General features: G+C 39.7%; 4 protein-coding genes across 8 annotated transcripts in view; 2 read left to right on the top strand and 2 right to left on the bottom strand.

Moving 5' to 3' along the window:
• The first annotated feature begins 40,509 nt into the window (after positions 1-40,509).
• On the top strand, positions 40,510-157,305 carry dok6 (docking protein 6). Its single transcript, XM_041814285.1, has 8 exons — positions 40,510-40,738; positions 106,927-107,034; positions 113,820-113,934; positions 119,445-119,564; positions 128,755-128,944; positions 129,325-129,463; positions 131,487-131,592; positions 152,572-157,305. Exons 1-8 carry the CDS (start codon positions 40,673-40,675, stop codon positions 152,724-152,726), a joined length of 999 nt encoding a protein of 332 aa, XP_041670219.1. The 5' UTR covers positions 40,510-40,672; the 3' UTR covers positions 152,727-157,305.
• Positions 157,306-162,084: 4,779 nt separating this feature from the next.
• On the bottom strand, positions 162,085-173,334 carry cd226 (CD226 molecule). 3 transcript variants are annotated; one of them, XM_041814322.1, is made up of 6 exons: positions 173,207-173,334; positions 170,182-170,505; positions 169,628-170,008; positions 169,163-169,268; positions 165,896-165,950; positions 162,085-163,350 (listed from the first exon to the last, which is right to left on the bottom strand). In XM_041814322.1, the coding sequence occupies exons 1-6, from the start codon at positions 173,268-173,270 to the stop codon at positions 163,222-163,224; spliced, it is 1,059 nt and encodes a 352-aa protein (XP_041670256.1). In that variant the 5' UTR covers positions 173,271-173,334; the 3' UTR covers positions 162,085-163,221. The 3 variants fall into 3 exon arrangements, with proteins under 3 accessions (XP_041670256.1, XP_041670258.1, XP_041670257.1); XM_041814324.1 differs by having other exon boundaries at positions 162,085-162,377; XM_041814323.1 differs by having other exon boundaries at positions 169,163-169,265.
• A 4,284-nt stretch (positions 173,335-177,618) lies between these two features.
• rttn (rotatin) lies at positions 177,619-238,799 on the bottom strand. 3 transcript variants are annotated; one of them, XM_041814179.1, is made up of 49 exons: positions 238,631-238,799; positions 238,131-238,318; positions 234,817-235,006; positions 234,530-234,628; positions 234,042-234,132; positions 232,943-233,057; positions 231,625-231,775; positions 229,808-229,973; positions 228,763-228,953; positions 228,501-228,616; positions 227,446-227,613; positions 227,152-227,364; positions 226,899-227,011; positions 224,446-224,572; positions 223,996-224,121; positions 223,579-223,695; positions 222,911-223,047; positions 222,144-222,315; positions 221,966-222,065; positions 219,261-219,346; positions 218,535-218,652; positions 216,247-216,343; positions 216,083-216,148; positions 215,785-215,976; positions 214,831-215,073; positions 212,046-212,202; positions 210,108-210,274; positions 209,302-209,521; positions 204,106-204,234; positions 203,840-203,950; positions 200,303-200,461; positions 199,854-199,931; positions 196,967-197,156; positions 196,784-196,881; positions 196,587-196,674; positions 196,084-196,285; positions 195,568-195,658; positions 195,088-195,238; positions 192,286-192,423; positions 191,346-191,548; positions 191,039-191,144; positions 187,992-188,089; positions 187,734-187,811; positions 187,156-187,282; positions 183,214-183,395; positions 182,550-182,823; positions 178,165-178,268; positions 177,882-177,951; positions 177,619-177,778 (listed from the first exon to the last, which is right to left on the bottom strand). In XM_041814179.1, exons 1-49 carry the CDS (start codon positions 238,659-238,661, stop codon positions 177,696-177,698), a joined length of 6,717 nt encoding a protein of 2,238 aa, XP_041670113.1. In that variant the 5' UTR covers positions 238,662-238,799; the 3' UTR covers positions 177,619-177,695. The 3 variants fall into 3 exon arrangements, with proteins under 3 accessions (XP_041670113.1, XP_041670116.1, XP_041670117.1); XM_041814182.1 differs by having other exon boundaries at positions 177,619-177,775; XM_041814183.1 differs by lacking the exons at positions 234,042-234,132; positions 234,817-235,006; positions 238,131-238,318; positions 238,631-238,799 and having other exon boundaries at positions 234,530-234,621.
• A 12,126-nt stretch (positions 238,800-250,925) lies between these two features.
• The window catches only part of LOC121527234 (suppressor of cytokine signaling 6), a 7,745-nt gene continuing 4,372 nt past the window's right edge, over positions 250,926-254,298 (top strand). The window contains exons 1-3 of the mRNA XM_041814090.1: positions 250,926-251,287; positions 251,745-251,814; positions 253,651-254,298. The exon at positions 253,651-254,298 is cut by the window's right edge and continues 4,372 nt beyond it. Of these exons, the coding sequence (XP_041670024.1) occupies positions 253,777-254,298 (522 nt within the window). The 5' untranslated portion in view covers positions 250,926-251,287; positions 251,745-251,814; positions 253,651-253,776. The remainder of the gene's footprint in view (positions 251,288-251,744; positions 251,815-253,650) is intronic.

Genomic DNA, 254,298 nt, shown 5'->3' with positions numbered 1-254,298 from the left:
TTGTTATTGCCGGTGTGATGAGTGTTATTAGTTTGGTGATTTTTCCAGATAATGTGGTTTGGTTAAAACTCCCTGCGGGTCGGGAAGTACTCTCATCGCTCAGAGTTGTCATTCTCCGAACAAAACCCATGTCCCAGACTTCATCATGCATCACAAATAGCTAACTGGATGTCGCAACCCCTAAGCTGTTGTCAAGTGATCCATCTCCCCTTGACATTGACAAACACAAGTAAATACTATGCAGTACTCTCATTTCACAGTCTGAAGGGGAATGGTGGTTTAAAGTAACAGGCATTTGTTCTCCTTTGAATTTCTCAGCGCAGGTTCAAGCTACAGTCAGTATAATATTATTTTATATTTTGTTTTGGTCATGATTTCTTTGTGCATTTTACATATTTTTCTACCTCAGGTTGTGAGGGAAAGCCCATTTTGCAATAAAACATTAAAACCACAAACTCATCTCTCACTTCTTTTTTTATGTGCTACTTCTTAGAGACATTTTAACATCAGGTCAAGAGGGATGCGTATCAGTTGTTCAATTAGATATCAGGAAAAAATCTTGAGGCAGTATTTATTCCCTGCTAATGAGAGTGGAACAGAAAGTTGGGCCCTATAAGCCTTGCAGAGCCGGTAGACTGGCCAGATTCCATGTCTTTCACCAACCAGATCCATCTTGTAAAGCAGGGATGTCAAACTCACGGCCCGGGGGCCAAATCTGACCCGTGGAACAATTGTATCTGGCTCACAAGATCATATCATATTTGTATTATTGCTGGACCACCAGTCTGAGGTCTGCAGATTTCCTCCAGTATAAGTTGTTAAGCCATAAAAATCTAAAAGTAAAGAGTAAGAAAGATTTCATTAAAAGTCAAGAATGTGGGGACAGAAATTCATTTGTGTTTTTATTTCATATTTTCAATTTTGCATCTCAAGATTACAACTCAAACTTATGATTTTGACTTTTCATGTTATTCTTTGACCTTTTTCAATCATAATTTGGACTTTATATATCACATTTTTATCTTTTAGATTCCCAATTTTAAATCTTAAGTCATATTTTGACCTTTTCAACTACATATTTTGGCTTTTTAATCCAATTTTTTTTTTTTTTTTGACATATTGAACTCGTGATTTCAATTTTTTTTTTTTTCATATTTTGACATTTTAAATTTCTAATAATTTTACTTTATATATCATATTTTGACCTTTTGGACTCCCACTTTTAGATTTAGTCATATTTTTAACATTTTAAGTCATCATTTTGAATTCTAGCTTATATTTTCACATTTTCAACCCCTAATTTTGGCTTTTTAATTTAATATTTTGACCTATCAAACTCAATTAAAAATTCTCACATTTCATAAGTCATATATTGACTTTTAAACTCATGATTTCAAATTTGATCTCATACTTTGACCTTTCAAACTTATGATTTTAACTTTCTCCTCGTATATTTGCTCTTTAAAAACATTATTTTTCTATTTTTAATATCATGTTTTGATCTTTGAACTTATCAGTTGGAATTTTTATCTCAGATTTGAGCCTTTAAACTTATCATTTTTACTTTTTGAATCTCTACGATGGAGTATTAGGGCCACACAAAGAGAAAAAAAATACATTACATTATGAGAATAAAGTCGTAATATTACCAGAAAAAATCTCATAATATTAGGAAAATAAAGTCGTAATATTACGAGAAAAAAAACTCATAATATTACCAGAATAAAGTAGTAATATTATGAGAAAAAAAGTCGTAATTTACGAGAAAAAAGTTGTAATTTACGAGAATAAATGTGTAATTTTACAAGAATAAAATATTACAAGAAAGACAGTCTACTGTGGTGCCGCAGATCTACGATGGAGTATTTTCCTGATTCTGATAATAATTTTATGCTGATGTGCCAAAAGATGAAGTATTTCCTTATTTGTGAAACTGATACTAAAGTAAAGCTTCACAAAACGCTCAATATCGCTCATTTTAATGGCAGACTTTCTTTCTTGTAATATTTTATTCTCATAATGTTACAACTTTTTTCTCATAATGGTATTACTTTTTTCTCGTAATATTATGACTTTATTCTCGTAATATCACAAGTTTTTCTCTCGTAAATTACTTTTTTATTCTTGTAAATTACAAATTTTTTTCTCGTAATATTACGACTTTATTCTCGTAATAGTACAAATTTTTTCTCGTAATATTCAGACTTTATTCTCGTAATATTATGACTTTATTCTCATAATGTCAAAAAAAAAAAATCTTTGATTTTTTTTTTCCCCTCGTGTGGCCCTAGTACTTCGTCGTAAATTTCCAAATGACTTATCATCAGTGCTGTTTCTTTAAAATATTTTATATTACTAGTGAAAATGAGGTTAACAGTTTCTGGTTAAATGTTGACCCTGTTAGGTCCTCAGGTTAGATCTAGATCCAGAATCCGGCCCTTGCTGTGATTGAGTGTGGCACCCCTGTTCTAAAGCTTCAAGCTGAAACGCTTGTGCCTGATCTGAGAATGGATGAACCAATCAGCATCATTTGAGGAGAGAGAGGTGGAAGAAGGTTACATTTTTCTGTAAGTTGGTAAACAATGGTGACCAGTGAAGCAGTTAGCTAGGATGTAGCTGGAGTACCAGTTTTAGCAATACTGGACAACATTTGTTTTATTCAGGAAGAAGAGCAAAGAACCAGACTGAAAGCTTTTTTTGGTTAAAGAAAATAAAAGATTTTCTCTTCTACAAACTTGCTCAAATGATAGTGAACAACAGTAAGCTCACACTGAAGTTTTCTTCTCAAATGTTTTGAGATTCTGAATGAATGTGACAACAAAACATTTGTCCGAGGTTTATTTTGAAAGGCTCTGCCCTACCCAAACACCCTGTCAAGACTGTTTTCCAAATGAGTGTGAAATACATCCTCTGCGATGGATATGTGAACAGTCTATCTGGAGTGACAGGTTAGGGCCCCGTTTGAAACAGGAGACAAACCTATAAGGGAGAAGACACAGGTCACCTATCTGGAAAAAGTTGATGAACTTCCACAGGCTGCATCCTCAAACACACACCTACCTACTGCCTCATAAGTAAACAGTGCATACTTACGTGACAGCTTGTATGCATTTCATCTTTCTGCTTCCTTTCAAGCTACACTGAAATAGTAAGCACCTAGCTAGCTGGGCTGTTAGGCAGAAATATAGCATTGAACAACAATATATGCTGATGACTTACACAGCTACGTCTTTACTTGAATATTATTTAACAGCGTTGAAATTGTATCACAGTATTTTTATGGCACTTGTTGGCTGGATGGCGAGCTCTGCCATTGGATAAAGTAAGAGCCACTTTGCATTGAAGAGTAGATGAGCCTGACAAGTGAGCTCTGCTATCATACTTGAAATATTTCCCACAAGACAGCCCTGCCTGCAAACCACCTCTCTCAGATGCCTCCTCTGCAGATCACTGCTGTCAGACACCACCACTGTCAGGAAGAAAATACATGCAAAAACCTTCAAAATAAAATTGGGATTAAACTTCCAGTTAGGGTTAAGGTACGGATTAGTAGCAGAAAAGTTTTACACGCACATCCAAGCAAGGTGAGCAGGTGCTGAGCCGAAAATGAGCTTAAAAAATGAACAGAAAATGGCACATGTGATCCTATCATTAGTGGTTTAATCGTTTGTGTTACAAAGGCACTCAGCTTGAGGGCAGAACTTTCTTCAACCAAACCTGGGGCCGGTCCTAACTCCCCACATGACATCATGAGGGGAAAATGTGATGACGGCTCGTGTCCGCACACATTTTCTAAAAGGTGGAGGGGAGGGGCCATTTTTTTTATTCTTGGGGGGATTGTGGACAGGCCAGGGGCACATATTTTTGCTAGAAAAGCCTGAAAAAGTGTATTTTGCATAATATGTGAGGACTGCATGATAAAAAATGGCAGTTCTTAATTTTCAGTATAAGATGTTCATTTCCCTGAACTCATATTTTCTGTGCTATATAAACACCAGATTTGAAAACTCACTTAAATTCATTTGAACTCAGACATAATCTCAAATTAATCTTGATTTCTCTTTTCAAAGTTGAAGACTTTGACTGGAAATGTTTGCTGAAAAATCTACAATATCTTCAGCTACATCTTAATATCTTAAAATGATAGAATTTTGCACTCCAGAACTGTTAATCATCGCCACATCAGTGACTCTTGAGCAGTTCATCTGATAAGGGTGATAATATCCTCATATCAGAGCTGACAATGTGCTCTAAAATCCTCAGTGAGTTTCCAGTGAGTCACTACACATTTGCTCTAACCCAGTGAATACGCATGCAGAGCCGAAACACCAAACATCAAAGTACCTCAGGGAGTCACTGAAGTGGTCGGTTTTGTGGGTTGGATGAAGACTGAACCTCCAGACTTTCAGATCTATTGCTCCATTTGAGGGAAAAACCTGCAATACAGACATGAAAGTCTCTAAGGATTTTGCACCCCATATCCCCCCCTGCCCACCCCACATATCCATACAAGCTATTCATTCATACCTTAGAGGGAGGAAGCGTTTGATTCTAAATGTCCCGGGTTTCCTCTTTGGGCCTGTCACCAGGGAACGGGGTCGTCACTCCTCATTTGCTTCCAAGCAGCAGTAGTGTGAAATGACCAATCCCTAATGGCTTCCACCATATCCATGTCCAGTTGTGTTATGATGTCTGGAGGTCTGCAATCAGTTGTGACTCAAGCTGCCAGTCTGTGTTACTCCTTGGACAAGTGCTACTAAATCTTACATGATGGCCTGAATATACAACTACAGACCTCGTCACACAATAATACCACATACGTGCTATCTCCTGATCAGTCTGGATCATCATGTTTGGTAAATGTGATGATCTGCTTGTCCATTCTATTCTGACGCTTCCAGCTTATGGAAAACAGCTGGTTAGCCCTTTAGCACATTTAAATTTACATCATGATTTTATGATGTTTCATCAGCTATAACACAGATATCTAATGGTCAAATATAGTCTTTTCATCAGAGATGATGATAACAGATGCTTCGGGGGAATAATAGGAGCGATGTCTGACATTGGAGCCATTCTTTCTGTGATTGCATGTCTAAATATATGTGCATGTGAAGCTTGGTTCTTGGTATGCCTCCTGTGCTTCTGCAAAACTGTAATGCAATGAAATATCACACACCGGGACACTTTTATTAATCCACTGTGGGGAGATGGGGCAGACAGGAGAACAGCAGGAAGACTCTGATGACAGTTTCAGACGGGGTGTGTACAGAATAAAGCACTCTGTATAAATGAAGTGAGTTTCTCCACAGAAATGCAACACTGTTCCTCTTTTTTTAACTTAGGAAAGCATAAATTGGAAGTGTTTGCATGCCGTTTTTTTGGCTGTGACACATTTAACCAATAGAGACATGCCCTATTTGGACAAAAGTATTTGGCCATTGGGGACGCCCCATGTATGCGGGCCGCCCAAGTTTGAATCTGACGTGTGGCCCTTTCCCACATGTCTCTCCCCACTCTCTCTCGTCCCTATTTCAGGCTCTATCCACTGTCTCCCTCCATCAATAAAGGCGCAAAAAGCCCCAAAATAAATCTTTAAAAGTATTTGGCCACACTTCACAATTGGTGGAACAATTATCAGGTGTTTCAATCAGACCTGTTGGCACAGGTGTATAAGATCAAGCATCTAGCCATGCCGCCTCCATTTGCAAACATTTGTGGTACAAAATGGGTCGTTCTGAAGAGTTCATTGACTTTGAGCCTGTTACTGTGATGGATGCCACCTGCAGTAAAACAGTCTGTGAAATTTCATCGCTGCTGGATATGCCACAGTCAACTGTTGGTGGTATTATTAAAAAGTGGAAGCATTTAGGAACAACAGCAACACAGCCACTGAGCAGTAGACCATGTAATATCACAGAGCAAGGTTGGTGGGTGCAGAAGTAAGTCACTCTGCTGATTTTACAGCTGAAGAGTTCAGAACTTCCACTGGCATTAATGTAAACACTAAAACTGCATGGTGGGAGCTTCATGGAATGGGTTTCCATGGTAACAGCTGCATAAAAGCCTCACTTCACCAAGTCTCATGCCAAGTGTTGGATGGAGTGGTGTAAAAAACACAGACACTGGACTGTAGAGCAGTGGAAACGTGTTCTGAGGAGATGGTAGCATACAGGATTTGGGCCAGACCCCAGGCCCCAGCCCAACCTGGGTGTGGTGATAACTCCCCACATGACATCATCAGGGGAAAATCTGTTAATCACTTGCTTCAGCACACATTTCCTGTAAGGTGAAGAAAGAGAGGGAGGAGGGAATGGATTTTTTTTAATTCTTGGGGGAATCGTGGGCGGGACAGGTGCACATATTTTTGTTTAAAAAGCCTAATAAAGTTTATTTAGCATAATATGACCCTTAAGGTAAGGGTTAGGATACTGGAAGTTAAGAGTTAAAAACCATATTATGTAATGTTTAAGAAATCAAGCAAAACAGTCTGCTGACCTCTATGAAAACACTGCAATGCAGCTAACGTAGCTAAGGATAAAGCTGATGAAGCTACATTAGCTACATAATCTGCATAGCTTAAGGTAGCATAGCTTTGTTAGTTTATGCAACGTTTGCTATAGCTAGACTGTTTTTAGAAATAGCCCTGCGGCTGCTGGCTCGCTTTAGCTGCAATAGCTTTAGCTGCAATAGCTTTAGCTAAGGCTGACAAAGCTAAAGCAACCAACTTTTTTATCAATTAGTTACATGCATGGTGGCTCATTTATGCTTACAACTAATGCGGCTGAACTCATTTTAGAAGTAGTTGAGTGAAACAGCAACTCACTTTGGCTTGGTAAACTTTAGCTAAGGCCAACAAAGGTAAACTGAGCTAACGTAGCCACAGCTAACAAAGCTAAAGTGAGCCACCATTTTTGGAACTACTTCTAGAACAGCTCTATACATAATTTAATCCCAGATTAGACCTCTAACCTTTCTTTTCCTGATTTCTTACCTCCGCCAAGGAGGTTATGTGATCGGGTGGGTTTGTTAGTTAGTTTGTTTGTTAGCAACATAACTCAACAAGTTATGGACGGATTTTGATTAAATTTTCAGTAAAAGCCAGGAATTGCATAAGGAAGTTCTGATTAGATTTTGGGACTGATCTAAATTACCGTCTGAATCCAGGAATTTTTTAAAGGATTCTGTACTCTTGGGAGATAGGGCTAATGGCGGAGGTCTGCGCAGTTACCACTTTACACCAGGAGATGGCAGACATGAGTAACTTCAATCCCAGCAGCATTTTGGGTGTGTTTCTATTCAAAGTTTTTGAGTTTGTAGAGTTTGAAAGACGCATGCCCCGGTCGAGGAGACGAGTCGGAGCGTAACAGAGAGAAAGACAGTGAATTGTAGCGAGAATACTCACAATGCTGGGAGGAATAGAGGAATATTCATCCTCTGCCATGACTTCCAGTCATCCAGTGAGACCATGGGTGAGACTGTCAGTGCATCTGTTGGCACCGGTAGGAACACTTCCACCATGACAGTCCACCCCCAGCGAATCCAGTGCTTTGCCACACGATGTTTCTACCCCACCAGGGAGGGAGTAATCAGCGAATGCCGTGGTGGGGGGCACACGGGGACAGATCCAGGAATTTTTTAAAGGATTCCTTACAATTGGGAGATAGGGCTAATGGTGGAGGTCTTCGCTCTCCAAGTGCCTTTCTAGTTTCTGAAATGTGGCTTTGTCTGTAATGTTTGCAATTTGGTGATTTTATGAATATAACTGACAGACTTTTTTTTATCAAGCTGGATTTAAGAAAACTTTATAAAATGTATCAGCAAATGACATCACTGGTGACAGAGGTGGTGTCTTCACAGCAGTGGTCTGCAGCTACACTCTTTCAGATGCAGCACAGACGGAGTATGAGGAATTAGTGGGTGAGAAGGGTGTATTGGGCTAAAGCAGAGTGAGATGGTATCGGCAACATTGCGTCCTGGCCAAGAAGTGACGCTGCAGCAGGAAGGATCCACCCCCCTGCCTTAAAGACCCTGTAAAGTGAAATCCAAAGTTTTTGTCTTAACCCTTTAGGCACCAGAGTTTTTTCAAGAAAATATATAATTGTGATATCAAGATTTCAAAAGGCAGTAGCTTGAAAGTGGTTAGAGATAAAGGCATACTGTAAATAAGAAAACTCTTCAGTTTGACCCAAAGTTTGTGGTGGGAGTAAATTCACTCATCTAATTTGCATATTCTGATGTCACCAAGTGGCATCCACTGCCACTGCTTCTACCATGTCTGCCCCTACCTCCATGTTTTTTTTTTTTTAAATTCCCACTACCTCCGTCAATATTCGTGTTTTGACCACCCCTGCAAACCCCACCACATCCCCACCCAAGCTACCATGAGGAAAAGCAACGGCTTCGGTATGTGCTGCTTGTGGACTCTCATGCCGCACAGAGTGCTCACAGACGCACGGCAGTTTCCGTCTCACCGGACAACTGAACGTCGTGTACTGACCATCCCTGAAACCCCCACCACGTCCACTCAGCGGCATTCCCCGATTACTCCCACCCCTACCCTGGTGAGGACAAGCATCGGCTTCGGTATGTGCTGCTTGTGGACTCTCATGACACACAGAGTTCATGTGGCTCTTACGTCTTGGTCTCACTGGATGACTGAATGTCATCGTCACAGGGGTGAATGTTCCACTATTCCTCCCGAAATTGTGAGTATTCTCTTGCTAAAATTCGCTCTCTTTTTCTCTTTTACGCACCGACTACAACCACTTCTACCACTTCCTCGTCTCCTAGACCGGGGGTGCATCTTCTAACTCTCTCTCTCCAAAACTTTGAATGGAAAGACGCCCACATATACTGCTGGGATTGAAGTTATTCATGTCCGCCATCTCCTGGTGTAAAGTAGTAACAACATTAGGCACCACATTTGCTGCTACAGCCCGTTTTATTCAGCAACATTGCTTGTTGCAATTTTGCAACTTTTGCGCTTAAAGGGTTAACACTCTCACATGTTGGAATGTGGTTGCCGTAAACATGTGAAAAAAACTAGAATCCACGTAACTGAATTTTGGATTGAAACTGTTAGAAAGTTTTTCTCGTCTTTTCTGGTTTGGTTTCATGTGGGCCAATATGTGGACTCATGATGTCACTAGCCCACAGTGGGGAATAACCCCGCCTCTCTAACACTACAGTCTAAAATCACTGAGGAGTTTGTTAGTGCTTTCCTCTGTTCACATTGTAGGAGTTTATTTCTCCTGAGTGGGCGTGGCTTCATCTTATTCAACAGACACATCCACACCATCCTGGAGCAGATTTTACTGCCTCATTTTCATGATTTTGAAGCTTGATTTTCTAAACTTAGAGATCTTATATTTGACTGAAATTTGACCTGGGGGTTCATAACACAGTGACCTGTCATACAAAAAACCTAAATGAAGATTTATTTTCACTTTACAAGGTCTTTAAGCTTGGGTGCTACATGCCAGTGAAGCACTGAGAGCAGATTCAGACCTTCAGAACACACTGAATCACATTCAAATTCATGTAAATGCTCATATAGGCATGTGAACATTCATATGCTGCAGAGCATGACGTTAAAATACACCCACACAATTCTGATTGGTTGTATTGTGAATTGGCAGGAGAACGAGTCGGCGGGGTGATTGATAGGCTGTCCATGTGCAACCCTGTACTGTGAGAAGAAAAGAGAGGCATACATCAGACAGGTGTCAAAACTCACAGCGGGGTGTGGTGATAGGTTGCGTTCACAGGCTCTGAAGAATGAAAGGCAGGAGGATGAGGTGGAGAGTGGGATTGGGAGAGCGTCGGGGACAGAAGAAGAAAAGGGCAGAGTGATAACCTGAAGGTGAGAGAAAACAGCGTGAAGTTTTGATTCTGCATCACCTTCATGCTCTTGACATTGGGATACCGTCTGCAGAATGTCTGATCTTGTCCTGACTTTTAGAGTTCAAACAAAAGTGAAAAAACTTAAGAGTCATAAATAAAGTTAAGAAACTGTGTTTGACACTTTGAGTTTAAAAAAAACTGCAGAACAGCTTCAAATAATTAAAAAAGAGGCTCAAGACCTCAGTGATTTTGATCGATTGTTGTTTGCCTTCATGTACGCCCCATAAGACAGACGAGGCTGCATTAGGAGCAAACTGACAGAGCGACAGCCACCGGCCCATTAGAACCAAGGAGACCAAGTGGCGTGAAGACAGATGGGATGAAAGACAAGCTTGCAGCTAGCAGGGGTCTGCATGGTGCCACCAGTGTTTTCAGACTGTCGTTTAAAATAAGGAAGGCCATTAATAACCTCCTCACTGTGCTCTGCTCGGCTGCAGTCTGGCGCTTCTTGCAGAGCTAAATGTGGCGCTGCATGGCAGCAGACTGGCAGACCATGTCAAAGAGAGCATATGCACCTGAGGGGAAGAGAAAGAGAGGGTTTGTTTGCTCTCCTGCATGTATATGTTTGGGCTTAATTGTGTTTTTTCACTTACTCATCTGTTTATTTGCCATGTCATATCCCAACACGTTTGGATGGGGATCAGATCGCAGCGATGCATTCAAGGGGAGGCCGTCAGCACTGAGGTGAAAAGTAATGGCTGCCAGTAGTAATGACTGTGCTCCTTCTTGTCAAACCTTTACTTTGGCAGGTGAACAAAACATAAAATTTGACAGGGAGTTAGGGTTTTTTCCCCTCATGATCCAAAAATATTACACGTGCACAGCCACACTGTGAATTTGTTTAGCAAAAAGATGGAGTAGGTACTTCAGTGGAGAAAAAAATAAGCTTTTCCTGAGCAGCAATATGACTCATATAATTATTGAGTTATTTTAGGCCTTGGTGCTTTTAAAACAAACCACTGACCAATCTGAGACATCTGATTCATAATAACCATTCATTACCAATCAGCTTCTGGTGTGACTGACCCAGACAAATACTTGACTAAAAATTGAAAATCTTAAAACAGACATTAAACTGGAGCTTTGGAACATTTAGTGGCTGAAGTCAGCTGGAACAAACAGATATTTATAGACTAATAGACTAATACTTTACATCTTACAAGGATGACTGAAGAATGTTTAATGTTTCTTTTATTGGTTTTCTGCTTGTAAAGAAGAAGAGCATGGTTTTATAGGTCACATATTTGACGCCTTTAAGACAAGTTTATATTGGTCTCAGAGGTCCCTGTGAAGCTTGTTGCTGTAAAACACTCCAGTATTGGATTTTTGCATGTCTAAAAATCCATCTGTTTTTCAGCCCTGCTCGGAACGAGCTGCTTCTGTGTCTGTGGCTTTAAATGTTAATGAGCTGTTTGACTCCATCCCTGACTCCGCCCCTCTCAGGAATTTTTGTGGCTCTCCTGATTCACCTCTCACCTGGCAGCTGAGAGGAGGATCAGGAGAGGAGGGCTTCCAGGCAGGGAGGGCCAACTGAACCTGGGGGCGGGGCTTACTCCCCACATGACATCATGAGGGGGAAAAAAAGGTGGCGAATGAGAGGTGGGGAGAGGATGGATTTTTCTGATTCTTGGGGGACTGTGGACAGGCCAGGGGCACATATGTTGGTTAGAAAAGGCTGAAAAAATTATTTTTTGCATATGTTCCCTTTATCTACTTGACAATGAACCTTAATGACAGTAAAAAAACAACCAGCGCCACCTTCAAAAACTCTTTAAGAATATGAGACAGGTGTTAGCACTCTGACCTCATTCTGTCAAACCACTCTTCCTTAACGTGAATGGTTTAGTACAGTGTTAAAATCTGCAATGTACGCCTTGATGGTGTGGGAAAAAGCAGCACATTATTAGCTTCTTGGACTTTGGCTATGTAATGTTTCAGGTTCATTTGAATTGATCACATACTTTACTTCTACAGTCTTAAAATAGGCCTTTAGGTCATTTTTTAAAATTGGTATTAAACAGTTATTTTATTCTTTTTAGTATTTTCACTGCAGTCCTGAAACTTTCAAGAATGTCTGACTGCAGACTGCAGATCTCGTATCTTTGCCACATTTCCTCCATCCCTCTTACTTTGCTAGACCAGACTGCAGACATTAACAACTTAACTCATGTGATGAGCACATAACTCCTACTTTAGGTGTCTCTCATGACACAACCGTGTTCTGACCTTTGACTCCAAGACAGGAAAGCAGCAACTTCACTGTCGTGCCTAGACGCACGACAGTGAAGTTGAAAACTAGCATTATTTAAAAAAAACCTCTAAAGCTAACACAGCTATGTATGCCATATCAGCTAAGTAGGGGACATAGCTACAGCACTACTGTAGCAAAAGCAAACAGAGCTACATTAGCTATGTTCATTAGATTAGAATTAGTTCACGAGATCCATTCTACAGGTAGTTGTGTATTGTATCACTTTAGCTTTGCTAGCTTAAGCTAAAGCTAATGTAGTAGCTTTGACTATGTAGCTCCCGATGCTATGTTAGCTTTAGCAAAAGCTAAGCTAAAGTAAGCCACCATTTATGTAACTACTTCTAGCCTCTACGTTACCTTTTTTCTGTTTTAATCATTAACTGTTGCTTTGTCTGTAATGTTTGCATGTGGTTGTATTGTGAATGTGACTGCCAGACTTTATTTTAGAATAAATTTGAATGATAACAATAAAAAACCCCTAAAACCTTGTGCTGTCAAATTGCCTTCCATTCTGACAGATGTGAGCTCTCACAGTAGTGGTCAGCAAGAGAGGCCATCTGAAATTCCAAGACAGGAAAGCACAACTTTACTTTATTTGAGAAATTCGACATGGCATATTATGTGGTCCATCTTTTGTCAACGTCTCACTCTCCAGAGCAAGTTGCACCTGAGCTTTGTTGCAGCAGAGCTGCTGCTAGCACGCCAATCTGCACAGAAGAGATCGACCCATGCACGTGGTAATGCAAAGACCTGGTACAGACTGCTGATACTGTATTATTATATCAATATGATGTCTAAAAAGGAAGCAACTCCACAACTGATCAACCTTTCCAGGCAAAGAAATGTGATGTATTATGTTTTCTTTATGTGAACTTGTGATACAGCTGCTTCAGAACTGGATCCAGTGGAAAAGGGTGTGTGCTGTCCATCAGAGCAAAAACTTGGTGCAGACAGAATGCTGCTGACACAGACTGAAATCAGGCATAATCCATCTTAACCTGACACACCAGATAAAGTATTTCATAAATCTGTTGCATGGGATATCCTGTATTTCACATTCATCTTAGAAGCCTCTCATACAAAGTGGAAAAGGCAGGACTTTTCAGATAATTCTCAGAAGGTGATTGGACGGATGCTCTGTCTGCCAAATTTATCATGGGCCAATCAGAGCAACAATACAAAATGAGGCAGACAGCTGCTACAGTTTATGAACAGTAGAGCTTGTTGGTGGATAAAACTCATGCTGAGGCCGACCAGTGCTTAAAACATCTCTGCCAAGAGTAGCTTTTGCTGTGGCTCTTTGCTAAACTAAACACTGCTTTTAACTATTGCAATCTTTTATTTGAGAAAGAAATGTGGTTCAGGGAATCTGCTGCTATATTAGGGTTACATCCAAGTTAAACACTACGCCAGTGGCAGCCATTGCTATCGGCTTCCAGTACAACTGAAGTCCTAATGCAGCTACCGCCTCGTTCTGCACAAATGATGCTGATTGGTCAGGACTGCTTTCTCCACAAGAACACCCATAAGCACAGTATTATGTGCTGTGAATAAATAAATAAAGAATAGAAAAAGCTACTGTATATAAACAGTAATATGGCCTTCATTGTGCAGGTGAAGAAGCTTGCTTAAAGACAGCGATGATCTCCTTTACATGTGAAAACTTTCTCAGCAGTCCTCTGCACTAACCATTTCATTTTCAAAGTTGTCCCTCCAACCTGGACCAGGTCTAGTCCAAAACTGCCAATGTTGGCGTTGGGGTTTAAGCCTTTATAGTGCTCTTTGAAGCAACAGTGACCTCTGTTGTCCATTCAGTCATCCCTCCTTATCAACACAGAGGGAGAGCAATTGTTTTTTTTATGTGTACGTTTGTCAAAAGTCCTGGAGGCAACGTTAACATCAGCACAAGTTTGGTGATTGCTCTTTAATGAAAGTGAAAATGTCACAACCACTGACTACAGACAGCGGAGAATCCAGCCTGCAGTGTGAACGTAATTGCATATGAGTGTTATGCATCCTTTACCATGAAGCACTTTCAGTATTAATAGTCCACCATGGGATTTCTACAGCATCATGTCCCACCTCCAGAGACCTTCCTTCCTCTTCTTGCACTGTGAGCGAGGGGAACTCAGGGGCAAACTGTCCTGAAACTGTCCTGAAATTTTAAGGATGAAAACCAAAATTCGACAGCATAGCACAGCTGCTCCTTTAGGATTATTCTAAATAAAATTATGTTCATCTTCATTTAAAGATGTTAGCTCTTTAGCTGTCTGCCTTTCTCCCATCTTTGTATGCACACGGTGACGAACAGACATTCATCTTACTGCCATCTCAGCCGGCAGGGCGACAGCCATATTTTTAGACGCTTTATTGGTCGAGAACTGCAAATGAGATGATTTATTGTCAACAATTTGCCCACATCAGACACTAACACTGACATTTGTTCCTGTATAAATGGGTGTCAGTGAGGCAGTTTAATGCTGTGGATGCAGACGTGGGCCACATGTAAAAGCTGTTCCTAAAACAAGCACTGTGGAATAAGGAAAGTTGTGTATAGTGCTCCAGGAGGAGCTGGCTGCCTCCCAGACTGCACTGCTGTTAGACGTGCAGCCTCAGGATAAATAATGACAGGACCACATCATGTGGACACTCAAAACCAGTTCATATCTGTACGCCTTATGGCCTGGACTCCATTTTAAGCCTGTGAGTTATCTCTGCAGAGGTTAAACATCCAGATTTGGGTCAGCGGAGAGTGCAACAAAAACAACAAAACTTTCACACACAAAGCCATGGATAATAGAGGGAACGATTGAGTTTCAAAGAAGCAGATATCAAAGAATCTGCATGTAAAACAAACATTTATTTGGAAGGGGGAGGAAAATAAATGTTGAGAAGGATCTGGAACAGTCTATGAGAAGCCTTGCAGGACCACAAGAAGTAGTCTGAGGAGCTGCACACAGATGCAGGTCGAGACCTTTAAATAGGTTCAAGAATGAATGATGGGCAAACACACTCCTTTGCATTCAGTCATAATAGCAGAGAAAGGAGAGATTCAGGCCACTGATAATGAAGGAGAAAGAAGAAGAATAACACAGTCCATAGTAAACTACATCAAAGTGAATCCCAGAATAAGTTTGTTTTCAAGTTTTAGTCCACGTCAGCAGAATGATTCCTTTTGTGCCTGCAACACTTTCCGCAGCAGACAGACTTATGAGCAGTGGGCGATACACCAACAACAATCCTATGACAGAGCGCACCTCTCTATTTATATTGGGATCATGGTCCAGGAGCACAGAGTGCAAAATATTAAGAGCTGCGACGAATCAGGCGCCGATGACGGCGGGCCGCAAAATCACAGCGGAGTCCGTCCCCAGTGTCTGACGTCATCTCTGACCTTTGGTGTATTTACAGAGGAGGTTTGATTTCCACTCTTTTTCCAATGCTCACACATGAGCCGTTGTGAAGCGAGGCCCGGGAGGTAAAAGAAGAGCTTTGTCCTGGACCTGGATGGTGAGCACTGGAGTCGTATGCTGCTGCCAATCCTCGAAGACGGGCCCACAAGCCACGGCCATTGAAGAAAAGCACAAGGATAACCTGTTTTATATTAAGTCTGTCAGATTAAATGAGGAAAACCAATAACCTTCAGCTCTTAAAGGTGCAGCCTGAGCCAAATTTGACCCTCTGCAACACTGATCACACTTGTTAAAGCTGTTTTTAAACTGAGCTCAGAAACAGATCAGGTACTATTGGCAAAGAAATTCCTGAACATACACCTGATCCCTTAAAGCTTCTGTGAGGAACTTTTGGTCTGTGATGAATTTGCTCTTGAATTTTCTGCAGACCATGTCTTCTACATGTGTAAAGCAGGGTTCACTAAAAGATAATTGCTCTGATTTTTGAGCCAGATCTCCCCCTCGTTACCAAAGTCAGCAAAGGCCTGATTATCAGATTTTTCTTAAGATTAGCACACCTGATTTTTCCGTGGTGAGTTAAGAGTCAGGTTTCTCTCTTCGATCTGCTCACAAGACCACCAGGGCTGCTCTGCTAAGAGTTAGCTACAATTCGCCTGTTGAGAGAGGAATAGATGCAGACCGCAGGTCTCAGACCACTAATGTGAGACGCTGCCTCTGTCAGGACAAGAGGGATGTAATTTTCCAGTACAACCCATTTAATTCTTTTTAAATTGAACTTTATTCATAAACAGATTCTGACAGTTACATTCCATGAAATAACCCCACTGCAACCATTACAGACTGGGCAACATTTTATCAACAGAAAAAAAAGCTCCAGCATTAAATTATGCATAGACCCATTTACTGAGAAGTTACGCTAACAGTGGCTTACTTTAGCTACATTAGCTAACATAGCTGTTACGGGCTAAACCCGGGTGAATAAACAACGTCAAAACTAAAGCCCTAACATCTTAACCTTGCAGAGCAGATGGATACACCCGTTTCCTTGTTTCTCACTGGTGAATCCATCTTGTAAAGCTCCCATATGAACCGTTTCTAACCCAGTTAGAAAGTGACAGGACCAATCAGCGTCGAGGGTCAGTATTTTCAGGCGCAGCAGAGTCGTGACGTAAGCAAGCAGCAGCAAGAGTTGGTGCAGTTATGGAGGAAGAGATTAGCGTGGATGCTGCTAAAGTGCCAGTTTTATCAGAACTTGACATTTCTTTGTTAAAAGAACAAAGAACAGCAGTGAGTTGTTTTCTTTTCAAAAATGACAAAAGTCGAGTACTTACATGTCTATAGTCACCATGTTTCACTGGTGCTAGCAGCTACGTCACGTGTTTTGTTGCTCTGATTGGCCCATAGAGATGTGACAGAACATTCACCCAATCATACTCAGAGTTTTTTCAAAGCCTCTGCCTTTTCTCAGACATTTCCTATTGAAGCGTTCCCAGATGGATGTGTGACACACATCTATCTGCCGTGTCAGGTTACTAACATCTAGTGTATTAAAGGAAAAAAGGAAAGAAAACAGGACTGGTTTTCAGCGTTGGAAACACATGCTGGGTAAGCTCAGCTGCACGCCGCTGTCATCAGGGCCTCCAGCCTAGTTCGCTGTAGGAGTGTTGTGTGGTTCAGCAAGCCCAAACTTCCTTTAAGTTCAGTTTTATTTTGGTTGGGGTACAACTCAAAAACAGTGACTAGTTTCATTCAGGTCCGTGGGAACTGGTTAGCTGTAGAGTCCGAGTTAGGGTCTTCTTCTTCTCAGTAGCGAAGAAGTAGCAGCATTCCCCACTACCTGAGTCTTCTGACGACATTTAAAGGTCACACAGTCGCAGCTTCGCACGTCATGGTGCATTTAAGACAGTCAGACAGGGTCATAGTCATAGTCATAGTCTAGTTTTTGTCATGGAAAAAAAGGCTGTTGACGAACATTTTTAGTCATAGTTTTTAATTAACACTGATTGGTAGCTTTTTCCGATTTTATTTGAAAGAAGTGGTGTGAGGCAACATTTTACAGCTTCTTGGATAAATCACAAATTTAAATTCAGTAAGCTAGTCCAAAGGAAAGTTAAGACACAGCAGTCAACATGAGCACAATTAGTGCGTCTGATTACTAGGGGAAACGATATCCAATTGGATTTCTGAGTGTTTCTAATGCATGGACTAGAAAACATCACTGACCGGGCTGTGGAGACCAATGTGGGGAGGCTGGGCTGTTAATGTCGCGGCCTACAAAAGGCTGAGAAAGAGTAACAGAAATGAGGATACTCGGACACGATGTCTTCATTCAATCAGCTTCTGCCAGAATTTAATTAAAGATAAAATTACATAGTTACAAAATTTCTAAATAAAATTTCCTTTACAAGCAAAATAAAATTAAAACAGGTAAGTAAACCAAAGGCATCCCTGTTAAACAGATTCTTCTATATCTCATCCACATCTCTATACTTCCTGTTTCTCACACAAATCAAACACTGCAAATACATTCACAAAACACACCAAAAAACAGTCACAAAATGCAAATAACTCCACCAAAAATAACCCAGACCTCAACTAAAAACTCTCAAAAATGCAACACAACATCTCCACAAATGTTTTCAAGAACAAACACAAAGAAACAGTATTTACCAGAGAAAGAGTTATAGAAACGAGGACACTTGGACACGATGTCTCCATTCAGTCAGCTTCTGCCAGAATAAAACTTCAAGGCCAAAAGCTCCCCTTTACGACCTAAGCAGGCCTGACTAATCGATAACAGGTTGCATTTCTCAGACAGGCGTAGCAGGTAGATCACAGATGACTACTCTAGACAGGAAAATCCTTTTGTTTAGAGTACTTTTAACCAAAAACAGTTTTAAAAGCATTTTAAACCTTTTAAAAGGATTCTATTTTTAACACTTCAGTATTTTTAACCATTTTTAACCTTACATGAATTTAACTATTGTTTTTATGACCATTTTAACAATGTAAACACATTTCTATGTCACTACAACTGTTTTTATTTACTGTTGTTCGATTTTTAACTGACTGCATTTTAAAATAAAATTCAACCCGTCACACTAAAACAGTCTCAGACTAACTTTAGATCAACCTTTTAATGAGACAAAGAGATGAAGTTGAGGCAACGTGAGCTTAAATGTAGCGAAAGCTTTTGTAGCTACGCTGGCTACGTAGGTAACATTGCTAAAGCTTAGCTTTGCACGTGGCTCCCATCAGCTTCAATCACAAGCTGGAATATGGCGGCATTTTTTAAAACACCTTCCTTTCTGAGTATCTGAAATTCATCCACAAAAAGAGAAATTTGGTTCACTGTAAAGTATCTACACCTACACCACACTTTTGATGAGAGACGTCTCCAGTCAACAGAGAGAAGCGATGGAGGTGGGCGCTTGAATGCAGTCAGTATCTCTTATTGTACTCTGCAACATGATAATTAATCTTCTACTTTTCTGACACCTACCCCATGGTCAAGTCTTCTTTTTTGGTCTTGTTTGCTTCTTTAGGGTCGGCAGTAAAAATAATCAGTCTGTTTTATTGTCCGGTAAATCTTCATATGAGCTTTAATGCACCTTAAATAAATGCATAATGATGAGGTTTCCTGCCAACATCGTCCCAAAGCTTCTTGGGTTTCATTCAGGGTAATGCAGTTTTGTGGATTTAAATGAAGAGTAAGTCATTTGCACTAAGGTATTATTTATTAATTTTAAGCAAAATAAACATTTTGCACCACTTGTCTCTCATACAGCTTCAACCATGAAACATGAACCCTTTCAGAATACCACTCCAAACACAGCAGACAATATTGCCCTCTACAGGGCGTATATATATTCGTCACGCTTGTCTCTTCCCCCTTTTTTTTCTGGCCTTGATGAGTTACACAGACACAGCAGCACATGTGTAAATGAATGTATAATTAGAGCAGTGTTTAAAAGGCTAGAGGATCAGGGCTTTAGGAGGGGGCACAGAGAGGCCACAGCTTCTAAGAGCCTGGATTAGACCCTCTTGACATTTAGCATCTGGCTTGCTGTGCTGTCATTTAGCATGACTTTCTAGCTTATTCTACAGTCTTAAAGGAATTATAGAAAGTTCAAGGACATCTACAAAAGTGAGCTTACAACAAAAAGGATATTTTTCATTAGTGTGATACCGGATTAAAAATGATTATGATGACTACTCTGGATGGAAACTCTGAGATCTCATGAGAATAAATCAAGGGATCTACTTAATCAAGCATCTCCATATAAAAGATGATTAAAATGAATGAGTTGGTCTTATGAAGGACCTGGTCAGTGATCCAAGTCCAGCCTCTCCTGATGAATTCAGCCATTCTAGTCTCCAAATGAAGTTAAAGAGAAAAAATGTAGGGGAAAAGAGGGAAAAACAGGTGCCTCATCACTCTTGTGGGAGCAGACTGAGGCACCTATTTTACTCGTCCTTCTCCCACGAGGAGCTCAGTGTGATGAACTGTGGATTCAGCCTCCCCCGGCGTTGTTGTGTGAGAAATGCTACAGCAGCAGAACAGCTAAAGTCTCAAGAGATCCAGCTCAGGGTTCAGACTCGCTGTGACACTAGACAGACCTCAATTTAGGACACAAAGACTGGGTCAAGCCGGCAGGAGGTATAGCCTTTCCCTGAGAATGATCCCCTCTCTTCTTCTATTCACTCCGCTCCCGCATCTCTTCTTCCTATTTTTGGACTCTCCTTGGATTCAACCTCTGTCTTCATTTTTTATTCCCTTGTTCCCTTTCCTTACCATTCCTGCTCTGTTATTGCCACAGTTATCATCGGTGCACCTACATGGTTAATGTCTAAGGGCTCTCTTTTTGACTTGTGCTCATCATCCACCTTTTCATGCTGTAAACGTACACATCATTTTATATCTGCATCTTTTTCAAAACACCAGTTTTGTTTAATATGACCGCAGTTACAACACTGTTGTAAACAAATTCATGAACATACACTTGATTCCTTAAAGGGGACATATTATGCAAAAATCACTTTTTCAGGCTTTTCTAACACAAATATGTACCCCTGGCCTGTCCACAGTCCCCTCAGGTACCAGAAAAATTCATTCCCTCTCCCCCTCTCTTTCTCCACCTTTCAGAAAATGTGTGCTGAACAAGCCGTTCTCAGATTTAACATCTAGTGACCTCACCAGGGGAGTAAGCACCCGCCCCCCGATTTGGTTGGCCCTCCCCTACCTGGAGGAAGGTTCCACCCTCCTCTGCTGATCCTCTCAGCTACCAGCTGAGATGCTGGATAGCTCAGTGGGTTACCCTGCTGACTATGGTCTGGGAGATTGATGGTACGAGTCCCAGTCCAAACTTTGGAAACAAAGAGTCTGTAATATCATAAGTGCTGCATCCATTTCCTGAGAGGAGTGTGGTCAGGGGCGGAGTCAAACATCTAAACAGGGGCGGAGTCAAACATCTGAGCAGGGCTGAAACAGAGGGGTTTTAGACATGCAACAATCCAATACTGGAGTTTCAGCAACAAACTTCACAGGCATGTTTTGGGACCTCTGAGACCGATATAAACTTGTCTTAAGAGGGTAAAATATGTCCCCTTTAAAGCTTCTGTGAGGAACTTTTGGTCTGTGATGAATTTGCTGCCCCCTTTGGAAAAAGCAGACCATGTTTTCAACATGTGTAAAGCAGGGTTCACTAAAAGATAACTGCTCTGATTTTGAGCCAGATCTGCCCCTCATCACAAAGTCAGCAAAGGCCTGATTATAAGAGTTTTCTTAAGATTATCACACCTGATTTTCCTGTGGTGTGAGGTGAGTTAAAGTTATATAGTATATACTATATCACATATTATTGCATTGTGTTGTGTGTATTGTGCATCACGTCGCATGTGCCGCATACAGAGTCCTCCCAAAATCTTTTATAAAGGTGAAAACTGTGAACATTAAAGACTCATTGCAATAAGTCACATCAACAAATCTAATTACACACAAAGAAAACAAATTTTAACTGGCAAATTCAAATGAAAACTTGCATATTATTACTGTTGAATGCGCGCTGGATGGAGGAATGTGCATAAAAAAGCAGAGGAAGTCAGCTGGTGGTGCATCTCTAAAGTAAGTTCATTCATTGAGGTGTGCAGTCTTGTCTTCAAAGTGAAGCTTCTAATGCCCATGTTTTTTCAGTCACTTCCTGACAACTCTCTCCCACACTCATATTTGATGAAAATTTTTGCGATCCCCATCGTCATCAACGAGCCAAACACACAGATCACATTTTCAAATAATGTAAAACTGAGTAAAACTTGTCCAAACGTGGGTGCTTTATTTGATGTAAAATGTACTAATAATAAATACTGACAAAAGGGCAGAAACAGAAAAATGAAAGCTACAAACTGGCAGAACGATCTGTGAGGGGGAGCTGCAGGTGTGAGGCAGGGGCTGGTTTTAGCTATTTGGAGGCCCAGGGCAAAGACTAATATGGGGACCCTCCCCCTTTAGGTAAAAGCAATAAAAATAAGAGGAAAAAAATAGAAAGCATCCCTTTAAATTAACAGAGTCACAGAACTACAGTGAATGTCCAAATATGAAATATAAACACCCAAACAGACACCCATAATTCATCAGTTCTTTGAAAAGCTTCTCATAGCTCTAAGTCAGCACATTCTGATATTTTAAAAAGACTTAAGTCCAGGTTGAACTTGCATAAATAAAAACATGCTTATCTGTGAAATATCCTTTCTTCTGACACTATACTGACGTTTTTATGTTGCCTGTTTCATCCCATTTAACAACATAATAATCCATCAATTCACTGTTTCATTTCAACTATGGATAGATTGATCATCACATCCCCGGTTTTGGAACGTGGCTCTCGCAGAAATATTTTTAAGAAAATGTGGCTCTTGGGTAGAATAAGGTTGAGTACCGCTGTGATAAAGTCTTAACCTGACATGCCAGATGGCTGTGTTTCACACACGTTCTCTCTGTCACATCTTTACGGGCCAATCAGAGCAACAAAACACGTGACTTTGTAGCCGCTACCGAGGAGTAAACTCCATACAGAACTGCACAACATGAACCGTGGCGACTGTAGACACGTCAGTAAACGACTTGTGTCACGATTGCAGCGGCCTCTTGTTGCTGCTTGTTTTCATCACAATTCTGCCTCGCCCGAAAGTCCTGTCCCTCGATGCTGATTGGTCCTGAATTGTCTAACCGGGCCCAAACTGTTCAGGTGGGAGCTTTGCAAGATGGATTCGCCACTGAGAAACATGGAAACGAGTGTATCCATCTGCTTTGCGAGGTTAATAAAGTATTGTATTATATCCCATCATACTGTATTATGATGTACCATACTCTTATGTACCATATTCTGTTATATTGCATTCTATCTTCCTTGTTGTACCTCTTTGTCACATATCATATTGTTTGGAAAATTGTAATGCATTTTATTGCCTTGCATCACATTGCATCATTTACTATATACTACATATACTACCCTACCCTACCCCAGGGGCGTAGCTAGGGGTTTTGGGCCCCAGAAAGAATTTTACACAGGCTCCCCTTAACTGGCTAGCCAAGCAACAAAAGTTGCACTATGTTTTTTTTTAACAAATATATATGCATTTTAATGTGCTTTTGAAGCATAATTTCCCCATTTATGAGCAATATTTTTACTACTGTTATACTGAATCTACTTGCATTATATAACAGCGCTGGAATATACCATTTGGATATTTTTAAGGGAGGAGCAGAGGCCCCCCAGTGTTTATTTTACTCTATTTGATACAAATTTCAGTCTGTTGAGGGATTATTTTTGTCACTTTTGATTCAATAATGACAGTAATTACGGAAAAAAAACACACTTTTCATTGCAGGCTCCTCAAGGACCCCTCCCTCCTGTGGGCCCGGGTAATCAGTACCCTTTTTCCCCCCTGTGCTACGCCTCTGCCCCACCCTACCCTACCCTATCTAATTGTATCCTGTTCTATCCTATGTATCACACTGTATTGTTTCATTTGTTTCAGAATATACAGATACCGGGGTAGTTTGGTATTGTAGTATGAATATTAATATCATTAGTAAAGTTAAGGTGGAAAATATATTAGAACATAGCATATTATAATATAATTAAAAATTTGAAAAATATATTTAAAAAATCATTTAATGTAATATAATCTATGCAACATTCATGGCATAGTGAATATGAACAGTAATTGTACTGTGAATATAGAATAAGAGTACCAGTTTAAATGACAGCATTGCATTGATATGCATTTTATTGTATCCTTTTGAAAAGTGTTCTTTGTATTGTATCGGCTCTAACATATCCTTTGCATCAAATGTTCCTAGTGTATAATACTAAAGCTCATTATATTGTATTGTATTTTATTATACTGTATCATGTTTTATAGTATAGTATGTTCCATATCATACTGATTGTATTGCATTGTGTGGTGTTGTATCATATCACATGGTTTAGATAGCCAGATTTTAAAATGTGTCTGAAAAGGAGGTTGATCTGGTTGATTACATCATGTTGAAAAGACTGAACACTATCCTCCAAGCCCCCAAGCCTCCAATAGCATCTTGTTAAATTTGACAATACTGGAAACCCCAGTGAGCAGCTTAACTGTTCTACTACCATTCATGTCTCTGACTGAAGAAAAGGAGCCTCTACAATCACTCACTCTCACTTTCACCTTTTAGAGAAGGACAGAGAGGCCCTCCAACCACTTCTACCTCTGTTATGGAGTAAATCACAAACATGTCATGGCCTGATCCACTGGGACCGCACACAACCTTAGCTGTCCTGTACCGTTTGACAAACCAATGTCCTCCTTGGAAAGCCAAGGACCAACTGTGTCCACAACAGCCTGCGTCTCTTTTTCTGAGAAACAGCCTTCTTTTTTACCCCCCTACTCCCCACCAAAGCCCTTTTCTTCCTTCAGGCATTGACATTTAATCAAACACAAATCCCATTGTGCCTATTAACATATCAGGCTGATATGGGTTGCTGTAAAAAGCTTGAGTACAGGAACCCGGAGCACAGCATTACCATAATTCTGCCTGTGTGATCTCTATTTCTTCTCCTCCGCCCATGTGTAAAAACGCTTACCTGGCAAGTAACTAAGGCTTGGAGATGCATTTCTCCCTCTCACTCCCACCACTCCTCCACTCATCACCCCTGCTTATCTTTTTTAAAGGTGTAAATTATTTAGCAGTGCTTGTGAATGTTTGCCAAATAGCAATAAGAGGAACTAATGCAACAGCTATTTTAATATTTCACCAGACTATTAAAACCGTGTAAAGTTTGCTTTTTTGCCTCAGCTGTGACTACATAAACAAATCAAGGATGCTTTTGTTGAGATGCTTAAGTGCTTTAATTGGGGGGGGTGTGGGTTCTCAAAGTGCAGTCCAGTCTCATTTATCTGTAAAGTCTGCATTTAAACTTGAAAAAATATCCAGCCTCTACACCAACAGTCATCTACTACCTTTGTTCAAGGGTCAGCTGTTTCCTGAACAGGCACTTTGGGGGACAAACTTTCAAACAAACTGAAGAAATGTTAAAAATGGTTTAATAAACATACTTTTTTAAATATATTATTTTATTTTCTTTCAAATGGATGCATTTTTTTTGGCTCTAAGAGTGAGATCAGTCAGCCACAAGGGGGCGACTGAGATATTTCAGCGAAATATTTCTATGGCTGTCATGTTCTCTCTTAACCTGACACGCCAGAGCCATCTGGAATACCGCCGATAGACAGCGTTTGGGAAAGGGCAGTGCCTTTGAAAAAAAAACTCAGATGGTGATTGGATGAACAATCTGTCTGTCACATCTTTAGGGGTCAATCAGAGCAACAAAACAAATGATGTAGCCGCGACCAAGGGGGCGTACTCAGCTACAAAGGAATAATGCAAACCATGGTGACTGTACACATCAGTACATGACTTTTGTCGTTTTTGAAAAGAAAACAACTCACTTCTGTTCTTTGTTCTTCTTTTAACGAAGAAATGTCGTCAAGTTCTGATAAAACTGGCGCTTTAGCAGCATCCACCCTTATCTCTTCCGCCATAATGGCAACGGCCTCTTGTTGCTGAGAGAATGCAGTCTCCTGGGCTGCAGCCATACCCAGGTTCCTTTTCAAAGTCTTCATTTTCTGGCTTACAGGGGCACCTGCGGACATGTCTCCACAGGTCTTCACGAATGTACATCCCTTGACAGTACATACAGTGAATGAACTGTCCTGTCTGTGCTTTAGCCTTTGGTGTTCTCTTAGCATTTAGAATTCCACTCTCAGTCTCAACCGAAGTTTGGATCACCCTAACGGCCCGCCCACCAAACGTGACTTCCTGTCAGCCTGCTAGCTAGCATTCCAGTTGACAGAAATGGAGCCTCTGCCTGCCGAGCTATCTGACAATCAAATGAGATGCACCAATCAGCTTTCATCCTAAATATAATCCAAACAATCGTGGTCCAAAAAAATTCACCCCCCCTACAGTGGGACATTTTTCAGGGCCAGAGGTGGCCGCTTGATTGTGTCTGAAATTACCCTTATTCCTCATCCTTTCCACTTAAATCTTGCGCTGTTTTGAGTCCTCAGGCAGGGAAAAGGCACGGACAACTTCAGGATGTGTTTTATGAATTCTGAAGTGGCGTGAAATTTTGCTTTGTGGTTTCCCACATATAAAACAATAGTTTTTAATGCTCATGGTCAATGTTCCCTCTAATTTTTAAAACTCCTGAGCACCTTCTTCATCAACTGTGGGCAACATCTGACGCGTACGCTACATCCACATGGCAGCGCCATGGCAGCACCTCTCAAACCCAAAATATCATTACAAGTGACTATAACTATAATGATTAATAATCACTGTTCAAGTCATGAATTTCACCATTCATTCATTCACTAGCCACTCTCAGTTTTAGCTTGCTGAAATTATGATGTCTGGAAATCCTGTTTAATATAATCAAGGTTTACACTTAAAGGATTTACAATCCCTGAAATGTAAAAGTAAACTGTGATTCTAACTTACAAGCATTTGTCCTCAGGTGAAAACAGACATTAACAAAGTTTGCAGTTTCATATAAAAAGGCAGAAAGCTTAATGATGACTGGAGACAAAACACATGCTCTGTTCCTGTGCTTTATCAACCTAATCAGAGTCAGGTTTCCTAAAGGACTTCTACCTGCTCAAGATAAACAGCACATTACAGAGAAGTCACACTGTTAGAAACATCAGGGCTTAAATCCTTTTGATATAGGTCTTTCCTGGTCTCACTGTAGATCATTTAGCCAGATTCATTCTTAAAAGCACTGTATTTAGATAAACACCGAAATCCATTTAATGTTATAAGTTACTAATAACTGTTTATGTAAATAATAGATTGTTTGAAGGGGTAAATTAAGTTAACACATGGAAAAGATATAATCAGCTGTTTAACTCTCATTACTATAATAAATAAAATGATAAAAACAGAGAAATTTACAGCTTTACTCTCTTCAGCTGAAGTCTCCTGTCTGCCTCTGTTTCTCACTGCCCTGCTGATCCATTATCAGGATTTAGGAGATTTTATGATGTTTTTGATCGGTTGATTATCAATATACAGTAAAACTATAATATTTCTTGCAGCGTGGCACATATCAAATGTTTTGATAATGAGCTCATATACTGACGTTTAAAGGGATACTTCAACATTTTGGCAAATTCACCCATTGCCATAATCCCTATAGTCTTAGTAATAGGTTTGTTACCTTTAGTTGTCTGTGCAAGCTATTTTTAGATGAAATAATTTTTTACCAGACGGAGATGTTTTAAAGCTAAATGCAAAGCCGGAACTACACTCCGGACATGGCTGCTACACTGTGTCACTCCGCCCAGTGGTTTACTCAAGAAATAGTTTTTGCTTCATGTGTCGTAATGTTACATAAGTATACTTATTTCATAGCGTGGTGAATTTACAGGTCACAACTTGTCCACGAGAGCGTTTTGTAGTTGTTGGATTGTGTATTTGATGAGTCTGATGAGGGAAAGCCGGAATACCGTCTGCTTACATTGAGTTGGCACAGCAGGTCCGAACTCGGCAGCAGCGATCTAAAAATAGCTTGCACCGACAACTGAAGGTAATGAACCTATTACTAAGACTATAGGGATTATGGCAATGGGCGAAATTGCCAAAATATTGAAGTATCCCTTTAAATCATTAGGGTGGACTGTCCTGATAAAACATAGAAGTGGAATGTTAGTAAGACGATACTTTAACAGTCTGCAGCCCGCTGAGGAGAGAGAGAGAGAGAGCGGTTATTCATATAGACAGCATTGATGCACGTATGTGCCATGGTCAAAGAGGAGCTTTAAAGCAGGAGTAAAGTGCGGTTTTGAGTTGAATCCTTTTTTCCTCTGCAGAAAGAAGCATCAGGTCTACTCCAACACATTAGCTTGTGTTTGTTTGTCTGTGAGTGGCGTTAGTGTTTGCGTCGCTATGTGAACGGCATGAAGCCAAAAGTGTCTGCGCAAAGACGCACGATGGACGCATTGACAGACTCTGCCATATGGCAGTTGTTTCTGATAGTGATGGGAAGTTCGGCTCTTTTCAGAGAGCCGGATCTTTTGGCTCGGCTCCCAAAGAAGAGCCGGCTCTTTCGACCCCCAAACGGCTCTTTATTTAGGATCTTTTGTAGCCCTATGTTTTACCTTAACTTTGCAAAAAAATAATGGTTGGTGTGTTGAAAACCCTTTTGCATTCAGCGTTTTTATGAAAAGCCTTATAGTTGCCTAATTTTGTGCATTTATTCCGTTACAAAACCATTCTTAGGTTTAGCATTTAAATTCCACTGGTTAGGGTTAGAATTAATGTCGAGCAGATGTAGACGTGTTTGCACATGCCCAGTACAAATCGGGTTTCCGGGACAGATTGGGTAGCGAAACCCCCCTCTCTGTTTTCACAATCTTATATAATATTAATCCTATGTAATACTCCTTTATACTCACGTCACTGGCTGCATGGCCGCCATGCTGGCCAATCAAAACAAAGCTCTGACCAGAGCTGGGGCTGAGCACTATGAGAGCTAAGCAGCGAAAAGAAAAAAAAAAACTAGGAGCCAGCTCTCACGCTACGCGAGCCGGCTCTTCTGATTCACTACAAAGCATCGGCTCATGACCCATCACTAATTTCTGAAAAAAATTCTCGCTTTATGTGTAAATCAGTCATTGAAACAACCATCCATTTCCCACACACACTGGCTTGACTTAACTATGACAAATGCTTTATTTTTTCAATTAAACGGTACAAACTTCGGTTTAGATCACTCGAGACATCTCCATAGTGCAAATACGCCATTTTACCGGTAACGTTAGCTTGCTGGAAGGTAACAACACACCGAAAGCTGGCTACCTTGACTAAAGTTTTCTAAATAAATGTTTACAATCATTGTTCTCGACCATTGCTTTAGCTAGCGTGTTTACTGTACACTTGCCTGACAAGTGAATGACAAACGGATGAATGGCGTTTGAAAAGGATGCTAATTTAGCGTTTATTTATAACAAAAGAGATGCAAAATTTACTCACTTTGGCATATAACAAAAGAGATGTAAAATTTACTCACTTTGGCATATAACAAAAGAGATGTAAAATTTACTCACTTTGGTGATCTTTCTTCAGTGAAAAAAGAGAAACTCTAACCTCAGTAACTATAAGTTATATGGCAGAATAAAAATGCCAGCGCTCAGAGCGGGTGGTGTCACAATTGGCTACAAACATTGTTATCCTGATTGGCTAATGTCCAATCTGACATTGGACAGTGATGGTTTTGATTGGATTACGTCCAATGTGACATTGGACATTGATGGCCGTGATTGGACAATGACAGTGGAGCTTTGGACCTACTATCCTGTGTCAGATGGATGAAGATGTGGACGGCAAATCGTCTTGAGACATTTTGCTTAAGAGTGAAGGTAAGTTAAGCTTGTCAAAACACGTTACTGAGCTGTATTGATAGAAATTTATTTTCTTTTTCTCAAACAGCACTGGTTTCTGTACTAGTTGTCTAAGTACCAGGTTAAACAGAGATGTGTCCCCTTTGAATTAATGAATTAACTGCTATCAGAAGTATGTCTGTGTTAGTTCACAGTTCACTTTATAGCCTGCAGGTCTTTTGATGTGACATCACCAAGCAAGTCCTTCGATGGCCTCAGCACGGCTGACTCAGAAAAAGAGGACACAGATGCAGGTCACTTAGAGGTAGGTGAACATGCACGGGCCTTGTGTGACTCTTTAATGAATGTCTTCAGAGATGTGAAGACACTTCAGTCTAAAGTTGGGAGGCTGACTTCAGGATAAGAAGAGGAAAAAGCAAAGAGGGCCCATTCTGAAGAACAAGCCAAAGGCTATGAACAACAGAACGCTGAAGAACTGAGCAGAATGAGATTTTACTGAAAGATTAGAGACAGTGGAGAATGAAATGCTCAGGAAAGATGCAGCGTACCAATCAAACAAAGATGAATTGGAGGTCAAGTTGCTCGATTTAAAGACTAAGGAAATGAGCCTGGAAGAACAAATGACTAAACAACATGAGGACTATGAGAAGCTCCAGGCAGAATTGAAGATGATTAAATCACGGAACCAAACTAAGGATAGCAGACAGAAGGTGCTGTTTGAATCAAAGATAAGGGCTCTAGAGGTGGAGTTAACTTCGCAGAGTTAAATGCTGTGTGAGGGAACATCCTTTGTTGGTGGGCTGGCTGTGCTGTTCTCCTCCTACTATAACTTCAATCTCCAATATCAGCAAGATGCAGCTTGCAAGCTGAAATTCATCCAGAGGTAAGAACTATTCCACACATACAATACTCAAATCGTAACACTAATGAAAACCACTGATACAAGTACAACAAAAACAAACTTTTCTAACATTCCACGGTAAAAAAAACAGTCTGTCCGTCTATTCTGCGAGTGAGTGAGTGCCTGAGCTGCTGCACTACATGACAGGAACAAGAGTCGAGTCCCAATGTCTTAATGACAGCCTCTGAAAATGCAGTGTTACCCTAATTGTCTTCAGGCCCAGTAAAACCCAACAAAGAAACACAAAAAGACGAGATGTGCAATGCGCAGGACGACAGGCATACTGGTGCGGTTGGATTTTTCTTCATTTATTTATTTATTTTACAATTTTTGGGGGATATTTCCTTTTTGCCATTTTTGCATTTTTTCAAAGTTTTTGTGACATTTTTGTCAAGTTTTCTGTCATTTTTGCGATTATTAATTTTTGAAATTATAAATGAAAATTTAAATCTATATTTTCTTTAATTTTTCAAAGTCATTCAGTGGGACATATGACTTTGCTTATCCTGTGCGAATGCGCCGATTATCCTGTAGTTGAATGTTTTGCACTACTCCTTTGCACAACAGTCACCAAGTCTTATTAATAGATTGTCACCTGAAAGACTGATTTTGTTGTTTTACTTTGTTTTTCTAGATGCTGCATCGACATCAATCCAGAGAGGGGAACAACAACTAGCAATGACAAGACACCAAGTAAGAGGAGGAAACATCAGTAAATCCACATCTGCACGCTCATTAAGAAACTTGGGGATTTCAAGTGGGACTTTGTGTCACTGTTAACCTCGACAAACGCTATTAGGCTTTCAATAAAAAAGCTTGAAAAGGAATTAATACCTTTGTCTTTTGTCTTTATCATCAATGATGATGATGGTGGTGATTATCATTAATGACAATACTAATGATAATAAAAACAATATTATAATTATTATCAACAATGATACTTATAATGATGATAAAAGTAAATATTGATAGATAAAAATACAGTCAACATACTGAAAATATAGTTATTTATTGTAAAAAATAATTTCCAGTATTTTACTGTACATTTGCAACATTACAGTAATATTCTTTATTTAATTTAGCAGTAAAAAACTGTAATCAGAAATATATAAACAGTAATTTACTGTGTATTAATTTACAGTATAATACCAACTTTAAATTTTACGGTAAATTACTGGATGCTGTGGTTGCCAGAAATTTACCATAAAAAATACTGTACAAAAAATGAGAAATTACAACTGATGTTTAAAGATTTTACGGTAGCAACAAAATACCGCCCAATTTTAAATTTTACGGTAAATTGCTGGCAGCTGGGAGCACAGATGGTTGGGTGGTTAAAGGCGCTACCCGTGTATGCAGGCGGCCCGGGTTCGAATCCGGCTTGTGGCCCTTTACCGCATGTCTCTCCCCACTCTCTTCCCTGTTTCCAAGTCTACCCACTGTCCTTCCTCTATCAAATAAAGGCATGAAAAGGCCCAAAAATAAATCTTAAAAAAAAAAAAAAAAAAAATTACGGGCAGCTGTGGTTGCCAGAAATTTACCGTAAAAAATACGGTACAAAAAAATGAGAAATTACAATTGATGTTTGCAGATTTTACGGTAGTAGCAAATACAGCCTAACTTTAAATTTTACGGTAAATTACTGGATGCTGTGGTTGCCAGAAATTTACAGTTAAAAAATACTGTACAAAAAATGAGAAATTACAGCTGAAGTTTGACGATTTTACGGTAGTAGTTAAATACTGCCCAACTTTAAATTTTATGGTAAGTTACAGGCAGCTTTAACCTGACATGCTAGATTGGTTTGTTTCACACATCCATCTTGGAAAGCTTCAATAGGAAAGTTTTGAGAGAAAGCAGAGGCTTTGAAAAAACTCTGTGTGATTGGATGAATGTTCTGTCACATCTTTACGGGCCAATCAGAGCAAAAAAATACATGACATAGCAGCTATCGAGCTGCGCACGCGCAGCTGCCAAGGAATAACACGAAACATGGTGACTATAGACGTGTAAGTGCTTGACTTTTGTTGTTTTTGAAAAGGAAAATAACTCACTGCTGTTCTTTGTTGTTTTAACAAAGAAATCTTTTCAAGTTCTGATAAAACTGGTGCTTTAGCAGCATTCACGCCAAGCTCTTCCCCCATAATTGCACCGGCCTCTTGCTGCTGCTTGTTTACGTCACGACTCTGCCGTGCCTGAAAATACTGCCCCTTGTCGCTGATTGGTCCTGTCACTTTCTAACCGGGCCCAAATGGTTCAGATGGGAGCTTAACAAGATGGATTCGCCAGTGAGAAACAAGGAAATGGGCATATCCATCTGCTTTACAAGGTTACTGGCAGCTGTTGTTGCCAGAAATCTACCGTAAAAAATACAGTACAAAACATGAGAAATTTCAGTTAATTTGCTAGATTTTTGCAGTAGTGCCCTAATACTCCTACTTTAAACAAAAGATTCAAGCTGTCTGATAACAATAAGAAACTCTGCCGTTATATATTTGCTATAAGGAACCTTGAAACACATCAAAACATAACTTGTCTGTATACTCACAAAGCAGTTTAGATCTTGGGGGAAAAAAAAAAGCTTGTGTCCATATGTATGACAGGTAGTCCTTGGTGTAATGAATGAAGATGAAACATAAAGTCACTTGCCCCTAAATGATTGAAAAGTCATGAGTCCAGTCTTGATTGAAGAAGGCCTTCCACTTGGGAAGCTTCGCATGGCCAAGAAACTTCATCTTCTTGAAGACTCGAAAGCAGTCCATCAGGCGTTCACTTTGGACTGGCTCCATCCTCGCTGCAGGAAGCACAGATACAAAGCAAAGTCAGAGTGATTCAGTGCTTCAGTATAATGCCTACACAGATGTAAATGTGAGAAAACTAGGCTCTGATAAACCATGCTTACAATCAGCACAACAGAATAAAATACACAGCGTGTACAGTACATACAGATCATTTCTATAATAGACTATGGTGAAGAAAAGCAAATGTACCCACAAGTGCAAGCTATTAAGTCAGCAACCACCTAATACCAGCAAATTAGTTTTTCTGTTACTGATTATAATGACACAGCTATGACATATAAATTGCAATTTGCTTTTACTTTCCACTTAATATGGCGTACCATCACTGTCAAAAGTCTGTATGCATAACTTTGACACTTTGTGTTTGAAAACTTGTGCAATTAAATGCTTTGTACCAACAAAAAAAAAAGGGTTTAGTATATATGATTCAGCAAATTACGAGTGTTTTTAAGTGAGTATGAATCTAAAAGCTAAGACTTCAAGCAGTCACGAATACGAATCTGATTTCTACACATACAAACTCGAGTCCTTGGGTACGAGGTGAAAAGCGTTATGAACCTCCCGCTTTCACACCGAGGGCTTGACCGCTTGTTTTACAAAAAAAAAAAAAAAAAAAAAAAAAAAAAAACTTTAGCTTGCGACCCTGTTGGGCTGATGCTACAACTTGAATGTGTTTAAAAAATCTATATTATTACAGTTTTTTTTTCGACTGCATAAACTCTAAAATCAAAAGTATTACACAACTATCAAAACCTTACACTCAAGGAGCAAAACATCGGCTCAGATTTGCGCCACTATAAGCACAATATCAGCCTCACACTTTTTGCAGAACAATAAATACAGTGATTTGCAAAACACTAAACACACTTGTATACATTAGACGCAGAAGTATATCATGATGTCACTTCCTTGCAATTCCAAAGCACTGACTGTCAAATTACCACACTAATGAGTCATTGGTTAAACACAGCCATCAGGTGCGCAAACACACAATTGCTTAATTGTAGACACACCAATCAGGCGTAAGCACTATAAAAACGCAGCAGCTGAGTTCACCTGTCTTCAACCAAAATGGAAGGAGTCAGAAGAAGAAGAGTGAGAGGGAGAATCCACGGAGGAAGAGGAAGAGGAAGACCTGAAGCAAAAAGAGAACATGCTCAAAGAAGAAGACCAAATTCATCAAAAAAATCTAAACCCAATCAAAGAGTTTTTCTAGGCATGGCAGTGGAGGGTTTACATTCTCCAGTCCCAGGCTCAGGTACCCCTCATTCGGGCCATGGAGGAGGCCTGTGACCAAATTGACGCCGCAGCTGTGCGAGGATGGAGTCGACATTCAAGACAGTTCTTCCCACGTTGTCTTGCCAATGAGGATATCGCCTGTGATGCTTATGAAACTCTCTGGCCAGATCCAGCTAGGTAAAGACATAATGTCTAGTATTTTCTGTACTGTATTTTCATTTTTTTTTTTCAGATTGTCTTTTCTTTTTACTGTAAATGTAACCTGTGCTACAGTATCTATGTTTGTCTGATACTTACTGAGCTTACAGTGTTATGCACACTACTGTGGTACTGACATGTTAACTGATTTGGGTATATGGAGAGAAATAAATATTTTCATCAGTCTGCAGCATTGGTTGTGTGTCGTGTTTAGTGAATTTATTGTATATTTGCACTCTCTCTGTGTACTTCACTTACAGTACTCCAATCACTGAGAAGTAGAATTGCTAAAAGTGTTTTAGGTTAGCATCAGCAGTGTGTAACTGGTTCACACAGAATTAAGTCATATGAGATGTGTGTGTTTCATATGGAAACAAAGTATGGTTTTATAGATTAGTGTATAGTTTTTACAAGAGTGTTTCATTTTGAAAAGGATCTGAGGTGTTCTGCTACTTGTGTGTTTGGTTGTGTGAACTGTGTGTAGTGTTTTGACAAAATGGGCCCTGTTTTCAAAATCGTGTTTAAGCATTTAAAAAAAAAAAACTGAAATTGAGCTTATTTTAACAGCTTGGACTGGCTTACTGAATTCAAATTTGTCTAACTGACTGAAAATAAGTCATCAGGGAAGATCTCATCAAATATTGGTTTCAGAACCAGGACCCAGAAAAGGAAAGAAAGCTAACAGTAAGAATAAAAATCCTCAAGCTGATGTGTTAGGAGTTGAAATAAAGTTTAGAGACGGTTTCATTTATATATGAATAAATGTCATGGTTATGTCTTGTGTTAATAAGGATTGACGTTTTCTGAATCAGAAGATTACTTTGTCTAAAATACTTAAAAACAGTGGCTAGAGAAATCCTTAATTCTCCTGAAAAGTTCCTGGGACTAAAAGGTCTCAGTAAAAATGTGGCTTCAAGAAAAAGAGGCTGTGAAAACTGCTGCAGAATATCGTCTGTTTGTTCTACAGCTCAGCAGATATTGGCTGCTTCACTTGTGACCTTGACGAATGACCGTCTGCTCTTGAGTGACTCTCAACACATCCAACCCCGCTGGCAGTCGTTCATGTATGTCAGGGCCATATGTTCGGATGTGTGTCCGCCTGCACGCTGACTACACATCTTCTCCACCTGTGATTCCAGCCTGGTTGTTGGTCTTGTAGTGCAGCAGGTTATTACCTCTGTGAAATCTAGGACGGTTCTAGTAATACCAGAGCCCAATATTTAGCTCAGTGAAACGACATTGTTGCTGTCAGCATTGTTTTCTTAGAGAACGGCGAGGCTGTGGGAATGGAGCGGCGCCATGTTGTACAAAGAGGATTATAAAGACAAAACAACTTTGACAAGTCTGAAATTTGAGGACACTTCCAGGGAGACATGAGGAAATATCAAAGTCAGGCTGTTTGTTGGAAGGATGGCAGCTTGATGTTTTCGTACGCGCTTGTGGATGCGATGAACAGGATGGAAAATACAGACATTGAGTTTTACCTCTGGACTTAAAAGCTGACACTTGACAAAAAAGCACTCCTCAAAGTGGCAGCAGCCTATTCCCACTTAACAGAGCCCCCTGTGTGTAAAAGCAAAGGATGTTTTATTTCAGAGCAACAAATACATGAACTAGAATGAGCAGTAGAGAGGAATATGCTTGAATAGTTGTGCCTCCTTGAAGGAAATCAGTCCAAACATCCACATTGATGTGTGGTAGTTTTGCATTGTTAGAATTCAGACCGTCAAACAAAGGAATTGATCTCCTCTTAATCATATGGTGGCTTATGTAACCCTCTTACATAACTGAGTCCTCTTGTCTAGATTTTAATCAACATAAGTAATGGCAGCCCCCTCATATCAATACACCTGAGCCATCTGTTACCTAACAATCTGTGCCATTCACACACCATGCCTCTAACTACATCCCGATCAGGATTACAGCTTCAGCAGGGATCAAAACTTTTGTTTCTGTGCGTTTATTTTCAGAGCTTTTTTGATTGCCAATCTGCAGCGCCGCCCCTATAACGCACACGCTGCAGGCGCTGGTTGTGTGCTCTGCTTTGTTGTACGCAATTCATTTGATCCTTTAACAGGGAGCCGGCCGATCTGGTTTTATTATTCAACAAATCAAACAGCATCAATTCAAGGCTGGCTAATAATGACAAAACATGGCGCTCGCACTCCGGTGATTGTATTTCCTTATTAGGGAGCGGTGTGGCGAAAAAATATGGAAATGATATTCACACTCAGACAGGTAATAACCAAAAGGCAAAGTACAAAGTGTGTTGCAAATGAGTCTGAACGCTAAGCTCTGCTGTACATTTGCATATTTTCTTTGAACATATTGGAGGGGGGAGAAGAGGAGGCCGGAATATGAATGGCTGCTTTATATTTCAGAAGTTGCATCAAAATTCATCAAGCAGGTCTTCTTATTGGAGGACGGTTTTAAAGGGAACACCTTGATCTTGACCTTGGGCTCTTGCCTTTGCATGATTTTGGTGATCAAAGGGATGAAGGACCACAAGGGCCCCTATTAATCTGTGGCTTGATTTGTTGTATATTTTGATTGTTTCCCAGCCCAAAATATGAGCATTAAGAGTAAATGTAAGGATTAGACTGACACTGTTACAACATGAGGGCCAGTGAAATTTCATCAATGCACAAATTCTCTCCAAACTCACAATCATCTGTTTTCAAACAGTTCTATTTCCCCCTTTTTAAAATTTATGCACAAACAAAATTATTTAACCGGTTTCTGGCTGAAATAAACAATAAAAAGTTTTCACAAACCACAAATTTTGATACCTGATCTGTCTGGGAATGCAATTTCAAAATCCAATGGACTATAAATTCACGTTTATTGTTCCCTAGAAAACTGCATAATAAAATTATATTGTCAGGAGTAAAATTTTTCCCTTGAGCCATAAAGCTCACATACACAAAATACACTTTTTCAGGCATTTCTAACAAAAAAATGTGTCTCTGGCCTGTCCACAATCCCCCAAAGAATCACAAAAATCCATCCCCTCCCCCGTTTACTCCACCTTTTAGAAAAAGTGTGCTGAAACAAGCCTCAGATTTTCCCCTCATGATGTCATGTGGGGAGTTAGCCCCGCCCCCAGGAAGAAAGTTCCGTCCTCCTCTCCTCTCCATGAATATGCTTCGCTACTTCACTATGAGAACAGCCTGGAGGCCTCAGGAACGGCTCAGGAGACCTTTACAAATTGGACTTTTCCACAATATTCTAATATTCAGTGGTGGTGGATTTTTAATTTTCATAAGCTGTAAGTCTTGAATATTTCACTTTGTGTGAGATAAATGTAAAATATGTGGAAATTAAACTTTCTGAAGTCAATCACAGGAAAACATCAACTTTGACATGAGCTATATGACATGATTCTTACATCTGTGCAGGTTGCTTTCTTCAGCTTTTACAGAAAAATAATCTAAATTTAAAGTTTATGCGTTTCCAGATGAAATACAGTCGAGCATATTAAGTTTGCCATATATCCACAGAGTAAACTCCAACTATTTAGCAAATGTCACAGGGCAATAGTTACTGCTCTGAAGCTTCAGCTGTAGATTTACATGATTTTACTGATAATTGTTGTTTGTCTGGGGCTACATGATTTTCTTTCTTAGAACAATAAGCCAACATAAGATGCAGAACATAAACAAAACTGTTAATGTAAATGTAAATGTTACATCTTAAGAAGTGAACTTATTCATGGAAATATACACTGTGTTCCACATTATTATGCAAATTAGATTTTAGTGTCATAAACATTCAGTTTTTTGTTTTTCAGTTAAACTCATGGATGGTTTTGTGTCTCAGGGCTCTTAGGATCTCTGAAATCAATCTCAGACACCTGTGATCATTAGTCTGCTAGGTGACCAATTAAAGGAAAACTACTGAAGAAGGACGTTCCACATTATTAAGCAGACCACAGGTTTCAGCAATATGGGAAAGAAAAAGGATCTCTGCTGCTGAAAAGTCTCAACTAGTGCAATACCTTGGACAAGCTATGAAAACATGAGATATTTCAGGAAAACTTAAGCGTGATCATCATACTTCGAAGAAATCTGCGGCTGATTCAGAGCACAGACGGGTTCATGCAGATAAAGACATAATGAGGAAGGTTTCTGACAGACAAATTGATCAGATTAAGAAAGCAGCTGCTAAAATGCCATTACAAAGCAGCAAACAGGTATTTGAAGCTGCTGGTGCCTCTGGAGTCCCACCAACCTCAAGGTGTAGGATCCTCCAGAGGCTTGCAGTCGTGCATAAACCTACTATTCAGCCCCCCTAACCAATGCTCACAGCAGAAACGGTTGCAGTGGGCCCAGAAATACATGAAGACTCATTTTCAAACAGTCTTGTTTACTGATGAGTGACAATGAAGCCTCCAGGAGTGATGGCCTGTAATTGGTGCTTCCAGCTAGGACTTAAAAATAAATGACTTTCTCAGACAACTTCCTTTTTCCTTTTAAAATTAGACCAAAAAAAAAAAAAAAAAAAAAAAACTTGAGCAGGAGTATAAAACGTAGTTTTGAGAGGTGCCTGTTTTTCCTACTTTTTCCTCCCCATTTTGACCCCTTTTCATGCATTTTTTGCTACTTTTTAGCTGCTTTCAGCCCATTTTTGCCTCTTCTTTTTGCCGCTTTTCACCTATTTTTGCAACTTTTGTCCTGCTTTTTGCTATATTTCCCCCTTTTTTTCTCATTTTTGCCAGCTTTTTCCAGCTTTTTGCCCATTTTGACCACCTTTATGCTGCTTTTTGCCCATTTTGGTAATTTTTCACTGATTTTTTTGCTACATTTTTGGCACTTTTGACCTTTTTTGCTACTTTTCCTCCCCATTTTTGCTGCTTTTAGCCCATTTTTTGCATTTGTGTTAGCCCATTTTTTGCCACTTTTGTCCTGCTTTTTGCTATTTTTTCTTTTTTTTTTTTGCCATTTTCTGCCACTTTTTGCCCATATAAGCTGCTTTTTGCCATTAGATACAATTTTTTTCCAATGTTTTGCCACCTTATTACAGCTTTTTTGCCACCTTTATGTTGTTTTTCTGCCAGTTGTAGTCACTTTCCACCGATTTTTTGATATGTTTTTGCAGCTTTTGACCATTTTTGCCCCCTGTAACTCATTTTTTTTGGTCACTTTTACTACTTTATCTTCCTATTTTTTACCCCTTTTCACCCATTTTTGGGTTACAGCTTTATGCCAATTTTGACCACCTTTAAGCTGCTTCTTGTCCAGTTTAGTCACTTTATACTGAGTTTTTGCTACATTTTTGGTGCTTTTGACCATTTGTTCTACTTTTTCTCTCCATTTTTGCCTCTTTCTTTGCTGCTTTTTGGCCATTTTTGCTACCTGTATGCTGCTTTTTGCCCATTTTGGTCCCTTTTCACTTTTTTTTTTAATTTTATTTTTGGCACTTTTGACCATTATTGCTACTAGTCCTCCCTATGTTTGTCCCTTTTTTGCTGCTTTTTGGCCATTTTGGCCACCTTTAACTTCTTTTTACAGCCTCTTTAACCATTTTTTTTTTGCCACTTAGATTGCAAAGGTATTTTTCATCTATGTGTCTCTCTGGTTGAGCAGGGTTACTAACTAAAAACCCTACATGTGGGGTGAGTTTGATATCTGCAGGATAAAACGAGCCCTCTTGATTGGGGGTAGCCCCTCCTCCCCGCGTCAGTTCCCCTCCCTGCCACCCCTCGCCCCTGTCTCGGGGATGGTGTGGTCCAGGAAGCGCGCGCCTCTCCCCTGCTCTCTCCTCTCGTGCTCAATGAATCAGCTGACGAATGGTATCTCCCTCCTCCTCCTCCTCCTCCTCCTCTCCCGGATGGATCGCGCCGCTGAAGCCGGGCAGCCTGAGCGCTGACACAGGAGCAGGTTGCCCACGGCTCGCTCTCCTGCTGCTGGATGTCACACCGACCGACCGCCGCGTGAAACGTTCCCCCACCGACGAGGAGAGGCGACTTTACTGAATTTTACACCTCGGCCTGGGAGGCTACCCGCTTCCCGTCACCATGGCTTCCAACTTCAACGACATAGTCAAACAGGGATACGTGAGGATACGGAGTAAGAAACTGGGGGTGAGTGGTGTTGCACTTGCTGTCTAACGCCGAGGAGGAGGAGGAGGAGGAGGAAGAGTGCTTCCAGTTGTTTCGGGGGCGTCTGGACTAAGAAAGAGGCTTTAATTGCTCCACAGACAGCCGTCCTGCTGTGAGCTTTTCAAGAGGAAAAACAGATTAGAGCAGCTCGAACAGCAGCCAAGTTTCTCTGTGCATTGTGCTAAAGATGTTGGCAGAGTGTGGGATGATTGACAGCTGCTGTCATGTTCAGAGTTGTAATCACAGTCTCTCCTTTGTTTGGGCTGCAACTTTATTTTCATTCACAAAGTTGGGCTTTATACGCAGTTTGTGACTCATTTTTCAAACACAGAGAGAGAGCAGGAGCAAAGTGAGAGTGAAACAGACTTTTAATCTTACATTTGACTGAAAAAACTCTTGTTATAGTTGATGGTGCACATTAGCTGCAGAAACTGTGAATTAGAGCATGAGCTGAGTATGAGGAACACTGGGAACCTCTTTACTCTGACTGATTAATCTGCCAGCTTTTCAGGATTAATCAATTAATCTTCCTTTTGAATAGTGTGAAAAAACACAAAATGCCTCACCAAGGTCCAAAAGATTATTTTGCAGTCATAAAACCTTTTTTTTTTTTTTTTTTTTGCAATATCAAAAATAAAAAGAGCAGCAAGGGAAGCTGGAAGGAATGTTTGATAAAGCTGGTTTTAAATTACATAATAGATTAATCAATAATAAAAATATTGGTAGGTTAATTTTTTTTCAAATAAAAAAGTGTGTCATAAAGAAAAATAGTTATTTAATTAGCTTTCAATCTTGTTATTTTCTTATAATTGAACAACTGCTTGATCAAATATCAGTAGTTATTGATTAATGCAACAAACAGTTGATTAATTGATCATCAAAGTAGTTAATTGAATATCGAATAATTTCCCTCAGTGGAACTAGGGCTGGGCAGTTAATCATAAATGAGATTAAATCGCTCTGTGTCCTGCTGCAATCTTCAAATCGCAGAAGGTGAAATATTTCTTTGACCTGAAATTTGTGTCAAAATCGCAGTTTTAAACTTTTTTTTGCAGCAGAGATGTTATGCATGACGTATCACGCAATCATTCAAGTGCCATTGTTTTTAGAATAGTCTATAAAAAAATCCTACCTTCATTTTTGCACTGTTTTCTTATTAAATATGAGAATGTCAGAACCCCTTTAATGCAACAATTATATCCAATTTGTAATATGAGTCTAAATCATCAGAATTCGATGTTTTTAAAGAATTTTTCAGCCCTTGTCTACGAATAAAAGAGATTTATGGAATCATCGCATATCAAATTGCAATACTGGAGAAAAAAATTGCAATTATATTATTTTCCTAAATCGTTCAGCCCTCAATGGAACCACAGATTACGCCATCTTAAAGATATAACTGTCATTCTCTTTCATTCTGTTTATCAATTAATGAATTACTGGTTGCATCTCTATACAAACAGTCCTCAGGCTGTTATCTGCGCTTCCCTTTAACTCTGCACTGAAAAGTCTCATTGAAATCCAGCTGATTCGCTGTGATGGCAGCTCTTCAGTGCCTCTGATAATGGATTTTCCATTGAGATACAGCATGAAGAAAAATGGCTCTGCTGCTTAAATGGAAACGCATGATATATATTCAATTATGAGCGCCTTATTGTCTGACTCATAGAGCCATCTGCTTTTGTTCATACTTCCAGCTCATTAGCGGGCACACTCCCTCTCCTTTGATGAAGTGTGATGATGGGGGCTAATGATGTCTGCCTCCTCACATCATCACCTGGCTTCATCAACACTCCTTCTTCTGTTGTTTTGCTGCCGCCGTGGCTATCTTTGATTACACTTTGAGAGGAACTGTAGCTGAGTAGAGGAAAAAAAAGCCTACATACAGCTAAAGGACATGCACAACACAAGCTTGATATTACAAGAAGAAGCGCGAGACATTTGTTGTCGTTAACATGCAAATGAGCCCGCTCACATGCAGTTGGAACAGTTTATTTACTTCTTGCATATGCAATTAGCCAGACGCATTGAGAAAAGCCTGAGTGAGGACGCATGCTGTGTTGGCTGTGCTGGAGGTATGGATGCCACGTCTCTGCCAGCTCATCCTGCTGCTTGTTTCAGGGAAACAGTTTGTGTCCTGATCGCCCACTCCCTCAGCCCTTCTCCGCTCGCTGCTGTTTCATCAGAGAAACGCCACGCTGAGATGGCCTCGGAGGACCCCGGTGTGGGCAGATAGAAAGTATTCATCCGTCCACGCCGGGGTTAGTTAATATAGAGCCATTATCATGCTGGATCAGTGAGAGAATAAGAGGAACATAATGGAGCTGGAATAGGTTTAGTAATGTTTGAATGAACAGGCTGAAAAACTACATACATGCCTTTTTTGGTATGGTGATAAGTATCTTATGAGTGTTTTAAGAGATTAGAATCCAAACATGTGACAGATGTACATATGCATGGTCTTACTGGGGAGATAAACATCTGTGAGGAGGTTTAAATTCTAAGAGTGTTTTTTTGCAGCATTTTTGGTCCAATTCCATACAGTTTTAGTGACTCGCAGCCTCATAATATGTCTGATTGTGAAGAGAACATCTGTATCTAAAAGGAACAGTATGAAGAGTGTTTGCACTGAAACGTCTTGATTGATAAAAAAATGACAAGTGATGCACTGATTAGGGCAGATGCCAACACTGATGGCCAAAATAACCGTTGCTATGTGTTTCAGTCGTGTGATTTTTAACTTTCTGTAGGCCAGGGACCACAATTATGTTATAGTTGAACAAAAGTAGATTCCTAGCCTAAATAAAGTTTTAAAGGTCACCTATTTTACCCCTTTAAGACTAGTTTATATCGGTGTCAGAGGTCCCCAAAACATGCCTGTGAAGTTTGTTGCTGAAAAAACAGTCCAGTATTGGAGTTTTGCATGTCTGAAAACCCCTCTGTTTCAGCCCTGCTCAGAATGAGCTGTTTCTGTGTCTGTGGCTTTAAATGTTAATGAGCTGTCTGACTCCGCCCCCTCAGGAAGTGGATGTGGCTTAATTTAGTGGATGTTGATAAGAAAAGGAAGGCAGAACTTTCTTCAAAAAGGGGAGGGCTAACTGAACCTGGGGGTGGGGCTAACTCCCCACATGACATCATGAGGGGAAAACCGGAGAACAGCTTGTTTCAGCATACATTTTGTGACAGGTGGAGGGTGGGGGGGGTCCGATTCTTGGGGTGTAAGTGTGACCTTTAAGTGGACAATGAACAACTAAACATAAGGGCTCTTTAAATTTTTGATATCCATTATTAAAGGGATACTTCAACATTTTGGCAAATTCGCCCATTACCATAATTCCTGTAGTCTTAGTAATAGGTTTGTTACCTTTAGTTGTCCATGCAAGCTGTTTATAGATCGGCAGGATGGAGATACTAGCTGCTCTGCCAAAGCTATTATGGTATCCCGGCTTTCCCTCATCAAACTCATCAAATACACAATCCAACAACTCCAAAATGCTCTCGTGGACAAGTTTTGGCCTGCACATTCACCACGCTATGAAATAATAATGTATAATTATGTAACATTACCACACACGAAGCAAATATTCAGAACTACTTTCAGAGTAAACAATGGGCGGAGTGACAGTGCGCGCCTGTGGCAATGCCGTAGTCGCCTGGTAGTTCCGGCTTTGCATTTACCTTTAAAATGTCTCTGTCTCGTAATGTTCCGTGATTATTTCATAGCATGGTGAATGTGCAGGTCACAACTTGTCCACGAGAGCATTTTGGAGTTGTTGGATTGTGTATTTGATGAGTTTGATGAGGGAAAGCCGGGATACTGTAAGACTCCATAGTGCTGACAGAGCAGCAAGTATCTCTGTCTCACCGATCTATAAATAGCTTGCACCGACAACTAAAGGAAACAAACCTATTACTAAGACTATAGGGATTATGGCAGTGGGTGAATTTGCCAAAATGTTGCGGTATCCCTTTAAGACGATCAAAGGTGCGTTCGATGTAAAGTCACCAGGTAACATGGTCACTCATCAATCCATAACAACAGCCTTGGATATGAAACAGACAATAGAGCCTGTTATTTTTATTGTTCAAGTCAGATGGCTGTTGCTAGCTGTTGTTCTGCATATTTTAGCTCTGGGTGGTGGTGTATCTATTAGGGCCGGGAAATTAATTGCAAATTAGAATAAATCACAATATGTCCAGCTGCAATTTACAAATCGCAGGCGTTGCAATATTTCTTTAACTTGAAATCTGTCAAAATATCAGTTTAATACTTCCGTTTTTTTGCAGCACCAGAGATTTTATGAACATTATGCAATAATTCAAGTGTCATTTCTTTTAATGGTTTACAAGAATCATCCTTTTTGTGTTTTATTTTAGGCAAAATGAGTGACATAAAAATGATAATCCCCTACAATAAAGCGCTTGGTGTCAAATTTGCAGTATGAGCAGAAATAACTAGTTAATTCTATCTAATGCTGATGAAGCTTGCTATTAGCTTATACCGCCAGCTGTGGTCAGCTATTAGGCAGCTTCACCTCCTCCACCCCAGCCTCCTCCTTTATAACTTAAAGCTTATTGCACCCTCGTATTCAGATCCATGCTACTTTGGATTAATAGCTTCTAAAATAATTTCTTTGTTTTCAACACACATTGTCATTTATGCATCTATCCATATGGGGGTCCCTCACGACGCACTCCCTGGAAAATCAAAGCATGCTGCTGACTAACCCAGCAGAGCATTCTCTGCCAAGTTAAAATGTAGATTCATTTTGCAATAAAATGGTTAAATATGATGAGTGTTCCTGACTGATTGTAGGTTATGATATGGAGCAATTCATTGCTTGAATTTGTTGAAGAATGCATAAGTTGAAAACTGTGTGCTTATGCTGGTGGGTCGTTCGTACATTCTTTGAATGTAAACTTATGATGTAATCCATAATGCACCTTGGGTATTTTATTTATGTTCTATTTTCTCTGCTGCTATTCTTAAATGTGCATTATAATCTGCCTGACCCTGAGTGTGTCGTTACTAAAAGGGTCACATGAGGATCGATGTGTCAATGAGCATCTCTGTCATGTACTGACTTTAATTTATTATTGTCTCTGTTTGCTGTTTGTGGTTGTAGGTATGGTCTGGGTAGACTGCAAAAACTGAATTGCCCTTTGGGATAAATAAAGTTGTCTGAATCTGAATCTGAATATTTAATTGAAATCGCAGTATTGGGAAAAGAAATCGCAATAAGATTATTTTTGCAAATCATTCAGGCCTAGTATGTATGATGTGAACTCGGGCATACAATCGTACCCTGATGTAGCATACATTACTTTTGTTTAGCTCATTAAGTAGACATGTCCGGTCAGGCATTAGGCTTCGTCTTTCTCAGGAAATGTAGATTCCACAGTGAGTCTGAACACTTTTTCTCAGTGACAGGACCGGCTGAGTGTCTCACTACTACATAGACATTACAGGCAGGATGTCAGTGTGTCAGACAACCATGTAAACGTGACTGATGCTAAGGACCAGCGCTGCTAATGCTAACAGTTCATCAGACTATGTATGTAGGACAAAATAAAATACATCTAGAAATATCAATTTTTGAACATTTTGAATTGATTCAGAACCATAGAAATGATACTGTCATTCTTTCGTGAGTTAATTTGATTTTGCCAACCTCTGACGTGTACTTCTTGTTTAAAATCGGCGACTTTGTTCAACAGAAACTGCACTCCATGAGGAATATTTACCATACAGAAAACCACTGTTTTTGTTACAGGAATGAATTTCACACAGTAAGGGAGAAAAGCTGTTAAAAGGCTGGCAGAGCTGAGCATGTCTCTACTTGTCATCTTTTGTTATTGTTTTGATTGAGAGCCCCCTGGTGGTGAAATACAGGCTGCAGGTTTGTTACAAAGTCTGATACATGTCAAAAGATGCAAGGTAAACCTTCATCTTAAAGCCCATCATATCCCTGTAGTTTAGGCACGTTTGAAAATTTTAGGTTTCTCTCGTATTATACGAGACTTTCAGTACCAAGACCAAATCAAACTATTTTCACCACATGTTGAAATTTGTTTTCTTCAAATAGCCTTTTCTTTTTGGACCAAAAAAATACAGTTTAGGGCTTTGAGCTCAGCTGCTTTTGCCGTTTTTCCATTTGTAGTTGCCCTTCAGGTGTTCTTTGCCCACTAGGCTGAAGATTTTAAATATGAACAGAATTATCCCCAAAGGCAATCTCTCCCAAACAGAGGGACAGAAACCCTGAATAAAGGAATTTAATGTCTACAACATAATCTTAAGCAGGGCTTTTTGGAGGCTATGTGCGAAGCTGCCTCTAGCTTATTTGCAGATACTTTCCTGGTTGTTCACAATGTTAAAAATTTTTACTCTGAGCATTTTTATAGCCACAAAATAAAATTTCCAGGTATTAAAAATGAATGAAAGCACTGTGAATAGAGTAGTCTGACAGGAGCTGACAATCTTCAGCAGTGTTTTGGGGGCTGGAAATGCTTTAATGTCCAGGACAAAAGCGGATGAGTTTGGAATTCTCGGATCAATGTAAATCTCTTCTTTTAAGACTTAATTTTTTTCCCTCTTCATTGGAGAGGACAGACAGAGGATGGTTAAAGGACACAGCTCAGTGAAAACTGGAAAGAGGCTTTGTCTTTTCTCAAGCTGCCAAATTTAGATTTGCACATATTGAATAAGACCATGATGAAACAGTTATACATCCATTCTCTATACAGCTTTTCCATTGGGGGTCGTGGGGGGGCTGGAACCTATCCCAGCTGTCATTGGGCGAGAGGAGGGGTTCACCCTGGACTGGTCACCAACCAGTCTCAGGGCTGTCATATAGAGACAGACAACCGGGCACTCTGACCCGCAATTTCCACATAGGACGACTGCGCCGCGCACCAAAGTGCCGAGGGCGAGTGACCTCACCCACTGAAAATGAGACTAGAGCGCTGCGCCACAGCACAGAGCCCTGATCTGCAGGAAGAGATCACGGGAGAACTGCGAGTTCATGCAGGAATAGTATGTCAACAGTGGACTATTTTAACTTTTGGGGTTAATTTATCATCCTTTCTGGTCTAAGTCCAGTTATTGCTCCGTCCACTGGGTGAGTACATTAGGAAGTTAAAAGGTTAATGTTTGCTTAAAGGATCTGTGGTTTTATGCAAAATTCTTTGGCTAAACCCTCAAAAGTTAACATTTCCTCATCAATGGCACTGTTGTAGCTCTGTGACTCACTGACCTCTCAGTGACCCTTTGCTCTGGCTGCAGGATGAGACATAATGTTGATATAGTGATGATTTACAACCAGGAGTCCATGCATTGTGTTTTATTTTGAAAGAACCGGATATTCTATGCTTGTGACTTCCCCGTCTGGAGCTTTCTGATTGACGGGTATTGATGCAGTTTGGCAGCGGCCAGCGCTGAAAATAGACCTGCAGCGTATCTCGCGCGAAGCGGAGTGAAGTGTCAGTCCAGGCAGGCGCTGCTGCCGGTCTGGAGCGCCGGCTGTGGAAATGCTCGGACTAGAGAGGGAGTGATGTGCTCCGCAGCACAATTCACTGGCGGTTTGCGGCACGTCTGCTGTATGTGGAAATTGGAGGTGACACTCACATCTACAGCCATTTAACCTACTGAGCATGTTTTTGGTGGTGGGAGGAAGCGGGAGTACCTGGAGAGAACACATGCATGCACGGGGAGAACATGCAAACTCCATACAGAAAGGCCCTGACTGGGAAGGGAAGCAGGGACCTTCTTGCTGTGAGTGCATGAAACAGTTATGAAGTAGGTTAAATAAAGGTCTTTTAGTAGAAAAAATGTGCATAGGTCTTTTTTGGTTAGGAAACACTGACTTAACCAATGTCAATCTGTGCCCCAATAATTGTGACTATTGTCCCCACCTTTCACACATAGTCCCTCTGTCTTTGCCGAACTTCTCAGAGCAACTCGCTTTCTGTCTTGTCAATCTTTGGATTTCCACAGCTTGTGCAGCACCATGTCTGTGGTGTATGCCAGCAGTGTTGATCTGGACAGCTAAAACTATGACTAAAAATCTTTGTCAACAACCAAAAATAGATCTTTGAGGACTAAAACTGACAAAAAGTCAGTTTACTTTTCATCAAGATTACTAAAACTAGACTAAAATGTAATGTAGTTTTCGTTGGACATTCAAAACCCGTGATATTTCTCCACTGTGGGTAAATCTGTCAATAAACAATGCAGCTGTATCTATTCTGTCTCTCGGCTGTAGAAAGCAGGGACCCCAGGTTGTGCAGAAAACACACTACCATGATTTAGTACCCGATTTAGGCAGAAGAATAAATGCTTGGATGGAAATAAACACAAAAGGTGGGGACTTTTCAAGGACTCAAAGTACACTAAAATGTTTTTGAGTTTTCGTCAACTTAAACTAGACCAAAAGTCGAAGATTAAAATTAAAAATAGCTGTCAAATTTAACATTGGATGTCCGATGTGCTTCTCCACTGCCAGCACATCCCAGTCTGCACAGAACAGATCGACTCAAACAGGAAGACTCACAGAAACTCAAAACTTCAAAATAAAACACCAGTTACAGACTGCTGATCATTTATCTCATCACTGCATTAACATTAAACAGGATACACACGAACAACAAATCAGCCCCACACAGGCAAAGAAATACGGGGTTGTTTTCAGGAAAAGGAGAAATGTACCATGTGCTCTAGAAAACTCCAGCTAAAAGCCAGGTGCTCTTGAGCATCGAGTCAGGTATTAAGCTAAAAAGCCTTTAATATCTCAGGGCATATCTAATAAAAAATAATAAAATCACAGAGAATGCAGACAGATTTGGACCTACATGGCCCTTATATAAGTTGTTTGTTTATCTTCATTTGTAAATTTGAGCTCTGAGCAGCACATGACTTCAGCGTATGATCCAGTTGGTGAGCAAAGCTGTGGCATAGATGGAGTACTGCTGATACAGACCCTGTGGAAACTGTGAGTAACAGACGAAACATAAGACTGTGGTAGGCTCAAGTACAACATTGGTGACTTCTGTGGTCCTGAACTAAGACAAAACCATTAATAACAAACTAAAACATTTCCATAACAATTTTACAGTTTTAATTGACTGGCCATATCCAAAATGACTTCAATAAGATTCAGCATCAGGTGCAACAGGATGTTTTCATTATTTATTAAAAGCTTGGAGAGATCTCATTAAAGCTGACATACTCTGCCATGTCAAGCTGAAACCATGACAATCATGGAGGAATGTTGGCTCATATTGTGCAACTGAATCGCTTGTAACATACGACAACTGAGCATGATTTATGTGGTCATACTACACGCTCTGATTGTCGTGCACGCCCTGAGTGCTCACACTGTGGGAAAAATCTCACATACTGAAGGTGAAGTGACATCTAGTCATATCCTCTCTCTCGCATCGCCACCTGCATCATCTGGAGGTCTATGGGCAGGAATGTTTCCTATTTGTTCATTGTGGGGAGGGGGCATTAGAAAGTCCCTCCAGCTGTTATGGTGATGATTTAGGCCGTTTTCTGACTGTGTAGGAAGGAAAAATGCCTCAAAGTTGAGGATTCTGCTCAGGGTTCTGCTCTCACCATGGAGTATGTGTAGATGAAAATATCAAACGTCAGAAATCCATTCGACCAGTCGGGAGCAGCTGGTCAGACTGTAGTCGCGTCGTGGTCACCTGTTGTGTCCTTCTGTACACTGCATGACTAATGACGCACAACCTGACTAAAAGTCAACGCGACTTCCAAGTGAGTCATGTCGCTCAAAATTTGTCTGGGTGAGATGAAAGTCGCAGTGTACGTAGGGCTTAACCTCCAGTTTCCACATACAGCGACCTGCCAGCATACTGCGATCTGCCAGCAAATCGTACTGTGGAGAAAAATCGGTCCCTCTCTAGTCCATCAGAGCAGTCCCACAGCCGGCGCTCCAGACCGGCAGCAGCGCGTGCCTGGACATGCTCCGCTTTGTTCGAGATATGCTGCAAGTTTATTTTAGGCACCGGCTGCTGCCAAACCGCGTCAATACCTGTCGATCAGAAAGCTCCAGACGGGGAAGTCACAAGCGTAGAATATCCTGTTCTTTCAAAGTACAACACAATGCACGAACTCCCAATCGCAAATCATCACTATATCAACATTACGTCTCATCCTGGGGGTCACTGGGTGTCACGGAGCCACAACAGCAACATTGAAGAGGAAAAATTAACTTTTGAGGAAATTTATCCAAAGAATTTTATATAAAACCACAGATCCTTCAAGCAAACATGAACCTTTTAACTTCCTAATGTACTCACCCAGTGGAGGACGCAATAATATCATTGACTTGCACCGGAAAGGATGATAAATTAACCCTAAAAGGTAAAATAGTCCACTGTTGACATACTATTTCTGTGTAAACTCACAGTTCTCCCGTCATCTCTGCCTGCTGATCAGGACTGTGCCCTGTGGTGCAGCGCTCTAGGCACACTTCCAGTGGGCGAGGTCACTCGCCTTCGGTTGGACCAAACCCACAACGATCTGTTTTGCGGGGTAGTCGTCTTGTGTGGAAATTGCGGTTAACAAGTCCAAGAAAATTAATACAGTTGCAATCTTATTTCAAGCATTCCTCTAACTATTTTCATCTTGTTTGAATATTCCATGAAGTATTTATCTTCTGAAATGTTGACGAGTACATTTCTATTCATTTACCCATCAAACTACAGACTAAATCATCTTATTCAATATATGTACGCTAAAATATGTCCGCTAAAATATGTCGCTTAAATATTTAATTTTGCACATAAAGTATGAACAAAAGCAGCAAAACAAGAAAGTTTCCCTTTATCAAATCTGCTTCAAACTAGCAAATTCCTCATCAGCTCCTCAAAGAATGGGTAAACAAGATCACTAATTTGCCAAAATATTTGATGATGGTGCAGCTGCAACCAACATTTATGTCGCTCACATGAGCCTGCTGATTGCTGTCATGATTTATTCATTGTTTGCTTTATAAAATCTCTAATAATGGGGAAGAATAATTAGTTCTTTCTGTGTAATTTTCTAAAAGACCTTGTGTAGTTTTAAACGTAGATGCAAGAAATCTCAGCACTTTGCTTGGGGAGCTCCTTCATTCTGGCTGACTGCTGATCTTTCATCTATAAAGTGACACTTTGCTTTTAATAATAATGATAATAAAAAACTACAAACGTTTGACACCCTGCCCTACTTAGATGCTCCCTCTCTGTTTGAGATTTGCCTTGAAAGGTTCTAGGTGTTTTCCGCCTCATGTGATATTTTTAATATTTCTTTTTTTATTGCTTTAAAGGTCTCTCAAATATCACATATCAAGACTTTGCATCACAGTTGACCTTCTAATGCTCTCGGCTTGCTCTCGATTGTAATGCTCAGCCTTTTAAAAAAACGTATCCTAGATTATTTTTCATTGGAAAGTAGCACAGTCCAATGGCTCTCTCTATGTAATACAGTGGAACCAGCAACAGCTTCGGCTGAGCTCATCAGCATCCGTCAGCATGATTGGCTCATTTCCAAAGGCCGTCATGTGTGAAGGTTGAGGCCATGAGGTCACTTCTGTGTTCTGCAGAGTGATCAAAATTACCAAGCAGGGCACTTTCTCTTCTTTTTTTCTGGAACATTTGTTTTCCTTTTTCCACTGACGTGAATAGCAACGATTAACATTAGCCAACTTCTTTGTCTCTTTGTTAGCAGGGAAGACAACGATGCAGTGTTCCTGAATACACAAGTAGCATCTCACATTCCCCTCCTCTTCCTCACCTCTCCACCCATTCTCACCTATACTCCCCTCTCTTCACAGTGTCTCTCTCTCTCAGTTTATCTCGCCCCCTTTCTTTTCCTCACCCCTTTATCTGGCTTTATCTCCCTCACCTCATGCCCCCTTTTCTCTCTCACCTTTCTCTCCTTCACTGGTTTGCAGACAGCTGAGAGACTGAGCACAAAAGCGTCCTATTCATCACCCCGCGCTGCACCCTCCATAACCCCCAACAGGCTATTCCCACCGATACGCTGCACACAAACATTCGCACACATTTGCTTTGTTCAACTCTGAAGGATTGGCGCGCACATGTGCCCGACAAACAAGTCAACAATCTGCTGCCAGAGAACAGTGTGCAAATTCTCAATTAATTTTAATCCTGTGGCTTTGTAGCATACTGTATGATTTTTACTACTAAACCCACACAGGAGCCAAAAACGAGCGTCCCTGAGCTCTGAAAACATAAAAATCTGGCGTTATCTAAGAAACAGATGTAGTGATATCCACCAACTCTTTCAATCCTTTTCAGAGAAAAAATGTCCGATGCTATCAGGGATGAATAACATGACCTTTGGGTAATTCCTGCGTCAGTCTCCCTCCTGTTACATGTTTCCCAGGTTAAGGATCGCTGTGTAAAAAGCAGAAAAGGTCAGCTGTTGCATATTTCCGCCCTCCTGTCTGTCTAAGCTTTTATTTCAAGCTCAAACAAAAATGCTCAATTTAAGTTTGCTGGAGGTGAGAGTGTCTGCGTTCAGCCTCTCCATTCACAAACATGTTTTGACACTTCAAAGGAGCTGTGGATCAGATGTCAGCTCAGAGGTGGATATGATATACTTCAGGAGAACTTCATACATACTCTTCACACTCAGATAAAATGTTGTTTACTTTGTTTAACACCAGAGTAGTGCTGCAAAAAGCTGATCCGAGATGTGATAAAAACAACAAACACAGTGTGAAAGACTGCTTTAATTGCTTTAGTGAGAGAAGAATGAAAACAAGAGTGATAAATAATTAACATTTTAGATTTTTAGGCCTTCAGCATCTGACATCACGATGTTTGGCCACGGCCTGGACAGAAAAAGGGACGTCTTAACAGCTTGATGCCAGCGCTAGATCGAGCGAGGGGAATCAATTCCTGCGATCATAAAAACAACGCGCCACATGCTGCATCGTTTTGTCACGTGTGGTAAATGGAGCACATCCTCGCTCTCTTCATAGCACAGCGTTTGATCTGCAGCTCATCTTCATGAACGATCAATTCAACATTTCAATTAACTTAAAATGTACAAACATTAGTGTAGATCACTTTAAAGTCTCTGCACGGAAAAACAGCTGAAAAGGGTTGGGTATCAGATAGTGTGTGTCCTTTTCCAGCAGCTGCACCACTATCCACACGAAGGGTTAATATGAAAGTGACCCATGATTAGTAATGGATATCTATAATTTAGTGCTGTTACTCGATAAAAACATTAATCAAGTTAATCATCAATACACTGTGATTAATCATGATTAATCACAGCATTTTTTAAAATAGTTTAAATGTATTTTTACTTTTTTAGATTTTTAAAGGTTGTTATTGTCAAGCATTTTATTTTTACTCTTAATTCTAAGTACAGCACATTAAAGTGCTGATCTGAGTCCTTATCGATACTACTATCAATACTTTCTATAGTTTGGTGGAAAGACAAAATAAGGGGGAAAAATATCTAAACTCCGTGTGGTCTTAGCTGAGTAGTGCTTGAGTTAAAAAGCAATGATTCAGTCTGTCACATTTATTGTAAATCCCTCAAATATAAACACATAGTCACACTGTTTTTATTGACCTTTCTCATCAAAAATGAAATTTTCCCATTTTTATGTGACGTTTGAACACATCATAACATATAGAATATGGTCGTCTAATTTACTGAGGTTACCTGAACACATCATATTTTCCGTCTTCAGCTGGTAAAGTTTGGGACTGTCTCAAAGCTTTGGAGCATTTTCAGCATTTATCTGAGCAGCTGAAGAAGAAAACTGTCCTGAAGCAGCTGAGCAGAGTGGTATGACCATGGCGTGATCCCGTGTTGTAGTCAGTATCTTTGCTAACATTAGCAAAGATGTTCTTTACCTGAAGGTGGAACTTCAGACTCGTTGTGCTTCAGTGTAAAGACAGTTCATCTCTGCAGCATGTACCCACAGTTTAAGTTTTATCTTAACTAACATTCTCCACCTTTTTAAAAAAGAAAATTGCCGTTAAGCAGACCTGGGTCTGTCCCCTCACTCATCACTGCCTTAAGGCAGGTCAAGATGTGCCTTGGGGATCTGGCTAGGCCCCTGAAAACCCCCAGAGAATGGGTCCCCCCTAGTTGTGATGTATTGATGATCAGTGTATGTGTGTTGGATCAGTAGCATTGGTGCTAGCATCCTGGCTAACAGTTACCTCATTTGGCAAGCTATTATTGAGTTGAAATTGGTGTTGCAATAATTGGTTCATGCCACTTTTAATTAAGTTAACCAACTTTTCTACACATTTCACCACTTAATTTGACAACTTAAACCATTTTTACTGCTTTTTTACAATTTTGCAACTTTTTTGTAATACTTTTGATCCATTTTTGCCACTTTTCTAGAACTTTTTGCCATATTCACCCCATTTTTTCTTTTTTTTTGGCCAGTTTTTGCCTACTTTTGCTGTTTTTTGGACATGTTTTCCATCACTTCTAATCTAGTTTGCCACCTTTTTGCCACTTTCAACCCATTTTTGCCACCTTTTTACAACATTTAACCCTTCTTGGCCACTTGTAACCCATTTTTGTTGTCTTTTTGACACTTTCTACATGTTTTTTCCACATTTAACTCATTTTTTGGCTCCTTATGCTAATTGTTACCCATTTATGACTTTGTCTTGCCACTTTTTGCCCAATTTTGCCATGTTTTTTCATCACTTTTAACCAAATTTGCCACCTTTCTGCTTCTTTTTGCCCACTTTTGCCACCCCCAGCTGGCTGGGCCCCAGAAACCCTTCCACTTTATCCCCCCTCTTGAGCCACCTGCACTGTTACATTATTTAAAAAGTCAATTTTGTATTGATATTTATATGGTTTGCCTTGAGATTTTGGCTTAACCTTAGATTGCCTTGGGCGAAAAAAGTTTGAAACCCACTGGGTTATGGTGCCCACAAAATTCCCCCCAGCTCACTGTTGATGCTCCAAAGCTGAAGTTCACTTTTCGTTAGCTGTTTAAAACATTGACAGTGAGCTGAAATGCATTTTTCAGATTCTTTTGCACTGTTGGGCATCTGAAAATCTGTTTTTTTTTTTGGTGTATATAGCTGCACATTTGGCTGAACTTTTCCTGATCTTATTAATTCAGGTCCAAATAGCATCAGAACTGACAAACTGAATATTGGATATGAAAGTATTGGTATTATCCACTGGCAGTGTAGTTTATAACAGCAGGACTCAGATTTAAAGGGACAAAGTTTTACTCTGTAGCAATCTAAGTGCACTCTGCTATGAGAGCACTGTGGTCAAACCAGAAATGTCAAGGCGGAAAACACATTAAAAATGCATTACGTCTGGTCCAAAATAAGTAGGAGTGAAAACACAATCAGCTGAAAGTTCGGATGTAAACAAATAATCAGTAAACCAATAATGGTGTCTGCAGAGTTTAAGTAAGGCTATTCATCATCTGAAATGCAAGGATATCATTTACAAAAGGATGGGTTACTCTGCTCTGATGTTTGCAGAAGTGATTGGAGGGTTTGAAATGACTTATTTTGTACTACTTCCAGTTTGTTGAGGGGCAAATAACCCCTGAAAAACACACAGCATAGTTTAGCCCAGTGTTATTGGATTCTTGTCAGCCATGGTTTATTATGTGACGGATGTTTGAGTCTGAGCGGTGAAGTCGATGTTACAGTGACCCGTTCTCATACACAGCAGACAATAAGGAGGAGCGAATCATTTTTAAGAACTGTTTGAACATCAGATTACATGATGTAATACGCCCACTAGCTATGGCGACTCTTGGGTTAGGCGCTAATTAGGAGTGTTTACTCATGAGATAAATATGAAACTCATTTATCCTCCCATCTGCGCCCTATTGGGAGAGAAATTACGTATGTAAACATTACAGATGAAAAGCTATTTTATTCAAACCATTGGCAGAATATCTGAACACATTCTGAGAGTTGATTAAACGAGTCCCATTATTTAAGCAGAAGTGGGGAACATTTTTCACACACATTTTACATTTCAAATGCCAAACTAGCTAGTGTGACTTTTAAAGCTCCTGTAAGGAGATTTTAACTGTTAATGGAACAAACTAAGACTGATGCCTCTTTATGACCCATAAGAGCAAACCAGACCATCCATGGGGAGCTGATTTCTATAAAACAGTGGTAATTTTAAATGCTCACAATCACTGCCCTGGGGTAGGTGCCTCATCAGTTGTCTAAGAGAACATGGGAAACGTTCCATGATCCTGCAGTATGTTTTATAGGACACTGTATAAATACTCCTTGGCTATCAGCCAATGACACAGAGGGATTCTTTGCAGCATGAGAGGGTGCATTGTCATGCTTGAGGATAATTTTATCATGGAGGGCACGGTTCTTCTTTTTGTACCATGGAAGACAGTGGTCAGTCAGAAACTCTATATACTTTGCCGAGGTCATTTTCACACCTTCAGGGACCCTAAAGGGGCCTGCCAGCTCTCTCCTCATGATTCTGGCCCAAAACATGATTCCGCCCCCTCCTTGCTTGACGTCACATTCTTGTTGGGACATGGTGGCCATCCATCAACCATCCAGGGTTAGGGTTAGCAGCAGAGATCCTTTTTCTTTCCCATATTGCTGAAACCTGTGGCCTGCTTAATAATGTGGAACGTCCTTCTTCAGTAGTTTTCCTTTAATTGGGCTCACCTGGCAAACTAATGATCACAGGTGTCTGAGATTGATTTCAGTGATCCAAAAAGCCCTGAGACACAGTGCCATCTATGAGTTTAACTGAGAAACAAAAAAACTGAATGTTTATGACACTAAAGTCCAATTTGCATAATAATGTGGAATGCTGTTTATAAGCTCATGAGCTTCTGTGGCTAGCCTGTAGCTTACCCGTTTCTTGATTTCTTGAATGTGAGGTAGAGTAAGAATTTCTAACGCGGCTCTTACGATTGTTTGTCTTCAGAACTCTGCTCCAGAGACAAATTCAGGGCTCCCACCGGACATATAGAGGTTTCAGCCTGTGAGAAAAAGTAGCAAGTCCAAAAAGTTTGCCATTGCTCTAACCCTAGTTTATTAAACAAAGTGAGGCATAAATAGTAAGAGGGTGCCCAGGGGTGTAGTCCCAGGAAATTTTCAACCTCAAAAAATTGAGATAATTAGGCATATTTATAGAGGAAATTCAGTCGTACTAAATGAAAACAAAAACATAGTTTTTGACTTATTACTACTACTATTTCAAGCATCAAGCTCATGTTGTTGTAAGACTGATCTGTTGTTGTTTGCATGGTCATTTTAACAAAATAAGTGGTTCAATGTGAGCAAACCTCACAACAGAACCCTGTTTTCCACTTCTTTTTGACACATTAAATGAAGACTTTCAGTTTCAAACCTTCATCACAAACCTATCATGACACACACTAATTTAGCACTGACTTCCCCACAATAAGTTCATGAACTTTATGTTAAAGTAGCAAAGACACATTTTTGATCTAAAGTTGCAACATTAAACTTATGACAGATATTCAATGTACTGGGAAAATGAGTCATATCTTGTTTTTCACGCTATTTTAAAGGTCACATATAATGCAAAATACATTTTTTCAGGCTTTCCTGGCAAAAATATGTGCTCCTGGCCTGTCCACAGTCCCCCCAGGAATCAGAAAAATCCATTCCCTCCTCCCTCTCTTTCTCCACCTTTCAGAAATTGTGTGCTGAAACAAGCAGATTTCCCCTCATGATGTCATGTGGGGAGTTAGCTCCGCCCCCAGGTTCGGTTGGTCCTCCCTGCTTGGATAAAATGTACACCTTCCTCTCCTGAGAGGAGGATCAGGAGAGACACATCCAATGAGCCACATCCACTTCCTGAGAGGGGCGGGGTCAAGGGTGGAGTCAGACAGCTCAGTAACATTTAAAGCCACAGACACAGAAACAGCTCATTTTGGGCAGGGCTGAAACAGAGGGGGTTTAGACATGCAAAACTCCAATGCTGGAGTGTTTTTCAGGAACAAACTTCACAGACATGTTTTGGGGACCTCTGAGACCGACTGAAATTTGTCTTGAAGGGGTTAAATATGTGACCTTTAATGAGTCAGTAATGGGAACAAAGTAGTTGGCTGTAGTAAGCGAGCAGTCGGCTGGTTGGCTGTTGATTATAGAAAGCAGATAATTGATTGATATATGTGTGTGATTTCACAGGGCTGCAGGAAGCAAACATGACTCATTTTCTCTGATTTGTAATGCTTTCATAAAGATTTATATATAAAATTACGCCTGATTTGCTTTCAGTTGGAAGAAAATCTTAATTCGCACCTCTGTTTGCAAGTGTTGCATTTTTTAAATCTAAATGAACCCATTGTTAATTCTTCAACATGATGTTGAAGTTTAAAGGCCGTCCTACTTGCAGTTTCAAGAGCAGTTTCAACAACAGTAACATTTTAAAGGATAATCCACAACTGAACAAAAGCCAAGAATTCCCTTTTCAGTAAGCTTGCCTCAACTTGAACTCTTAACTATTCCGAGTTTTTTTCATCTTTAAAAAAGAGAAAATGAAAGCTCCAAAGTGAAAAGCTTGCACTTTACTGTAGACAAGATAAAGACATTAATTGTGCACATAAAGCATTTTCTCTCCTTTAAAATGAGGAAAAAATCAAGAGTTATGACTCTTTAAGTACTTTTCTGGACACGGTTTCTCCCGTCTCCGTCTACATATAAAACACCCATTAGCTGCTTTTCCCTCTTTTGTCTCACTCAGCTGTTTTTGACCCATAAGTGTGCTCTCGTGATCAGTGAGCGGCAGCTTTTACATGGGGCGGCGTGCATTGTAATGGTGTGTGGGTATGTTTTCCCCCTCTCATTGGTGCACCAAAGCAGAGAAAAAGCAGAGAACAATGAGTCTATTGTCCGAGACGGCACAGCCGTTTAAGATAGGATCTTCCAACTTCCATGCACTCACTATTAATAATGACAGGCCGTCCAGAATGGAGGCTGTCAGGCTTTTTTTCACCACAGGATATGTTCTTGTCAGTGGAGTGAAAAGACACAGTCAGCAATGTTGGAGTTGGAGGAATTGAGACTATCTAAAAGTGAGGATAATTTCACTGGAGAGCCTCACATCATGGGCAGAAATATCCAGTTTTCACCACTTTGTCTTTAGATAGTTAAATAAAAGCTGTAGCAGAAAGAGGATTTAATCTGCCCTCTTTGTTTATGATTTTTATTTGTGCCTCTTGGCCACATGTAGCCTACTTTCAGCTCTCCTTGTGATAGATGTTTTTAGAGCCAGTGCATTAATTCAGGGGTATGCAGGGCTATATGGCACAGCCATTTCCTTTAGTTTTCATCAGCTTCCTCCATCAGACACGAAGCTGGAGAGAAATTACCCGCTCTTATTGGTCCTGATGAACTGCATCTCTAGCAGGATATGGGAACAACAGCCCAACAGTCGTTCTTCATGATGAAAAATGTGCCTCTATTATATACTCACTTTCAAAAATAAATCTCTGCCCAAACCCCACTGGAACATTCCACATCATTGATTCTCCTTGTTACTAATTAACAAAAATCTTTCTGTTGTGAACACTGACTCGTTTTGTTATTGTATACTAATGTCTAAAAATCTCGTTGATAAAGTAGCGCTGCATAAAAAGACTCATCGCTGATAACTCCTCTATTTTTGCCCTCACTCATGCTGGACTGGACTTTAAATCCAGGCAACTCCTTTCTTATTCTGTCCCTGTCTAGAATCCATCCTCAATCTCGTTACACCCCGCCAGCAGTGTCCATAACAGCGCTGTGTTTTCTGATGAGCTGCTTTGTAAACTACAACGTTCTTTAATCCCACTGGGGTAGAAGTCACAGTTCAGGAGAAGAGAGTTCACATCATGGCTGTTTAACTTTCCCAATCCCTGCAGACCATGCACCCTCACAACAGATGTCAGACACTTGGTTGAACACCAGAGATTCAAGGAAAGTTGGGGAAAAAACCTCATTATCCAATAGGGCTGGGTGCCTGCAAGGAAATCACAATACTGCATGTGTCACGATACTCTGCGATAAAACAGAAAACAAGTGGATACAATATTGTAAAAGAACATTGCATGTGAAGGAGTTACTTATAGCACCAAACCCAAGCTTTTAGTTTTACCCTGTAAATGTTGTAGTTGGACGCTGCACGGCACGGCATAGCTGCACGGCGGTGCTGAGGTTAGCGCTGTTGCCTCACAGCAAGATGGTCCCTGGTTGGCTTCCTGGTCAGGGCCTTTCTGTGCAGAGTTTGCATGTTCTCCCCGTGCATGCATGGGTTCTCTCCAGGTACTCTGGCTTCCTCCCAACACCAAAAACATGCTCATCAGGTTAATTGGTGACTCTAAATTGACCGTAGGTGTGAATGTGAGCGTGCCTGGCCAGTCCAGGGTATACCCCGCCTCTCGCCCATTGACAGCTGGGATAGGCTCCAGCGACCCCAAACGGGATAAGCGGTATAGAAAATGAATGGATGTTTTAGTTGCAAATGACAGCAGAGAGAGGGACCTGGATGCAGCCAAGGACCTCCACTTGATACCGGCAGTTGGACAAGTGCCGCTATATTCCGTCTTCTAATAGCGGAAGTCACTTGAACTACACTTTGCCGCCACAGGCAGGAAGTCACTCAGTAAACAATTTCACCCATGGTGGAAAGTTTAAAAACTTAAAACTTTACAACAATCCACCAGAAACATGAACAAAGGAGTCCAGGCAATGATTACTGTACAATAGGCATCATCTAAACACAAATCAAACATCTAAAACACATATAAACACTCTGCATCATGGGAAAATTATTCAAATTTTGAAATGAAAGTAGGCGGGCCTTACATCAATTGACTCTCTGCAGAGTTGATGGGATCAACTCTGTCAAACAACTGCAACAGTGAAGACCACTTAACCCAGGGTGGAGTTAACCCTTTACCTACTGAGTCTACAAATGGTGATTTGGACATATTTTGTTATTATGGCTGTAAAATAGTCAGGAAATGCCCTAAGTCTGAGAGCTTTGGTCCCTTTTCCCAGGAGTACTTGAACTTGACTTTTCAACATCTGGTTAATGATTATTGCACATTCTATGGAATTGTCAGCAATTTAAAAGAAGAAAAACACAAAAATGGATTTGTTTTTCATGGCTTTTATGAGAAGAAATTTTGTTATTGCTCATGAAGTTTTGATTTGACATTTGAAATGTGAACCTATACATGTTTAGAACAATCACCAGTCATTTTTTGAGTCTAGGACTCTGGGTGTGCAAAACACAGTGCAAAAGATAACTATATACATAGACGACAATTAGTGCAAATAAAGGTGGAAAAATGCATTCTCAATATTCTCAAGTAACAGATTGTTATTTCACATGACAGACACGCACAGATGCCACTATCTAACGCTATTTTTTGAAAACAAAACACCACTCTCGCTCGCTCTCCTTTTACTCTCTTCCTTCATTCTCCTTTCTCACTCGTCTTCTGCCAAAGCTGCTGTTTTCACGGTGCTGTTCGACATTACCGTAATATATATGCCACACATCATATATTGTCGGAAGGCACAGATTCTCAGCTCTCTGTCAGCATTGGATTGTTTTAGATTGAGCAAACTTTCGAGGAGTTACAGTGTTGAGAATCCGTGTAGCGGTCTCACGATACTTTTGGTGTTTTGCTATGAAAGCCCACGTCATATGGTTGCGAGTACCGTAATAAACCATATATGTATGCATGCCCACAATTCTCAGAATTCAGAATTCTCAGAAGCTACTGTAGCTGTGTTTCCATTACAGTTTTTGGCAAAATAAAAGCAATATTTCTTAAATTTCGATTAACTACAATTGCGCTTTGAATGCGTTTCCATTGAAGGGAGTTTTGGGCATAGGCCTGAATCCGCTGCAGGAGAGCTTGACGCTCAAAACCTGTGTGTTGGTACGGTTTGGTTACATCGGTTGCCTTGATAATTATGAACAAAAGACAAAGGCAACGGATGACTGTTCAGAGGTGAAGTTCGTATGTATGGCAAAAGCCACGTATAAGGGTGGAAGTATGATGTTAAGAAAAGTGTCATCTCTTCTTCTGCCCACACGTACAGCAACATGTTGTCTCGGAGTGACTGGTCATGTGACACCGTAAGTCATGTCCTGTGACTTGTAAATGTTGAAAAAGTGTTTCCATTGCACTTTTGCAATATATTTCTATATCAACACGCCTGAAAAACCTCCTCATGAAAGCGTAAAAACTTTTTAGCGATATTTGAGGGTTTTTTGAAATTCAGGTGTTTCCATTACCAGTTTTTATTGTGCTATTTAGATTTTGCGCATTTCCAAGTGTAATGGAAACCCAGCTAGTGTCTGTCTGACTTTGACAAGGGGGTGGAGCAGCATAAATACTAACCACGCCAGAGGTCGTGTTGTGGTCTACCTTTGGTTATCGCCATTAGCTGGTGGGCTTTAACCTTTCAAAGCAGATGGATACGCCCATTTTCGTGTTTCTTACTGGCAAATCCATCTTGCAAAGCTCCCATCTGAACCATTTGGGCTCAGTTAGAAAGTGACAGGACCAATAAGCGACGAGGGGCAGTACTTTTGGATGCGGCAGAGTCGTGGAGTAAGCAGCAACAAGAGACTGGTGCAATTATGGCAGAAGAGATTAGCGTGGATGCTGCTAAAGCGTCAGTTTTATCAGAGCTTTCGACATTTCTTCGTTAAAAGAACAAAGAACAGCAGTGAGTTGTTTTCTTTTTAAAAATGACTAAAGTTGTGTACTGAAATGTCTACAGTCGCCATGGTTTGCGCTCTCTGGAGTTCACTCCTTGATAGTGGCGCACCTTGGTAATGGCTAACACGTTCTGTGTTTTGTTGCTCTGATTGGCCCGTAAAGATGTGACAGAGAATCCTTCAATCACCCTCTGAGATTTTTTTCAAAGGCTCTGCCCTTTCCCAAACGCGGTCTGTGGGAGATTTACCAGATGGCGTGTCAGGTTAGGCGGACTTTGTGTGTGCACTAAATGTAGAGTAGAATACATTATTTCCAGAGCTGTAAAGATGTCCCCATTTTCACCATTTGCCATACAACCAGTTAGCTGCTTGCTAACCTTTGACCTCTGTCAACCATTGGTAGCTTTTCTGAACTACTGAAGAGGAGTTTAGCATTTTGTCCTGTGTTGCTTGTATACTGGGATGAACACTGTAGTCCAGTCAAATGGCCTAATTAACCTAAACTAAACATGTGCATGTAAACATGTAAGACTTACGGCAGGAAGAAGCCTGATATTTTGCTTATCTTTCAGCTATTTTACATGCATGTGAGAGAAAACAACCACTGATGACACATCTAACATCAACTAACAAAGGTAGACGGGTGAGTGACAGGGGAAAGACGCCACCTTCTCTAAAAAAAGGCAGAGTCTAAGCTGTTTGTGACTGCTGGTTTACCGTTTAGTAAAGGTAGCACATGCACGCTGGTTATTTTTAGTCCTGTAATACAGGGCAGCAAATGAAAAGTGAACATAATCCTGTAATAATGCAGCAGCACATCCAGGAAACCAACAGATAGCTTTCTGGGAAATATTTCCTGAAATTAATTGGAGTAGTGTCCAGCACTGCCACCATTTTATTTTTTCATTTGTGAACCCCCTTTATTACTGTGATAGTTTACTTTCCATCCAATGATGATTTCAGTGATGGTTGGAATAGAAATCCATTAAAAATGAACAACATGTAATTGAATATTGATTGTTGGTTCCCTTGCAGTTATTATGTTTGACTTGCATAAGTAAATAAACAACAGCAACAATAATATTGTTAAAGCCTCTTATTCATCACTAATTATATATGATTAGGTTGGAGTGGTTCTTCTGATTGAGTGACTGACGTCTTAATAAATGTCTGTTGCTGCCACTTACATAGTTTATCCATCTTTTTCTAACCACTACAGCCCTGATCAGGTGGTTAGCAACACAGCTCCAAATAGATGCTCTTATTGCTCTGTATCTGCAGGATATGTTCAGCAACTCCTTGCTAATAAGTCCTCTTTTCAACATTTGTGTTATATATATTCAGCTTATTCGATCTTCCTCCAAGAGACTTATTAGTAACTGAAAACAGGTAAAACACAATCTAAGATACAAAAGAGCTCAAGGATGTTGGGGCTGTGCAGTTGATCATAATTTCACTGTTAAGGTCATAGAAACATTTGCAGTGAGCACAAGTCTGCATCTATTGCATTAGATATGCCAATGTTTTTATGTAAACAAGCAGATCTAATGTTTGCATTTTACATTTTGGATGAAGCGGCCTGACTGTAAAGTGAATCCTTTCACCCCGCTCTGTTCTACCTTCTACCCTCATTGGTTTTTGACTGTAAACACTGGCTTTAAGATTTATTCTAGATTACTGAGAGACATGCTGGAAACAAATAAGACCAACAGATCTCATTTAAAACTGTTCAAGTAAAACGCATTTACACGCTAAGTTTTGGCTGACTGCTGAGGTCAGCCATACAGATGGCTCTGTCTGTGTCTGACTGACTGGGTGAGTGATGCTACTTTCAGAGTCATAACATACAGAGTTGGGTTTGCATGTGCTGATACAGATAGCTTTAGCATTGGACCTGTTTTACTAAAACTGTCATGTTTCTGTATGAAATAAAGAATAAAAACAACTCTATAAGCTTTCATGCTGGGAAAGATGTTTTCACTCTCTGCTTTGGTGTGAGTATGTGATAGTTATGGGGACTTATTAGCTAGGACTGAGCTGCTGCTGTGGTTTTGTCTGAACTGGACAACGTGTCTTAATTCAAACAAGCGCAGAGAGCAACACTGAAAGCTTTCTGTGACAGAAAAAATGTTCTTGCTTTAGTCCCGGTCTGTTTCGGCATGGCTTTCCGATCTGTGATCGAGATCTCTTTTACAAGGGTGACCTGGCCAAGAGGTCAGCAGCACATGTCACAAAATCATACATTTCAGAGACAGAATACAACAATAAATTAAAACAAATAGTACGTTTTGAAAGTGCTTGCGTAATTGCAGGTAAAGTGCTGGAGAAAGACTCACAGTAACAAATATAAAAACACAGGCACTGCTCCATGGTCTCACTTGTTGGTCATTTAAGACAGAACAAAAGGCTCCAAGTGAAATCAGACAGTTTCAAATCAGTCTGGAGAGTATTCCATGAAGAGGGGGCAGCAAAATTGAACGCCCTTGTCCCCAGTTCTGTCGTGACACAAGGAACAAGCAGATGAACAATGTTTGTTGTTAAAACCAGAGCAGAAAGCCACACCGACAGCTTGTCTTGGCAGAGAAGGGGGTGCATTTCTTGTATCGATGTCTCCCCTCCCCACACAATAGAGCACAGAGTAAAGGGAGGATATTCTCCCCTCACCGTTCTCAAAGGCTGTAGCTGAGTCAACGTGTCTGTGTTGGTGCATGTGTTTCTGCCTATAACTTTTAACCAATCAGATGGGATTAAAGAACAGCAGGAGGGAGGGGGGATGACGTTGTTCAGGGTTTTGTCTCCACTCTCACAGAGGAAGAAAAGGATAACGTAGTTATATAAATTTAAGTCACTGGTTAGAATAAATTTAGCTAAAAATAAAAAACATGACAAAATCACTGTTCCAGAATTCACGATTCAGTCAGGCATTTAAACAGGCATCCCCTATGATAGTTACATTCAGCCATACACTAGGTTTTAACCGATTCTTGTTTGGTTTTCATCACATTTAAAAAACTAGAAAAGCACTCAGAGAGCACAGACCTCCGCCATTAGCCCTATCTCCCAATAATGAAGAATCCTTTAAAAACATTCCTGGATCCAGACGGTGATCCGGATCACTCCCAAAATCTAATTCACCGATTACTCCCTCCCTGGTGGGGTGGAGACACAGGGAGGCAAAGTATTGGCTTCGCTACATGTGGAAGTCATGGCAGAGAGTGAATATTCCTCTATTCCTCCCAGCATTGTGAGTATTCTCGCTACAGTTCGCTGTCTTTCTCTCTGTTATGCTCCAACTCATCTCCTCGATCGGGTGTGTGTCTTTCAAACTCTATAAACTTTGAATAAGTTACTCATGTCCGCCATCTCCTGGTGTAAGTGGTAACAGCATAGACCTCTGCCATTGGATCCAGATGGTTATCTTGATCACTCCCAAAATCTTATCAGTTCTTCCTTATGCCATTTCTGACATTTCCTGAAAATTTAATGAAAATCCGTCCACAACTTTTTGAGTTATGTTGCTAACAAACGAGGAAACAAACAAACAAACAAACAAACAAACAAACAAACAAACCCACCCAATCACATTACCTTTTTGGGGGAGGTAAAAATCCCTTTCACAAGGTTCATCCAAACTCTTAAGTGTTTAATTTCAGAGATCTGACCCTCAAGTACAAATTCAATGTTCCTTTCATTGTAAACACAAAGTAAGTCAGGACTGGCTGCCCCCCTTTTTTTATGAGAGGACTCTTTTTATGGAAGCTTAATGCCTTTCCTTAAAAAAACCAAAACAAAAAAAACCCAGCATTTTTCTCTGAATTAATATGATAATGTCCATTTTAGATGCATCCTCTCACAATGAAGCTTCCGTTAAAAAACGTTATCCGTTATCTTCACTTCATACTTACCAGTGTGATTTTGAATTATGAAACAGTTTTGGGACTTTTATTTTAAGACTTTGTGAAATTAAAAATCCTCAAGTTTTTTCATGTTTCTTTTAAAAATTTTCCAATAAATGAAATAAATTTCAGAATGAATTCTTGATGATTATAGGTGCTTTCACACTAGGCCCAGTTGTATCCCTTCCCCTCCCCATTCCCCTTCTTGGCTTGCTTTCACACTAGCAACATCGAACCGTGCCAGGGCGCACTCGTGTGTTTACTCGGTCTGAAACAACAGGTGGAGGTATGCACTTAGCTGGTTTACAACCCCACCAAGGAGGAGAGAGAAGAAGAAGCTACCATGGCAACCACTGGGGTCATGACCTGAGCGAAGATTGTTTTTGTTTAGACCCGGCAAAAAAGTCCATCCTGCAGCCATGGATGATATTAAATCACTTTTTAAGATGCCAGCAACTTCACTCTCGTTATCTGCACATCTACTACAGCTCAGAGGATTAAATGGGCTCAAGCTAGGCAGATACAGCGGTTTTTGAGTTGACAGGAGACTTTTATTGCCTTTTAACCTCCTTTCACTGACTCCAACTTGTGTTCATCTGGAAGGTGAGTCACAACAGACCGTTTATTGGCTGGATTCTGATGATTTCTGCCCTTTATTGAGGAAAAATGTGAACAAACTGCTGCACTGTGTAAAGAAGTTTAGTTTTTACGATGACGCCATAAAGCTGATACGACGCTCTGTCCCGTATCCGGGCAAGGTTGCATTCACATCTTATCTGGACCATGCCAGAGTCCACTTGAATCATGCCCAAGACCACCTCCCCAAGTGGGCCAGGGCGCTGTTCGTTTGCATTCACACTAACCAAAAAGAACCGGACTTTGGGCTCAAGTGCACTCAGATCCGGGACTGGGCCCCTAACGTGAAAGCACCCTATGGCTGCACAAATCTACAATATTCTGACACTGACTGGTTCTTACATGAAAACATTTAACCCATTAAAGCCTGAAAACACAAATTATAGCCAGAAAATTCTAATTTTTTGGAACTGAAATGTTTATTTTACTTTCTACTAAAATCCAAAAAAATCTGAACTTCCATAAAATGTGACATATATATTTTTTGTATCTCATTTGATACATTAGGTGTTTTTGGTAACTGATAATCCACTTGAGGGCATTTTTATCATTTATCAGATTGTAACAGAAGTTTTTTAGTAATTTATGATCATATTGATTAGATAGAGGTATCATAAAAGTATGTATCAAATATGATACAACAGGCTTTAAGGGGTTAATACTACTCTCTGATTTTGAAAGGTGAAAGCATTTCGCTCCATGTTCAACTTCATCTGATCCCCATATTTCACCTCCCACACAGGCCCGGATCTGTCCAGTCCTCTCTGGGACTGTGGTGCTCCATTGTGCAGAAACACCCGTGTCTCACCTATAAAACACCAGGCCTGGAGGAATCTATCATAGCTCCATTAACACTTCTTCTTCATCCTCCTCTGCTCGCCTTCCTCCCCTCATTAATCAACAAGACCGGCCCTCGGGGCTCCGCTCCGCAGCTTGGCTCAACCTCGCTTTGTGTGTCCCTGACTGTGTGTCGGTATTTGCATAAGTGTAAATGCATCATACATCGCTCATAGCATATGAAACAAATGCTCCGTTTTTGTCGGAAAGTCTTTCAACAAACGTCCCAAAAGTGCTTTAAAATTCAAAAGAACCGTGATGTAAAATGATCAAATCAGGTCTTCTGAGAAGAGCTGTCATACCTGATTATCAGATTTGTTTCAAAAAGGGGACAGGATGAAGTTATTCTTAGCAAAAAAGAGAAAAAAGCCCCACCTCCCTTTTATATTTGAATCACTGTCTATAATGAGTTCTTCCCCTGCTGTTACCTTTCATCAGCCTGCTTGCCAAGCACATTCAGTACAGTGTGCAGCCAAAGATAGCCTCAGCTGTGTGTCTGTGCGTGCTAAGGGGCTTGTCTTTGTGTCTGTGTACTTAATTAACTCATTGTGCTGAATAGGTAAACATCATTATGGTCTCATGTTAAAAAAATAATGAAATAACACACCTGATTTAGTTTAAATTCAAGCAAAACGCCTTGTTGAATAATGTAAATTAGCCCGAATGTCAGCTAAACAAGGCTGCTTCATGTGGCACTAATTGTAAGCCGCTGTATTATTAATGTGTCGTAAAAAACACCTTGACCTTGTGGGAAAAAAGCAGCCAGTGCATGTCAGCAGTCTGCTCTGTTTGTTTCTGTTTGTTTGGAGATGCTTCCGCTCCTCCTCCCCTCCCTCTGTTTTTCTCAGGGGAGTTCTTTTCATAGTAACGCGGTGGCAGGTTACCTCGCAAAGTGTACCGACGTGACACTTTTGGTACCTGCCCAGCCTCGACATGAAACACCACAAGCTTACTCGCTCACGTTGCAAAGCAAAGCCGACCGCTCTGTTTTAATGAGCCCAAACGACCTCAAGTGTAGGCCGAGGCAATCTGATCCCCTTTCTATTAAACGGCTTTTAATATTTCCCTGAGAACGATCGTGCGGGGAATGAATTTTGGATAAGGTCTGCCAAGGGAAATGGAGCGCACAACGGTAGCCTTGGCAGGGGCACTTTGAGTGGATCATTTAAAGGTCATAACGGGGAAAATAATGGCTCTTAAGAGTCATAAAACAATTGAAAACATGCGGTTATTGGATAAAATTGGGTGAAATATATAAAAGAAGAAAGAAGGTCTAATGTGGCAAACTTTTGACCCACCATAAATCTTTAAAAGCAGATTAGGACTTTTCTAATATAACAAAAGGAAGTTTGTAGTTGGAGCACACATCGGGGTCAGCACTGAATAGTGTTACCCCACTTCCCCCTCCCTCTCCAGCCCTCTTATGCCCTCAGTTGTTGCTCACATTGTGGGGAAATGTCTGTTAGGCAAAGTGATAATTGCATTCCTCAATGATTTCATGCTGAGACACACATTGACACTAAATCGTGGCCTACTTATTCCAAGCGAGAGTGTTCTTTGGGAGGAAATGAGACAAAAACAATATGACCAACTCCATCACACGCCCTCCTTTTGACACAGAAGTGCACTTCCACATTTCCCATGTGTTTATTCCCCCCGTGTTCCTCTTTGATCCAAAATGTGGCTGAGTCGAGTTAGTTCCAGAGCGCACTCATCTCTGCTTTCTCTGCTTGTAAAGGAAGGGAGTAGTTGTTGCAGACACAGAGCCCGCCGCTTTCCCAGCTAACCGTATCACAGAAGCAGGTCGAACATCAGTGAGCAAGTACCTCTTTTAGAATTAATCCTCTGGAGGGGGAGGTGGGGTGGGGTTGGAGGGGTGGATGACTGCACCAATGCATGAGGATTACTGCTTTTAGGGCTTCTGATGAAATTCAAATAACAAACGCTCGCACAAAGTGTCCTGAAAAACGCTCTTTTGGTTTCATAATATCCTGCCAAACATGCAAGTATTAGCCGGGGCAGCACACAGTGGGCCTGTGACTCATCGGATTTCACAGTCTTTATTGAAATGATAATCAAGTGGTCAGCTAATGGTAATTAAGCTCGTCAATTGGTGGAGTTGCATCATGGGTGTGTGGGCCAGGGCCCCTTTCATCCTCCTTACTTTATATTCTCTTCCCACAGAGACGAGTCTGCCGCTTCTGAAGCGCCGTATTTGGTTTCCATGTGACTGCCCCCTCACCTGTTGGTCTAGATGCTAATTCAGGTGGAAGCTGCCAGCGCTAGGCTAGGACCAACATGCTACACCGGTGGTGTCCAAACTTTTTACACTGAGGGCCGCATTCAGAAAAATATGAGGCTGACTTTGATATAGCTCACCTTTAGTGTGCCAGAATGAGTGAAATCAGTCAGATGTACCAGTCTTTTAAGATGTGCTTACAGTAATATTTTTGTACCCAAGACCACACTATCCGAGACCAAGGCTTGTCCGAGATCAGAGTGGCCAAGAGATGACCAAAAAAGACTGGTCTTGACCACTCTTGATGGAAAATCCCGAGTCTGGCCAGTAAGAGACCAAGACAAGGCTGAGTAAAAATGCTCTTGAGTCCGACACAAGACCAAGACCATTCTCAAGTACTATGACCAAAAATAGCTAACCATTGTCAAGGATTTTGGACCAGTTGGTCAGGCTTCCAGGGTCCATGGTCAGCCTTTACACCCAGATCCGCTTCTGGTCAAGATGAAAATGATGCTCTTAGCAGCAAGCAGGGTAGACGCTGACATCTCACCACCACATATAGACTCAAAATAAGAGCAAACTAGCATGTATTAGTCAAACTTTATAGGAGTGTTGGTGCTTGAAGATGATTAGCATATGTCAGTTAGACCTTGAGGCAAAGCAGATAGTAAAGCATCGGAGTGCTCTTATAATCTGCTGCTGTAATCCTGCTGTTTTCTTTCATTATAGCGTTATATTAACCTTGCACTGATGAATCCATCTTGCAAAGCTCCTGCCTGAATCGTTTGGGCCCGGTTAGAAAGTGACAGGACCAATCAGCGACGAGGGGCAGTACTTTCTGGTGCAGCGCAGTTTTGATGAAAGCAAGCAGCAACAAGAGGCCGGTGCAATAATGGCGAAAGAGATTAGCGTGGATGCTGCTAAAGTGTCAGTTCTATTAGAACTTGACGACATTTCTTCTTTAAAAGAAGAATAAAGAACAGCAATGAGTTGTTTTAAAAACGACAAAAGTCGAGTACTGACATGTCTACAGTCACCATGTTTGAATGTGTATGAGTGGTTTTCCAGATGGATCTGTGAAACAAATCCATCTGGCGAGCCAGGTTAGCATTATATGGATTGAATAATAAATGTGTTTACTGTCAGTATGATTTCCAATTACTCTACTGTCTTAACTTAGGCATGAAAAAGATGAATTCTTCTTGTCAAAATGTGTCTTTACAGAATCAACGCAGCAGCACCATCTAGTGTTGGGGATAGAAAGTATGGCAGCAAAAGCTTCATGGTCTGATATCGGCCATATTTTATTTTATTTCTAGAATTTGCTATGGGCCAATAAAGAAATGGACTGTGTGCCAAATTTCCCCCCAGCCATAGTTTGGAAACCACTGTGCTGCATAAGAAGTACTAAATAGAGTAGAAGAAACAGCAACAACCACCAAAAGACAAGCAAACCTTTGTAGTTACACATTGCATCCATTACAGCATAATGTTGGTGACCCTATTTGTGATTCACATTGCATTGTAGTGTTGTGGAACATCAAGAGGGAGCATTAAAGGCATGGCGTTGTCGCTCAGTATGTCACCATCAGGCCTGTACACACATAAAGAGTGGAGGAAGGCGACTCTACTGAGCTACAGACTGTAGCTCAGTAGAGTCGGTTGTTTTGCCTATTTGCGGGTTTGATCCCCAGCTCCTGCAGTCACATGTCAGTGTGTCCTTGGGCAAGACTCTTAACCCCAGATTGCTCCCACTGCTTTGTCAGTGGATGGATGCGATTAAATGGAATAAACCAGGGGTGTCCAAACTTTTTCCACTGAGGGCCATGTACAGAAATATGTAAGGATGTTGGGGCCACTTTAATATGTACAAGGTGAGGTATATGACAGTTTGTAAAACCAAAATAATGTAGGTTAAGATATGCCTAAATGGCTAGTTCAGTCAGGAAACACACGTAATTTGCAGCTATAAATATTTCTTTATTAATTAGCACCTATTGGTGTTATTAATTTATTGTGGTGTGTTCTGGGATCCCCCTGCCCTTCCATGAGCCTATGTAGGAAGTATGAAGCGGGAACAGCACTTGTTTCTGCTCTTCCTATGCCTATAAGAAAAGCCTAAGGCAGGGAGCGAAGCAGCAAAAACACCAGACCAAAGCAGGCATCAGTGATAACAGAACGACATTGATTAATACAGATATAGCATAAAGGAGGAGCTGGGGTGGGGGAGAGTTACTAAAGCAGCTTGCAGAGAGAGCGGCAGAGCGTGGTCAGGCAAGAGCAGTTTGGGCAAAGCTTGACTCCATGGCCTGCCTGAGCCAACCCTTGACACTCTATTTCCAGGTTTTAAGGGATGCGGATCAGATTTTGGGAGCCCTGTTTGCCCTAGCTACCACTGGCTCAACCCCTGGCATATTACTGATGAAACCCATCAGGGAGTTAGAAAACAAGGTATTATTATTTTGATTGCCAATATTTTTACCATGTACAGTGTTTTTTCAGTTTAGTCACAAAAAAAACACAACAATAAATTCTCCCAGTTAAAATGTTTGGTAGCACTGTCTTGTCCTGAAACTATGAAGTAGAATACAGTCAAGCACAAGCATTATGTTCAAATGTGTCTAGAATTTGATTGGCCTGCAGGCAGGAAACATTTTTCTAGTAGCATTGTCTTCGAAGGCTGATAAATTGCTAAAATCAGTAAGCCAGTGATATAGAACAATATTTAATAACCAGTGTCACCAGTGATTCCAACACCAGTTAGACCATGACACCAGTTCCATATTTCAGACAGAATACATGACAAATAGGTTCAGCTGTGTTTTGGTCATTTTGAGACTTAAAAAACAACATGTAACTACACATTTTAATTGATTTATTTATCATTACGTTTAAATTAGTTTGATGTTTTTTTTAGTTAATCTAAATGATCTCTCACCGCCAACATGCAGTACCTCTGGGGGCCACCAGAGGGCCACGACCCACACCTTTAAAAGCACTAGGAGTGCTAGAAAAATATCGTTACAACATAGTATCGCGATATTTTCTTTGGTGATATATCGTATCGTCTCGTCCACCAAATTTGGATTTTTTCAAATTAATTCCTAATAAGAACTGAAGTCTATTATAATGGAAAAATAAAATCGTTTGTCCAGTGAGGTCAGGAGAGGTGACGGTCATAGAGTAGGAGAAAGTTAGGACAGCAAACATGACAGCACCAGGGGAAAGACATTAGGAATGCAAGCAGGGAAAGAATGAGATGGACATGACACATGAGGATGCAAGAAGTGCTACATGAAAATAAAATACTGTGAAATACGACAAACATGAGGGCAAGACTAACTCTAAATCAGCTAAACAGTTATAAAAATAGTATAGATCACAATATATCGCAATATATGGTATTGCAATACTCACTGTATTGTAAAATGTTAGAAATCGCCATAATATTGAATCTTGACCCCAGTATGGTGATGTTATCATATCCTGGGGCCACTAGTGATTCCCACCCCTAGGAAGCACTGGTCTATTTAAGTTAGAATAAATGATTTTTATGTTGGTGGGCTTTAACGACAAAGTTTTGCTACAGTTCACATGATGTCTGATCATGAAAAAACAAAAATAGTTGAAAAGATGATATGATGAGCTAGTGTGACAACGCTGAAGTTGGCTGTAATGTTAGCAGCAATTAACCAATCAATGTAATGTTACGTAGCACAGTTTGCTGTAGGATGATGTTAAAAAGGATGCCATCAACATCATGTATGAGCTGATTTATACTTGTCACTTTGTATCAAACTTTGCCAATGCTATGTTGCCTAACCTTAGAACAACTGTAGATAACTGTTGATCTTCTTTACATTGAGCTGTGTGGTCTGCCACAGCTTTATCTAAAGGAGACACTTTGCTGTGTTTAGGTTCATCCTCTTATGATATTTCTTGTCAGTGTTGTATTAACCCATATGAGTCTTCTGACAAGTTTTCTTAACAGTATAAATCTAAATAAAATGAGAAGTAAAAATTTCTGTGGAAGTCTGCAAACTGAATGTCCGTGTTGGCTTCTGGTGCTGTGGGCAGGGCTTAGTAATAGGTGGATTGCTTGGATTTTACTAGTTTCATATCGAGGTTTATTTGCTTTTATTGGGACTGTCCTGTTTAAAACTGCAGATCCGGACAAATCAAATCCATGTGACAAAAATATATATCGTAATTCCCCATTTTAACCAGCAGAGGGGGGTGTCTTTGTCAAAAAAATAGAAAGGGATACTTTTGCAATTTAATTGTCAGAGTATTGAATGAAAACGACCCTGTACCTTTATAAATTGGCTTCAGTGTCATGTTTTGGAAATATTTAAAGTAGGGTTGTACCAATTCTGATACCAGTATTGAAAATATGTCCGGTACTGCAGATGTTGGTATCGGTGAGTACATATGCTTATACACCAATCTGATACTGTTTGGTTTAGCTTTATATTTCGCTTGTTTAGCCATACTAAATGTTAGCGCTATAAACTGGAGAGCAATTCTTCTTTGCTGCCAGAAAGCACTGCGTGCACGGGCTACCATTTTTGGAGCAGTGAAGAAGAACCAAAGGACCCACTGCAGCAGCAAAGACTGGTGGATGTGTGACAGTTTTTCTCTGAATGTAATGAAACACCTTCCAGACCGGCGCTGTCGTACCCGACAAGAAGTGACACAGTTTATCAAAAGTTAAATAACTTTTGAACCATAAATCGCTGCATCTTACTTGTTCTTCCTCTTGAAGCTAGCTGTTGTTCCTTCCCATTGACGCTATTGATGCCATTGAATCCCGTGCAGCAGCATTTTCAGCGAGCCTGGAACTCATGTGTGGACTTTATTGATGAAATCCACACCAGTAAACCTGATATTGGACGTCTTTTTTATCCATTTTAATCAAATTATGATCATTTATTACCACTAGCTGAAATGCTAACTCGAATACTAACCGCCATATTGTTTTCCTTTTGTGAGGGTCTGTCAGCCAATAGCAGGCTGTTCAGTAATCACGCCATGCTGCCTGAATAGAGAACAATGGAGAGAGAGAGACAGCCTGTGATGCAGCCTCCTGTATTACTGTTATTTTAATATTTAGCAGTAAAACTCAGTAATCAGCAGGAAAACAACTTTATCCTTTGCATTATGATTCTATTGGTTGAGCATGTTCTGAGTCAAATACAGGTCTTAAATAATTTGCTAGTCTGCACAGTCAGTCCAGAAAGTTCACACTGGTATCGGATCAGAACTCGGTATCGACCAATAACCAACACCTTGGTATCGGAATCGTATCAGGAAGGAAAAACCATCATTAACTCAAAGCACAGTATGATCTGTGAGTTCATTGTACTAAAACATTTGGTCCATATATCTCTTCTTCTATGGTTTCAGCTCAGTTCATTCACAGTATACACAATAGTGGAAACACATTCTGGTTTTAAATGGGAAATAACACATGCTCTGTATTGTTGCTGTCTGTCCATGGGGGTCTCAGTACGCTCGTCTGTGAGGGTGTGCTGCTGTAGTCAAATCCGTCTTTGTCTGCATGTTATTGTCTGTGGAAGCTCCAGCCGTGTGCGTGGATTAAATGGAAATTGCTCCATGCGTGTGTGTGCGTGTGTGAGAAGAGGATTGCTGACTAAAGCTGTAACACATAAAGAGGTTTGGATGAGGGATGGTTTAAAGAGCAGGCAATTGTCATAATGATGACTTAAAGCAGAATAGCTGCACCGTAAAAATGTTTTACACATGCAGAAGAGTCCACATCGCAGTGTGGCCAGCAATGTCTGCCAACCTCAGTGTCACTGGAATCAATAGTGTGTGAAATATACGATGGAATAACTTAGCGACAGTGCAGACAGCAACATTATAAAACTGTACTGTTGGATTATTGGATTATGAATGTGGTGTAATCCTTTGTCCTCATCCTTCCTGTAAAAAACGATTTTCTTGCAGTTTGACTCTTTCTGTGCCCTAAATACTCCAGGGTGGAAGTAGTACATCTAGTTATACATCACCCCCTATATCCCCCTTTTTCTCCTCTGTGCTCCCTCACACCTGAGAGAGAAACTTCAATTTTGACCTACATCTCCTTCAGAATAATTTTGCTTCTATTTTTGTGCATTGCTTAGAAAAAAAAACAAGCTCCGCTACGGTAGCTGTGATGGCTGTATCCGCTCAGTTTGTGACATTTTAACTGATGTTTTCCTGCTTACGGAAGCTGTGCCCAGCATGGGTCAGACATCCTCCTTGCCTCCCCCACAGTAATAAGAAGAAGCATTAGACATACTTTTCTTGCACTTAAAATGTTATTTGCAGGAGAATTAGAGATGTTCCGGTTTCATTTTCTCTTCCTAATAGAGCATCAAGTTCACTGGCTGCTGTAAGGATAAAGATATGCAGCTTTTTAGGACTGATCTCCATCCAGGTATGCAGCCCTAAGTTGATTCAGGTCTTTTTTAAGAGGATTTCAAAGATTTTTCTGAAGTATAGATAGTCTGCTGGTTTTCCTTGAATCGTAAAATAACATGAAACATGAAGCCTAGAAGTGAGCTGAGAACAACAAACCAGGAGGGATTTTGACCTCATTGTCTTTTTAAATAGTCTTCATTGATCACTTTGACTTTATTTCTGCTATATTAATTAGCAAAATGTTGCATGGTATACCTTTAATTAAAGGTTTCATATTATGCAAAATACACTTTTTCAGGCTTTTTTTTTTTTTTACAAAAAAATGTGCCCCTGGCCTGTCCACAATCCCCCCAAGAATCAGAACACCCCCCTGCCCCTTCTGAAACAAGCCGTTCTAGGATTTCCCCTCATGATGTCATTTGTGGAGTAAGCACCGCCCCCAGGTTCGGATGGCCCTCCCTACTTGGAAGAAAGTTCCGCCCTCCTCTCCTGATTTTCCTCTCAACTGGCACCTGAGAGGAGGATCAGCAGAGCCACATCCATTAGTCACATCCATTTCCTGTGAGGGGCGTGGTCGGTACGTTGCACACCTGGATTGTGGGGTTATCTGCCATTCTTTTGTGCAAATCCTCTCAAACTCGGTCAGGTTGGATGGGGTCCATTCATACATTTTTGGTCTCTTCAGAATGTTCGATGGGGTTCATATCAGGGCTCTGGCTGGCCTGCTCTGAGGTCCTGAGTGCTGTAGAACAGGTTTTTTTAATTGAGGATATCTCTGTACTTTGTTACAGTCAGCTTCCTCTCTATTCTGACTAGCCATCCAGTCCCTGCTGCTGACATACACCCCCACAGCATGATGCTGCCACCACCATACTTCACTCTTGTTATTGGACAGGTGATGAGTGTTACCTGGTGGTTCCTTCAGACATAGCATTTAGAACTGAGACCACAGATTTCAGACCAGAGAATCTTGTTTCTCACAGTCTGAGAGGATCTCTGGAGCTCATGCAAAATGAGTGAATTTTGGGTTCTTGCTCACCTCTCTTAACTCATTGAGTGCCAGCCCTTTTATAAAATGGAAAGTGGCTTGTGCCAGTGATTTTGGCCACTTTAAGTCATCTTTCAAGACCCACAGAATATTTTCTACTATGACTCTGAAACACAGAATAGCTCAAATGAAAGAAGAAACTCTATTTCATCATGGAAAAAAAAACATTTGTTTGCATCTTGTTCCATTCTTGATTTATCTTGAGCTGAATAGAGGCTAGTTTCACCAAAAAGACCACTTTTTTTCTAGAAAGCTGAGAAAAATGCGTTTTTGTGAAAGTCTGTCAAGCAAAACAATGATTTGAATGTTATAATTTTGCCTTCAATTACATAAAAGACGTCTGAAAATTGTATTACTAATGTTATTTTATTGTAAAATAAATAAAATAAATACAAAATACAGCCAAATACAACTGGACGGCCGCCACGGGACCCCCTATACGCCCACGTCCTCTCCTGCTTGCGTGTCCCCTGGCACTACCTGTAAATTAGAGAAGTAATATAATCTATAATATGTTATATATATTATATATAATCTATAGTATAGATCTTTTTTGTTCTTACCTCTTTTTCTGCCAACAGACGGTGTTGCAGAACTGCATGGGGCTTGCTCTTCTCTCAAGTCTGCTTCTGAAATCACAGGAGCATGAGTGATGGTTTCATTTGATAAATTTGGCTGAATAATCGAGGGTTTTTTAATGTTAACTTACTGGACTCGCTGTCGGTTTCATTGCGTTACCGATTTCTCATGCAAAAGTTTAAAGTTTCTTCCAGCATCTGCTGGCGAAACCGGCCACTTGATCAGTTTTTTGGGGGGGCATTTTGTGCTGATACTGAATATTTTAGAACTTTTAGCTTAGATTACCTCCATCCCTGCTTCTTCACTTCATGCTCTGATCTTTGTGGCTTTGATCTACCGTCTCTTCCGTGTTCTGACTACGTATCCCAGAAGCCCCAAAATTACTCACAGGTAGCGTGAGAGCGCCCCCTTGTGCCAGCAGCCGAAAAAACACTTTGACGTATGTCAGTGGCACTCAATGAGTTAAAGGGATACTTCAGCATTTTGGCAAATTCGCCCATTGCCATAATCCCTATAGTCTTAGTAATAGGTTTGTTACATTTAGTTGTCGGTGCAAGCTGTTTTTAGATCGGCCATGCCAAGTTAGGAGCTGCTCTGCCAACACAATGCAGTCTTATGGTAATTCCGGCTTTCTCTCATCAAACTCATGAAATACAACATCCAACAACTCCAAAACGCTCTCGTGGACAAGTTGTGACCTGTACATTCACCACGCTATGAAATATTAACGTATAATTATGTAACATTACGACACATGAAGCAAATGCTTGGAACTACTTTCCTGACTAAACCACTTTTACCGCTTTTGAAATCACTCCGCCCAGCAACTGTGTCTGGAGTGTAGTTCCGGCTTTGCATTTTTCTCTAAAACAACTTCATCTCATAATGTTCCATGATTATTTCATAGTGTGGTTAGTCAGCTTTTATTCTTCTGGGAAGGCTTTGCACAAGGTTTAGGAGTGTGTTTATGGGAATTTTTGACCATTCTTCCAGAAGTGCATTTGTGAGGTCACACACTGATGTTGGATGAGAAGGCCTGGCTCTCAGTCTCCGCTCTAATTCATCCCAAAGGTGTTCTATCGGGTTGAGGTCAGGACTCTGTGCAGGCCAGTCAAGCTCCTCCACACCAAACTCTCTCATCCATGTCTTTATGGACCTTGCTTTGTGCACTGGTGCACAGTCATGTTGGAACAGGAAGGGGCCATCCCCAAACTGTTCCCACAAAGTTGGGAGCATGGAATTCTCCAAAATCTCTTGGAGTGCTGAAGCATTCAGAGTTCCTTTGACTGGAACTAAGGGGCCAAGCCCAGCTCCTGAAAAACAAGCTCACACCATAATCCCCCCTCCACCAAACTTTACACTTGGCACAATGCAGTCAGACAAGTACCGTTCTCCTGGCAACCACCAACCCAGACTCGTCCATCAGATTGCCAGATGGAGAAGCGCGATTGGTCACTCCAGAGAACGCATCTCCTCTGCTCTAGAGTCCAGTGGCAGCGTGCTTTACACCACTGCATCCGACGCTTTGCATTGCACTTGGTGATGTATGGCTTGGATGCAGCTGCTAGGTCATGGAAACCCATTCCATGAAGCTCTCTACCACTGTTCTTGAGCTAATCTGAAGGCCACATGAAGTTTTGAGGTCTGTAGCGATTGACTCTGAGGAGAGTTGGCAACTGTGCACTATGCGCCTCAGCATCCGCTGACCCAGCTCCGACACTTTACGTGGCCTACCACTTCGTGGCTGAGTTGCTGTCATTCCCAATCGCTTCCACTTTGTTATAATACCACTGACAGTTGAGTGTGGAATATTTAGGAGTCAGGAAATTTCACCACTGGACTTGTTGCACAGGTGGCATCCTATCACAGTACCACGCTGGAATTCACTGAGCTCCTGAGAGCGAGCCATTCTTTCACAAATGTTTGTAGAAACAGTCTGCATGCCTAGGTGCTTGATTTTATACACCTGTGGCCATGGAAGTGATTGGAACACCTGATTTCAAATACTTGGATGGGTGAGTGAATACTTTTGGCAATATAGTGTACATCACAGCAGTGAGGAGATGACATGTTGCCATATAAATAATCTGCTTCAACTCTACTCATATGAATATAGTAATTTTAACATGTAAGGAGAATTAGAAGTAGAATTAGCTAAGGAAGAACTTCGGTGTGAAGAGAATTCCTATAAATGGTAAACTAAAACGTAGTCATTATGATCTATCCTCACTGCTCTGACCACAAGTCCTATTTAAAAGCCTAATTTATCATGAATCCTAATGGAGGCCTGCAGCCAGTCGCTTCTGTGGCTCTGGCTTAGTCCGACACTCTACTTTTTCAACAGCTGCTCTCACCACCTCATAATTAGTTTCACTTCTCCAACCAGTCCCTTAAGCAAACTTTCTTTCTTTTGGCCCTCTCTCATATTCTCTTTTATTTTCATTCTTCCCAGCTTTCTCTCTATAGCCCAGTTTCATTTCAGGCCTTTACATGGTCGTTTTAATGCCACCTGCCCTCACAGTCTTTGTCACAGACGGACTTGCTTTTGGGTGAGAAATCAGCTGGAACCTGTTGTCTTTCATATTTCATGCCACATTGTGATCAGGGGTTTGGTTTTAAGCTATGAATACTCTGTGTGTAATGCAACCCAGGAGGAGCCAGGACCCCTAACAAGTGGGAATAAGGGTTTCTAATGCTATATTACATTTCTGGACCAGTTTGGCTCATGAATGTTTGATGAGGATGTCCAGTCATGCATAGACAGAAGGAAAACATGAGGAGAAATTTAGCAGGCTTGGAGAGAAAGTGAGGCAGGGGCGTGTTTGTGTATGTGGGTGTTTGTATGGGTGGGGGGGTTACAAGGAGTTGGGGGGCAGTGATTACTTGCTGCTGAGGTAGCACTGCATTACACATGAGGATTTGGAATGCCCCAGATAAAGTAATCTATGATTAACTGGGGCGCGGCTGGCTCGCCGTGCTGCCAACAGCTGTAGTCAGGGGCGAATTATAAAATTATGGGATGTCCAAACATTCAAAACGTGTAGGAAATATACTTCAATACAAGGGGGGAGAAGGTTGAGTTATGTATCCAGTCAAAGGTGACAGCCAGCAGCAACAGAGCAGAGTGACAGACAGAGCAGGGTGCAATTAGAAGAAACTTCTTTGTAGTTGCATTTGTTGGGTAATTGTTAAAATGTCTGAGTCGTCCTTGGAGGATTTGGGGAAGGGGTAGAGGGGCGGGGGTCGTGCTTTGCAGATAGATCGCCGCAATGATTGCTGTAACAACTGTCTGACCTGATAACAAATCAAATTAGAAAGATGGACACCGTGCAGACCTCGCTGCCGTCTGAAATTGATTGCGAGCACCGCAGGCTTATATTGCTGGGCTTGGTCTGTCATAGTCCATCAGGCGTCATTATCACCGGGGGAACACTAAGGCGTATGCAGAGCGGAATGAGGAGGAAGACTTCATCCTCAGAGCTGCTGGGAGTTTGACAGAAAAACAAACACAGATAATACCGTGCTGTATCTGATGGCTGGTCCCCCTAATAGTTCATTTAAGACTGCAAGAGCTGCAGCAATTAATTGACCTAGAGGAAATTAATCCAAACACTAGAATAATTTCTGGGATTTTTCAAACAAGACTGTCAAGAAAGAGCTGGTTCTAGCAATGAACTAAGTATAGATTTAGCATAGTGATGTTCCTAGCTGAATCAAGTCTTCATCCATCTGGTAAGCCTTCCATATATGGTGTTTGGAAAAGGGCAAAGCCTTGGAAAAGAAACTCGGAGGGTGATTGGATGAATGTCCTGTCTGTCACATCTTTACAGGCCAATCAGAGCAAAAAAACATGTGACGTAGCTGCTACCGAGGAGTAAACTCCACAGAGAGCTGTATCACGTGAACCATGGTGACTGTAGACATGTCAGTACACGACTTTTGACGTTTTTTTTTTTAAAGAAAACAACTCACCGCTGTTTTTTGTTCTTCTTTTAACAAAGAAATGTTGTCAAGTTCTGATAAAACTGGGGCTTTAGCTGCATCCAGCTAATCTCTGGTGCCATACATTCCATTTGGAATTTCCCCTTGTGGGACTAATAAAGGAATATATCTTTTCATACTTGCACTGGCCTCTTGTTGCTGCTTGCTTACGTCACGACTCCGCCAGGCCAGATAGTACTGCCCCTTGTTGCTGATTGGTCCTGCCGGTTTCCAACCGGGCCCAAACGGTTCAGATGGGAGCTTCGCAAGATGGATTCACCAGTGAGAAACATGGAAACAGTCATATTCACCTGCTTTACAAGGTTAGTCTTAAGTTGAGAAACAGGCAAAATTGAGGACTGTATTCAGACAGGTCAAAGTGTCAATGGGTTGACGGTGTAATACAACTTTATTCTTGTTCTGATCGTAATTGTTTGAAAACCTGCTGTTCCTACAGGATGCTATCAGTGCTATTGGTTCACTGATGTTTTCACTTGAGTCAAAGAGCATTTTGGCAGCAGCCGTGGCCTTAGAGGTGGGCATCTGCATTACAGTTTCATTTAACCAGGATTGTCAGTCTGAACAGGTTATAAATACAAAAAATGAGGTTTACTGACCAGTGATCCTATAGCTGGCTGCTGAGGGACCAGTGTTGAAAACTGGCACATCAAACACATCCACTAATTTGCTGCTTTTTGTCAGTCAGGACGTTTGCATGCACAGTCAGGTCAAGCCATAGTTATAGCTTGGTTAGGCTGTTTAGCTGGACCCCTGCCCTTGCACCAGGGGAGAATTGATTTTTTAATGGAGCTGCAGTATGTTCAGCCTGGCTGTGGTTGGCAATATGCCCTCTCTTTGAGCTCATTACTGAATGAGGCTGATCCAACAGTGAACCAAACTACTGGCAAACAACTTACAAAGTGGCAAACTTTTATGCCAAAAGTGAAAACTTGGACAACTTTATAGCTTTTGTAAATTTAGAATGAAACTATATTTTACTTTTAGCAGTATTCCTCTGCTAGTACTCACCATGTTGATACCTTGTTTGCCCTTTCCTTCCCAGCTTTGTTTCCAGCCAAACCATCAAAGACACATGGAGAGATAAATGCTTTAATAAATTTGAATATAATCAACCTAACAGACCAAAAAATCTCCTGTTGTTTTGATTATAGTTATTCTCTTTTTACCTGCTTAAAAAATCGTCACCGCTCCCTTAGGTAATTACACCGCACCCCTAATGTTACAACATTATAAAGTCACTGAGCAGTTCATCTGAATGCAGTTGTTAGCTGACATCACTGCCTTCATTGAAAGTTAGCAGCCAGCTACATGCTGTGTTTTTGTTTACTGTGAGGTAAATTTCCAAAATCTATCAGCCACAGTGGCCGGTGGTTCATTAAAAGAGTCATAATAGAGATATTTGTGCCAGAAAACAGTAAATTGAATCCTAACTTCTATCTCTCAGCTCTGGTACAGATCCAGAAAGCTGTGCTTTGACCAGAGTCCACCATAAGGTCAGGGAGCAGGCTAATTGCTGGAGTACTTATCTATTTTTTAACTTGAACCAGATGCAGTAGGAACAAACATCTTACCTGCTGAAGGTGTGTTTTCATCCATATTTCATGCATCTTTGGCACTGGCTGGTTGAAAGTAGTGGGCTGTGACGGTCTCTCTCCAAGTAGAAACAGCTCAATCCCTCATGTCTGTTAGCATTGAAATGCTAGTTTAGACACGTTTATTCATGCCAAGTCTGTCACAATAAAAGCCTCCAAAGCTAATCATCATTGAAGACTTTTATTTTGAAGACTTTTTATCAGGAAATTGTTTTCAGCAAGAAATATCTGAAGAGTTGAATACAGCATAAGAAAATGAAACTATGTTTTTGAACTGAGCTGAAAGGCAAAGCTTTCAATTTCCTGGTCGATCTATGTCCCAGCCCTCACCTATGGTCATGAATGAGATCGCAGATACAAGCAGTTGAAATGAGATTACTTAGGAGGGTGTCTGGGCTCAGCCTTAGAGACAGGGGGAGGATCTGGAACATCCGGAAGGATCTCCAAGTAGAGCCGCTGCTCCCTTCAAGTCAAAAGGAGCCAGATGAGGTGGTTCAGGCTTCTGATTAGGATGCCTCCTGGGTGCTTTCCTGTGGAGGTCTTCCGGGCATGTCCTGCTGGGAGGAGACCCCGAGGTAGGCTGAGAGCTTACTGGAGGATTATATATCCCATCTGGCATGGGAGCACCTTGGAATTTCTCAGGAGGAACTGGAAAGTGTTAGGGAAGAGGGACGTCTTGGTTGACTTGCTTCACCTGCTGCCACTTCAACCTGACCCCGGATAAGCAGAAGAAGCTGGATGGACTGTGTGCCCCGTCATGACATACATGTGATCGTTTCTCTGATGGCTCACACAGAGAGCTGACAGGTCCAGCAGAGCAGACAGATGATTCCTCCATTCAGGGTTTTAGCATGTTTTATACATTTCAGGGGATCATATTTATCACGAGTGGGCGTGGCTTTGTCTCATTCAACTGACACGCCCACACCATCCTAGAGCAGATATTATGGCCTCATTTTTCACTAGTTAAATTTTCATGTCTGAAATTTGGCCTGGTGGTTCAGAACCCAGTGGTCTGTCATACAACAACCCTAAACACACATTTTTTTATGACTTTACAGGGACTTTAAGCTCTGTCTCTCTCTTCCAGTCTTTCCAATTGTCTCTTGTGTACTTTTGGCAGATTCATGTGTAATGTTTGTACCAGGAATCGTTGTCTTTCTGTAGTTGGTTTGAGTGGTCACTACCTTTACAGGCCTGGGTCTGTTGAAGTTGGCATTGCTGTTGGCCATGTGGTAAAGTTGGTAAGATAATAATGTGTCTTTGTTGGCATGGTGGGTAATGAGAGCTGGCATGGAGGGGGATGGCTCTGGGACACTAGAAATCACTGTTCAGCCCTCTAGGGGCGTCTAGGGACTAGTGGAATGAAACACTGGTGAAAGAGGGTTCCCATGGCAGCCCTGGCGAAGTGCTGGTTTCTTGCTACCCATCGGTCTGCACGGTTGACTCGTGGAGGCAAACAGTAATGGATTAGGGATTCCTTCACTGAGCGCTGATCCTTTTTGTAGGGCACAAGCATCTTGTGAAACCAGAATCTGTGAAAGGTGCTATAAAAATAGAGTTGGCTTCTTTACTTTAGAGACCCCTTTTTGATGATTTCTAGGAGGAGTGCTACGAAGCCATTTTGCTGAAGTCCTGCACAAAACTCACTGAATTTTGTTAGGCCTGATCGTAGGCAATGAGTTTTGGGGCATTTTGCAGGTGTCAAATATGGGGTTCATTTTGAGACAGAAAGAAAAATAAAGGACAAAGACATAAAATATCTTTGTACTATGTGCTCTTGTCTCATGCTAATACTAATCATACCAATAAATGCTTTAAGGTCACATATTTTACCCCTTTAAGTCAACTTTATATTGGTCTTACAGGTCCCCAAAACATGCCTGTGATGTTTGTTCCTGCAAAAACACTCCAGTATTGGATTTTTGCATGTCTAAAAACCCGTCTGTTTCAGCCCTGCTCAGAACGAGCTGTTTCTGTGTCTGTGGCTTTAAATGTTAATGAGCGGTCTGACTCCGCCTTGACTCCGCCCCTCTCAGGAAATGGATGTGGCTCTCCTGGTCCTCCTCACAGCTCAGGAAACGAGGACAGAACTTTCTTCCAAGCGGGGAGGGCCAACCAAACCTGGGGGCGGGGCTAACTCCCCACATGACATCATGAGGGGGAAATCTGACAACGGCTTGTTTCAGCACACATTTTCTGACAGCTGGAGAGGGGCGGGGGGTGAATTTTTCTGACTCTTGGGGGAACGTGGACAGGCCAGGGGCACACATTTTTGCTAGACAAGAATAAAAAAGTTTGCATAATATGTGACCTTTATATTATATATGATAAATAGATTAATTCTAAAATTATGAGCGAGATTAAGTGATTAAAAAATACTGAATCCTCCTGTGTGCAGATCTGTCTTTTGAGAAAGCCTGATTCCATGCTTGTACATTCACTTCTTCTGTGCTAAATCCTGTTAAGTGAAGCTCTGTGCTCGACATGCTAAGTAAATCCCCCCTCTTCTCATCATGTCTGAGTGTTGCGTGGCTACCTTGATTGAAGAGCTCTCATATCTAAGTATTGCCTGTGAGAGCAGCTTTAATCATCCTTAAATCACAGTTTGTAGGACACATGAATCATCGAGAGGGTACAAAGCTTCCCACATTTGTCCCTTTTTATCTAATATCTGAGGAGTAATAAATGCATTTGCGCCTCTGAGGTATTACGAATCGTGTTTCGATATTCGCCAGTGCTCCTGAGAATTTAACAGGCGGCTATTTTTATTCCGCCGTGTGATTAGTCACTTACCTGAAGCCAGCTGTCATTGGAAATCATTTTCAATGTCTTTGGACACTTTCTCAGTTCATTCAAATGACAAGTGATCTTGCCTTTGGGGGAGAAAGAGGGCCATATTTTATTGAGAGGCAAGACAGTTCTTAAATATACCAGAAGTTTGATAATGCTCCATGGAGTGAGTGGATTTTAGTTCATTTAAGGCCACTTATAGAAAATGACTCAGGCTTCAAAAACGGCCCATTACTGAGGGCCATGAGGTGTCTGATTTCCTAAATTCACTGCCAAACCTCTCAGACAGTTTTACCCGCTACTTCAACTGACAGCAGCACCTGATGGGAACCTGAGTTAAACCTTAAAGCATTGATTGTTACGTTTAATGCTGCTGCCCCATAAAGCTAGGTTGTTTTATATGAAGACAGATGTGTTCCCAGCATTTATTTGAGTCTTTTGTAAAAGCCCATCAAACTGCCTGCTTCCATCTGTCTGTCTGGGATCATACTTTGGCTCTAATCCTCCTTTCACTCCCCCTCCAACAACAGTCTCAGTGTGGTTGTCATAGTAGAGCTGGTGTTGATAAACTCGCTGTACCTTGCCAAGTGCCTCCTGAAGTGTTTTTCCTGCCATGAACACTCCCTAAAAGTGAATGGATTGCCCTTCAAATGTGCCTGCTTTTGCCTGCTTCCTATTTTGCACGCCTCCTTTATATGTTGTCGATAATATTATAGAAATACACTCACGCATTTCAACCAAGAAGAAAGTATAATGTCAAACAGCGGTGAAAAGGAGAAGTTAAAGGAGAAGGCTTAAAAGGGTAAAACGGGAACCATACTGAGGCGAATAAATACATGTACTTTAAAGTTTATGTACTCTAGAAAAGCAAATATAGTGATGTGGTAGCAGATGATTACCTTAAATTTCATTAATTGTCTCTGAGTTACCTTTATGTTGGTTAGGTTTTGCACATTATGTAATTCTATTGTATCGTATCTTATCGTGTCAGTGTTACATCAGTGCTAGTGCTGTTACTCATTTAAAAATAATCAAATTAATCACATCACTATGCTGTGATTAATCATGATTAATCACAGCATTTATTAAAAGGGGTAAGTATATTTTTATGTTTTTAAAGGTTGTTATTTTTAAGTGTTTTATTTTTATTCTTTTAATTCTATGTACAGCACATTAAAGTGCTGATCTGAGTCCTCATTGATACCATTAATACTTTCTCTAATTGGTGGAAAGACAAAATAAGGGCAAATATTTAAACTAAAAGTGGTCTTAGCATTTTTATGTGACATTTGAACACATCATAACATATAGAATACAGTTGTCTTGATTTACTGAGGTTACCTGAACACATCATATTTTCCATCTTCAGCTTGTAAAGTTTATAATTAACTTCAATTTTGCCAAATCCACCGCAGATTTCCACACAGGATTAATGTTGTTAACAAACAGGACTGGCTTAAAGTTTTGGAGCATTTTCAGCATTTATCTGAGCAGCTGAAGAAGAAAACCGTCCTGAAGCAGCTGAACGGAGTGGTATGACCATGGCTTGATCACCTCTTCACCCCCAGGCATGTAAACATCCATGCTGGATGACTATGGGAGCAAGCAGTGGTCAAACTTAGTCATATGGTTAAATTGCATTATTATTTTTTTAATGTGTTAAGGTTTCAAGACTAATCACAAGTGTTAATGCCTTAATGTTAACAGCCCTAATCGTAACCTATCATATCACATGGTTTCACATTATATATCTTACTGTATCACATGGTGACATTGTATCTATAGATGCACAATAATCATCGGTACCGATAAGTTATCATCTGATATTGCATATACCTGGCACATTTTTATTATTTTATTATATAATAAAAATACATGAAATGATAAAATCCATCTATAATAAAGGTGTTTGTTCTCTTTCTCACAACTCACACAACATTCAGAAACAGTAGGTGGCGCCGCGGTACGTGACCCACTGTTAAGCACCAGAAAAGAAGAGGAAGCAGCCTCAGTGCTAAGAGGCTAACGACACGGCGGTACTGGTGGAGTTGTTCAGTATTTATGGGGAGGATAACACGGCATTGTTTGTAAAGTTTGCACTGCAAAGATCCCAAAGAGTGGAAAAAAGTCCTCGAGATTTAACACAACCGAAGTCACATAAAAGTCATCATCCTAACGACGTTAAAACGAAGCGGCTGCAGCCGCTAGCCTTAGCTGCTAGTATAAGGACCAAGCCAAAGGCTAATACCAGGTAGAGTGCTGATTCAGCAGGCACTGGAAACTGCAGAAAGTTTGCCAGAGCCAAAAGGCAACGCCAATAGTGACAAAATCAGTCTGACAGTCTCCTGATCCATACACCTATCCCTTCCTGCTCTGTTTGATGTGGTTTCATTCAGTCTGACCCACATTAGGAACAGAAGTTATCATTTGTTTTCATATCTGATTTGACATGAGTCAGTGAAAAGGGGGAAAACGTACATCAGTTGTATGTTGTACTTTGTTTGGTACACAAATGTTTAATTAAAAAAATAACAGTAAAGTCAGAATAGTTCTTTGTTTTTTCATGCAAACATGAGTGATGTCAGTTAAAATTAGTTATAAATATCTTTTCTCACTACATATTAACCCCTTCTTACCTCCAGATGTGCATGAATACATCAAATAAACTTAAAAAAAAAAATCAACGATTGAAAAAAAGATCACAGTGTATTGCAGTGTTATGAATCGTACTGAATCACTCCACATATCCTATCATGTCGATCATGTTGGAAGTTGTCCTTCATTGCCAATTCTAATTTCTGGTTTTGAAGGTTGACCAAGAAACTATTTCCATCATTTTGGAATGAAATTTTCCGTTAACACATCACAATAACAAAGTGAAAAACTCTTCAAAGTTCCCCCACTCCAATAAACACGTTCTGCTCAAGGTCAGTCACGTTGTATGGGAAGCACCATTGAAAAACAATCTCATCGCAAGTGGAATTCAAATTTGGCCGAGCCACTGTGCAGCCTTTTCAGCGCTGATTTCAGAGCCTTGGAGTCATCATAAACATTTTAAGCACTTTCAAGCAGCTTATAACGAACCGTCACCGCTGGTCTTCATGGATCAGAGTCTGCATGGGTGATGAGATCAGCTTATCCTCACTTTTATAGACAGAATTTTATTTGAGAGTTATCGTTTTTTATCTTCAGACTGCTTTTCTTATAGAATCAAGAAAGTACAGAGCTAACAATCTGGCGTGTTATCTCTGTGTCTGTGTGTGAATGTCCACGGATGCCACTGAGTGCCTGTTTCTCATGTCTGATTGGTTTCCAGTCATGTGACATTCAAAGCAGTGCTTTATCAGCGCAATGATGACAGAGAATGACTGAAAAATGTCAAAAGAGGAGCACTGATAGACTTTTTTTAAGCTCTCAGTATAGATGTGTTTTTAAAACACGTCATATCAGTATAGAGAGGTTTCTCTATTTTCTCATTTAGCTCATTCATATTGCCTTTAACTGACTAGTCTAAAGAGAAGAAAACAGTCAAATTCATCACAGGGTCACTGTGTTAGCGGGTGGGATGTGAGCCTCTGTGCAGCGTAGCTAACATTAGCAGCTAGCTCTGCCAGCATTTGTTCCTCTTTGCAGATTAATGTTGTGCTTTGATATTTGGCCTCTTTTCACTTCATCATGAGTTAAATTCTTGACAGCCTACTTTATTTCCTTTTATTTCCAGTGAAGTGCTGGGAGAAGGCTCAGGCAGGAAGGAGTTGCCTGTTAACTGAAGCCACAGCAGCCTCTATGACATTTTCACATCATAGTGTATTTCAGTGTTGAGCTCTGAGTGGCGGGAGGTTCATCACAGATTAAAGACTGAGATTTAAAAAAAAACTTATAGGTTATTAGTTTAAATGACTTGTAAATCTCATGCTGGCTAATTTGATAAACAAATGTAATGGTTTAACCGCAGGCATCCCTAATCAAAAGAGTACTTGGTAAATACTGCAGTATTAAGACAGCAGTATCTATACACCCATGCTTACAGGGGATGGTATGACAACATGCAGTATTCTGGGTAAGTTAACATCAGTTGTAGGACTATAACAATGGTTCATCACAAAACCTGACTACCAAACAATAAAATGGCCTTTTAATATTAAAGTGCATAACTGTGGTGTTCACAGACATTTGTTTTCAGCCAGTTTGTTTAAAGCAGTTAGAAAAAGCTGAATTATTGTGTATAGGGCTGAACAATTAGAGAAAATAATATAATAGTGATTTTTCTCCCCAGTATTGCAATTGCGATTTGATATGCGATTATTTCTGAAATTCCTCTTCTTATGTATTTTCCAACAAACACAAGCAATAAATCATTCTATACTATAACCAACACAATTTTAGATAAACAAGGCTTTAGAAAAAATAAATAATTGTGAGGATTTCGACTCGTATTGCGAGAACTCTTGTATTGAAGGGAGTGATCATTTTGATGTCATTCTCATATTCACTAAGAAAAATGTACAAAAATAAAGAAAGCAGGATTTTTTGTAGACAGTTCTTTAAATATGTCACTTTGATGATTGAATGATAATGCATAACATCGCTGCTGCAAAAGATGGTTTTAAACTGGTATTTTCAGGTCAAAGAAATATTGCAATTTCTGTGATTTTGAAAATTGCAGCGGCCCATGTTGCAATTTAACCTAATTTGCGACTGATTGCCCAGCTCTAATTGTGTAATGTTATTTTACTCTTAGATTCCACTATAGTATAAATCAAACAATACTGATACGTGTTTCAATGCTTTCACAACAACAAAGACAAAAAAGAAGTCTTGGAAACTTAATTTTTTGAGTTAAAATAAATCATATGAAATTATAAAAATAATAATAACTTTATATAGCACTTTTAAAAACAAGGGTTTATATGGCACATGTAACAAACAAAGGTTGGTCAAGGTGCTTAAAGTGTAAAAGGTTAAGAAATGAATTCATAAACCATCATAAAATAATATTAAAAGTAACAATAAAATCATTTGGAATGAACGCTAAAGCTCGATCACTCCGGGTTATGACCTTATCGTTAGCACATCCAGGAGCAGCTGAGCGTGAACATGAAGCAGTTCACTCAAATAAAGCAGTGCCTAACCATGAAAGCAAACAATAAATACAAGGGTATGGTCCCTCTTTCTTATGTCTGTTAGGAATCAGCTACATTGTGAACCAGCTGCAGATGTGGTCCAAACCCACATGCAATAAATTAGCAATCACATCGAGATATAAATGCGTTTATCGCCCTCTCTGAATCTTTTGGAGAGAGATATCGTGCCGTGAAAAAGTTTTTACCTCCTTCTTGATTTCTTATTTTTCAAATATTCGTCTCAAATTCAGATGATCAAACAATTCTTAATATTGGATAAAGTGCAGTTTTATTTTTTATTTCATTTATTAAGGGAAAAAAGCTATCCAAACTTACCTGGCCCTGTGTGAATAAGTAATTACCCTCCTTGATAAATCATAAATTAACTATGGTTAACCAGTTTTTTAAAAGCTGAGTTTAATTACACAGGCCACACCAGACCTGATTACCACCAGACCTGCTGAATGAAGCAATCCCTTAAATAGAAGCTGTCAGACAAAGTGAAGCAGGCTACAAGATCTCAGGAAGAAATGCATCATGCTGCAAATAAAACATATTCAGGAACAAATGAGAAAGTCATTGGCATCATCAGTCTGGAAATGGTTATAAAGCCATTTCAAAGGCTTTCCAGCAAACCACCATGAGAGCCATTATCCACAAATGGAGAAAACATTTATCAATGACAAACCTTTTCAGGAGTGGCCAGCCTAGCAAATTTACTCCCAAGAGAGCATCAATGACTCATCCACGAGGTCACAAAAGAACTGAGAATCACATCTAGAGACCTGCGGGCTCGCTCGACTCAGTTAAGGTCAGAGTTCACGATTCAACAATAAGAAAGAGACAAAAATGGCATCATGAGAGAGTTCCAAGGCCAGAGACACTGCTGACTAAGAAGAACACAGTCTCACATTTACCAAAAAAAAATCTTGAAGATCCCCAAGACTTTTGGGAAAATATTCTGCGGACTGACGAGACAAAAGTTAGACCGTTACATAAAAATAACACAGCATTTGATAAAAAGAACATACCAGCAATCAAACATGGTGGTGGCAGTGTGATGCTCTAGGGCTGCTTTGCTGCTTTAGGACCTGGACCACTTGCCGTAACTGAGGACCTTGAATTCTGCTCTCTACCAGAAAATCCTAAAGGAATGTCCAGCCATCAGTTTGGGACCGCAAGCTCAAGCGCAGTTGGGTTATTCAGCGGGACACTGGTCTGAAACACACTAGCAAGTCCACTTCTGACTGGCTTAAAATCAAAGAAAACTAGAAAAGCACTCGGAGAGCGCAGACCTCCGCCATTAGCCCTATCTCCCAATAGTGACGAATCCTTTAAAAAATTCCTGGATCCGTCCCCGTGTGCCCCCCACCACGGCATTCACCGATTACTCCCTTTCCGGTGGGGTGGAAACATGGTGAGGCAAAGCACTGGCTTCGCTACTGGTGGACTGTCATGGTGGAAGCATTGCCTGCCGGTGCCAACAGATGCACTGACAATCTCACCCATGGTCCCACCGGACGACTGAAAGTCATGGCAGAGGGTGAATATTCCTCTATTCCTCCCAGTATTGTGAGTATTCTCACTACAATTCGCTGTCTTTCTCTCTGTTACACTCCGACTCGTCTCCTCCACTGGGCGTGCGTCTTTCAAACTCTATAAACTCCAAAACTTTGAATGGAAACACACCCAAAATGCTGCTGGGATTGAAGTTACTCATGTCCGCCATCTCCTGGTGTAAAGTGGTAACAGCGCAGACCTCTGCCATTAGCCGTATCTCCCAATAGTACAGAATCCTTTAAAAAAAATTCCTGGATCCAGAAGGTGATCTGGATCACTCCCAAAATTTAATCAGTTCTTCCTGATGCCATTTCTGACTAACTAAAAAACCCAGCTGATCACATAACCTCCTTGGTGGAGGTAATGAAGGTTTTGGAGTGGCATGGTCTTAAATCTGATTGAGATTCTGTTGCATTACCTTGGAGAGGCAGTTCATGCTCGAAAACCCTCTCATGAGGCTGAATTAATACATTTCTGCAAAGAAGAGTGGGCTAAAATTCCTCTACGGTGATGTGAAAGACTCATTGCCAGTTCTCACATCTGCAGTTATTGCTGCCAAGGGTGGCACAACAAGTTATTAAGTTTAGGGGCAATTACTTTTTCAGACAGGGCCATGTAGGTTTGGGTGGCTTTTTTCCCATCATTTAAAAAATGAACTTTTGTATTTACTCAGGTTATCTTTGTCCAATATTAAAACTAATTTGGTGACCAGAAACACTCCTAAACGTACGTGGTATCAATAACACAGCCCATGTCTGGGATATTGACCATAATCTGCATTGAAAAATGTAGAACCTTTAGTGAAAAATTCTCAATAAGCACAAGTTAAACCCATTTTATGGAGACATGAATACATATATATTGTAAGGTGTGGTATATGCCTTGACATTGAAGTGCTCATAAGGGTCACTGCTAAGCATTTGAGTCTTGAATTTTGGGTATATTGATTCAAGACTTGTTGAAATAAGGTTTCAACATTTAGTCGGTGAAAATTCAGACTTTGGTGGGTATTCAGTTTACTAAACTCCACTGCATAGCTGCTTTAATTATACGACACACTCATACAAAGATATTTGCCATTTTTCACTTTAAAGATGAGGCTAAAGATTTTGTTTTCCTCATTTTAATTCTCTGGTCTGTTTATTAAGAGGATACAGATGTATTGCATGCAAATGCACATTCACACCATGCAAAGTCAAGTCAAGCCTTGCTGAAAAATAATTTTCTTTAATAAATCATTTTAAGATTGTGTTAATGAAGTGTTAAATTTTAATGAACTAATCTCGTTTGGATTCCAGTGGCCCTGTGGGTTCATCCCGCCTACCAGAATTTAAATTAATGCACAATAAAAGTACTTCTTTTAATCTTGACGCAAGGCTCCTCATTTTTTTGCGGTCCTCGTGACCTGCTGGTACTTTCCTGAAAGAACAGTTTTAATCAGCAGATCAAATGAATTATTTGGTTTTCAAGAGACTTACATTTTGAGGCTATATTTGACCCTTCATCACAGAGAGGAGCTGAGATGGTGGCAGTGAAACATGTTGAATGGGAAATGTGCGTGCATGTATGCAAATGAGACACCTCTAACTAACTTTGAAAAACGCTTTGTACTCATGTCTAAGACTCAACATGACATCCAAGAAATAGACCCCTGTTTTAAAGCTGTTTAATTCATTATGGCACATAGTGAATCAGTCTTTGGCTTACTGTAATCCATAGATTACAGTTGATTCATTCATAATCAGTCAGGTGCATAGTCAGTCTTTCTTCAGCCGTCAAATTAAAGACAAGTAGATTAGGAGTCTGCCAGTTTGACACATGGTTATTTAATGCCCTAAAACCCAGATGAAGAAGCTTTAGCAAAACACATTTTTAGCTCTGTAGTTCTGCATTTGCTTTTAAAACATTAACTAAGCATTTATTTAAAATTTGAAAGCTCTAGTCTTCCTCATATGTGCATATCTGGCAGGGATTTTTTTAAATAAATGACTTTTCCTCAAATCATAACAAAAACCCCCATCTGGGATTCCTCAGGGTACTTTTCTGGGACCTTCACATTTTTTATTCATCTAAAAAGGCACACTGGTGGAAACATCAAGAGGCATATCCATCAATATGCTGATGATATGCTGCTTTAAGTTTTTTCTTCCAACTTATGTCCTTTTAAAAGATTTTTTTTTCTCACAAAACTTTTACAGCTCAACCACAATGACTGGATTCAACTCAGCACTACTGCACTAAAGTAACCAACGGCCAAAGAAAACGTAGACATTACCTTCTACCTCCAACGTATATTCACAAAATCATGCCTTTATCATGACAAAACAGCAACATTTAAACATGTCTCACCATGAAAGACCGAAACAAACTAAAGCATTTTTTTCCCTGAGACAGTATGGCTGACTTTCAAAATAAAATCAGATTAAACTTCAATTTAGGGTAAAAGTAAGAGTCAAGGTAACATTTAGATATCAAGATATAAGTTAAAAATTAAAAACGTGACCTGAAAAACCTTATGACAAAATATCTGATAAAGCCATGCAAACATGTGCTTACAGGAAAAAAAGCCTCCTCCATTAAAACATTCAATCACAGCAGATAACAGAGCTACCTAGCTAAAGCTAAGCTCTCAAAGCAGTAATGTAAACTATGTAGCTATGTCATCTACGGCTGGGCAAGTAATCGCAAATTAGATTAAATCACAATATGGGCCGCTGCAATTTTCAAATCGCAGAAGGTGCGATATTTCTTTGACCTGAAAATACCAGTTTAAAATCTTTTTTTGCAGCAGAGATGTTTTTCATTACATGTTATGCAATCATCCAAGTGCCATTTTTAAAAAATAGTCTACAAAAAATCCTACTTTCTTTATGTTTGGAAATGTTTTTTATTGAATATGAGAATGACATCAAAATGATCACTCCCTTCAATACAAGAATTCTTGCAATACGAGTCAAAATCCTCAGAATTAGATATTTTTTCAAAATTGTTTAGCCCTTGTTTTATCTAAAATTTTGTTGGTTACAGTATAGAATGATTTTTTGCTTGTGTTTGTTGGTAAATACAGTGCTTAACAAATTTATTAGACCACACTAACCCTAACCAAAGTAAGGTTTATGCCACAGCTGCCCTAAATTAACAGCATTGGTAATTACCAAAATCATTTTTGATGTTTCTTCAATGGTTAATACACCAATATGTAGAAGCTCTTTAACCCAAATGATATTTTTAATGCTAAAATGTAGTTATTATTGTTATCCATGCATTTTCAAATTTACTGATTTACAAAACAACTGACAAAATAGTAAAGCACATTAATATTTCTTGATTAATATGTCAAATTATAGTTATTTACTGGCATTCCTGAACAGAAAAATGAGTTTTAGTGGTTGAATGTTATTCTTGATTAATTTCTGACTTCTCAGAGAAGCCCAGTGAGCCGGCTCAAATTTGGGTGAATTCAGTTTGAAATTCCTCATTCCTGTTCAAAATGGTAAAACGTGGAGAGCTCACTGAAATATAAGAGTCTGTATTAAAGCACTTCATGATGCTGGATGGTCTCTGAGACAAATATGACAAGTGTTCTAATACATTTGTTAAGCACTGTAGCTTATGTAGCTATATAGCTAATGTAGCTATGTAGCTAATGGAGTTAAAGCTCAGCTCACAAAGCAGCGAGGTAAGCTAAGTAAATATGTCATCTACATGCTTTGTTAGCTGTAACTACATTTACTGAAGCTCATTATGAAAAACTTTTTTTAGCTACGTTAGCTTATTTAGTAACATTATGCAGGTAGCAAAGCTACATCAGCTTTAACTAAAGCTAATGAAGCTAAAGTGAACCCCTGTTTCTTTAACTACTTCTAAAACAGGTCGATACATAATTAAGAAATGGACTTGACCTCTGACCTTCTTCTATTTTATATAGGAAATGTTGCTTAGTCTGTAATGTTTGCGACATGTTTATTTCATAAATGTCACTGCTAGACTTTGTTTATAAATAAAGATGAACTAAAAAAAACTAAAACTGGAAATCCTTTGTACCGGCATATTCCAGCAGTTCCTTTCTGAGATAAATGGCGTCTGAAATGAACGGTCTGTGAGAATGGCCGTCAGAGACGAAGGGTTGCAGCCAGACCCCTCTCTTTTTTCAAGTAGACTTGACTATTGGGAAGTTTATCTTCAATTAAAAGCTAACAAATTAGCATATCAAGCAGGAGGATGAATAAATGCTAATTCAATCATCAGTCATTGTCAAAAACTATATTTAAACTGAAAAAAAGGTTTAATCGACCATACCAATGGTGTGCTTCTGTTGACACTGCAGTTTTGTGCTTATGTTGCACCACTGCTTTGTCCTTTTCCTACCCGACCACCATCAATGTCGACCCCCAGCACAGTTCCCCAAGGACCTCTCTGATTGGCTACTATTTACAGGGTCCATTATACAGGCTCTATTCCAGGGTTCTAAAAGTCAATGTAATTGGATGCATCCTTATATATCTGCATTATTGGGCTCTTTAGTGGTGTCTTACCTGATTGAAATAATTGATTTGATTGATTTTGACTAATGGTAGGAGTTATCACCACTTCTTAAAACAAGAAGGTGGCTTAGCATAAAAACCACAGGACATTTGGTTGAGTTATGAGGCAAACATAATAACAGAGGCTGTGGAGACAAGATCGAGGGGCCAGCCTCTGCATGCTGCAGCAAAACCAAAGGCAGCGCTGCTTTTTGGTCTCTAGCCTGCCATTTTGCCTATGTGAACAAGCCAACATCATTTTTGTTTGTAGTCTGCTTTATGCTGGGAATATCTAACTCTCCATAGAAAAAGCTCTGCAATGCTTACCGAATGTGACTGGCCGGAGGTAACCCACAGGATGGTGGCAGGGTGGAAGTGCTTTCACACAATATCAGAGGCTGTTTGAAAGTGAAAACATTGCTTTGTTTTATCCTGGAACTGGTGACTTGGTTTCCAGTGCCAAAACAGTGTTTTCTACTCTGCTCTGGCGTTAAATGAGTTGCACCAAACCATCAGAGAGTCTCATTCACGTCTGTGTAATTACAATCAGTGTAAGAGTGTTTCTGACTAAGACCCACCAGCAGCGGGAGAATAGGACCGCCTTGACAAAGCATTGACAACCGTGGAACAGGCAAAATTAAGCCCTCTCCATTCATACCCCCCTAGTCCTTATTATGCACAAGCTATCTCACTGAGCTGGCTTTTGTGCTGGTATAATTACTTAATCTGAGCACTCCTAGGGTGGATTACTTTGTGTGTGGCAAGCAGGCAGCGTTGCTTTGACTCAAGCTCCCAAAGTGGAATTGAGGCTTGCTTTAATTTTTGTGTTTAATAGGGATGTAATATCTCACAATACAGTGAAAAATCGATGAAACATGGACGCTTGGATTTGATTCAACAAAAAAACATATTGCAAAACTTTTTTTTATTCCAGAAGTCTCCACTATCTGCTTTTGGCTCCTCTTGTTGGATATCTAAGTAAAGGAGAAGGGCATACAGACAGGATAGAAACTAAGATGTGAGCAGAAAAGAACCAAAGCAGAACCAGAACCTGAAGAACCATACACTTATAAAGGAGAAAAATCAGGGCATGTCTTATATCATGTGTTGAGTGGATTGTGAAACCCTGAAATACCGTAAAATACCAAATAATAGCCGGGGCGTTTATTTGTTTCAATCTCTGAGCAGACTAGGCGTTTATTTGGGACAGACGTTGAATTCTTTTCTCACAAAAATCTTGCTTAGAAACAAATGGAAAAATATGGTAAATTTAATGAAACTATCTATTCACACCAGTATGAATATCACCTTTACATTTTAAAGACAAGATTAAGGTACCATAGTTATACTTTTGTCTTCTTCTGTCAACTCAACACTCTAATTTCGTACTTTTTATTTTTTCACTGCGCCGGGGTTAGGGTTAGGGTTAGGGGTTAGGGTTAGGGTTAGGCGCTGCTATCTCTCTTGAGAAAACCAGCAAGGGACAGGGGTGCCCCAGCCACTGAGGAGGCTAGTACTTGCAGCCAGTCGGGCTCAGCTGTAGCTTCCGTATCTCAGCTCAGTGAAAAGTTGATTCAATGGCGGAATCACGGCGGCGTTCGGTCCTGTGTAGAGTTTGTTCATGATGAGATGAAGTGTTTTCTTGCCTGTGATTCGGCCGTTGATTTCAGTGGAAAAGCAGAGCAAAATCAATCCACGAGCGCTTTGCCACCGTCAGTATTCAATTCAGCGGACGGTGGCAAAGCGAGGAGGTATGTGAGGAGAGGGGCGGGGCTACGGAGCTCAAACAGCCAAACCATGAGTCAAACACAGAGAAGAACAGGAGTGGAGGGGGATTTGAGAGTTGATTCTATACGGTTCTCATAAAGTCACATACCCGAGCTTTAAATAAATTACACTTGTTTGGAACAGGTGGTTAATTGGGACCCGGCGATTAAAGGGAACCCGGCTAATATTTGGTATTTTACGGTAATTTATTTAGAATGTATTAAACTTGGCATTAAACACTCTAATGAAAAAATTTGTGGAAATCAGAGCAAAAACAGCCTAAAATATTCTGTTAAGGTTTTGTATTCAGTTTTAAATGTTTTTATTTTTAAAGGAGTCTCTTAGAATAAGGCTCTTAGTTTTATATTGAGTTACTGTATGTATTAACAGCTATAGCATATGAAGTAAAGCTCTCATGTGTCTAGTTAAGCTCAACAGCGTCATCTCTTACATCTTTGACTTACAAACATGGATGTTGTCTGATTTGTTTCTGAATTGCACCGTCTGAAAAGTACTTTTAGTCACCATAGTGATAAACAATAAGCTAAGGTTGAAGTGGGCATTTAAACACCTGGCCACCAGCGTCTACCTGCTTGCAGCCACTCCCCTAATTATGCAGAGCTTAATATTGAAATACAGTATGTGCTACTTCAAGTTTTCTTTGGCTAGTTCCTCCTTAAATCCTGTTCAATACTGTTGAGTCTGATCTAATGAATCTGCTTGAGCTGTAAAAGTTTTGTGGAAAAAACTTTTAAAGGGAACATATAATGCAAAATACACGTTTTCAGTCTTTTCTAGCAAAATATGTGTCTCTGGCCTGTCCACAATTAGGTTTGAGAGAAAAAATCAGTACAGCACAGTATCGCGATATTTTGTCTGGTGATATATCTCATCGTCTCATCCACTAAGTATTGATTTTTTCAAATTAATTTGTAATATGAACTGAAGTCTATGATAATGGAAACATTTAAAAAATGTTTGGACAGTTGTTTGTCCAGTGAGGTCGGCAGAGGTGACGTTCATACAGCAGGAGAAAGAACAACGAATACGGCAGCACCAGGCGAAGGACATTAGAAATGCAAGCAGGACATGAATGAGACGGACATGACACATAAGGTTTGCAAGAAGTGCTACATGAAAATAAAATACTGCTAAAATATGAAAAACATGAGGGCAACACTAATGCTACATCAGCGAAACAGTTAAAAAAATTGAAAAGATCACAATATATGGTATCGCAATACTCACTGTTTTGCAAAATGTTAAAAATTGCGATAATATCAAATCGTGACCCAAGTATAGTGATAAAACCGTATTGTGGGGCAACTAGTGATTCCCACCCCTGTCCAGAATCCCCCCAAGAGTCAGAGAAATCCATTCCCTCCCCTCCTCTCTTCTCTTCTGTGCTGAAACGAGCCGTTCTCAGATTTTCCCCTCAGGTCATGTGGGGAGTTAGCCCCACCCCCAGGTTTGGTTGGCCCTCCCCACTTGGAAGAAAGTTCTGCCCACCTCTCCTGATCCTTTCTGAGCTGACCGGGAGAGCCACATCCATCAATCTACATCCATTTCCCAAGGGGCGGAGTCAGACAGCTTATTTACATTTAAAGCCACAGACACAGTTTGTTCTGAGCAGGGCTGAAACAGAGGGGTTTTTAGACATGCAACAATCCAATACTGGAGTGTTTTTTCAGGAACAAACCTCACAGGCATGTTTTTGGGCCCTCTGAGACCAATATAAACTTGTCTTAAAGGGGTAAAATATGTGACCTTTAAAGGACCTTAGATGGAGGAACAGAAATGCAAAGCAGCATATCATCAGCATATTGATGGGTATGCCTTTGGATGTTTCCTCCAGTGTGCCTTTATAGTTAATAAAAAATATAATGGCCCCAGAAAAGTACTCTGAGGAATCCCAGATGTTATTTTTGCAGGGTTCTGAGAAGACATTAATTGAAACAAAATATATATATGCCAGTGTGTGCCATTGAAGATGTGAGCTATTGTGACCAAACATGTTTTTTTTTTTTTTTTTTTTTTTTTTTTTTGCATGAAGCTAAAACATGTTTGTTTCTACTTCCTGTTACCACTAGGTTTGTGTGTGCCTTGTGGGGGAATTTGAAGCCAGCCTGAAGTGGACACATGAGGAACGGCAGTATTTTACACTTCAGCATTAGCTCTGTTTTTGTGTATCCATCCTTAGTGTTCAGAAATTTGATACTGGTCGCTGTCATAAAGAACTCTTGCATACTGCTTTTTTGTCCAGGCCGCAGCTTTGATTTATTCAGAATGTTATCAATTAAGTAAATCCATTTTTATTACCTCTCTGTTTTCATACTTTTGAAAAGCATTTTATGGACGGTCCGGACAATGATCCACAGTGCTTTAGAGAGTGTGTAGTGGTCTGTTTTGTGTTGCTTGCTGTTTATAATGGGCCCGGGCAACACTTAACTAGAATGGAGGCCCATCAAGGCAGGCCGATAAGGACCTAGGGATCCACTATAGTCAATTACTGCAAAGTGCCAAGTTCATCTCAGTGGGCCTTTTATGAAGTAGACCAGATGAGTAAACAAATTAATCGTACATCCATGGTTCCCTAACACGAGCATGTGGCCCAGGGCAATCATACATCACACAGAGTGATAGTGCCTGTCTCCAACAGGAAATAGAAGGGTCCCGCTATTAGAGATAGGCAGCCACATAGGACTCATAAGCTGCTGGCCATCCCATCACGCTTCCCCTGCCTCGAAGTTGCCCCCCTCTGCCTATATTGGCTTTTGACACCTCTGATACTGCATCTGTGAGAGGATGTTTGTGGCTCTTTCAAATGCTTTATGAGTTTAGCTGTGAAGGAATATAGTGATATTAAAAGCTCTTTTTATTGATCCTCAGAGAAGTTACTGTCCAAAGAAAATTGTGTTTTTTTTTTTTTTTCTAAATCCAGAATGTTAAAATTCGTCTTCAAAGTTTTTATTCTTTCCTCTTTAAGTTGTTACAAATGCTGGAAAACCGTTGATTTGAAGAAGCACAAATGACTAAGATCTATTTATGTCATCAATGAGAGTTGCATGTTCATAGAAAACAGGACTTTAGAGGCATTTTTATGAAGGGCACAAAGAATCCCTGAGTTTCTTCGTGGTTTGTGTGTTTAATAGTATCTTTGAGTATGTCTTCATTTGTGTGCTCTCTTTTTCATGATGTGACCTTGGAGTAGTCCGATATGCTTCACAGTGTGTCTTCTTTAGCTGGTGGATGGGCCAGGCTGTGGTCCAGTAATCAATACAATGCACAATAATCTGCTGCACCACACACTGAGAGACGGTTCATGTGTGGGAGTGTGTGTATCGGCGTTATATTTCAATAGAGAGACACAGATCTCTGCTTCACAGCCTTCATATATGAAAACTCATTACAGCAGATTTAAGCTGAGATGAACAGCAGAGGAGTTTGTTTGGTGTACATGAAAGGATGTGGGTAAAAGCTTTTATTTCAGTGCTAGAAAATGCTCATTCAGATTGGCTCTGAATTCGAAAAGGAGCTTTTGTAGTGCATGTCTGTCATTTGTGCCACTGAGAAGGAACAAAAAAGGCTAAGTTAGTAAAGACCTACCAAATATCTACAAACGACCCTCAGAGAGAAACAAGAAATGAAGAGTAAGTGAAGCAGACAGTACCTGCGGACTTCCTTCCACTCATTTTCAGATATGTAAACCAAATTATTGCATTAGACACTCTTCTGTTGCACTGTGTTGTCTATTTTATTGTTTGTAAGATTGATATTTTTGTGTCATTTTCTCCCTCTTTTCATATTTGAAATAAATTTCAAATTTCACAATGATCTTTTTGTCAAATTAGGCGATCATGAAGCCATAAATCTGTGCCCTTAGGTACGTGATATCAGTGTTAATTTCATTGACTAAAAATATTTGTCGACAGCCTTTTGTTGCATAACAAAAACCAGGCTAAGACTAACAAAAATAGATCTGTGATGACTACAACTGGCAAAAACTAAGTTTAGTTTTCATCAAGATGACTAAAACTTGACTAAAATGTAATTCAGTTTTTATTGGACATTCAAAATCTGTGATATTTCTCCACTGTGGGTAAATCTGTCTGTAAAAACAATGCATCTGTAGCTATTCTGCCTCTCAGCTGTAGAAAGCAGGGACCCCAGATTTGACAGAGTGCAGAGAACACACTACCATGATTTGGTACCAGATTTAGGCAAGAAAATAAATGCTTGAACTAAAAGTGAAGACTAAAATGCGAGGACTTTTTATGGACTAAAACTAGACTAAAATGTTTTTGAGTGTTTGTTGACTTAAACTGAAAAGGATAGAAATGACTAAAATGTGAATGAAACTAAAATGCATTTCATTTAAAGACTAAAACTAAGACTTCAGTGGCTTTCACACTAGGGGCCCGGTCCCAGATCCGAGTGCACTTGAGCCGGAAGTCCGGTTCGTTTTGGTTAGTGTGAATGCAAACAAACAGCGCCCAGGTGCTGGGCCTGGGCCCACTTGGGGAGTAGGTAGACCCATCATTGTTGCCGCATAGCAAGTTTGTTAGACCTGCATAGAGTCCTTAAACCACGTACAACCCCAGTAACAGAAATAAACACCCTTAACTCATCAGTCATTTCTTACCCATTTGTTGAATGCCAGCATTACAAACGCCATGTTTAAAATCACAGGAAGAGTAGCAGCAGCTGCTAAATGACAGCATTTATTCATTGTGATAACACAAACAGCTGTCATAGACAGATCAGTGATAACTAAATGCATCAGGGCGGAGATAAAACATCTAACTGAAATATATCAAATTTATTTCACTAAAATGTGTGTGATTCATGAGGCAGAGTGGTTTCATTTCCCCTTTCAAGTATTTTTTTTGTGTTTAACTTCAATGACATGAATAAAAAATGTATTGAGGGCAAATCTGCTTTATGTATCAGACCTATTTCAGATTGTAGATAACCCTTACACCAACCTATACTTGGTTCAATGGACAAACCTTCATAGCTTGCTTGGAGTCTTCATTCCTTGAAATGGTTCTCCTGGGTTTTAATGGTAGATAGTAAGCTTGAATGTAAGGATATAGCTGCTGTGTCTGTCATTAAGCTGTGCATTCCCACCATTTCTCACATCAGCTGCCCCCACCCGCTGTGACGGTCTGGGCAAGGCGATCTTGGTCGGATGAGTGCTCATCAACCAACCAATCAACCACCTGCATCAATGAAATGATGGTTCATTTCATTGATGGATTTCTAGCTGTTTGGTAAACGAAGTCTGGTCCATTTTCCTGGATAGTCCGGTTTGTTTGGAGTGGTGTGAAAGCTCACATGAACTCTGGTGTGGACCAAACAAGCGGGTTCTGGTCCGCTTGAAAACAAGGGGTCTCGGTCCAAAGGCAGGACGTGGCATAAAATGAAATGACATATGGATTTATATGTGATTTAGTACACTCAAATACATGTCAGTACCTTGCTTGGTGTCTGTGTAGCCATAGCAACACGTCGTAGTTGGAGCTGGTTTATTCGTCTCATGTAAAGAACGATAGGCTGGACAGCTCACCGCCTCGCTGGCTGCTTATAATGCCCCAATGCAAAAGCAGAAATTCAGTGTTTTTTCATTGTTTATGTGGAAAAAAAGACTAGCGGAAGGAGATGGATTTCTGGTTTCATCTTCTTCGACACCTTCTTTTTTTCTTGGTTGCCATTTGTGATGACAGCGCCCCTAACGGGCAGAGGTTGTAGGTCTGTTTGACCAAGAGCAGCGTGAATGCGAACCAAACAAGGAAAGTGCAACAATCTTGCAATTTTTGTTCCAAACAGACCGAGTCCCCCGGACTATCAGGTGTGAAAGCGTCCTAAAATTGTTGACTGTTTAGTCAAGGGAATTATGTTTTTTCTGAACACAGTCCTTAAACCAAACTAAGTGGGAAGTAAAGAAAATGGGCGTAGCTAAGCAGCACCTCTCTACATGCCATCTTTTGTTACTGTTGTGATTGATAGCCCCCTGGCAGCGGAGTATTCATGCTGTGTTTAATCATCATTAGTGCACAATAGAATGGAATAAATAACTCTTCCCTCAAATCAAATCTGTTCCCATATTTGGGAGATCTGACACTTTGAGATGTAATATTTCAGCTGCAGCACTGTCAGTATATGAATTATAAGGCATATTAAATTAAACAAAGTTAGTTTAAATCTATATTTTAACTTTAAGCTCCCTCACTAACCACAAATCCTTCTTCATAAGAAAAACCTTGGTCTGTTGGCTTGTGATGACTAAAATCAGCCTCTCTGGACAGTCCATAGGTCTGTGTTTTTCTGTTGTTCCTATCTCCTGTAGCCTTAATGTGTTCCTGTGGTTAGCAGTACTCCTTTAATAACAGGGATGCTATCTCTCTCTGTTGTCAGATTTTCCGGAGGTGTTGGCTGGTGTTCAAGAAGGCCTCCAGTAAAGGACCCCGACGGTTAGAGAAATACCCAGACGAAAAGGCTGCGTACTTCAGGAGCTTCCACAAGGTAAACACACACCTGAAACACACAGTAAATATCACCATCAATATCTTTATTCATTCAGATATGTGGAGCTGACTTACACAGTTTTAATGAAGAACAATATTAAAGTCGATCAGTTTATCCACAGAAAACAAAATGTCAATATCATCTTTTATCATCAACTTAATGTTTCAGAGGATTGATCTATTTGTTGCTGATAAGTAAAGCATAATGCTGATTACATTCTCCGACAGCAAATGGTGAAATTATAATTCAACCTAATGCATAAAAGTTATGAAACGAAGATGTGAAATAAATTGCAAAATATTGCAGCTTAAGCAAACTCAGCTTGGCATATTCACAATTCTAAAATCAAATTTTACGCCTCATAAAATAAAAACAAGCCAAAAAGAAACTATATAGAGTTTATTTTGTCTGGAGCGAGAGGGTGAGCTACGTTCAAGTATACAAGCCTCGCCTCACCAGTCACAGTGCTTGAATTTACAATTTTGTTTCGATTGTTCTGGCCCAAGATACTGATGTCAGCCAGTCCTTTTGTCGATCATGATAATGCAAGATGAAGTGACCAGATTGCCATGAAATTGTGAATCAATATTAATAATCTCAGGAGTATGATTGCTAAAGATTTAGTAACACTCTGACCTTTTGTCTTATATCCCCATCAGACAGTTTGACATTACTAAAGCCTCGTTTTGGGCTCCTGCAGCACCTACATTCAGCATATCTACTTTAGTTATAGAGCATGGTCCCCAGAGGATCATGCATGCCTTTTGTCTTCTTGAACACCAAACTGAGATGAACAGCTTGAGTCTAAATGTGACTAAGTTTAGAGCACAATCACTGTTATTCAGTTAGATAAGATTTGTGTAATTAAAGCTCCTGTGAGGATTTTTAAACTATGTAGCCCATTAAAACTACTGCTGATTATTCTGTATAGACCACAAAAGCAAACAGGATCAGAAGATTTCTTTTTCTGTTTCTATGTGGTTATCGTATTTGCCTGCCACCACTGCAGCAGGGTGGGTGTCAGGAGAGGCAAACAGACTTTTGTAGGAAAATGCCTCTTATAAGATCAGCAGAGAGATCAGTGACCCCTAGTCCCTGGTTTTTATTGTACCACCAAACAAATATATGGTCCACATCAGTGTTAATTTCATCGACTAACCTATGACTAAAAATGTTCGTAGACTTTTGTCCATGACAAAAACTAGACCAAGACTGATCATAAATAGATCTGTGATGACTGAAACTAGACTAAAATGTAATTTAGTTTAGTCCAGGGGTGCCAAACTCAAGGCCCTGGGCCCATGGTACAGTTGTATCCGGTCCGCAAGATCACAAGATCTTTGTATTATAACTGGCCCACCAGTATGAGGTCTGCAGATTTCCTCCAGTACAAACGTGCAAACTTTAATGAAGATTTAAAATATTCTTGTTAAATTATAAAAATCTGAAAAAGTAAAGAGTCCCCAGAGCCCCCCTGAATTCTGATGGACCACTACAAAGTCCTTAACAATCATGGACATATTTGCCTTTTTAGCCGTTAACAGAAGCTCTGATGTTTCTTTGATTTCGTTACTAAGCAGATCTTCATCTACACCATAATGGTTTTACTGGTCTTGATAATCTCAAGGTGAGGTAGGTTGGAGTGTCCCACTAAAACTAGGCTTTAACCTACAGAGAAATGCCGTCATTGAGCACTCCTTGCTCCACACTTCTATGAGACTTGTTTTCATTTTCATATAAAGTTTCATCCATTGGTTCCAGATGACAGAGTTAAGGATTCATTAAGATACTTTTTGCCACTTCATCCTCTCCTCTGGGGCCTTTCCCTCCTTTTCTGAAGTAATAATCCAGACTGTGATATATCTTTTCCTGCTTCTTAAGCCATTTGAAATATTCCAATTATGGCTCATTATCATGGTTAGGGGAGATGAAGTTAAAGGGGTAGCTGTGTGAACAGTGTTTCACAGTAATGAGAGGAGGTAAAGGCAGATGATAGGGGACTTGGGCACTCAGTTTGCTATGTGGCTGCAGTTTGAAAGCTGATTTAGTAACCATGTGATTATGAATTAGGTTTGGGATTTCTCAGGCACCGTGGAGTTTTTCACAGTTTTCTCAATTTCCCAGAATACTAAGGAGTACAAGGTAGAAATATGCCACTTTGTAAGCATCTCTTGCTGCTTCAGTACCAGTCATGTATTGGGAATGAAGTGTCTCTCTGCCTACTGCATCATACTGTCACTTGGGGCATCCTGTGTGGCTGTAACCCCCCCCCACCCTCCCTCAGAGGCATCTCATACAGCAAGCGCTGGAGTGAGCGATGAGTGCGCACATGCACCAGTGCACCTGGTAATGCATCGCCACAAAGATCAAGAAAGGTCCCGTCTGAGGGCTCCATTCAACACTGCAGTGCTTTGGGAGGAAATAGGCTGCACTGGTGGCTGATTTACAGAATCAACACAAAGGGGATTGGCTTTCTTTTGCACTTTTTTTTTGTCATTTTCTTTCCATATCCCCCTCACTCCTGCTCTGCCGCTCTTTCTCTCTTTCTTTCCCTGTGCCCTTTTCTGTGTCTGTCATGCACTGGTCCACACAGTAAAACAATCCCTGAATAAATTTCAGTAATATTTTTAGCCCGAAGAAAAGTTGTTTTTCTGTGTGCTACATATCTAGAGCTCTCCTTAGCTCCTGACTAAGGCAGATAAAGTAAAAAGATGGATTTAAATTCATAAATATACTGTGCATACAGAACTAAATATCACTGGAAAAAAGCAAAGATGTTTTAACCTTAAGCAATAGGCTACATGAAATATTGGATTTACCAACCTTAGTTCAGCGATTGGTTTGTCGGGTTGCTGTTTTGATTGTGTTTTTGGCTCTTTAAGTGACAATATTTCAGGAGGATGGACCTGGAGAGGAACGAGATTAAAGTAAAAGCCAGGTTATAAAATACTAATTCATTAGCTGGCTAATGCAGAGGTGACAACAGTGAATTGAATTCTTGGTGGCTGTTCTGTATATTTCTTAAAAAGCCAAGAAAGCTTGCATAAATCTTATTTGGGTGAGCATGTGATTGGAGGACAAAATAATAGAAACTTTTACTTGACCATTCAACTGTTGAGCTCTGACAAACTAGGGGCTTAAATGTCCTGCATAGTTGGATAGCTCAGCTAATTGGACAGAGGGTTGGATCTGTAAATAACTCATAAAATGCTTAAACACAGCTGAGACGCCAAGCGCAGTGTCTTGTAGCTGTGGAGACGATCTTGCTAACACCTAGCAGCACACATCTGACACTGAAAGCACCCATTCTCATTTGTATCTATCATGTTAGGTCTACAGTGTAATTTAAATGGTAAATGTAGTGAAAAATTCAATCCTTCTAAGAAGCACCCCTATGTTTTTCCACAGTGATGACGGGTTTGTGTAGGGCTGAATGATTTGCATAAATTATCAAAGTGCAATTTTTTTCCCTCTGATATTGCGATTTAATATGCGATTATTATTTGGTTCCTCAACCTGTGCATTATTCAACAAATTCAAGCAACAAATTATTCTATATTATAATCTACATTCAGTCAGGAACACCCATACATTTAACCATTTTATCGCAAAATGGATATGAGGTTTTACTTGGTGGAGAAGGCTCTGCTCTAAAGATGCTCCCTGTGTTAGTCAGCAGCTTTGACTTTCCAGGGAGTGCACGGCTAGAAACCCTCATATGGATAGATGCATAAATCACAATGTGTATTGAAAACAAGAAAATAATTTTAGAAGCAATTAGCTAATCCACAGTAGCATGAATCTGAATATGAGGGTGCAATAAGCTTTAAGCTATGAAGGAGGTGGCTGGGGTGGGGGAGGTGAAGCTGACTATAAGCTGACCAAGCTTCATCAATATTAGAAAGAATGAACTAGTTATTTCTGCTCATATTGCAAATTTGATAATTGCATTGTTGAATGGATTTTTAATTTTTATGTCACTCATTTTGTCTAAAACAAAACATACATAAAACACAAAAAGAGGATTTTTGCAGACCATTTTAAAAAATGACACTTGAGTGTTTGCATAATGCGCATAAAATCTCTGCTGCTGCAAAAAATGTACAGACCTGCTATTTTGACACATTTCAAGTTAGAGAAATATTGTAACTTCTGCAATTTGTACATTGCAGGAGGCCACATAGGGATTCAATCTAAGTTGCGATTAATCGTCCAGCCTTAGTTTTGTAGGTGGATGGATTTGTTTTGCTAGCTGTAGTTAGCTAGAAAGTGAGCAAACAGCTTACATTAGAAAGTTCTGGAGTACCTGGATGCTTTCTCCTGTGATTATAATATTTTGTTAGCAGAAGACATGTTGTCTGACTCTTACCGATGGGGACTGAGATTGAATAAAGGTTAAATGAATGAGCGATACTCACTTGAAGCTCAGTGGGTCTGCTCCACAAAAAGGGGGGCAACTGGTGGACAAGGGACCACATTAATGTGGCCCATGAATTTATTTAAAATATGAGTAGACTGTAAACATGAAGACAACACGACCACCTTTGCCATGAAAAGGCTGGAAACAGAATTGCCACCACTACTTCCTTTTTTTCCAAATGCTATGGTTTGAAACTAAATGTTTGCTAAATCTTCAATGTAACAATGAGTCTGAGATGTGTGTTGTTCTGAGAGAGTGAGCATTGTTAACTTTATATCTGCTGAACAGCAGCATGTATGAAGCTCTATAGTATTTTTTATATAGCATACTGGTAATAGCTTATATTCCTAATCACATCTCTGCTCTATAGCAGCAACATAGACCTACTTAATACACACTAAACTAGTGGATTTCAGATTGCCTAGAATAAGTGTTATATGATAGGTAACTGGTAGGTTTTTGAACGTTTTACACTAGATTTATGCTTATTACCAAATATTAAGATAACAAAGAATGAACATTGTAGGCTACCTACTCAGCATTGTTTACTTTCTGGTCTTATTTTAAGCTAGTTAGCAGTTGTTAGCTAGCTAAACAGTGAACATTGTATAGATTATAGCCAACTTTCTGAGTATTTTTTATGCTAGTTAGCAGTTATTATCTAGCTAAACTGAGAGAGTGAACAATTTTGAACATTATAGTCTGCTTTAGGAGCATATCTCTGCTAGCTAGCAATTATGAGCAAGTTGAAGAGTGCACAAACTTTACATAATAGCATACTTTCTGAGTACATTAATGCTAGGTCATAATTATTTGCAAGCTGAACCAAGAGAGTGCATATGGTAAACACATTAACCCTGTTAGCATATTTTATGGATACTTGCATATTTCATACTTGTTATTAAGTATTTACATGCAAAGAGACTTTATGAAAGTATAACGTGGTAAACAGCAGTTAATGCCTTACTAAAATCATCACTGTAGCAAAAGCAAAACACGTAGCAAGAATATTTTTGCATATCGGCCTGTGTCCAAGGACTTCTGTGCCCAAGTACAGCCTCAAAAAGCCGCGAGTGCAACAGTGAACTTTTGATCTTTTTCATTTAACTCACAATTTTGAATAAATGAAAAGAAAGTAGAAGAGAGGAGATGAGGAATAGACTTCATCACAGATGATTCACTTTACTCGGACTCTTGCGCCTTGGGCTGGGAACGCACCCAAACCCCTCTCCTTAGACACACAACTGCAGATCCACTCGTATACACATGAAGAGAGACTGAAACATGCACACATCTACACAAACAGAGAAAGAGATAAGAGGCTGGTGGAATTCACAGCTCAGAAATTCCCACGGTTGATGCTTTCATAGTGTCAGTTATGTGTATGAATAGCCTGCCGGAGGACAAATATATGCTGTCATCACAGGAGGAAAACACAACCTTGTCTCATATGAAATATTAAGATAGTATCTTTTAAAGGGATAGAAGTAACAAATGGAAAATATCTGACATCTTTCCATACCCATAACTTCCTCTTTCTTGTCTTTTTTTGCGTTTCCATCTTGGTTTTTGTTATCCTTTTTTCATCTCTCTGTGTAACTTGAATGTTGAGCAGGTCATATCAGACAACAAGAGGTGGGTTTATTATATGGGATATTATCTTACAAGGAAATCTGTATTCCACATATGTAGCTTGTGTTATTAGGTCTGCTCTTTTAACCTCATACAGTTCAGCTTTACTATACGGGCAGTGAGCCCAGATAATTCATTCCCTACAGCCTGGCAAAGGGCCCACTGTTAGCACACAATGGACTACAATAATGTAATGGGCCTTATCTCCCTGGGAGAGTGAACACAAGGAAGACAGTTGAACAGAATGGCCTGTAAATGCAGGTGATATTCAATTAAATGTAATCTTTTTTTCATTCACGATAAATCTCCTGGTAAAGTGATTTAGATGCTTTTGATCTCATTCCTCTCTACTGACTGAAACGGCAGGTTCAAGGAGAACGATTCAGAAGCAGATGCACAGCTTTAGAATGAGCAGCAGGCTTCATTCACTCATAGAGTGCTTTTACAATAAGAAGCAATGCATTACATTCTATGTGTCGTATTGCAGAAGGTTGCAGGGATGAAACGAGCTTGTTGTAATCAGCAGGAAAACTGCTATTATTTATTTATCCCTAAAGATCACCCACATTTCTATTTAACTCGGCCCTATTTTATATGCTAAGCCTCTAACTACTATTGCACTTTCAGCGAAGCAGTGCAAGATGGCACTTAAGCCTTACTGCTGCTTCCGCTCCTGCTGCCTCTGTTCATTCAAGCTAATGTGCTCTCTCTGCTGCTCTCTCCTTCCTAGATCACTGAGCTCCATAACATCAAGAACATTACCCGGATGCCGCGGGAGACAAAAAAGCACGCCGTGGCCATCATCTTCTGTGACGACACATCCAAGACATTTGCCTGTGAATCGGGTAAGTGCCCTTTTCTCCCTCCCCATTCAAAATTCATCATTCCTTGGCTGATGTGGAGGGAAAGGAAGGCATTATTTTTTAATTTTTTGAACATGCAAATGAAAAAGTGAAGAGGGTGGTTTGAGGAAAGTTTTTCAAGAAGCGGAGGAAGAATCAGAAAGTGAGAGGCAGAGAGAGAATGTGAGAGGTGAAAGAGGCAGAGGAGAATTGGAGATGAGCCAAGTGATGCTCATTTGCCGCTATATTAAGAAGTGGGAGGATCTGTTCCGAAGTATTGATTTTCATACTGCAGGTATGAAAAATGATATTGGGCATCGTTTGCAGTGTGTTTCAACCCAATTATGGACTGTAACAATAGAGATTGCCTCTAATACGTGGACAGGAAGCCAAAGAGGTGCATGGTCTGCACATGGGTGGTGTGTTCTGTGGGTGGAGTTGGATGTGCAGAAGGCCAGAGGGAAGATTAAGCCTTTGCATCCTTAAGCAGAAAAGGATGAAGATCTCTGTCTTGATTCCAGCCTGGTGGATGTGCGCCGACATGTGATCAAATATCTTTTGATGGAGAGTAGCAGGGAACCTCCGGGGAAATATTATTGAACTTAGAGCAGTGAACTCTCTCTTGCCTTTACTCCGTTTCCCATGATCACTCACTCTTTCTTCCTCCCTCTCTATCTCTCTCTCTCTCTCGGCCCATTTCAATTCCCAGAGCCTTCCCCTCACACCAGCTTATGGATGTCTCTATCGCTGTGTGTCCACTGCCCTCCCATAGTCCTTCAGTCCTCAGGATCCCCTTACATTTACACCAGTTTTCCCTGCTAACTTGTGTGGACTTGGATAAGGAGACCAAATATAGAATGAAGAAATCATGACGCATATGTATGGAGGACCAAACCTGCCAAAATTAAAAATAAATAAATAAATAAATAAATAAAAGTGGAAATAAATACAAAAATAATAATTTCAAAAGTTAAATATAAATAAATTAATAAAAGTGGAAATAAATACAGAAATGAATAAATAAAAGTAATCGATTCCCCTTTAAAAAAGGAAATTCAAAAATTAAATACAAAAAATAAATATAAATGGAAAAAAATAAAAAAAATAAAAAATATATACATGAATAAATAAATAAAAGTAAAAATTAATACAAACATAGAAAATAAGATTCAAAGATAAATATAAATAAATAAATAAAAAGTGGAAATAAATACAAAAATAAAAAGATATACACGAATAAGTAAATAAAAGTAAAAATAAAAACTAAAAGAAAAAAGAAAAAAATTCAAAAATTAAATACAAAAAATAAATATAAATGGAAATTAATACAAAAATAAAAAAAATATATACATGAATAATTCAATAAAAGTAAAAATAAATACAAAAATAAAAAATAAGATTCAAAAATTTAATATGAATAAATAAATAAGAGTGGAAATAAATACAAAAATACAAAATATATACGTAAATAAATAAAAGTAAAAATTAAAACAAAGAGCAAAAAGAAAAAAGAAATTCAAAAATGCAATACAAAAATATAAATATAAATGGAAATAAATACAAAAATAAATATATAAATAGATTTAAATATCAATAAATAAATAAAAGTGCTCTGCTCTCACATTTATTTATTTCATGCTGCAGACACTGTCAGCGTGAAATGCAGCATGAAATGTAATGCAAATAAGGGGGCGGTCCTAAGTGTGTCTTGGATTGAACTGTTCGCCTATTGGTTGATCGACATGTGAGTGCAGAGATCGACTAGGCATGCCTGCCCACTGCCAGCAAGGGGAACACTACACAAAGTCACTACAGCCGTGTTTTCATCAGGAGGTCTGGTTTGAGTCAGTTTGGTTTGGTATGGTTTGGTACGCTTAACCACGTTCTGAAAAAAATACAATCTACTGAGCTTTGAGAGCTTCTTTTCTTAGATTAGCTTTTAAACATATTAATAATCTTTCTCTTAAACCCTTATCCAAATTAGTCTGAAGACAGCAGCAGAGTAACAAAAAGCACAATAAACAGAAACTGTAGCAAACAAAGACATAGATCAACATTTGGACAGCCAGTCTTTTCTATTAAAGGCTGTAAACTTTGGAACTCATTACCAACCGAAATGAAACTAACCACTGATTTAAAATCCTTCACTGCAAAGGTCAAATGCTGGCTGAAAGCAAACCAGAGCTGTCATCATTCTTAGACTGTCATGTTTTTAACTTTCTATTTGAATTTGTTTTTGTTTTTATTTGGATATGTATTTTATTGCCCCATTTCCTATTAACTCATTTTATGCAGTTAAATGTACATTTTATGAACCATTTCCTCAAAGGTCCAGCTAGGGACAAGAGTTGGAAATTAGCAATTACTATGAAGTCTCTGTGCAGCACGTCAGATTCATGCTCTGTTATGAAACTATTTTAAACTGCATCGTCCCGTTTTATTAACATCAGTGATAATGTATAAATTTACTGCAATTTGGCATCGGTTTCACCTCCTTCCATGCTTTAACACAATAAAAAAGAAAACATCTCTTGTAGTATTATTTAAAAAACAACATTTTGATTCCTTGACCCAAGCAGTTCCATGTTTTTTTAGTGTGCTGTCAACAAAAACAAGAAGCTGAACTAAAGACAGCTACTGATTTTACATTTTGACAGTTTGGTGCTTGGAGAGTGTCCGTCAAACGTACACAATACAGAAATAAAGACAGAGTGCGACCTGCAGATTGATATTATGACAGTCAGTGTCTGAAATTTCTCTGCAGAGTTAGGTTCAGAGATTTTTATTGTGTTAGTCTGTATGACAGCACCAGCATCTGTAATCAGGAAAGAGAAACCATCTCCTAATTCAATTCTCACATTTCCTCTCCCTCTAACCTCATCCTGTTGTTTTCCTGCATCCTCACACACCTCCACCACCATATTTCTTCATGCATGGCACATAGACGAGCGCAGCCGCTGCTGTGCTGATGAAGTGTTTGTTTAGCCGATTTTCCACTCACTGGCCTTAAAATTGAGGGAGTTTAGAGGCACTTAAAGGCCATAGTGAGTCTGAATGAGCTGAATCTGGAGAGGTATAAGCATGGAGCTACAGTGCAGAGCTGCTGCCTGTGAGTGTGTGTGTCTGTACTCCTCTTCTCTGGTCTGTGTGTGAATGAAGTGCTTCAGGCAGTGGCAGACCTTTCCTTCACCCTGGAAAGTTGTATATATCTGTCCCATTGGACACCAGAGTTGATCCGACAAACAGGCTGTTAGATATTACCCAGCTAGTTTGAAGTGAATTATTAAGGGGAATGAAATTATCTTCTCACATATTATATAAGCAGACGCTGACTTTTGATTAATAGAAACAATGTGCTTTTGCCAGTTTTTCACACGTCTCTGTGCACACCACTGGCTGTAGGAAGCTTTATATCCCAGAATTCCACAGGGCCTAGAGTTAAGTAGCTTCAGAAAGATAACCAACTCCAGCATTTGGCTCATTTCATACTTCAGTAACTCTAACCAAAAGCTCACAGACAACAATTGGAAATCTTCTTCCCTGTAAACACTATTTTTCTGACTAAAGGGCAGGGGAATTTGCTGTAAACAAACAACAGAGTGCCACACAGACTTCAATTAATGGATTAATTTATCTCCTATTATCATCCAGTTAAGATAATTCTGCCCTGCAGTATACACTTTCCCTTCTCATAGGGCCAACAGTGCTGAGGTGCGACTGTCCATGAAGCATACTGTTCCTCAAACCCAGTTTTATGTTAAGAAAAGCACTATTTCACTATTCTCCAGATTTGTTTAAGAATTTCTCCAGATTATCAAACCCTGAAGGAGGAAGGCAGAGGTTTAACTGAGAGTATTGATATCACTCTCACTCTCAAGTTTGACTAAAAATCCAACGTCTTATACGAAACCTTTATTCATAAAAGGAGTTGAAATGCTATTGTTTGAGAAGGCCAGACCAGCTGTACACCCCTTGCTATCTTGGCGCTGAGCGAACAAAGCTAACTCTCTTTTTGTTTCCTTCCAGAAAGCCGGTTAGCTAGGCTACTGTCTCAGGAAAAACTCAGGACTTTGTGTCTTTGCACTTGTATTAAAACAAAAAGAAATGACATGTTTTTCAGTGTTGGAGACCAGAACAGTTACAGTAAAACCAGACCAGCTGAGCTAAGCTAAACTTCTTCCAGACAGCTGGTTAACTAGGGTAAAACAAACATAAAACAACATTTTTTATCAGTGAACAGCCTGGAAAGTGAAATAGTTGTAGTTATTGAGAAAGTCAGACTAGCCATAGAGCTGTCCCCCACTTGTTGTCTGTGTGCTTCTTTAAAGGTCACATATTTGACCCCTTAAAGACAAGTTTATATCTCAGAGTAATGAGAGAGTAATGTTGTTTAGAGTAGGTCTGGGTGCTTCATATTTCTGTATTTTAAGGATATATCACACAGAAGACATGCAGACAATGTAAGAAAATCCTGTCCTGACACAGGCAGCAGCTGTAGACCTAAAAACTACCCTTGAAGAATGACAAGTCAGATCAGTTTCTCTTCCAGTATTGTCAGAAGGCCCGCCCCCGTCTTGATTTGATTGACAGGTGAGGGAGACTGATGATCGCAGCACGGTTTCTAAAGTTAAATGGTTTTCAACCAGGAGCGCCTTGAGTACAGCTAACGACACAGGTCATTAAATAGAGGCCTCTGCTAATTGACAAGAATCGTGCTGGTTGTCTCTGTTGTCAGTCCTGTGTATTCACACAGCTAAGCTGAGCTAACACACTCCTAGTAGCTTCTACCAACAGGTAATAGCTATGATAATGAATGTAAAGCTTCAGTGTTTGGCACTATAGATTACTTATTGATTATAACAAGAAATGCACTGCAAATAAGTAGGTAAACTGAGTTTTTAACCCTTTGGCTCATGATAAGCTAAACCTGCTAGCTTATTATCTGGTGCACTGACATGTATAAGGGACAGTTTTGTCATTTTAATTTTAAAGAGGAATACAACAAGTGCACCATCACATTCTGCTTAGATATTCTTTATTGTATTTCAGGAGTGTATTTCCTTTCCAATTTTCAAGCTAGAGCCAAAGCCATCCTTTTAATTTAGAAAATAGCTTATTGATTGTCTGACTAGATGATCACCAGTTCCAGTTGTGACTGTGGTCATATTGTTTTTGCGGAGCAACTTTTATTGTACAGCCGCTGAAGCGAGTATTGGCGATGGAAGGAGGAGAAACCCAGCATTCATCTCTTGTCTGCTTTCGCAGAATCCACCTCCTCTTTTAATCTGCACCTAATCGATCAGATAGATTTTTCTCTCCACTGGATACTGTTTTCTGTACTCATGTCCTGTATGTGCAGCGTTTTATTCTGAAATTCACTGGCCCTTAAGGCAGCAAGCCTGTGGTAGTATAATCTGGACAGGATGTTTTATTGTGGACGCAGTGTTATGGAGGAGGTTTGCGTGTTTGTGTTTTATGCTGGACATGCATTAATGCTGTGTTTATGCGTGCAGAGCTGGATGCAGAGGAATGGTGCAAGCTGCTGTGCGTGGAGTGCCTCGGCAGCCGTCTCAACGACATCAGCTTGGGAGAGCCAGACCTGTTAGCGGCGGGGGTGCAGCGGGAGCAGAACGGTGAGTGCCCAATTAGTCCCTGCTAACACAGACAGCCATTCAGGGTCAATCTCTCTCACTCCCGCCACTGAGCGTTTACTAGTTGCAGTCTGATCCCGTATGTGTTAATGCAACCGAGCCCTCAGAGGTTTAAGGGAGCAGAACAGGGCTGTCCAATTAGGCCCAGCTAATTAGGGCCAGTTTTTGTCAATACCTGATCCGAAAGTCCCCTGTTACTGTTTAGTTACATTAGCACATGTTGGTTCAACTTCTGAAGTACTTTTCGAATGTGTGTGTAACCGGAAACCCGTATGTGTGCGAGTTAGAGCACAGGTCACAGGCTGTGGTCAGGGCTCTGTTCCAGGCCTAATGAGAAGTGCTGTGCATCACTGGCTTCCCTCATAATGAAGCTTGTCACAGAGATGGATGAGATTATGGCTCCTAAAGCCATGTGAAATAAATGTGCTTCCCTGCATATTCCACTCACAGGAAATAGAAATGGAAAAGACTGGACAACGGGCGCTGCTATCACAGTGGAGCTCATTCTCTGTGTAATTTGTAAACTCGCTGAGGAAATTGAAAAGGCAACAGGCAAAGAAGAGCAGTTTAAAGTTGTAAAAGGGCGAGTAATTGAAAAGAATCTGCCGTCATTTCAGCCCATTTCATTTCACCGCAGCCATAAACTGAAATTGTGTTCTTCAACATAACTTGTGCCCGTTTATTCAAGATATCAATGCACACGTTTCGACTGTGCTGCGGTGAACCAGCCGACTGTAACAACACAATCCCTCGCCCTTCTCTTGTGGCAGAAATGTTGCTGTTTGGAGCCGCAGAGACAAACAGAGCTGTCTCCTCTCTGCCGCCTAGACGAGTGAATGAAACAAGAGGCTCAGGGCCTTCAACGGTGTTTCAATTAGAAGCCCTCCCCAAACAGCAGGGGCACATAATTAGATCAGAGTTCATTTTCACTGTCCCTATAAATATGCCTCACTATGACATTGCCATTTCCTATCCATTGCAGACACATGGCTTATTTTGAATCATTAAGCATAATTAGAGAGAACTAATTTAGATTACGGGGACCTCTGTCCCTCTTCCTTTCCTGCGCCTGCCTTAGAGAGTTAGTTTAATATGAAGAGGCAGATTGGGCTCCATGATCCCAGTGCTGCACAATGGATGGCTAGGTAGATGCCCCAGTTGTATAACTTTGCTTCTATAACACTGTTGACGAACACGGTTTAAGAAATAACGGTAGGAAAAAGACAAAGGAGGGTAAGGGAGGGTGTTTTGTCCTGAAAATGTGTAGATAATGAAAAAAATAATTGTTGCTTTACAATAGAAAATCATCACTTGCTCAGAAACTACCATGGTAAATGAATAAAAAGGCTGTTTCTGCATTGCACTTAGGGCCATTCTACCTCTTCTCCTTGGTCCTTGAAACAGAGTGGTATGGGGCAGGGTGAAGACCTTCCCTTACAGAAGGGATCGTCGCCACTTGATTGCTGTTCATCATTATACATTGCAGATAAACAGCTGCATCATCAGAGGTTACAATAAAGCTTCGACCATCTCTTTCATACTGTGGATCTCCATATTGATCTCCTCCATCTATTTATACAGTCATACATTAAACAGTCAACCCTGCTTAACCAAAGAGCAAAATTGTTGAAAAATACCTTTGCAAGAGCCACAATCTAAGTGGTAAGAAGTGGCGAAAATGGGTTAAAATGGAAATAAAATAAGTTAAAATGGCAAAAATGGTCAAAAAGCAGCAAAGGAGTGGCCAAAAATGGGTGAAAAGGGGCTAAATAGGCATAAATAGCAAATTGGGTGAAAAAAATGGGAAGAAAAGTGGCAAAATATGATATAAAAATGAGTTACAGGTTGGCCAAAAAAGCAGTAAAAACATGGCAAAAAAATGAGTGAAAAGGGACTAAAATGGGCAAAAAGCAGCAAAAGTCACAAAAATGGCCAAAAATGGCAAATAAGAGGGGGGATTTCAAATAGCAAAAGGCAAAACTGGAAAAATAAGGGCCAAATATAGAATAAAAGTTGGGCCAAAAGTGGCAAAAAGAAGTGGCAAAGTGGGCTTAAAAAGCAGACAAATGGATTAAAAGTGGCAACAAAAATGAAAATAGGGGAACAAAATCGCAAATAAGGACAATGGAAACATATGGACAAAAAAAATAAAGGTTGGCAGTTAAAGCCAGTCGCACACGAATGGGAAACAAACTGATTTATGTAGCTTGCAATGGATAATAAAAAAGGTCAACAATGACCTTTTTTAGAGGTTCCTGGGCGAAAAATATTTCAAATGAAGAAATAGAAGAGCCACAAATCATCAAAAGAGCCACATGTGGCTCAAAAGCCACACGTTGAGTATCACTGCACTGAAACATCACGATATTTGGCAGCGCGCTACTGTATCGATATTTTAAAAAGCAGTATCGATATTTTATTATTTAATAATTAACTCTGCTGGTGCGGTAGTTTGTGGTGTAATTTCACCCCCTGACCGCTAGCTGGCAGCAGGCAGTTGACTCTTGCCTCTTCTCTCTTTAGACACCGAGATCACGCCTGGTCTGGGCAAGCCAGTTGCTCATGCCTAGCTGACAGAGCATCTTCTGCTCCACTCATAGCAGATATGTGGACTTATTTTGGCTTCCAAAACATTAAAAACAGAACAAACTTAGACAGGAGTCAAGTTGTTTGCAAGATATGCCTGCCAGAGTGAAATACTCAGACAACACGAAAATATCTGAGGATTAGACATTATAGCGATAGCATTACAGCTAACGTTAACAAAAAAGTTTGTTGAAGCTACCACTGGTCTCTACTCGTGCAACCATAATCACAGTCAGTCCTTTATTATGTGTGTGAGGACCTTCGCTGTCTTAGTGTCATTAAGAATGAAGGCTTCCCTAATACGATTAAAAAAAAATACTGGCCTGTCACATCTTGCCCTCCCCTAAAACACAGTCCATCAGTCCTTAAAGCTGGAGGTGACGATCAGCTCGTCTCCCATAGTCTCCCTCCACGAACACCTGGTCGATGACATAAAACTGATATAACGTGAAATATAAGAGATTGGAGCACATTTACTCTATATTGATATATTCCCCTTTAAAAAAGAGATCCTAGAACAGCGTTTTAATTCAGGGCAGCAAATGGGGAAAATCCTCATCCTCAGATCGTACAAAGCTAGCTAAAATATGTGATGATGCAGGACTACATATTTCTTTAAATAGCTTAATTCTGTCACATCGTACTTTATGCACTTTATGTTCAGTCCTCAGCTCAGTCTGTGTCAAATTCTGTGAAACTGACACTAAATTATAGTGAATAAATTGCGAAATCCTGCACTTGACCTTTTAAAAACTATTTTGTATTCTCTAGTTAGATATATTTTGTGATGTATTGTTATACGATTTTCTTGCAATATATCAATTATTGCAGTTTCACTGTATCGTGATTATATCGGCATCATGGACCATGTATCACGTATCGTATCATGAGGTATTGTGTGATTCCCACCCCTAGTTATTAGCCCTGGTTTAAACGTGTACATGCACAATATTACCAAAAGTATTCGCTCACCTGCCTTGACTCGCATATGAACTTAAGTCGTATCCAATTCTTAATCCAGAAGCTATACCAGCTTTGACTCTACTGGGAAGGCTTTCCACAAGGTTTAGGAGTGTGTTTATGGGAATTTTTGACCATTCTTCCAGAAGCACATTTGTGAGGTCACACACTGATGTTGGACGAGAAGGCCTGGCTCTCAGTCTCCGCTCTGATTCATCCCAAAGGTGTTCTCTGGGGTTGAGGTCAGGACTCTGTGCAGGCCAGTCAAGTTGATCCACACCAAACTCTCTCATCCATGTCTTTATGGACCTTGCTTTGTGCACTGGTGCACAGTCATGTTGGAACAGGAAGGGGCCATCCCCAAACTGTTCCCACAAAGTTGGGAGCATGGAATTGTCCAAAATCTCTTGGTATGCTGAAGCATTCAGAGTTCCTTTGACTGGAACTAAGGGGCCAAGCCCAGCCCTGATGAACAAGCGCACACCATAATCCCCCCTCCACCAAACTTTACACTTGGCACAGTGCAGTCAGACAAGCACCGTTCTCCTGGCAACCGCCAAACCCAGATTCATCCATCAGATTGCCAGCTGGAGAAGCACGATTGGTCACTCCAGAGAACACGTCTCCACTGCTCCAGAGTCCAGTGGTGGCGTGCTTTACACTAATGCATCTGGCGCTTAGCAATATAGTGTACCAAAAATACAATTAACTCCCATCCCTAGTAGCTAAAGATTGAAGATAATTAAAAAAACCTCAACCGTTTCTTTGATAATCATTTATAAATGCTGAAAAAACTTGCATTTACAGTTCTTCCATTGTGCCATTTTGCGAGTGAATGTAGTGCATGGTGGGAAATTCATCATACCCCCTTGGTTTTAAGTGTGGTCCTGAAAAATCTTAATTTCAAGGGCTATGTAGGCCTTGGCCCTAGCCCTCAATTCAAAAGAGAATTGGGATACCCCTTCACCTGACGTGACCACGCAAAACCAAGGGGTCGGGCTCAGGAGTGGAAATGGGATTGACCCTAAATCTCACTGACCTATATTTCTTGGCTCAAAAATATCTCCAAGCAATAGTCAAACTTTATCCCCATGGTCTTTTTGCATTTTCTAGTTATTCAGAGGCATCACATTTAGTTTTAATAGCTTCATAATCAATTAAAAACTATTCACTAGTGGTCTTTTGCACCAGTTCTGCACAAGTTATGTCTAAAATTATGTTCCGCACTAAGCCCTACATTGATAGAGTTTAAGTTGTAACTTTAAAGGTTTGGTTTCACCACAGAGACTAGGCTTCATCTTAACTAGGGGTGCATAATGTCCACATTCATACACAAACGGCTAAAAATAGCTTCTGCTAACTCACATCCATCCCCAAACTGCAACAAAGAGCATGCAAAATATGGCAAAGAATTGAGATTTAGGGATAAAAACAGCCTCCACACTAAACCTACAAACCAGTGCACAATAAGAAAGAATGACAGCAAGGAGTGAAATTGTCAATAACAGGAGATAATTTAACAGTACGTTATTGTTGGATTGCAGAAATTTTGTCTGCTCATGGAAACAAAAGCATTAGTCCCAAGAAAGTCCCCATGCAGTGTTAACCTTCTGAGGTCTAAGAGTATTTACTTGATTTTTATATTATTTTTCAATTCACCTTTTTACAGTACTTGGAAATAAAAAATACCCAGTTGTTTATATCAAAATGTTCAGGACAATCTCAGCTTTATGTAGATGCAGGCCCATTTTTGTCCTAGAGGACTGTGTAAAGAGTTATTTTAGCCCAAGTGCTAAATTTTAAAATCCAATCTTTGAAATTTTTTTAATCTCTTGTGAAAACACACCCTCACTCATGTGGACAAATTGTTTTGGTGCTTGAAATACTTTTACCAAAGTCTTGGCTTCACAAAAGTAGCGGAATATATGAATATATGGATATGTGAAGAAAACATGTGAAAAAAAATGTTTTTCGAGCATAAATGTTGTCTGTCATTCTATTTTCACCAAAGTGAAGCTGTGTCCTCTCCATCACTGCTTCCCAGTATTTGCTCCAAGGCTTCTGCAACATTTAAAACGCTTCCCCATCATCAGTTAGACCTGTTGATCTCTATCAACAGGTCTAATTCTCTCCTCTCGCTCCGCTCTCTCACCTTACCTCTCCTGCAAAAAGTGATAGGGAGAGCCTTAGGGATTCCAGAGTATCAGTTGGTTGGGAAAGGTTGACAAAGCACTGATCCAATGATGCGCAGTGAGAGGGGACGACATGTGCCCATTGTTCTCTTATTGACCCTGTAAACGCTGGCTGTGAATCACGTGGGATGGCAAGTGAAGGAAGAAGTGAAAGATGACATTCTCTCATTCACAGAAGTGTTTGAGCCGTATTTCTACAACATAAAATTGCAAAGATATTAATGAAAACATAGCGAAAATGTGCAGGCGAGTGCTAAGACCTCATAGGGTTAAGGGATGTAATTGATCACTGAGGACTTACTGCCAGTGGCAGTCAGTAAATTCTCAGCTCCTAGTCATCCTCTGATTTATTCCACCTTAAAAAATTTCACCAAGACATCCATATTTCTACGTCATATATCATGGAAGACTTTAGGCCCTGTAGAAGGTAAGAGAAAATGTAAGATTAAAGTAATACCTAAAGCCTATGTTGAAATTATCACTACTGGTGCAACACTTAACATGTTAGTAGCAGAAACTCTTTGACTTAAGACTTAAACTTAAGTGACATCCCATTCTTAATCCACAGGGTTTAATATGACGTCGGTCCACCCTTTGCAGCTATAACAGCTTCAACTCTTCTGGGAAGGCTTTCCACAAGGTTTAGGAGTGTGTTTATGGGAATTTTTAGACCATTCTTCCAGAAGCACATTTGTGAGGTCACACACTGATGTTGGACCAGAAGATCTGGCTCTCAGTCTCCGCTCTAATTCATCCCAAAGGTGTTCAGTCGGGTTGAGGTCAGGACTCTGTGCAGGCCAGTCAAGTTCATCCACACCAAACTCTCTCATCCATGTCTTTATGGACCTTGCTTTGTACACTGGTGCACAGTCATGTTGGAACAGGAAGGGGCCATCCCCAAACTGTTCCCACAAAGTTGGGAGCATGGAGTTGTCCAAAATCTCTTGGTATGCTGAAGCATTCAGAGTTCCTTTGACTGGAACTAAGGGGCCAAGCCCAGCTCCTGATGAACAAGCGCACACCATAATCCCCCCTCCACCAAACTCTACACTTGGCACAGTGCAGTCAGACAAGAACCGTTCTCCTGGCAACCGCCAAACCCAGATTCATCCATCAGATTGCCAGCTGGAGAAGCTCGATTGGTCACTCCAGAGAACATGTCTCCACTGCTCCAGAGTCCAGTGGTGGCGTGCTTTACACCACTGCATCCGCCCCTTTGCATTGCACTTGGTGATGTATGGCTTGGATGCAGCTGCTCGGCCATGGAAACCCATTCCATGAAGCTCTCTACGCACTGGTCTTGAGCTAATCTGAAGGCCACATGAAGTTTGGAGGTCTGTAGCGATTGATCCTGCAGAAAGTTGGCGACCTCTGTGCACTATGCGCCTCAGCATCCGCTGACCCCGCTCCGTCATTTTACGTGGCCTACCACTTGGTGGCTGAGTTGTTGTCATTCCCAATCGCTTCCACTTTGTTATAATACCACTGACAGTTGAGTGTGGAATATTTGGGAGTGAGGAAATTTCACCACTGGACTTGTTGCACAGGTGGCATCCTATCACAGTACCACGCTGGAATTCACTGAGCTCCTGAGAGCAAGCCATTCTTTCACAAATGTTTGTAGAAACAGTCTGCATGCCTAGGTGCTTGATTTTATACACCTGTGGACATGGAAGTGATTGGAACACCTGATTTACATTATTTGGATGGGTGAGTGAATACTTTTGGCAATATAGTGTAAATCCAATGCAACAGATATAAGAACCTGTCTATTTGGCATGACAGGTTAGGAATTTACCAGCGTTGAGTCTCTTTAGCTTGTGCTGAGAATAATAAAGTTGTTTTAAAGTTGTTTTAAAGTAACTTTTAAGCTTTAGAGCAGTGGTGTCCAAACTATGACCCGAGGGCCAAATGTGGCCCGTGACCCATTTTTGATTGGTTCCCCCCAAAATTATTTAAATTAAATTAAATATGGCCCTCAATAGAGAATAAAGCGTGTGCTACACTGTATTATTCTATTAGTTTCAGCCCTTGGCAGTGAAACCATGCAAGTACTGTAAACAAACATTTTGACTAGAAGGATTTGTTGCTGTTCATTCAGGACTAAACTGAGACAATATTATTAATAGTAAAAATTAGGGCTGGGCAATTAATCACAAATGAGATTAAACCGCAATAAGGCCTGCTGTAATTTACAAATTGCAGATGTTGCAATATTTCTTCCACCTGAAAATTTGTGACAAAATAGCAGTTATGCATTACTTCAATCATTTTAGTGGTGTACTTTTAGAATAGTGTACAACACAGTCCTGTTTTCTTCATGTTTTTCTTGAGAATTATATTAAAATGATCACCCCCTTCAATACAACAGTTCATATCCAATTTCACAATGAGTCGAAATCATCGCAGTTAGATCTTTTTTTTTTTTTTTTTTTAATTGTCCAGCCCTAGTTTAATCTAATATTGTGTTGGTTATAGTATAGAATGATTTCTTGCTTGTTTTTGTTGGAAATCACATCAGATGAGGTGAAAAAAATTGCATATTAAATCACAATATTAAGTAAGCCAATTGCAGTTAGATTATTTTCCCAAATTGTTCAGCCCAAGTAAAAATAATGGCAACCAAAATAATAAAATTCCTTGATTTATAACGCCCTGATGGATTACATCACCAAACAGCAGCACCAATGATGTTCCAGGGGCGAGGCAGTGGTAGCCAGAGCTGACTGGGTCTCTGAAATCTGATTTGCCTCCCCTAAAGCCCTTAAATAATTGGCTGTTTAGCTTGTCAGCCATCAACTTGCCATTTAAGCCTACCCAATCACTGAGCATATCTTAACCAACATTAGATTGGTTTGACTAACTTTAATATCAAGGTGAGTATATAAAAATAGCCCCACCATCCTTATATATTTCTGTTCGTGTCCACTAGAGGAAAAAGTTTGGACACCCCTGCTTGAGAGTCACTTGTTGCAGATTTAGTAAAACTCAGGCAGAGCTGAAAACTAATAAGCTGTTGGCTGTAGTGAGGCCAACACTGAAGCTAAATCTAAGACATATTTTCTTCATCAAACCTCGAGCAAAAATAGCAAATAATTGACAAGTGTTGTATTGAAAAGTATTCACAGCTTGTTCTGTGGATTCTCCAGGGTACGATTGACAACATGTGTGAAAAGAAACGTTTTAAACGTCTCTGTCTAATGCTTGTTTCAGTGCTGCAAATGATATTTGCATATTTACTTGCAAAGACATTTTTGAAATGCTGATTAGACTATTAGTGGCCATATGGCTGCTGTAGATATGCAAGTGAAATATCTGTTCTTTTTTCCATCAGGCTTGTTTAAATGAACCATTCCCCCAGATGCATACAGCCTGTACTCATTCCTCACTTGAGTCCTGTTTAAGACTTTCTGTTTTTCTTCTTATGATTGCAGAACGTTTCAATGTGTACTTAATGCCTACGCCCAACCTGGACATCTATGGAGAGTGCACCATGCAGATCACACATGAAAACATCTACCTTTGGGACATTCACAACGCTCGCCTCAAACTCGTCATGTGGCCTCTCAGCTCCCTTCGCAGATATGGACGAGACTCCACTTGGTTCACTTTTGAATCTGGAAGGTGTGTTTGTGCATTAAGATACAAGCTTGAGTGTCTGTGTGACTGAAATGTTGGTGGTGGGAAAAAAAGTTCTTGGAAGTGTTGTAAAAACTTCAACAAAGAAACTTTGGATATCCAAAACATCCCAGGATATCAGCGTTTGCTGCAGATCCCTTCAGGCATTGATGTGACAGGTGCCTCTGTGAGTGCGTGCCTTTGTTTGTGTACTGTATCTGCTCACGCATGTGTGAGTGAGTTTGACTTCAGTGGGCTATTATAGCAGCACGTCTCTCTGTAAACGCACATTCAACCATGCACATTTGTAAATCAGCAATCCAAGAGTGAGCGCGATCAAAGCTTGTGCACTTCTCTCTGTCTCTGTGTGTGTGTTCCTGGCGCAGGATGTGTGACACAGGAGAGGGTTTGTTCACGTTCCAGACCCGGGAAGGGGAGATGATTTACCAGCGGGTCCACTCGGCCACGCTGGCCATTGCCCAGCAGCACGAGCGGATGATGGAGGAGATGGAGAAGAGCTCCCAGGTGCATTTTTAATGTTTTTTGTTATATGAGGACAAAGTTTTACTCAAGTACTAACAATACTAAATGCTTTTAATGGATTCATCCTGATGCCATTTCTTATAAAAACACACAGGAAAGAAATGCCTAATGAGTAAGTGATGTTATATATGTTATACTATTCTTTACTAAACAACATAATACAATAAAACACAGTACCCTATGCAATGCTACATGGCACAGAAGGATAAGAGATGACCTGATAGGATAAGATATAAGCTGCGATTCAGCACAATACTACACAATATAATACAATACAGAGCAATAAAGAGATATCATTCAACACAGTATTGTATTTTATGCGACATAATAAAATTCAGTATAATGCAGCACTGTATAATACATGACCATGCAATGCAATACCATACAGTCCAAAACTGAACTTGGAATTCAGACTTGCAAACTCAGAGCAGCTTCAGTATCCTGAGTTACCAGCTCGTTGTAACTGGAATGCTGATAACTCGGGTTTGAAGTCATTCCCAGCTCCAGCATCCTACTTTCAAGGTAAATGGAACGTTCCATCAACCCAAGTTAAAGGAACTTGTTCTGGAGTCTAACAGGAATAAAGGAGGTGTACAAAGGTAAATGTCTGATAACGCCAGGAGCATGACTGATCTGTCTGAGTTTGTTAAAGGAGCAGTGCTGGACTTATTTTACATCAGCGTGAGCAGGGGGATGTTGCTTTGTTTCAACCAAAATGTACTGAGAGCGACAATAAAGGATGTGATTAATCATGATTTTGAAAGTAAATGCATTAATTGTCAAGGGGATATTTTTGGGTTTTTCATTAGTTTTCGTTTTTAGTTTTACCTTTTACTTTACATTTCAATTTAGTTTTTATTAATTTTCCTGCTGGGTTGCTAGTTTAGTTTGGTTTTCATTAGCAAAAACAGCTTGTTTTAGTTTAGTTTTTATTAGTTTTACTGTTTAAGTTTTTCGGCAATATCAGATACTTGTCAGGGGTAAATCCTAATCTGACACGCCAGATAGATTTGTGTCACACATCCATCTGGTAAACCTCCTATTGACAGTGTTTGGGAAAGGGCAGAGCCTCTGAAAAAAAACTTGGTGGGTGACTGGGCGAACGTTCTGTCTGTCACGTCTTTACGGGCCAATCAGAGCAACACAACGTGGCTTCGTAGCTGCTACCGAGGAGTAAACTCCATAGAGAGCTGCGTAACGTGAACCATGGCGACTGTAGAGTCTGTATGTCAGTACACGACTTTTGTCGTTTTTGAAAAGAAAACAACTCACTGCTGTTCTTTGTTCTTCTTTTAATGAAGAAATGTGGTTTTGTGTGGACTGTATGCCTGATCAGAAAGCTATAGAAGCTACTGATTAAAAATTTTTTAGCAACTAGTGAACACATGAGCAATTAATCACTGTTTTCACACAAAAAGAACATGCATTCATCTCTTGGTATTGCTTTGTGCCGTCTTGGACCAGTAGCCTGTAAGACTCCCCACGGTCTTGGCCTCCGCTCCCTCCTTCCATCACAACACCAGTCCATTGCTTCCTTCCTTCCTACCTCCCCCCTCCTCCCTCCTTCCTTGCTATCATCTGTATTCTTTATTTATGTAGGCCTGCCTAGTGTTTGATGAGCCTTGACCATATGGCTGTGCACTTGGACCCCACCATTTGGGAACATTTCCAAATGCAGCATTTTGCCTCAGCTCTATAAATCACACAGACAGCTACATGAAACTGACCGCTAACAGTTGCAGTAGGGGTGAATTATCAATAAAGTTTCAAATTTTGACTCATGCTACTAGTAATTGCAGGCATTTTGATGAAATATTGGCATTTCTTATTTATTGTAGGTCCTTTTTGGCTGTCATATTGCTAATGATAATTTGTAGTGAGGAAACCTGTCATTCATCTTGTTATTTACTGTACTACTCCTGCTCTTTGTTTACTGACAGATCTAGAGCATCTATCTCTGTTGTGAACAAGTGACAGGAAGTGAGATACACTCTGTCTGTTTCAGATCCACTCCAGAGAGACGCTCACCAAGTCCATTTCCCTGCCACGCAGCGCCTACTGGCAGCACATCACGCGTCAGAACAGCGTGGGAGATCTCTACAGTTACCAAGGTACAGGCATGGAGTTACTAATTATGTCATGTATAGAGCTGCTATTTCTTTACCTGATTCTGTCAGTGGGAGTGTAGGGAGCAGTTAGAGGAAAGAGAGGTGGAGAAAAGGGATGCTAAATGACAGAAAGTGGGACTGTTATTCTCAGTGATGGAGGAAGTGTCATTTTTACTGAACCCGATTTACTTAAGAATGTGTTCAAATTTCATTTTTTTCCTCAATGTTTCCATTTTTATGACCAAAAGACATTAGAATTTAAAGCACACAACATAGGCACAACATCAACAAACATACAAACGTTGCCAACCGCCAGCATAGCTTTAATTCTCTGTATCACATCACAATTTGACCTGATAGCTTTCAGTATCTTTTATTCTTTAACAATGATTTTCAGTACATATTACTAACTTCTTGGTCATTAAATAGTGCCTAATAGGTCTGGAATAATGCATTTATTACTTATAACATGAACTTTGTGCTGATAATCTTTCAGAACTAGTGAGGAGATTTTGATCTTGTTATAAACAGATTGAAATGAGTTGCAATGTCTCTTCTTGACTTGCAAAAACAAATGAGATCATCAGAATATGCACTTTTTTCTTTAAAGGAATTTTAAATGCTTGTAGTGTTAGACACAGTGAGTTACAGCATGCTACTAAGACAGTTTACATTTTCCACCTTATGAATCTTTCATGCTGAGGGAGACATTTGATCATTATATTAAAAAAAACAGACAAGATGTACCCAGGTGGCTCTAAGAGGAGGAATAGATCCAAAAAAAATTTTACTGGAACTTTAAAGTCATAGTTTCGTGTTTTTAAAGTGGGGTTATAGGAGTTACTTGTTATTAGTAAGTATAGTATATTAGCCAAAGGAGAAACCACTCAGTGTGGCCCCTTTAAGGAGAGACAGGCAGGATGTTTAACCTTTTATTGATTTTATAAACCACTCAAGGTCAATATATTTTGGCTTTTTGGACCAAAAAACCTCTTTAATGTAAAATTGAGAACAGATTTCTACAAAGTAATGTCAGTTAAAGAAAAATATTTAAGGTAAAATAAGTGACTGTTTAAATATTCACCCCCCCTTTTAAAATGACTGACCTAATTCAACAGAGATCCAGCCAGTTGGTGTGAGTAGTCTCACAGTTAGTGAAATGGGGATTACATGAGGTCAGTGAATGTGTCTCAGTGATTTTAGAGTAAAGACACCAGTGTTTGGAAGGTCCAGTCACTGATTAATTAGTATACCTGGCTACCATTACACCATGAAGACAAAAGAACACTTCAAGCAACTCAGAGAAAGGTTATTGAAAAGTATAAGTCAGGGATGGATACAAAATTTTCCAAGACATTGACCATCCCCTGGAGTTCAGCTGAAGCCATCATCAAGAAGTGGAAGGAATACGGTGCATGTGTAAATCTGAAATATTGAGTGACCAGGCTAGAAGGAGGCTAGCGAGGGGCTACCAAGACACCTATGACTACTCTGAGGGAGTTTCAAGCTTCAGCAGCTGAGATGGGAGAGACTCTGCAGACAACAGCTGGTGCCCAGATCCTTCACCAGTCAAAGCTTGATGGGAGAGTGAAAAAGAGAAAGCCACTGTTGAAGTAACTCATACAAAATCTTGACCAGAGTTCACCAAAAGGCATGTGGGAGACCTCATGGTCAGTAGCCTGATGAGTTTGGCGGACACCAATGACTGAACATCCCTGCAAACACACCATCCCCACTGTGGAGCATGGTGGTGGCAGCATCCTGGAAAACTTTTAAAGATAGAGGGTAAAATAAATGCAGCAAACTGTAGGAGCATCCTTGAGGGCAATCTTACACAGTCTGCAAGAGAACTACGGCTTGGGAAAAGATGTATTTTCCAACAAGACAATGACCTTAAGCATGCAGCGAAAGCTACACAGAAATAGTTTGAAGACAACAAGGTGGATGTTCTGGAGTGGCTGAGTCGAAGCCCAGATCTCAATCCAGTAGAGAATCTGCGGCTGGACTTGAAAAGGGCTGCTTCTCCTGTGATCCTTGTGAAACCTGACAGAGCTTGAGCAGTTTTTACCAAAAAAAGAATAAGGTAAAACTGCAGTGTCCAGTTGTACATACACACCGACTGAGTGCTGTGATTGAAGCCAAAGGTGAATTTACTAAATACTGACTTGAAGGGGTGGATATTTATGCAGTCACTTAATTTACATCACATATTTTTATTTAATTGATGTTACTTTGCAGAAATCTGTTTTCCCTTTAAAAAGGTTTCTTTTTGTATTTTTTTGTCAGAAACAAAACAAAATATTTTGACCATGACTAATTCATAAAATCAATGAAAGGGTTTAACTTTCCAGGGGTGAATACTTTCTACAGTACGTGGAGTACCAAAGTAGTACAAAAATCAAAGTTTCTTCTTGCACCTTAAAAGTAAAGTGCTGTAGATTTCCTTTTCCATTTATCCTGCCATTGTTCATCAACTCAGTTTTTCCTCAAACCTGGGTCATTAAGAGGTTAGCACCTTATTCCTGGCCCATATGGTACCTTGCATAAAGGTCTGGGTGTGAAATGTGTCACTGAATACACAACCAGCATGTTCTTTAATCACTAGTCACGATTCCTATTATTATTCAAAGATAAAAATCTGTTACACCTTAAATGGGGTAACATGATTATCGCTCTGCCTTCAACTATAAAGGGATGTGTGGAAAATAAGAAGAAATTAGCATAAACTAGCGTATTTGCTAAATGTGTTAGGATGAATGGCGTCAATGTGGACGTCATTCCTTTTCCACCCTCCATATGTAGAGCTGTCAAATCATCAGACCGTCTAGTGTAGGTACTGAAGAGTCAGCAATTCATTGCAGCATCCTGATTGAATTTTTATTAATGATTTGTTGTTTACTTACAGATCCATTGATTAATTTTGCGCTTAAGTTTCATTTTCTCAGAACACTTTCACTTTCAAATTTTAGCTAAGCGGGGAGGGGAGGGGTATAAACGGACCTTTAGGACATGTGATTGGGCCAGTAAACTGTCATTATAAAGCAACCCATGAGCCTCTGTGAGTGCTCTATTGAGCTGTACTCAGTGGAAATAAATAAATAAGTCATACTGGCCCCAAAGCGTGTCAGCCCACCAGGAAAATGCCCGGTATGCCAGGTTACCAGTCCACCCCCGTCTCACATCAACACACCTGGCTTTTACTTTGTCAGTGTTGTTTGCTAGTGGCTAACAGTGCGTCATGCTTTGAAATAAATACACAGCCTGCACAAAAACACAAGCAGCTAACATTGCTCACTGCTTTCTGTTTCAATAAAAGCTTAGTTAAATCACAACATAAGTCTGGGAAAATGGAATAACTTCAGAAGAGTCAGGCCCCTGATGGAGTTATGTGAGGAAGAGCATGCTTAAAGGTTAAATAAAATAAAATAAATAATGCTCAAAACATGCTGTAAAAGCCACTGATTTAGTTCTGTCTGGTTAGAGGTGCAACCAGGAATACCGCAGCAGCTACTGGAATCCTAGATGGATATTTCAGAGAATAGAACTCATAACTAAATTCAATATTATGTTAGTTAGGTGAATGGTGGAACGAAATAATGAAGCAGTGTTGGCTAAATTTAGGATAAATTCCTTTTGAGACTTTTTCTACCTCTGTTATATCACTTGAAACTCCACCCATAGCCTTACACGATTTGGACAAAAGTTTTCACACCTGTTTATTATTGAATTCAGGTGTTTCAATCAGACCTGTTACCACAGATGTATAAAATTAAGCATAGAGCCATGCAGTCTGTGTCGTTCTGAAGGGCGTAGTGACTTCAGGTATGGTACTGTGATCGGATGCCACACCTTTTCAATAAGGCGGTTCATGAAATTTTAACTGTGGGTATTCCACAGTCATCTGTAAGTGATATTATTAGAAAGTGGAAGCGTTTAGGAACAACAGCAACTCGAACACAAAGTGGAAGACCACCTAAATCACAGAGTGGGTGAGTTCTGAACTGGGCAATTAATCGTAAATTAGATTACATCACAGTATGGCCTTCTGCAATTTACAAATCGCAGATGTAATATTCTTCAACTTGAAATTTGTCAAAATAGCAGTTGAATACATTCATTTTTTGCAGGAGCAGAGATTTTATGCACATCATGCAACAATTCAAGTGTCAGTTCTTTTTTAATGGTTGACAGGGATCCTCCTTTATAGCCTCCCTGAAAAGCACTCCCTGAAAAGTCAAAACATGGTGCTGACTAACCCAGGGAGCATCTTTAGAGCAGAGCCTTCTTTCAATGTAGTTAAAATGTAGATTCATTTTGCAGTAAAATGGTTAAATGTATGATGAGTGTTCCTGACCGATTTAGGTTATGTTATAGAATGATTTATTGCTCGTATTTGTTGAAAAATGCAGACGTTTGGGAACCTCATAAGAATTGCATATTAATTCGCAATCAGGATATTAGGGAAAAATCGCAATTTGATTATTTTTGCAAATCGTTCAGCCCTATCCTGAACTTCCACTGGCATGAATGTAAGCACAAAAACTGTGTTGCGAGGGCTTCATGGAACGGGTTTCCATGACTGATCAGCTGCTTGCTAGCCCTGACACTGGACTGTAGAGCAGTGGAAACATGTTCTGTGAAGTGATGAATCATGCTTCTCTGTTTGGCTGTCAGTTGGGTGAATCAGGGTCTGTTGGATGCTGGGAGGATGTTACCTTCCTGACTGCACCGTGCCAATTGTAGTGGAGAGATAATGAAATGGGGCTGTCTTTAAGGGTTTGGGCTTGGCCCCTTATCTCCAGTGAAGGCCAGTTTTAATACTTCAGCATACCAAGACATTCTGAACAATGCTACGCTTCCAACTTTGTGGCAACAATTTGGGGAAGGCCCTTTTATTTCAACATGACTGCACAAAGCAAGGACTTTAAAGACTTTGTTGATGTGTTTGTAGTGGAAGAACTTGACTGGCCCCCCCCAGAGCCCTGACCTCAACCCTGTTGGAATGAGGGGCCAACACCATATTAAAGTCCATCTAGTGTATCTACTGAATAGCCCCCAGGAACATGGTGTTTGGAGTTTGTACTGTGCATGCACTCCCGCTAATCTCTCCTAAAAAGGCAGAGCTAAGTGGCTTCTGCACACTCTATTTTATTGCTACTGACTGATACCTCACACCGACCCCTTTCAGAAAGAGCAAACAAACTTCAAAATACAAAGCTTAACCAATATCTGATAATGGACCAGTACAGATTCATGTTTTTTTAAACTCTTTTCTTAATACATTATTTTTTGTGAATAAGCATTAATATTAGAAACTTGCAGACAGAGAAAAACAATACTTGAGGTTGCATTTTAATTAAGATAATTAGTGTATGTTCATAGCCCTGTGTATTTCCCATGTGCTCTTAATGCACTCATGAAAAGGGCGTGCTGGTGTGTGCTTGTGTGTATATGTGTTGATGTCTGTATGTTGACAGAGGCAGAAAGGTGATTAGTGAGCTGATGAGATTATGCTCTGTCTATGGTATTAGTTGATTAGTAGACTTATCTGAGGATTATGGGCCTTTTGGCTTTCACTGATAGAGCCGACCAGAAAGCCAGGCGAGAAGATGAAAGTCCTTCTGACGTCACCGTCTTCTTTTGAAAAGCTGCGCCTGGTGTTTGCGTTTTTTTTCATTATCATTTAATTATGGCCTGATAAACTTAAAAGGCAACAAAAATGAGTCCCCTCTCCTTAACATGCTCTAACTCATAAACACATTAGGTAAAAAAGTTTCCACCTCAGGGTCGTTATTTATAGGCTCAGTCTCTGTAAATTCTTCTCTTTTAAACTCCTTCTCTCTAAACTGTGGTGAGCTCCTCTCTCATCCATCACCCTGGCATCTCCGCTGCTCCTCCCACACTTTCTTCGTGTGTCCGTCCGCTCCTGAGCATCCCGCCACCTTCTCCTGCTCACACACATTCAGCTCTAACATTATCTCCCCTCCTCTCCCATGAATAAATTGAATGCATCAGTGTGTTTGAGGACACGGCAGGAAAAAGGTCTCGTCAGACAACCAGGACGACAAGGTGATTGTAGGGAGTGACAGGAGTTTAGCTCCCGTCATGACACGCGATCTTTGGACTGTGGAAGGGATGCTCACACAAGAACTGCTGCTCCTAACATGGCTGACAGCTATTATTAGACAAGGAGAGCCGAATACAGTGATTGCATTGATTCCTCATTTGCAGAGGACCTCCACCTCCCTGGCGCTTTTTGACATCCTCTGCCCTTTGTTACACTGCTCAAGGAGCTCTTAGTATTACTTCCAATGAACAAAAATATTTTAAAACCGTCTCTTTAGTAGGAATGATCAAGAATCCTAACATATTTTACATGTGAAGGATTATACATTCTGAATAGATATCCATTTAGCATGAAAGATGTGATTCTAAATACTTCACATCTTGCAGTTTTCTGAAATGACATCCTGGCTCCCATCAGCAGTAATCTGACAAAGCTTTTACATCTCTATAAACAGATATCAGAGTGCCAGAGTAGAGGAAAGTCTGTTCAAGACGAAACATTTCAACTTGAAATTATGTCACAAAAGCCAGTCAGCATTTAGATTTAATTTGAGTTTAGCATAGATGTTCTGATTTTATGGACTGCATCACAAAGGATTGATTAGTCTGATATTCAACAAACAAGCAGTTCAAAAGTTTTTTTCATTTTCCTCTTGAGGACAAATGCAGCAAAGCTCAAAGTTTTAATCGTCTGCATCATGAAGCTGACATTTAAGCAAACTTGAGACCCATAATTGCACATAAATCACAAGAAAATTGATAGATTTTTTTGGTTTTTACAGCTCATGTCAGCCTTACACCAGAGAACTTTTCTAAAACTCTAAAAAGACTCTAAAAAGACTGACACCTTAGACCCTCTCACCTCTAAAAAGGATTTGTCAGCAAGCCGTTGAGTTTTTAGTCTCAGACTAAGATTTTGCAAAGACTTTGGGTCACAAACTACAAGACTAGAATATGACTCCTTTTGAGAGTATGTCCCATCATGCAATCTGGTGGAATTTCACAACAATATATATATATATATATATATATTTTTAAAGATTTATTTTTGGGCCTTTTCATGCCTTCATTCGACAGAGGAAGGACAGTGGACAGACTCGGAAACAGGGAAGAGAGTGGGGAGAGACCCAAACCCGGGGCGCCCGCGCACATGGGTAGCGCCCCAAACCATTTGACCATCTGCGCTCCCACAACAACATTTTTTAAGCAGAGAACAAGCTGTAGATGGAGATGGAGATCAAATTTGAGTTAATATCTCTAATAATCTGATGTTTTTAAATCACTTACATCGAGTAGAAACAAAAAGAAAGTTAAACGCCGAAGCAACTTTGCATGTTACTGCAACAACTGAGGAACTATCCTGGAAACACTTCAGAATAAAAGAATGGATGTATGAAAACGAGAGTCATCTCACCACAGAAACAAAGTGATCGGGCTTTTACTTTGAAAATCCCAATGGCATGTCAGCCTGGAATGAATGGACAGATAGACTCGATCTCTTGAGTTCTGAGCGGACATCCAGCAGCTCTAGAATGATCTACGCTCACGTTCATGTTTGGAAGAATGAGGTGAATTAATGTGCTAATGCACAACACTGGCTCCCATTGGTTGTGGATGACGGTCGCGTCACTGAGAAACACAGTTTCCATCCGAGCAGACTAAAGACTTACAACCACATCAAGCATATTTGATATTATTGTAACCCCAAGACTGAAGAAAGACCACCTTAAAACAGCTAAAATAGAGTCTGACCAGCTTACACCTAACGACTGAGACAACAGGAGTGAGCTGCAACTTTAGCAAGACTCCCATGATTTTACTCTGACTTTGGAATTTTGCCTGTGACTTTGAAATCAGAGGAAAAGTCTTTAGGTGTAAGACCGCCTTAAATTAAGCTAGAGTAAAGTCTCTTTGTTACTCACTATTCACAGTTAAACTGAGCCACACCAGAAACAGATAAACCAGGGAAATGAAATAAACCCAGAGATGACTGAAGAGATCAAAACTAGACATGAAACATCTTTGAAGGGTCAGTGACATGACATGCATTTTTTTGTGTCTGAATCTATGATGATATTAAAAGTGGGATTTTAAGTCTAAGAAAATCAAATTAGAATACTTTGGCATGATTTTACAGTTGAAATCTTTGAAATAATCGTGTTGGGGGGCCTCATACTAGAATATGCATAGGGCCTCACTTTGGCCAGGACTAGCCCTGCGCTCTTGGCAAAGTGAAGTGGTTTATAGATCCTTTTCAAGTAAAGATAAAAACATTTATTTTTAGTTACAGGTGGATGAGTAGATTACAGTGTCAGGTGGTACTACCAATGTACAAAATGTATTTCAACAGTAAAATCTTAATTTTATTTTAAAAATAGATGCGTCCACTTTCTAACAAGAACAAAAGAAACAAAATATGTTAAGTATTTGCTTATTTAATTTGAAATTAGTTGCAAATGTCAGGCAGCACAACCAGTGTTTGAGGTGGTAGAACTGCAAAAAGTGTCACTATATGAAATAAATAAGATTATTTAAAGCTCTGGATAGATTAATGTTACTTCTAATAGGGTAAATGAGGTATTTGTAAAAAATTCCCAATTACAGTTTTGCTTGGAAACAATAAATGCACTAATAATGGACCTTATTTGCATTAGCTGGCAAGCTATCTGTCGATAATCTTGAGCGCAATGATTCATACCTGACATGCATCTTAATCAAATCACATGACTGCTAAATTAGTTTTCTGTTTAAACTGCAAGATTTCCGGTCTCTTCCTCTGCTCTGGATCAGCACTGCGCTCTAATGTCAACCCTCCTCCACCCCAGCATCCTCCTGTTGGCTCCGACTGGGGGATTAAGCTGTTATCATATCACTCCTCAAATTCTGTATGTAAAAATCTGTGAGGAGTGTTTAAGTCGGAGCCTGATGCCAAACTTGTTGTTTCCATGATTAAACAAACTCCAACGTGAGATTACTGGCAGATATGCATTAAACCTGACAGCCCCAATCTAAACAAATAGTTATTTACTAAGCTTCCAGTTGGACTGCAAGCATCGCAGGGAGCACAAAAAGAAGACTCTGCTGGGAGTCATGTAAGGGTTAATGGCCAACAAGGTGTCCAATTATCAGGGATTAATGGACAACATGAAGGCCTGCATGATGAAAGGTTGCCTCCATGAAGTCCACTAATCCCTGATAACTGGACACCTCAAAGGGCATTAACCCGCTTATACCATGGTCACTTGCCAACAAAAATAATTAATAAAACTACTAATTTATAATTTCATACCTTCTTAGGGAATGTAAACATTATTCAGTACTCCAGTAAATAGGATGGGCCATAGATACGAAGTCACAGCGGAACAAAAAAGCTAGTCCGCTCAGTGCACTTTCTGAACGGATTTATCAGCGAAAAGGCATGAAGACGAGTGAGACTGAGAGTCATCTGTGATCAGACTATAAACCTGTACGTTAACATGAACAGTCATCTGATAGAAAGCTTAGTTTTAGCAGACCAGCTGTTTGAATAAACAGAATAATCCCTCCTTCAGCACTACGAGGTCACAGACGTGAAGCTGTCCACGCCCTGCAGGTGCTGATCCTCCGTCAGACACATCAGTATTTATCAGATATTATCCTGCTGGTTTATCAGAAGCGTTTCCTTCGGCTCTACAAAGAAATAATGGCTTCTTTTCTTTTGTTTGTGTTATCCGAATCTTCTGACAATAGTTTATAGCAGTTAGAACAGGAAGTGAGTTTTTTGTGACACTCACCTCTCAGAGTTAAGGTGAGCCTGGAAACAACACGTACATCAGATATAGAAGGTAAGACCGTCTCATGTTACTGGTCTTAAACCTGGAGTCTGTTATTTTATTAATGTCAGTTTAGTGATGGTTGATGCCGGTCTGCAGGCTCCTTAGGCTGGCAGCGCTGTACTCCCTGCTCAGAAAATATGACTGTCTCAGGTTGCTATGGTTACTCCTAACGGAGTAACGTCTAGCTGCCGTGCACTAATTTGGAACAGTGCAATGATTTTTTGACTGGAACTACTTGTGAAGTTCGAACGGTGTCCACATATCAGAAGTTAATGGACACCAATGGAATTTCCAGAGCCAATCAGAATCGAGTATTCACCAAGACCATGGTATAACTATTAATAACAACTGAGGCATGTATCATCGCTGGACCGTAACTGAATTCATCAGATTATACACAAAACCCTCAGGTAATCAAGAAAAGGAAGGCATTTTAAGTTTTGTTGTTTTTGTTTTTGAAACACAGCGTTTATGTAGACTCATTACACTTACTGTGAATTTTAATTAAAAACTGTACAAAATAAAAATGTTAAAGGCATCTTGGTTGATTTAAGTAGATGGTTAAAAGAAATGAAAGGAAAAACTGTGAACTTTATTTAACTTCTATCAGCATAATATAAGAATTAACAATAAAACCAGCATGCTGAACTTTTACAAGTTACTTTTAATTTCTCAGCAATCCATACAGAAATACACTACATGGACCAAAGTATTTGGCCACCTTACCTTCACAACAACATGGACTGCACTGCATTCAGATTTATGTACTTTAATATGGAGTTGGCCACCTTTAACATAACAGTCTCCACTCTTTTTGGAAGGCTTTCCACAAATTTTGGAGTGTGAGAATTTGTTCCGTTGTTGTTGGACAAGGAGGGCAGTCAAGTTCTTTCACTCTGAACTACTCAAACCGTGTCCTTACTTTGTGCACTGGACCACAGTCATGTTGGAGAAACAGGCCTTTCCCAAACTGTTGCCACAAAGTTGGAAGCATAGCATTGTCTGAAATGTCTTGGTGTGCTGAGGCATTCAGATTGCCCTACACTGGAGATACGGGGCTTGGCTCAAACCCTTAAAAACAGCCCTATTCCATTAATTCTCCTCCTCCAAATGTTCTCCCAGCATCTGCCAAACTCAGACTCACCTGACTGCCAAACAGAGAAGTGTTCATCACTCCACAGAACACCTTTCCTCCACCTCACAGTCCAGTGTCAGTGAGCTTTACACCACTCCATCAGACGCTTGGCAGTGGACGTGGTGATGCTTGCACCTGAATTCAATAATTGACAGGTGTGACCGTATACTTTTGTCCATATAGTGTGTTTTACATCATGACAAATGCATCAAAAGCATTCCATACTTACTACATAAATCTGTTTTCTCTGACATCATAAGATACAGATGATAACTTTCAATTTCTTCCCAGGTTTAAGGCACACTTACATACAAAGCTGAAGGCTCAAAAATGTTAAAAATGTCAAAAAATGTCCCACAACTTTGGCAAATCTCCTTAAAGAAATAAAAACTCAGTTGTATACCTCCCCTATCTAAGTGGATGTTGGCTTCACCTGCACTCAGAAACAAAACCTTCACTTTACTCTAATAATGGTTATGTTAGCCTAAATGGAGGAAAGAAATCAGGATTTCAGACCACGGTTGCTTCAGCTCCTCAGCTGTGTCGTGTCCCTGCTACATGATGAATATCCAATCAGCACAGTCAATTTGCTGAGTCATGCTCGGGTTGTTCTCAAATACCCTGCGGGTCCGGGGGAATAATTAAGGCACACAGTTTCCTGTCCCGTTGAGGTTTATTTACCTATTTGTTTATTTCTTTGCCTCTGTTAATGTGAGGGAGCTGACAGTGATGTTCTCCTTTATTTAGAGCATCTGCTCTTTTCTTTAGATAGAAATGTTGAAAAACTACATCCTCTGAGGCATGTTTGCTGTAATTAGGTGTAATAATTGTCAAATGTGTTTTGTTTCAAGGAAAGTGAAGGATATGGAGGTGGTCTATGAAAGCTAACGTAGCTCCTAAATATTTCTTTTATTCAAGAAAACCTTACATGGATGTTTTAATCCCAAGATACTATACAATGAAGCAATATATCTTTGTAGTGTTTTCCACCTCGACTCTGCTAATGCTATTCACTCTTTTGCATTTCACTGAAACTGCTGTGTTTCTCAGAGCTTGCTGATGCATACAAATAAGTGCACTTTAAAGTTTTGGAGTTGAAAACGCAGAGGCGCCTTGCCTGTCGGAAATGGTTCAATTACCGACTCTAATACTGGAATGGAAAAGGAACAAGAATGCTCGTATTTTTTACTCGGGCCCATTTTTCTGTAATTTTTTTGCGCACAAACACACACCAACACACTCGCCTTTTTTCTCTGAATTTCTTTTTTGTGTTTCACAGTTTAGTGCAGAGGCATTAGCAATTCTAATAGAGCGGAGTGCTGTTCCTAGTTTGATCGGCCGGGAGTGATACGAAGGGGGTTTACTGAGAGGAAGCAAGTATCAGAGGCACAGGGACAAGATGATAGCAGAACAGGATGATAACACTATCTTATCTGCAACAGGCGACAGGGAACATAGTAGATTTGGATGCCAAAAAAAACATGAATGCTATGAAAAATTCATTACAAGAAAAAGGACTGCTTTGGTTTCTTCCTGGTGTTTTCTTAGCTGAAGTTTCCATATATGAATCTTACCACAGTGTAAGTTTTTGTTGCTTTTGTCACTCTTTGACCACACAAAACACACAAACTCCCCCATCAGCAGCCTTGCAAAATCCACAGTTTACCTCCCTTTCTCTGGTTACAGCTGCTACAAAGCCAGCTTCCATGTTGAAGGAGGGTGCACGTTTGCGTCTACATGCATGCATGGAAAGGTTTTCCGGGAAAGCCATTGTATCAGTCAGAGTTTGTGTCAGCGCCCTCCCTGCCTGTCCTGTCTGCTCAAGCCCAGCAGCTGCCACTCCGGGCCAGATAGGATGACATGACCTTCACTGATAATGAAAAGGCACTGACAAATCGCTGTCTGCTCCTCATAGGGATAGGAGAGGAGGAGGAGGAGAGATGCTGACGTCCTCTTCTCTCTCTGACTATGCCTTTTCTGTTAGTGTTTATGTCTTTAGTCCAGAAAGGGAGGTTCATGTCAGGGGTCTGGGATCACACAACAGTCTCATCCAGCAACATCCCTGGTAGAGCAGTGACACCAAAAACCGCAGTACCCACAGCGTCCACTTGAGGCAGGCTGTAAGTGAGTCAGTGTTAATTTACAAAAACTGTGAGGAAAATGTTCGTTAACGACCTTTTTTAAGGAGGAAGAGGGGACGAGGACGGGCTAAAAATAGATTATTGATGATAAAAACTCTGATGAAAAGCAAATTAAACTTTTTTGTTACAGAGTCGAGACTAAAAAGTGTGTGCCGGACTGACAGATATTCAGATTCTGTGTGTCTAGACTGCTGTCTGTCAGAACAACCAGTAGAGAGAGAAGAGGAGCAGCGTGCCAGAGAGAGGAGCTGATTGGTAGATTAAACAGGAAGCTCTTCTCTGTTTTCTAGTTATAGTCTTTATGAGACATTCAGCTAAAATGCAGCCAGCCGACCTCTGAAATGTTGAAAATCTCCACCAGCTGTTGAGCAGCATAGACTCCTAATGTTAGCTTCTGTTGCTGCTGTACAGTAATCCTCCTCAGTCTTGGTCAGACTAACAGTGATAAAAAAACAAAATCCCAAACCTTGTACTAGGTCCTGTATTTAAAAATATTAATCCAAAGTTGAAATCTGTGTTAAAATTGGCGAGACGAATGCTAATTAGCAAGCTAAAGGAGGCAAAATACGGTTACATTATGATGTGTTTAAAGAGGCTGGGACTTTTGGCAATTCAAGGAGGATGCAAGTAACTTATTGTGAAGTGTTCAAAGTCACATAGAGGAATAGGATTTTTACTTTTGGCTTTTTTTTTTTTAGAATTCTGAATAAATATGATCCTTTAAATGAGAATGTTTTTTTATGCCCTCTTTGGTATCATACAGCATTTTTTTTTAAAGAGCTTTTGTCTGAATTATATAAGGACGGTGATTACAGCTGCTTTAAACTGTGATTTATTAAACAGGGCATGGGTTTACAAATTGTATCTGTGTTTATGAATGTATTTGTAACTATTTTAACCATGTTGTGCATGTTTTTTAATCCTGTATTGTACTGTATTGCTGCAGGGCACCCCTAGAAAAGAGACCTTAGTCTCAGTGGGTTTTCCCCACATAAATAAAAGATAAATAAATAAATGTTTGTTTAATTACATTAGAAATATAAAATGGATAAAAAGCATGAATTAGTTAGGAATGTATTGTTTCATTCTTTCTAGTACTGCACCAATATTCCTATCAATATAACTAAAATGATCAATAAAGAGTTTGGTAATTAAGGTGCATTAATCAGAGTACCATTATGTCTAAAAACCAATTAATCTAATCCCAAAAGTCCAATCTATGTTAGTATTTTCATCAGTTTATTTCAGATTACATACACATACATACACACAGTGCTTAACAAATGTATTAGACCACCCTAACCCTAACCAAAGTAAGGTTTATGCCACAGCTGCCCTAAATTAACAGTATTGGTAATATTTTTTATGTATCTGCAATGGTTTATACACCAATATGTAGAAACTCTTTAACCCAAATGATATTTTTAATGCTAAAATATAAGTTTCATTGTTAACCATGAGTTTTCAAATTTACTGATTTACAAAAAAACCTGAAAAAATAGTAAAGCACATTAATATTTCTTGATTAATATGTCAAATTATAGTTATTTACTTGCATTTCTATAAAAGCACTTCATGATGCTGGATGGTCTCTGAGACAAATATGAAAGGTGGTCTAATACATTTGTTAAGCACTGTATATATATATGTATATGTATATATATATCAATATGTCAATATCAATTTACAATTTACATTTTATATCAGTATAAATTATTATTTTACAATTTTGTACATTTTTTAAGAGAGAAAATATGATGTGACTAAAAGTAAGGACTAAAATGTTTTCTGAGTTTCATGAACTAAAACTTTAAAGGGTGAAGAGGACTTAAATGTGACTAAAACTAAAATTATTTTTGTCTTAAGACTAAATCTAAAAACTTCTACCAAAATTAACACTGAAGAGAGCCGATCCCAGTTAGGCCCCACATTAAAAATCAAATTTAAAGTTTGTTAAAAGACAAATTTTGCTCTCTGAAGTCATGACAACAATCCCAGGTGATTAGTTTGACTATAACCTGAAACACTGTGTAAGGTGATGCATAATTAGAGAATGTGGTAACTTTGAGTGATGGGATACTGCTGGTTACACCAGTGGCTTCTAACTGGTTTTGCCTCAGAACCAACACTTCCTCAATGAGAAACATTACCCAAATTTCCCTAAAATTTCAACCACTCCACTTTTTTTAATGAGGAATGTTGCCCTTTGGACCTTGAAAGAGACAAAACATGTTTTTAAAAAACTCATGATAATGGAAGCCCTGGGTGGACATTTCTGCACATTTTTTATTTTGTACTGTTTCCCATCAAAGCGTGTGAATTCTGGTTGTTTTCAAGAGACACTGAGAAATTGACATAATATCATGAACAAACCAGTTTTCTTATCCCATTAAACTGAAATAAAGAAGCTGAAATCTTGATAAAACAACCAAAATGTGCTTACTACATTTATCATGTTTGAGAATGGTCTACGGTTAGGCCTAAAATTCAAATCACTATTTTCTTCACCCATTGTGGTACCAGTATTACATCTTGGTGTTACAAAATTAAAAGAGGTAACACATTTAAATGCTTCCTTAGGTGTTACAACCCTTCGTCTCCACCTCAAATAAGCAGATGATGTCTGGGCGTGAGATCACATTGCACCTGTAGTTTTAAGCCCCATTTCTTCCCTGCTGAGTTGTGTCCAGCCACTCCTGACAACACCACATTTCCTGTCAGCTTTCACAATAAAAGTACTTGAGCAAAAAAACAACCACAGGCTTTTTTGAAAAACATGTCAGAAAGTGAGCATGCTCACAGTATGTTGCTGTTATTACAGGCATCACCCTTGGAGAGGAAAGAACCCACATTTTACCTCATTGCAGTGCTTCACTGACCACAAACGGGCCACGTTTGGCTTTTTCCCTGACTGTCCTTCAGTGTCTGAGTGAAGCACACTGATGACTGGACTCAGACTGAGCAGTTTCTATCACATACCACTGAGCAGCATCAGTTATGCTGTGTGAAAACTAAAACACAGCAAATGTGTTTAAACTGGTCATGATGGTTCTGCAGAAAATTAATTCCATGGCAGAAATTTCACTTCAGAAATGTTAAGTATTTACCTTGTGATAATGTTGTAATTATCAAATAATTCATTGTAATATTGTGGCACCAAGTAACCAAGTAATTTCTTAAATATAAGATGATAACTTTCTAAATGAGTAGCTTGATAATTGTTAGGTATTTTTTATTTTGGTCCACTAAATTAAAGTGAATCCTTCCTGAATAAAGTATTTTAAGGGTTTATCCCGTTTCATAGCAGTTACTTGTTTTGCCGCATGCTTGACTCATGTCCACTTCGGCTCCTGCTGGTGCAGCTTTCACACAAGGTTTGAGTTTGCTGCGTGTCAGCCGCATCTCCCTGCTGTCATAGCCCTGTCATTCTTCACAAGTTTTATCTCAATAACCCCCCCAAACTTGATTATAGTGGAGGTGTGTTGGGTACAATTCAAAATAAAAGCATTCTGTATTCTGCATTCTTGTGGCCTTCCTCTGGCACTTTCTAAACATGCTTTTATCATTTTCACGTCTATTATGGTCCATAACCACACAAGGAAAAATAAGCCAGACCTCGAATCTCGGTGTTCTCCGCGCCTGAGCTGCAAGAGACACAGCGCTCAGGCCGGCAGTCTGCATGGGCACTAACAAGCTATCACACTGAAAATCCAGGTGTGTCGCAGGTGGGACGTGCGTGTCATGCTTCCAGTCTGAAATGGGCTTTGGGGTCTGGGGTAAGGGTAAGGGTTGGGGGGTCAGGGTAAATGCCACCTAATTACCAGCTACAATATTGTAAGAATCCTTCACGATTGATACATTACTATGAGGTAAATACTTAATACCATATTTCCAAGTTAATTCTTGTAAAATGGCAACTTATTACAAGGTATTTACCAACCTATCCTTGAGAAATTACAAGATAATTTCACTTATTACTATGAAATGTCTAGGTAATTAGGGAAAATGTCACCTGAAACTCAATTCAAGATGACAACTTACAGGATGCAGTGATGGATGAGCTGGTTCTAAGAAACAGCTCTTTTATTGTGAATCAAATGAGCTGCTTCCATTTTGAGAATCGTTTCCCTTTATTCTTTTTTGTTGTAGTTTTTAATAGACATAAAAAAGCCAAAATGGTTCCGAATGAAGAGCCACTGAAATGAAGATCGGCTCTTGCAACTGAGATAAGCCAAAAGATTCAGATCTCTCAAGAGAGCCAGAGTTCCCATTACTGTGAGCCAGGCTAGACAGACATTCGCTGTGGAAAGGATAGTAAGACCAGGGTTTGCTGTACTAAACTGTGCCAAACTGTACTGAACCTAACTTAGCTCCTCTCACACTCTCGACCAAATACGTTTATTCTGGAAAGAACAGAGCAACATGACGAGGGCCAAATTTCGAGCTTAAGAATTCATAAAGACAGCTGACAAGCAAAAGTGTGGAGTTCCAGAAGCTACCTTCAGTATTGATACAGTCTGTGGACAAACACTGCTGTTTATGATGGAGATGTCTGCACCGGGCATTCTGCCTCTTTTTCAGCCTAGATTGGCCTTGCTTGAGGAAGGATTGTGTTGGCAAAGATTTGAGAAGGATATGCCTGGTTGCACATCAGTCGTTCCAGCAATCTATTAAGCCCAACGTGGAGCAGGAGGGAAAGTGTCTTCCCCTGCTGTACATGGACTGAGCTGCATTTAAAACCTTAAGCTGGAGCCTTATCTCATTTTTCTTTATTTCAGTGAGGGGAGAGGGGACTCGTGGACAGAGGTGTGTATGTGTGAGGTATGACTCACCTGCAAGGCTGCCTCTGTTGTGGTCTCTTCCTCACACCTACACCAGCCCCTCTGAGTCTTCCTCCTGCTGGCTGAGCCTTTTCCCTCCTCCTGTTCCTATCCTCACCTTGTTTTTCTTTCACTTCTGCATCACTACTTCCCTTTTTAACAAGACCTCTCCCCCTCCGTGACTCTCTGTGACACATGTTCACGCTGCAACTTGACATTGATTGCCAGGCTGACTGGGTCATGTTTTATATTCTGACGTGTGGTGAGGGCTGGCTGTGCATCTCACGGTCTGAGCCCTGGATCCCTTGGTGGCAGCGTGACTGGAAATATGTGCTATGAATGATTTGCATCACTTAAAATCATATATGAAAATATCTTTTGGTTGGACAGGAAGTGATCTATTTGATTTTTGTAAATGCCATAAAACAAGAAAATGCAGTGTATCAGAAGGCAGGTGACTTTTTGAGACCCCAGACCAATAGGGGCCCCATAAAGGCTAATTTATGTCAACTCACAGACGTGCCTCAAAATCTGTGATGGGATATTATGGTATATTTCTGTCTTACTGCTGAGGGATCAGTGAGTTATTTTCTGCACAAAAATATTTTGCAATAGCTAGTGTACAAATATAATTGCTAAGAAGTTATAGTACTAGATAGACTGTTTAATTAATCCACTGCATATGAAATATTTCACATTCATCTGGGAAACCTCTTATAAAAAGTGTTCGGGAAAAGCATGACTTAAAAAAAAATCCTCAGAAGATGATTAGACAAATGTTCTGTTTATCACATTCATTGTGGGCCAATCAGAGCGACAGGAAAAATGAGGTAGCAGGCATGCACCATTCCCGTTGTAACCTGAGCTTGACAGTAAGGCTAATGCCAAGGCTGGTTGGGAGAAGTCCAGAAACATCTCTGCTAAGAAAAGTCTTTGGTGTGTCTCTTTTTTTATTAAATGCACCCTAGTTCTGATAAATCTGCTGCTATGCTATTGCTACGTCTGACCTAACAACTACACCGGCAGCAGCCATTGTATGCTGTATACTGGCTTGCAGTACAGCTAAACCCCGCCTGTAACTATTGCAAACTCATGCCGACAGACATGGGATCTGACCTATCCATCTGCTTTGCGAGGTTGAAGAAGTTAAGCTACCTAGCAAGTTAGTATGCATTAATAATTAAAGCTTCTACAAAGTAGGCAAGACACAGCACAGTTTAACTTTCTTCCTTTCTTCACACAATAAAATGTCTGGCAAAACAGGCAAGACAGCAACACACACAGCAGTCAGTATCGGTACTTAAACGATGGTGAACTGGTTCTAGGCGAGCCTCTCCTTACGCTGTTGTGTCGCTGATGTGTGCTTGTTGTGACTGGAGAAGAATCAGCCAATCAGAACTGGCATTCTCAGATACTTGATTGGCACACAACATGCTTTGTTCAGTTAGCATCCTGGTAAGGGTTAGCATGCAGAATGAGGGGTATGGAGGGTGAATCTGAGCAAGTTTGTGGCAGTGAGTTAGCATGCACAGCATTGGCCAGAGACTTTTGTTAAAAATATTAGGGCTACTCAATTAAAAAAAAAAAAGGGATTTTAATTTTGGTTGATATTGAGGTTACATGACTATTATAACCACTTTTTGCCTGAGTTTCAAATGATAAAATTGTTTGTGCTACTTTGAGTGGGAACCACAACCTTTCAACAAAGTCTGCACGTTATTTAGCATGGTTTCGGTCTGACTCCTCAAAACCAGGGTGGTTCTGTATGATCGAGGCCATTTTACCTTTTTGTTTACCTTTCTGTCGTCTTTAGCTTTCTGGCTCTGCAAACTAAACAGAGTACATGCATACATACTTCGATTAAGGTGAAAGCTGTTGTTGCAGTGAATCAAACTGCCGTTGCAATCGCAATGTCAGGCTGTGCAATTACATAATTGCATTAAAGGCTACAGTTATTTTTGTATTAAACATCCTCCCAAGGATCAGAACCCCTCCTCTCTTTCTCCACCTTTCAGAAAATGTGTGCTGAAACAAGCCATTCACAGATTTTACCCTCATGATGTCATGTGGGGAGTTAGCCCCGCCCCCAGGTTCAGTTGGCCCTCCCCGCTTGGAGGAAAGTTCTGCCCTCCCCTCCTGATCCTCAGTAGAGCCACATCCATGAAGCCACATTCATTTCCTGAGAACTTCACAGGCATGTTTTATGGGCCTCTGAGACCGATATAAACTTGTCTTAAAGGGGTAAAATATGTGACCTTTAAGCTCGCAGACTGTAAAATTTCCAAACCTGTATTTTGAAAAGTATCCCACATGTTGACAACCTTGATTGACACTCACCTGGCAGCTTAATTACAAGGCGTCTTGTACTTCCCCTGGACGTGATCACAGTGTAGTTTCAGATTTTTGCACCCACCTGCTGAAATATTTATCAGTGGCTACTTCCTCCCTGTTGCTGCATGATCAGCAGCCTGCGAGCCACTTTATCCTCAACCCACCTTGCCGAGCACATCTCCAAACAGCATCCTAATATATTATTAATGGTCTCACGGAGTTGCTCAGAACAGTCCTCCTCCCACAAGTATCCATTACCTCACTTGTGGGGATGTTAACCAGTATGAACTGCAGAACAAATTGGTCCGATTAATTCAAATTAGGAGAGAGAGAGCAGGAAAGAGAGAAGGTGGAGGTGTTTATTGGAGGTAAAAGGTCGAGTTTCCATCATGTTTGTTACTTTTGTACCACTTTGGGTAAATATATTTTGTATTATGTAAGAACCACCTACATCAGAGGGCTCTAAAAGATTGTTTCCTCTAAATGAAGATCACCAGCATTATTTTTATCAACATATTAAGGCATCAGCATGGACAGTAACTAAGCAACAGTTGCATCATGAATATAGTGTCTGAGAAAAGAGGATTTATTGATTTTTATTTGAGATCAGCTTGAATCAAATAGTCATTGTCCTTCTGCAGTGCTCATACCTATTTCCCCCTTTTCTTCACCAGGAAGTGGCCTGTCAATGACTTTCATCCCCCGAGCGCAGACGTTCCCCAGCTTTCTGTCTGATGAGCCAGAACAGGAAGAGAGCCAGCACCAGGAAGAAGCACCGTCGCCCTCTAGTGGCTGTGAAACCAGTTGCAGCTTGAGAGCCATTCAATGACAGAGAATTGCTCCCCAGGAATGCTGGACACTTTACCCACTACTGTAGAAAGGCTGTAGAAATATGTATAGTGACATGTGTAATATATCATTTCCTGGTGTCAACTGTAGAACGACTGGTTCATAAAAAGGATCCTGAAATGTTTTATGTTGTGTGACAGCTGCAGTAGCTTCCAAAATGCACCAAAAATCCTGTAAGTGTAGATTTAATGTGTGTTTTTGTAGGCGTTTTGCTTTAAAATTCTAGCACTAAACTTAAAGAGGTTTAAGGTACAAACTCACAAGATCCTCTGTATAAAAAAGCCTTCTTCTCTCTGTGAAATGGATGAAATCCCATCAAGCTCATTCCAAAATTCTGCTGCCTCAGCAGCTTTTCCCTGAAAAAAAAAATCAGCCTTTTTTGACGTATACTTCTCCCAAACTTACCGTACCTTTACCCCTCTCAAAGAAAGTGCATTTGAGCAATGCCTTACCATATAACGCCTCCAGTTTAGAGCTGTGATGAATCAGCTAAAGCCTTTTAAAGGTAACAACCAGCAAAGGGAAAAAGTCATTCAGAAATACGCTATGAGGATATAAGTGGGAGCTGTTGAGTCAGAAATGATAAAAAAGCAACTATCTCTACTTTTAAGTGCCAACATTACACTAGTTGAGCAATTTGTGTTTAATGACTGTCTAGCTCCTCTACAGCCTCATATAACTACAGTATTTATAACTGCTTCATTAGCAAAAGGAGGAGGCAAAGATGGTGGTGAGCTGATTGGTAGAGGTAAGCAAGGCAGAAGTAAATAATGGCTTCATAGGACGGCTTCAGCAGTATGGGTAATAAAACTGTGAGTTTCTGAAACACTGATATGTATGCCAAGCTTTAGACTGCTTTGATGGGGGGCATTAAGTAATGTTGACTAGCCGGTGGAGCTAGATTTAAGATCCCACATAAAGAGGACTAAATAATCTGTGCATTTCAACATGCTCCACATTTGCTTAGAATTACTGTGACTAGGGCTGGGTAATTAATCGAAAATTAGATTAACTTGCAGTATGGCCTGCTGCAATTATCTAATCGCAGAAGTTGCAATATTTCTTTAACCTGAAATTTGAGTCAAAATAATGGTTTAAAACTGGCATTACATATCATGCAATCATTCAAGACCAATTTTTTAGAATAATCTACAAAAAAAAATCATACTTTCTTAATTTCTGTACATTTTTCTGATTAGATATGAGAATTACGTAAAAACTATAATTCCATTCAGTACAAGAATTCACATCCAGTTTGCAATACAAGTCAAAAATCATCACAATCAGACACTTTTTCAAAATTGTTCAGCCCTTGTTTTGTCTAATATTGTGTTGGTTCTAACATGGAATGGTTTATTGCTTGTGTTGTAAAATACATAAAATGAGGAACTTAAGGAATAATCACATATTAAACCATAATATTGGGGGGAAAAAATCACAATTAGATTATTTTACCACATCGTTCAGCCCTAATTATGCCAACTGGCATGATGCTTGTGGATGCAGCACTGTATTAAAGAGGGTTTTTTGTGTTTCGCTGGTTTATGTCAGGGAGAGTTTGAAAGGAAAGCAGAATGACAACAGGCAAAAAAATCAGTCCTTTGGAATACAGCAAATCTGAAATTTGTGAAAAGAAATGCAATATAGAAGAGTATAAATAAGAACATTAATGCTGGTGGAGGAAAAAAGAGATGAAATAAAGAGAGGATGGCAAAATTTTAGATTAAAAAAAAACAAAAGAAAAATGGTCTTGAATTTAGTCTTGTCTAACATGCCGAGTTTATCAGGACACTGATAGAAAGTTCCAGACTTTGTCCTCTGTGGCAGTGGTTCCTAAAGTGGGGGTCGGGACTCCCAGAGGATTGCAAGATGGCTTCCAAAAACAAAGAACATTTTTAAATGATTTGAAATTATATATTCTACCCATTAATGTAAAATACATAAACCTAGTGAAGTTTAAATCAAAGGTTCTCAGCTGGTTGGGCATCGGGACCCACCACCAGCTCCTTATCAGCTGTTTGGACCCTAAATAGAAAAAAAAGCTGTTAATAAACAAAGAGAAAGAATTAGGCAATCATGTTTCCTAAGTACATTATTGCAGAAGGACGTGAATGTATGCATTTATTGTTACTCCATTTCCCCAAGGCAACATGGACAAATGGTCATTTCTGGAGGAAGTGCCTCATTATCGTGGAAAAAACAGCTTTTTGTCCAGGGATAAAGGAAATGTAAAAAGTTTAAACCTTGAGGAAACACCCAAAAATGACTCCGCATCTCTGGAATATCTATAAAACAAAAAAGAAATTAAAAAAGGACTGATGTCCTAAATGTCCAGTAATAGTTTTTCACACATCTTAGATTTTTCTGGCAAAACTTTGTGACCAACTGGAAAAAGCTTTACAACTGACTTTTAGGTCCCGACCCACCAGTAAGAATGACTGGTTTAAAATAAAACCACAGTGATTAGCTGGGATTCATGCCATGTGCACAGCTATGAGCACCTCCTCCAGGAACAGGTTTCCAATCTCTGCCACTGTTATTTTTGGGGTCATAAGCTAAAAAGTTTGGGACCCCCTGCTCTGTGACTCTGGTGCACATGCACAACATCCTTTTTTTACCTCTAAGCACCACCTTGAAGGTGAAGCAGCCCAGCCAACCAATCAGACTCCAGGCATTTGAGTGTGGCACGGTTATGATTGGTCAAACAGACAAGGACAAACTAAAACAGTTTTAACTCATTTTTAGATTTTGAGGTGAAGAAGAATGATTTGATGGGGCGGTTGGTTCATGTTGGGGGTGCTGCCCCACCCTGCCTGGAGCAGGCTGCTGAAACATTAGCTTTTCATACACACACATAAACAGTGAAGCATAAAATAACATTTAAAAGAATCTGTGGTGAAATGTAGGAAAAAGTTCAACGAATTTTGGTTATTTTGGACTTGCTGGTTTTCCTCTGAGCAACATCCTGCTTAGTGGAAAACCTGATGATTAATACAACCGTCATGTCAAAACAATAAGCAGCCAATTTTTCCATCGTCTAACCATCTCCAGCAGTAGCTGACAAAATCATTTCACCAGCACCTTTAAATCTACAACCTTTTACACTTTTTTTCTAAGGAGATAATAGGACATATTGTGTTCATTTTTATCTTAAAAGTGCTGGTGAGTGATTTTGTGACCATAGCTGGGTTAACTTTTTCCTATTCTTTGCAGTAAATTAGTTGATCCAGTAAATTATTTTGTCTTTTTTATTCTGAATATTAGTCTTGTGTTTCTTTTTTTAGACAACTCTTTGTAGGAGATTTTTTTTTCTTTAGTTTGAGGTGTTTTGACTGTCATCTGCAGTCTTCCTCAGAAGCGTCACCTGACCTGCGTCACCTGTGGTCAGCCTGATAGACCTGTTAGTTCCGTCAGGCTGAACACTCCTGGGAAGAACAGCGTCACAGCGGTCAGCTGATGACAGTCGAAACATGTCAAGGTAAAAAAACATCTCCCACAATTAGTTGTCCGTAAAAAAGAAACACAAGATAAATGGTAAATTAGTTAACCTGCTGATAGCGCTAGCTTCATATTTTGTGTGCCAGAATGAGTGGTTTCATGTCGAACTCTCAAACAGACAAAACAGGAAATGAGAACAATTTGATTATAAAAATAGATAAAATGGTTAAAGCGTTATAACACCTGCAAACGTAACAACTGCCCACAGACATAATAAACCACAAACATTATACAAATCTGCAGCTTTTAATGTAAAAATCCCACAACCTTAAATTTCCCACAAACAATAGAAAGTTATTCTTCTAGGTAAAAACCACTGTCTATCAATATTGTATTAACTTACAACAAATGTCACGTGAACATGAAAAATGATAATAAAGGATGACAAAGTTGTAGACATTGTTAAATGTAGCCTATTTACAACCACCAGTGGGTTTAAGTTAGCTAAAGCTTAAGTCACATCAAACAACAGAGCTGTGGCCATTTTATTTTTGTTCGCCATGAAACAGAAAGTTTTTTCCAGAGTCATGAAACGCTTATAGAGTCATGAATCTTAGCATGAAATGTTGAATAATAAAATGACAGGATTTATATCCATTTTGGAAAACTGCCAAATCCAAGCGGTTCTGAGCTGAACAGTGTTTCAGTAAAGCTTTCTCCGAGCACCATCAGACACAATTTATTTCACCTTTTGAGGCTCTAGACTTACAAAAAACTACTTCCTGTTTAGTGGTGGACAAAAAAAAAAATGCCGTGGCTACACTTTTTGTGTGACTTGAGCTTAAGCTTTTTAACCCCTGGCAGTTGTTAAAAGGCTAAAACAAACAATGAGGAGCGTCAACATTTAGCTTTCATGTTCACATTACATTTTGACATCAGGTCAAAACCTTGTATCTAGAAAATGACCACTTTCAGGGTATTAAAAAGCCGCCACTGTATTTTCCAATTAATTTAACTCTGAATGGTCAGAGTCAGAATCTTCTGGACGCTTTTTATTGCTATAAACTGTGTAAAAACCCACTGACGGATGAAAAAGGTGACCAATATATGGAAGAGGATTAGGGCCACTGAAAAAAATGAATTTAAAAAAAGTTTTTTTTTTCTTTTTTTAATTCAGAATCCTGACTTTGATCTTGGAATTTTGACTTTTTTCTCAAAAGTAAAAAAAAAAAGAAAAAAATTAATTAAAAAAAAAAATCTCTTTAGAGGCCCTAATCCTCTTCCACACCAATATCACTGATTTATGGAGAAAAAATAGTCATGAAAAATTGGCCTGAGACCAGCAATTTGTTGGATTTTTTTTAAATTTTAACCTTTCCACCATTGTATTAAATCTAAATGTCAAAGGTATTAACTACTTTTGCATAGGATGGTTATTACAGTTGACCGTGTATACCTTATTTTACATCGCTGATATTGACATGAGACTGTTTTTCAGCAACAACACAAACCAGAACAAATCATAGCAGTAATTTTGGCCAAATCATCTAAAAACCTCTTCATATTTCAGTGCATCCTTTCTGAGGCTTGTCATTGATAGTTGAGTACACGGCTGCTGTGGTGAAACGTCCCCTGAATTTTGAAGTGCCTTCCAACAAAGACCGCAGAGTGTGAGACCGACCCAAAGCATTGCCATCTTTGGGCTTTCAGCTTAACCTTGTAGTGAGAATTTAGTGCTGAACCTTCATTACCTTTAAGAGTCTGAAGTTCCCGTGGACCCAGCAGTGAAGCCATGTCAGCTAAAATACTTCTAACCCCTCAAGAGCTCCTATAGGGATAAAAATAAAACACTTGTTGCCTGTGGCTGTCATCAGTCATGTTTTGTGTATTAAGGGTTAAAATAGTTGTAACTTAAGTTAAAGAAGACACTGGAAATCCCGACAGCTCTGAAATCAACAAGGATCTCAGTGACAATCAGTTTGAGGCAGCAATCAGTCCTTTAATGTGATTTAGTTTGACCTGATTTTAATGAATTTTTCTGTTGTAAATGTTAAGAAATAGTTTCTTATGTACTGGAGATTCAAGTGCAAGCACTTACTTTGTGTTTAACTTTTGCTATTAGTCACTTTATTTTTTATTCTGTGTTTCAAACCATTTTCATTTGAGCCTCAAGCAAAGAGCAAATCTACTGCTGTGTCTAATAATCACATAAAATGCATAGACAGATGTTTGTTGACATATCTGGCCACATGCTGGCTCTGTAGCTGTCTTAGCTCACGTGTGAAAAATAAATGTTCGTACAATAGTTCCACATCTGGACCATTAGAGTCATGACACACTGGGAAGACTGGAGAAAGGTTCTAGATAACTGTGTTTTTATAGGCTCTTTCTGTTGTTGGTTGTAGCCATTCACCTGTTCATAGGTATGACATGCTATCTGTTGCTACATGATTGTAATTGTGTCCACCATGTTTGTGTTCTGTTTCTGTCAAGCTCTGTTACTAGCACTTTGAATACATCGAGTGTAGGACTACAGTTTTCACTAAATGTACATATGTAATGTTTTTGATGAGAAAAGGGTAATAAATTGAATGTGCGATATCATGTCAGCATTTCTTTAAGCTAGCACGATATTTCACAGTCTGGCTGCAGACTGTACATCTTCTGACCATTCATGCCAGGGTTGCCAGGTTTGGGTGACAAATCCAGCCCCATGGCCGATAAAACCAAGCCCAACGCTGAAACTCAACACAAGCTATCAAAACCTCTGACCCACCACATAGATTTATTGTGTAAGGTGCTTCTGTATGTCTATGTGTGTTTATTCTGCTTTGGATATTAAATAAACACAAGATATCAAAAATGGGTCCGCTCAACTGGCAGACAAAAATCTGCCTGCTGCAGTACGTAAAAAGTATGGACTCGTTTTAGAAGTAGATACGCTAAAAGCTTCAGCTGAAGCTAACATAGCTACACTAGCTACTTAGTTCTTGTAACTACCTAAGCCAGTGTAGTTAAGTTAGGTTTAGCAATGTGAGCTTTAGCAAGCATAGCTACAGCTACCATAGCTAAACTAGCTACTTAGTTCTTGTAACTACATAAGCCAGTGTAGTTAAGTTAGGTTTAGCAATGTGAGCTTTAGCAAGCATAGCTACAGCTACCATAGCTACACTAGCTACTTAGTTCTTGTAACTACATAAGCCAGTGAAGTTAAGTTAGGTTTAGCAATGTGAGCTTTAGCAAGCATAGCTACAGCTACCATAGCTACACTAGCTACTTAGTTCATGTAACTACATAAGCCAGTGTAGTTAAGTTAGGTTTAGCAATGTGAGCTTTAGCCAGCATAGCTACAGCTACCATAGCTACACTAGCTACTTAGTTCATGTAACTACATAAGCCAGTGTAGTTAAGTTAGGTTTAGCAATGTGAGCTTTAGCAAGCATAGCTACAGCTACCATAGCTACACTAGCTACTTAGTTCATGTAACTACATAAGCCAGTGTAGTTAAGTTAGGTTTAGCAATGTGAGCTTTAGCAAGCATAGCTACAGCTACCATAGCTACACTAGCTACTTAGTTCTTGTAACTACATAAGCCAGTGTAGTTAAGTTAGGTTTAGCAATGTGAGCTTTAGCAAGCATAGCTACAGCCACCATAGCTACACTAGCTACTTAGTTCATGTAACTACATAAGCTAGTGTAGTTAAATTAGCTTTAACAATGGGAGCTTTACCAAGCATAGCTAAAGCTAACCTAGCTACATAAGTTACATAGATGATGTAGCTACATAGATTGTGATGCTAACATTAGCTTTGTAGCTTTGTTAGTATATGTATGAGCTTTTTGAGCTTTAGCTTTAGCTACATAGATGTTCATAAGTTATCTGTGTAAGGAAATGTAGCTACTAAAGGTCAAGCTTGAGTTAACTGTTGGTATCCTAACCCTTACCATTACCTTAACCCTAACCATGCAAAACTTTGACCTGATTTTATTTTGAAAGTTTCCGTGTGTATTTCTGTTCTGACAGACGGTATGATCTTCTTACTGACATATGTAGGTACACTTGTCTTATTCTATGCATTTTGTAAAGCACTTTGAAACCGTTTTGTGCTAACTGCTATATAAATAAAGTTATTGTTATATGGAGTGAGGTGTTAGCCTCTAGCTAGCCTAGCTTTAGCACAACATTATGAGTAACTAAACAGCTTAACAGGCTTATTCCAAAGCCAACAAAGTCCACTAAAAAGCACTTATTAAATATTGTTCAAAGTATGGGAATGAAAAAAGTCAGCTAAGACAGACAGAGGTGCTGAGGAATATAATTATACTGGGTTACTCACTTTGGGTGTCTGGCTTGAGTTACACTTTGATGTCATGAGCTTAATCAGACCAAATGCTCCTCTTTAGATCACATCAGAAGGATCAATGTTATCAGTAGACGCAAGGTCAGAGCAGGAGCTCAGAGTTCAGATCTAAAGATGGGGCATACTTTGATCAACCTGACTGGAACCCAAGGATATACTTGAATTATAGAGGATACAACTCAAATAACCCAGATTTCCTTTGGGATCAATGAAATATCTAATCTATCTCATCAGTACAAAAGGGTTTGACACTACAGGGCGCAGGATAATGGTCAAAATACAGCCATCCTGCGGTAACAATACAAAGCAAGACAATCATCTGATGATACATCATGATAACTGTCTAAATCAAGAAAAGAAAGTACTCCTGAGAAGGCAGAGCACTTTAAAATAGTTCATTCATCACTTCTTTGGGTATCAGTTTCACAAACTTGTAAAACAGAAACATGAAAACCAATGTCACCCCACAGAAATGTCCCAGATCCTCTTTATCACTAGCACTGTCTTCATCTGTGTCCATGTCACTTTTTAATGGGGTACTGACTTGGCCTGAGTTTGGTCTGGGCAGTGTAGAGCGTGAGACTGGCAGTGAAAGTGTGTGTCACACGCCAAGAGCGTGAGAGTTGGCAGCCCTCTCTGTATCCGACTGTTTCTTGGACACACACGCTAACTTCATATAGCTTCTACTGCTCGGTAACTTCTTAGTGACAAAAATCTACCAAAAATATTAGAATTTGGCCTTCGTAAATATAAACTACGTACACAAAAGTATTCAGCCACACCTGTTATTAAATTCAGGTGTGTAAGTCAGAGCTGTATCAGAGGTGTATAAAATCAAACACCTATCCATGCAGTCTCCATTTTCAAACATTTGTGATATAAAAACAGTTATGGTGAAGAGCTCAGTGACTTAAGGCAGTGGTTCCCAATCTTTTTTTCCTTTTAGCCCCCCCCCCACTTGTGTCTAAGACATCTTGAGCCCCCCAGGACTGACACGAAAAAAATTGTGACACTTTGTGGCCAAAATTAACAAAAATTCTAATTATTTTTGATTTAAATCCAAACAAAGTAGCCTTAAAGACCCTGTACAGTGAAATCCAAAGTTTGTGTCTTAACACTCTAGATATGTTGGAATATGGTCGCTGTAAACGTGAAAACACTGAGATCTACATGTGACTGAATTCTGGATTTAGACCCTTAGAAAGTTTTTCACCTCTTTTCTTGGTGGGTTTAATGTGGGCAGGGCCAATATGTGGGCTCATGATGTCACGAGCCCACAGTAGGTTGCAGATTGCAAGGAAATGATACCTCAGGAAAACAAGCTGTTACGCCATGATAATGAGGTGTTTTCTGAAGAAAACAGAAAAAGTTATTGTTGAGAAAAGAAATGAAACTATGGCATCATCACAGAAAACGGAAGGAAAGAGTACTGATGCATGTTCCTTTTGGGCTGTCGCAGTTTACAGCATTATACATTTCAGTTTTGCTTCTTCACGTAACACCCCCACATCACAGGAAATCAACAAGTTTGTGGTTATGACAGATTTTTATTTGTACCTCTTGCAGTCATTTACAGACACATACATCAGTGCAGTATTGCAGCTCACCCACACAGTATCACAGGTCTCACTGTGTCACGGAGCACACTTTGCAGCATGTTCTGTTTTTTTTTTTTTTCCAGAACATCAAAATGACAAAATGAAGGCACAGAAAAGGTGATTCCCAACTATATTGTCCCTTTGTGTTGCACATTTTTAACTTGTCCACATTTGTCTTGTTTCCTAGCAGGATAGCCTGCATATCCATTACTGCCTCTGCCACTGCCTCCATTTCTATGGAGATAAATGAACGGGATTACACATAAACAACACACAGCTCCCAGGTACTGCCATAAACTTTAAATACTGATGTACAAGCGATAGGCAAGCGTAGAAATTATTTACAGGCAATAAATAAGCATGATAAATCTCATTGCAGCGTATCAAAACATTGTTTAACAGAAAAAAACTATAAACTTAATAGAAAAGTGTAAAGATGCATTGTTACTTAAGCACAGTATTAGCTAATTAGACTACTTTCATAATAAGAGCGCGCTGTAACTAGTATGCAGCCATCCTAGACAGAGAGCCCTTTGGGGGGAAAGCGACAGTCTCAAGCAGTGGTACAGTGCTGAGTGACTGCTTTTCTTTCCAGTTAGATGATTAGACACCATTGTCAGGCTTTGAATGGAAACCAGGAGGGATGAAAGTTAAAGGAGAGCAATTACACAGGCTTTTGTCAATCGTTTTACTCAGGGGTTGAGGGACTGAAAAGAATGATTACCCAGGCCTTTGTCTGCGCTTTTCTGCATGACGGTAACTGTCAACTATTGTTTTACCCCAAACAAATAATTTCTCAGCAGTAATTATGAAGTACATGTTACATTTAATTAGAGGGAGCAGGCTTTGTCTGTGTCAGATTCATGAGAGTCAAACAAGCCCCATCATGCTTCCTGGTTCAAACCACAGTATGAATATTAATCAGAGTTACTGTGGTCCCTGCTCACATTATCAACTCAAACATCCATCAGGGGCCTTTGTTCTTACATGAATATTGTAGTTATTTGTACTTTGGGAACCCCTACAGCGGTAACAGGTCAAAATAAACATGCACATAGTTTGTCACATTCATGTGTGCTTATTTAGGGAGTTGATTTTTGGTTTTGTGCAATCCTCTAGCCTGCAGGTTGGCGTATATCGGGTAATTTTTGATCTGCCTGGTCTTCTTTGCACTCCAGGGACACACAGGGATGTTCTCATAGATGTTCTGCGGTGGATTTATGAGAGATTGTGTTAGTACATGAGGTGTTAGTTATTGACATGTGAATTATGGCATACATTGACTGACAGTGCAGCAGCTGGGCTAAAAAGTGATAAAATGTCCCTTTAATTTGGCTCAATCTAGAAGATGTCCTTCAAAGTTTGTACAAACATCCACTCTGATTCAAAGATGAACTGATTTGGTTTTGGAGGTCAAAGGTCAAAGTCACTGGCTCTCATGATCCTCTCCTGTTTGTGAATGTGATGTTTCAACAGTCCTTTAAGTGATTTATTTCAAACTTTGCATAAATTACCGCTCTAACTCAGGGTTGAACTGCTGATAGTTTGGATGCCAGTGTCTTTCAGAGAGAGTTCTGGCTGCAGACTGTATCTCTCAGACACCGCTCTTGCAGACCTTTAGTGTGAGACGTCACATCTATCAAAACAGAAACACAGACTAAAACTTTCAGAATAAAATTGGATTCAACTCTAAGTTATGGTAAGGGTAGCATACCTAAACCTGACCTGCAAAACCTGATTGGAAAACATTTAATAGAGCTGAGTAACGGTCTGCTTACAGGAAAAAGGTTGTCCTTCATGACGACATTCTAATGTGGCAAACATAGCTTATGTAGCTCAGTTAGCTGCATATGCTACATAGACAATATAGCTAACATATCTTAAGCTAAACCTTATGAAGTTAATGGATATCTATACTAATGTGGCTACAAAGCTTACACAAGCCACATAGCTACATTTTTCTAAAGAGTTTATGCAGCTAAGCTAACTTTAGCAATGTATGCTGAAGCTCATGTTGCTAAAGCTAACTTAGCTACATTGAATTATGTAGTACTGTTAACTATTTAGCAAAAATAGCTTATATAGCTCAGTTAGCTGTGTATGCTACATAGACAATATAGCTAACAAAGCTAAAGCTGAACTACATGAAGATATCTATACTAATGGAGCAACAAAGCTTAAACAAGCAACGTAGCTACATTATTCTCAGGAGTTTATGCAACTAAGCTAGCTTTAGCTATGGTTGCTAAAGCTCATGTTGCTAAAGCTAACTTAGCTACACTGGCTTATGTGGTACTGTTAACTACTTAGCAAGCATAGCTTTGTTAGCTCTAGCGGAAGCTAATGAAGCTAAAGTGAGTCTCTGTTGTGTAACTATGTATAAAATGGGTCTATACACAATTTACCCCCTGGTTAGACCTCTGACCTTTTTCTCTGTTTTATTTATAAAATGCTGTTTTATCTCCATTGTTTGGACTATAGTTATTTCATGAATATGACTGCTAGATTTTGTTTACGGATAAAGTTGGATTATAAAAATTATAAACTGGAAATTCATCATAGCAGCAAATTACAGGACTCCCTTTCTGACAGAGACAGCGTCTCAGAGTAACGGTCCGCCATAGAGGGCGTCTGAGATCTATGATCTACAGCCGGACTGTCTTGATGTTACTGAGCCTCATGTTTATCCCTTACTTAAAATATTTCTGCCCATTATACTACCACAGACCCAACTCAGCTCCTCTTGTCCCAACACTGTTATTTCACTGTCTGGTAATTGTATCCCTCATGGAGGCATACAGCCGCTAGTGGCATGCCAACTATCTTTTCCAGCTTAATGCACATTTAAATTGTGTTTAACAACAAGTCTGACATGAAGAAAATACTCAGTAAGCAGCTGAAATGATGACAGGATCACTGTGTCAGTGGATATATGATAAACGGCTGGTGTGCCAAGTAGAGTGTGGCTAAAGTTAGCAGCTAGCTCCACCAGCCTTCATTCCTCTTTGCAGATTAAAATCACGCTAAATGTGGATACTCGTTTCTTTGGTTGAGTGGTTATATTTGAGTATAACCCTAGAAAGTGCACAGACAACTTTTAATTCTATTTTGTAGTTAAAAATACCGCCAAACTGCACTGTTACTACAAGATGCTAACTGCTAAACTTCTCATGTTTCCACGCGGCAGAGAGCCGGAGGAAAGCAGAAGAGCAGTGGCCATTAACTGAAGCTTAAGGGGCCACTAGTATCAGGAGGCTTCGTTACACTTTTAAAAGACCAGTTGACCAACTTTAAGGCTTGTATTCATGAAAAATAATGGAGAATTAGTTAAACTGGCTCATAAATCTTGCGTTGGCTGATTTGATAGATGAATTTAAAAGTTTAGCCGGCCAACCACACACATCCCTGGGTGGTGGTTCTAGTTACATTTCAACTGAATATATGAAGTAGTGGTTTTACAACAATCAAATCTGAATGACAGAATATTGTATCTTCATCTGACGGTTCATAAGCTGCTACACTGTCAGCCATATTAACACAGCATTAGTTCAGTAAGTAAGCACATATACAGTGTATCAGGGTCCAAGGTGACAGAGGGAGACACACAAAAAACAAGATTAGATAAATCTAATAGATTAATAAAGAGGGACAGTTTTATAATTAAGTGCATGTCTGAAGAGAAGATAAGGAAGAGCTGTGAAAGTATCGAGTGTAAACACAAGAGTAGAAATAATGGCTAAGTCGAGGCTCACCTGACTCTGAGATGGGTGCAGTTTGACTTTATACTCTTCTCTCCTGTTCCTCCTCCTGTGATTTAAGGAGAAATGAAGATCAACAACAGTAGAGGTGCAACAAAAATAAAAATACAGACTTTTTTGTCACTTAACTGATCAATGAGAATGAGTAGAGCTCTAAAAACCATCTATCAACACTGTCACATATCACTTCCATCATGCTAGAGGCTGTCGGAGCAGACGTCAAGTGTGGGAGAGATTACCATAAAACTGTATGGAAGATTGGCTTTTGACATTTATTGTCCCTAAAAGGCAAATACTCTTAACTTTTATTTAACTTTTTATCAGTCAAACCCAGAGTTGAAAGCTCCATGAAGGGACTTGCAAAATAATTCGGATGAGCAATGGGGTATATCAGAAAAGCTGGGAAAACACACAGACTTTGGTTTAGGGATTTTTGCAACCAGTGTTCACAGAACTCCAGCAGACATTATTTTGACCAAGATTCAAATACTTTAAAATCACTGCTCAACCACAAGACTGACCCTGGGGTTAATTGGGTCTGTTTTTTTCATATCATATCTCAACAGTAACTGGATATTAAACGAAGTCTCATACAGATATTCATGGTCCTGTCAAGTTAACTTCATTAGCTTTGCTGATAGCTTGACCTTCCCTCCAGCAAAATCAGCAGTTTAAACTTGTGTAATGAAATACACACATGTGGATACACCAGTGTCATACCTATTAGCCTTAGAAAAAACATGCTAAACTAGGAGGAAAACATAATGCACTGAAATGAACAACTTTTAATGGCCTTTAATCAGAAGAAAACTTTGTTTTTATGAAATTATTGTTGAAAGTAACCCTCCATGAAGACTTTATGAGATTACTATTAGTGTATGTGTATTGTAAGAAGAAATACATTTTCTACATCTGAGAAAATCTTGAAAATATGTTGACTGTTGTCGTTGCAATGGTGTTGAATGGTCGCATTGTTCTTCTTCCCACATCGTCTCCTATGGTGTGCCATCCTTGAAGCCTTTCTAGTTTTAAATGCAGTTTAAGTGAAGATGAAAAAGACGAAAAAGTGACTCTCATGTAAATGGAGGTGAAAACAACTGAAAAGATGTGGAAACGATGCAACCATTTGATTGCAGGAACAACAATGGCAGACCAACTGTCAACCTGCTTTTTAAATTCTCCAAAATACAGAAATCTCGTATGACTCATTGTACAACATATAAGACGTCTATGGTCCCCTCCAAAAGGTTTGGAACGGTGGGTCCAGTTCCTTTATTTTTGAAGTAGACTGAAAACATTTGGGTTTGACATCAAAAGGTGAATATAAGACAATAGATCAACATTTCAGCTTTTATTTCCAGGTATTTAGATCTGGGTCTAATACACAACTTAGAATATAATGCTTTTGGATAAAACCACCCATGTGAGCAAAAGTATTGGAAGATATGACTGACAGCTGTGTTTTGTTGCACAGGTGAGTCCCTTAAAGTGGTTATTCACACAATATTCACTGAAGTTCTATGCTCAGTTTCAGATTTAGGTTTGCAGACTGCAACAACAACCTCCAGAGGACAGGAGTGAAGGTATCACCATCTACTGTTAGTGACATCATCAACAACCTCCAGAGGACAGGAGTGAAGGTATCACCATCTACTGTTAGTGACATCATCAACAACCTCCAGAGGACAGGAGTGAAGGTATCACTATCTACTGTTAGTGACATCATCAACAACCTCCAGAGGACAGGAGTGAAGGTATCACCATCTACTGTTAGTGACATCATCAACAACCTCCAGAGGACAGGAGTGAAGGTATCACCATCTACTGTTAGTGACATCATCAACAACCTCCAGAGGACAGGAGTGAAGGTATCACTATCTACTGTTAGTGACATCAGCAACAACCTCCAGAGGACAGGAGTGAAGGTATCACCATCTACTGTTAGTGACATCATCAACAACCTCCAGAGGACAGGAGTGAAGGTATCACCATCTACTGTTAGTGACATCATCAACAACCTCCAGAGGACAGGAGTGAAGGTATCACCATCTACTGTTCTCAGACTGTGTCACTTCATGAACAAAAGTACAGAGGCTACACTAGATGATGCAGACCACTCATTAGCAAGAAGAAAAGGATGGCCAGGCTGGAATTTGCCAAAAAGTACAGAGACGAGCCTCAAACATTCTGGGGCAAAGTTTTCTGGACTGATGAGAAAAGGATGAACCTTTACTATTGCGATGGAAAGACTAAAGTTTGTAGAAAGAAAGGATCTGCTAATGATCCCAAACACACAAGCTCATCTGTAAAACACAGTGGAGTTAATGTCACAGCTTGGGCTTGCATGGCTTCTTCTGGGATGGGCTCATTAATCTTAATTGATAATGTAAGAGAAACAAAGGAGTTCATCAGGAGGAAGAAGAGGAAGGTTTTAGACTGGCCAAGTCAATCTGTGGTCAATCAAAGAGGCTGTGGTGAAAGCCTGGTAAGCATCACAAAAGAAGAGTGCAAAAGTTTGGTGATTTCAGTGGGTCAGGCTTGCAGTTGCTGCAAGAAAAGGATTTATAACTAAATATTTCTTATTCACTTTAGTCTGTTTCAAGTCTATCTTCACAGTCTATTTCCAATACTGTTACTCAGCTACAAATCTTCTTAGTTGTGTATCAGATCCAAATGTAAATAACTGAAAAAAGCTGAAATACTGATCTCTTGTCGCATTCATTTCTTGATGTCAAACTCAAATGTTGTTTTTGATGCTGAGTTGCTCTCTGTTAAGTTGATGAATAGAGACATCTGAATGGACTATGGAGGTCACTGCTGCTTTGTACAACACTTCAAAGTCCCAGACAGAGCTTCCAATGTCAGCGCCTTTTGACAAGTTCCTGTTTGGAGGTAGAGGAATAACAGAGAATGAAATAGTCACTAAAGGGAATGACACATCTTTGCATGTGGAGGGCGTTGTTGCTGTCTGTGTGTGAGCTGCTTCACCTGCACAGTGAAGGATGGGCTACTGTTGACATGGTGGACTCTTAACAGAGCATAAAAGTGTTTTTTTGAGTTTTCATGTGGAAGAAGCTTTCTTTGTTGACTTTTTAAGCTTTTATTTATGGAGGATGACGGGGTCAGAAAGCAGGGATGAGAGAGCAACCAAATCACTACACCATCTTTGACCCTGATGACGAAGATTTAGCGTGTGTGGATTTTTGAGGCAAACCTCAGGTTTTAAAAGTGTGGGCTGAGCCTGACAATAGGTGACCTTACCTGTGCCTCACAGCAACTATGAGAATAACGATGAGAAGAATAAGCGCAGCAGTTCCAGCCCCGATGTAAATATACATCATGTACATGGAAAGGCTGAATCCACCTGCTGATAAAAGGAAGCAGGGCTGATTTAGACAAAAGCAGTGGTTTGTATTCAACGAATCACTGTGGTTTTACTTGTTTGTGGTGACAGGCAAATGTAAGACTTATTCACTGCTCAGGACTCACAGATATCATATAAATGTGTAGCAGACACAAATACAAAGAAACACAGCTGCAGAAATGACAGGATGTGGTTTCAGCTGTCTAAGTCTGCTAAAGTGTTTGAGAGTAACATTGGAAGCACTGTTTATGATTATCATGTTAATCAGTTCAGTCTGTGATGCACTGCACAGTATTTGCTTATACAGAACATAAAATTCTTCATTGGACTGAATGTATGTATTTAAGGTCAGTTTTTAGTACCTGGAGGAGGCACGGTGAGCAGCACAGTGGTGGTCTGCTCTCCTGCGTCCGTGCTGAAAGTACAGCGGTAGAAACCGCCGTCCTCCGGCTCAACACCTGTCAGATGCAGACTGATGTCCAGGCTGTCTGCACAGCTCACCCTCCCCCTGTCGCTGTAGTCTTCCCCCACCAGGCCCCCCTCCACCTTCTTACACACTCCGATGATGCTCCAGGGCTGGCTGTTGGGCATCTTCTCCAAAATGACCTGGTAGACGGTGCCGTTGTGCATGTGGTTACAGCTGATAGTGAAGTTGTCGTTCTGCTTTGCTATCAGTTCTGAGTCTGTTGTGATCTCATCTGGGGTTGGCGGCTCTGGGCTATCGTCTTCTTCTGGGGGTGTATCTGTGAAACACATGAAGACAGAACAGAGGCCGCTCATAAAAAGGAGGAAAGAAAAATCGAACCACAGTGTGGAAATGAAGAATCTATAAAGTTTTGTTTCCAGCATTGATTCTGTTTTAGTCACTCAGGATGACTCAAAATTTCCTTTACAGTACACCCAACGCATCTTTTACCTAGATCTTCCACCTGAATGTTCCTCGTCCAGGGGCCTTGAGGGAAAGTCTGAACAGAGCAGTGATAGAGCCCGATATCCTGATGAGTGACGTTCCTCAAAGATATACTTCCATCCATCGGCGTCGTCCTCAGGAACTCTATCCTCTCACGGTAGTGATGAGAAAAAGCCACGCCATACTCTGGGTGAAAAACAGCTATGGGATCCTTGTCTGGTACTTTAGTCCAGGACACCATGCTGAGGTTTCCGTTCCAGGGGCAGAGGCAGTCGAGAACCATGCCTTCCTCCAGGCGGACTGTGATGACATCTTTCTGCTGGACAGCAACTGTTAAAAGGAAAGTTTTATGTTTATTTAACTTTCCAGAAGTTTGACATAAAACAGAATCATGACTTTAAAAGATGCAACAGATGACAAATGAAATTGTGGATTAAAAGAATACGACAATATACAAACAAACAGTGCATTTGTAGAAATCTATGTTTGATAATGTTTCATTTAGAGCAGCGCGCTTTAGTATGGTTGTTATATGGTGCTATGATCCCTAAATGTATTTATGTGATTTTTAATTACATGGCATTACTTAAACAAATTATTTTGAATTTTTTCACGGATGCCAGGGGTCCCTGGACCGCAGTTTGAGAACCACTGAATTAGGGAAGAACAATTAGAAAATATCTAATTGCAAAGAAAGAAAGTAGGATTTTTGTAAACCATTCTACAAGAAAAACACTTGAATGTTTGCATAACTGCAAAACATTAATGTATTAAACTGGTCATTTGACACATTAAAGTTGAAGAAATTATGCAACTTCTGCGTTTTGGACATTGCTGTGCAGATTTAATCTAATTTGCAATGAATTGTCCAGCCCTAAACTGTAGAATGCAAAATAAAGTCTACCTTAAATACTGAAGTGTTAAGGTGTGACCATATCTACACAGCTGATATGTACAGTGTACTGGAAATGAATTGTCTTTCTCTGATGCTTTTATTATTGTTTCCTTAAATCAGGGGTGTCAAACTCAAGGCCCAGGGCCAAATTTGGCCCGTGGTACAGTTACACCCGGCCCGCAAGATCATTTCATATTCTTATTATTTGGACCTTTATTTCATATTTTGACCATTTTCAATTTATTATTTTCACTTTTTATCTCAAATTTTGACCTTTTCAACTTATAATTTTGATTTTATCTAATATTTTGACCTTTTCAATTTATGATTTAGACTTTTTATCTCATTTTTAAGTGTCAATTTATTTTCACTTTTTATCTCAAATTTTGACATTTTTAATGTATTATTTCCACCTTTATATCATATTTTGAGCTTTTAGGTGCACCATTTTCAGTTTGAAGCCACGTTTTTGCCTTAAAACATGATTGTGACTTTCTTTTTTATATATTTGCCTATTAAAAGCATTATTATTTGTTAATTCTTTTTCTTTTTTTAAGGTTCATTTTTGGCCTTTCTGCCCCTATTTAATAGGACAGTGGATAGAGTCGGAAACAGGGGAGAGAGCGGGGGAGAGACATGCAGGAAACAGTGCCACGGGCTGGACCCGAACCCAGGTCGCCCGCGCACACGGCATGCGCCCCAACCACTCGACCACCAGCGCGCCTAAAAGCATTATTTTAACATCTAATTTCATGCTTTGACCTTTTGAACTATTGTTTGACTTCGTATCTCAGATTTTGAGCCTTTTAACTTATCATTTTGACTTTTTAAATCTTAAAATACTTTATAATCATTGCTAACTTTTTCCCACATAATTTATTATTGATGAAAAATGAGGTTGACAGTTAAATGTGGACCCTGTTAGACCCTCAGGTCAGACCTTAATTCAGAATCCGGCCCCTTCTGTGATTGAGTTTGACACCTTTGCCTTAAAGAATCTGACAGTTAATCATTCGGTTCTACTTCTCATAGGACCTTACGCTACTTCCTCTATTTTTGATAAAATGCTGACTCGAACCAGACATGCAACTTTAAGCCTAACTGAAACTTACAATTCCAGTGACTGACAGTTCCTGTTTTTTTTACGTTGTCTCACCCATTTTCCTGTAAATATTCACTGCACCGTTTCTGTGTTTTTTACTCTGCAGACTGCTGTCTTTGTATTCTGAATGACTGCTGATTATTCTTCTAACATATAAAACTGTCAGCCTAGTACGTCGTAGAATTTAGTTGTCACATCAGCTAATATATCAGCTGTAGAGCGACAGAAGTTTTCATACCTGCTGATGAGCTGTTCAACTCTCTTTATCTGCTGATACTGTTATCATGCCAGTAATAGGCCTGTTTTGCATCCCTACTGTACTTCAGCCTATAGAGATCTATGTCTTAAAATAGGGAACGGTATGCAACAATTCAGTATGATAAGGTATGCAATACAGTAGGTGCTAATGCTATGATACAATATGGCATAACACTCTCTTGTCCCTTTGGGTAAATTTATTTTGGACTCCAAGTTCTGCACACATTTAGCTTTGAATACTTCTATGTAACTTCTCAGACATAAACTTCTAAAAATATGTATCTACATCTGCACGATGTGGCAAAACCAGACATGTTTTTCCCTCCTAAATCTCCTCTAGCTGAAGATTAACACAGCCATTCACTTCTGAGGCCATCCCTCGGGTAATGCTAATTAGGCTAATTTGAGCCAGAACACATAAACACCACTGACAATAGTCAGTGATCAAGCTTCCAAGTTTTCGAAGCCTTTTATCTGAGCTGAATGACAACTGATTTCAAGTCCAGCGATGCCCCTGGGAGAGCTCTGGCAGCTTTAGAATCATAATGTCTGGTGAAAACTGAGAATAACAAGTCTTCATACAATCTTCAAACCAGTTAAACTCATAAAAAAAATTGTGGAATAATGAATTGAAGATTTTAATCTGAAAAGAGTAGATGTAAATGTTGAGGGAAATGACTTTTCTAAGTTTCCCCAAAGACATCGTTATGTTCATTAAATATGGCACATTTCTACACATGAATTATGATGCAGTGAAGGCTGAGAAAAGTCCTTACCTTTAAGAAAAGGAAGAAAGATAAGTACCACGAAGTACCAGTGGTCCTTTTGTACAGCTTCCATCTTGCCCCACTGAGGGAGAATGAAAGCAGCATTGATGAGACAAGGAGAGAGGCACCCGAGCTGCACTTCCTGCTAACTCTCTGGCTACAGAGAAACACTTGAGCTTCTGGGGGGGCACACTTCATGCTTACCCCACTGTTAGCTCATCCCACACAGAGGGGCACTTTAGCACTGGGGCTGGGAATGGGAGGAGAGCTGATGGTGTAACACTGTGAGGTGGGAACCACACTGAGATTCTTAAACTGGCACTGATTATTCACACTGGGTTTTGGACATGATTATCATTTTTATACCCCCTCTTGAGTTCTTTTGGAGCATTTCAAAACATCTCATGCTTCATGGATTTAAAACGATTAAAAAATAAAACCCTGCAAAGTTTGTCTGTCAGTCCCCCACTGCTGCTAAAGCAGGAAAATACTTCTAACTGTTGGTTTAATTTTCATGAATTTTGGTGGCATCCAGAGGATGAATCATGCCAACTCTGGTAGTCCCCTGAACTTTCCCTCGTGCTATCATCGTAACACTGACTTATATTCATTACAATAAAACAGTTTGACAGCTCTAGACTGGGTTGAATTTTTTCAAGGTAACTTGTTGGTTTCATGTTTATTCCAAAGCTGCCATGAGAGTGAAAGAGCACTCACTCCCTAAGGTGAACCTAAGGTGGGCCTCAAGGATCAGTCCTGGAGCCACTCCTGTTCATTTTTGTCAATATGCTGATGACACTGCAATATACCACTCAGGACCCACCTCAGACAAAGCCCTCTCCCCTTAACTTGCTTCTAACGCTGTTAAACAGAATATGACTTGAAACTGTTTTTTAACAGACAGAAATGTTGTCGAATGATAAATCTGAGACACAACCTTCCTCCAATCTCTACTTCTCAACATGCAAAGATCAAGTTTGTATTGATCTATAATTATTATGGTATTCTGATCAAACAATCTCTCTTCTACACCTTAAATTCAGCATTTGGTACGAACTTTAAAACTGAAATTGGCTTTTATTTCAGGTTAAAATACTGCCTTTCTATTGAATCTAAAAGAGGGGGATTGCTGCCACTTTTATATATGTGGGATGTTTTGTAAATGCTCACCTGCCGTGGAAATGTTCTGGTGTATCATGGAGCTCGAATGTTAATCCCTGTTTCTTGTATGAACATGTTCGATGCTTCTTCTTGCCACACATAGACCAGTGGTTTTCAAAGTGTGAGGTGGGCCTCCCCTGGGGGGCGCCACAGAGCTTCAGGGGAGGCGCAGAACCATAAACCTGAAAAAGGTGATTTGCTTTGCGAACCTCTGCTGTACATGGAGCAAAATGGACAGACATATCTTTACTATAGGGACTATGCCATAGAGCAGTGTTTCTCAACCCTCAACCAAAGAGCAAAATTGTTGAAAAATACCTTTGCAAAAGCCACAATCGAAGAGGTGAAAAGTGGCAAAAACAGCTTGAAGTAGCAATAGAAAGGGGTTAAAGGTGGCAAAATGGTCAAAAAGCAGCAAAAATGGGTGAAAAGGGGCAAAAATGGGGAAAAAAAAGGGAAAAAATGGTCAGAAAGTAGCAGAAATGGGTGAGAAGTGACAATAAAATGAGTGGAAAGTGACTTAAATGGGCAAAAAGCAGTCAAGAGTGGCAAAAATGGGCAATAAAAGAGGAAACAAGTGGTATGTAATGGCAAAGTTAGTTTAAATGGGCAAAAAGTGGCAAAAAATATTGTGATAAAGGGCAAAATAGGAAAAAATGGCAAAAAGAGGCAAAAATTGGGAAAAAGGAAACAATTGGTATTTAATGGCAAAAGGTAGCTTAAATTGACAAAATGTTGCAAAAAATGGTTTAAAAAAGGGGCAAAAATGGCACAAAAGTGGCAAAACTTGTCAAAAAGTGGCAAAAAGACTTCGCAAAAATGATCAAAAAAATTGGGAAAAAAAGGGATATTTAATGATGAAAGGTAGCTTAAATGGGCAAAAGGTGAAAAGGGGCAAAAATGGGATAAAAGTGAAAAAAAAAGGGGAAAAGTGGCAAAAAGAAGTTGTAAAATGGCCAAAAAAAAATATGAAAAAGGAGTATTTAATGGCATTATAACCGAATAAGAGGGAAAGGCAGATGTTTAGGACATTTGCAAACCAAAATATATGAATGTTAAAAATGTTTAAAGATTAGACATAAATGTTTGAAATGTTTTTTGTTTTTTTTTCTCCAATTTCAATCCTTTTAGTGGGTGGGGGTCCACCGAATGAATAATTTCTTCTTAGGAGAGGCTCGCTCTCCCACACTTTGAAAACCCCTGACATAGACTAAAACACTGACATGTTCTTTTTCTTTTTACAAAGCTGTTCTCAGTTTACTTTATAACTTTATATAGCTTCATATGTTTTACTTCCTTCATATCCTCTGACCTACATTAGTCAGAAGAGCTAAAGAATTAATTGTATTAAAAACGTGTTTTAGTTTCTGCTCCCGTTACCTATAATGATTTATAGAAAGACCAGAAACTTGTAAAGTATTGACCCCCCTGAGATGTTTTACAATTTTTCATTGATTTTATAAATCAGTCATAGTCAATATAATTTGGCTTTTATTGACATAAAAAACTATTTAATGTCATGGTAAATACAGATTTCTACAAAGTAAAAGTATAAAACTAAAACATGTAATGTAAAATAAGCAACCCTATAAATATTCACCCCCTTCAAGTGGTAGTAGAGTCACCTCTGGCTGCAGTTCCAGCACTGTGGAATTTTTTTGTATCCATCCCGACATACAATACTTTTTAATCAACTTTAATCTGAGCTGCTTGTAGTGTTCTTTTGTCTTCATGGTGTAATGGTAGCCAGGAATTCTGATTAACCAGTGACTGGACCTTCCAGACACACTCAGGTCATCTCCATTTTATTTATTGGGACTACTAGCACCAACTGGCGGAGCCTCTGTTGAATTAGGTCAGTCACTTTAAAGGGGGTGAATATTTATGAAAGATACATATTTATGTATCTAACATGACATATTTTTGTTTAACTGGTATTACTTTGTAGAAATCTGTTTTCACTTTCTGACCTTAAAGAGTTTTTTTGTTGTTGTTTTTTTAAGTATAAAAGCCGAACTATACCGACCATGATTGATTCATAAAATCAGTCCAAGGCAGTGGATGTTGTTGTAGACACTATCTGGCTGCAGATGCACTGACGGATTTATTTTTGGTATAGATGACTTTGACAAGTACTAGCTCTTTTTGCTTATTTTTTGCCTTTCACTGTATTCTTGTGTTTGACTGTTTTATTGTTTTTATAGCTGCTCATTGTCTGGAACTTTATTGGATGTGCTGCTGTCAGTCTGGAAGAGGACACTTGAAAAGGAAATTAAATATCCTTAAGTTATAAAAATGTGAAAAAATGAAGAGTAAAAATAAATTTATCAAAAGAAATATATGGGAAAAAAATTCATTTGTGTTTTCATTTCTTATTTTCAATTTTGCATTGCACAATTATGACTTCAATCTTTTATTTGGACTCTTATTTCATATTTTGACCATTTTCAATTCATTATTTTCACTTTTTGTCTCATATTTTGACCTTTTTAACTTATGATTTTGAATTTTTGTCTCATATATTAACCTTTTCAATTCATTATTTCATCATTATCTCATTATTTATCTCAATTTATTATTTTCACTTCTTATCTAAAATTTTGGTCTTTTCAATTTATTTTCATTTTTTGTCTCATATTTTGACTTTCTCAATTTATTTCTACCTTGATATCATGTTCTGATCTTGTAGGTGCACCATTTTCAATTTTAAGCCATATTTTTTGCCTTAAAACATGATTGTGACTTTCTTTTTAAATATATTTGCCTATCAAAAGCATTATTTTAACATCTTATTTCATATGCTGACCTTTTAAACTATTAAGTTTGACTTTTATCTCACATTAGAGCCTTTTAACTTATCATTCTGACTTTTTAAATCTTAAAATCATTCATCATTATTCCCCATAATTTATTACTGGTGAATAATGAGGTTGACAGTTAAATCTGGTCAGACCTTAATTCAGAATCCGGCCCTTGTGTGATTGAGTTTGACACCGCTATAGAGGAAGTAAGCATGTCAGAGCTACTTGCATGGTTTTAGACTCTAAAGCAAGACGTCGGTGTTATTTTGTGTTGGTTATCACCAACTAACCTAAAAGTGACTAAGTGTGAAACATGACTTTAAGTTCATCACAACCACAGTACATCTGTTTAAAGCCACAAGTGGGTCACTTCCTGACCAAAAACACACACACACACAGAAATGGGTATAGTTGGTTAAAGAGAAATCAGACCACGTGACACCAGAGATGATTCCACCACTTTGTACTTTATTATGAAAATAAATGTACCTTAGACACATTTAAAACATTATACAAAAGAAACATTAAATAGACAATCACTTATTTAGCAGCTGGGAAAGGTTTTCAAGGCACTTCAACAGGTAGGCACTCATTGGCTCCTGCTTTTTCTCTTCATCTGCTGATCAGGAGTGAAAAAGAGATCATTTTAAAAAGAACACAGAATTTAATGTTAGCATGGGACAGGTGCTTCTGTGTCTTTATCAAAGTGAATAAATGCAAACCTTTCTTTGAGATGCTATGCGCCTCCTCTATTTTCAAGCGAACAGAGGGACACTTCAAAGTAGTCTTGGCCTTTGAGGGGAAATTAAAAAGACAGATTAGAACCATGAGTCTGGAAGCAGAAGAGTTTTTCACTCCATAATTAGAGGATAAAAAGGTTGGTCATGTTTTTTTTTTTTTTTTTTTTTTTTACAAGACAGAGGACAACAAAAAATGGACACACTGCACAGTATATAAGAATTCAAAATAATCAGTGAAATACAGTTTAAATGCTGCTGTGTGTACCCTTTGATTGTTGTGGAGCAAAGCCCAAAGTGAAGAAGCTCCCAAACAGCGTGTTTCTGTGTCTTTACTGTCCAAACAGTTTAGTAGCACCTTCATGGCTTTATCTGTAAAAAAACAAACAAACAAAAAAACACAAGAGTCGTAGATTCCTTACATTCATTATTATAACATTTAACCCTTTAAAGAGAGAAAACATCACCTACAGTGTATGAGTGCATAAAAGAAAGCTTCTGATATCGGTAAATAAAAACCAACCACAGACTCATTATCTGGTAAAAATTCACCAAATAACACAGAAATCACATAGTGTTTGTTTCACTAACACAGGATATGTGATCTTTCCACAGGAAACCAAAAATAATGTTACACAACGCCCACCCGGTCCCACACCTCCCACCTGCAGCTTGAACTGTGTGAGGGGACACAATCTGCCACTTCCTTTTTACTTCTTCTACACGTCTATGAATCATCAACCTGCAAACACCTGCTGCATTCATAGCATTCTTTATTTAGGTACGCCTGGTGTGAAAATGTTAATCCTGCTAAATTTTTGTCCAATTATCACATCTTATTTGGCTCCAAGAAAGGGTATGCAAATCAGACACACTGTAGTTTCTAGCCCACACGATGCTCACCTTCTTTTCAAGCTGGCTGTTTACTTCACTGGTTATGTAACTCTGCTGTCTAAAGTCTCTAGACCGGACAATCTGCTTGTCTGAGATTGTCCACCAGAAAAGACAACAGAATTTATTTATCCAAGCATTTGTAAGAGAGATTCAAAGGAAAACAAAAAGTCTAGTTCGACACTGAAGGCCATGTATTAGGTTAAACATTTGAGTGTAGGACTGAATTTCCTATGGGTCTGGCAGTGATTTAAAGGCTTAAAAGTGGCAGTCTAAAATATTATTGGAGTTATAATCAAACATACTCTATGGCAGGGGTGTCAAACTCAATCACAGCAGAGGCCAGATTCTGGATTCAGGACTAACCAGAGGGTCTAACAGGGTCCCCTTTTAAACCATAAACTGTCAACCTTGTTTGACCAGTAATAAGATATGAAAAAAATAAATAAATGAAACTTGGCACTGGTGATAAATGATTTTGACATTTAAAAAGTTAAAAAGAAAAGTTTTCTCACACTCTGAGAAAAGTAAATACATTAGTTCAAAAAGGTCAAAATATGAAACTGAAAAATAATGTTTTTTAATGGCAAATATATTAGAAAGAAGTCAAAATGAGTTTAAAATGTCAAAATATGAACTAAAATTTGTAATCATGAAATTAAAAGTCAAATTTTGATTCAAAATTTTAAATTGTTAGTCTAAAAGGTCAAACTATGAGATTATATAGTCAAAGTTTGGAGTTGAAAATATGAGGTAAAATACAAAATAACTGGTTAAAAAGGTCAAAATATCACTTACAAATGAGAATTATGAATCTTAAAGCTCAAAATCCTAAATTTGAGTCCTAATTGTGAAATGCTTCATTGAAAATGTGAGATTAAACCAAAAATTAATTTCTTTTCCCATATTCCTGACTTCTTATCTAAATATTTTCACTCCTTACTTTTTCAGATTTTGCGACTTAACAACGATATCTTAAGTCATCAAGGATAAGTTGATATTTTTATACTTGAAGAAATCTGCAGACCTCAGACTGATGGGCCAGTTATAACAGAAACATGAGATCATCTTGCGGGCCGGATTTAACTGTTCCACGGGCCAGATTTTGCCCCTGGGCCTTGAGTTTGACACCTGTGCTCTATGGTCACAGACTTCCTTCAAAAACACAGTGAAGTCAAACTCACTCTGGGTTTGTTGATCTAAGCTCTGTGTTCACACTGACAAAGCGGCCCTTCCTTCTGCTTATTTATGTCTTACATTGGAATTGGAACAGTGACAACTATTTTTAAACTGTGGCACTTTAACATGTCTGCGAGGTGTCCCTGAATGATGACGAAGCACCGTGATGTCACTGCGGCGCTTGGAGGCAGGCGTGCCTGGACCTTTTCCAGAGCAGGACCATTCTGGGCACAGCTCAGCATGGCTGATTTACTTTTCCAAGTACATCAACTTTATTTGGCTCGGCACAGCCGAAGGTCATAGTGGAAAGCCTCATCTATGATGTTTACATGCCAATGTATCTATAGAACTGGAGAATCATTCCCAGCTGCCTCTTGCCTGACTGCCAGAATGAAAGGCTACAACATTTTTACGAACTGTTGATGCGTTTGGGTCGACAATGCTGCGGTGAAAAGCAATAGAAAGCATAGATGGATGGTGATTAGCCGACACTAGCTAGTTTATGTTACTTAATGATAGGATCACTGTCAGCTATCAGTCAGTGTTCTGGTGCTGAAATGTTAGTTAAATGTCTTATTTTCATCGAGTTAACACAACATTTGATGACAGGATTAGGAAATCTGTTTTTGTAAAGTGGGATGAAATACTGAAGCTTACAGCAATTATCACCCCCCTTGACCGCTAATATTCATATCATATCTTTTACATTTTTCAATAAAGTCAAGTGTTTCTAGCTTACTTCTAATTCCACAAATGTTCAGGGTGAAGATCCAAGGATGACTAACTCTTCTCTGTCTGCACCTCATGCTTGTCCTATTGACCTATATCGATGCCAAAAGACTTATAGTCCACATCATCATACCCAATCATGAACAGGTCTTCAGGAGTGTTAATGGTAACGTCATCATGCTTAAAGATGTTTTCACCAGCTCTGATGAACGTGTGCTGCCATTTCTCATACTTGAATAGTCCGTATCTCAGGCTTGTAAGGTCCTCACTAAAGATGTTCCAATGAGAATCATGATGTCTGAGCTTTATTTAATTCCTCATCAGGTCAGCTTTCCTCTTTCTGCTCACCAATCTAACTATTATGGGTCGGGTCTTCCTCTTCTTTCGTGCGCTGCCCTAGAGGTTGGCTGTGGAAATGTCACTTTCTTTAACGTTTGTACCAGCAGATTGAGCAAGTTTACACACCTTCTTTAAGCTGATCCTCTGTCTCATCACCTGCTGTCTCCTCCTTGATCCCACTGATGTGCACATTCCTTTTCTGCTGAACTGCTCCGGTTCATCCTGCTTGTGCTAACACTCCAGGATGTTTTTATCAAATCTATAGCTGTCCACCGACACCATCAAGACCGCCTTTACTAACACTGGCACAGCTGCTTTAATGGTGATCAGCATGATTTTGGTCCGGTCTTTGGTACCAAAATCAGCCAAAGTTGAGTTCAGCCTCAGCTGCTGCCATCATGTCTGCATGCATAGCTTCCTCCTAGTTCTCGCCTCTCATACTTCTAATAATTCCCTCTTCTTCCTTGCTGGTGTCATACCTATCAAAGAGAAACAAAGCAGACCTCTGCACTTTGGCCTTCCAGTGTGCTGGTGTTCTGGGTCCTCCCTCGGTGACGACACCAGTGGGCCTTGCGTATTCCGTGTTTTCCTTTGTGCGAGCCCGTGTGTCCCACTTGAACTCTCCATAAGGTGATTTTTTTTTGCCCTGGGGCTGGCGACCCTCCGCAGGAATGTCCTCATTAAGTACTTCCACCTCCTCTCCAATGATTGCAATGCCATCTTCCCTGGACTGCTTTGCTCTGAGGCGTAGTTTTCCAGTCTTGTATGCTGAAGAAGATGCCATTCCCCAACATGGCACCTGTAACACTACCACTTAAGCCGGCACTGAGCCAAGAAAGTTGTGCTGAAAGTGTTTCCTTGTCCTCTAGTATGTTTTCAGAGGAATTGAGTGCAAGTTCTTGCTCACAAGTGATACACAAGTCATACTTTTACAAGTTTTGCAAACGATTCCACTGCAAGGTGCCCACAGGTGTGGACTAACCATGGCCCTCTTGTGGTTGAGAAAGCAAGAAGCAACACCATCGAAAAAGCTACAGTCCCTCACTGATGCCTTCCATCACACATATTTGTCATACAAATTTAAAATAAATTGCTCCTTTGCATGCAGAAGTGGATAAAAAAGGTATTTTCTATTCTACTCTATTCATACCCCATCGGTTTAGAGAGGCACAAAAGTAACAGCCAAAAATACACTTTAATGGCCCGGGCCAGAGCTGTACCATGACTAAACTCTGAGATATGTGTTGAACCATGGGATAACTGTATTGTTGCATTCCTATGTCAAAGAGGGTGAAGTAATGCTCCATGTGCTTTATATCAGATAAAGAGAAGTGCCCTGAAACTGAGGTCATGAGTGCTGCCAGCCCAAAAATAGAGGAAAAGTGGACCCAGGTCCTAAATGCTTAGAATTCTAAAAGTCCTACTCACTTTTTGTACTTCTTATTTGTTACTGATTTCACACCTTTAAATCCATATTTGAGATTGTAAAGTTTCACCCCTTCCTCCCCAACATACCATTGGCAAGTACATGTGGTTTGTTGGCAGGGCCGAAGCAGAGGTTGTGAAGGGTGAGCAGAGCGTGGCGCCTTTGTGACGCCAAGTCTGCCAGCAGTTCCAGAGCTCCGGTCACCCTGAGGATACTCTGCTGGCCGTCCTCGGCCAACGAGAGACTGACCAGCAGCCTCAGCCACAGGCTCAGCAGGCTGCCACCTCCACTGCTTCCTGATGTGGCCTTCCCGCTACTCGCCTTGGGCATCGGAACCGACAGGAAAGCTTGGAGGAAGTTGTTCTGACAATGAAGCAGAGACCAGAGTGTTAATGCAAGAGTCTGAACAGATCATTAAGAGCCGTGCCTAAGTTTAGAAAATATTTCCCCTGCCAGCACAGTGTGAGTGTGAGAGCAAGATTTTGGACAGCTTCAGTGCAAGACAAGCTTATGCCATTTATAGCTTATGCCATGTATCTGTTTGCAATCCTATTACACTGAATATCCCACTCTCAAGTTAATGCTATTAAACTCAGAGCCAGTTTAGAGCGTTTAAGAAAGCAGCTGAATCAGAACAGGTTTAGTCTTAAAAGCAGCTATTTATACAGCAACATAATTCATTGCAGTCATGCATAAGTGACTTTATTTCTATCTTGTTAATGATGCTGTGCACACTGTGTACATGACTCTTACCTTTTGCAGGATGCCTCTGCAGTCTCTGGACATGGCGAGGTTAGCCAACAGAGAGAAGGCTAGCTTCTGGATGGCGCTGTTATCAGGGGCGACCCCTGAGGCCAGTTTTGTGACGGCATGCATCAGTGTGCCTTTGGATCCTGGTGCAGCACCAGGACCACCGCCACAGAGGGAACTACATGCTAAAGGGGAAAAAGAAAATTTGCAAATTCTTAAACTACACTTTAGATAACCTTAAGGGTAGAAAAGTTAACACTAATTCACCAATATTGCAGAAGTTTTGAAGTAAGTTATAATTCCACTGCTAGCTCTGAATTTTATTATCTATCTATTCACTGTTAGAAGACAGAAGTCCAGTAGAGAGTATGAATGTGACGTCACAGTAGGCATGAGTCACAGCAGTTACAGCCACTGATGGGCAGACAGGCACAATCTGCTGTCAGTAGGATGTAAGCAGTGAATTGTATTTTGGGTAGTTATCTCTTAAAAATGTTTTCTGTTGGCAGAATAGATCCTGAGCTGATGCAACTGTTTTAAGAAACATTTTAGGCTGTAACATTCACCATACTAAAGCAAAGCTTTGTTGTTAGCACATGATGTCTGCATCTTATCGCTGGACCTGCATGCATCATTTAGTGACGTATATGATCTGAACCTAACTCTCCCTCCTCTTGTTTGAACCTGTTTTTTTTCAGGGGAATTGAGACCTTAAAGCTCAGTAAATCAACTGATAATAATAATAATAATGGCACAGAGTCTAGGCAGGATTATGTTTTCATGCTTGGAGAAGGCATGAAAACATAAAACTCAAACATGAGATAAACTGTTTTACATGTCCACAGCATGGGAGATATCCCCCATCCATGTGAGAAACAGCCCATACACAGTGTCTGGAAAGGGCAGAACCTTTTTAAATCTGTATGACTGGAAGAACACTCTGTCACATTCATTAGCAGCAACCCAGAGAGCAAAGTAAATAATGCAACAGGCAAACGTTATCATTTTTCACAATCATTGGAGCCAGTAGGTAAATCAAACTCTGGCCAAAGCTGGTCTGGAGAAGAGCAAAAACATCATATCTACAAGGAACAAGTTTCAGTGCTGTTTTTTGCTCTTCTTTAAAAAGAAATGCTGTCAAATTCTAATAAAACTACTGCTAGAGCTGCATCTGCACCTACCACTTCAATGGTTGCCACACAGGCTACCAGTACAACCGAACCAAACCTGCTAAACACTTTCTATTCTAATGATGCTGATTATTCTGATCATTTTCTGTCCAGAAACAAGAATTTCAGCTGGAAAGATGTATGGCTAGGGCTGCACAGCAGTTAGCTAGAAGGTCCCTGGTTTGCTTCCCGGTCAGGGCTGTTCTGTGGGGAGTCTGCATGTTCTCCCCGTGCATGCGTGGGTTCTCTCTGGGTACCAAAAACATGCTTGTAGGCTAAGTGGTGACTCAACTCGTGGCCGTAGGCGTGAGTGTGCCTGGTTGTCTGTCTCTACATGTCAGCCCAGCTATTGACTGGTGTCCAGTCCAGTCCACACTCCAGACATTTTTTGAAGGGCCCACCTTCAGAGAATAAAAATATCAGGACCCCAATGCATACATTACCATAAATCGATAAATGCTTAACACAAAGTCACGTTTGCTAACAAATTCCTGCGTTCCTTATGTATCTTTTTAATCTAAAAGATTGCAATTGCAATGTGAAACTTTTACATTGAGACTGCCACTTTTTGTTCAAGTTTGATGGACAATTTAATTTGCCTGATTTAGGCAACAGTAAAAACCTATATTACACAGGTAAAATTCAGTAAAAGAAAGGATCTGGCTCTCTATATAATCGTGTATTGTACACAATTTCATGTTGTTGGTTTAGTGACTGTGATTTCTGGTGAAGATTCATTGTCAGCCCTGCATTTACTTGGCAGCACCTTCAAAAACTGCCATGCTTTTTTGTAGTTGTGCTAAAGGTTGAATATTGACTTTACTTAGCCTTGTTGCCAAGATGTTGTCAAAATGTTTGACACTCTGAAGGGCTGTGGTGGAAAAGCGCCAAAGCATGCCCTCCATATAATCCCAGTATAATAGTCCTCACAATGCTCTCTCTTTCTTTCATTTAGAGCCATTTGCTTCTGTGTGTTTATCTTAAAGCTAACTAGCTGTCCAGCCAGCAGCACAGGAAGCCACAAAAACAAAGACCAGCCTGGGCTGCACGGCTGTCTGCCCACAAAACCAAAACGTCTCTGCATGGCTGCATGCACGGCTTGTTTTGCTGAACAAGCTGTCTCGCCAAATGACAAATATGATAAAGAAGGCTAGACATCTTGCATAAAGACAGAATAAACTGAACCTTAAAGATAAAGCAGTTTTCAAAATGTGTTCTGAAGCAGGTCTCACATGTAGATTCAAATAGCTGTAGCTGAAAGTTGTTTTATCTTTTAACTGTCTTTTAATCATCGCTCACCACGAAAGCTCCGACTGATGTTGAAAACCAACGTCTCTTGACTCTAGGAGGGAGGGAAATTATTTTGCCTGAGGCGATAGTTGCAATTTATTCTACTACAACACCATTCAGGAATGTAAACACAAATTTATAACACACAAATATGAGAGGCAAATAAGAATCTCCATCTTTTTGGCACCACATTCCCCTCAGTATAACTGACATGACTAATTGCTGCAGTTATAGATTACATACAAATTGAATACAAATTTGACAAGACATATTCTGATGTTGATTGATGTTGCTTATTAAAGAACATGGCAGCTTGTAGGTAATGCTAATCCTGGAATGGTAGCATATAGCAACAGGCGTGTACTGATGGTAGCCTGAGGTGATCTCAATACCTGTCAAGAAGGCTGGTCTATCAGAGGATTGACAGGGGAGCTCTGCTTTATAATGGATCTCCTCTGATGAGAGTTAAAAGCGCTCCCACTGCTGCTACAAGTCTCATTAATTCATTTTGCAATCATATTAGATTGATCATATTAGAAGAGGAGAAAAATATGTTTTTTGTCTGTGTGTTGGAGCAAGTTTTGGGGCTGCAACAAAAATATCTGTGAAAATATGTGTGGCACAGACAAAAACAACAATCTAACTTGAACTCGCAGTACAAACAAAGCCTTGGATGAAGGAGGTAGACTGGAGATGAAACATTCAGAGGAAATGCAGCCGTCTCCGGAGACGCGGCGGTAGCCTGAGGGTGGATGGTGTAATACTAAGCCTGGCTGCATGCAGCCCGAACACAACCTGCTGTTCAGTTAACCTTTAGGGAAATACTGTGCCTGACTTCACTGATTTGTGCTACCTCACAGCTTGAGCGTACGAGGGGTCTAAAGCGAGTGAGTTTAGATCAGAGCCCACGCAACCACTGAGGATCCGGTGCCAATCAAACACAGAGAGGCACAGACACATGAAACTTCCCTTCCTTTCACTGATGAAACTGATTTCAGTTGCACAATGACGCCAGGCACATCAAAGGCACCATGAGCCGTTTATCAAAGTCAAATTTCCCTACTGTTTCCTCCCCATGAATCTCGCATTTTCTCTCTTTTTTCCAACAGTCGTTTGCTGTTCTAAATTCAACATACACAGCTCCTGCATTTGCATGATGGAATACCAATATCAGCAGCACAGAGATGCTTTGTGCTCCCCCACATCGTCTCCAACTGTTCTGACACACGGTGCCGTACATACAGTGAGACATCCATGCAGCCTGACCCCTGATCATGACACTGTGGCCATTGTGGCTGGCAGGCAAGCAGGCGCTGCTCGTACAGTGAGACACAATGTTGTTCTGCGGTCATTTGGTAAGGACAATGGGGCTCTTAGTGCAAAGTTTGTGTGACTCAGTCGGAGGCGACGGGTTGGCACGGGCCAGGCACTGTGCCTGCACAAACACATAAGACACACAGACAGACATGCACATTTACAAACAGACCTGTGGTGCAATTGGCAGTATAAACGCACAGAAGCTCCAGCACCGCCTCCATAGTGGGGTCGTCCAATAGGAGCCAAGGCCAGAGAGCAAAGAGTGCCAGTGTCAGGCGGGCATCTGTGGCCACCGTCTACACACAAACACAAATGGATTATACACACGTGCTTAAAGTGGCACACTTAAAAAGTCGTAGAATACATTAGAGAAGCCCTGATTTATCCAACAGCACAAACACAGATGGCAGTAATCAACATAAATTGCTTTAATGTTCTTCTAAGTGTGTAGGATAACACACACAGGGGGGAGAAAAATAGCAGGGTAAATACAGCAGTTCAGCCTCCCTGGCTACTTAGTCCAAGGTAACCACCAGTGACTAAAAGTCCACTTAGAGAATGAAACCCAGCTAGTATGCTCCATAAGTAATGCCATTATAGGGTGTAAGAAGCTAAACTTGCTGACATGTTAGCAGGACTGAGCACATTTAGCTGAATCTCATTTACAGGCTCAGCATTGCTACTCTGAGGTTCCATTAAAAAACAATTAGCAGCAGGGAATTAAAAAGGCAAGACGCAGAGGCTCACTTTGCATTCATCGTTGCGATAAAGAGTGCTTCGCAGGATCTCCACAGCCAGCTTGATTTCCTTTAAATGGCCTTCATCCTGATAATACAGAAAGATAAAACAAAAGGGAATATTTTCGTATGTTCAAAATGAAAATACTTTCAGGATGGGACGACCTGCTGAGGAGTACAACAGGTTTTCATAATATTTATTCACAAAACTCCTGAAAACCAAACACTAACTGCTGAGAGTGGAAATTTCCACACAGTCTCGGCTCACCTTTTTGCGGTGAGAAGGTTTTCTGGGTCGGATCGACTCCAGGTGGAGCTGAGAGTGAGTTTGCTTCATCTGCTCCACACAGCTGTCAATAAGGCCAGCTGGAAATAAAACAAGAAAAAACACAGTTTTCAGAGAGGAACTTGGTCCTTTTAACCCTAAATGTTGAGCTATCAGAGGAAGGTTCTGAATCTTGCACTCACTGCTGCAGAAAAATCTATTACTGTCAACTGGAAGCCCTATCCCCAAAAACAACACCCCAAAAGGAGTCAAAGATGTCGGTTTATCTTCCGATTTTTTACCGGTTTTCAAAAAATGTTAAGAAAGATGAGGTGCAGTAAAAAGTTAATTCTTGTTTTTGCTTTCATATCTATTCAGCCTTTATATTATCGCACATGTTATAGAAATGCATTTATCTGGTTGCTTTTATTGCATTTGTGGCTGCCTATGTAAACAGTTGAAATTGTGTCTTTTACCTTTAAGACATATTGTGTTGCAAAGTTACCTGAAGAGCAACATCACTAAAGGGCGCTTCCTTGAAGTCAGTTTGAGCATGGCTCTCACTATAGATGCATGCCTGTGACTGAGCTCCTGATGACATTTTTGCCTCACAATTTAACAGTTAAGTCAGGGTTCTTCTGACTACTGTTTCACTCATGCGTGATAAAATAGTGGCTGTACAACTGGACTTTATAAGGTTGATCTGTCGCTTATAATGAAGCATGCTGGAAACCCTAGACACGTGTGACTGAGCTCTTCTACCTTGCTTCACTGACCCAAATGCTCTACAAAAACACCATTAACCTAACCTTGCACTGCAGATGGATTCGCTTGTGTCCGCGTTTCTCCCGGCTGCCCGTCTTGACAACCTAGAGAGTGACATGCCCACTGATGATGTCACAGTTTCCGAGTAACGAACTATTTTTGGTTCCAGCTGTGATTCAGAACCAATTTGTTCCTGATTTGAATGCACCAGCTGGTTCAAAATTAGGTTCAGGAACCAGACCAGCATGGAGCCCTGCCAGTATGAAAGGCCTATTTTTTGTTCTGATTATCGATAATATAAATTGTGGATGCTGATGATCGGCCAAAAGCCAAATATCAGCCCCAACAACCTGCATGGAGATTCGGTCTGATAATCGGTGGACCCCTATCTAAAATAGCTGCCAAAATGAACACTGGGCAGAGTGACTCTAGGATAGCTGATCAGAGGCTGTGTCTCTGTACTTCCAATCACTCAACTAGCAAACTGGAAGTTGTAGGATTGTAAACTCCATATGGGAAAAACACGATGGTACTTAGTAACTTTTAATAAAAAGGGTAACCTTGCAAAGCAAATGGATTCGCCTGTTTCCATGTTTCTCACTGGCAAATCCATCTTGCAAAGCTCCCATCTGAACCATTGGGGCCCGATTAGAAAGTGACAGGACCGATCAGCATTGAGCAGTAGGGGCGGAGTCATGACGTAAGCAAGCAGCAACAAGACGCAATCATCACAATTAGATTTTTTTTTTTGAAATTGTTCAGCCCTAGTTTAATCTAATATTGTGTTGGTTATATTACAGAATGAACCATTGCTTATTTTTGTTGAAAAACACATGAGATGAGGAAATAATCACAATATTAGGTTAAAAAAAGGTATTAGATTATTTTACCAAACCTGGGTAGCCATGGTTTATGATTTCATGTTTTAAAACAGCTCATTTCTTTTGTCTATTGTATTTTAAAAGTAAATAAAAGAGGAGGACAACAGTTATAACTAGAAAAAAGCACTTGGAGAGCACAGACCTCCACCATTAGCCCTAACTTCCAATAGCGAAGAATCCTTTAAAAAAATTCCTGGATCCGTCCCCATGTGCCCCCACCACAGAATTCGACGATTTCTCCCTCCCTGGTGGGGTGGAATCACAGTGAGGCAAAGCATTGGCTTTGCTATGGGTGGACTGTCATGGTGGAAGCATTGCCTGCTGGTGCCAACAGACGCACTGACAGTCTCACCCATGGTCTCACTGGATGACTAGAAGTCATGGCAGAGGGTGAATATTCCTCTATTCCTCCCAGCATTGTGAGTATTCCCGCTACAGTTCGCTGTCTCTCTCTCTGTTACACCCCGACTCATCTCCTCGACTGGGCGTGCGTCTTTCAAACTCTATAAACTCCAAAGCTTTGAATAGAAATACACCAAAAAATGCTGCTGGGATTGAAGTTACTCATGTCCGCCATCTCCTGGTGTAAAGTGGTAACAGCGCAGACCTACACCATTGGCCCTATCTCCCAATAGTACAGAATCCTTAAAAAAATTCCTGGATCCAGACGGTGATCCTGATCAGTCCCAAAATCTAATCAGTTCTTCCTTATGCCATCTCTGACATTTCCTGAAAATTTCATGAAAACCCATCCTTAACTTTTTGAGTTATGTTGCTAACAAATGAACAAACCCACCTGATTACATAACCTCCTTGGCGAAGGTAAATATCAGAGCTGATATTTAAAAAAAAAAAGAAACAATGTAGCCAATGGTCAATACCGATGCGGTTATTTCTACATTACCTCTACTGGTTTAACCAACATTGCCATCACTTTCTCTCATGTTCGGCCATGTAGAGATCAGAGTTTGTCCAAATGGTTCACATCCTCTGCCCAATTACACACTTTTCACTGAATCACCCCTTAGGTATGTAAAGTTCCAGCATCAAATTAACACAACACAACAGATATACACCTAAACTGCTACCTGTTCATGCCCATATTATTTTCTGATGGTAGTTGTTTGATGCATCTATGCATCCCTAAGAAGAGGTTCTTCAGATAAACCAGCATAGCTGGCTAAGTTCTTAGTAATAATGCTTCTAATTAGGAATGATTCATGGAAGAAATGATACTGTTCTGAAATATTTTCCAGTAAAAAACCATATCTGCTATACTGTGAGGACTCCCTTCCATGATATGTCTTCTGGCTTAACACTAGACAGGCTGGTGACCCACTTTAAACTTTCTCAGAGTGTGTAACAGGTGACAGCCTGACTGTAGCCTGGGGTTTGGGGTTTTACCTTTGGCTGCATGGTTTTGAGCAGCGGGGCTGCAGGCTAACAGTGTCATCAGGGTTCTGGCTGTCAGCTTCTTTAAAGGGTCCTGAAGGGTCCTCTTCTCAAAACTCTGACATCAGCAGTCAAGGAGGAACACAGTGTTCAATCAGTCCACATAATCACACACTCAAAAGTTAGCATCAAAGTTTTAGATTGCCTTGAGCACATACACTACTGGATATAAAAAGCAATCAAAGTTTAGTCAGATTGAAGTCCCACAGTGTACCAAAGTCTAGACAGACTACCATATGCCTCCACAACCTCAACCTACCTGCAGTAACAGCTCACAAAGCTGGCTGGCTGAGGGACCGTTCACAATGTCAGACAAAGCTGAAGCAGGTTTAGAGTTTGAGGTTGCGACCCCAACACTCTGATTCTTTGACTCCTCATTGAAGATTGCACAGAGAAACTGCAGAGCCACCATGTGAAGAGATGGAACCGCGAGCTTCTCATTCACGCACACAAATAATGTTCCTGCAGAGACATGCACAGGGAAATAAAACAGAAGTTTGTCGGAGAATACTTTTCTTTTAAATGAATGACGACGCAGTGTACTGAATCACAGCTTGACAAAATGGCAAATTCATAGTTGAAATCCCTTGACAGAGCAATATTTACCCATGCATCGGCAGTGAGAACACTTATCATTTGAATGTGTATGCAGACACCCAGATATCATCAACATGTACACAAAAGCTCAGCATTCATCTTTCACCGGACTCATCAGATTCCCCTGCTGTGCCATTAATCACAGAGGAAGATGAGTGGGAGGAGTAGAGGTAGTTTAAGGACAGGCTGCAATTATCCAATCCTCGCATCTGCTCAGGGAACTTAATACACACAGTAACGATGCAATGATGTGTGTTAATTTGAGAGATTTTCTCTTTTTTAGGAAGAATTAATGCACAATTATAGTTAAAATGCTAATCCTGATTATTTAGAGCAATCAGCATAAGTATCCCCATCATGATTATCATCCCTAATGATTAGAAAAAATGACTTTATAGCCAGCTTTCATCATGTATCCCGACTCTTAAACCTCAGAGGGATGTTTGAATTAAAAAAAAAACTGAAAGGAATAATCTATAACTGTCAATTGTGAGAAACGATTCATAATGTATGAATGTGAACCCAATTTTGTCTCCTAAATCAGAATAATTAATTTAGTTACTTTAACATACACACACAGACAATGCAGACTATCTGTGTACCTGCAAATGTCCGCCAGCGTCTCCCCAGCGCAGCAGAGACAGATGGGTACGACGCTGAGCCGTCCCTCCTCACCAGAGTAGCCAGGAGCATAAACACGTCTGCCCAGCACACAGACACCACATCCCGGGTACCTGCATCTGAAGAGGGAGAGAGTGAGTCACAAATTTTATGACACGAGACAGCCACAAAGCCACACCGCAGAACATACTGCAGGGAGGGTCAGATAAATGTCAGAGGAGGACTTGCTTTGGTAGCTTTTTTAAAGCTCCTGTTAGGAGTTTTTAATGGTTATGAAACAGAGGATTTAACAGTAATGTCTCTATGAGAGATACAAAAACAAGCAAGACAACACTGGACAAGACTGACTATTTATATGTAGTTATTTCTGATTGCCTCAACAGGGTAGCTATCAGATGAAATGATTTAGAGCATGCAGCTGAAACAGCCTCTGTTTACATTTTTGGCAGGAAAGCTTCACGGTGAAATTTTTGGCTGTTGAAAAGAAAAAGGTTGATATTTTCTGTCTAAACATTAATTGCAGGTACAGGACATAATCAGCAAAGATAAGTGGTACCAGTTTGTCCACAGGGACCCCCAAAGTCGACACACACTGAGAGTTACTCACAGAGCCCTGACTAAAATGTTCAGACACCTAGACAAAAATGTGCCAAAACACAAGGCACATGAGTTTCCAAGTCTGTTTCAGGGCATCTCCCAAAGGCTGGAAAAAGGTTTAAACAGTCCTTCTAAAGAACAGTTTCCATTTTAGTCCACAATGTGCCCTTTTAGTAACCTGTCACGCCAGATGGATGTGTTTCACACAACCATCTGGTGAACCTCCCATAGACAGCGTTTGGGAAAGGGCAGAGGCTTTTAAAAAGAAACTTGGAGGGTGACTGGATGATTGTTCTGTCTGTCACATCTTTATGGGCCAATCAGAGCAACAGAACATGAACACGAACACACACGTCATTTTTGATACAACAATTCAGTGTTGCTCTTTGTTCTTCTTTTAACAAAGAAATGTCATCAAGTTCTGACAAATCTTACGCTATAGCAGCATCCACGCTAATGTCTTCCACCATAATTGCTGCTTGCTTATGTCACAACTCTGCCACGCCTGAAAGTACTGCCCCTCAACTCTGATTAGTCCTGTCACTTTCTTACAGGGCCTAAATGGTTCAGATGGGAGCTTTGCAAGATGGATTTGTCAGTAACAAACACGGAAACGGGCGAATCCATCTGCTTTGCAAGGTTACACTTTAATGAAGCAGTGGGATTCTTTTAGTACCATTGTGTTTTTCCCATATGGAGTTTACAATCCTACAACTTCCACTTTGCTAGTTGAGTGACTGTTGGGAAGTACAAAGACACAGCCTCTGACCAGCTATCTTAGAGTCACTCTGTTCACTGATTATCAGACCGAATCTCCATGCAGGTTATTGAGGCCGATATTTGGCTTTTGGCCGATTATCAGTATCAACAATTTATATTACAGATAATCAAAACAAAAAATAGGCCTTTCAGACTGGCAGGGCTCCATTCCGGTTCCAGTTCCTGAACCTAATTTTGAACCAGCCGGTGCGTTCAAACCAGAAACAAATTGGTTCTACATCTGAAAATTTGGTTCTCAGCTGGAACCAAAAATAGTCGGTTCTTTCTTGGGAACTGTGACATCATCAGTGGGCGTGTCACTTTCTAGGTTGTCAAGACGGGCAGAAAATGGAGAAAAAGTGGTCTGCTGGGGAGGCAAAATGTTTGGTAATGATCTGAACATCGACAGAATTCCGGGTGAAGCTGGAGAGTAGAACAAGGAAGAGCAAGTTAAATAATGAACTTGAAGAAGCGATAGCAAAGGCTGGGTTCACCTGAATGCCAGACCGAAATAATTAATTAACTCAAGTAACTGAAGAAGGAATACCAGGACAGCAGGAAAGACTTGGCAAAAGTGGAGCTGGACCTGGTGATACATGTCTGTTATGCCCTCCCACTTTGGTTCTGAGAAAACTGTTGGGAATGCGGGCTGGTTTACCAGAAAGGAGCAAGGTTCTGAACCTCCAGAACAGAACCGGAGCTAAAACCAGAACTGTGTCTGAAAACACATAAAATGAGCTACTTTGGTTTAACTGCTAAGTGCGTCTTCCCCTCTTCATGTTCACTCTCCAGTCTCCCCAAATGTCCTGTATGCAGCTCAATCCGATTGGCTACTTCAGGGTTTCTCAAACATTTTAGCTTGTGACCCTCAAAATAAAGATGCCAGAGATCGGGGACCCCCACTGTGCCTGGGTAGCTATAGGCAGATATAGCTGTGCTTATTTGAAAATAGACGTGTGCAGACACAGATTTTAAGGAAATTTTTATAACATTACTTTCATTTCAGCAAAAATCTCACCAGATGACGATGTGTCTATTTTACAATCAATTAATTTTATGCAAATTAAATGTCACTTTGATCAGCTGGTTGTGTAACAGTTTAATCTGAAATGCATACCGTACAACTTAATCTTGATTGTTTGTGACAAAATATGGCTAAACTGTGCTGTCCCTACGAGATGTTGTCCATTAATCTGCTCTGGGTAGTAGAGCATCAAGGCATCTATGGCAGCTATGGAACAACAGCTAGCTGTGGGCGACTTTGCTACAAGTTAAAAATAGAATATGATGAGCACTGTGGGCACAAGTTATAAAAATATTAATAAAAAAGTATTAAAAGTGTGCCTTTATGAACAATGTTTGCAGTATTTGAAAGTTTATTTGCTTAAATTGATGATTTAAGCTTGAATCTGACTAAAGTTTCTGACCTAATCCTTGGATATCCAGCATGAGCACCCCGACGAGTGAAATCAGCATCTGTTTCAGGAAGTCCATCTGTCCAATCAGGTCCTGGCTCACCTGGACACATGACTGCAGCAGCTTGCAGAAGCTTGACAGGAACTGAAGTAATGTGACAAACTAGAAGAAGATTTTTAAAGATTAAGCACACTCGCATACCAACACATTGCACAGATTTATAGAGCAGCTGAGGTTAGAGAAAAGATGAAAGCAAATGCATAGGGAGAACAACTTAAACAGCTAATATTCCAGGCTTACAAAACAATGCTTTGAGTTTAAGCTTGTTGAGCATTCCACCCACACTGAAAATCTAGAGGTGCCCTTAGACAACCTCGCACTGCACTGAAGCTGGCACTGCACTGTGCCAACCCACGTTTTTTTGTGGTAAGTCATACATAAAAAAAAAAAAAGTTGAAAAACTCAGAACTGTCTATCAGAGTGATTCTCACCTGGATCTTTATGTTTTCTCTCTCTCCTGGAAGGATGTTTGGCATCTTTAGCTCGTTCAGACATTTCTCAATAGGCCTAATATCCATCAGACTAAGGAAATAAAGAAAATTAACAAAATTGTGTTATCATGAGAAGCAATGAGAAGGGATCAGGGATAGATTTAGCATTTACTCTCTATGGAAGCATAAACATACATTCAATCAAATAATTTTTGATTATGATTTTTAAAAAATGCTAAAAAATATGCTCTAGATCTTGAACAATGTTTACGTTCTCACCCTAATTGTACTGTAGACATTCTGCAAGTTAGCAAAACTATTATTTTATTTAAAAAACAAAAAAACCCTTTATGCACACTTCAATAAAAGAAGAAAGAATTTATTACTGTCTAAACTGCATATACAATGAAATGTGTTTCAAAAAGACGGTCACCAAAAATATATACTCCAACGACTCCTGAGTCTTCTCTATGATTAACATATCAGAGGTGTTTGTGTTTGCATGCTGCCTCTCACCTGGCTAGTGCCTGGAGGAGCCGGTTGTGTTGCACTGCAGTGAGGGTGAAATCTGGCAGGATGGCCAGCAGGTTAGCCAGCAGGCCACAGTGGGCTGCCATGAGTTCAGGAGTTACCATGACAACAGGCTCTGCGGCCAAGGGCTCGCCCTGTCGGGAGTCTTGGGAGTTGACCGAGGCACTGGTGTCTGTGTCGCTCTGGCCTGTGACACACATCGATGGAGAGCTAATAGAGATATCACTACTGGTTTACTATTGAAAACACGCTTGTGTTTCTAAAGAGGCTGTGACCACAAGCTTTGACCATCTAGACACATCTATGTCTGTGTTTTATAATGGTTTAGTGGCCATGTTGGTTGGAGGATATGAAGCCAACCTTTTAAATGGGCAAATAAAGTTGTAATCGCTATAACAGGAAAACAGAGTAAATGAAATGCATGGATGGTCAGTCTAGAGATTCCACATATAAACACAGGCATCAGCTTCTCAGCCTCTTTGTGTTACCTTGAGCTGTTAGTCTGCTTGCAGGTGTTTCTTCTGTGATGCTTAATGGGGAGGGACTCTTGGGGGTGTGAGAGCCTGACCCTCTTATCTATGAATAGAAACATAAAGAAATGAGTATCCTGAAGTAACTTAATGCAGCTATTGCTTCACAACCTGTTGCCTGTGTGCATCTTTTAAAGGTGCAAGGCATTACTGACCACAGTGCTTGAAGTGGAGAGGGAGCTCGAGGGTCTGCTGGAGTTTGCAGTGGGTGCTGGTGGGTCACACTTCCAAAACAGCAAAGAATCCTCAGAACCTGGACAATTTTAACAGTGCATCAATTTATATCAGAAACAGATAAAATGCAATCAGCCACATGAGCATATCTGCATTAAACCTACCCAGTGAATCATTCTCTGGACCTCTGGTGTCACCAGCAAAAGGTTGCAGGTGAAAAGTGTACCTGCCACAGTAACAGTTGGAGGCAGAGACAGCAACATGCTGGAAGTATTGACAGTGGTAGAGCAGAGCCTGAAGAGCTGGGAGCCCCACTAAAGACACACCAGACATCTCATCATGGACACATGGGTGCTGGAGGACGAAGAGTTAATGTGAGAAAGATGACGACAAATGAAGAATTATCAAGTCGTACAAAAAGAAAGAGCAACAAAAGAATGAAGATAAGGAGGGAAACACTGAGGAGTTGATAGTAAAATCAGCTTAAAATTTCCAGGACCCTACAGGTGTTATTGTTTATATTTGTCGTGAAGCCCTTGAGAGGAATTTTTAGTCTGTGTTGGTTCAGGGACATTTTTATCTCACTTTCTTTAAGTAGTTAAAGGTTTCACTCACTGTAAATACTTTCTGTGGAAAACACAAACATTGTCTGTTTTGGCAATGTGCTGTAAATCATTTTGTCTTACTCCTAGCCTGCAGCAACACTTTCAGCCATTAAATAGCTACCAAGATCTACAATTTTCATCTGCTTTGTTTATTCTAAGTAATAACATGTCATGCACCATTTCAATCAAGTAAAAAAAGAAAATGGCACTTTAATAGTTGATCTGATTAACTTTTATTTGGATAAAACCAATGGTATCTATCCTATTTCCACAGAGCTCCAGTTTGCATAGTAGCACTATGTAACTTTGAGCCTTCTATTATTAAGAAGCCAGTAAGCCCACCTCAGTGCATGTTAATACAACAGCCAAGGATAAGATACTAAAAGGGACAGTGCTGGATGAAGCTTAGAGGAAAAAAAAAGTCAGACAAAAAAGCAAGAATCTTAAAGAAGACATTATTCATAACAGACTGAGCTACAACGTAAGGCTGTATTATCCTCAGTGTCATCATTGTCTCCTGTTTCGCAGCATTACCAGGTGAAGAAAGTCGTCTAACCTAAGTTATATTTCAGCTCTGCATACAAATAAATAAAATTCAGTTCTCTTTCTTTGTCAGTATTTAAGTTAGCATTTTAAGATAGGAAGCTTAATACAAACCTATCTCAACTAGTAAGTAATAGGTGCTAATTTTACTGAACATTGTTGGATGACACGGTTATATAGCCTATAGTGCCTATGAAAGTATGAGCCCCATTGGAGGTTTTACTCTTTATTGATATTATAAATCGATTATCTTCAATAAAATTTGTCTTTTTTTGACAAAAAAAACCCTCTTTAATGTCAAAGTGAAACATATTTCTACAAAGTAATGTCAATCAAACAAAGTTAAGTAAGATAAAATAGGTGACTGCATAAATATTTACACCCTTTAAAGTGACTGAACTAATCCAACAGAGGTCCAGCCAACTGGTGCTGTAGTCTCTCAATTAGTGAAATGGGGATCAGCTGAGTGCAGTGAATATGTCAGGTATAAAGACACCTGTGACTGGAAGCCTCTGTTACTGATTAATCAGTATTTCTGGCTACCATTACACCATGAAAACAAAAGAACACTCAAAGCAACTGAGATAAAAGGCTATTGAAAAGTATGAGTCAGGGGATGATTACAAAACACTTCAAGGCTCTGGACGTCCTCCAGAGTTTAGTTGAATCTGTCATCAAGAAATGGAAGGAATATGGCACATGTGTAAATCTGCCGTCCTCAAAAACTGAGTGAGCATGCAAGGAAGGAGACCAGTGAGAGAGGCCACCAAGACACCTATGACTACTCTGAAGGAGCTCCAAGCTTCAGCAGCTGAGATGGGAGAGACAACAACTGTTGACAGCTTTATGGAAGAGTGGCAAAGAAAAAACATTAAATGTTGACTAGAGTTCACCAAAAAGGCATGTGGAAGACCCCATGGTCAAGTGGAAAAAAGTTCTTTAGTCTGATGAGAGCAAAATGGTGCTTTTTGGGACATCAGACAGACACCAAACACCGCACATCACCACAAACATACCATTCCCACTGTAAAGCGTGGTGATGGCAGCATCATGCTATGGGGATGCTTCTCAGCAGCTGGCCCTGGAAGGTTTGTAAGGTAGAGGGTAAAACCCACTCGGCAAAATATAAGAAAATCCTGGAGGACGGTCTTATTCAGTATGCAAGAGGACAATGGCTACTAAATACTGACTTCAAGGGTGAATATTTATGCAATTACCTATTTTACTTTGTAGAATTTTCTTTTCATGATGACATTAAAGATGATCTTTTCCTTTCTGGGTCAAAAAAAGGACAATTATATTGACCATGATTGATTGATTACAGGCGCCGTATCTCATCTTTGCCAGCTTTGACTAACCTCTGCTTGTTAACAAACGCATGTTTTCAAAGAAGAGGGGAGGAAATACAGCAGTGCAGCTATGCTCAGAAACCTTTGGTAGGTGCCAGTGTGCACCAAAACAAATTCATACACACTGTTGCTTCAAAGCCCTGCATGACACTGATCAGATCAAACTGTCTTATCCTTTTTTTTCCATCCTCTGTCCTTCTTTGGCTTTATCAAACACAACTAGAACAGATTTTAACAACAAGTATTGTCAAGATGTAATCATGAGTAATATTAAACTTTGATTTCCACTTCTGGCTTACAGCTGCTTTCATGGTTATAGGATATAAAGAAGATGGTGTTTTGACAGAGATACAACTTCATTTTTTGCTGGGGGCGTGTATTCCAGTAGAGCTGCAAAACTAGCTTCCCCCTAGTCTAAACCCTGCAGGGCTTAAGTAAAGACTTGGTTTTGGAGGAACAGAAAGAGAAGAGAAACAAAGAGAAAGAGAAGGAGAGATAAAAAAAACAGTTCATGGTCTATAAAAGCTTTTTAACTGGCTGGCAGAGCTGCTGACCTGCCAGTGGGAGTCCTTAGCCTCCTCTGCGTTGGCAGGCATGGGCATCACCAGCAAATTCTGCAGGATAAATGCAGCCTGGACACACAAACCAGAAAAAAGTTTACACACACTGGGTCAAGTTAGACTGCATCAGCAACAGTGCCATCTGCCTGTATTTAAGAGGTAGTGCACAGTAGTCCATCCACATGCACTGACCACAATCTGCCCAGGTCTTTTGAGATAAAAGAGGGACAAATAGGAATGACAGAAAATGTTCCCTTTAAAATCCCCCAACATATTAGGATGTTGTTTGTGGATCATGTCTATATAAACATCATAATAAACAGTCTGTTTCTCTGTATTTCACCTCAGACTATCTCAGAGGAAGTTATTCATTCCAACGGCAGCAGTGAAATGTTTCTGGGTTGTTCAGGCAAGAGAGAAGAGTTGCAGATGAAACATCATACCTCTCTACGGACCATGCTGCTCTCCTGCTGATCCAGGAGGATGTTGAGAAGGGTGCCCCACAGACCTCCGCTGATGTTCTGACAGCTGGCACACAGAGCCCGGCACCCGCTGGGCACCGAGGACAGAGCTGCACCCAAACCCAAACTCGCACACCTCACCTGACATGACAGGGAAGATGAGAATCCAGGAAGAGAAAAGAAAGAAAAACTGAAAGATGTGATACATGGAAAGAAGAAAGCAAGCATTTTAAAGACTTGGATGCTGCTAATGTAATGGGACAGCTATTAAAAACATTAAAGGTGGACTTTGAAGTGCTGCTTATTCATAAGACTAGCATTTAAACTGGTGATGGCAGTCTACATTGTCAAGGGAGCCTCTTTAGAGTGACTAGTGTTGGAGCTTATTTTTAGAGACAGAGATCTTGGTGCGACTCGCTGTCATGTGCTTCTTACTCAGCAAGTTCTTTAGGAGTTTCATTTTGTCCCAAAAGTTGAGCATCTTGAAACTCAAATTTTATGACAAAGTGAGTTTATGAGGTAGAGCTGAAGAATGAGAAGCTTAATAGATGACATTCCCATGTGTTTTACAGTAAATAGGTTTATAAATGAATGCCTTCAAGCTATTCAAATAATGAAATGCAGATGTGACAAATTAATCACAGTTAATCGCATGTATCAATAATGTGAGAAGTATTTCATTACAGGTATATATGCTGCATTACCCTGACTCTTGTTTCTAGCTTCAGTTCAGTTCAGTTATTCAAAAATAAATTAAATGCAGAAAAAATCAATCATGGTTACTTGGAAACAGTCATCTATGAAATGGGACACATCTGGACCTTAAAGTAGGCTTCAGACATCAATATGACTAAATAACACACAGTTAATGTAATTTACAACCTGTAACCTCATACTACCTAAAACTGTCAAATACCCTAAAAATTACACTAAAGATCCTAAACATACAGTGACACCAGCAGAGCCCATGCAGATCATTTCAGATAGAAAACAGTATTAGTTGAAGTTTTAATTGAACTAAATATTTCAAAATGGAAGCTATTTAGAAAAGTAGATGTCCTTAGGCACACAGGATTTTCAGGTTAAATATGTTTTAGTGGCAGCTGTTGCCCTGGGCTCTTTTGTAGACAGACAAAAGAGACATTTTTATTGTGCTTCCAAGCTCAGTTCCAGATCTGCAGATCACACTTAAACTTGTACATTTTAATTTGTGTTTCTTACCTTAATGAAGTGTTTTTTCCTTGTGTTTTGTGGATGAGAAGGACCATAAGTAGGGATAATACCACAGAGTCTACATATTTTATTACATACACTACCACTAAAAAGTTTGGGACCATTTGGAATTTTTCTTGTTTTCCATGGAAAAACCCATGAAATGAGTCTGAATAGGAAATACAGCAGATGAACTGGACATGCTGACGTTGTCAGAGTTAGAAATAATGATTTTAATGAAAAATGTTCTTTAAAATTTGCCTTCATAGAGAAAAACCCCACCGGTTTGCCACAGTTACAGCCGTGCAGACCTTAGACATTCCAAGGTATTTCAAGGTAATCTGATGAGACCCCCCCCCATGCTTCCTGGAGAATCTCACACAAAATGGACTGGCATGATGGAGTCTTCCTTCGTACTGTACAGCTAAGCTGCTCCCACAACAGCTCAGTAGGATTCAGATCTGAAGATTGTACTGGCCACTTCATTAAGTCAGAATTCTGGCTGACTGCTTATTCTTTAAATATTTCGTAGAGATTTTTTGAGGTGTGTTTTGGGTCATTATTCTGTTGTAGAATGAAACTTTGTTCTGCATCTCACAAATGTTCTTCTCTTTGATCCACAGACCTCAAACTTGGACTCATCCATGCACATCTTCTTCCAGTCCTCCAGTGTCCAGTCTTTTTGCTCCCTTATTAGTAAAATGTTTTTTTAGCTGTGCAGCATAATTAACTTGGATTAGCAGCCATACTAGGAGATTTATGCAGAGGACTGACAGTTGATGATAACTGTTTGTGAACTGCAGGAAAATGGTTTCTTTGGAAAACAAAGAAATTCACTAGTGATCCCAAACTTTGGGTGGTTGGGTAGGTATTCTGAAAAGTGTTGCTTCCAGTAAGCTTCATAAGTGCGAGGAAATACAATGAGGGGCAGAGTAACCTGCAACTTCTACATACTGTCTGCGTCGCACTCCGCAGCGCCACGGTTTTGCTCTAACCAAAGGCAAGCGACCTCGGCCACTGGAAGCGTGTCTATAGTGCTGTGCTGCAGAGCCCAGTCCTGATCAGCAGGCAGAGATCACGGGAGAACAGCAAGTTCACGCAGTAGTATGTCAAAAGTGGACGTTTTTACCTTTTTGGGGTTAATTTATCATCCCTTCTGGTATAAGTCCATGATATTATTGCTCACGCCATGGATGAGTACATTAAGAAGATAAAGGTTAATGTTTGCTTGAAGGATGTGTGGTTTTATGTAATATTGTTTGGCTAAATTTCCTCAAAAGTTTACTTTTCCTTGTCAATGGCGCCGTTGTAGCTCTGCGACCAACTGACCTCCTGGTGACCCTTTGCTTTAGCTGCAGGATGAGACGTAATGTTGGTAAAGCGATGATTTACGATGGGGAGTCCATGCATTGTCTTGTATTTTGAAAGTACTGGATACTCTATGCTTTTGACTTCCTGTCTGGATCTTTCTGATCGATGGGTATTGATGCGGTTTGGCAGTGGCCAGTGCTAAAAATAGACCTGAAGCGTATTTCCAGCGAAGCAGAGTGGCGCTTCAGGGAAGTGCCGGTGCCAGTGGAACTGCTTTGATTAACTAGAGAAGTGATTTCCTCCCCGGCAGCCACTGTATGTAGAAATTACGTGTCAGCACTAACCTTGTACCATGATATGACTCAAATAAGTGTTTTTTAAGATCTTTAAATTCTAAAGACAGCTGGGATAGTCATGCACCATATGGCACAACAAAAGTTTAAGCGAGTTTTAAATAAAGACATTTACAAGGTTAGAAGAGCTTCTATTAGAGGAGAATATCAAAGATTGAAAAATAAGTGTTTAAACTCATTCATCAGTCTATCAATATGCCACTTAAAATTCAGAAATCCATCAATGAGAATCCCCAGAAATGTAGACTTCCACACTGATAGTACTCTACTACTTCACACTGACTGTTTTCCTGTAGTCTCCACTACATGCATCTATTCACCTCTGTTCTCTCTGCAAATGTTCTAACCTCACCCCCTTTCATTTAAGTCTCCTGTTCATGTGTAATCCTATGTTGGTGATGTTGACTGTCTTCATCAGTGCAACATTTTAAAGAGTTAAAATTCAAATTTTGTAGTGTCATAATAAAGTTTTCTCAGCGGCTACAATCAAAGAAAGTGTTTCTGCATGAACGAAACACTTTAAAGTTTTTAACAAAGCAGCATGGATGGTTTCAAATCAAATGTGACAGAAAAGAGAGTTAAACACCTTTTTCAGTCCTAAAGGATACACAATAAAGCATAATAAAAGTATAGGTGTCCATACTTCTTGATCTCGATCCACCCACAGAGGGATCAGCCAGGCCAAACCAAACGGAGAGGCACTACCCTCCTCAGTAGCTGCCTCATTCCCCAAAGACCAACGGGATATGAAATCCTAAAGGAGACAACATAGAAAGAAACACATGCTCTTGGTTACACTACAAATGTTTTCAAGCTGTGCAGTATGCTCAGCTGCTAAGTGTGTAGAGTTTCTCTGCAGAAATCCATTTTCCTAACCACCTGCACATACAGAATGTTGATGGCACTTGCCTTGTCTTTGTTCTCTGCCAACATCTCATGGGAGAGGTGAAGCAGGCAGATGACAGCATTCTTTGTCACACCTTTGCCCATGAACGACAGAGAGTTGCCTCCCCACTCTACATAAAAAGAGGAGATCACCTGCATAAAAGCACACACAGTATACATGTTAACTATTATTCTGAGTTAAGGCTCCTGGATGTGTTGTGATACTCAAGCACTCAGGGGTACAGGGGTGCCGATATCAATATACTGCGATATATTGCAACACTATGAGAAAGGCGACATATTGTGATATTTCTCTAATTTAAAAAAAATATATATATTTGTATGTATATGTGGGTGCGTGTATTTATGTTTATTTTTATAAATAAATAACAACTATGTAACTTTATGTTAATATGGAATAAAACATTACAGAATTAAGCTATTGATAAAAAATTTTGAAAATTATATGTATACAATATGAATAAAAAAAATATGGAGTATTATGAAATATATGGTCCTGCATCATCTAGAGTTTTAACTTTTTTTGTGCAATTTGAAGATGAGGATTTTTCCCATTTATTGAAGTGAATTAAAATGCTTCCATAATTTTTAAAAGTGGAAAAATAAATCAACATAGAGTAAATCTTTTACATTTCGTGGTACAACAGCTTGTATGTCTTAACTTAATGACAAGGTGCTTGTGGAGGAAGACTGATCCTCATGTCCAGCTTTAAGGACTGATGGACTGTGTTGTGAGGAGGGCATGACGTGACGGGCCAGTGTTTTTTTTTAAATCATATTACATAAGCCATCGTTTTTAATGACACTACGACGGTGCAGGTCCTCACAAAAAAAAAAAAAAAAAGTATTGACTGGGTAATTATGGTTACATGAGTAAAAATCAGCGGTAGCCTCAGCAGGCTTCTTTCCTGTTAGCTGTTAGCCGCTAAGCTATCGCTATGATGCTCAGGTTCGTTGTGTTGTCCAAGTATTTCACTCTGGCGTGGCATATGTTACAAACGACTTGACTCCTGTATATGTCTGTGCCATGTTCAATGTTTTTGAAGCCAAAACAAGTCCACATATCCGCTACGAATGCAGCAGAAGCTGTACTGCTGGGTAGGCATGAACAACAGGCTCGCTCAGATCTCGTTGTCTAAGCAGAGGAGAAGGGGGAAGAGTCAGCTGCCTGCAGCCGGCTGGTGGTGCCTGCAACAACTAGCAGTCAGGGGGTAAAATTACACCACAAACTACCTCACCAACAAAGTAAATTATTCATTAAAACTGCATCGATATTAGTTGGCAGACATTGGCCCATCGGCAAACAATGTGGCATTTATGGATGTCAGAGGCTGATGTGTATCTGTTGTGCTGTATCAATTTAATGCTGGCGTGATAGTGTAATGCTGTCTCAGATGAGTTTGTTACAGGACAGAGGAAATGACCAGCAGGGAAAAAATCTATATTGCTTTCATGGTCAGACATGAAAGGAAATATTACTAATAAAATGTTTCAGATCACGACACAAGTTTTTCATTTTAGACAAAGATGACCTGAGTAAAAACAAAAACAGTTATTGAATGATGATATCATTAATTAAGGGTCATCCAAACCAACCTGGCCCTATGTGAAAAAGTAGTTGCCACTAATCTTGCAAACTTGCTTTGCCACCCTTGGTGGCAACAAATGAAATCAAGCTTTTGCCATAACTTGCAAATGAGTCTTTCACATTGCTGTGGCCCATTTCTTTGCAGAGAACGTGTTCTCTTAGTCCTGTGCTCTTAGGCATTGGTTACCAAAAGGGCCTGTATTGGGTCTACTGTTGTTTTCTCTCCATCTGACACCTTTGGGTTAAATGTTGTGTTCTTTTGGGATCTCTTTTCATTGTTATGCAAATTATCTACAGTTACACATGCCATTAGTCCTTCAAAGTGGGTCTCATATAAATAAACTTGAGACCTGTCTTGCAGCTGTTGGGAGCTGGTTATCAACAAACTTCCTGCTTCTGAACTCTAAGACAGAAATGATGGTTATTGGACCAGCGAGACTTAATCCTCTGTTTGATCATTTCACTCTGTCTTTGGGTGACTGTGTTATTCACTGCAAAGACAGAGTCAAGAATCTTGGTGTGCTCTTTGATCAAACTCTTTCATTTGATTCTCATATAACAGAGGTGACGAGTGTCCTTTTTTCACCTCAGAAATATCACCAAGATTAGACCAGTGCTGTCGCTTCAGGATGCTGAGATCCCTATTCATGCTTTTGTTTCATCGTGCTTAGATAAATGTAATGTCCTTCTGTCAGGTTTGCCAAAAAGGAGTCTTCGAGGTCTGCAGATGGTACAGAATGCAGCAGCTTGTGTTCTGATAAGAGCTAGTAAATATGAGCACATTACTCCAGTGCTCGCCTGTCTTCATTGGCTTCCTGTTCAGTTTAGAGCAGACTTTAAGGTGCTGCACCATCATACCTGGCTGATCTGGTGAACCTGTACCTGCATGTGTTTTGTGTTCACTGGGCTTCTGAGTGTCCCTTAGGTCTGTAAAAAGATGGTTGGTGAGTGGGTTTTTTTCTTCCCTGCACCAATGTTGTGGAACAGTCTACCTGTAGAAATTAGGCAGGAGTGTCCTGCCTAATTTCTACTGATGTATTTAAGCAAACCTGAAGACCCACTTGTTTACTGCTGCATGATTCTTAAATTGTTTATTTACTGATGTCCCCTTTATTGTTTCAGTATGTTTATATATGTTTGTTGATTCTCCAGTGTTTTTATTTCTGTTCTTCTGATCTCTATGTACAGTACTTTGACTGATAAATAAATAAATTATAATAATTATTAATATTATTAATTGCTTTTTGAGCACCTTCCAAGTAGATCAGTTTTCTCATCAGTCCACAGAGTACTTCTCCAAAAGTCTTGGGGATCATCAAGACGTTTTCTGGCAAATGTGAGACGAGCCTTTGTGTTCTTTTTTGTCAGCAGTGGTTTTAGACTTGGAACTCTACCTTAATGCCATTTTTGCCCAGTGTCTTTCTTATGGTAAAGTCATGAACTCTGATCTTAACTGAGGCCAATGAGGCCTGCAGTTCTTTGGATGTCGTTCTGGGTTCTTTTGTGACCTTCTGGATGAGTATTTCATGCACTCTTGGGAGTAATTTTGGTGGGCCACCCACTCCTGATAAGGTTCACCGCTTTTCCAAGTTTTTTCCATTTTTCACGGTGGTTCGCTGAAGTCCCAAAGCCTTAGAAATGTCTTTCCAGACTGACAGATGTCAATGATTCTGTTTCTAATCCATTTAGATCACGTCATGATATGTTGCTTTTGTCAGACAGGTTCTTTTTAAGTGATTTCTTGATTCAACAGGTCTGGCAATAATCAGGTCTGGGTGTGGCTTGGTAAACTAAACACAGATTCCCAAAACATGTGGTTAATTATGGTTATTCATGATTTAACAAGAGGGGACAATTTCTTTTTCACATGGGGACAGGTAAGTTTGGATGTTCTTTTTTTCCCTTGACAAATATGCAAAAAAGAAAGAAAAAAAAAAAAGAAATCAAGAAGAGGGAAAATACTTTTTCATGGCACTGTATATTGGAATCAGTTTAAAACTGAACACTGAATACTGGTATCAGACATTACTATCATTATCAGTGCATTTCTTGAATGAACCATTAAGAAGAAGACGGGGACAATCTTAAACTTTAACTTTAACGTATGTCCAACCAAGACACCTACTGGTAGGTGAGATGCTAAAGATACTTGGACCACTGACAGCTGTTAGAAGATCAGGTAATACATTTAACATGCATGTGTGAAACATTCCTGCATGGGAATTTCTTTAGCTGTTGTGCCACACAAAGTTAACAAACTCCCATTTAAATGGTGATATTTCACTTGTGAACGGACTTAAGCCTGTTTAATGCTTGTCTATTCTTGTTGTCTGACTGCACAAAGCACTTTTACACCACAGGTCACACTAACCCAGTCAAACCCATTCACTTTACAGTCACACACTGATGGTGTGGGTTTCAACAGAAAGTGGCCATCAGTATTAGTTAACAATAGGAGCAAAGTGGGGTGAGGTGTCTTGCCCAAGGACGCATCAACATCTCACTGTAGGAGCTCAGGGAGCAGACCAGCGACCTTCCAGTTGAGAGACACATGACTCCACCTACTGAGCCAAAGTTGTCCCAAATGATGTGTTAATTTTGTTTAGTCTAGACCGACTTTAAAATAATTTCTTTGGCAGTGCAAAGTGGACAACTGAGGCCTTCCTTGGAGCCCGGCTCTGACTCAACCTTGAGAACTTGGATACTTCCTTCCTTGGTGACTTGGACTCAGACTTGAGCATTGGGGACTCGAGACTCAATGTTTGGCTGCCACATCTACAACACTGGCTCCCGGTTTGTGTATCTCTGTCATTTGAACATCCAAGACTGAAAACAGAGCATTTATCTCTGAGTTAGTGATTGCAGTATGCTTGCCATGCAACTTACTGGATCCAAATAAAGGCTAAATACAGCCGAGACTAATTATTTTGCTTTGATTTGCCATAGAGAAGTGGGACTGCACTGAAGAGCTGATGAAGTGTGAGCCAGAGAGAGAGAGGAGCCCAAGGTTGGCTGAGCTTTGGAGCCGTACAGTGCTGAGAATCAGGTGAGAGGTGGGTCAGAGGGTGGAGATTGTTAGGTATCTGATTGTTAGATAGAAGACGCCACAAGAGAGTTTGACGGAAAAGAGAATTAGCCCACTCCCTTTTTTCTAATACATGTACATCGAGCTGCCTGCTAAAACAAACCGAATAAAGAAGAATAGCTTTAAGTAAACAGAGGATTCTATTCCACTGGGATCTTTGTTCCAAATCAGAAATAAAAGTTTGGACACCTCTGCGTTGAAGACTGCTGTGCAAGCTGGGCTACACTGTGTTACACCACTGTTTTACGGACTGTTGAACAAGAGAACAGATGGAATAGGCAAGGTTGATTAATCTCATCAGCATCTTCTCAGTGTGGCATAGCTAATCAATGAGAGTTTTTACCTTTTGTAATTCATGTCCCGTAACCATATTCTGCTTCATTTTAATTAATTCCTCAGAAAGTACTCTGCTTCCCCTTTTATTCATTTCTGTTGGCAGCCACAGCTCTGATGACGAGGCTAGGAGGAATGCAACACATGAGCATATGCACATATTTTAGGCAGACACAGAAAAATGCTCACACACCTCCAGTAGTCCGCTGAGATATTTGGAGCGTAGGGACATGGGCTCCAAGCTGGGGCAATGGGAGCTCCAGCCAGGCTGGGCAGTGAGGCTGACCATGCCCTGCAGTGTCCTCTCCAGGCTGGGAAGACCGTAAAAACGCGGGGCGTCGGACACCCGCAGGCTCTGAAGCAAACGGACTGCCAGCTGGCTCCTGAAGGGGCCTGCTAGTGCCAGACAGAGCCTGGACAGAAAGGAAAGGACGGAGTGAGAGAGAGTGAGAAATAAGTAAACCAGACAGACAAGTGTTGGTAAGCGATCAAGACAAAAAGAGAATGCAAATTCCTTATCATTACTGTGCAACTTTTGAATGCTTGCTCTGATTTTGATGTCAAAATGACTGCACCAGCAGGATTTCCTTTGAAATTTATAAAAAAAAGGACATCTCCTCCTGCAGAGAAAAATTTCATTTTATTTCCTCCTGGAAATGTTAATCAACCCCAGAGAAAAGCTGAATAGCATACAACAGTTTTTTCACCTTTCTGAACACTTACAGAGTAAGAACCACTTTTCAATCACAATTTTTTGATTAAAAAATCATTAGAAATGTAGAAATTCTGTGGCATATTGCTATCAGAAAAAAATAAGCCTCTGTGACCCTGAACTACTGCTTTAGTCAGAGCAGGGAAAAAAGAATCCATTTATAATTCTGCAAAAGCATCATCTTTTGAAATCATAAATAACTTCTGACATGATGCTTTCACACAAGACTTTAAGGATAATCTTCAAATGAAGTTTTTATTAGACCAACAACAATCAGTAATTCATACCTGTCAGTGGTGTGTGTCAGACGCTGGTGTAATATTTTAAAGAAGCTGGTTAGTTCTCTCTGCAGTCTCTGACTAACACGGTTCTTCATTTCTTCAAGCTCTCCTGAGCTCTGAGCAGAGGCTTGTGTCTCTACACCCAGCAGCAAATCAAGGAGGGAGGCAGCTTCCTATAAAAATGTTTCACACATGGAGATATAATCGCACACATTTTTTTTTTTACTTAAATTGAACTTATTTACCACTCTCTTCTTCTAATGCCCTCTTGTCCCTGTGGATTGTACACAAGAAGTGAATTAAACTGCTCTGTGGAGCACTATTTAAAGTTTAGTATCTATCAGTTTTCAATGTCAGATTCATCAACAATTGGTTCTAAAGATTTGGTCTTTCTAGTGTAAAAGATCTCAGGGGGATATGAGGATCTGTCTGCTCTAAGGCTGTCAAAATAACTAAAATTTAGTTAATTTCTATGACCAAATCTATTTTCATTACGTTACATTATGTTTTGTTACCTAAAAGTAGTCTGTTTTCTGTTCACGTTTGAACACATCTCTTTGTTCTGATGGATTTACAGTGCTTAACAAATTCATTAGACCACCCTAACCCTAACCAAAGTAAGGTTTATGCCACAGCTGCCCTAAATTAACAGCATTGGTAATTACCAAAATCATTTTTATGTTTCTGCAATGGTTAATACACCAATATGTCGAAGCTCTTTAACCCAAATTATATCTTTAATGCTAAAATAGAATTATTATTGTTATCCATGCATTTTCAAATGTACTGATTTACAAAACAACTGAAAAAATAGTAAAGCACATTAATATTTCTTGATTCATATGTCAAATTATAGTTATTTACTTGCATTTCTGAACAGAAAAATGAGTTTTGGTGGTTGAATGTTATGCTTGATTCATTTCTGACTTCTCAGAGAAGCCCAGTGAGCCAGCTCAAATTTGGGTGAATTCAGTTTGAAATTCCTCATTCCTGTTCAAAATGGTAAAATGTGGAGAGCTCACTGAAAATCAAAGAGTCCGCATTAAAGCACTTCATGATGCTGGATGGTCTCTGAGACAAATATGACAGGTGGTCTAATACATTTGTTAAGCACTGTATATCTCTTTAAGTTGAGTGCTTGGTCTCAGTTGTGAATAAAATCTATCTTGGAATTATTCTAAATTCAAGCATGCTAAACCATGGTGCATAAATGCTAGCAGCAATGTTTCCCCAAGCAACACCCTCAAACCTCCACCCATATCTCCCAGTAAAACCCACATCTAGGAACACAAGCATGCTGAATTTCCTTCTTGAGCAGTGCACACAAAGAAGAAAATAGTTGATGGGAGTGAAGAAAACGACAGATGTTCCTGAAACAGCTCAGTAATTACAGAAAAGTCGGAGCAGAGCAGAGCTGTTCACCCCTACCAGGCATTCAATCTGAGTCTGCTTCAGCTGCCAGGGGAGGGCTTATTGTTTACACACACATTAATGAGAAAGCCAAGGTGAGACTGATTAAATCCTAAAAGTAGCTCTCCCTGCTAAAACAGTGCAGTTATTCTTCTCCTTGGGCAAACATATGACTCCAACTTTGTGTTAAGAGCTCAGGAAATAATCTGTGCCGCAGGTCTGAGGTGCTACACTGGAGACAGAAATATGTTTGGCTTGTCTTCCAGTGTGTGATTTATTTTAGGTCTGATTACAGATACTGTATATAATCCTCTGTGTAGAAGAGGATAGAGCCTAACCAGCTAACATAGATGCAAACACACATACTTTACATATGCATGTAGAAGAAAATACATGGATCAGAAGCTGCTAGCTAGCTGATCTTTACTACAGGATACACAAATCTAATGTTCATGTATCTATTCCACAATGATGCCTGTTACAAGACTATCATAGAAAGGTTTTCCTTGTCCAGAGAGAGTAAATTATTTGTACCTGGTTGAGGAGCAGCTCCAGTATCCAGCGTAGGTCCTTATCCTCAGGGTCAGATGTGGGCTCGGTGTGAGCCTGTTTGAAGTAGGCATTCAAAAATGCAACAATACCCACCAGCAACCTCTCATCCTCAACACAGGCAGGGCGCACCTGGAGAAACCTGCAGGGAGGTGAAAGACAGAGAGCGTGTCGACAAGGCAAAGACAGCCTATGAAAGAAAATACTGGTGATAACTTCATATCTGTTTTCTCTACATTTATTAAACAGTAACCATTATTACAAAATCTGTAAAAAAAAAAACAACTTTTCACTTGTTTAAATTCTCTCGTTGGTTAAACCAACATTTTTGCGCGTAATTCCTCAAACCTTCAAAGGGGAGTTTTTATACTCATACCAGACCGGAAAATAACAAGATCACAGCAGTAGGAATAAAGGCATACTGTTTGTTCTGTCAAAATTTAGGACATTTTTCAATTCCTATGTTTTCAAATGATTTACAGTATCAAAAATTAGTGAGGCTTTAAGAAAAAGTTAGATCTTAAGTAAAATTCTTAACTAAATGCTGTAAAACAGCGCAAATCAGTGCATGTAAAAAGAGTATTTGTGCTATTTAGACCAATGATTTTCAAAGGTTTTTTTTTTTTCCCAAGGCACACCTAAGATTAAAGCAATCTGCTGTAGCAAATCTGAAACCTCCTGCACCTATTACTAGGCATTTTACACCAAAATATCTAAATACGTAGAGTTAGAAAGTACCAGAAATACCAAAGAGAAATGATAACTTTCTAAGAGGTTGTCTAATTTTCTTTTATTCTTTATGATAATGCAAGTTTTAAAACTCAGCTAAAAAAAGTGGCTGTTTTAATCAGTGACAGGAAAACATACTAGTGCAAACACATGTAAAAGTAGCTTATGTTGTGTTGTTATAAAGTCAAATTTATCACGGGTGGTTGTAGAAAATTCCAAGGCTCACAGAGAAGCAGTGTGCCTGGCCACACCACTGATTCAGACAGTGGTCAGGAGTTTGACTGCAGTTGATAAGAAAAAATAAGACATTAACCAATATTTAGAACCTAAGACTGGTATTTTTTTTTCCACTGTATCAAAACGGTTATCAATAAAGTCTTATTTTACTTGAGTTGTAATGAAGTTTATATATCTGGAATCATGGTGACCTGATACTGTTGCAAAATAGTGCTGCATAAGTCATCTAACTGCAATCACAATTGCCAAGTCAGACTGTGCAATTACATACTTGCATTAAAGGCTGCAGTATATCTTGTATTAAGTAGTACTCAAAGGTTTACAAATAAAGGGATGTTCTGATACCATTTTTTCTTCCTGATTCGATTCTGATACCAAGATGTTGGCTATCTGATGATACTGAGTACTGATCTGATACCAGTGTGAACTTTCTGGACTGACTGTGCAAACTAGCAAATTATTTCAGACCTATATCTGACTCAGAACATGGCTCAACAAATAGAATAATAACGTACAGCATCTCTGTGAGCCTAAAGTTGTTTTTCTGATGATTTTTGAGTTTTACTGCTAAATATTAAAATAACAATAATACAGGGGGGTGCATCACAGGCTCTCTCTTTCTCTCTTTTATGCTTTACAAGGATAACTTTATTAATCCCCAAAGGGTATTAATATGGGTATTATGCCTTTATTCAGGCAGAATGACGTAATTACGGAACAGCGTGCTATTGGCTCACAGACCCTCACAACGGGTAAATAATATGGTGGTTAGTGTTCAAGTTAGCATTCGAGCTAGTGTAATAAATGTTCCTAATTTGATTAAAATGGATAAAAAGATGTTAAATCTCAGGTTTACTGTTGTGGATTTAATCATTAAAGTCCCCAAAAGTCAAACAAGTTCCAGGCTAGTTGAAAATGCTGTCCACCAGATTCAAAGTTATTAATAGCATCAAGGAGGCACAACAGCTAGCTTCAAGAGGAAAAACAAGTAAGAGGCAACGATTCATGGTTCAAAAGTAATTTAACGTTTGATAAACTGTGTCACTTCTTGTCGTGTACGACAGCGCCGGTGTGGAAGGCATTCGAATGATCACATTCAGAGAGAAACTGTCACGCAGCCACCATTCTTTGCTGCTGCCGCGGGTCCTCTGGTTCTTCTTCGCTGCTTTAAAAACAGTAGCTCATGCATGCAGTGCTTTCTGGCAGCGAAGAAGAATGGATTTCTGGTTTATAGCACTAACATTTAGCATGGCTAAACAATCTAAAATATAAAGCTAAACCAAACCGTATCTGATCGGTGCATAAACCCGTGTACTGGCCGATACCAATACTTGCATTTTAAACAGTGTCAGATGTATTTAAGATACTGATATTAGAATCGGAACAACCATACAAGAATACTTACAAAAAGGCCTTTACATTTTCTACAGTGCCACTATTGCATTTTGTAGATATACCTTTATTTAAAAAAAAAGAAAAACCTTTATTTTTTAAAATATTCAGCTATTTTGAAAGCAGAGCAGTAAAAACTTCTGTTTATTTCTTATACTAATATTTGTGAGTTTCTAGGTGAAAAATAAACACTTCAAAACTATAATTATTCTCTGCATTTCCTTGAAAACTATGCAAACAGACTCATGATACCATATCGTAATTGCAATTGCAATTGCAAAACATTCAGACATTATTTCTTTAATTATCTTAATTCACAAACCTTAAAACATACATTAACTGTTTACCTTTCTATTAGAATGTGAACATTTAATTAAAAAAATGTGGTTCATTGGGTTTATATGCAGTGTACCTGGTCAATGCAGCCTGCCAACCAAGGGACTGAAGAATGTCTCTGCAGCTGTGTGTGGGAACATGAGGGAGGGCCAGTCTGTCAATGAGCAAATAGAGGCTGAGTCTGGAGAGGGCGGAGGTCGCTGAACTGTGTCCCGCTGCCATGACAATGGCCTGGATGCAGTCCTGCAGCGCAGCAGGAAGGTGTGAGGCCTGCAGCGATAGAACCTGAGCTTCTGACAGCTTTAAGTCAGGATGAAATCTGTGGGAGAACAACATGTAAATGAGAGAGCATACATTGGATATATACAGGTATATATGAGGGTTTCTACGTACAACATGTCTGGCATTTTTAGAAGAATATAATAATAATAATAATAATAATAATAGAATATATGCCAGCATTAATAACCAAATTTGATCACCAATCTGGAGGGATGGGACATTCAACAGAGATCAATAATCAATGCTCCATGAAACTTACAAAACTGTATCAAAATAATATGGATATAAAAGACTGCCTTAGGCTTAAATAAGTATTTCTGTCCCAATTTAGATGCTGAATTAAATTAACTTTAAGGCAGATTGATCCATCTATGTTGTGTTTAAACATCTTTGCTGTAATCAAGCTGGTTAAAACTGTGTGAGAGACATTCTCATCTGTTTGAATTAGGTCACATTAGGAGTAAATGAAGACAGATGAAACACAAGCTGCTAAGCCTCTGAAACTAATTCTTTACCGTGATTCTCCACTAGAGAGAACAGTGACAAAGAGTGATGTGTAGCAGGATTTTGTTTATTTCCTGCAATAGAATTATCATTCAGATCAGCTTCTCCATCACCCAGTCCTTTCCTCAAACTGATTATCTAAAAGCTGGATCTTCTAATAAAAACATTCAGTTAAATAGAAAAATAAATGAATAAGAACAATTCACAAAAGGCTTTGTACGATTTAAGACAAATCCATTCTCACTCTTCAACACTGGCTGAGCAGCCTTGTATTTTCTCAAGCAGGCTGTCCATCCCAGAATGCCATGCGGTGTTCCAGGCCACCTGTAGAGCTTGGCGGCAGGGTGCCAAAGAGAGCAGGTCAGAGGAAGGAGGCAGGATGCAGCAGTATGGGCTGACAGCATGATGGGATGCTGCCTGGAATGGGAGGTTGTACCTGAGTAGAGAATAAACTGTTGCTGAGATTTTCAAAAGAACCCATGACACATATTTTAAAAAGTGTTATCAGCTGATATTTACGTCTGATTCACCGATCAGCGTACCTGCGTGTTATGGACAATGGAAGGGAAAATGGTGCGAGAGACACATCTGCGCTGGATATATCTGACCTGGTGTGACATCAAAAACAGGAAGCACATCTAAATATTGAATAAAGCACAATTAATTTAGAGGTCTGGAAGCTCTCAGAAAGGAAAAATAAACTCACCATGTTTCGATGCTTGCAATTTCATCAAATAGCAGCAAGCTCATTAAGACAGCAATCTCACTTCCATTGCCTTTGTTCTCCTTCAGTATCAGGGAGGCTGTAATGAAGACAACACATACACAATTTACATAATAACCACGCCCTAAGCTTGATCTATGCAGCTGAAGAAAACACTAAAGAACTTCCACAAACAATTCAAGACTTGTTTGAGTCTAAAAATGCACAAGGACATTGCCACGCCACAGCAGGGATTGCTTATATTATGGAGTTATGATGGGATCTGGCATTAGTGTTTGAAACAGAGTTGTACAAAAATATTTATGTAAAAACTTTCTGCATTTCTTTGCATAAAACAGCTAAATAGAAGCCAAAGGTATATTCTGCTTTAATCTGGGCAAAAAACACATTGAAAATAACATAAAATTACTCCTCAAATGGAAACCGTCTTACTTAATATGAAATTGACATGTTCAACAGAGTACATCAAAGAGCTAAAGTGTAATTTCCTGTTCACAGTAGGGGGTTGAACGACAACAGGCAAATATCTGCAAGCATGTAGTTGTGTTAAAGCCAGGACTCTCATATTTCAAGTAAAAAAAAAAGTATCAAACTTCAACCTCTGACCACACCAATGTTCTTGGACAAAAACTCAAGCATTTGATAATGTTCAATCTTCAGAGTGCTTAGTACCAATGGGTTGAGTTTGGGGAGGATCAGATAAAGCCCATAGATGGATTTCACTCAAAAATAGACCCTGTAAATAGCCTTAAGTATGCATTACTTGGAACATTGCTTCCCAAAGTTAAATGAGACATTGAGGTGCAGGGGTGGACTTATTTTACATCACTGCGGCTGCAGGGAGATGCTGACTGGATTAACCAAAGTGTGTCGATAGGGAATATAAAGCATGCAATTAAAAAAAAATATGTGCACTAATAGTGGATTATGGCCTATCGCTATTAATGTGATTAATCTTGACAGCCTTAGTTTAATTAAAGTTTATTTCAATAAAATTTACTGACTAACAGTTGGTCTACCAAGAACACAAAAACATTGTGATTTATTGTACATACACTATATTGCCAAAAGTATTCACTCACCCATACAAATAATGTAAATCAGGTGTTCCAATCACTTCCATGGCCACAGGTGTATAAAATCAAGCACCTAGGCATGCAGACTGTTTCTACAAACATTTGTGAAAGAATGGGTTGCTCTCAGGAGCTCAGTGAATTCCAGCGTGGTACTGTGATAGGATGCCACCTGTGCAACCAGTCCAGTGGTGAAATTTCCTGGCTCCTAAATATTCCACAGTCAACTGTCAGTGGTATTATTATCGGGAACGACAGCAACTCAGCCACCAAGGGGTCAGCAGATGCTGAGGTGCATAGTGCACAGAGGTCGCCAACTTTCTGCAGAGTCAATTGCTAGTGGAGACGTGTTGTCTGGAGCGACCAATCGCGCTTCTCCAGCTGGCAATCTGATTGACAAGTCTGAGTCTGGGGGTTTGCAGTCAGATTGTGCGAAGTGTAAAGTTTGGTGGAGGGGGGATTATGGTGTGGGCTTGTTTTTCAGGAGCTGGGCTTGGCCCCTTAGTTCCAGTCAAAGGAACTCTGAATGCTTCAGCATGCCAAGAGATTTTGGACAACTCCATGCTCCCAACTTTGTGGGAACAGTTTCAGGATGGCCCCTTCCTGTTCCAACATGACTGTGCACCAGTGCACAAAGCAAGGCCCATAAAGACATGGATGAGAGAGTTTGGTGTGGAGGAACTTGACTGGCCTGCACAGAGTCCTGACCTCAACCTGACAGAACACCTTTGGGATGAATTAGAGCGGAGACTGAGAGCCAGGCCTTCTTGTCCAACATCAGTGTGTGACCTCACAAATGGAAGAATGGTCAAAAATTCCTGTAAAGACACTCCTAAACCTTATGCAAAGCCTTCCCAGAAGAGCTGAAGCTGTTTTAGCTGCAAAGGGTGGACTGACATCATAGCAAACCCTATAAGTTAAGAATGGATGTCACTTAAGTTCATATGCGAGGCAAGGCAGGTGAGCAAATACTTTTGGCAATATAGTGTATCAACAGCTTAAACATTGAACATCATGCTACATTATTTGAGCTCTATAGCAACAAGTTGCCTCACGCTAACACACCCCATGTTACATTGTGACTTTAAAAATCTGCATCAACACTTCACTTGTTAACTCCTTTTTAAAGAATGTGCCCCCGGGCTGGACCACACAGCATGTATAGCTGTTACTTAATGAGTTATCTTGTGAACGTACCCCTGAGCACTGTGAGGAGCAGGAGGTTGCGCTGTGCCAGGCTGTGCCTCAAAGCTGAATCTGCATACACCAGCTTCCTCAGGATGCAAACACAAGGCTCCAGCAGGCAATCAGAGCTCTGGGGAAAACAGCAACATACGCACTCAGTGCCTAATTGCAGAGAAAACACAAACATACACACACATATTCTTTTTCTATCTCCTCCTGCTCCTCTTTGTCTCACATATACAAACGCACAAAGCTTCTTTAGTGTCTCTTTACATAACCCTTAAATATTTCTGTGATTGTACACGCTGAAGACAGCTGAAGTTCAGGACAAATACTACCTACAGACATGCCCATTAGATTAGAAAAAGTCCTTCGGTTTGTGTTGCTCCACCTCCATGTAAATCAAAAATGTTGGACGTTTACCCCTGTTAGCAGCATCTGATTTAAGGCCTGGGAATGATCAGCAGACTGCGATAACTACAGGGCAAAAATCACTGCTGACCAGGGCCTGTCTGACACTATTAATACAGGCCACTTCATCTTTCTATCATGCACGCCTCAGTGGCTTTTCATCCACATCCGCTGGCAACACATGAACTCACAGGAGTAGGAAACGTACAAAACCAGAAGCACATGTCACCGCATTTATGAGATACAGGGTTTGTTTTATTTGGCTTCAACAGTGGTTCACTTAGCACACATCTATTTATCCCCCTGCCAGAAGGGGTTTTTGTTTACCGTGTTGCCGTTTACACTCTCCATAATGAAAGATATGACTTTGTCAGTTATTCCAAGATTCTTCAGGACTGGATGCATTGTGGTGTCTGCAGGGAAGGAACAGAACAATTCAATATATCGACTACAAACATTTGCATAATCATCAAGTGTTTGCTTTGGTGGTTGTGTAAAACATATGGTGGTGGGAAGACACAAAACTCTCCAGCACTGCCTGCAAATTTTACTGCTCACAAAGGTAGAATTTTAAATAATTTGCTTTATTTATATGGATGATAATCTGGAAAAATAATTAAGACATATCAAGCTTAACATTATTTTTACATCATTTATTATTTTTTTATCCTAAGCAGGACATTCTCAGAAAAATAAAAGACTTTTGCAGATTTGCAGTACTTGTGGAGCTTAGATGAGGAAAGAAGGATTTTCAGTGGGACCAGAAATACAGAAGTAAAAAAGCAGTTTAAAGTAGGGCTGGACAATAACCTTAAAATAGATTAAATTGCAATATGGCCTGTGGCAATTTACAAATCATTTCACTTTAAATGTGTCAAAATACCAAATTAATAAATCATAGTTTTTTGCAGCAGCAGAGATTTTATGCACATTATGCAAATATTCAAGTGTCATTTTTTTTTTAATCGTTTATAAAAATTCTCCTTTTCATGTTTAAAGTATGTTTTCCTTAATCAAAACAAGCAACATAAAAATTTTGCTCTTCAACAAAGCAACTGACATCAAATTTTCAATATGGGCAAAAATAACTAGTTCATTCTGTCTAAAACTGATGAAGCTTAGTGTTAGTTCACAAAAGTCATATCCCAAGCTACAATCAGCTGGTAGTCAGCGTCACCTCCTCCACCCCAGCTGCCTCCTTTATAGCTTAAAGGTTGTTGCAACCTCACATTCAGATTCATGCTAGTCTGGATTAATTGCTTGTTTTCAATTCACATTGTCACATATGTATCTATCCATATGGGGGTTTCTAGTCATGCACTCAAGTCAAAGCATGCTGCTTGACTAACCCTGGGAGCATCTTTAGAGCACAGACTTCTTTGCCGAGTAAAACTGCATATCCTTTCTGCAATAAAATGGTTAAATGTATGAAGAGTGTTCCTGACTGAAGGTGGGTTACAATATAGAATGGTGTAATTGCTTGAATTTGCTGAAAAATATATAAAATGTGGAACCTAGGAATAACTGCGTATTTAATCCAAATATCAGGAAAAAAAAAAATCACAATTACACTGTAAAATAAAATCAGTCTAAAATCTTTGCCTCAAAAATAACAAGCAAACTACACTTGACTTTTGTGAGTTAAAAAACTTGTTTATTTTTAGTGCGCAGTACTTGTTCTAAATGAACGATTGACGTAAATTCTAAGTGCACAAAACTGAAATTCAAATGTTAATTTAAGTTTGCAGGACTTTGGCTAAATTATCTAATTTGAGTGTGCAATAGTTTATATTTTTAGTGCACTGTAAACACTGATAAGTTCATAGAACTTAAAATATCATAGGTAACTGCTCATCCTAAAATGTCAAATAGTACTCTCTGTACATGTTTTGTAAGTTATCATTTCACTGAAGGTGGACTAACTTGTGCAACCATTTGCAACAATGGCTGCTGGTGACCCACTGAACCAGTAGCTGATATTTCATTAATGTCATAGTGCCATCTAACATTCATAGACTGATAACATTAACATCGCCCCCTATGTAATTGAGACAGCAACTTCATTCGCAGTGTATTTTATTTATTTTATTTAACCTTTATTTAGCCAGGGGAAAACCTCATTGAAATTAAAAATCTCTTTTTCAAGAGTGCCCTGGCCAAAACAGCAGCAGCGAACAGAGAGCATAAAGGTTTTGTGCCCAAAGGCATCCTGGGAAAACTTGCCAGATTTGTCATAACTCAAATAATTTGAGTTACAACAAAAACACTTAAATTTTTTGAGTACTGTCCACTTAAAACTAAAATGAGTTCTATCAACTCATAAAAATAGAGTTGAAATGACTGTTTTGGATTTTTAAGTAAACACAACTTAATCTGTTTAAACCAAGTAAACTAAAGTAAACTGAGCCCGTTAGCTGTTATGGCCAAGAAGTACAAGTAACTTGTTTATAATAGGTATTTAGAACAGGTTACAAAAAACTTAGTTAATTCAACTCAATGTTTCTGAGTTAAACTGATGTTGCTGTTTACAGTGTAGATTATTTTTGACAATTGATTAGCCCTAGTTTAAGGTATACTGATTGTTTAAATATGCCTCTAAAAACAACTCTGATCAGAGAGTTTTTGAGGAAAAATTGGAATCAGAGCACTTAGAAATATGTTTTAATTACAGTGAGGATCACTACAGAGCCCTGAAGCCTGACAAACAAATGAAGGCAGCTGGCAGGTTGATGTGAAAAGGCACTTCTAAAATTTGTTAGAAGGAAACCTTAGGACAGGATGTTGGCCTCAGCATTGAAGACTGTAAGGGTAGTAAAATCTCTGCTTGCTGGGCTTATATTTTAATTTATTTTGTATTTTAATGTCTTATCTCTGCCTCATATCGTTGTTGCTCTGTTTTATAACTATAGAAAGCTTCTTGTCTTGCTCTGCTACAAGCAGTATTCTATAAATAAACTTGCCTTTCTTTTCCATATAACTCATGAGTAGTAGGAAAATGTTAACTATCATAAATACCTTTACAGACGGCTCACCTTGTAGCACAACAGCAAGCTGCTCTGCTGCTGATCTTTTGATGGAGATGTCAACAGTGTCTGATGTTAGGATAGAAAACAGCTTCTCCACTGACTCCACCTAAGCACAATTTAACACAGTAAGTGAACAGAAAGTGTATGTGAATGTGATATTCTTCCCGTGTGTTTCAGTGTTTACCTTAAGGACAGACTTGTTGCTGGTGTCCAGCCTGATGTCTAGAGGGTTTCTGAGGCAGAACAGATTTGGAAGCAAGGAGATCACTTGTTGATTCAGGTCTGGTCTAGCTGTGGTAGCGTCATCATGGCTGGTTAGGTGGGGCAGGATCTGTTGTACTGCTGCAATTCTCACGCTGTTAATGATGAGCAGAATTTATGCAAATGTAGGTATTAATATTTAACTCAGAATCATGGAGTCAAAGACAGAATTAAAGCAAAATTAAATAGCTGATAATGTGAGCCTTCTGCCTGCATTAGAGCACTAATACAGGGTTGATTATGTTGCGTCACATAAGCATAACATCCAAGTGGTGATTGGTTGTCACAAAGTGTCAGGCAGGGCAGACAAATCTATTAGCCATTGCCAAAATTTACCAGGGCTGGTCCCCTGGCCAGTGTCTGGTGTTAATTTCCATCTCTATCAATATTCATAGACTGGGACTGAAGAGCTGTTTCACACAGGCCTCACAGAGGATTTAGAGGACTTGATGAGCACATCAGCTGACAGCTACAGACAGGAGTAATATGTCCATCACATTTCCATTTGTAATGCAAAATATTTAGAGTCTCTGGTGTGTTTTCTGCTGCGTAAAAAACCCTGAGATCTTATTTCAAGCAACTTCACACAAGCAAAGGCACATAAGAATGGAGCATCATGTACACAAACACATCTCTCATAACACCCAAACTTTCACAAAGACAAACACTGAAATAAAGAGCCAGACTCACGTAGGTTGTTTGGTGAAAAGGAGTCGCAGTGCTGCTTTTAGCTTGGCTGTGCTTGGAAATTTTTCCCTTGCCATGTCTGACATATCACTTATCAGCAGGACGCAGTTTCCCAGTGACTCCTCAGTGCTGGCATAACCCTGCCACACACACAGAACACACAATCCTCAGACCCCCTTGGCAGACAATGCAGTGAACAATGGGGAATTCCATCTAAGCGGCACAACAGTAAATAAAATATGCATCGCTTTGATTACGGCTGGTTTCATTTCATCTCTTGTTGACATGGTGGGCCTATCTCTGAATGGCCTCCTTGAATTAAATCACACTTGACAGCCTAGTCAAAATCTCATGTATATTCATGAAGAATTTCCAGGCTTTTGTTGCCTGAAACTGAACAATTAATAAAAGCTTGTTGTTTCTCCCCCAAAAAAGGAAACAATACAACACAGAATATGTAAATGAGAGAATAACTACATTTTTCTCACTGGCAGCTCAATATGCAGTCTTTTGTGGTCCAAGAGTGCTAAAATTGCACTTTTGATCGTAGTTGTTTTGATTGTGGAGAACAAATACCCCTTCCCTTGGCTCCACAAATATAATGTAATAAGTTCCAAACATGAATGTGCCTTACGAGCTTTGCAGTGCAAATACAACACAGCGAGCCCTACCTGTAATATTGGCATGACCGGGTAAAGTGCCTCACTGAATGTGTCCCAAGTTGAGGCTGTCATCATCAATCGCCCCTTGAGTAGGAATAGCAGAATATCCTTGGCAGCAACATTCACCTATACATCACAGGTAAAGTGCTGAATTCACACAGGCACGGCTGAGAAAACAAGCTGGCACTAAACGTTATAGACTTATTAACATCTAAAGAACATGACAGTTGTATACCCTAACAATTTACCATAATTAAAGTAAAGGGAAATAGCTCTTAAACAAACAAAAAATGACAAAGAGAACAGAAAAACACATTGAATCCTGCTATAACATTAAAAATCCCATCTTTATCCTGCTCAAACAAGATCCAAAAGCCAAATTAATCTTGATTGAATCAAAGAAAGAAAACATGTACATTTGCCTACCTTCTCTAAAGAATCCTGGAGTCCAAAAGCGCTTATTTCATAGAGCACCCTGTGGTGAAGCAGGAAGTTCACTCCACCACAGGCTCCCGCTTCCTGTCGTGACACATTCTGGATGCCAAGGCAGTCCTAGAGGTGTATATAATCACACCAAAGCACATCATAAATTATCGCTGTCCTCCCACTCCTTATACAGGCGCTCCTACTCACTTTAAATGTAGCCATGTGCTCTAGATGGAGGTTACAGAATGAAAAGGAAGTCTGATTCTGAATGTCAAGTGGCCTTCTATAGCACATTCAAAGAACTGCAATCGATCCATCTTTAGAGCCATTTTTTTACAAATAGGTGACCCAGCAAACAGATCACAGTACTGTTTAAATAGCCGTTATCTTAGCCATGAACTTTCTACAGCGTCATTTAAACAACGACATAAAAAGATAGCTTGTTCTGACCTTGACCAGGTTTAAAGAGCATTCATATGTTTCCGTCCTGACAGGCGGTAAGGGATGTGACAGCAGTTTGAGGAGCAGTTTCTGGCTCTCTGTTTGGAGGAGGGGGCTGGGCTGATCAAACTTCCACCTGGTGATGACCAGCCAAACAAATTCACAGTAAAAAGAAAAAAATCATATTAGTGTTTTATATATATAGAACACCAGATTAAAAAAATACAAATAAAAAAATCTACATAATAATACTCTAGCTAAAATCAAACATACAGATGACAACAAAACAGAAGATCTATGTCCCTGATTTTGGGTCATTTATTTTTTCTTATTACCACAAAAAGCAAGTTAAATCTTTCAAACTCTCTAAATTGCACAAATACATTGGCATATTCTAGGGATGGGCAATTAGTTGCAAATTAGATTAAATCGCAACATGGCCTGCTGCAATTTACAGGTTGCACAAGTTGCAATATTTCTTTGACTTGAAATGTGTATAAATAAAAGTTTAATACTTTTTTGCAGCAGAGATTTTATGGACATTATGCAAACATTCATGTTTTTTAGAATAAATATCCTGCTTTACCAATGTATAGGTTTTTCTTATTTAAAATGAGACTGGCATAAAAATTTGTATCCCCTTCAGTAATTGATATCAAATTTGCAATATGAGCCAAAATAATCTCAATTAGATGTTTCTTTTAAATTGTTTTTCCCTAGTACATTAAATCTAATTTTGTGCACATTATAATTTAGAATGATTTATTGCTTGTATTCATTAAAAAATTTATAAGACGAGGAACCTAAAAATAATTGCATATTAAATCACAATCACAATACTGGAGAAAAAAAAATTGCAATTAGATTATTTTTGCAAATCGTTCAGCCCTAGCCAATTCTCAAAACTTATTACAATATATTTAAGCAATCTTCAAACGCCCTGTCTTCCTCACAGTTTCTGGCATCTTTTGGTTAAAATATAAATGAATGCCCTAAAGCTCTGTTACTTTTCATTAACATGTCATTGAACTGCTAAAATAGCAGAGCCTATTATTCTAAAATACATGGTATGAAAAGTAACAAGCATTTACTTACTCCATAAAAACATTTGTATTTAAGGTGTTCCTAATAGGCATGCACCATATTGGATTGTTACTAATATCTGATATGCTGATATTTACAAATTAATATTAGCCGATACAGATATTTAAATGTAATTCTATCTGATAATAGTGTGCACCCCTACTCATAAGTAAAAAAAAAATATTTGTTTACAGCATGGCACTTTGACGGATTTGCAGTCTGGCTTTGGAGAACTTCAGTAAAGTTCTTCTTCCAATGAAGGCCTTTAATGAGATAAAAAAAAGCAATCGACTTTAAAGAACACTGGGTAACACTTCTTAAATTTATCTAAGCCTTTCTACTCAGCTGATAACTGTTTTTTTTACAGAGGTTCACATAACTTTTCTTCCAAAACAACTGAATCGTTTACAAATTATTTGAGCAGAGGAAACTAAGATGTTCAATTAAAGATCTATCTGTTAGTTTCTGAATTTAAATATGTTGTCCAATAAGAGTTCAATCTAAGCTCTATTAATTTACCAAAATCAACAAATAATGTAGACATTTCAGTGACAGTTTCATTTTCATGCTGACTATACAGCTTTAAGTAGTTGATGGCCTGTTCTCTCAGCAATTGGCAAGCTGCTTTAATTTCTGGAATATTTTTGTAAATTAAGACTAGAACTTAATGCCAACAAGACTACAAGGATACAGTTACAACACTTAAACTACTTGAGTGACAGTAAGAAATGTGATTAAGTTGATGGTTTATCTTTTAGTTTGTTAATATATAAAATGGTGTCCCACAAGGATCCATAGTGGTTCCTGTTTAATTGTTATTCACATCAATTACTCATATAGATTTTCTTAAAATAATGTGCTTCTCAAAGTCAAAGAGATCGGCTTAAAACTGATATTAGATTTATGGATGCACGATGCTGGATTTTTGCTGATATCACATATTCCAGTGCCTACTATTGATACTGCTATTTAAATGTAACTCAGACCTAAAACTTCATTCCTTTAAATATAAAATTCAAAGTTTGAGGATGCACAAAATAACAAGTTTCAGTCCTTTAAAGTGTAAGGAATGATGAATGAAGAGAAAGACTAGCTGAAGTAGGTCTGTGGTCCAGACTATAACTCCACTAATTCAATTCATGCAGCTGATGTTTACAGCTGATATAGGCTGATTTTTATAGCCAAAATATAGGTTGTCAATATCAGCTGAAATTTTCATATCAGCCGATGCTGAAAATTCCCTTTTAAAGCTAGCATCTATTGATGCTGATAACATTGTGCACCCCTAACTAGATTTTAAAGGGAAAAATAAGGTGGTTAGAAAGCAGTAGGAAAAGTGTGATTTTGTTTGACAGATAAATAACATAATTTGATCATACAGGTAGGAGCAGATCTTAGTGCATTCCTTGACAATGGGTAGGTGTTGGTGAAAAGGAAGGCCACTTATGGCTTGGTCCGCTAGTTCCAATAACTCCAACCAGTTCTTTTCACCCTAGAAAAAAAATACATCCAATAATCAAAACAAACTCTTCACAATTTCCACATTTTTTGGTTCAGTGTTCCTTTTAATCTAAAAATGTAGGTGAGATGACTCTCTCTGCTTGCTTTAAGCCTATGACGTGGAGCTTATACCTCAGCTTGTGCTTCCTTGAGGAAGCTGCAGGTGGACTCCATCCAAAGAGCAGCACGGGCCACTCTCCTGTAGAGATCATGTCTGTCGGAATCCACCTGCTCCAAGTAGGCCACAGCGATCTCTTGCATGCTGGGAAATAAGCTTCCCAATGACGTATCCAAGGATAAGTGGAAAATAGCTGTTGCTATGTTTTCAGGGAGATTTTCACCAGCCTGTGTGAGGTTAAGACATTTTAATATTATACTAAATATCAAAAACATGAAAAAAAGTTTTTGATTAAGCCACACACACACCTTTTCAGGAGGAAGAATGATCTGTAGGAGTTTTATGGTGAAAATAGCAGTGCCTGTGTAAGACATTCTGTGATGAACCTGACAGCTGTGGGGAATGTCTGCAGAACAGCTCTGATGGTAGCTCAGGATTTCCCCCAGCAGTTCCATGCAAACTCGTAGCTTCTCCTTCTAAAAAACACACAGAGAAAATGTAGACAAAAGGCTCATATGGCACACAAACACAGCAGCACATGCACATGTACTCACATCACGTGCATGTTCATAGACACACACCAACGCACAGCTACTGGGCGGGAGCCAGAAGAAAAATTGTTCGTTCCAGGGGTTAGGAATTGAATGTAATCAGATTTCAGGGTTATTTTGGGACGAGATACAGATCCACCCTATCTCTGTGTGAATAAATTGGAACAATCTATTCTCAGCCACTTTGTTCTTGGAAAAGAAAATCAACAATAGATGCTGAACACCAGCAGGGGGCAGTAGATGCCCTTTGCATTGCTGTGGCTGGCATGAACAGTTCAGCCCAATCCCAAAGGAAAAACCTAGAGGTCTGGCACACGAAAGCTGCTCTCCACATAAAGATGACAAAACAGTTCTCAGGCTGCAAGGCTCTGGGCATGTATTAAACAGCAGAGGGCCAGAGGGGCCTGGGCTTGACAAGTGTATAAGTCCCCCAGCATGGGAACACACAAGTCAGCAGGATAACAAATGAATGTGCATAGTAAAAAAAATAACAAGCCAGCTTAATGCAATCCTTTGTATGGACTTTCTTCACATAATAAACAGAACAAATTCCACAATTCGGAGCTTGTATAAACCCAAGGGTACAAACAGGAGGTGTGGGAGGCTCTTTGTCACCAGCACAAAGCCTTTGTAACCTTATATAATTCATTCAGATCAATCACATGCCCATGGTTCTCCTCGACAGTTGAGCACCGTATGCCTGTGTGTCTGTTGCAAATTGTCTGGTGGCCAACCCAGCCCCCCCTCTTTTTTCAGTGAAGTGTATCCATTCATCTACATAAGAGGCTGTCATGAGTTGTGTTTCGACTTGCCAGCTCCATCCCCACCAGGCTGCGCTCGTCCCAGACCAGCTCGCAAACGCTGTCCCTGAGCAGGAGGACGGCATTGCACAGCAGCTCCAGAACACGATGGAACACGTGCGTAGAGTCTGAGACAGGAGAGGAGAAGCGAGACAGACAAGAAGAAAAAGAGGGAATACTTGAGACAAGATTAAACACTGATACTGCCACAGATATTTAGAAGTTTGCCCTTTCTTAAGCCAAAACAGAAAAAAACTCTAAGAATTACTCTTACCTGTCTTAAGGAGTGGTATGGCATGCTCCAAGGTTGCAACAGTGAACTGAGCCAAAGTGAGCTGCTGTACCTGCAGCTCCAGGACATCTTCTACACCCAGATCAGGAAGCGCCATATGGGCCACATCTGCAGGCGACTGTGGGGTCTGCCTGGGGGCCTGGGCTGCTGCTCCACCTCTCTGCGAGCTGCCACTGGATACATCACAGACAAGAGAGGGGGGAAAGACAACTGTAAATTCCTGATCTGCTCTTCTTGGACCACATGAAATACAAGGAGTGACGTACAAGCTGCTTAGGGATGGATCACAAAGACTGTATATCCCCTTCTTGGGAAATCAGAGCTGCATTTTTTGAACACCAGCCGCTAGAGGGCTCATGGTGTTATTTATATCTAAGAGGAAGAAGAAGAAAATCCTCCACAGTCTTTTTCATGCCGTTTTATCTCCATGTGCGGGTTGCTGGTGTCACTAGCAATTTTGTTATTATCAAAGCCTAAAAAAATCCTACTGTGCACAATTTTCTAAAAAGTAAAAGACTCTCATGTAAAGTGCAAGAGCTGATGAACAAAATTGACAACATTACTGATAATAGCTGGAAGCTATTCCTACAATCGAGGTAAAGAGACTCAGATTATATTTAAGCCTCAGAAGTGTAACTGAAGTTGAACTGAGCAAATAAATCCACTCAGTGCCAGCATGATTACTAAAGACATGTAAAGGAATACTGCAGATGTGAGATGGAAAAATACCTTTTAAAGTGTAAAACAACTTTAAGAACAACTTAGAATATAATTCAGTAAACAGCTCAATACACTTCACGGTGCAGACCAGGGATATTTCATATTCTTGAGGTGTTTTCCAGCAAAATCTGCATAGTTCAAGTGCAGATCAATCTGAAGTTTTAACATGGTATAGCTGCAAATAATGCTTTCCTGTTCTTCAGTGTTCATTTGTTTCTTATGTGTCAAAGAAATTATTTCAACATTTAATAAGACAGAAGTGATGCAATCAAGTTTTTTTAAAAAAGCCAGAATCATGAAAACACACCTGTTTGAAGCTGCATCTCCGTCCTGGCCGTCTCCCCGGGCTCTTTGATCTGTGCGTCCCACGACGGAGGGCCGAGGAGACCTGTCTACAGCTGGAGATGAGGCCTGAGAGCGCTGCGTTCGCACCTCATGGGACACAGAAAAGGAGGAGTTCTGGGACACTGGGTCTGCAAAGAAAAGGATCACAAATGTAGTACAACAGTCTCTGAATGTGTGAATAAAGAGCATATTCATAGAAATATGAATATGTAAGACAAAGCAAAACACAATTAAATACAAACGAATATGTATAACTGAACTGAACAAGATGTAGCCATATTTTGCACATACTTATTTAATTATTTATTTGTTGATTTATGCATTTCTTCATAAATTTGAGTCTTACACTTGGTTTTATCCTGGCTTAATTACGATCTATTCATCTGTGAATCTTTAATTGATTTTATTGGTTGATACTCTATCCTCTTTTTGCCCTGATTTATGTTTTTTTTAATTGTTGTGAGTCTGTTATGTCACTTTTCTGTTGTTTTTTTCATGTTACTTCTGTCCTGACCTCTTTATCAGAATTGATAACCTCGCTGGCAGAAAAACAAATCGACCTGTGGGTAACAAATAAAGTCACCTGAACCTGAACTGATAGACAAAGGAGTAAAGTGAACTCTTCGGGAAACTAGATGCACTGTGCTTTGATTTCCAAGTTAAAGTGATGAGTGATGATACAACATGATATTATATGATAAATGGCAGTATTTTATGCCTCTAGTGGTGTACACGTATAAGATTTTACCTTAGTAAAGTATTGACAGAACAGAGCAAGATAACAGTGTGCATTTGTTCATAATAAAGTATGATGTGAAGCATTAAATGTGGTAGTTAAAAAAGAAAATAACACAGATAATCAAACAAATGATAAAAATTAAGCCACCTCTTGATCTTAAACAGTTTATTTTGGGGTTGTACCCAGCCACCCTCATCATTCCAAGAAATTAAAAAATCCTTATAAATATGTGTTTGCTTCAAGCAAAACTCTTTTATGGAAGAACACTCAGAGACTCCAGAGAAACGAGTGGCTGTTATGCTATGGAGAAACTAACTTATATGTTGAAAAAGAAAGGTGAATGTTACAAAGACATTTGGGGACCTTTCTCCCGACTGTTGGGCGATGTTAAAGTGTTGCAGTTTTTGTAAAGGGATGATGCTGGGAACATAAGCAGGATTTGTTTTACTCTTAAAGTAAAAAACACATGATCGCTGCCTAACCAAAGATAGACTGTTTGATTTTGCATAATGTTCTAAAAACTATTAAGAAGCCTTTAGACCAATTATCTTCTCACTGCAAAGTTCATTGTTATTTTCAAAAAGGGCTTTCTCTGTTGTTGTTTGTTTGTTCTTTTTTTATTAATTTCTTTATCTCTCTCATTTCTTTTACTGTTATGTTTGGGATAATAATCATCATGTCCTGTATTTACGTTGCTTATTGAAAATAAAGATAAAGTCTTAGTGTAAAAAAAAAAAAAGTAAATAAATAAATAGATAATAACAATATAACTGTAACATTGTTTTTTTTACCATGCATTCTATGATTTTAACTTAACTGCTTTAACTACATAAATGTAATGTTAATGAAATGTTTCTAGTTGAAAAATGTAAGAAACAGCAAACTGAAATTGTAGCCTTATTGAGTTTTGATAATAATCACATTTAAAATGCATTCAACAGCCACATAGTAGCTGCTATCAGTATTTAAAAAACACCCAGGATGTTAACAGGATGTTAACATCAGGCTACTAGATAAGGCTACCACCTATAAGATACTACCTTGCTTTATAGAGTAGAAACTTGGATCTCGATGAAAGCGTAGTCTCCTCCTGAGCCCCACACAAAGCTGGCGAAGGCAGGAAAGAGCCTGCAAGTGAAGATAGCTCGCCTCACCTTTACCTGAGCCCAGCCTCAGCAGAGAGAGTAGATTCTGTAAACATATCAGAGAAATGTTGTTACTGTGTCACTGGGTTATGGAGAGGTTTTCTAAATACGTAATTAACCAGCAGTAATACCCAATTAGAGTATTATTGTAATTGGGTGAATAAATGGGTTTATGGCTCTGTTTACAAACAGAATAATTGAACAAAGGCTGTGTAAAACATGACTGAAACCCAGACAGTGATAGAAAAGTTGTATTAAGTTTGCTAAATAAAAAGGGCAAGTGGAATTGAATTATTGAAGCAGCAATTTGTTCCAAGTTCAGATTCCCTGCCCTCTGCTGCTAATGATGTCATGTCTCTAAATCCAAGTCGTTTAATTTTGCTTAATAGCCGCACTAACTCAACGGAGGGCCAAGTAGAGCCACAAGAAGAAAACTACTTCCCCATAATGATTTCTCTTTGATGATGAGGCCGCTGCGTGACAGTTTGCTAATACTGCCTTGAGAGCGATGTAATATAATGCAGCACTTTATTAACAAATAGTAACGCTCACAGTGGCTCATCGGGGTGAAATGATAACTCCTCTAGCTCTGTGTCTGTGCCAAAGAAATGACGAGCTTAAATAACAGATGTACTTTGTCGTTTCAATGATACATCAGAGTGCAGACCACTTTTTCACAGTGATAGGGAGAGTGCAACACTTGAATGCAAAAATAAAAAGACTGGTTTCATTGCAAGCTGACTCTGTGCATCACCCAACCCCATATGAATTCAGTTACAGTACTCACTAATTTGACCATGCTGACCTGCTTATTTGCAACATCACGTGGTAGAGATTTCTCCAGAGCCCACAAGAACTTGATTAGTACAGCTTGAAACAAACTCAACCAAATTTACAGAATCTCTCATCTTTGAGCAGCCTTAAAGAGGAAGTGAACAAAATATTCCACCAAGGAAATTCAAACCTTGTAAGAGGTGCATCATGAACAAAATATATCTTCACAGCAATCTAGTACCTGTTCAAGCAAAGTAAGCCCTCAAAGGCCTCCAACTACCTCCTAAGAGATCAGGGACACAGAAATATAAATTGGTGTTTTGCTCAAGGATACTATTTGACAGGTTGTTATCTTGACAGTAGGAAGAGTAACTTTCTCAGACATTATGAGAGCAGAAGAAGCAGAATAAAGTGAGGTAGCAGGGTTATGTAACAACACCTTTACAATATTGGGCCGCTGAAGGAAGATCTCAGCGGGGAAGTCTTGCATAATGACGTCACAAAGAAGTTCACACGTGGTCCGCACCAGGTTGGGGTTGCTGCTCCTTAGAGAGCTATTTCAAAGGAATCAAAGCAGATGAAAGTGGCACTCAGTTATTCGACATCGCTGCACACTCCTGGGAAGTTGATTAAACCAAATTCTTTACATAATTGACTGGATTTTATTCATGCGTATTAAGACTGGGCAATTAATTGCAAATTAGATCAAATCGCAATGTGGCCTGCTGCAATTTTCAAATCACAGAAGGTGCAATATTTCTTTAACTTGAAATTTTTGTCAAAATACCAGTTTAAAACTTTTTTTGCAGCAGAGATGTTATACATTACATGTACTACAATCATTCTAGTGGCATATTTTTAGAAGAGTGTACAAAAAAGTCCCTGTTTCTGCATTTTTGTAGGTATTTCTTGTTAAATGTCAGAAATACATAAAACAATATCATTCCTTTTAATACAACAGTTCATATCCAATTTGCAAAATAAGTCAAAATCATTACAATTAGATATTTTTTCACAATTGTCAATATGTAATATATATCTAATATCTAATCTAATATTGTGTTGGCTATAGTATAGAATGAATTACTGTTGTAAAATACATGACATGAGGAACTTATGAAATAATCGCATATTATATCGCAATCGCAAAATTGGGTAAAAAAAACGCAATTAGATTATTTTCTTAATTGTTCAGCTTTAATGCATATCCATTCATCCATTTTCTATACCGCTTATCCCGCTGGACATCATGGAGGGCTGGTGCCTATCCCAGCTGTCAATGAGCAAGAGGCGGAGGACACCCTGGACTGGTTGCCAGTCATTCGCTGAGACAACCAGCCACGCTCACACTATGGCCAATCTAGAGTCACCAGTTAACCTCACAAGCATGTCTCTGGTGGTGGGAGGAAGTCAAAATACCCAGAGAGAACCCACGCATGCATGGGGAGAACAGACGACAGGTGAGGCAACAGTGCTAACCCCTGCACCGTCGTCAGCCCATCCATGCATATGTTATTTGTAATTTCCATGTCTCTCACCTTTCATTGGATGAAAGTATGTGTCTGTCTGTGTTTGTCAAAGTCAGCCACGGAAACACAGAAAACTTCAGACATGTAACAGTCTCATGCACTGTTCAAAAAAGAGGCAAAGATTAGGTTTATTAGAACACCAGAATTTTAAACTTCAATATTAAATTAGGAAAATTAAACAATATCAATACTTGACTTGACACCACAGCGACAAATACACAAGTCTTTGGCACACAACATTGGGAAATGTATGGTTTAAAGAACAAAAGAGCAAGAAAAATCCTGCATATTGTCTAATTTGAAAAAATACTTTGGCAACATTTCGTGAGGAATTATTAAAAATATGGCTGACACGTTTCACTTCAGTGCTTTTCAAGACTGGTGATTATGTATCATTTTGTAACTTGTAGCAGTGAAAAATGCTTAGGCTAAGTACTGAACATTTTGATGATGTTAGTAAAAGAAAAATAAATGTAAATTATTCAAAATGATGGTACCTGCTATCCTCTGAGAGGGTACATCTGTGTGACTTGGTGTGCTCTTCATGAAAAAGCCCGTTTTTGTGAAATGCTCTTCAGGTTGGGAAATTGTAGGCGCTACAACAGAGACACAACATTAGTTAAAGTAACAAAGTAATAAGGTGAATGTATTTGATCAATAAATTACAAAAGTAAGGCAGAAGAGCTCCCTTCACCATGTCTCTCCTGTATAATATTTTGAACAAGTTGTAGTTTCCAGAAGGGGGAATCAAAACAAACAATTATTTGGCTTTAACTTGTAACACCTGTTGGAGTTGCAGTGCGCCGTCCATGCAAGTAGACCGTTGTATGACGAGGGAGTAGCTCAGGTAGCTGGAACAGCTGGTCCAGGGTTCCATCAATGACAGCTCGCAGTCTGGGTTCCACATTAGGAGACAGTTGTGTGAGGAAGTCTACCGCCCCAACGTCTCTTAGCATCTGCGCTGCTGAAGGATGCTTGGAATGCACAATGATGAAAGAAACAGTCATGAAAAAAAGGTGTTAAAACACGTTGCTTCAAAATGTCACTGGCAAATCTTACAGCTAATAACCCCTACAAATACTGCAACATGTATGTGAGTTAGAGAGCAGACAATTATTGATCCTTTTTTATACAAGCATGAATAATTATGATAAGCATTGTAAAAGACAGGCCCAATACACATTCTAACTTTTATTTTGACAGCTGTTTGACTGCTCCTCCCTAGCTAATGTCTGCATGAAGATTAACCTAGCCAGTGGGGATGTCATGATACTAGACTTTTAATGGTATTGACACCTGTTCTGATATCACAACAGCCAAAATATAAGTCACCCAAATCCCTTCATTTCTTGATTTCAGTCCAAAAAAAAAAATGCAGGCACATTGTACTAGTACATTATCAGTGTTACAGTTAAATGGTTTTTTTTTTCAGTTTAGATAATATGCAGGAGTTCAATTCATCTCCTATGGCCCTGTCTTCTGTAATATATGCAGCCATTCCAAATTTTAGAACTTTTTGATACTGTCAATGAAATAACAAAGACTGTATTGGCTGAAAAAGTTGCATCTAAAAAGTATCAGATAAGGAATGTTTTGATAACCTTAAAGGGGACATATTATGCAAAATCACTTTTTCAGACTTTTCTAGCAAAAATAAGTGCCCCTGGCCTTTCCACAATCCCCACAAGAGCCAGAAAAATCCCCCCCCCCTTCTCCACCTTTCAGAAAATGTGTGCTGAAACAAGCCATCCTCAGATTGTCCCTTCAAGATGTCATTTGGGGAGTTAGCCCCGCCCCCAGGTTCAGGTGACCCTCCTCTCAGTTGTCAGCTGAGATGCTGGATAACTCAGGGGGGTACCCTGCTGACTGTTGTCTGGGACGTTGATGGTTCAAATCCTAGTCAGGTCCTTAACTTTGGATAAAAGTGTCTGTAACATTATAACATCAGGAGTGCCACGTGCGTTTCCTGGGAGGGGTGTGGTCAGGGGCGGAGTCAGACAGATCAGTAACATTTAAAGCCACAGAAACACTGTACTTTTGCTTGAGTGCAATGGTCTTGTTCTTTTTCCAGCTCTGTTGATGACACAGTAGCACATAGCGAGAGAATGATTCCACTTCACATCCAAAAACAGCTCTTGTATTTTACCTGAGACTTTACCAACATTTTCATTTTGTCAACAGGGAAAGATAATATTTAACTCTACAACTTCTCAGCAGATACCAAGGCTGAACCATTTTGGAAAATAATCTAATTTTGAATTTATATTATTTTCTTTACATTTATTTCTGGGCTTTTTTTAATGCCTGGGCTTTTTAATTCAGTGGACTGAACTGGAGACAGGGATGAAAGAGCTGGGGAGAGACATGCAGGAAATGGGGCGCGCCTCAAACCACTAGGCCACCTTCACCCCGAGTGATTTTTTATTTTTTTTGCCCTAATCTTGTGATTGAGATTTAAAATGCAATAATTATCTAAGTCCTTCATCTTGTGTTTTTTTCATTAAACAAAAGCATAACTCACATAGCCACCACATTACCAGCTAGATTAAACATGAACTGTTCATTCCTGGAGACCAGGCCTACACGGTGGGATAAAATCAGATGATGCATGAATCAAAATGAATAACATGTTCTTATTTCTCTACTTCAGTCACAGTGGTAACTTTAATGATTGTTCAATTTACTGCCTTGTAAGCAAACAGGTGTAGTAAAAACATCAATACAATGGCAGCCAGTAGCAAATCGGGCTGAATGAGTTTGAAAAAACATTTAACCGTGGTTATTTGGACTTATTTTGCAAATTCAATATGGATTGTTGCATTGAAGGGAATAATAACCGTAATGTCATTCTTGTTTTTCATATTAAAAAAAAAAAAGTATGCAAATTTTAGAAAAGCAGGAATTTTTGCAAACTCTTCTGAAAATGACACTTGGATGCTTGCATGACGTGTAGGGTATACAATCTCTGCTTCAAAAAAAAGAAAGTATTAAACTGGTATTTTGGGACACCTGTCAGTTTAGAGCAGGGGTGTCAAACTCAATCACATTAGGGGCCAGTTCCTGGATTCAGGTCTAACCTGAGGGCCCAACAGGGTCACCTTTTCACCATAAATTCTTTACTTCATTTTACCAGTAATACAATATGAAAAAAAACTGAAGCACTGATGATAAATGATGTTGAAATAAAAAAGAAAATTTAAAAAAAGATAAGTTTAAAGGCTCAAAATCTGAGAAAAGTAACATTTATTAGTCCAAAAAGGTTAAAAACATGAAATTGAAAAATAATGTTTTTAAAAGGCAAACTAGAAAGAAAGTCCAAATCATGAGTTTAAAAGTCAAAATGTGATCAAAATTTTTAATTGAGTGTATGAAAGGTCAAACTATGGGATTATGAAGTTAAAGTTAGGAGCTGAAATCATGAGATGAAATACAAAATAATTAGTTAAAAAGGTCCAAATATGACTTAAAAATCAAAATTATAGATCTATAATTTCAAAATTTCTATAAGAAGACAAAATGATGTGATGAAATGCTCAAAATTGGAAAGACAAAGTCAGAATCCTAAGTTTGAGTCCTAATTGTGAGATGCAAAAATGAAAATGTGAAATTAAAACATTTTTTTTTCTTTTCCTATATTGACTGACTTTTTTCCTAATTATTTTTGCTCCTTATTTTTTCATATTTTATGACTTAACAAAGATATTTTAAATCATCAAGGATAAGTTTACATTTTTACACCTCTGCAGAACAGAAATGTGATACGATCTTGCGGGCCAGATTTAACTGTTCCACGGACCGAATTTGGCCCCCGAGCCTTGAGTTTGACACTGCTGGTTTGGAGAAATATTGGCCATTCTGTGATTTTAAAATTGCAGTAGTAAACGCTGAGATTTAATCTAAATTTCAAATATTGTCCAGACATAGCAGCTCCTCAACACTGAAAGTAAACTTCAATTAAGTACTTTTTACTTGAGTAGACTAATAGACTATTACTTATTCTTTTACTAAAGTAATATTTAACCAGAGTTGTTGTACTTTTACTTGAGTCCACCTCAGGTAGACAGCTAGTAAAGAAACCTCGCCTTTTCTCTAACTTACCTTTGATAAAGTTAAGAGCAGTTCAAGGACCTCCTCCCGCATCGGCACCTCGGGAAAATTGAACCACTCAAGCAGATACACGAAGAGCATTTTTTCTTGAACAATGTCGGAGACAGAGATGAGGGAATGGTCCAGCTTAGATATGATGCTCTTCAAAGCTCGAACTCGTATCTCCACCAGAGAGTGGCCTAAAGTTTGCAGAATGCAAAGTTGTAAGTTGAGAAAAGACCTTATTGCAGTCGGTGATCTTTAACCGACAACAACAACAAAGAGCAGAGTTTTACTGACTTTGGTAACTGAGCTAACGTTGACATCTACAACGCTGCATTAAACAGTTCTACTTCCGTTATACCTGTACTTAACAGGAGAAAGCTTTAGCTAACGCTAGCATGCAAGCAGCTACTATAGAAAAGTGACAGGTTATGTTAACAGCACTTAGCCTGCAGTCAGCCGCCTAAGCTAAGTTAGGTTGTTAGTTGTTAGCCCGTACGTTAGCCTACCTATTTTCTTTATAAGAGGGGATAACTCCATCTTAAGTGTGTTTCGTTCCTCGTGTAAAATCAGATAAATACAGCTTAATAATAGACCGAGGCTGTCACTTCAGTTTGTGGTTTTCTCCCAGTGTCATGTCAACAACGTCTGCCTCTGCCCGGCTCTGTTTTCAACAGCCGCGCCAACGTCACAGCACTTCCGGTAGAGGACCATGGCGCGTTCATGGCAACAAGCTGTATGGGACAAACTGTCGAGTAACTATAGACTGTGGATTTACCGAAAACACTGTTGTGATTTAATAATAAAAACAAATTTAAAAAGTTAATTGTTTCCTATTTTACCGTATTATTATAAAGAAAGCAGACTTGTTTCAAAGTTCTCTGCCTATCAAGCACTTGGAATCAAAAAAGCAGCCAAAGAGCCAGCAGAAACGAAAAATTTCTATTGCTGCAGAAGCCCTAAGCTGACATGCATCCATGCATTTTTGATCTTGCTCCCTTTTTTTTTTCTTGACCTCTTGAGAAATTGGCTTGATATCATCAGACAACGAGCGAAGTTTTTCAGACTTAAATAAATAAGTAAGACTTCATGAAAATGTTCAAAAACCTCTTATTGAGCAATGAGGGAAAACAGAATGATGTCAAATGTATAGATGTACAGTAATATGCAGACCTTCTAGGCATGTTTGAGCCGAATACTGAGGCTGATGTAGGGTATGAATGTGGCGAGTAAGCCTTCCTGAGGGCACCATCAGGTCGGAAGGAGGAATGACACAACCCAGGTTGAGCTCTGGATGTCCTTGTATATTACCTGGTGCATGGGAAAATAATCTTCTGAAAACATAACAGTGTCTCCAGCTTTAGTACACAGTAAGGGGTGGATGTGACAAGTACGAACAGCTCAGGGTAGCCTACACTGGGGCAGGTAGTAGGGTTGTGTTGTGGATGTCCCAACAGCCTGAAAACTGTTGGTGGTCCCTGGTAGAATTACCTGGGGTGAAAAGGCCTGGACAAAAGAGATGCCGTGTATGCCATGTGTCGAGCTTCCACCACCATCCCCCACCTCTCTGGCACAGATGAGCCCCGACTTGGGAATCCTTAGGGCTGTACATGCCTAAAACTTATAGAGGACTGTATGTCAACTTAGTTTTTCTCATACAGTTCCAGCTGAATCCAATTTAAAAAGCAAATTCACTAAACTGACTTGTATTTACAAATTAGGGATACCCCAGGTTATCTTAACTACTTTTAAAATGAGCAACATACAAAGCCTAGAGTTAAAGTTGTTGTTAGGGCTGGGAAATCAATTGCAAATAGATTAAATCGCAGTATGGCCTGCTACAATTTACAACTTGCAGAATGTTGCAATACCTCTTTAGCTTGAAATGTGTCAAAATGCCAGTTTGATAAATCAGTTTTTTTAACAGAGATTTGATGCACATTATGCAAACATTCAAGTGTAATTTTTTATAATGGTTTACAAAAATCCTTCTTTTTGTGTTTTACATTACTTTACATTCAAAATATGAGCAAAAATAGTGAGCTAATTCTAAATAAAACTGATGAAGTCTAGCATTACTTCACGAAAGTCATACCCCAGCTGGTAGCCAGCCTCACCTCCTCCACCCCAGCTGCCTCCTTTATAGCTTAAAGCTTATTGCACCTCCATATTCAGATTCATGCTACTGTTTATTAATTGCTTCAGTACACATGGTCTTATTTATGGAGTTATTTATTGCCTGAATTTCTCTAAAAATACATAAGATTGTCCTAAGAATAATGACATATTAAATTGCAATATTGGGGGAAAATAATCGCAGTTAGATTATTTTTGCAAATCGTTCAGCCCTAGTTGTTATCAGTACTGTCACTATCGGGCTATCATGGTATTTTTGTTGACACAATTGCAGAGCTTTTTTTCAGGATCATCGCTGCTTCAAGGCTCCTCTCAGAGTCGTTGAAGGCTTTTGCAGCTCTACAATACTGAGTGAAATCAGCAGCCGGTTTGAGCAGTTTTGACAGCAGCCACATTATCCTGCCATCAAACTAATCCTCTAAAACACTGACGTTCTCAAAAATCAAAGGTGATGTGCGTTGCCTCTTAACACAAGAGCTGGCATAAATTCTTGTCATATTCTGCACGAGATAATCCAATTGCACGCGATCTCACACTTGGGATGTGATGTGGATATGATCAGCAGACAGGGTGATAATTAACAAACTTAGCAAACGATAATGTGATGTGATAATAATATAATCACACAGCTTTTTAGAAATCCAGAGGGATTTAAGCCTATAATGAATTTGACGACATACTGTATTTTACATGTATTCTACAGTCTTTGAAGACTTCGAGGAAATTGTGCTTTCATAATTCTAGTGCTTTACTTCCTCAGAAACATTTTACCACCATAACATCCCTCGGGTAACTTCAAATTTGGATTCTTTTTCAAAGCAAATACATTAAACGTCTTTGAATTTCTAGATATTTCATAGTAAATATGCTGCATTTTAAACCAAATGATGATTATATCTGAGATATTTTAACATTTTATGACATTCAGTAAAAATTTCTTACACCACAGTACAGTAAAAGGACTGAGAGTATATGCAACTCTATGTTTTCTTACTTATTTTTTCTGTGATAAGTTTATTTTGATTCTTTTCTCAAGATCTTGACTTATTTTTCTCCAGATAACACCACTGCTTTTCCTGAAATAGTTAAAAATGAACATGATAACATGGGGAAACAATCTTGTGCTGCATTTAAAACTTCTGTTTTCATAATTCAGTGATAATGATAAAGCTGAAAAAGGGTCCATTGAGCTGTAGAGGTTAAAAATGTATCATATTTCTCTCCGTCTCGGTCTGACTGTTTATGAATGTTTCGACATACTGCAGATGTGAAACAAAACCATAGTGAGACATTTCACATCCTAACACCTAGGGAAGTCTTCTTTACCTTGTGGAAAATATATATCACCCACGGTCAGGCTAGAGGTTATGAAGAGCTGTGAGTCTGAACAGAACAGAAAAGCACATCATCACAGTTTGACAACCTGTGTGTCGGAATCATTTCTTAGCATAGACAGCAGAAAGGAGGAAAGAACTTCCCTGCAAATATCTGAAACAGCCTGAGATGTTTGTCATTCAACCCTGCATTTGTGAACATTACACATGAGGTATATTTTTCTTCCACGTGTATTTTCGATGTTTTTGTCAATTTTCATTCATATCCTAAAAACTGCAATTATCCCTTCATTCATATTCCCTGTAAACATCTTTGTGGCTCCATACTATAAGCCCATCTTTGGTTCGGAGGAATATTTAGTGCTCTTTTTTCCCTTTAATTGCATGTGATTTCAAATGCACTTCAAGGATTTTTAACATTGTAAATCGTATGCAAAGTCTGTCATTTATTTTACATCAGGCTGAATTACTCATATGCCAGAAAGCACCTCAGGCTGTTAATGAATGTAAGCCTGATCTCAGAGTGGAAACCACGCCAAATGAAATACTTGGAAGCCAAAATTACTCTCGAAGCGTCCCAGCCCCTGAATTTTATACACCATTTATGGAAAAGAAAGACCCTCAACAACATTTTTAAAATTATAACATATAACCCTGTCCTTGATAAGATCACAAAATGAAACACTCAGTATTAAAAGTAAAAAAGGGATGCAAAGTTGGATCAGAATCACAATAAGAATCTGCTGTTTTGTCCAGTTATAGAAAACTGGGAGAGAAGATGAAAATAAGGGCAGCAAAAATCTCAGAAATGTCTTCTCTCTCACTGACCTATCACAGTGTCGTGGGGGCGGGACTTCTGATATCAGCCTATCAACAACGATGAAAGGGACCTGGATGCAGCCGAGGACCTTCCCTTCATACCAGAAGTCAGACAAGCGCCTGTCGCTACCCGATCCGTCCCGGAAACCCAATTTGTACTGCACATGTGCAAACACATGTCTACATCCGCTCAGTGACCTATCGAAGCATTTTACGGCAGTTACTGATGGGGCAGTGTTGTTGCTGCCCAATCCGTACTACGCATGTGCAAATAGACATCACCTTTTTTTTGTTGTTGTTGCCAGCGGCCGAACAAATTAAAAGAAGAGGAAGAAAATTGAATTTTAATGACTGCATTTTTATTGAAAGTTCAGTTTCCAAATAAGCCCCTTCACTTTAATCAAGATCTACAGCCTGACACATAAACTAGAAATTGCTTTGGCCATTTTGTGTATCAATGTATTAAATTTTAAGTAAAGTTCGTTTATTAAAAAGATTGATGTATTATGGTGTCATGTTTTTGTAAAACAAAAATGGTGACGTATATTTGTACATGTGTATGGATCGGGCAGCAACAACACTGCCCCATCAGTAACTGCCGTAAAATGCTTCGATAGACTGCTGAGCGGATGTAGGCGTGTGTTTGCACATGTGCAGTATAAATCGGGTTTTCAGGACGGATCAGGTAGCGACAGTGCCACCATATCTTGTCTTCTTATACCGGAACTCACTTGAACAGAACGTCTTCTTCGTTGTTTTCCCCTGTCGCTGCCATATTAATAGAGGCAAGTCCGCCACATAAGGAAATACAAGTAGACAAAAAATATGTGACTTTTCAGACGAACAAGCACAGCGATTACATTACATTTACTTGAATAAACTGATTTATGATCGAAATTCAAGTATCACTGAGCACAGACATTATATGGGACGGGAGATGTATTCTCCTCAAACAAAGGAAATAATGAAACACAGTGGAGCAGGCCTAATGGTTAATGCTTATGGAACCATAAGTTCACTTCAATAACTTAGTAACACTGAGTGATGCTAGTACAGCCAGAAAGAAAGAAAGAAAGAAAGAAAGAAAGAAAGAAAGACTTTCCAATAACTTTATTTATGAAACACTTTCATAAATTGTTAGATACTGATTTCAAAACAAATTGATATTAAATAATTGAATATTGATTAAAATATGCAGAAACTCACACACACACACACACACACACACACACACACTCTACGTTAGGCATATATCCAATCACAGCTACTTTGGTTGTGTGGAAAGATGGGATGAGATACGGGGGAGATCCAATCACAACTGCTTTTGCTGCGTGGTGGCGGGGTAAGATGGTGAGAGATCCAATCAGTCGACTAAATTTACTGTAAATTTGGTCGACTGAAATGCTGGGAAGTTTCGTCAACTCAAACTAGACTAAAACTAAAGTAAATTTAGATGACTAGATGATATTTTTGGCAAAAGACTATAACTAAAACTAAATTTAAAAGTGCTGTCAAAGTTAACACTGCACCTGTCTGACAGCCTGTACATTCGCAAAACCATCCAAATTGTGAGTCAACCTGAAAAACGTGTGTTCATCTCTCAGACGTGCAGCCACAAAAGCCCTCAGACAACGTACTGCATCAGTCCAGCCAACCCTAGAAGTTTGTTCCTACGGCTTTTCCAGATTGCTAACTTGGCACAGGCAAAAATGAAATTCATTAAAACCTGGGTTTGTCATTTCGTGGGGGTGTATTTGGGGCCAACGATGAACAAGGGAGATGAGAAAACCTCTCCCAGACCCCCCACCCATTCCTGCAACATTCTTAAAGAAAGAAAGAAAGAAAGAAAGAAAGAAAAAAAGACAAATGGACAAAATCTTAACACCCAATCCCTTAAAATGTCAGTCAGTCTTCACCCCGTATGTTAAGAAAATGAAAGGTTTGCATAAGACTGTATACTGTGAATTCAAGGACCGTGTTAATTGTCAGTACATGAGCCAGCATGGACAATGAATTCATTGTTTTAAACAAGCAGCCACTTGGACTGGGCTCCGGTCTCTCTATAGCTGAGTCATTATATTATATGTGGGCAGATGGTAACAGTAATTAAGCACCATCTCTGAAGATGTCTTACATAAGAGACTAAAAAGTGAAAACTGAACTGACTCAGATATGGAAATCTCCTTGATTTTCCAATTTTGCAAATATAACACTAAAACACAAGACAGAGGAGTCTGGGTTTCTTTAATCAGTTTGTCAGTAAAACCAGCCCCTGCTGTTCTGACTGGCAGGGTAGTTTCCAGGGACTGGTTTGGGGAGGCTTAGGCCGGGTTGGCCATACAGCATGCAACTATAGTCACACTCTACAAAAGGCAGTCTGAACACTCAGTGTTGGGACTGCAGGCTATAGCTATTCACTGAGCAATGCAGCAACAGACTTCTGGTCAATCTGTGACACTTCATTAAAGCAAACGTCTTTTCTTCTTCTTTTGTGTTATCTTCTTAAATAACGATGACTTTTGAAAATGACGTTTGCCCAAAGCCTAATGTTAGTGAAAGTTTCTGATATTCATTGATACAGAATATAGACTTTATAAAAAGGTGAGCAATATGCCAGCTCACCTGGCTACAGTTTATGATATGAGCTACAGCTACCCTGTGTTAGAGACATGGGTCACACTGTAAACTGTAAGTATCGTCTGTATCAAGGGTTCTCAACCTTTTTAGCTCACGACCCCCAGAATAAAGATGCCAGAGGCTGGGGACCCCCACTGTACCCTTCCAGAATAGTCATGTGCAGACAAGGCCGCCCACTGGGGGGGTCTGGGGCCCAGCCAATCTAGGGGCTAGCAAAATCATGGTCCATTGCAAAGCTGTGGTATATGCTTATAAAAGAAACAAATATCTTTTTAATTTATTTGAGATGAAGAAGCCCTCTTAAAAATGTAAATCCTTTTGTTAAAAACAGAATTAAAATATGTCAAAAAAAGCTAAAATGGGTTACCAGTGGCAAAATAAATAGTGGAAAAGGTGGTAAATTGGATTTCAAAAGTAGCAGAAATGGGTTAGAAGTGCTAAAAATTAGATAAAAGTGGCAAAAATAAATTTTAAAAAGGCAAAAATGGGTTAAAGTGTCAAAAACAGGCATATTAAGTGGTAAAAGGGGATTCAAAAGTGCCAAAAACAGGTGAAAATTTGGTGAAATGGAATGAAAAATTGATATAAACTGGCAAAAAAGGGTTAGCGGAGTCAGAAATTGGAACAAATGGGTTAAACTGGCAAAAATGGGCTTATCAAATTTTGTAATTTGGCGTAAAACATGGTAAAGACGGGTTAATAGTGGCAAATATGGGACTACAGAGCCAACGATAGGCAGAGAGTGTCAAGATTTGGGTAGAAGTGGCAAAAACAAGCAGAAGAAAAGGTTGGAAAGGGTTTAAAAATGGAGAAAAAAAGGGTTTCAGTGGCAATAATGTGTTAAAATATGACAGATTTGGTGTAGAGTTTCAACAGTGTATTTAAAAAAATATTCGTAGTTTTTCTAAGACACCTGGAGACTCCATCTCAGTCTTGCGACCCCTAATGGGGTCCTGACCCCAACGTTGAGAACCCCTGGTCTATACGACACAAATAAATGCTATTTGGACACCTTCACACATGTAACTCTGTCACCCGTGCATAGGTCAGTTCCCCAAATGGGCCAGCCCAAGTCAAAACCATCTTGAAATGCTCCTGCTAATTCGTCCCATCACTGTACGGCATGTCTGCTGTACCCGTCCTCCACATTGCTGCAATCATTGAGAATATGGCACAGCAAGCCTCCCTCGACAATCCTCCATCAGCAAAAGACTGGAGCCAAAGGACTGAGCCAAACTGAAGTGAGCACAGACATATTGTCCAAATAATTTATGGCTGATGCAGCGTTCATTTGAAATTAAGATGAAACACAAGGAGCTTCCCCACATGTAGAGGTGTCTCATTAAACAGCTTGGCCCACTCCATGTGCACGATGTTTTCAGCTGTGCTTATAATGGAATACTTTTGGAACAATTGATTTACAGAGGGATCTTTTATAAGTTTTGCTTCGTGGTTTTGGAAACCATGCAGAAACCCCATTCATATCAAACTATGAGAGCATGATTTCACTTGTGTACGACCTAAAAAGCCTCTCATTAGAAACTGTTTAATGTGTTTATCCTGTCATAACACAATAGACTACTTTATGACCACAGCTAAAATCTTGTTTTTGCTGTCTGGCAGCAAATATCAGCCAGCCCGAAGTTTGTTTGTCAGGTCTAAATTAGCTTGAAGAGAAACATGGCATCCTTGCCTCCCTGTGTCCTTGGTGCTATATCTAAGAGCTGCCCCCCCAACCACACACACACACACACGCACACAAACCCTCCTTTCCTGTGCCAACACATCAAGCTAAGGCAGCCTGATCAACCCTAATAGGGCTGGGTAATTAGAGTCTTTGCATAGAGCCTGTCTGCACGCAGCTGCCCTAAGCAGGTTGGCGAAGGACTGCCATACACTTGACAGTGTGGAAAAAACAATGTAATGTTCGTTATATGGACCAAATTAGCCTGGCAGTGGTAAACACAATCTACTTTAAAACAATACTGACACTAATTAGGCAACCAATGTATCATTTTGGAGTTTGAGTTTAGTTGTTGTATCAAGTGCATGAAAATACTTGGAGAACTGACTTGATGTTTGTGGAATACAAATAAGAAAGACTTTAGCACTTACAGCCTGAGCAACATTTAGAGGGAGGTTTGGTGTTTGGTATTTCTAAGGTCATCTGATGTCTGCAGCGTTAATTTAGATTCTAATTATTGCACTTTAGCAAAGTTATTCTGTGTTTAACCTGTAGGGCATGAATCAATATAGAATTTGGATTGAAAATACATGCACGATTGGAGATCTGTACTTTCACAGTCACATTTCTGTACAATAGGATATATATGTACATTTTAAAGACAGACCAACTTGCTTGGCTGATGTTGTCCTTTATTTCTTCAGACAGGATTGATCAGCTTGTCTTATTGTAAGTTTATCAGGAGAACTACTTCCTCTGACACCTACCCCACACCAGCATTTACAGACATTGAAATGAACAAATAGAAAATTAATTCATCTGCTTTCTGATGGTGTTTTTTTAAATTGAAGGACATCAGCAATCATGTTTAGTCTTTTTTAAAAAACTCTTTGAAAATCCCACATAGGGGATACAAATAATAAACTCCATGAAAATGAATGGTTAAGAAAAGAAACACTCCTGATAAGGAATGCCACCAGTTTCATACTGCATCTTCTCAACCTATTAAGGCCCATTTATACTCCCTTTATGTATGAGAATGCATATGTACTTTTCAAACGATGTTACCGTCACTGCTCACATACTTCCATGTGTCCGTTACGTTGGCATGGATGTCAACCAATACATCCACCAGGGGGTGGAAACTCAAAGACAGACATGGCGACTGTGGAGGAGGTATTGATAATGTACCTCTTGCATAAAAGACAAAAACGGAGGCAGCGTTTCTAACCAACTCGCACAACTTTATTTCTTCTTCGTGTCTCACTAGAGCTACGTATCGGGTAGTAACAGCACACTGCCCCCAGAGTTTCCGGTAGTACTGCTCCGTTTGGCCCGTATCCGTAAGCTTTATCCGTATTTAACGTTGGGCATAAATGGGCCTTTACTTGTGAAAAGACACTATAGCACAGTTTAGGGATGAGCAACTTTGGTTACTAAAAGGGCCGCAAATTTTTTATTCTCACCACCACAGGGCAAAATCCTTACTAGCTGTAGGAAACTCTTCACCTTGCAAAGTAGATGGATTCGCCTGTTTCCATGTTTCTCACTGGGGAATCTATCTTGCAAAGTTCCCGTCTGAACAGTTTGTGAGTAAGAAAGTGACAGGACCAATCAGAGTCAAGGGGCAGTATATTCTGGCGTGACATAAGTAAGCAGCAACAAGAGGCCGGTGCAATTATGGTGGAAGACATTAGTGTGGATGCTGCTAAAGCGCCAGTTTTATCAGAACTTGAAAACATTTCTTTGTTAAAACAACAAAGAACAACAGTGAGTTGTTTTCTCTGTCTACAGTCGCCATGGTTTGTGTTATGCAGTTCTCTATGGAGTTTACTCCTTGGTAGCGGCTACGTCACGTGTTTTCTTGCTCTGATTGGCCCGTAAAAATGTGACAGACAGAACGTTCATCCAACCACCCTCCAAATTTTTTTTAAAAGCTCTGCCCTTTCCCAAACGCTGTCTATGAGAGGTTTACCCGGACACCAAACTCATTTAACAAATTTGGGATTTAGTAGATTCAAAGATTGATGGCACAAAAGTTTCATCTAAAGTAAATCTGTGGGAACAGCTAGAAACCATTTAGAACTCAATAACAAAAGAAATTGTGGAAAAGTAGATAAAAACAATGGCAGCGAGAATGCAAGCTGTTATCAAGGCCAACGGAGGCCCTACAAAATATGAAGTTTTTTGGTTATTATGTGGAAAAAGGACTATTTAGTTGTTTCAGTTTGTTATTTGCCAAATAAATAACAATAACATTTTTGGTTTTAAACAAGTTTTAGAAAGATTTCTCAAATATTGATATTTACTCGTTTTTATGACAGGTGGTCTAATAAATTTGTTAAGCACTATATATATATATATATATATATATATATATATATATATATATATATATATATATATATTTCTTTTTTTCTTAAATTGGCTAAAAATACATTTTGAGATCATTTCAAAATGTCCTTTGTTTTTTGGAGGGCATCTGGCGACCCCCATTCAGTGTCTCATGACCCCCAAGAAGGTCCAGACCCCCATGTTGAGAACCATTGCCTTAAACCATCATTTTTACTTTGAAACTCAAAAACTCTTCATCAGCTAACACAGAATTTAGGCTGTTTTTTCAGTACATTGAACAGAATACTTACTGGTTATTTTAGTATGTTTTTTTTTTTTTACATTTCTTGTCTTTGATACAAATTCATTTAATGATGCATATAAAACATTTTATCAATGATCAATACAGCCAATTACATGCCTAATTTCATACAAAGAACTTAGCAAATGAGTGATCTTTTATAATCATAAAATTGTTCTATTTCTAATGTTTTCATGGCAGATTTATTCATGTTTTCTTCATGTTTACAATGACTTGATTTTTGAAACTGACTTGCAGGCTGCACTCAGTGAGAAGGAGGGCCATAATTGGCCACCAGTTTCCTACCACTGGCACAGGAGGCACAGGAAGCTGTTCTATGTCTTTGCCAATGAAAGAGAAGAGTAAGCAACTTTCTGCAGTACTTCTGTTCTTTCTTTAAGTTTTGCAATTTCTCTTGATCCTCTTTGGTTTACTTAACAATCTCATCTGTTGTGCAAACATGTTAAATTCCATTACTTGAAAAATACCTACATCAGTGTTAATTTTGTGGACTAAAACTACAACTAAAAATGTTTGTCCACAGCCTTTTTATCCATGACAAAAACTAGACTAAGACAAAAAAAAATCAGTGATGACTAAAACTGACAAAAACTAAGTTTAGTTTTTGTCAAAATGACTAAAACTAGACTAAAATGTAATTTAATTTTTGTCGGACATTCAAAATCTGTGATATTTCTCCACTGTGGCTAAATCTGTCAAAATGTGATGCAGCTATTCTGTCTCTCAGCTGTAGAAAGCAGGGACCCCAGGTTTGGCAGGGTGCAGAGAACACACTATCATGATTTGGTACCAGATTTAGGCAAGAAAACAAATACTTGGACCAAAAGTAAAGACTAAAATGTGAAGACTTTTTATGGACTAAAACTAGACTAAAATGTTTTGAGTTTTCATCGACTACAACTAGACTAAAACTAAAAAAGTTAAAAATGACTCAAATGGGACAAAAACTTTAATGCATTTAATTTAAAGACTAAAACTAAAATTTAAAAATAGCTGCCAAAATTAACACTGCTATACATGTTCAATTTACACATGAGCCATTTTATTATAACCCAAAAATTAGCTATTATTAGGCATGCGTGTCTTTATATTGCTTTACTAAAAAAAAAAAATGTTGATGCAGTTCCCAGAGTAGGTGGTTATGTAGAAACACCTTTCACAATATACAAGAGCCACCCAGCTGCTTTGCTCAACCACGTCCTTTTTCTTTAAGCAACTGAGAAACCATGCAATACAAGTGCTGATAAATGGTTATTTTCTTAAAAATATTCAGTATGGATTATTTTGGGCCATGTGAGGTGATCAGCATACATCCTTTAATTTACTTGATGAGAACAAAACCATTTTCCCCCACCAAACAACAACATTAATGAATGATTCAGATATGTTGTATTTTCATATATGCATGTCCCATTGTTTTGGTGAAAATAAGCATAGTTGTTGTCAGTGTTTTGGCTGCCTCTGGATGTGAATCCTTGCTGCGTGTGTCTGATTCGCTGCATCTGAATCTGCTCCCACAATTCAACAGGCAACAAAGGAAGAAAGGAAGAGGCCGTGAGCTGCTAAGTGTTAGCCAACCTGAGGCAGAAAGATGTCACCTTATTGTGTCATTCTAGCTGGCACTAGAAACCCGCACGCTTAGAGAAAAGCCAAGTTCCTACTTTAAACTCCTTTGTGCTTTCGTTAGGGTACGGAAGCTGACGAAAGGGAAAGTAACTGCAATGTTTTGGACAAAAAACGTTAACAAAGCTAGCTGACTGGTTTAGGTAGTAAGCTAACGATAGCTAAGCTAACATTAGCCAACAACCGTTGAGGAGCGAACCTACCTGAAACGTTTTGAGCAGGAGAAATGCCAACACCTCGGGGATATTTCACCAAATAAGACAGCAGACGTAACCGGGTAAGAGAAACTTCACTGTGTATGCTTTTTAAAATGTAAAACGTTTATATTTACTTTTAAGGGGGCATGCTAACAAACAAACTGGTTAGTAGCTATTTGATGTTAGCGTATGAGCAAGCCATTTTCTGTTAAAGTGACGAGGTGACGGTGTGTATGAAAGTCGGATGTTGTACTTTACCATCCCGATATTTTTTATTTACCATTAAAACTGAAGTTGTTGCAACCAGTTTAACCAAAGTGTCATTTTATTTACAAACGTAACAAGCGCTGCTAGGCTAAAGGCATGCTGTTGTGTCCGTAGGCCTTGCCAGGTCAGGACATGCTAGCGTTGGCTTTATTGATACTCTTGTTAAGGAGAAGAATACGAGTCAGTGGTTTTTTAAAAAGATACTAGTCAAAAGTAGGTGTATAATTTCAACTCTGAACTATTAAATGAGCTTGATTTGTTTGTTCATAGCATCAAATGAAAGGTGGTGGAAGTGGAACTTGACCCATCCAACTGAGTCACCATTTTCCTGCACATAATGGTGAGTAATCAGATTGCAGCTGTCTTGATTAACATGCAGCTTTTATAGGGTGCTAAAAGTGCCACACCATCTAGAAACGACCCTCAGGTATAACATACTACAACTGTTTGATCTGTGTGACAGATGTCAATGCAAATTATGTTATTAGGTTCATGGGCAGTTTCAGTACATTAGTGCATTGACACATTTTTATACTCAACATAAGCACTTTGCATTCAGATGTTCTCTCTCACGTGAAAGTCCTGGTTTTAGGTTAAAATGCTGTCTGGAGGTGTACACGTCTGTTTTCAGGGAGCAGTGTAAGAACTGTAGCTCATGTTATACATAGTCCTTATTAAGTAAATAATGCAGAAGGGCAGTGTCCTAAGCACACATCCATGGACTTTTAAAGGGTAGTCTAGGCAGAAGAGCATGGCAGAGGAGAATACCAATCATCTTTTGACATTTGTGAAACAAGCAGTATATTAAAATCAGGATTTAATGTAAAAAAAAAAAAACCCTAAACTTAATACTATTGTTTATTCTTGTAAATTTGAAATGGTGTTCGTATTCAAAGCCGGGTATACACTGTGCGATTTCTAGCTGACCATACAACAGTCGTGGCAGAATGTCATCTCATACTGTGTGACTGAATCATGTAAGACACTCGACCATCGCACATGACCCGAGTGCTCACACTGTGCGACTGAAGTCGGGACGGACTGTGACAGAAACCAGCAGCGTTTCCTTTTTAAAGAGTCTCAAGGTGTGAGGGTGAAGTGTTTTAGTCATATTCTCTCTCTCCCTCTCCCACTATCTCTCTCTGTCTCACACACACAAACAGAATCAACTCTGTGTCAGCTGCAGGTCCGCGGGTAGGAATATTTCCTGCTTGTTTATTTCCTTTTTCATTTCTGGGCTGCATCAGAAAGAGATGTCAGCTGTTGTCATGATAATTTAGTTTAGAATTTATGGTTTACAAAGGAAAACAATCCCCCAAAGTTGTTTATTCTGCTCGCACTTCTGCTCTCACTGTGAAGTGTCTGGAGTCGTACGACCAAAATATCAAACATGCCAGAAATCCTTCTGACCAGTCGGGAGCAGGTCGTGGGGTTGTAGTCGGGCTGTGGGTGGTTGTCGTACACCCCTGTACACAGCTAAACAAACAAAGCCCAATCGGACTGAAAGTCGGCCCAGCTTCAGAGTGAGTCATGCGACTCAGAATTCATGGCTGAATCACAGGAAAATCGCACAGTGTACACCCGGCTGAAGGCAGCCTTGAAATATGTGTACGGTTCTGAGTCCAAGCATATTATAACACATCTAGTTAAAGCTACATGTCAGTACAACAATTTCATCATAAATGTTGTATTTTTAATCTCTGGTGTTATGAGTTCAGACTTTGTTATCTGAGTGATTTTTGAATAGTGATTTTTTTTTTACAATCAATTATTTTTTTGTCATTTTCTTTAAAGAGAAAATACTGAAAGATTTTTGATTTTTTTGGCTCTTGACTAAAAAAGAGAACAATTAAATTAAATCATGCTTTAATAAATTGATATTTTCTTTTGTTTTTATGTATGTAGTTGGCCATGTTGAAAATAAGTGTTAAGGGAAGCACTCCAGAGTCGATACAGCATAAAAATATTCACTGTCTTTATACCTGGGGAGTGGGCTAATTTGCTGTAAAGTGCTGCACTTTTAAAAAATTTTCTTCTGTGTGTTACCCTGGATGTTTCACAAATCAATAGTGTACCCATTAATAACCCAATACTATCAGCATCATCCAAAAATCATGACAAGCATTTTCAGGAATAAACAGATTATGTTTGATTATATTTGGTTTTCTTTCTGCAGGGTATGATGGCTCCACTGTATGCATGACTTGTTTAGTGTGGCCTGATGGGAGGACACTGTGGATAGTACTTTCATCGGGATACCAGGAGAGACATCCCATGCCCCCACTTTGGAGGGCCTGTCAGAATGAAGAAAATAAGCCTTAAGACCATCCGAAAATCCCTCAGTATAAAGGGCAAAGAGGAGGGTGACTTTGTCATGCTCCAGCAGCCCTCAGTGACGACAGAGTTTTCAAAGGAAGAGTCACTTTTTGGGGGCTGCTACACCAAAGAGCTTTCTGGCTGTGACCTCGGCAGTGAGGAGGACAAGGGGGGGCAGAAGGGGCGCTCAAAGAGCGAGAGCCTTATGGGATCGCTCAAGAGAAGGTTGTCTGCCAAGCAGAAAGCAAAAGTGAAAGGCAGCTCCTCGGCCATAGGCTCAGTGGATGATGATGACACCTTCTCATCCTCGTCTGTGCCCATCAGCTTCAACGAGGTGAAAGCCCAGAGACCCCTTAGATCTTCATCTCTACGTAGTCACCATTACAGCCCCTCGCCATGGCCTCTTCGTTCTGTCAATTCTGATGAGGCTTGTATCAAGATGGAGGTAAAAGTTAAAGCCATGGTTCACTCACCAAGCCCCAGTCCCAACTTAAACGGTGTCCGGAAA

The sequence above is a fragment of the Cheilinus undulatus genome, linkage group 19 (genome assembly GCF_018320785.1).
Source record: "Cheilinus undulatus linkage group 19, ASM1832078v1, whole genome shotgun sequence".
Lineage (NCBI taxonomy): Eukaryota > Metazoa > Chordata > Actinopteri > Labriformes > Labridae > Cheilinus > Cheilinus undulatus.
Note: the sequence above shows the minus strand (reverse complement) of the source record. Positions and strands in the feature narration are given on the sequence as shown.

Excerpts from the sequence above, each read along its gene's own strand:
- rttn (XM_041814179.1), bottom strand. The coding sequence starts at position 238,661 with ATGGAGTTATCCCCTCTTATAAAGAAAATAG. Across the intron at positions 222,066-222,143 it reads GCAACAAGTCTGTCCTTAAG|GTGGAGTCAGTGGAGAAGCT; the intron begins GTAAACACTGAA and ends AATTGTGCTTAG. Across the intron at positions 196,675-196,783 it reads TCTCCACTTCAAGCACTGTG|ATAAGAGGGTCAGGCTCTCA; the intron begins GTCAGTAATGCC and ends TTCTATTCATAG.
- cd226 (XM_041814322.1), bottom strand. The coding sequence starts at position 173,270 with ATGGAAGCTGTACAAAAGGACCACTGGTACTTCGTGGTACTTATCTTT. Across the intron at positions 170,009-170,181 it reads CATTCAGGTGGAAGATCTAG|ATACACCCCCAGAAGAAGAC; the intron begins GTAAAAGATGCG and ends TGTGTTTCACAG. Across the intron at positions 169,269-169,627 it reads GCTCACCGTGCCTCCTCCAG|CAGGTGGATTCAGCCTTTCC; the intron begins GTACTAAAAACT and ends TCCTTTTATCAG.
- dok6 (XM_041814285.1), top strand. The coding sequence starts at position 40,673 with ATGGCTTCCAACTTCAACGACATAGTCAAACAGGGATACGTGAGGATA. Across the intron at positions 119,565-128,754 it reads GGTGCAGCGGGAGCAGAACG|AACGTTTCAATGTGTACTTA; the intron begins GTGAGTGCCCAA and ends TTATGATTGCAG. Across the intron at positions 128,945-129,324 it reads TTCACTTTTGAATCTGGAAG|GATGTGTGACACAGGAGAGG; the intron begins GTGTGTTTGTGC and ends TTCCTGGCGCAG.